Source organism: Pan troglodytes, chromosome 1, assembly GCF_028858775.2.
Source record: "Pan troglodytes isolate AG18354 chromosome 1, NHGRI_mPanTro3-v2.0_pri, whole genome shotgun sequence".
In the NCBI taxonomy this organism is placed as follows: Eukaryota; Metazoa; Chordata; class Mammalia; order Primates; family Hominidae; genus Pan; species Pan troglodytes.
This window is the reverse complement of record NC_072398.2, coordinates 83709719-83998076: the sequence shown is the minus strand read 5'-3', so window position 1 is coordinate 83998076 and position 288358 is coordinate 83709719. Positions and strand designations below refer to the sequence as shown.

The following is a 288358-nucleotide window of genomic DNA, read 5'->3' as shown; positions in this document are numbered from 1 at the left end:
CTTAATGAATTGATCCTTACAACTAACCTAATTTGATCATCCGATGCTTACTCTGGAAGGGAGGCTCAGCCTAGAACAGGAGGATGTGTTTTTTATTCCCACTGACCCCTGGCACATGCTATAATCAACCTGGAGGGATTTTCCATTGCTCAGACTAACCTCAGGCCCATACTTCAGCAGGTCGAATCTTCTTAAAAAGCCATCATGGATATGTTCTTAGGAAGCTCCTTGTATCAGGTAAGATGGAATTCAGCTGTAAGCAGGGGCGCTCGACCTCAGCACTACTAACATTTTGGGCTGTGTTATTCTTTGTTGTGGAGGCTGTCCTGGGCATTAACAGTTTTCTTGGCCTCTATTTACCAGACGCCAGTAGCACCTCTTCAGGTGCTACAACCAAAAGTGTCTCCAGGCATTGCCATATGTCTTCTGGCACATTATAAGCCAGTAACCTGCGAATTACAGAAAATCCAAAATAACTGTGGCTGAAAGAAGGCAGAAATTTATTTTTCCCTCATGTAAATGAAGTCCCAAAATAAGCAGCCCAGCTAGTATGGTGGCTCCATGACCACCAGTGACTGGGGTTCCTTCTTGTTGTCGCTCTATCAGTAACACATGATTTCCTCATTATGGCCCCAAATACTCTAGCTACAACTATAAAGCACAGCTTCCAGACACAGTAAGGAGAAACGGTGAAGAGCCAATGTCCTCTACCTTTAAAGACACTTCCCAGAAGTGACATAGCATGGATATCCCATGCGCCTGAATTAGTCACGTGGTCACACCCGACTACAAAGAAAGCTGAAAAATGTATTCTGTATTCTAGGTAGACATGAACCCAGCCAGAAGTTATCATGGAGGAAAGGAAAACCACATGCTGGGGACTGCTAGTTGTCTCTACTGCACTAAGATAAGCAGGAACCATATCTGGTTATCCATGTAATCCCTCAGTTCCACCTGGCCATATTGAAGTTGGGAGTATGAATGCATGGAGCCCCCTCCCCTTGCCACCATGGGCTCCACTTGGCGTTTGGCTGACTATTGATTCACAGCTCCTTCTCTAACCATCCGGCTCTACCTGCATCCTTTTAAAAATGCTTTCTCTCCTTTTTTATACAATTAACACAAGTTCGCTTTGAAAATATAGATAAAACCAAAGAAAAAAATAAACATCACCCATATTCACACGATGTTTAGATCATCGTTGTAAAGTTTCAGCCTATATCTTTAATAAGAGCTATCGTGTGTTCAGTGGCTGCTAAGCGCCACGTACGATCTCAAGTGTTTTACCGGCACCACCTGATTTAATCCTTACAATAATCCTGTCAGGACGGTTATTGAAGTACAGAAAAAGTAACCCTAGTCTGTACTTCCCCAACAATGCTAAAAAATGGCTAGGCCAGACATTGAAGCCAGAAAAAGGACTCCAAAGTTCTTGCTCTTAACTCCTTCACTCCATTTTTATGTATCTACATTTATCTCTCTATTACATATGCACATACACAAGCGCAATCGGGTTATATTGTATTATTTTGTAAGCCTTTCCTTTAAACATAACAATATATTATGAATATCTTTCCATGTCTTTATATTTTCTTTTCTTTTGATTTTTAGAGACGGTGTATCGCTATGTTGTACAGGCTGGCCTCAAACTCCTGGCCTCAAGCTATCCTCTGGCCTTGGCCTCCCAAAGTGCTGAGATTGCAAATGTGAGCCACTGCACCTAACCTTTATATTTTCTTAAATATAGCTTGGCCTAGTGCTTGAGAGCCTGATTTTTGGAGTCAAACAAATTGGGATTGGAGTTCCAGCTTAACTAGAGTCTCAGCAAGGTGGCTAACTTTTCAAAGCTTTAGTTTTCTCATCTGTAAAATAGAGATATAATATTAATTTATAATCATAAAGTCATTAGGAAGATTGCACTGATGTTGAAAGTGACCTTATGGATAATCATAATGGTTAATGTTTATTAAATAGCTTCCAGGTATCATCAAAAGCACTTCAACATGCTAGCCATTATGATTTTTCCATAAAGTCATTTTAAATGGCAACAGTCTTGTATTCTATGGAGAGTATTCTGTGCTCTAGTTTACAATCCTGTAACTTATGTCCATGATAAAAGCCAAGGACCTTCCTTAAGTTGTTGGGGTATACTAGATCCTAGGTCCTTAAGGCTGCCAGGAAAGCTGCCAGTAATTTCCCTTAAACTCAAAGAGGCAACTGCAAAAATGTCAGTGGATCAGCAGATTAAAGGCCCTTGCAAGACATGACCTGCCTGACAAGCCAGGTTTCCTTATTTAGGCTGATGGCCCTGCCTGTGCCCACCTTCAGCCAAGGATCAAACACAAGTGGTATCCATACTGGCAAATAGGCAGATTTTGTGAATTTTCTCTCTTAAAGGTGACTGCTCACACTCTCTGCTATCCTTTTAGGCAAAACTCAACTCCCATCCTTTCGGTAATTAAAGTGCTGAAGTCAGATATCTGAACTTGACCTTTTCTCTTTTGTAAAGTGGCAACATTGCCTTATAAGGAGAAAATGTATGAGGGAAAAGATGTAAATGACAGATATTTCACCAGCTTTGGTGGCAGAGTGCAAGGAATCTTTGAAGGGAAGAGGAGGAGTTTGCAAAGAGGAAAAGGCCGCGGCTGCAAAAAGAGGAGGACTTTGCGATGTAGGCAACTTGCCTAGCCTCACACGTTTGCCTGCAGGTCCTACCCTGTGCTCTAGACTGTTTTATAAATTTATTTTGAAATTAATAAACCAGAGGAGCTGCAGTTTTGTTTTTGACCACACGATGGAGCCTTTGCCTCTTAAATGGGAAACGTTTGCCCATCTTTCATGGAAAGCCAAAAGGTTAGGGAGAGAAGTCGTCGAGCGTTCCATGATCTTTGCCGATATCTGAGCAGAGCCAGAGCTCCACGCTGCCCTCCACGAAGGAGCTGAAATTAGTTGTTTTTGCGTTGTTTCAATACCACCAACCACTAGCCTACCAGCTATTCATTTGTGCTGGGTTTTGTTTCCTGGGATATTTTTCCACTCTTTTTTTCAGATGAATTCCTCTATTTTTTTTCTTATTTAACTTGATTCTGAATTTTAAAGGCTAATTAGGGGAAAAAAGATCTGTCAAAAAAGTCATTTGGAGATTTACTGAGAAACAAGTTGACTGACTGTCCTTTTAAGTTTTTACTAAGACTTCCCGTCTTTCTGCTCTCGTGAGTGTAAATGTTCTTCAGGACTACTCAGTGAAAGAGACATCATGGTGCTTTCACTGACATACACAAACATGCTGCGTTATACACACACACACACTTGCAGACACACACACCTGCAGGCACACATGATCATTCACACACGTGCACACAATGCATTCATGTTCATGCCAACACACATGCAACACACATGCTCACTGTTACACACACATACTTATGCATATACCCACACTCACGCACCTACTCACACATATAAAGTCACATGCATAAAATACTCATATCTGTGCTTACTAACCCACAGTCGATATCACACAAATACACTTATACACTTTCACACAAACACACATTCACACATTCACCCACACATCTTGTCCTCCACAGTATGCATACACACACTCATCATATGCACACACACACATACTTACACATACTCTTTCACACGCGGACACACTCTCAAATTCACCCACAGACTTACAGCGTGTATTTACATATAGATCCCAAATAAAAAATAGAAAAATAAAACATTTTTCTGCTTCCCCAGTAGTACCTAGCATGGTGCTGAACATCAAGCAAAAGCAAAGAAACAAAAACAAAGCATTTGAAATAGCAGGAAGAAAACATTTAACTGACCAGCTCTTTTCTGGGTAAATTTATTTTGAAAAAGCAAACATTGGCCCTCTTATCGCTCACCAAAATTTTGTTGTAAATGTCACAAACTGGAATTTGTGGCATAGCATACATAAAAAAGAAGTATCAAAAGTCAAAATATAATGCACACAGGAATGGTTACTTCTCTAAGAAAAATGTCCAAACAAGGCATGGTGTGACCAATACTTCAAGATTAGCATAATCATTCCCATTTGACAAGGGAAGACACCAACACCTGGAGAAATTAAATGGCTTTTGTCACTAAACTAAAACCTTCTTAGCAGGGAGAATGTCTAACCCATCCCACTTGGTATCCATAATATCAGCAAAATGAATGCCTGCCTGACCCCCTGTTTTCCTCTTCCTCTTCCTGCTGCTCTTCATCTTCTCCTTCTCCTTCTCCTTCTCATTCTCCTTCTTCTTCTTCTTCTTACTCTTCTCCTTCTCCTTCTCCTCCTCCTTCTCCTTCTCCTTCTTATTCTTATTCTTCTCCTCCTCCTCCTCCTCCTCCTTCTTCTTATAATGTCAGTATGATTATCTGTCAGGGCCAGATGCCAAAAAGCATTCCTCTCACACACACTAAGAGTTCAGGCTTAATCTCATAGGCATAAATCAGCCATGAGTCTTAGTGCTGGAACAAACTTGTAACAACCTAAAACCAAGTGGAAGCATATACCCTGTTCCCAAACTGTGTTTCACATGCCCTCAGGCAGCCTCACTTATATTTAGCTTTTGAGTGACCAGGGCTAGCTTTATCTGGAAGAAAGAAAGAGTTTTTGCCTAAGAATAAACTATACAGTGGTTGACTTTCTTCAGCTATTATTTTGAGCTTAAATAGAATCAGAGTAGACTTGACCCAAGATTTCCACAAAAGCAACAAAAGCAGTTGCTCACAAATAGGAACACTTGTGTGCTTTGTGGCTAAGCTGGGGCTGGCATGCCTCTTCTCCACCTTCACCCCTTACCCTGTACGGTCTGCAGTGCAATTAACTGGTATGAGTCACTCTCTCCAGCAGGCCATGAGCTCCTTGAAGGTAAGGATCATGCCTTGTTCATGAATCATTCCACATATGATTCATATGATTCACATATGATTCATAGCTGGCTCCACACACTGTGCTAGGACCTGGAGTGACTGAGATAAGTAACACTGGTAGGGCCCTTGTGCTCACTCCATAGACAATTCCAGTTCAGTGTCTTGAGTGCTATGATTGGGAACATTCAGGGTGCAGTGGGGGTCACAGGGAGGCCATCCACAGTGTACTCCAGACAGTTTCTTGGAGGCAGTGAGGTCTAGGTCAAGTCTCAGTCAATCTTGAGAGATGTGTAAGAAGGCATTCTCCTTGGCATTTGGTCAGTGACTTCACCCCTTCCCTACACGTCTGGTGAAGCAACAACAGGATGAAGGCGATTTGCAGAGAAGGCAGGAGGAAATATGTAAGCCAAGACTGAGAGCCACCTAGTTCCAGGCTCATTTCCCTTGAGCATCCCATTAGCTCTTCCCAAACGCCCACCCCAGAGAGAGCTCCTTTGCTTGGCTCCCCTCCAATCCCCTCCTCTGTGCCCACCTCGCTGGCTCCACCAACCTGTCCTACATGTAATGACTTAGGACTTTTTAAAGTTTCCTCCTTTTCCATCCTTCCTTTTAACCCCAACAGCTTTAGTGAAAACTTGCCAGAAACAACCTGCCAGGCCAGCTGAGAGAGGGAACGGCTGGTGGCCCAGTGCTTCCCCGCCGGCCGTTCTCTCCCCAGGTGCCCGGCCCCTGCCTCCGCGTGCGCCTCGCGGAGCGCAAAGCGCTGTCACGACTCGGTGGCCGAGGTGATTAATTAGCGGCGTGGCCGTGCGGGGAACGCGTGCTGGCCTCCACATCTGCCCCGTGCCAGCAGGGGTCAATATGCGGTGTCACTGCTTTCCCTCTCACTCCCTCCAAAGCCTAATTGGCTGTGACACGCGGGCCAGCTGTTGTGAGAGGTGGAGCGCGGCGGGCGTTTTCCAGGACGGAGGCTGAGGGCAGGTTGATGGGCCTGTGGAGAATGTGTGCTGCTTCCTGCAGGCGACCACGTCTTTGTTCCAAGGCTAGGGCAGGCTGGAGGCTCTGGGCACTAGCATTCTGTTTCTTTCTCCTGGCTTTCCTCCTGGTCACAGCCAGGAGGTTGGGTACAGAGGAAAAAGGAGAAGTTTCAGGGGTCCATAAAGGGGCATCAGGCAGCGCTCCTGTCCCCTGAACAACCAGAAATCTCTCCCTCTCCCCAAATGAAATCATTGTGCCACTGTCAATACTGTGGAATAAATTAGATCTCATTTCTTTCTGCTTAGGAAAATACGGGCTGGGGTTGGAAAGAGAAGAGAGTGAATGGGGTAATTTTGGAAGCTTGGGCACTGGGAGAGTAAGATGCCAGGGCTGAGAGGGTATCTGCACCTCCAAGAATTGGCTTGAGCATAGGAGGGAGATAGAACAGTGCTAGGAGCAGATACAGGCCTGGTATTGGCAAAATCGCAAAGGGTTTTTTCCCAATATGATTAGAGAGGGAATACCCTTTTTTAAAAATAGTCTTGCAAAGCTGTTTTAGAATATCTCCCTACTCATAACAGAAGTGTCCTGAAAACCACCCTGATGATAATATTCTAACAGAATGAGCCATGCATCTCCCTGGATTGAGGAGAAAGCAAAGGGGAAGGGTCCTAACATTTATTGAGCCCCCACAGCATGCCAGGAAGGGTCCTAAGCACTGCTCTAATCTTTGGAGAGGCTGAGATAGGCTCCTTGGTCTCTCCAGATCCTGCCACTCAGGATTGACCTAGGTGGCCAGTTTGAATGATTGGTTCATTTGTTTAATTCAGTCCACAACTTTTATGGAACCTAACTCTGGGGCAGACACTGTGATGGGCACCAAGATGAGGAGCTGGAGGAGTCTACAGGTAAGGCTAGGGAGCAAAACAAGGCAACATGACAACCCAGGGTGGGAGGTGGGATGGGAGCGTCAGGGTTAGGGTCCAGGGAGGCTTCCTGGGAAGGACATTCTAAGCTGAGTCCTGAGGCTGAGCAGGCATTCATCAGGAATCAGTGGCAGAATTTGGGCACAGAGAGAGGCAAGCTTAGACCTGGGGCAGGCCAGATCATTAGTGCTGGGGGGCACCATAGCAATCATCTGCTTCCCTCTGCTCAGTCTGGAACTCAAAGAAGGCCAAGAGCTGGGCAGGTATGGGCATTTCTCCCCCTTAACTATATGGACAAAACCTTAAGACCATCTTCCTTTTAGAGAGCTGGAGGGCTGCTTGGGCCCACAAGTGAGAAGAGGGGATTAGAGAGGGCCTGGAGGTCCCTCAACCAGTAGGACAGTAATAACCTCATTAGGAGGGAGGGGGCTTTGTGGCACAGGTAGCATCAGTTACCACCAACGGCCCTGCAGCTGACTGCATGCTGTCAGCAGTTTGAGCAGCCCATAATTGCCTTTATTGCAGAAGCTCCTGCCTCGCACCTCACTTCTCATTAGCCCCCTGCCGGGCTGCCACCCTGGCAGATGAGGAAGTGCTGTTGTGTCCCCAGCCCAGCTCCACCTCCCGGACCACCGTCCTGTCGCTCCCACCCCTCCCCTACCCAACCAAACAGTCGCCTTGTCTCCTCATTCTCCTCCAGCCCTTGAATCAGGGAGCTAGAGAGGAAACAGAGAAATTAGCTTCATCCTTGGCTCTCTTGTGTCTAAACATTCTGATGTCCTCATTAAACGTAAAGGAAACATTCTCCACTGTGCTGTCCAGCTAGAGCAGCAGGCACTTCTTTACTCTTAGTTAAGTGTGGGCTGTTGCTCACATCACTCAATCAGCTCATGTTTGGACCATGCAGGATGGGCAAGGCACCTCGATAGAGAACAAAGGTGCTCCTTCAGACACTTGCAGTTTAACTGGGGCGGGGTGATATCACAATGTACAAAGGAAAATAACAGCACAGCAATGCAAGAGATGTCTTGATGCTGAGTGAGTAGCTCGAGGAAAAAGTAGAATGAATTTAAAGGAAATGAGGAGCTAGGGCTTGACAAATACTTACCTGGCCTACGATATGCTACTGACGAGAGCTACAGGGATGAGTCCAGGTGTGTTCCCCTGACCTCAAGGAGGTCACAGCAGGGAGATGAAGACTGAGTCCTGTGACATTTAAGGCAAAGTGCACAGTGGGAGCAGGGACATTGGGTGAGGGACAGACCGAGCATGCAGAGAGAGCTGGCAGAGTAGAACAGGGTGGGATGGGGCTGTGACAGAGAGGGCCTGCCCAGTGCTGCAGACCAGCATGGGCACAGCACCTGCTCTAAAAGGGTTTTGCATAATCTGCAGCCACTCCTTTCATTGTACTGTTCTCTTCCTATGTACTACGAACAGCAGGCTCCAACCTAGGGCTTTGTAGCACAGGCCCGGGCTGCTCAGAGCCTGAGGGGCTCACTGCTACTCCTCATCTCCTCTCTGCCTCCCATGTGGCCGGCACAGTGGGTTTCCTTCATTTTCTACATCAGTCTTGTAAGAAGCTGAAATTTCTCTGCATAATGGATTCTCTTTCTCTTAATGCTTGTGGTCCACCTGTTTGTTTTTGGGATTTTTCATACAGAAAGATCCAGGAAGTTTTTTGGAAAGTTAAGGTAAAACAACCAATCACTGTCTAGTTTTAACTATGCATTATCAAGAAATAGGCTTTACTGATTTCCAATCAACTCACTCCTACCATTGATACCACCTCCCAGAGCAGACTAAATTCTTGATGTAATGAGCTAAGCAGTAGTTCTGGCATCGGACAGGCATGCCTTCTTAATTGCTTCAGTTAGGATTCTCATAGCTTTCCTCTGCCTGCCAAGTGCAGAGCCCAGCATTCAGCAAATGTGCTGGTAAAATGGCACCACTTTCTCTGATCCCTCAAGGTCATCCAGTGGAGGTGTGAGGACGGCCAATTAAAGCTGAATCAGGTGCAACTTTGTGAGGGGAAAGGTGATAGCTGAGGCTCAGACAGAATTGAGATCTCTACCACCTGTTCAGCATCTCCACCTGCCATGCAGAGCTTTGCTGAGCTGCTGGAGACAGCAGTCTGTCTAGTCTGCCTTGGGACATCTTTTTCTTCACTTCAGTCTTGCTTGCCTCTCTGAGTTTGGTGTTTGCCTGGCTCTTATAGCCCTCTATGGCAGCTTTTCCCAGAATATGTTTAGTGGAAATCTAGACCCATCAATCACTTAATTTAAAAATAAATAAATAAATAATAAAATAAAATAAATAGTTGGGAGATTTCTGGTTCTATCATCATCTGTATTTTGGAATTGTGACCTCCTGCACCCGCCTCTTGGGAAACCACTGTGCACATTAGCCTATTTAAGGCTCTGATAAGTCTTGCAGCTCAGAAAATCTGGTTTAATTTATTGTAGATGCTAAATGGATTTCATCACTGAGGCCCCATTTTTATGGAACAACTATTAGCATCTCATAGAATTTGGGGTTTGTAGAATACACTTTGGGTAGATGTTGCTGGCCTAAAGGATCATCAATAGTAGTTTGAGATATACTAATTTACCAGGCTACCTTGGAAATGCAAAGCCTTCTGGAGCCAAAAGAGTAATTCTTTCTTGACAACCAATGGCTAGGCAGGTGGCAGCCCCACTCCTATTTTTGAAATCATATCACATGACTGATCACCTACTCCATACAGTTAACCAACACAGAGAGGGAAGTTAAATAGAGGCACTGGGCTTCTCTTCAAAAATAGAAAGCCTGCCTTATTTTGTGACAGAGACAGAAAGTTGAAATATATCCACTCAAGTAAATTGATGATTTTCTCATACAATTTATTTAGGAAAACAAAAATCCATATGCACACACACACACACACACACAATGACAATCAAACAAAGAAGGGTGGGAAAGCCACCTTTATTTTAATCCAAATTTGCTGTCCAGCATATAACTGGTTAGCCAAAACAAGCATTGTATATGAACACAAGGAGGTAAGAAGTAGTTATTAAATAAACAGTGCACATCATCTCTTTTCCATATCTTCTGAAAACAAACAAAATGTGAGGTAAAATTGCTGCAAGAGATATTGTTTCATCCATTCTTTAACAAGCTTTTATAGGGTGCCCACTACACTAAGAAGAAAGAGAATATTTAGGTGAATAAGGTATCAGTCATGCCCTCAAGAACTTAGCAGCTTTGTAGGAGAATTAACATGTAGACTCTGAAACTATAATCATAGAATCACTGGGCTTTAATCAGAGGCTTCTTAGAGGCTACACAATTTAAGCCATCATGTTGACACATGAGGAAACAGAGGCTTAAGGAGACTGCAGAATGCATTTAAGGCCACATGCCGTTTCAGTCACAGAGCTGAAGCTTGCATTGTCCTCCTGAATCCCACCAAGGCTCCTCCTCCTACTCCATGAAGAGTGTGATAGAGCCCCTAAAAGTTGCAACCAAAGTGCTATGGAGGCCTAGAGGAGAGGCCCTCCAGAAAATAAGACATTTTGGCTGAATCTTTAGAAATATGTAAAATTTTGACAGGTTGGAGACAGTATTAAAGATGAAAGGGCATTCCAAGAGGATGGAAAAGCAAACAAAAGTTTAGAAATGAAGAAGTGCACGGCAGATTTGGATTACAGAAAAACCATCCAATTCTTGGTCAGATACTTGGTAGAAGGGAAACATCTTATAATGGAATTGACCTTGAAAAATTGGTAGAGCTAAAACCCTGTGGAGCCCAGTCAAACCAAGGGCTAGATGAGGTCAGCATGCCATGGTTTGAGTCATGTGCAGGAGCTGTGGAAACTGTTGCATTATCAGGCCAAAGCAAGACATGCTGCAGAAGGATAAGGGCAGCATAGCAGGGAACAGAGGGTGAGATGCTAGAGACTTAGGAGGTGCAGAAGATGAAAATTGTTGGAGTGCTCAGAAGGAAGTACATCTAGATGGTGAATGACATTAACTCAGAGGACTTTTCTGGAGTTGGGAACAGGGGTGATGAAGTCTCCCCTCCACTAAAACTTTTAATAGCAGGTTCAGTGTCATCAATTCATCTCTCAAAGTGCTCTAGTTTTGTGCCTGGTAAGGACTGAAATTGAGGAGGGAGGGTTATGAACCCTCAACATGCTTTTAGCACTTGGGGTAATATAAAACTTGGGAAGAGAATTACCCTCCTGAAGCTTGGCATTATCAAGAGTATGCAATTAAAAAAAAACTGAGTATTGACCTCACTCTGACAGGGTGTCATCATAGTAATGATTTCAGATTCCTTCTCTTTCATTCATATTCTTTCTTTTTAAATTAAACAGACGCCCATGTATACATATTTAATTGCTGGGAAATTCTTCATCAAGGAAGACCTTGGTGCTCAAACAATGCTTGATCAGTATTTCCATTTGCTAGAACTTTTTCTTGGCATCTTTTGCAATATTGTTTTGCCTAGCATTGGAGAGATTTATAAGTGGATTTTTCAAATACTCTTTCAAACTGATCACATGAGTCACCTCATATTTGAATATAAGCAAATAATCTAAGTAAAATGTTTTGATGCTTCCAAATATTCAGACACTTGTCATTGTAGAGTCAAGATACTCTACAATATAAGAGACTCATATATTTTTACATAGCTAATGATATAGATAGTCAATACTATGATGACACAGGCTCAGAACTGGGTCACAGTTTAATTATTTAGCAAGAAGAAACTCTGATTTGAGTGTTCTTTGCAAATTCACTTTTGTGATTCTTGCCATTCCTGCACAATGCTATTTCATACCAACACACACACTCTCTCCCAAAGAGGTCTTCATCTGAATGCCAGCAAGGCTGTGAAAACACCTCCAATCCCTGTGACCACAGGGTTTACTGCTGTTTCTGAGAGGGGAAGGAGAGCTGAAGGACCCAGCCTTATGTTCAAAGCATAAAATCAATAAGCCCCTTCTAATAAATTAAGAAGAAATGAAAGGAGGGGGAAAACAAAGAAGGAAAGAAAGAAAGGCAGAGACAAGGAGAAAAGAAGGAGAATGATTCAGGATAAACCCACTCTGTGCTGATATATGCTCTGCAAAATAATAAAGAAACACATAGAAGCCCGGCTGTGCATGTGTGTAAAGAAATCACGTGCGTATATCACAGTAGTAATTAAAACCTCTCAGTCAGATGCTATAGAGAGATTAGTTGTCACATTGTGTTAAAGGAATCCTTGCCTTATTCCCTAGAAGGGGACAGACTGCCTGCCGTCCTGTCATCTGTTCCTGCGCTAGAGTGACCCTCAGCCAAAATGCCTCACTGACAGATTCTGTGCACAGAAGAAGCCCTTTGCAACTCGGGACCATTCTGCCACTAAATAAGAGAAAAAATGGATCACATCTATGTGCTCAGATACTCTAACCTTGTGTCCCAACAGTCAATCCAGTTGTCTTCAACGAAGACCCTAAATGCTATGTCAAAACTCTCACTTTCCAGTCTTGCTTTTCAGGAAGGTCAGTTGAGAAATTCAACAGGCAACCAGGAAGGGGCAGGAGTAAAGTGGTACAGCAGAAAGAAACCTGGTCTGGAATTCAGGGGATAGTTTCTGGTCCTCAGCTCCATCAGGGAGTATAAAACCTTAGCTGAGTACCTTGATTTTCTCATCTATAAACTGAGGGGATCACCTGGTTCCAAGTCAACCATAATTCTGTTATCCTAACCAAGTACAACAGATGATGTAGTCAATAAGCTGAATGAAGAGCAATGAGGTCTATGGACATTTTTTCCTTGCCAAATAACCTGTTGATTCAGTCAAATATTTTGTCAGCCTACTGAAAGGGAAAAAACCTTGGTTTTCTTTATCTGCCCATTTGTTCAGAACTTGAATCAATTCCTTGCCCTCCAAAAAATGTTGATGCAAATTGATTTTATAAAGATGATGACCATGAAGATTTTTTCTTCCTTTAAATTCAAACCTTTCTTTTAGGAAACCTTTGCATGTTAACTACACGATTGTAGAAAATGAAAAGTTGAGTGAAATTGCTGAAATGTTAGGTTCACATGAAGCCACAAGTCTCCATCCACATGGTCCAGTACGAAAGGGGACTGGGCAATCCCACAGTGACAGATTTGGCCTTGCTTGGTGCACGTACTTCAGGGTGGGAAGGCTGACTCTGGTACCACTTACTAATCAAGATCAATGGCTTTATTTACCCTCTGTGTTCTCACTACTGACTCACCATCTGTAAAAATGTGAGTTTCCCACAGTCCAAGGTTTGTTCATAAAACTTACGTGTTCAGACACTGGATCCCATCTGATGGTCCAGAGTTGATGAGACTCAATAGCAACAAATTACTGTAAGAGACTGCTGCTTGTTCCAACTGGCAGTTGCTCTCCCTTTCTTCCCCAGAAGTCAAGTTTTAGCTGGCTACCAAGCCACTCAGTATGGCCATCTGATTAGGTTCTGGCCAATGGAATGTGAGTAGGAGTTATGTGTGGCGCTCTGGATACTCCTAAAAGGATTGGGCATATACTTCCCCGGTCCTTCTTAAAAAATCTTCCCACTGCACTACAGGGTGAAGCACTGGAGAAAATACCTTTGTCCAGAAAGGAATAACACCTTTTAAAGGGATGGACTGCACCGGGTGCGGTGGCTCATGCCTGTAATCCCAACACTTTGGGAGGCCAAGGCAGGTGGATCACTTGAGGTCAGGAGTTTGAGACCAGTCTGGCTAACATAGTGAAACCTGGTCTCTACTAAAAAAAAATACAAAAATTAGCCAGGCGTGGTGGTGCGTGCCTATAGTCCCAGCTACTCGGGAGGCTGAGACATGAGAATCACTTGAACCTGGGAGGTGGAGGTTGCAGTGAGCTGAGATTGAGCCATTGTACTCCAGCCAGGGCAGACAGAGTGAGACTCTGTCTCAAAAAAAAAAAAAAAAAAGTAGAGTGCTCCTACCAGCCCTGAGCAACATAATTACCACTGGACTACTCTATGAGATAAAAATAAATTTTTATCTAATTTAAGTCCATATGTTTTGGGGTCTGTTTGTTACAGCAAGTTAGACTGTAGTGTAACTAATATAATCAGACTGCCATGCTTGCACAAGACTGATGTATAAACCAAATGCTAATTTCTTTGTAATTCCCACTGCTACACATTTCCCAAAACAAAAATGTTTAATTCCTTCCATAGAGCATTCTTTTCCTATTCAGTATCCAAGACCATGGGAAACTGAATTAGAAGCTCTTTTATCCAATACTATTAGAACTGATGGTTGGTTGTTAACTTAGACAAATTAGTTAAAGTGAAGAATCATTTTAAAACGATACAAACACATATTAAACATTTTTATTTGAAAATATGTGGGAAACTTCCTGAAAGTCTCTTGAAAAGAGAGAGAGGGTTTGGGCTCTTTATCCTGCTGCTGAATGATTGGAGCTCTGGAAGCTATATTGGACCACAGGGATGACAGTCACTTTCCAGGGATAGTGGAGCAGAAACTAGGAGGGAGCCTGAACCCTCTGCAACCTTATGGAACTGTCATGTGAGCCTGGACTGCCAGCTTCCAGACTTCTGTTCCATGGCAGATACTGTGGGCATCAGTTTGTATGCTTTATGGAAGGAATGGAGAGTATTGGTCAGTTCAGCACATTGATCGAGGAGTAATCAGTTAACAGTGTTTACAGAGAAATTAGATTCTGGAACAAGCACAGGTTTAGATCAAAGCAAATTATATCTCTCTGTGTGATATTTCATTCAAGTTACAGAAAGGCTTAATGAATGTCTCTATCCTACGGTAAAGTATGTCTCTCTTGTGACCAGAATTTTTGTAACCACTGACTATATCATTTCATATTCTCTCTGTTAGTACTGAAAACTGCTGACAAGTTTTTAAAATTTCTGATTGTTTTTAAAGTCACCATGAGCCCAAAGTATAATGTAAGACAAGTTACTATTAAATTGAATGGTTTGCAGTTTAATTGGTCTTCTTAGCTACAAATGGTTCTTTTATGTGCTGGCTATAATCATTTCCTTGGCTTCATTAGCCAGGTTCCAAAATTAGCTGAACTAAAATTACTGAAAGACAACATGCCACCAACTATGCTTGGTTAAGGATAATACCAAGGAGGAGTTTATGTAGCTCGCAAAGGTCAAATCAGAAGGGATTTGAAGTTCATTTACAGACCCCTGCATTGCTTCCTAAGGAAAATTCCACCTAAGCTAACCCAAGACATGATATAGAATCATCTTGAAAGACCTGCCATGGAAGGCAGCAAAATGATTAAATAGCTAAAATGAGTGCTTGTTCTGTATTATTCTTTAAAATGATTTAAAATAAGATAGGAAGCTATAGTCATGAAAATAATGAAATAATTATAAAAAGATGAGCTCTACTGTTCGTTCATTTATCCCTTTATACATTTGGCAGATGTTTATTGAAAGCCTCTGATTTACTGTCCTAAGGGCAGGGTGTTGCAGCAGCAGCTAGCTGACCAACAGAGATGTATGTTCCCTTTCCATGGAATCGAGCTGTTCCCCTACCAGAACTACACGCTGAAGCCCTTGTGCATCTCAGCGACCAGTTCTGGCTCATGTTATGTGACTGTAAGTGATGTGTGTTACTTCTAAGCCAAGATTGTTAATACCCATCATGCCTTCTCCATATTCTCTTTCCTTCTACAGTGACTTTGAAGACTCTGTTGAAGATGCTGGCATCACAAGATGGAAGGAACATGGGTCCCTCAGTCACCACTTGCAGGGAAACCTCCCCAAAGCATCAACAAACCAGGAATACCATATTGGATTTTAGTATGAACAAGAAAAAATACATTTATTCTGTTAAGCCACTGAGTTTTGGGGTTGTTTTTCTACTGCATTTAACCTACCTTGGTAATACTAGATAGATAGGACTGGGGATTATAAATTTCTCATTTATTGCAGGCAACTGATCCCATTATTATGATCTTATTCCACTGTAAGGCAACTTTGTTAGAAAATATTGGGAGTTTATGAAAACCTCCCTCTGAGTATCTTAAAAGCCTTCTTTATACAACAAAATCTCACAAAAGAATGAGAACAAACCCAAACTAATTGCATTTTGGCAAACATTTCACACATATATTTGCAAGTTAAAATCTCTATAGACAATCGCCTAGTCTACAGAATGGAATGTTGGAAAAGATTGCAAATGAGACAATCGGGTGGATGGACACTTTTAGTAGGACTATTTGCAAGGTCTGGAAAATTTAGCACTGATCATTTAACTGTCTATTTATTTCCTCCCACCCATGCCCCCCAAGCCTGCAGATATGTATGATTTATGAAAAGGATACAGTGTCAGGTGAGGTGTGATGGCATGCAGAACCTGAAGCCATGGACACCCAACACTCAAAGAATGAGGCTTGGAGTTTGGGTCTTCAGAGTGCCGACTCATGACCTGTCTACCTCTCTATACAACTTTTGACCTGCTTTATCTGACCTAGACTCACAAGCTAGAAGATGAGAGCAGCATGGATAGTAAAAGGCGAAATATTTATACGATCTGAAGAGAAACTAGAGCATAAGATGAGAACAGCACGGATCGATAACCGAAATAAAAACTTCACAAAACACCATTACTACGTGCAATGCAGTCAAATATTTTCTTATTGCTTTTATACAATACTAAATGAAAGCTGATAAACTCTTTTCACAACCCCCTAATAAATTAGAATTCTCAGTTAGAAAACTGTCTTATCTAAGCGTGTGTTATCCTTTCCTGTTAAAGTTCCCTTTCCACCGGTCCTCTCTCCTTAAATAAAGCCTGCACTTAAGAAGGGACATGGTCTCAGTTAACTCTGTCATACGGAGAACTGGAGTAAAATTGTTACTTTCACAAGGAACAGATGAATTTTTATTCTTTCTTTTCTTTTTTATTTTATTTATTTCTTTCTTTTCTTTTTCTTTCTTTCTTTTTTGACCGAGTTTTGTTCTTGTTGCCCAGGCTGGAGTGCGATAATGTGATTGCACTTGGCTCATTGCAACCTCCGCCTCCTGGGTTGAAGGGATTCGCTTGCCTCAGCCTCCTGAGTAGCGGGGATTACAGGCATGTGCCACCATGCCCGGCTAATTTTGTATTTTTAGTAGAGATGGGGTTTCACCGTGTTGGTCAAGCTGGTCTTGAACTCCTGATCTCAGGTGATCCGCCCTTCTCGACCTCCCAAAGTGCTAAATTACAGGCGTGAGCCACTGTGACTGGCCTGAATCTTTATTCTTAAAGCTGAAAGAAATCTCAGATTTTTTTTTTCTTGCAATAGATGATTTAATAGGTCAGCTCAAGAAGGTTAAATTTCTTGGCATAGCTGGTCACAGAGTTGGAGATTAGAACTCAGGCCTCATGATATGGGGACATTTCCAGTTATTACTCTGCCACCTCTCTAAATGAGTGCCTGTGTCCTCTCATAATCAATTTTGAGATTAGTAAGATGGGAAGAAAGAGTTTTGCAGAGGAATGGTATTGGGTGCCAGGAAACTCTCAAATTGTATTTATTTGTTTGTTTATTCATTATCTATTTATTTTGATGATCCAATAAGATGTTTCATTGACTAAAAAATTTATTCCTTCATATAGTTCTATGAATTATATTTTATTGTGGCAAAACACATAATTTACCATCTTAAGCATTTTAAGTATACAGTTCAGTGGTATTAAGTACATTCGTATCATGCAACCATCATCACTAGCCACCTCCAGAACTCTTTATCTTGTAAAACTGAAACTGTATACCCATTGAACAGTAACTCTCCATTCTTCCCTCCCATATCCCTGACAACCACCACTCTGCTCTCTTTCTCTACCTCAAGTTGTCTTTTGGGGTTGTTTTTTACATCTAAGACCACCCAGCAAGCAGACATGGAGTAGGCAGGTGGGATGGCTGGCTAGCTCCATGTAGAGGCTCACAGCATACTGACTTTAAATGGCACCTCTTAGCTCGGCAGGTGGCGCTCTCTGACATCAGTTGACTCTGAGGCAGCTCATGGAATTAAGAGAACTGTTCATGCCAGTAAGCCAGAGCTGGTGTGGAAGGTAAGAAAGGGCAGGGAGAAAGTAAACACTGATTGGTGGCTCTGCACTCTGACCACAGAAGCCACATCCCTGCAGACTGGCAGAGGCAGACACTGTGACTGACAGCAATAAAGACAAAGCAGCTGGTGCCCCATTAATAATCACAGGCTCCGGGGAATTTGTCCCCCTAAAGATGAGGACAAATGGTGCAGGCTGTCATCAGGGTGTGCTGGGAACACCCTCAGTCACCCTGGAGGCATGACTTCATGCCCCTCACCTTTTCAACTTGCTTTTCTAGGGGCCTGTGACATTTATTTCCTGACCTCAGGGTGACATCTCATAAAGGCAAAATTATCCTAACCCAGTACCTTCGAAGCTATCAGAATTAATCCATGTAACTCATTACAGTAAATGACAACAGCTATGATGGACAGAGCTGTAGGGAGACGTAGAGTTCTCATCTTACCCCTGTCCAGTTTGTCCCAAACAAAATACATTTCTATTACACACTTAATCCCTCTTGTTAATGGCAGTCTCGTTTTATACAGACAACGGAAACAACTTACAAAAGTCACACTACAAACCAGAAAGAGCCATTGCCAACAGTAGTGAGGAAGGAGTGATAGCCATGAGCGATCAGCGTTACTAATGGTACTCATTAAAGGTACATTCAAGCCCTAATGAATTGCCAGCATGGATGACTCTACCCAAGAAACCAGTATTAAATATTCACGGAGAAAACAACAGGGCATCATCCTTAGTTTGGACTCCATACAAAGAGACTCTGAAAGTAGCCAGTTCATAGACTCAGAACTCCTTAGGAGTGTTGTAGAGTATGAATTGCCAAAGAATGTACTTGTATATCTGGATGATATATACTAAAGACATTTCTATTTGAAGCCAGAAACTTTAGCTAGGCACGGTGGTGCACACCTGTAATCCCAACACATTGGAAGACCAAGGCAGGAGGATTGCTTGAGCCGAGGAGTCTGAGACTAGCTTCAGTAACATGATGAGACCATGTCTCTAAACTAAATAAATAATAAAAAAATAAAAATTATATGAAGCCAGAATCTTTGGTTCACATTCAGGCTCCTCCTCTCACTAGCTATTAAAATTGAATAAGATACAAGCTGAGCCTATTATTTTTGTTGTTGTTGTTGTTTGCAAAATGTATATAATACCAACTGCCTCTGCCTTCTTCATGGACCTGGAAGGATGAAATGAAATACTGTAAATAAAATCACCCTAGGCCAGGTGCAGTGGCTCATGCTTGTAATACTAGCACTTTGGGAGGCTGAGGCAGGCGGATTGCCTGATCTCAGGAGTTCGAAACCAGCCTGGGCAACACAGTGAAATCTCGTCTCTACTAGAATACAAAAAATTAGCCAGGTTTGGCAGCGTGCACCTGTAGTCCCAGCTACTCGGGAGGCTGAGGCAGGAGAATTGCTTGAACCCAGGAGGCGGAGGTTGCAGTGAGCCGAGATCGTACCACTGCACTCCAGCCTGGGCAACAGAGCGAGATTCTGTCTCCAAAAATACAAAATAAAAGATAAAAAAAAACCCTAACCACAAATAGTAAAGGCTACACTGATCCTTGTATAGAGGCACACGTGGGCGCACACACACACACACACACACACACGGAGAGAGAAAGAGGTAAAGCATTTTTATTTATTTCATTATAAGACTTCTTCAGCAGTGCTTATGAGAACCTCTGCCTGCTCTTCTGCCCTGGGGATATTCACCACAATTCTACGAAATGACACAAGTTGCAGAAAATGTAGAGCTATTTGCAGGACTTTGATACATCTGAAAAAGAGGATGTGTAAGGTAACCACTTTGCAATGTGTGAGTTGAGGGAGAGGGTACATATACTACAAAGTTATACAGAAGGTTTTTCCTGATACATAGAATAGATGCTATGAATTCCCAGAGTTCAGTAGAGACCTGGAATCACACTTGCTATAAACTACAACGAAAAATGTCATGTTCTTGCTTGTGATGCCAGTTTTGCTGGCCTGGGTGGTGAAGGCTGTGGAGTCTCTGCTTTCTCATGGGCTTCTGCATTCATGCATTCCCATGTGATTATGGGCAACTGTGATGCTTACACAGGGAGGTGTTTAACAGATATCCGAAGCATGCTTTTTAAAGAGCAAAAAGTAAATCAGACTAGATCATTCCAACCTGAAAGTTGAAAATAATGAAAGAACAAAGGATCTGTGAGCAAATTACATGGATCTGTGCACACACTTATCCTCACACATGCAATATACATGTGCATATATCTTCTGTGATGCCTTTATTTGGGTATTTGCCTACTAATATTCCAAATCATGTATCTATTCCAAATAGTACCTCCTACCACACATTTCTTGTTTTTCTGTCTCTCCTACTATAGGGAGAGTAGTAGGAGGGCCAGGACAATGTCTAATTAATCACTATATTTCCAACAGCTAACAAAATGCTTAGGTTAATAACTATTAGTAAAATGAATGAAGGATGAACATGGCCACTCTCACCTCTCCTGAAAGAGAATTTTCTAAAGCATTAAAAACACAGTTATTTGTTTTTATGAGAAAATTGGATGAATTGCAGAGGCAGTTTGAGCAATTTATTTTGGGGGCAGTTTTAAAAATAAGGGAGATACCTCAGATGATATAAGTGCCATCTTATTAGAAGGAAATAGCATGAACTAAATCCATGGACCCTCTGTGTTAGAATCAACAATGGGATTTTAGAAAATGTAGATTCCTGGGCCCAAGACCTAGAGATTTCTGATTCAGTAGATCTTGGGGTGTGGTCCTGGTATCGGTAGTTTTTTAAAGTCCCATAGGTGATTCTAGAAGTTATTAGACTGGGGAACTTAGTCACCTTCAGGGCAAGTTCAGGCTGGGTCTGATTTGAAGATAAGTCTTGCTTTGTCTAGATTCAAATCAGAAAAGTCTTCCTGGTGAGAACTCAAGATGAAATGAAGATGTTGAGCAGTTGGCTACTTCTTCTGGTTTTAAATACTTGAGATTACAAAGCACGTTTAAGCTTCTGAAGAATCATGAGTTCAGTCTTTCACTGAGGGTCTTGGATGAGAAAACTCTCTTCAGAGCCGAGAGCAGATGCTGGGATGGAAGAAAAAAGGATAGGATTACAATCTAAGGTGAAATAAGTGAACGAATGAATGAGAAATAAAGGGCATAGGGAAATTTTAAAGAGATTAAGGAGCAGATTTTTTTTTTTTTTTTTTTGTAGTTTGTTACAGGGAAAAAATGAAGAATTTATCTGACACTTAAATTGTTCCAAATCCTAAAGTTTTTCCACTGCACCCACTTAGGGAACAGGTTTATTCATATGTTGCAAAGGAAGACACTAAGGGATGGTGAGGAGAAGTGACTTACTTTGCAAACAAACCAAGTAATCTGCCCTTTTCAGTTGTCATTAAGTAATGGTTAGCAGAGACGGAATCATCTAGACCAAGTTTTAGGCTAATTGGTTCTGTATTTATGGTACAGACTCACCAAATTTAGTAAAATATAAGCATTCATTCAGTCAACATTTATTGGACAATTACCTTGTGAAGATCTCTGCTAGGCAGTCTGGAGATTCAGATATGAATTTTACATGATCCCCGCCCGCTGTAACTTACTCCACGAAATCAATACCTTAGAGTTTTGTAGGTCTTTGGATATTACGAATTTCTTACATCATCTCCTTTCTCCCTTCCTGTAACCTCATTTTCCCCCCTTCTTCCTTTACCACGATAACCATATATCTCTGTTCCAGCTACACTGTCTTACTATTCTTGAAACATACTAGAAATGTTCCTGCCTCTAGGCCTTAGCACTGCCTGTTCCCTATGTTTTAAATGCTCTTCTCCAGACATCTGCATGCCTAACTCCCTCATCTCAAAGTTTTTGTTCAAATCTCACTTTCATAATGAGGCCTACCCTCACTAGTCTATTTAAAATTTCAACCTGCAGCGCCCCACAGATATTTCTGATGCCCCTGGCTATGCTCTTTTTTTTTTTTCCTTAACTCTTATATCCTTCTAACATATTGCATAATTTACATATTTATTGTGTTTGCTGTTCATTATTTTCTGTTTCCTAGTAGAATATAAGTCCTACTAGAATATAAGTCCACCTGGGTCAGAGGAAGACGTGGCTACAGAAGAGTAGACAGATGCAACATTGCTGGCTTTGTAGATGGAGGAAGGGAACCATGAGCCAAGAAATGTGGGCAGCCTCTAGATGCTGGAAAAGGCAGGAAAATGGCCTTCTAGAGCCACGAAAAGGATCATAGCCTCTCTACACGTTCCTTTTAGTTCAATGAGACCCGTATCAGACTTCTGACCTACAGCACTGTCAAATAATAAATTTGCGCTGTTTAAGCCACTAAATTTGGAGTAAATTTTTAAATAGTAGGATGGAAACTAATACAGGGTGGAAACCAATGTCCATGTAACTTTCCCCCATTGGCTCTAGATCTGCCTCTGGAGTAACCAAAACACGTCTGCTTCCTTCTGCCCCATGGCAGACATTCAACTATTTGAAAACACATTTCAGATCCTCTGTAAATCTTTAAGTTGCTAGCTAAATGTTGTTAGTGTTTTCTTACGTGACGGTTTTCAGACCTCTCATCATTATAACTATATTTTCGTTCTCATCCTTATCCAGAAGACATTAGTACCCTTAATTCACTGTAGAGTGTAATACAAGGGAATTGGCCTCTAAAAATACTCTAGATTACCAAGACCTCTGCTAGAACACAGATCTTGCCACCAAGCCCACCACTGTGCTGCATGTTAATGGAACGCCACATGGCTCTGCAGAAGCCTTATTGTGGGGCAGTGGAAAGAGCAGTGCTTTGGAATCAGACTGACCTGACTATGAACTCTGACATTTCCACTTCTTGGCTACATGATCTCAAGAAAATTAATTAGCTTTCTGTGTCTTGAACTCTAACTCAGCTGAAAAAAAAAATCCTTATAGGTTGTAGGAAAAAAACCAAAATATTTGAAAATATTTTGCAGAAGGAAGGCATTCATTAAAATATTTTGGTTTCTTTTTTCTATAGTTCTCAACATTATGTTTTCATTCATGCGAATCACATTTGAACTAACTCTTTGGGCAAGATATTGCATCTCAGGCTCATATCAAGTTTACAATTGCCTAAAAGCCTTAGGTTCTTGTTTGTTTGTTTGTTTGTTTGTTTTTTTAAGGGTATGCTCATTAAACCACCTTACCCTATTCTGTACTGAACACTTAGTGATTTTATGGTATTTTTATCTTGTTAGGTTTAGTTTACTGGCTGAGTCCTCCCATACCTTTGCGACTCTAATTTTTTCATTCAGCGTATTAGTTAGCAGGGCCAGCTTCAAACCATGAATTTGTCAAATGCTTCATTAAATGCCTGTGATGCCTATTTTGGGATCACTTGCCCTTAATACATTCATGCTGGATCTGAGTCCAAGTGTTCACAAGCCAGCTTCTCAATGACCATAGATCTCAAGATTCCTCAGAAATTACTCAAGATCTTTCCAGCCAGCTCATATGCAAGTTCTCTCCTACCCTGAAAGTAGATGGATCCACCCAGGAGACTTGCACGCATATAGATCCCCTAGTTTCACTTTTGTCACCTCTCCCTTTCTCCAGAGTTTAACTTCTGTCCCATCAATATCGATGCTCACCTTTACAGCTGAACAGTCCTTCTCCTTAAATAAGAATAGAAGCAAAACAAGTATTGGAGAGTTCTGTTTTCTCTGTGACCTGTTACCATTTCAATATTAGCCTACAGCAGAACTGTCCTTTCACTGTTGTTGTTGTTGTTTTCTTGCTCAAAACCTGTGTGTTGTCATCTGACACCTTTTGGTTTATTTGCAGTTTGCCCCCTCTGCCCCCAAAGTGGTCAGTGGCATGGCGCCTGTTCATCTTTTTTTATATTCATCTCTCTCCATGTCTTTGACATCTGAACTTGCAGATACATTTTCTGGAGACAACCTTGGTCTTTTGTGAATATTCTTTTCCTCTTTCCTACTATATTGGAATTTTTTTTTGAGAACTTCTGTGTAAATGAGTCCCCCTTGGTCTTAGTCTGTGGAGTTTTTCCTACCTTTTCTCTGAACTTTTATTCTGAGTGTTTTGAAATTATATCTCTAAAATATAAGGGACATATCTAACTCTGCCCTACACTCTTGGGGACTATGAACAGTCAAGTGCTGAAAATATAGAGCTTGAAGAGTTGAGTTTGGTCCTAGCTCTTCAGACATGATATTGAACCATCATTGCCCACTCCTCATCACTTAGAACACCAATGGAATCTTCCCCCTTCCTATAGAGGAAGTGGAGGGCTCTCCTTAGCCTCAGAGGGAAGACAGGCCTTGAGGGGAGAGGAGTGGGCCTAAAATCCAAAAAGTGATGGCTCCTTTTATCTCTTGCAGAATTATTTTCCCTGAAGTCCAGAGAAATCTATTCTCTGGTCAAAAACCATCGTCCCCCTCTTTCTCTTTTCTCTGTACTTCCCTATTCAGATGCTATCTGCAGCAGGACACTGAGGTGCAGCAAAAACACTGTGGCTAAGATCCTTGGCTCTGGAGGCAGACAGACCTGAGTTTAAATCCCAGACTCTCTGAGCTTTAATTTTTCTCATTTATAATATGTGATAATGACATAACCTGCCACGGAGTAATATTGTAAGAACTGAATAAGAACTAAGTGAGATAATGTTTGTAAACCACTCAGCTCAGTGTCTAGGAACTAACAAATGCCAATTAACATCAGTTATTATTACTCACTGGAAATATGTCCCTTCAGTGTAAAGACCCAAGCTTGTATCTAGCCATTGAGTCTGCCTACAAGTCAACTCAGGCCACCATATGGTCCAGGCAAGTGAGTATTCAAGAATGAATGCTCTATCGTGGGTTTTTTTCTTCTCATTAGTTTTTTGGATTTTTTTTTTGTTTGTGTTTTCTTTCAACATTGCCTGCAATAAGCTTTGGTGCAGAGATTTGGGGGTGGGGGAGGCACATGAAAAAAAAGAAAAAAAAAGAAAACCCGGGCAATTGCACAAAGCCTTTCCCTGGAAAGCCCAGGCTCTGGGTGGTCAGGACACATGGCTGCCCTCCTCTACCCCTAGAGCTCCAGCTTTGATGGTCAAGGCACAGATGGGGATTCATCCCATTCCCCACATAAAAGAGCTCTCTGGGAGTGGGAGAATGGCTGGGGTTGTCTATACAGGTGTGTATGTGTGTGTATATACATATGTACACATATATATGTACACATATAATTGGCTATATTAGAAAATTCTCTCTATGTATAAATATAAAACGCTGGTATTCAAACATGACACCAATGGCTAACTAAAGTGCCTGGCCTTTAAGGATCCTTGCCTGTGTGCATTTGCAGGGAAAACTGTTCAACCTGAGTGCTCAGAATGAGGGAGGGGGACTGGGGAAGCAAAACAATGGGGATCCCGTCTGTGGGCAGGTGGTGGGAGGAAATTGTGTGCTGGCCAAACAGGGCCACCAAGAGCATTCGGGCTGCCCGAGTCTTCTTGGTCCTAGGGCTGTCATTAATAGAAGCAAACAAAGAAAGGGACAGAGCACAAAGTGGCAGGTTCTATGGTCTATTTATAGAGATGGCTTCAAATCCGAGTCTACGAAACAGGAAGGCCAGAGCCAACGTGGCCTTTCCATGGATCTACAGTCAATCTATCAGAAAAACTCAGTGAGCCAGGTATTTGGCTCCACTGCCCAGTTGTCCCTGGGTAGTTTATTGCAGACCCCTGTAGAAAATACTTTCATTTAATCAGTTTACACAGAAACCAGGGAATGGTGAGGGGTGGTTTTGTTTTTTACATCTCAGCACAAGGATGGGTTTGAGAGAAGAAGAATACAGTGGAGGAGGACAGAAAACACAGCTTACCTTTGTCCATCTGTCAGAACTGGCACCAGGTTTTTGGCAATCTTTTGGGAGCCTCTTTGCCTGGGCTGGGTTGACTTGGCCCTGTCCGTTTAAGAATATTTGATTTGATTGCAGAGCAAAATGCTTTTGAAAAGCTGGGCTATTATCCCTGAAATAGAAAAATTAAAAAAATTTGAAAAGCACCTTTGAAGTCAGCTACCCAAATGAAACCTGTGACATCAGAGAGATGGCAGATAAATGGAGGGCAGAACAAGGCAGCCATTGACCGTGAGGCAGTCCAGGCTGATGCCACACTTTACACCCTACCAATATAAGTCAAAGATGAAAGATGCTCTGGGCAGCCCGCCTGACCCCTGGGCCTCTGTTATCTCCAATTGATTGCACAGTGTTTTGCTCTGAACAATCCCTTACTGTCTACCTGGTGCAGGTGAATCTCAGCAGAACAGGGGCTTGGGTGGCTTGGCCAGGTTATGGGAATGCCATGCATAGCACAGGGGCCCAGAGGAGGGCTTGCTTGCATGAAGTGCCGTCTTTATTACTTCTCTTATCCCTTGGATGCTGGGGACAGGGCAGCTAAGTGCAAATCAGGGGCAGCAAAAAAGCCCAGGGCATGTATGGTGACAGACAGGCAGCTCTCTCTCCTGTTGGGAGACTATCAGAGACGGAAGACAAGCTCCAGCTGCCACTCTGCCCCCTGAATACTTCCATACAATGTACCAGAACCTGGACAAACCTGGATCCCTTAATACACAACAACTCATTACTGGACAAGTTTAACTGCTAAGGATAGTCTATCAGTCGTTCTTAAACCCGAGTCTGCATCAGAAACACCTGGAGGACTTGCCAAAACACAGATGGCTGCCTCCCCCACCCCCAAGATAGATTTAGCGAATGTGCATTTCAAACAATCTCCAGGTGATGCTGATGCTGCTGATCCATGGCCCACATTTTGAGGTGGTCTTTAAGGTAATATCAGACTTATATTCAACCCTGCCATTATAAAGAAGATTCACTTGAGTTTAGTGGAGTACAATGGAGTCAGGGCCTATGATAAGAGCCAGGTACAAAGATGAATAGTGACAGACTGCAGCTAAACAACTCAATATAATCTAATCTCAGAGAAAGTAGGACCAAATAAAGCCCAGTGGTATCAAATAAACCCCTATATTGAGTCATCTTTCCCAAGGAATGTTTGGGGAATAAGCAGGGTGCATACGTATTTTTTTAAAGAGGTAAAGTTACCTTTTAGGTATCATCAAGAGTTGGTGAATACATAGTTTAGAAAGAAAATTTGGCAGAGAAATGGTTTCCTCTGTATATAACAGCAGTTTTAGGACAAAAGCAAAATGGCTCTGCATTTCTAGAAGACATGCTGCTGCATGGTAATCCGTGAAACTGAGAACAAGGAAATAGGGTGAAGATGAAAGGACAGGGGAAAGAAGTGGAGTCATTGCCAGTTGCACAGGTAGGTGACATCACCTCTGCCTTCGGAAAGCTTGCAAGAGAAAAGAAAAAGCCAGGCACAGTGGCTTATGCCTGTAATCCCATCATTTTGGGAGGCAGAGGTGGGAGGATCGCTTGAACCCTGGAGTTTGAGACAAGCCTGGACAACATGGTGAAACCCCTGGCTCTACAAAAAAAAAAAATATCTCGGCATGAAATAGCTGGGCATGGTGGTATGCACCTGTATTCCCAGCTACTTGGGAGGCTGAGGTGGGAGGATTGCTTGAGCCTGGAAGGCGGAGGTTGCAGTGAGCCAAGATTGCACCACTGCAACCCAGCCTGAGCAGCCAGACCCTGTTTAAAAAAGAAAAAAGAAACAGGAAAGACATTCTTAAGAAGTTATAGATCATTGACTAGCAATTTCAAAACCACTGTAAAAGATGCTACAAGACATAAATGATTAAGTGCAGTGTGAGTATATCAGAGTAGGAAAGTAGGGCTGCAGAGGACAGGACAGTCTCTACAGAGGACTGAAATGAAAACTCACAGTGAAAAATGAGTAGGGATTATATCATTAGAGAGGAGAAGGGGGCATTGCAAACAATAGAAAAAGTAAAAAGAAAAGGAGGTGGGAATGTATGCAGATATCAAGGAGGCAATGCATAGTTTATTCTGGATGATCCAGAGTGTTCAAACCACATAGACCAAGTTGAGAACAGACTGAGCAATGCATTGAGACTGTCCCAAAGAACTTTGATATTATTCTCCAGATTGCAGGAAATCAACCATGCATTTTATTCATTCATTTATCCAGTTCACACTTATGGAGCACATACTGTGGACCAAGAACAAGTATCAGCTGTGAGCTCAGAAATCCATGAGATTAGTCCTTGCTCTTCAAGCTTTCACTGTCCAGCAGGGAGAGCCCCATAGAATCAGATAATAACACAAATTAGGAAATTCTGTGATGAAATTTTGAACAAGAAAAGTGGAGGCCAGAGGAAGCAGCAGTTGGCTCTCCTTAGAGGCACTAAGGAAAAACTCCGCAAAGCTGAACTCCTTGAGCTGGGACTTCAAAAGGGGTGGACAGACTGAATGAAGGTTCTGTGCTGCACTCTGTGGTCATACAGGGCTGCCTCCCACTTCTCTCCTTTCTCAACCATCATGTGTCATGAGTGAATGAAGGAATATGGAAAGAAGGAAGGCAGGAAAGGAAGGAGAATGGGAGGAGGGAAAGAAAAAGGAAGGTAAGGAGAAAAGGGGAGAAGGAAAGAAGAAAGAAGAGAGAGAGAAAGTAGAGGCTATAGGAGGGGAGGAGGGTGAAATGACATTCAGAAGAGGTGACAGAGAGCCCTGCAGAGCATTGTTGTGTGCACATGGATGGCAACCCTAGAACGGGCATATATGGGGTGTCCCACACTGCAGCTCTCAGGGAACAGCAGAAAGATATTCATCCAGAAAAGGGCAATTTTTTCTAATCTTTTTTGAGTAGACTGTGTGTTGCTGAATGTCTGCCTAGTTCTTTGCTCAGGAACAAGTTTTGTCCCCTAGGCAAAGAAAGAGGAGGTGATTGGTCCTTGCTCTGGCTTGAGGGGCTCTAAAAGTTCCTGCCTCTGTGCTGTCCCACCCTCCTAGGCTGGGATGCTGCAGTTGGCCTGACTTCACCATCTCATAACTGCCATCACTCCTGGGTCAGGAAACAAGCAGGGCTCACTGGCTTCAGGGGACCACAGGTAACAGGTGCGTATGTCAGCTCAGAAGCTTTGTTGTCCTTTCTCCAGAGCACAAGAGTCAGCTTTTACAAGGCAAAAGAGGTGGTCACTTTAGAAGATGATTCCCACAGGAAAATGTATCTTACTAGGAAAGCTAGCCTGGGATCACTCCAGAAATGAAAAAGAGGAAGACTAATTTTTTCAAAGCAACTAAAGTCTCAATGTTCAGTAAACAATTTATTTGGATAATTCATTCGCGAAAAGAAAGTGTTCAACTTCTAGAAGATCAATTAATTCTATCCAAGGAGCGATTACAGTTCAGAAGTAGATTTCAACTTTCTTTTGCCATATATCTGTCTTTTGCCCTGAGATTTAAGAGAGATTGGCCAAGCCGGTGCGATGGCTCATGCCTGTAATCCCAGCACTTTGGGAGGCTGAGGCGGGTGGATCATGAGGTCAAGAGATCGAGACCATCCTGGCCAACATGGTGAAACCCTGTCTTTACTAAAAATACAAAAATTGGCCAGGCGTGGTGGCGGGCACCTGTAGTCCCAGCTACTCAGGAAGCTGAGGCAGGAGAATCGATTGAACCTGGGAGGTGGAGGTTGCAGTGAGCCAAGATCGCGCCACTGCACTCCAGCCTGGCGGCAGAGCGTGACTCCATCTAAAAAAGAGAGAGAGAGAGAGAGAGATTGGCCAACTTGCCAAGATCATCTTCCTTTCTTTTTCATATCTTTATTCTTTCCTTCCTTCCTTCCTCCTGTTCCTCCCTCCTTCCTCCTATTCCATTAAGCATCATTCTTCCATCTCTTACCACCAACTCTTCCCCCTGCCCCAGGTGGAATTCCATCTAAGAAGATCTGTGCTGGCCTGGGACTCTGAATTAAGTGGGCTTGGGGGTTATGTGGCTTTAGCACCCGCTATAAACAATTTTCCCTGTCAGTTTCTTCTTACTACAAGAAGGACCTCCAGTATGGCTCCTCCTGTGGTTGGATTCCAGGCCACTGCTGTGCCCTGTGTAATTTAGGAACCTCTTTGATTATACAGGTGAATAGCTCTACTTGTTTCTCGAGCAGATGTTTAGTTGAAGTCCCTTCCCTGTGATTATGACTTTCTTTGGTCAAAAAGAAAGTAACTTGAGAAAGCTGGGTCCAGGAATGAAGAACAGGGAGGCAGCCACAAGATGAATTTTTGAACTCTCCAGACCACATTTTTGACTATACAATCCCTGAACCAACCTTATTATTAAGTATAATTACCAGCCCCAGGCATAAGCTACAGAGCCTCTACAGAGGTACTGTAGGTACCCCCAAGTTAAGCTATGTTTTTCCATGCATGACCATCTTACCAATTGAGGAGTTATGAACCCCTGGGTAATCAGTTGGGTCAAGGTGGCTCCAAATACCAAAATACATTGATAGGATACTGAGAAATGTAAAATATCCATAGTTAGAACTTAAGAGCTAAGTATATCCAGGCCTCACTTAAAAACAATACAGATGTGTTTTAATGCAACATGTTTTTTTTTTCCTGAATATTGATTCTTGGAAAATAAAGTTTCTTCTCAAACACCTGCATCAGCTCCAGACTGATTAATATGATGGTCCTCTCAGGAGGTGGGAATGGGTATTGGTTTAAGGATGATTAGTCCCTATTTCATATAAGCCATACTGATCAGATAAATTGTTGGCAACAGATCCCTCTCATATAATTGCATTAATAGAAAGCACATGGAGGAGAGCCATTTCAAGGTCCAACAGCTCTGTGAGGTAGATATGATTCTTAATCCTACCTTTCAGGTAAGAAAACCAAGATTTAAGAGAGATTGGCTAACTTGCCAAGATAATCTTCATTTCTTATCTTCCTTCATTCCTTCCTCCTTTCTCTCCTTCATTCCTTCCTTCCTTCCTCCCTCCCTTCCTTCCTCCCTCCCTCTCTTCCTTTCTTTGTTCCTTCCTTCCCTTCTTCCTCCTTTTCTTTATACACTATATGCAAGTCTCTATAAGCACAACAGAGAACAAACAAGACAGAAAGTCCTGGCCCTTATGGACCTCACATTCCAGTGGGGGGTAAAACAATTTTCTCTACATAATATGCTACGATAATGCCAGGTAATGAAGAGCTTTGTAAAATAATAATAAATGGGACAAGGATAGAGAGTGGGGATGGTGGTAAAAGGGCTTTTATTTAATACAGATGCTCAGAGAAGTCCTCTCTAACAAGATGACATTTGAGGACAGACTTGAATGAAAGACAGGAGGGGCAAATGAAAAATGTGCTTGGCAAGTGTGAGGAAGACCAAGAAGGCCACTGTTACTGGAGAAGAGGACAGGAGACAGAATGATAGGAAAAGTAGCCAGCGCATATATGTATAGCGTCTTGGAAGCCACAGTAAGGATTTGGATTTCAAATGTGTAATGAGAACGTACCAGTTGCTGGGGAAGGCTGTAAATGGACAATAGTGGAAGCAGTTGGTGGGGGTGAGAGGGCAAGTTGGTGTTTTGAATAGAAAGCGACGCAGTAGTCCATGCTTGGGCCAGGGTGGTAATGAGAAAGGTAGTGATAATTGGCTGGATTCATGTTATCTCTGAAGCTAGGACCATAGGATTTGTCTCAGGACACAACGAAGTCTAGACTTTAACCCAGGCAAGTTGGCAACAGCCCCACATACCCACCCTCTGGCCAACACACTAGACAGTAAGTAGGTTTTAGTCTCACTGCAGCCACCCCCTCAATCCTCCTATTTCTATTACCCCCGTGCTCTCTGCTGCCACCTAGTGCCCATGTGCTGCCTTCAACTCCTCCCAACCCTTGCCCTGAGTGGGGTGCCCATCAAATACTTAGGAAGAAAATGTCACTTCTCTGGGCCTCAGTTTCTTCATCTGTGAATGTTAGGGCTGGGATAATTGCCCCTAAAGCCATTTTCAATTCTTACTTTCCACGGTCGTGATCTCTTCCCTATGATGTAGGCAGGGAAAATGTTAAGATTATGGCTACCTATGTTTTCCCTGTAGGAATATATTTTTTAAATGTTGCCTTGGCAGTTCTTGAGCACCCTGCTCTAGTGCTCAGAAAGAATCAAGGTGCTCTGGAATCATTAGGTCTTGTTGCAAAGTTGGGATTAAACTAATTAACATTATATAAAATCTAAAATTGAGTACCTTGAAAGAGAGTTTGGTTGCTCTCCAAAAAATTAAATAAAGAATTCCTGTGTGACCTAGCAATTCCATTCCTAGGTATATATTCAAAATAATTGAAAATAGGTACTCAAACAGACCTTGGTACACGAATGTTCACAGCAGTGCTATTCAGTGTAGCCAAAAGTTAGAACAATCCAAATGTTCACCAACAGATGAATGGATAAACAAAATGTGGTATACCCATAAAATGAAATATTACTCTGCCATAAAAAGGAATGAAGTGTTGATAAATGCTACAGTACGGATGGACCTCAAAACATGGCAAATTAAAGAAGCCAGACTCACAAGCTGACATATTGTATGATTTTATTTATATGAATTATCCAGAATAGATAACCCATAGAGACAGAAAGCAGATTGATGGTTGCCAGGGACTGAGTAAAGGGTAGAAATGGGAAGTGACTGCTTAATAAGTACAGGGTTTCTATGGGGTAATGAACATATTTTGGAACTTGATAGAGATGCTGGTTGCACAGCAATATGAAAGTATTAAACGCCACTAAAATGTACAACTTAAAACGGCTAATTTTGTTATGTGGATTTCACCTCATTAAAAATGTTGATGTAAAGGTAAAAGTGCTGATTCACTTCCTCAGTCCCACTAGGCTCATTTCAAATGCTCAGTGGCTAGCGGCCAACATATTGGGCAGCACAGATGTGGAATATTTACATCATTGTAGAAAGTTCTCTTGGACAGCACTGATTTAGACAATACATGGTCTCTGACACGACCGTGGGGAGGTTGCGGGAGTAGAGGAGGAATGAAGGCATTGGAGGAATGAAGGCGGGAGTAGAGGAGGAATGAAGAGAGTTCACACTGGTTCGTGCGCTTCGTGGAGGCTCCATGTGCACCATGGAATGTACTGTTCTCCCTTGCAGAGCGGAGAGCCTCCTCAGTGCTACTTTCCAACAAATGCCCACCAGAGGGCACTCTCACACCCCAGAAAACAGAAAACTAAAAGGACGTCAGAGTGCAAGGACTCAACATTTTTAGCATCCAGAACTAAACTAGTGGTAATAGAAGTTCATGGAAAGCAAACACTATATGAGAAGTTCCATGTAAACTCTCCCACTCTGACTTAAGAAATTGTTCATTTTGGGGGGAAGCTTTCCTTCTTGGCTATATTGGGTCTCAGCCCAACGTGAATTTGATGAGTATGTAGCAAGGTTGCATGTGTACTAAATGCAAATGTACGAGCTAAAGGCTAGAGTCCTGTGGCCCAGGGATGAAGTTGTCCATCCTTGCCCTGCTGCTTTGTTTGCTCCCGTTTTCCAAAGCTCTTGCTGACAGCTTAATGGCTGGTGGGCTGTGCTACCATTAAATAACCATGGGAAATTAAAACTCTACAAGCATTCGGTGTGGTAACTCTCTAACTAAGGCAGCAAGCCTTTGCTTAAAATAAAATAAAAGAAAATGTCTGCTTCCAGGGTAGGAACTATACCTAAAGCATGATTTTAAAAAACATTTGAAAATTATTATCTCTTCTGGTGAGCATTCTGGTGAGCCAGTGTGAGCATTTATACTTCATTGTTTGAGTTTTTGCATGAATCTTCTCCAAAGCTCTCGTAATCAGAAAGTTAACCAGGATGATAGTTTGGCTCTGGCATTGCTGGCGTCTTGCAAATCTAAATGTGAAAAAGCGATCTGGCAGTTTTACACTTGGAGAATAACATTGTATAGGACTCAACTATTGCCTCTACCATTTGGCTCTTGCGACACTAAGACATTTTTCCTTCTCAGAATTTGGAAATGTTTTGGGTTAAAAAAAATAAACTCACACTTCTCTAGATCTGGAAGAGCTATTTCTGCAAACTCTTCGGGACAGGGTATAAATGTAGCCTGCCATTCCAGTGATTGGGTGGTTGGTCTCATGGACAGAAATGGTGGGTGTTCCTTCTTCCCTTTCTTTTCTCCTCTCTCCCTTCCTACTCTTTCTCCCTGTATCTGAGATGGATTTATTAAATTTGGAACTTTTTTTTTTTTTTTTTAGACAGAGTCTTGCCTTGTCGCCCAGGCTGGAGTGCAATGGCACACTCTTGGCTCACTGCAACTTCCGCCTCCCGGGTTCAAGCGATTCTCCTGCCTCAGCCTCTTGAGTAGCTGGGATTACAGGCATGTGCTACCATGCCCCGCTAACTTTTGTATTTTTAGTAGAGGAGGGGTTCACCATGTTGGCCAGGCTGGTCTCGAGCGCCTGACCTCAGGTGATCCACTTGCCTTGGCCTCCCACAGTGCTGGGATTACAGGTATGAGCTGCTGCGCCTAGCCTGGAGCATTCTTTACTAATTCTCAGCTCTCTGGAAAAAGTGGACAAAACCAGGCTTTGGCCTTGGGTTAATATCTGCCAGAGGTGTTACAAAGAGGGAAAATTACTAGCTGTTACTCAACGGAGTATTTAGAAAGAAGATATTTTAATATTGTCCTTTTATCTAGTGTCTTATCATTGTTTGTAGGTATGCAAATTTTATATTCACCTATTTTGTTGATATACATGCTTTTTAGTTCCTGAAACCCAAGACCAAAATGCCATTTAAATCTCAAAGGACCATCACCTCCTCACTTTCCCTAGGTGACATTAGATATCTTCAGCTCTCAAAAGTATTGCATACTTTTGAGCGGCATGCAGGCCAATAAGCTGAAATGGGCTGGAAAGCAGGGAATCACTAGCCAACTCATGCCCATTGGCACGATTTTAATCTATGTTTTAAAACAAAATTTTCAAAAGAGAGAAAAATATATGCAGCATTTACCGAAGAATGTTTCACACACAAGCACAAGAAAAAAAACAGTCTGAGAAGGATTGAGGGGAAAAGTGTACTCGGTGGTCAAATAAATTTGGAAAACACTAAGTGTTCACTTTTTCTCTTGGCCATTCACAATTTATATTTATATGGTAATGGTCTTGAGAAACTGCATGTAGCAGAAGTTATTAATGCTCTACCCAGATCCTTGGAGATCTTTTACAGTTCTTTGTGCTTATCCCAAGCTTTGGCATTCTTCACAACTTTCTTCAGAGTATTGGCGGATGCACAGAAAGCCTAAAGTACCCGAGAATTCACAGTCCCTCAGGAGGCTCATGGTCAATGACGACAATGATGGGCAGATATTGGGAAGCCTAGCCCTTTGCCTTGAAGTAGAACAAACTCTGTGAAATACTTCAAGCCCCAGAGCTGCCTGGGCCTGAGTGTTCACCTGAAATGGCACCTGGTCTTCATTTCTCCCTTCCCTATCCTATTTCCTACTTCATTGGCTGCTTTTGGGAGCACTTTTTTCATAAATTCCTTGCCCATACGTCCTCACTTCAAGGTCTGCTTCTGGAGAACCTGACCCACCATGCTACAAGGAACCCCATTCAATTTTGTTTAACTCAGGGTTTTAGTCATGCATTCATTAAACAAACTTTTACTGAGTTCCTATTGTGTGTCCGTGTGTCCTAAAAGTACTGGACTGCGGATGGCTAATCATTGGCCGATTCATCCCACCGAGCGTGAATGGGTGAGTTTTCTCTCCCATGTAACACCTTTCAGATTTTGGGGAAACTAAAATGCCAAGGAATTCACTTTCGGAAATGCTGACATACAGAATTAGATTTGGCACACGTAAGTCACACTCTCAAACCATGTTGTACATTCCTCAAGGGAAAACTGTGGAGGTGCCTTTCTTTTTATCCACGTTATCATTGCTCAACCCTGACTTGCACCTTGAATCGCATCTCAAGCAGTTGTAATGGAACATGCCCTGGACGTGGACTCAGAACTCCTGAGTTCTTCTTCATCTTCAAGAAGTGAGGGGAAGCTGGAGGAGAGACAACCTGGTGATTAAGATGTGATGCTGGTAAACGTGGGGAAGGCTAAAGTCAATTTTGTGGAAGAATACAGTTTTGGCCACCTGGCAATTTTGGAAAAGATTTACAAAAGAGTGTTGCGTAATAATTTCTCCCAAGAAGCTCAAAGTTCATCCCAGATGTGGTATAATCCATCTCCAAACATCCCTATGAAGCAGAAAGCATTTTAGAAGCTCACAGTGTGATTTTTAAAGTCTGTTTGATCAGTTCATATAACTTGGCAGTCAACGCTTATGTTTGATGTCACATAGGAAAACTACCCAGGTGTTTTGAGGCTGGATTGACTGGGGAAAAACAATCTGAAGGTGGAAGTGGAGTCAGGAGACACGCTTTCTGTCCCCACCTTTTCTCTGCCTGTCTTTCTCAATTGAGCACACTTCATAGAAGTTTGATGTGACAGGATTATAGCTAAGCCAGGGTCTCTTAAAAACTAAGCTTGGTCAGGGAGAAGCAGCAGAGAGAGGCCTGCTGGCTGCTAAGGTAAGCACAGTGCACACAGTGCCTCTTGATGCTGCCTGAAGCCAAGTATCTGGACTCCATGCTTCATAAAGTAAGAAGGTTAAAAACAAAAAACCCCGTTTCTACTAAAAATACAAAAAATTAGCTGGGCGTGGTGGCAGGTGCCTGTAATCCCAGCTACTCGGGAGGCTGAGGCAGGAGAATGGCGTGAACCCGGGAGGCGGAGCTTGCAGTCGGCCGAGATCGCGCCATTGCACTGCAGCCTGGGCGACAGAGCGAGACTCCATCTCAAAAATAAAAATAATTAAAAAAATAAAAACCTGTTCCTTATACTTTTAAGAGAAAGGATTAAGAAAAACGGATGATCAAATTGTAGGTAATATGGTATATATGTGCATATCTGCATTCTGGTCATATCCTAAAAGGCTAAAAATCCCTGCCCTAGGTAAATGGAGGACAGTAAAGACTCAGAGCAGGTCTTTGGAGTTGGTGACCACTTGGAGAACTGTTTCAACAAAGTAGAAACCTAACTTCCAGGTTAAGGAGTGTGTGGTGGTTGCGTGCAAGCCCCCAAGCTACTCCAAATAGGGTGATATGTGATCAGAGTCAAATGAAGGACACAAATAATCAGAGGGTTAAGGATTCAGAACAGGAAAGATGCTATAGAAATGGCAGGGTCATAACAATGTATCAAGAAACATTAAGGCTTGCAATGGGCCTGGAGGTAAATCTGAGGAGCTTGGTTATAGATTTTAAGAGTCTCATCCCAGGGAATTCCCTGCCTGTTTACTCTGAAGAGAAGGTGCTCTGAAATTCTAATCTTGATTCTTCTAAGTGAAAAATCCTGGAAACTCTTCCAAGACCTGCACCTTAGACCAATCATCATGGTCTGCTGTTGACTTTCCTATCATCTGATCTTTTGCCTCATTTGCTGTTCATCCCATATTATCTTTCACTTGCCCATGACCCCTCCTCAGAGGTGGACTTTTATTACTTGCTAAGGGCTATTTTCCTGCTTCATAGATGGTACCTTCTCATTGAGTCCTTACACAGTGGAAGGGGCAAGGCATCTCTCTGGGTCTTCTTTTACAAGGGCACTAATTCCATTCATGAGAGTGGAGCCCTGATGACCTAATCACGTCCCAAAGGTCCTACCTTCTAATACCATCACCTCGGGAGGTAGGATTTCAACGTATAAATTTTGGGCAAATAGAAGTATTCAGATCACAGCAGCATGTGTGATGGAAAAGGGACCTGAATCTATGTGTATAGTAATGTCTGGGCACTGACACTGGTATGACCACCTACCACAAGACAAATGTTAAATAGGACAATGTCTGTAATACTTTGCTAGAAGGCTATACTACAGAAGGGTATAATCCAAGATGAGTGCCGTGACAGAGCTGCAGTTACAGAGCACCCAAACATTATCACACTCTAATCATAATCACGTCTTCCACACCTGACCGGTAGGGAGCACGCGTGCTGCAGAGGTCAGACATATCTTAGTGTAATGGCGGAAGCTTTGTATTAAAAGTTAGGTAGCCTGGGTCCAAGTCCCGACCTTACTCCTTTTTAGTTCCGTAACTTTGAGAAAGGGACATAAGGTGTCTAACCTTGGGTTTCCTGTAAAATTGGGACAATAAAATTCCTGCCTTGTTTACTTCAAAAGGCTATTGTGAAAATTAAATGAGATAATGAATGTCAAAGCATGTTGCGTACTCTGAAATAGTATACAAATGAAAGTTCTTGTAATATAATTGATATTTAATTCTCTCCAAAGCAGTGCAAGATGGGGTAAGAATAATCACCATCATAACAGTTAAATTTTTCTCTTTTATCATGATGTTTTTTGTCACTGAAACATCATTTCAAACTACAGAACAGTTATAAGAAAGTACAAAAAAATGCCCATAACACTTACATTTTTCTCTTTTATAATATCTTGATTTTTTTGTACATCATTTCAAACTACAGGAAAGTTATAAGAAAGTATAAAAAATGCCCATAATAGTTACATTTTTCTCTTTTATAGTATCTTGATTTTTTTCTATATTATTTGTAACAGAAAAGTTATAAGAAAGGGGGGAAAACAACCTATAGGTTTGGGAGGCTGAGGAGGGTGGATCGCTTGAGGTCAGGAGGAGACCAGCCTGGCCAACATGGCGAAACCCCATCTCTACTAAAAATACAAAAATTAGCTGGGCATGGTGATGGGTGCCTGTAATCCCAGATACTCGGGGGGCAGGGGGCTGAGGCAGGAGAATCACTTGAACCCGAGAGGAGGAGGTAGCAGTGAGCCAAGGTCACACTGCTGCACTCCAGCCTGGGCGACACAGGGAGACTCTGTCTCAAAACAACAACAATAACAACAACAGCAACAGCAATGAAAAGCCCATTGGTCTTTTATTGGGATGCATCACATGCATCAATTAGTAATGATTTGCCCCATTTGCTTAATCATTTTCTCCCTTGCCCCCTCTCACTGTCTTGCTTTGATTGCATTTATCATGTCCCTTTATCCCTGAATACCTTGGTATAGATTTCTCAAGAACAAGAACATTCTCCTATATCCTCTCAGTACAATTATCAGAATCAGCAAATTTAACATTGATATAATGCTATTATTTAACCCACGGTCCATATTCAAATTTTGCCCCTTCTCTCAAACTGTCCTTTACAGCTATTTTTTCCATTCCAGGATCCAATCTACAATGATGCACTTATTATCATGATTTTTTAAGCCTCCTTTCACCTGAAACATTTCCTCAGGCTTTCTTTGTCCTTCATGATTTGAGTATTTCTGAGGAGTAAAGGCCGGTTGTTTTGTAGAATATTTCTTATTTGGGGATTGTCTGGTGTTTCCTCATGACTAAATTCAGGTTGCAGAATTTGGACAGAAATGCCACAGAAGAATGCTATGCCCTTCTCAGTGTATCACAGCAGAGGCATGGCTTGTCAGGTTGTCTCGATACTGGTACAGGCAGCTCTGATCACTTGGATAAGGTGATGTCCACCATGTTTCTCCACTGCAACATAATTACTATTTTCTCCCTTTGTAGTTAAATATTTGTGGGGAGAAACTTTAACATGATGTAAATATTCTGTTCTTCATAAAGCTCACACCCACTAGTTTTAGTATTCATTGGTGATTCTTGTCTGAGTGAAGTCTAATGGTCACAAGTGGTAATTTGTTAACGCCGTCCTTTCTTCTACTTTGTAAAGTTAGAATCATAAGGTGGAACTGTTCCTTCTGCCCCATTTATTTATGTATTTATTCATTTATTTATAGACTCATGGATTCTTCTTTTGCTCAATAAGTTTTAATCCATTAATATTATTGCATTTGCTTGGATTCTCAAACATCTCAGATTTGGCTAGTGGACCACTTCAATCTGGATCCCCATCGTTTTGACACGCTTCCATCATTTCTTTGTTAAGCACTTCCTTGCTTTCTGACACAAAAAGCTGGTCCAGGTTTATCTTGTATCTCCTCTGCCCTGTAATTCTCCATTTCTCTGAAGGGATCTAGTCAGGTTCTTTTTGTGCAGAATGATCTTTAAAAGTCAAGATCTGGACCTCCAGGCATGTGCATTGCTACTGGGGTATCATTGGTTTTAGGCCCTCTCAGTGAACTGGTATCACTTTAAAACATTTTCCAGTAGTGACTGATGAATATATAGATAAACTCATTGTCCCATGACAGCTCATACATATTTAAACATAATACATACATATAATGCTAAACATACATATTAAACCTAATATGCCTATAAAGAAAACATGAATTCGTACTGGTACTTCCATTCAAACCAATGTTACGAGTTTATTCTAGCCCTTCCCCTTTCCGTATTTGGACCTCCCTTCTCTGACAGTGAAAAACCTGGCTCCCACCTACAACATATTTACTCATTTGCCCAATGCTTGAACACATGCACAGAGCAGTTTCAGAATTACTCACCTATGCCATTATGAAAAACAAACACTACTTAGCATTCAATATTTGTTTATAGCTCTTTTTCTCTTTGGATTGGAGGCATACAGTGAAAATACTGTGTTCAAAAGTTACTTTGATTAGTTTTATTTCCTCCTTCAATATGACTGTTTTTCATATGAAATGCAAATAGATCCAATTGTTTGGATTTAATTTTATGGTTTTCTTCAGGATTTTTATTGATTTGAATTTTTTGAGTAGTAAAACATTAACTTGCTTCCAAAAGTTAAGATTGTACAAAAAGATATTTTTAAAGATGTATCCCTCTCCTCCATCCCAATTCCTTGCACTCCATTCCCACCATGCCCTGTAAATAACTGGTTTCACTACTTTTTGGTTTATCCTTCCTGTGGTTCTTTTGGCAAAAATAAGCAGATGCCTGTATATTTCCTTATAATAGTTAATATTGTAATTATTACTGGCTTACAGAAAAGGCACAATCTGTACACACCACAGAAGTCAACGGGATCAGGTTCCATTTCCTCCTGACTCCGAGGAGCCTGTAGGGGTCAGCAGGGGACACAGAGCCGGCTCTCCAGAGCTGAGTGGATATTACAAGTTCACTGCAGCCTGAACCCACATCCATCAACTGGCTGCTAATCCTTCTTGACAGACATCCCAGAAGAAACTTGATGTGCTAACTAGTTCCAGAGTTTAACGAGTGTGAAAGCCAAGGTTTGTATTTTGGAGACTGGAAGTAAAGTGATTTATGTCTGCATTTGACTGACCACGAGAAGTCCCCAAGAAAGTGGCTGGACTCAGTTGCCTAAATGTTCTTTTTCCTCAGAGGAAAAGCTTAACCTTTTAAGATTTCTTCATTTCTTCCCCGTAAGTCTGTACTTAGGAGACCCAAGAGCCTCAAGCCTCAAGCCCTTCTTAAAATGCATTTGATATACCACCCCATGCAGGGTGACAATAGCAGGTCTGTCTGCCCACCTGTCAGTGGGGCCTCTCAGCCCTGCAGGTGAAGAAAAAGGATGGTGGCTTCACCTGAGTGCACCTGTGCTCACCCGAGCAGAGTCAAGAATGTGAACAATTCAAGCATTCTCCAGCCTAGAAACTCAGCTGCAATGACTGAGAGTAGCTGGATGTACTTTTTTCTTTAGGTATTCCTCCTTTGTCTTCATTGCTTTCTTGGCAGAAGGGCGAAGTCAGTGCTGGATGGCAGACAGAAAGCCTCAAATGGCTGTCTTGGCTCAGGCAAGCAGGGCTACAGCAAAGGAGGCAGCTTCAGCTGTTCTGTACAGACGGGAGAAATATGAGCCCACCTGGATATAAAGAAAACCCCACCCTAGACTCTGCCAAGTATGGAGAGGAACAGAGCTATCTCTTCCATCCCCAACTCTCAGTGTTTTCTCAAGTCCTTCATACATTCCCACTTTAGTACACTCAGCTGAGAAGTGTAAAGAGATACTCACCCTTAGGGCTAAGAAAAGATAAATTCTCCCCCTCCTCATTCCAGCTGAAACCTTCTCTAGGTTCACAGCAGCCCCCTTGTGCCCCATGAGGCAGACAATTGGGAATAATGTGTTGATAGATGGTAACATATAGGCGGGAACAATAATGTCCCACTACTGTGGCGCTTTTATAGGTTCTTGGATTTGGAAGGGCCTTAGAGGTCACCTAACTGACCAGTCTTCCATCTCTCTAGCAATCCCTCTGCAATACCTTTGACAGGTGGCCATTCAGTCTCTGTCTGAACACTTTCAGTGATAAAGAACTCCACACTGTTGAATAGCAGACTACTACTCATCCTTCAAGACGCTGATCAAATGTCATCTGCTCTGTGAGGCTTCTCCCAACTCAGCCAGGCATATCGGTTACTCCATAATTTGTGATCCCTCAGCACTTTACCCTCACTTCATCAGAACACATTATATTGGAATTTATCTTTTTCATCCATATCTGTCTCTCCCATTTGTCTCTGAGCATTTAAAGGAAGAGAGCCACATATTATTTATCTTTGTATCCTCAACTCTTACTACAATACCTGACACTTAGATGGTGTTCCAATAATGATCGTTGACTATATAGATGAGTGTATTCTCTTAAGACCACTTACACCATATTTAAACAACTACAATTATTAGAAAATCCATCCTTACATTGAGCCTATGTCTTCTTTCCACACAATGGTCTTTATTCTGCCATTAGACAAAGGGACAAAAGGACACATCAAATATCCATTATGTGCTAGACACTCTGCTTGACAAGTTTATAGAAAGTCCACTTATGGTTCCATTAACTGTTCTTCTAATAGTTGCTGTCCTCATGATTCCCACAGACCTCTCCTGTGCAGTCTAACCCTCCACGGTCAGGCCCACAGTTTCTCAGCTGATGTGGCTTTAGGACCCTGGCTTTCCATTCACCCCGGTCTGGATGGGTTTATCATGAAGAAGCTAAGGAAACCCAGAATCATGTATTTAGTTCCACTTGCTGTCCTGATAATGCAATGTCTGCTGGAATAGCCTGTGACAGCTCCTCAGTTTCAGACAGGGCAGATACAAAGGCTTTGGGAAAAGGTGAGCACTTTCCCTAAGTGCCAGCCACAGCACCTCAGCAGGCCAATGTTTCCTGATCTCCCTTCAAGCCAACTTCAAGGGAAGCTTCTGTTCAGCATCCTAGCTTATGAAACATTAAACCTGAGAGCAAAGGGCCATATCCCACCCTCAGAAGATTATTATCAGTAGTGGCTCATCCTTATTCCCAGGTTTTCCTTTGTAGATCAATCAACACTTAACTTCTAGTCTTGCCTGGACCTATCATCTATTAGAGTTTTAGTTATTTTCGAGTAGGAGATTTCTCTGCAAATACTGCTGCCAGGATATGCATATATCCATGTATTTTAGCTCACCAGGTCTCTTCCCTCTGGAGAACACCAGGAATACCAGGGAGAGGTGGAATGAGAGGGCAAACTGACACTGAAAGCAAAGGCACAGATGTTCAAGTCAAACTTCACCTGGAGCCAACCCCTCTCTTCACTCTTGCAAAAACACACCCATCCAGCCAAGTGCATTTCTTTCTTGCCACCTCTAAAGATGAATTTCTGATGATGACATATTTGATTTCAGTCACTGTCTTCACAGCTGAAAGTGAACTGCCCAGTAACTGTCTAACATTCTTTTCAAAGCCCACCACAGCATTTCCTTCTTATCAGATATCCTATCAGGCTCTTGTTAGCTATACTGGCTTTCAACACATCCCTGTCCATGTCAGCTTAAACTTAATGCCTTTCTACATGCAAAGTGACCACTTGTGCTTTGGGCCCACCCTGTATCTTATAGAGGCTTCCATCCCAGCAATTGATTGAAATTACTTACTTATACAACTGTCTCCCACAAAATAGTTTATGAGCTTCTTGAGGGCAGGAACTTTACTTTGGCTTTGGCTTTGGCTTTGTATTTGCAGGATCCAGTATAATCTCTGACATGTAGGACACACTCAGTCAGCACTGATAAACTCCTTTTAACAGTCCAAAAAAATGGTGAGTCAATGTTTTTGATGTTATACCTCATGTCAGTGGCTTTGGAATTTGTAAAAAAAAAATCATCTGGAGAGCTTTTTAGAAATACACACCGCAGATCTGTTGATTCTATTGTTTTGATGGGTCCTTGACACTTGCATTTGTAAATAAGTAACCCAGATGATTCTGATGTGGGTGTTCTTCATCGCACATTTTGATAAACAGTGATTAACCTGCAGCCTTCTTCCTCACCATATTCTGGGTTTAGGGTAATTTGCCATTTCATACTCATAAGATTATTAGCCTGGTAGATTGGTCACACATTGTAAATGCAGTAGATCTACCATTCAGCAAGGCATGAGAGAAAGTCTCTTATGGGGTAGACACAATTAAGTAAATTAACAGCTGTTTAGATACCATCAGTCAGGATAGGAGAGGCTATGCTGCAGTAACAATCAATCACAAAATCCCAGTGGCTTAATGTAACAAAAGTGTACTTCTTACCCAATGAACTTGGCAGAGGACTTGGTTTATGTGTAGTCACTCAGGGAGCCAGGAAGGTAGAAGTTCCACATCAAAGTGTGCTTCCAGTGTCCCACAGAGGGGAGGAAAGGATGTGGCAAGTCCTGCACTGGCCCCAAGGCTTTGTCCTGGAAGTGACATATGCTCACACTTCGTTATGCAAAGCAAGTCCTGTGACCACACCCAAGGAGAGGATAGCACGAATGCTAACCAATACCAGTAATGATTACCCAAACACTCACGTCCAATATGAAACCAGAGAAAGGTGTTAGAGAACCTGGCACAAAGTAGATGCTCTGATAAAAATATTTATCAGACCAAAAAAAAAAAATGAGAAAATGTGGCCCTCGTGTGGGGAAACAACTATCACTATCTTTCTGCTTGCAAAGCTGGTTATATTCTGTTTTAACATATATTAAAATGTATGTTCTATGTTATTGAGTGGAAGAGCCATAGATTACAGAACAGCTGTTGGTATGATTATGAACTAATTTAGAAAAAGTTATGGGTGTACACATACACACAAGGCATAGTTATATGTTACATAACAAGAATTAAGTGTCTGAAACCATGTTCCACCAAATGTTATTAATGGATTATTTCAATATGTTGGGCTTTTAAGTAACTTTTAAAATTTTATTTTTCCTATGTTGTTTGACATACTGTCAGTAAGCATGACAATCAGAAACAAACAGTAAAGTAACTTCTGTTTTGAGAACAGAATATACAAATGCTCATTGCAAGGGAATAAAGTAGGCAATACTAATAAAAACATGCATGGCAGGAAATGAAAATAATTAGTATATGTTCTGAAATAAGAGCAAGTTTACAGAGTGACCTAAGATACAAAGCTGTCTGTTGAGGAATATTCTGTGGAGTACATAAAGAAAAATCTGACATGTCCATCATAAAATAAAGTGATGCTCCCAGAACAACATGGGCTTGTGAAAAGGACACAGGGGGTAGCTGGAAGAAGCTCCTCATAGCCAAATCTGGAATAATTTAAACATCACAATTAATAACGAGAGTAATGGGTTATAACTCATTGAATACAATAAGAATCAGAGAAACTATTGGAGGCTCTTTCAACTTCAGCACTCACTAGAGATGTATTCATGGAGTAAGTTCTCAGTCCTCATATTACTTGATTTATCAGCAGCATTCAACAGAGTAGATCCCACCCTCCTCTTTTAAGTATTTTTATTCTGACCTTCCAGAACACAACACTCTCCTGGCTTTCCTTCTACCTCATTGGCTCCTTTTTCTCAATCCCCTTTTCTGTTTCTTCCTCCTCTCCTCATACTCAACACTGGAGTCCCCCCAGGATTTAGTCCTTGGTCCTCTACCTGCATTCTCTCCACTGGTGATCTCATACAGCCTCGTTGCTTTAAATACCACTGATATGTTGCTAACTCCCCAATCTGTATCTATCACCCAAGCTGCGCTCCTGTACAGCAGATTTGTATATCCAACTGGCTACATAACATCTGCAGTTGGATACTCAATGGACATTTCAAATCTAATATGTTCAAAAATGACTACCAGATCTTCCCCAAAAACCCACTTCACCTTCATCCTTCCCCCATTTTAATTAATGTCATCCTTCCAGTTACTGAAGCCAAAACCCTGGAGTCTTCCATGACTCCTCTCCTTCTTTCCCCATCCAGTCTTGTGGGAGATTCTGCTGGTTTTGCCTTCAAATATACCCAGAAGCCAGCTATTGTATCATGTTCTTCCTTGCTACCACTGGTTATTTCCTCTGCCTGGAATGCTCAGACAACCACAGGTCTAAATCCCTCACTTCTTTAAATTTTTGCTCAAAAGCCATCTTCTTAATAAAGTGTATCTAGACTACTTTGGTTAAAAATGCAATTCAGCCATGCACAGTGGTGCGTGCCTGTAATCCCAGCTACTCAGGGAGTTGAGGTGGGAGGCTCTCAGGAGCCCAGGAAATCCAAGATTTCCACCTGAATCAGCTTGATATGAGAGCCCGCACTCATGACACCATACTTACTTTAACTTCAATCTGTGCAAACACTACAAATGTCATGATTTGTCTATGGACACAGAAGAATCAACAAAAATTAGAACATTTCTTACCTGCTTTTATTTCTAAAAGAGTAGAAGAGGATGTCTAGAATTGCAGGAAAATAGACCTGTAGGAGTGTTTGGAGACCTTAAAAATAAGGAAATCAAGTACCAAGGACGTTAATGGACTTCCCTAAGTTGCATGGTTGGAACTAGACCTAAGAGCTGGTTCAGAGCTATTTCCACCTCACCCACCTAAGCCAGTGCTTCTTCACATCCTTGGTGTGCCTGTGCAGCCATGCTAGACTACCTCCTCTCAGCTCCCCTTTCCCTCAGGGCAAAGAGCACCAATCTTTTCAATTTTCTTCTAGGGCACTTATCCAAGCCTTTAATCATTTGCACAGGCTCTTCTTAAAATTTTTTAAATCTTTAGTCTCTGAAGCCCAACTATGAAGCAGTTTCATATAAAGAGTGATTCTTGAATTAGGAAAGAAATAAACATGCATCTGCTCGTGGGCAGCTGTGATGAGGTAAGACGGCATGATCACTGCCTCCCCCAGGTCATCTTGCCTGGTAAGGGTCAGTGGGCATAAGGGCTGGGCCAGTCAGGAGGAGTGGGAGGAAAACTGAAATCTTAATTTCCAAAGAGCCTGGGGGAATAAAGCTGCCTGCAAAAAAAATGTGATCCTTGCAAAGATAAGAAGGATAGAGATGATTCAATAAAACTACTAGCTTGCTATAAAACATTTGCCTACTCTGTTTTCTACCCAGTTTCCTCCTGACACATATTCATAAGGTTCCCCACCTTTGAATGTGCACAATACACAGAAATACACAATCAGCTGCTATTATTATCGTCATAACATGTTTCAACTCAAGGTTTTTGAAAATTGCTCTCAATGCACTGCGTTTAGCTGGACATCCATTATTGACTGACAGACACGTTCATACACATTTGCCCACTATCCCTCCAGCCTTCCTCATCTCACCCCTGGTAGAAAACCACTTGACAATGAAGATGTGGAGTTCAGTTCAACTCTACACCTACACCAAAGAGAAATGGATGTAACCATCCAATAGTTAGTAGAAGGGTCCCTGAACTAAAGATCATGAGATGCAAGCTTCCTTTGCTCACCTCCTAAAATTTTGTGACCTCAAGCAATCATTCCACCACCTCAAGTCTCACCTGCTTCTAATGTAAAATAAGGATGATAATAAAACTTTGCCTACCTGAGGGCAGGTGGCTAGGTCAAATAAGATGGTTTTATGAATCTCTTCTTGGTCCACAGTTCATTTACTTAGTCAAAAATATTTACCAAACTCCATATAGGTGCCAGGGGTGTTGGGAAATGCATCAGTGAACAATCCTGATGAAGCCCCATCTGCAAGGTAGGAGGCAGAGCACTAGAAGGAAAAGTGAAGTCGGGAAGGGGATAAAGAGCAATAAAGGGGAGGGAGTGCTATTCTTTATGTGTATATATATATTTTTTTATATACATATATATGTATACTTTAAGTTCTAGGGTACATGTGCACAACATGCAGGTTTGATACATAGGTATACATGTGCCATGTTGGTTTACTGCACCCATCAACTCATCATTTACATTAGGTATTTCTCCTAATGCTATCCCTCCCCCAGCCTTCCACCCCCCAACAGGCCCCAGTGTGGGTGTGTGATGTTTCTTGCCCTGTGTCCAAGTGATCTCATTGTTCTATTCCCACCTATGAGTGAGAATATGCGGTGTTTGATTTTCTGTCCTTGTGATAGTCTGCTGAGAATGACAGTTTCCAGCTTCATCCATGTCCCTGCAAAGGACATGAACTCATCTTTTTTATGGCTGCATAGTATTCCATGGTGTATATGTGCCACATTTTCTTAATCCAGTCTATCATTGATGGACATTTGGTTTGGTTCCAAGTCTTTGCTATTGTGAATAGTGCCACAGTAAACATACATGTGCATGTGTCTTTATACTAGCATGATTTATAACCCTTTGGGTATATAACCAGTAATGGGATTGCTGGGTCAAATGGTAATTCTAGTTCTAGATCCTTGAGGAATCGCCACACTGTGTTCGGCAATGGTTGAACTAATTTACACTCCCACCAACAGTGTAAAAGCATTCCTATTTCTCCACATCCTCTCCAGCGTCTGTTGTTTCCTGACTTTTTAATGATCACCATTCTAACTGGCGTGAGATGATATCTCATTGTGATTTTGATTTGCATTTCTCTATCCAGTGATCATGAGCATTTTTTCATGTGTCTGTTGGCTGCATAGATGTCTTCTTTTGAGAAGTGTCTGTTCCTATCCTTTGCCCACTTTTTGATGGGGTTGTTTGTTTTTTTCTTGTAAATTTGTTTGAGTTCTTTGTAGATGCTGGATATTAGCCCTTTGTCAGATGGGTAGGTTGCAAAAATTTTCTCCCACTCTGTTGGTTGTCTGTTCACTCTGATGGTAGTTTCTTTTGCCATGCAGAAGCTCTTTAGTTTAATTAGATCCCATTTGTCTATTTTGGCTTTTGTTGCCATTGGTTTTGGTGTTTTAGTCATGAAGTCCTTGCCCATGCCTATGTCCATAGCCTATGGGTGTGCTATTCTTAATAAAGTAGTCAGGAAAGGCCTCCCTGATATAAGTTCACTTGAACTATGTGGATACTTTGGAGAAAAGCATTCCAGGAAGTGGGAAGAACAAGTACATTCTCTGAGTTTATGAACTCCACTCTGCACATTTTTAAAGAGACAAGAGGTCTCCCAAAATCCTGCTTCCTTTAGAAGCACTAGCAGCGTGAGGGCCTGGCCAGCTCTATTGCGGAAAAGCCAAGCACTGAGAACTGGGGGAAAGGGATAATTTGTTTTTTTGCTCACCTCTTCCAGGATCAGCTGGAACATAGCCACCAGTCTGTGGGCAGGGATTTTCCCAGAGCCCAGCTTCAAATGAGCCCTCTTTGTTCTAGCAAGTGTCTCATGAAGAGAGCCCTGGAAACAGCTTCACTATTCCCTTTCAGCTCCTTGGAGGACAACAACCCTTTTACAGCAATTCAGAAAACGTCCCACTGGTTACTCCCATCTTGGTCCTGGGACCACATTCATTACTGTAGGGCAAACCTGAAGCTTGTCTCCCTAAGTGGCCTTAGCAGGCAGAGCACTTGGTGTTATTGGAAGGAAATAAGCAAATAACAAGCAGAAAAATCATGCTCCAAAATGCCCTTCACAGGCCTGCTTAGAGGAATGTCTACAATGTCCACGATGTATCACTCTTTTAAAGTAAAACTGAAGTCCCATTCCGTTTTTAAAAATACAAACATGGTATGTTGGTGATAACACATTTGAATGTTATCTGCCTTTAATGCTTGTAGTGGGTTGAATCACAGCTTCTCCCAAAAGATGTCCACATCCTATCCCCAGAACCTACAAATGTGTGACAAGTGCCCTTGTAAGTGAGAAAAGAGGAAAATACATGCACAGAGCGAAGGTCACGTGAAGATGGAGGCAGAGACTGGAATAATGCAACCACAAACCAAGGAGCGCCTGGAGCCACCAGAAGCTGGACGAGGCAAGAAAAGATCCTTCCCTCGAACCTTCAGTCTCAGCCCCTGCCCACATCGCGATGTCAGAATGCTGCCGTCCACACGTGTGAGAGTTACATTTCTGTTGTAAGACACTGAGAGTGTGGCAATGCGTTACAGCAGCCCCAAGAAACTAATACAACACCTTAGAATTTGTTTATTATATTAGCTTCTGCTGCTTTCCTGGACCTCAAAGCTCTGGGGCCTGGCCCCCCTCATATTTTATAGGGAAGGGAACAGGAGCAGGAGGAAATGTTGGACACAGGGAGAGTGAAGAGCAGACCCAGGGGGCACACTGATGTGGCAGAGGGGCCACATCAGAACACTCTGGGGGACCGGGGAATGTTGGCACTGGGGTGAGTAGGGCAAAGAGGAGTAGGAAGGGCCAGCAACAGGGCATTTGAGGGGTGATGATGGCCAACCCCAGAGACTGCACCCTGGCTTTGATGTTCTTGTGGTTTTATGTCACTGCAGGTTCCAGCCCATGGCTCAGAGAAGCAGACTGCTTCCCGGAAAGGGCTCCAGGTCTCCCCAAAGGAGCAGCCAGTCCAACATAACCTCTGCAGAGAAGGCTCTGGGCTGAATAAAAAGGTGGATTAAAAGCTTTTTCAGGTTGCATTTCTCTAAAGTGCAAGCTTGAAGAACCATCTGACTTGTGCTCCAAGGCAAATTCACGGCTGTTGGCTTCAGATGAAGAAGTCACAGGCAACCCAAACCTGGTTGGAAAGACAGTTTGCCTCTGATTTGTCACACAGGGAGTGCTCCAGGGACCGGGAAGAAGTGTCTGAACTAGCAGGCTGGCGCACATCCAACTAGGAGTAGGAACACACACAAATCCCAGGCAGCTGACGGTTAAAATGTCTTGCCTGAATTCCTTTTCTTTGCCGAATTTGATGGCAGTGATCAAGCAGCCTCCTTGGGAAGCACCTTGAGGATACAGGGGGAAAGAAAGCTTCCTTTGCGGTTTCCAAAACACTCCCCTTTCATGCTTGTTTTCACTTAGTCATTGCCTCCCTCCTGGCCTCCGGCACCAGAGCCTGCATCCTGCCTGCCCCAGGTAACCGGAGCCCTGAGTGTGCACAAAGCGCCACTATGCCAGAGTGATGTTATCAGGCAGGCTGGCCTGCTCCACACGGCAACACAGCGGCTGAGCCAGGGTGGCCAGGCCCAAGCTGAAACAGGACTCCCATGCTGCTGAGCGAGGACAGAGTGGCCTTTGTGCGGGACAAATCATATTTAGGCCCATTCCTTATTAACATTGCAGTCATCAGCGCATTTTCTTTCCTGACTTCCAGCTCCAAAACCCTGCATAGGATTGTGTAGGATGTGGCTCAGCCCTGGAGTTCACATTGGGTGGAAAGGACGATGTGACTCTTCTCAGCTTCAATTTTTGGAGTCCACCAGAACACTGAGTGCACAATTATGCATGATGAGCAGCAAGCCTTGTGGCCAAACCACAAAACTTGACTGGAAGCTTGATATAGACTAGAAAAGATCTGGTCATCACAGAGAGAAATCATATCTTTTGCAGGAGTGAGAGCAGATTTGGGAACCATACAACCCTGGATATATATTTGCACCCTACCACAAACCTCCTGTGTGCCTTTGGGCAAGTCTCTTGACATCTCTGAGCTTCAGTGTTCTCATCTGTAAAATGCAGACAATAGTACCTACTTGCTAGTGTTGATGTGATGATTACACACAGTAAATGCAGACAAATTAGCACATGGTAGATGCTCAAAACATAGTAGCTTTAGTATTAAATGGATTTTCTGTGCCCTCTCCCACTGCCAAACTATTAGAATACATCTTAGTAGCCCTATCACATAGATGAGTATACATCTTAAGGTCTTAACAATGTACAGTGTAGAATTTGGCCCAAATCAGAAGAAAATCAGCACATAAACCTACAATAAATCAAAGCCAGACGTGTAATACCATAGCCCTTTTAATGATACTAAACCACACCCATGTTTCATGAGCAGTGCCACATCCGGAAAGAATACTGCTGCACAAAAGCATGAGAATTTGCTCTTTGAGGTTTCCAGTCTCCCACCTGCAACTCCATTGATGGCCCACATTGATTGTGCCCCTCCTTAGGCAAGGTCTGGTAGGGGGGCCCTGAAGATGCAGCCATCAGGGAGCTTAGTTTGGCCTGGAGTGAAATAAAGCAGGATAACAAACTGGCAAAGAGTTCAGCCGGAGACAACAGACAGCCCCTGCCAATCCTTGCTTGTCACACTCACCAGCTGTGTGATTTGGGGCATGTCATGTTGCCCCTCTAGACCTCAGAGGCCTTATCAATAAAGTGGCAATAACAAAGCACCTCTCTCATGAGTAGATGTAAGAATGCAAATGGCCTGGTACATAGATCGCAGGAAATATTTCCTGAACTAGTGACTTGCTGTTGAGAAGTTTAGTCTGGGAAGAAGAAACAAGCCAATGAAGGACATAATTGGAGGCAAGAGACGTTTTTGGCACCCTCTGATCATGCTGGGTAGGCATGAGGCAGAGTGCTCCCCCAGAGACCTTCTGTGCACTTTGGAGAGGAAGATGAGGCCACGTCAAAGTTCGAATAAGTAGTGAAGGCACATTACACTGGAGAAAAGGCAATGGAAAGGAGGTGACATTTGTGTATTGCCTGGTATATTCAGGCCAGTGCTAGGGGCTTTACCTATGCTATAGTGTTTAAGTCTTACAACAACCCTATTAACCCTCTTAAACCCATATGGTAATTTGGGAAAACTGAGTTGCAGAGATATTAAGTAATACTAACAATTATTGAACATATATCGTGTGCTCTATTGATGATTTCATAATCATTTTCTTTGAAAGAGCCTAATGGCCCAATAAGTAAGATATTTCCATAAAAATCTAACATAAAGCACAAAAGGTTTAATAACCTGCCCTGGATTTTTCAGTTGATAAAGGAAGAGCCAAGATCCAAAATCAGAGACCGTCTGGCAGCAAATGCCAGGTGCTGCGAATCTCTCACTGTGCACCACCCATGAAACCACTGGTTCTCAATATTTGATGTGCATCAGAATTACTGGTTGAGTGTTTTGGAATCTCAGATTATCAGATCCATCAGACCTCCTCTAGCACTTACCACATCAGAGCCTCAGGGGTCTGGGGTCAAGTTAGTGTGTTTTGTAAATGTTTCATAGGGCATTTTGCACTTGACAAGTATGGAGAATCACTTCACAAACTATAAGGAGTTTTCGTACACTCTCTGGTTTTCTTATGCTCTGCTCTTGCTGGGCACATTCTGAGGAAAATGGTTCCCACACCTGTGGCCAGGGCAGACTTGCTTTGTCAAGCCTAGAGGCCACCTGGTAAGCATGGGAACTAGCCTAACTCTGGGAGAGGTCAGCTGGGCATCCTAGGCAGCTCACTGCTCCTTTTGTCTTAACTGTTACTTTCCTTGAAGAAATAACATAGCAAGAAGCAGATGGGGGTTGGTAGGAATCCTCCATGACTATTTTTTTATGTTCTTCTACAACTTTGCTTATTTGTTATTTGATTAAATAACAATATTGTTATTTAGTCAAAATCCTAGGGCAGATATTCCTTTATTCCATTTTTATCACAAGGTATGAATAGTTTCCTGTATTTTAATTTTTCCATGTCTTTTCATAAGCTTTATAATTACATATTTCTACTTGTAAAATATCTCTCTCAGTGGAAAGGCCATAATGTAGTTAACTTTTTCTCTATTGTTGGGCATGTGGGCTGTTCCTAATTTTTTAGTATTGTGGATAATATTGATGTAAATAGCTACCCAGACAATTTCAATTCCTTCCTTCCCTCCTTGCTTCCTTCCTTTCTTCCTCCCTTTCTAGCAACCATCGACAACAGCTGCTTAACATCCACTATCAACAGGATCTACACTAGACATTGGGTAAAAATCTGAAAAGGACCCAGCCCTAGCCTTAAAGAAGTTTATTGTCTGGGCCGGGTGTGATGGCTCACACCTGTAATCCCAGCACTTTGGGAGGCTGAGGCGGGCAGATCACTGGAGGTCAGGAGTTTGAGGCCAGCCTGCCCAACATAGTGAAACCCCGATTCTGCTAAAAAGGATACAAAAAGTAGCCAGGCGTGGTGGCGCAGGCCTGTAGTCCCAGCTACTCAGGAGGCTGAGGAAGAAGAATCGCTTGAACCCGGGAGGCAGAGGTTGCAGTGAGTCGAGATTGTGCCACTGCGCTCCAGCCTGGGTGACTGAGCAAGACTCCATCTCAATTAAAAAAAAATGTATTGTCTAAAGGAAAATGGAGAAAACAAGAAAATTTTAAAAGTACTTTTATTAAAACACAATGAGTCTGCTAAAAGATGTTTGGTGAAACAAGGACAGCTGGACAAGAAGGTCAGCACTAACCATTCCACCCAGAGTGTTGGTGGTAAGTGGGGCAGGGACAACTTCCCAAAGGAGGGAGCTTTGCAGCCAGGTCCTGGGAGAGCCTGTGATAAGGGAAAGTGGACTGAGTGATGGTTTGGGTTTGGTTTCATTTCAGATGAGCCTTTAGGCCACCTTTCCCACTCATGTTAGAAGTGATCCTCCTACTGGCAAAGATTGTAGGCCAGCAGTTCCAAGTCCTCTGTGAGAAGAGCCTCCGTGTTCCCTTCACATCACACCTGAACAGAGACTCACCCACCGTCTCCTATGGCTGCGTTGAGCCCTTATGGCTGTTTGGATCCCCTTCTTGCTGTGAAGGATCCATGTATGCTTCTATAAAACTTTCTCATGGCTAAAATTCCCCGGGACATAGCTGGTTAGGACACTTAGAGAATTTCATCCTTCATTAAAGCTCAGCTCAAATCACATCTCCTCAGCCAAGCCTTCTTCAACCCCAGCAGACTATAATAACCCAGCATCTACACAGTACACATGGCCAGAGCAGACCCTGGTTGTCTAAGATTAAGTTTATTTACTTTAGAGGAGGTAGAGTGAAGGGGCTTTTTAAAAGAAAGACAAAATTATAGTACAGATGTGAGAGAAAAGTAAATATTTACTTAGAACGAAAGAAAAAGGTATTATGAAATTTTAAAAGCTGGCAAGTACAATAAACATCAGACAATTCAGAAAAAATGCATGTTTATGAATTAACTGCCTAATACACTTTTTGTATTTTTCTCTACAAAACCATGTACACAAAAAACATTTTTAGCTACATACGATTTTGTGTGCATACATAGTTTTATAACATCTTCTACCAAAGATAATAAAAATATAATTTAGTCTTTCTTTTAGCTTTGTAAGTTAAAAGTTGTTTGTTACTACTGAAACTTGGGATGCATAAAATATGTAAACACACACAGATTTATTTCATTTTGTATAACAGCTGCAGGTTTGTCTCTACAAACACAGATATCAAGAATTCTAATGAATTCTCTCTCATGTAATTCCCATTACACATACCCACATACAAACGCACATTCTACATAAGAATGTTTAGTGGGTGTGCATGTTTATATTGCATAATTATGTATTAAGTATTTTCCTGGCCTGGAAAAAAGTTCCATTTAGATTAAACAAAATCCTCCACATACAATTTGATGTTTGAATGAATTGTCCAAAGACTAGCTTCTGGTTCCATTTATTTCAAATCGTGTTTGTTCTCATGACCTATATACTTCTGATACCAGACATAACATGACCTCTGGCCCTGCTGCATCTTTGTTCCACCAGTGAATTGGAATTCTAGTGGTAGATGTATTCCTAGAAGCCATTTCTGTACCAGCTTGGCTAGCAGTAGCTTAACTATACAAATAAATTACTGTAAAAAACACAAATCCCAAAATAGGTGTAATCCCAACTCAACTGCCCCTTCACCAAACCTCAAAATTGTTCTCAGCTCTTCCAGCACTACTTAGCACCAGGGGAAATGGGATGCAGAGAGAGTCATAATGGAAAGAAAGTGTCTTCACTGGTTGCTATTTAAATATCTTACTCATGAAAATTTTACAAAAAAATCCATGACCACATGAACAGTTTGCGAGGATCTATCCAAAGGTCGTTAAAATGGAAATAAGTGTCCTGAGATTTAACCTTCATCATAACTCTGCTTCTTTATCTTTTTGGTTGCCCTATTAGATTGTTATTTGCCATTATCCTGCATGATGTCCTGTCTTTACCGCTTACTATCTATATGATTTGAGTCAAGTCTGTTAACCTTGCTGAGTTTCTGTTTGAAAAATCTGTAATATGGGGGTAAAATGAGAATGCCGTATTTGTTCCTGGGGCTTTTGGGAGAATGGTGTGAGGTAATGGAAGGTTCTCAGAAGTCAACAGATAGTCCCCATGACCATGGTGGATTTGGTGCTGACACAGCAATGGAGGTTATCCTTCATATGCTCATTGGTTATGACATGGGGACAAGGAATTGAACTGACCTTGGATTTCTCTTAGACTCATAAGCAAATTTTTAGCAATGCTTATGAGGTGCTTTGAGGTCTGGCCCTGCCTACTTCTTTTAGTCTTGCCTCATCTCTTAACACCCCTACCCCATTCTCCAATACAACACTTTCCATTGTAACTGCCAAGACATGTGGAATTTCTCCACCATGCAACCTTTCTCTGGCCTCTGAGTCTTTTCACATGCTGGTCGTTCTGTCTGGAAGACTCGTATTCCAATACTCCTCCCTTTGCTGATAGTCCTGCAGGATGCAGCTCAGCTGACACTTACTAGAGGAAGTTGTGTCTGACGCCCTAGTCTGTACAAGGTGCCCTGCCCCCACAGCCATGTGTCTGCACTGCCTCCTACTCTTCCTTTTATCACTGCACTTAACACACTGGATTGTAATTGCCTGTTCACTCATCTGTCTCCCCTCAACTAGTCTGTGGGCTCCTTCTGGACCCACAGTACTTAGTACACTGACTGGCAAACACTGGTGTTCAATAACTATTTGACAATTAATACATTCATTGAAAAGAGAAAAAAGGTCAACTCTCCAATCCCTTGGTGGATCTGGAAGAGGCAGCGTAAAGGTGGGAAGCCTGTGGGATTGATCTTTGGGCAGTTGGCTGGCTCAAGAGAGAGGCAAACTTTCTCCTATCAAATGACAGAGGGTGAAAGACTCCCTGCCTGAGGGCACCTCTTCAAGAGGCATGAAGACCATTTGCTGAAGTCATTGACCCCAGACCTCAAAGGGCTTGCAGAGGTTGCTGGACTGAATGAAGGAAACTTGTACAGGTCAGGGAGGCTTCCTTGATAACACAGGTCTCCCTGGCTGCCAGGTAACCAGCCACATAAAGGAGTCACAGGTAGCTGTAAGAGGTGTGGTATTCACTCAATGGCTAGCCCTGGGGCTACTCTGATGAGGAAGAATGACTCTGCACAGGAAGTCCTTCTGCACAGGGGCACAGGAATAGAAGTGAAGGGGAAAAATGGGTCATTAATCAGAAGACAATATCCTGAGATCAGCCTTCTTTCAACCTCGGAAAACATCTCTAAGGTTCAGAATACAGGCCACAAATCAACCTATCCCATGGAAAAGTGTCTAACCTGTGACTAGACAATGTCCTATTCTCTGCAGTAAGTACAACCAAAGCTGGAAGCTTCTTAGATCTTAGGATTTTTTTTCTTTTTCTTTTTCTTTTTTTAGACAGAGTCTTAACTCTGTCACCCAGGCTGGAGTGCAGTGGCGTGATCTCAGCTCACTGCAACCTCCGCCTCTCGGGTTCAAGTGATTCTCCTGCCTCAGCCTCCCAAGTATCTGGGATTACAGGGGCCCGCCATCACACCTAGCTAATTTTTGTATTTTTAGTAGCGAAGGGGTTTCAGCATGTTGGTCAGGCTGGTCTCGAACTCCTGACCTTAAGCAATCCACCCACCTTGGCCTCCCAGAGTGCTGGGATTACAGGCATGAGCCACCGCATCTGGTAGGATTTTTTTTTTTCTTAAGCTGCAATAGGGAGGCCACTTTACCCACGCCTAATTGTCCATTGTAGTCTGAAATTCCACAATTACACATGCATTCTTTCGGCTTAGTATTTTTTTTTTCCTATTAGAATGCAAACATACCTGGCAGCCTGTGCATTGGACCATATCAGCCATTTTCACTGTATATCAATTTATATAATTCTCTCCTAGCCTCAGTATTTCTTATCTGAGTTGTGGAGTTAAGAGTACTCTGAAGAGAATTTCAAGTCCCAAAATCAATGTCACCTCCTTCTCAATTTTTCTAAGTGCTTTTGGCCCTGTCTCAACTGGCATCCATTTTAAATATCAGCAATCCTGATATTCTTCACCACGGATCCTTCTTTATTTTTTTCTTTCTCTGCATTTTCTACCTTTCTCCCTCCATTATTTCTCTTCTTTCATTCAATTTCTTCTGTTTCTCTTTTTATCCCATCAACCCCAAGCCTGAGGGAGTATCCATATGTATGTTCACGGGCATTCTGTAACACAGATGCAGTGTGGTATATGAGAGACAGCAAAAAGGCTTCAAAGCCAGAAAGGTCTGGCTTTAAATATTGCTTCTATTGTTTAGGAGCTGTGTGACTTTGGATAAGTCATTAGTCTTATTTTTCTCCTTTGGAAATGGGGAATAAACTATACCAAGCCAGCAGGACTTCCTGTGAGAAGGTTGCAGGAAGCTGTGAAGATTAAATGTTTCACCAATGTGTTTGGGTTCCACTAACCCTTTCCCCTTCCCTTTCCATCTCCTTCTGGGTCTGACAGGAGCATCCAGTGAGCCCCATGAGCATTGCTTAGCTCTGTGGCCTGGAGATAATTAATCTCCCTCACAGGCCTATCTTATTCTTTGTCCTTTTTAATTTTCCCTGGCTTTAATTTTCTCCTCATAATTGTGTTCTCAATTAAGTTGCAGTGAGGCTGCAACATGGTAGCCTGATCTTGAAAATACAGATGGTGTTTCCGATCAATTTGCCAAAGTTGAATGGAAATCCTGAAACTTTAGAGCAATGCTTCTGAAAGTGTGATATTCAGTTTAGCTGCATCAGAATCTCTAGAAGTGTTAAAACTGCAGATTCCTGGGCCCTGTCTCAGAGCTCCTAAACGAGATCTCTGGGAACATGGCCTGGAATCCACGTTTGCCAAGCACTCCAGGTGATCCTCATATACTTCAAGGTTTGAGATCTATTGCTCTACAGGTTAAGCTTAAGACCTAAACTGACTATTGAAAGAAAGGACAAGAATGTTCAGCCTTTATTGACCATTCATAGCAGTAGGATGACCTCTCTTCACTGGCCATCGAGACCCAAGGAAATGACTTGCCTGAATCCTCATAGCTGGTTAGTAGTAGAGGTAGAAAGAAACCCAGGTTGGAAGCTTCCAGGTCCAGCTCTCTCTCAACTGCCCTCAAACCTTCCTTCCAAAGAGTTCTTATCACCTAACAAAGAACTCACCAGAATCCTATAATCTGCAGGCAGAAGAGTAAAATAAATGTGTGTGTGTGTGTGACAGAGACAAAGACAGAGACAGAGAGATAGCCCGCTCTTCCTTCCTGTATTCATTATATTTTCCCTTATTTTCAAATTCATCATTGAGCTTAGAGGCCTGATATGTTTTTTTTTAAATTCCTGACAATACAGCTTCACGTGAGTATAATCATAATTAAATTCCATTACAGGGAAGGAATTTAGATGACTAATGGCGTTTTTTTTTTTAATCCTGAGATTTGATCTATATGTCCATTTAGGTATCTTTTGTGCTTCCTTATAGTTAGGAACTGTTCTATCAAGTTTCATGCTTCCTCTTGATAAAAGATGTTTGGACCAAGGTAGTCATTTAAAACATTAGCTATTATCTGACAGAGAAATGAATTTAATGATGCTTCAGGAAGAGTGTAGCTGAAAGAGCAGTGGTCTGAACATCAGCAGATTTGAGGTTCCAGCCCAAAGAATGAGCTGTGGAACCCTGGGTGAATGACTTACCCTCCCCAGGCTTCAGTTTCCTCACTGAAACAATAATAAGAAGAAAATGTGAGTGTTTCTCAGGCTGCAGAGCCATATTCCTTGATGTGCTCACTGAGGGCAAACGCTGCAGTTACGCCACATCCTCCCAGAGCGTCTTGACACATACTCTTATAATAAAGGCTCTGAGTGGTTCTAAAGTCAAGAATCAAGTTTAATTTCTCTCAATACAGCTTTCCCCAAGCCCCTTTCATTTTCCCATTCAAAAAGTATTTATTGAGCACCTACTTTGTACCAGGCAGTTTCAGGAGTCAGGATTCAGCAGGGAACAAAACACAGAAATCTCTTCCTGGAAGGAATTTACATCTAACTGGGGGAGACATAACACAAGCAAAATAAAAAATTAAAATAGATAGTATATTAAATGATGAAAAAGGTTGTGAAATACAATTAATTAGGCAAGAATATTGGACTAAAAGAAAGAGATGAGTGACTAATATTCTTTAAGAATAATTCTTATGAATATCTCTGGACCTGACTTTGTGCAAAAATACAACCTGGGAAATCATGTACTAGAATGTGTCTAAAAGGCTGTCTACTCCTAAAAACATCTGCTTGCCTGTGAATGATCACACCAGGGATCTTGCTGGTAAGTTGGGAGGTAGTTTGTCTTTGGCATCAAAACTGGCCATGTAGTCAAATCACTCCCATAATGTTACAAGCTAGTATAATTCAGTCCACTCATCCTTTGTTTGCCTAGTGCTAAGGTAGATGCTATTAGGAGACACTATAGTAGAAACCATTTCCCTTGTCCCAAGCAGCTGAGGGTCTTGCTGGATAAAATGACTGAGAAGATAATTCTTGGTCAATGTCTTCAGTGCAGTGGATGCAGTGAAATCTATTAGAGAATCATGAGGTTTGTCATCTACTGCCCTTCATCCCTAGTAGATGACTTTGCATTGTCACCACCAAACTGGGCCTCAGTTTTGCTAGACTTCAAATGTACATGGTAGCCTATGACCTCCAAATTTGCTTGTGTTGGTGAAATGTTATGTTATAACATTCTTTGTAAGAGAGAGATTTATTCATTCGCTTAACAAACATCTATTGAACTCCCAGTGGTATTTGACCCTGGAGCCAAGATAAATAATCCAAAAATCCTTTTCTGAAAAAAAAATTTTTTTTTCATTTGGCTTCCATTTGGCTAATGTTTACTGAGCATTTACTATTTGCAAAGAACTAGTCTGAATGCTTTTTATATATAATCACAACCCTTTTATGAGCTGTATTGTAGGAGGCAGAATGACTCCTACAAGATGAGCCTCAGTAACTTTCACCTTTGTATAATGTCCGTCTGTTGAATGTGGATGGAAGCTGTGAATTTGATGAGATGTCACCCTGTGGTTATGCTCTGTTCACTGGCAAAAGGGATTTTGCAGATGTAATCAAGGTCCCTAAATAGTTGGCCTTAAGAAAGGGAGATTCTCTTGGGTGAGCCTGACCTATTCAGATGAGACCCTAAAAGGGACTGGGCTCTTCCTAAAAAGACTCACAGCATGAGAGAGATTTGATGGAAGGAGATTCTCCATGGCTGGCTTTGAAGATGGAGGGGACCACACAATGAGGGATGGTGAGCAGCATCAAGGAGCTGAGAGCAACTCCTGGCCAGCAGCCAGCAGGCAGGCAAGGACCTGAGCCCTAGAGCTCAAGGACTCGAACTCTGCCAACAACCTGAATGATCCTGGACACAGGTTGTTCCTTAATAATGCCTTCAGGTGAGAACATACCCTGGCTGACACTGTGATTGCAGCTTTGTGAGATCCTGAGCAGAGAACCCAGTCACACCATGCCCAGGCTTCTGACTTGCAGAACAAGGAGCTAATAAATGGGTATTGTTTGAAGCTGTTAAACTTGTGGTGATTTGTTGCACAGCAATAGAAAACTAGTATCTTCATTTTATGGATTGGAAAACAGAAATAGGGAGGCAAAGAACTTGAGCAAGATCATATAGCCAGCAAATGCCAGAATCAGGTTTACGAACCTATCAGGGTTGGTTCCAGAGCCTGTGCACTTTTTAAGCTCTGCCCTTCAGCAAGGAACTGTGTCAGTAATCAAATGTCCACAGTACAGTTTACCAAGTGCAATAACTAACATTGGTGGTTTAAAAAAAGTCATCCGGGTGCAGTGGCTCACACCTGTAATGCCAGCATTTTGGGAGGCCGAGGCGGGCAGATCACTTGAGGTCAGGAGTTCAACACCAGGCTGGCTAACATGATGAAATTCCATCTCTAAAAACAGAAACAAAAACAAAAACAAAACAAAAAGCAAAACAAAAAATGGAGTGATCAACTCTATCAGGGGAATAAATAGATACTGTCCTCTGCAGGGAGCCCATTGTTAAATATTCAAGAATTTTACAAACTGGTTGTTAAACTGTTGGCAGCTTGAGATAGGTAGGAATATTTACCTTGTGGAAAGTGGCAAATGCTACAAATCAGGTTTTGTTCTTAAAAAAAAAATGAGAAAGAAGATTTGCCAGCACACCACTGGCACTAATGATTCTTCAGGGAAAGTGTATGAAGACTTAACATAGATCAAATGTTATTATAATTCTGAGAAAAGAAAGATCATTGTGTGACTGGGTCAGTGCGGAACAGCATCATGAAATATAGCAGAGTGTGGGAAAAGCCTTTCAAATGCACATTTGTAGAGTGGCCCAGAGGTGGGGAGGAATGTCACATGTGTGAGCACCTGGAGCAGAAGGCCATGCTGGGCACATCATTCTCCATCATGAGATGCTGGCACAGTACCGTGTCATGAGAACAGAGCATGCTCTGCATAGGAGGGGTTTGGATGGATCCCAGCAACATACCAGATGGGGTGGGGGATGGGGCACTTACAACTGTCCATCAAGTGTGACCCAGAGGCCCAGGGCACAGTATATTGGAATGGGAAGGTGGGGATCAGGGCCCCATCAGAAAAGAAGAGTGCTAATATGAACCCAGCTTGAAACCAAGTTCATATCAGCTGGTACTGAACTGGGTGTAGCTACTCAAGGAACAGATGCTTTAATTGGACAATGGAGGCAAGAACTGCCTGAAAGAGTTTGGGTTAGTTTCTGTTCTGAGCCCACTAATGAAAAAAATACAAATTTATCAACATTTAGTTGCATACCATTTCTCAAAGCCCCATTATACAGTGTCAAAACAACTGGTTGAAGTGAAAACATTTAAACCTTTTGCCCAGGTGTGTTGTGTACTGGGTACAATAAAAGCATTTACTGGTGTTTTTTGGTGTGCTCTACTGGACACCCCCTTTTGCACCTCTTCAGATCCTTTTGGCCTAGTGACTGCAAAAGGTAGTTGACAGCTTCACATAGGTATGATTGACAATCCCACATCTCAGACCTTCATTATTCGTCCCTTACCTCTGGCCTTTCCTGTTGACACTGTGGCTTGGACCACCTCAGAAACATACCTGAAGCCCTCAGCTGCACAACCCTGAAGTGCAAGGGAATTAATACCCCTATGGGGCAAGACTTTGAGCACTGGTAGACAGGAGTGGTGGGTAAATGCCTCCCCTTTACAACCCTGCAGATGGTCTTGAGATGCATTTCATGGGGCTTCTTAGCAAGTCTGGTGGGCTCCAGCAGTCACCTGTGCTGGGAGTCAGCTCACTCCTCCCATGCTTTGTTCTGCCTCACTCTTGCTCCCTGAAAACCTCATCTCAGTTCTGCTTTCTAGGGAACCCATGGTGAGACATGTACTAACTGGTCAAAGGTCAGACCTTAATGACCAGTTACCTGCTAGGAACAGAGGTTGCCAAGATGGGAAAGTCTTAGAAGACTTTCTGGGTGAAAAGCTAAATGCAGCAGGTCATTTCTGATCCTCAGGTTTTTCAATTCCCCCAACCCAGGCCTGTTCGATAAAGTCTGAAAAACATGCAGTGCACTCACAGTAGTGTGCAAGGGATAAACTTCCAAGGTTTTGTGGATTAGATGAAGCCGGATATGCATATTGTTTTGGTGAATATAAGAAATGTCTTTTTTGGGTATATTGGCAACCATGTGCTGAGAGCTGTGGCACCAATACCATTAGAAAGAAGGAAATTGTTACATTATCAATAACTATTGGAAATCTCTGACATTATGAATCTAAATCTAAGAGTTACCTGTTTATTTTGGATTCCATTCTATGAGTAATCAATTTTCTTCACTGCTTCAAATGTGTACACATTTAAAGTTTAATAACTACTTTCTTGGAGGGTGCTTTTTATGTTCCCTATCCTATTGTAAGTGCTCTATATGCATGATTCACAACTCTGAGGAAGGTATAGTATTTTTATTATTACCCCTTTCACATATAAGAAATCTGAGGCCCAGAGACATAAAGTAACTTCCTGGGGGCCACACAGCCCAGTAACACTATAGATAAAGCTGAAAGTTAGAGCCAGCTAGGGCTGATTCTGTAGCCCTTACTCTTAATCCAATTAACACACTAACTCGTGGTTTGATGCTGTTATGTTTAGATAAAAAACTAAAAGGCTGTGCAAATATGTGGTGAATTGGGAATGCAATGAAACACCAATGAATGCAGCCTTATCAGAATTGGATGGACACGATGCCCAATTAATAATTGAAAGTGAGAAAGAAAATCACAGTACTTCAGTGTTTGATACCCAGATGCTTGATGAACTTTTCATTGAATTCACATGAATCAGTTTGACTTTTTTTTGTTTCTTATTGATTGAACCATCTGGGCTGTATTGCTACCAGTCAATGTAGCCTAAAAATGCACTAACTGATCTAGAAAGTTCATTTATGAATGCTCGTAATCAACATTTTGGCATTTTAACCAACTATTTGTCTTAAATAAGTTGCAGGCATAGACCAATCACTATGTATAATTTGTCTCAGTTTTCTGTCTAAGCTACTCTAAAATGATTAGTTAAACGCAAGAGCAACATAGAACTGAGGAGAGGGGTCCATCATCTCGTGCCTAAATTACATAAATATCCGCTAGCCTACTTTTAGAAATTAGTATTTTTTCTTCTTTGAGAAATGCAACCTTTAGAAACTTGGTTTCCTAAGCAAATCACATTCTAATTCTGCAACTGTACTGAACTACCTAGGACCATGGGCATGTAACAAGGTCAAAGGTCAGACATTGAGTCTTTATGAAAAATCAATATCTTTCCTGTTGTAAGAGTAGGAGAACTAAGGATCGCCTAATCTTTTCTTTAAAAAAATCTGCCCAAAGAGCTAAGACCCCAAAACCTGTCATTTTCCTTAGTTCTGGGCACCAGCAATATTTGAGCACTGAGGATATCATATCCTGGCTCTGATGGGGGAAGAGGCCCCTGGGTGTGAACTTGTTTGCTTTCTATAGTGTAAAAGGATGGGCCCTGGACTCAGCTACAAGATTCTTGACTTAATTGTATGACAACATGCAAACCCACTTAACCTCTCTAAGCATCGCTTGAGTCAATAAGGGGATGGAATGAGATGATATTTGTGGATACTGTGCAAAAGAAAGATTTCAAGGTACACACCTGTGCCCAGCAGAGGAAAACACACTGTGGTACACAGTCTTAATAATGGTCCCAAAGATACCCATGCCCTAACACCTGGAACCTGTGAATGTTACATCATATGGCAAAAGGGACTTTGATTAAGTTAAGGATCTTGAGATGGGAAGATTATCCTGTATCATCCAGGTGGGTCCTAAAGGCAATCATGAGTGTTCTCATAGGAAGGAGCAAAAGGAGATTTAACTACAGAAGTAGGAGATGTGGCAACAGAAGTGAGGGACTGTGGTGATCTGATGAGCCAAGGAAGCCCAAGGAATGCCAGCAGCCTCCAGAAGGTGGAATGAGGTAAGGAGCAGGCTTTCCCCTGGAGCCTCTGGAAGGAACCATCCCTGTTGACACCTTGATTTTAGCCCTAAGAAACTCATTTCAGACTTCTGACTTCCAGAACTGTAAGAGAACAAACATTTTAAGCCACTAAATTTGTGGCTGTCTTTGACAGCAATGACAAAAGCGACTAAGTTTGAGATCTCATTTCCTGTTCCTGTTGCTATTTTCCTATCTGCCTGCTAAAATGGGATACTCTGCTCTCATATCCTTCTAAATAAGCATCTCATGCCATACTTCAAAGCAAACATTCTTGTATTAGTCCGTTTTCACACTGCTATAAAGAACTGCCCAAGACTGGGTAACTTATGAAAGAAAGAGGTTTAATTGACTCACAGTTTAGCATGGGGAAGCCTCAGGAAACTTACAATCATGGCAGGAGGTGAAGGAGAAGCAAGGCACATTCTTTGCAAGGCGGCAGGAAGGAGAAGTGCCAGGCAAAGGGGGAAGAGCCCCTTAGAAGACCAACAGATCTCATGAGAACTCACTCACTATCATAAGAACAGCATGGAGAATCACCCCCATGATTCAATTAGCTCCACCTGGTCTCCCTGTTGACACATGGGGATTATGGGTATTATAATTCAAGATGAGATTTGGGTGGAGATACAAAGCCTAACCATATCACCTCTCCTTTTTCTGGAGAAAGTCATAATTTCACTTAGCACTAACAGTGAATACAAGAACTCAGTCAAGTTTCTCTTAAAGAAATTCACAACAGGAGTAAAGAGAAAAGACAGTGAAGAAGAACCCTCCAATGCTGCCTGTAATACAGTTAGCTGGGCCCAAAACCAACCAATTACTCACCTGTTGGTCAACATGTTTGAGCAGTTGGTATATGCGTAGCAGTCACTGTGCAAGTCAATAAAAGGGTACACAACTTTTCTGAAAAAGGAACCATGTGGGTATGCATGACTTAGTAAAAAAACAGTGAAAAAATGTCTTGCCTCTAACCGATCATGTGGCTTTGGGCAAGTTGCAGCCTCGCTGGGTCTTGGTTCCCTCTTCTCTCAAAAGTAGAAGTTACACTGTAGATGATGTTTATACTTTTAAAGTGTCTTTCTTACTATGTGAACCTCCCTGAATACCCACAGTAACACTATAAATAATATTATTATTTCCGTTTCATAGGTGAGGAGCCAAGCCTGAAATTGCTTCATCCGCCAAAGTCAGTACTGGTCTGGCTACTGACTTCATGCTTCTCCCACCACATCACAGCACTTTATGCCACCCAGTCTCCAAGGTCCACTCACCTCTGTAGCTCTCCCTGCATTTTTCCAAGCTGTTTGTTCCCTCTGCCTAGAATGCACTTCCCCAACTTATGCTTGTTGAAGTTCATCATTAAAGATCCAGTTTAAATACCATCCTCTTGATTGAAATTAATTTCTCCTCTGTGCCTTCTCATAGAAACTTGCTTGAATAGTACTTTTACAGTACTTGTTTAAGTCTATTTTGTAGAGAAATATTATGCCTGTGTTTAACTTCCCAACCAGTCTGTGAGATGAGCAGACGATTCTCCTTGTTTCCTCCCAGCACCAAGTACAGTAGCTCCCACACAGTGTATGCTCATTTTCCACTGAATTAAATGTACAGCTTTGGAACTAGGAATCAGAGTGCGTGATTTCTAGACCACCAAGTGGCATGACTGCTCACGTGGTGTTATGCTGTTCAGTGTATTCATGGACTTTGCCAATCCCTCCTTTGACCCTAAGGCCCACATGCTATTGATTTCCTTTGGAGAGGTAGGGGTGTGTGTGTGTGTGTGTTTGTGTTTGTGTGTGTGCGTGCATGTCCACATGCATATGAGATGAATGGGTCAGGGGAGAGTCAAGGACACGATATGGCAAATGGGACTATATATACTTATGAGAATGTAAGAGAATATCTAATTAAAGACTTATTTCTGTAATATTCCAATTGTGAAACTAAACATTTGTTCTTTTTTCTCTAAATGAGTGGTTTTTACAGAGAGAATGTGGTCTCCCTAGACATGAGTGAAATAAAGCAGGCTTTCTAGCTTCTCACTACTCTAGCCATAGTACCACACACATAGACAGTGGAGAGAAGTGAGAGGGAGGCATGTGTCCTTCCAACAGCCAGAAGATCCCAAGAAACTGGTATGTATCTTCCAGTCAAATAAGAAATCCCACAGGGGACTCCAGGTGACATAACAATAAGGATTAAGTGCATGTCTCATCACCCAGATTTTCCCTGTGGGGACCATGGGGCTCCTTCTTTTGTTGGGACCACTGGATATACTGACAACTCTTATTAATAGTGGGCAGAGCACATCCATTTCTTAAAGTGTGGGATGCTAGGTAACTCAGACAACCTCTCTGAAAATAATCAAAAAATGGTAGGTAGTTTTTAAAAAAAAACTTGGGATTCTTTCAAGAACATACAGGAAAGTAAGGATGTCCCAGAAGTCAAAACCTGAGGGGTAAATGGGAAGACAGACAAGCAAAGCCCTGAAGCTGGTGTTCTCTCTGAGATCATTTACCTAAGCCAGGTAATTGTGAGTTTTAGATTTCATACTTCCCAGGACAGGCAAAGCAGGAGAAAGACTAGAAAGTGTGCACACTGGGGAGACTAATAGAAGACCCTAAATAAAACTGGAGGCCAAAGGGTTATAGCCTCAGTGAAGAATGAATTAGAAATCCCGCCACCTAGGAAGAGGAAAAAAAGTAATGATTTCAAACCTGGGAGGTGAGTAAAGGAAAAATTCTCCCCTAAAAATTCATAACCATTAGCCAGCCCTCAAAAGTGTCTGATGTCCAAATTCATTATTATCAGACTTCTCTAAAAAGTCCTAAGTCAAAAATGTAGTTATAAAATGTAGTTATAAAAAGATCCCACGTTTGTAGCATACCCTATCACTTTCATATCCTCTCTAAAGGTACCCATCTTCAACCCAGGCATAAAATAATTCCCACAGATGTATTCTAAGGAGTGTCAACTTGGAGTAAGTTTTTTTAAAAACAAATCGCAAAATAGTAGAAGAAAACAAGGTACCATGAGTGAGAGTCAGTAGAAACAACAACAGATCAATCAGATTTGTCAAGGCTTCAGTGCTAGAATTATCAGTCACAGGTTATAAAATAAGTATGCTAAATCTGTTTTAAGAAATAAAAGTGAGAATTAAAAATGTGAGTAAGGAGCAAGAGACTATCAAAATTACCAAGCAAACTTGAAAAAGAGTGAAATAGAATTTCTAGAAATCAAATATAATTGAAATTTTTTGATGGCTTTCATTTTCAGCAGTATGGTGGATTACATACCTGAACTAACCCTCCCATCAACTATAATTCAAAATGCTAGATAAACTTTTCAATCCTCCTAAATGCATCCATGAGTTGCTAAAAATGTAAAGAAAAGTAAGCTCAATATCTAAGTGAAGGAGTGAGCCTAGAATGGTAATGGAGACCAAGCCAGTTTTGTGAACATGAGCATCAATTTTCTCAGCTTTTAGGAATTGAGAAACAGTTACAAGTTAGGTATTCTGACAAAAGACCTCTGCATAGAGTGAGGAACCCAGAGAACCACATATTTAACATGAAACAAAATCAATTGTGTCAAACTCTGTATTTGCATGGAGGTGGGGGGTATTATCTCCACTAAACATCAGAGCTCAAGCACATGTTCATACTATTTGGATCGTTCAAAAAACCTCGAGCCCAGAACTCAAAATGGTCCCAAGCTGGCACAAGCAAATGCAAATCCACTCCACAGAAACCCACCTCCATCCTAGGCACTGAATTTTCAAAGATAAGATGCCAAAGAAGAAAGAGCTTTCAGTTAAAAATTATTAAATTAGCATGGAAGCTTGCACCATGAGTGAAATCCTGCAAAAATAGCAGGCAGAAAAACAAAACTTGCAAATACATTACAAATTAGAATTATCATATAAGAATAAGAAATGAGTAATAAAATTTCAGTAATAGAAACCTGAAAACTCAAGAACAAAAATTGAAAAATAAACTAAGTAGAACTCCTAGAAGTCAAAAATAATCCCAAATGGATTACAGATTTAAATATGAAGGAAAACCTATTTTTATAAACCCAGGGTAGCAAAAAAATTACTTAAACAGTTACAAAAAGTGTCAACCATAAAAAGATACATTTATATTAAAATTAAGAAATCTTCTGTTCCTTAATAGAATTAAGAAAGTGAAAAGAAAAGCACAAAATGAGAAAAGATACTTGCAGGATATATAAATAGACAAAGGATTATATCCAGAATAGTGACTCTACTCTACATATCAATAGAAAATAATAGAAAAAAATGAATGAAAAACTTGCCCAGGCAATTCACAGAATAAATATGAATGGCTGACACGCATATGAAAATTATGCTTACACACATTGCAATCAGAGAGATGAAAATTAAAATCACAATAAATGCTTTCACTATTAGCCAATTGTAAATAAAAATAGCATACTGAATTATGGTGGTCAGGTCTTTCCCATGTGTTATTGTAATAGTGAATAAGTCTCATGACATCTGACGGTATTATTATATGGGGGAGTTTCCCTGCACAAGCTCTTTTTGCCTGCCACCATCCACATGAGATATGACTTGCTCCTCCTTGACTTCCATCATAATTGTGAGGCCTCCCCAGCTATGTGGAACTGTGAGTCCAATTAAACTTATTTCTTTTGTAAATTGCCCAATCTCAGGTATGTCTTTATCAGCAGTGTGAAAACGGACAAGTGCAGAAAATTTGTACCAGTAGAGTGAGGTGTTGCTGAAAAGATACCCAAAAATGTGGAGGCAACTATGGAACTGGGTAACAGGCAGAGGTTGGAAAAGTTTGGAGGGCTCAGAAGAAGACAGGAAAATGTGGGAAAGTTTGGAACTTCCTAGAGTCTCGTTGAATGGCTTTGACAAAATTGCTGATAGTGATATGAACAATAACGTCCAGGCTGAGGTGGTCTCAGATGGAGATGAGGAATTTGTTGGGAACTGGTGACTCTTGTGTGTTTTAGCAAAGAGACTGGCAGCATTGTGCCCCTGCCCTAGATATTTGTGGAGCTTTGAACTTGAGAGAGATGATTTAAGGTATCTGGTGGAAGAAACTTCTAAGCTTCAAAGCATTCAAGAGGTGACCTGTGTGCTGTTAAAAGCTTTCAGTTTTAAAAGGGAAACAGAGCATAAAACTTTGGAAAATTTTCAGCCTGACTATGTGATAGAAAATAATATCCCATTTTCTGAGGAGAAATTCAAGCCAGCTGCAGAAATCTGCATAAGTAACAAGGAGCCAAATATTCGTCCCCAAGACAATGGGGAAAATGTCTCCAGGGCATGTCAGAGGTCTTCATGGAAGTCTGTTCCATCACAGGCCAGGAGGCCTAAGAGGAAAAAATGGTTTCATGGTCTAGGCCCAGGGTTCCCGTGCTGTGTGCAGCCTAAGGACTTGGTACCCTGCATCCCAGCCGCTCCAGCCGTGACTCAAAGGGGCCAAGGTACAGCTTGGGCTGTTGCTTCAGTGGGTGGATGCCCCACGCCTTAGCAGCTTCCACATGGTGTTGAGCCTGCAGGTGCATAGAAATCAAGAATTGAGGTTTGGGAACCTCTGCCTAGATTTCAGAGGATGCATGGAAATGCCTGGATGTCCAGGAAAAAGTTTTCTGCAGAAGCAGCGCCCTCATGGAGAACGTCTGCTAGGGCAGTGTGGAAAGGAAATGTGGGGTCAGTGCCTCCACACAGAGTCCCTACTGGGGCACTGCCTAGTGGAGCTGTGAGAAGAGGGCCACCATTCTCCAGACCCCAGAATCCATCAACAGCTTGCACCATGCACTTGGAAAAGCCCAGACACTCAATGCCAGCCCATGAAAGCAGCTGGGAGGGAGGCTGTACCCTGCAAAGCCACAGGGGCAGAGCTGCCCAAGACCATGGGAACCCACCTCTTGCATCAGCATGACCCAGACATGAGACATGGAGTCAAAGGGTATCATTTTGGAACTTTAAGGTTTGACTGCCCTGCTGGATTTCATACTTGCATGGGGCCTGTAACCCCTTTGTTTTGGCCAATTTCTCCCATTTGGAATGGCTGTACCCCCATTGTATCTAGGGAGTAATTAACCTGCTTTTGATTTTGTAGGCTCATAGGCAGAATGGACTTCCCTTGTCTCAGATGAGACTTTGGACTTGGACTTTTGGGTTAATGCTGAAATTAGTTGAGATTTTGAGGGACTCTTGGGAAGGCATGATTGGTTTTGAAATGTGAAGATATAAGATTTGGGAGGGGCCGGGGCAGAATAACATGGTTTAGCTCTGTGTCCAAACCATATCTCATCTTATAGCTCCCATAATTCCCGCATTGTTGGGGGGACTTGATGGCAGATGATTGAATTATGGGGGCAGGTCTTTCCTGTGTGTTCTTGTAATAGTAAGTCTCACAAGATCTGATGGTATCATAAGGGGGAGTTTCCCTGCGCAAGCTCTCTTTGCCTGCCACCATCCATATCAGATGTGACTTGCTCCACCTTGCCTTCCATCATGATTGTGAAGTCTTCCCAGCCATGTGGAACTGTGAGTCCAATTAAACCTCCTTCTTTTGTAAATTGCCCAGTCTTGGGTATGTCATTATCAGCAGCATGAAAACAGACTAATAGAGCATGTATAGCCACATTGGAAAATATTTTCACATTAATAAAGCTGAAAATACATATTTTCTATGACTTTGTGATTCCATTTGCATACACTTAAGGGTTTCAAAGTCTTTGGGCTTCACCCACAGTAAAAGCATAAAAAAATACATTGTACATTGGGACCGAGCACACGTGTACATTCACACATGCACTCACTGAGATATGCACTACAGGCACACTGTGCAACTGTAGGAGGGACTGTTCACATTGCAGCCACAGCCCTGAAATGTATGTGATGTGAGGAGTGAGGGGTGTGTGTGTGTGTGTGTGTGTGTATGCACACAAGTGAGTATGGGTATGTTCATAAAGAGATCTATAAATAACTCTAACAAAGATTTCAGAAAACAGTTCTTGCCCTTTTAAAATATGTATTCTTTCTATGTGAGGCACATTCCAATACATTCAACTTTATTTAAATCCATTTTTTAAAATGCTAATCAGGAAGTGACCCATCATCCACAGTTTGCAAAATGCTCTCATATATGTGCACCAGGAAACATACAAAAATGTTCATGGCAGCCTTGCTTCATAATAGCCCTGAATCAGAAAAAAGCTTAATGTCTGTCAAAAGAATGAATAAAAATATTATGGTCTATTTTTATAGTGTAAAACTCTTCAGCAGTGGAAATGAATAAACTACAGCTACATGTGACTATAGGGATGAATCTCAGGAAGACAAATGCTGAGTGAAAAAAGTCTTAGAAGAATACATATATAAAATATATACATACAGTATAGTATCATGCTATCTATGCTGAATTATTTTTAATTTTTAAAGTAAGTTCTAAATGTGATAACATGGCCTGTGCTTAATTTAAACCCTACTGCCCTCAACTAATTCAGGTCACAAGGAGGTTACTAAGTGGAGATAGTTCTGCGTACACAGCTGCTGATGCATAAGGAACTAAAATTGACAAAAGAAATTTTCTAGTGGTTCCCTCCAATATGAAGAACTTCTGCAAAGTAAATTCCACTACAGGGATGTTGCCTTTCTCCCTATTATATCTTCAGAATCTAGAATGCCTGGCACTTAACATATACAGGAAGGAAGGGAGGGAGGGAGGGAGGGAGGGAGGAAGGAAGGAAGGAAGGAAGGGAGAGAGGGAGGGAGGGAGGAAGAAAGGAAGAAACGACAGAAGGAAGGTCCTGTCCATGGTGTTTACATATTTGAAGCATTTAAATCCCTATTGCATAGTCTGTAGAGTTGCAAGTCCTGCGAATGAGTCAAGGCTCCAAGCATTATAACCTTGAGCAAGTCAACTAAGTGCTGGGAATCTGTTTTCTTGGGGTCTAAAGGGGAACATGCCCTATAGCAGTGTGGCAGTGAGGTTCAAGTGCAACAATGCTTGGAAAATGGTTGGTCACCTGTTAAAGTTTTATGCAAATGTTGTTTCCCAAATGTTTTGGCTCCAAGGTCTTAGACCTCCTTGTAAACAAGTTTCTGGATCATTGGCCTTCAGAGGGCCCTGGGGCTGTAAACCCCTCCCCCTCCTGCTGGCCATTAACTGAAACCCCTCAAATGGCAGACAGTCTTTCTCCTGCAATCAGAGATAAGGATACAGAAAGGGTGTTGACAATAAGCTTCACCTGCCTCACAGAGCAGCACAGGTACTGTGTTGCTGAATGGGTGTGAATGAAGACTGTGATGGGGTGAAGATGATCTGCTTACCTCAGGGGGCACAGCCAGGTCAGGAATGAAATTGAGAGGTCAAGAAATTGAGAGGGCCCCAGGGGCTAGAGGGTGGGCTGGAATCCAAACCCATTCTTCACCTTAGGAGAAACGCCTTCCCCTGTGCCACTCACTCACTCATATTCCCCTTTCCCTTACTCCCCACCTTCTCATCAGTTCCCCCCCACCCCACTTCCAGTCTAAAATGTTGGAGGTTTAGGAGTCCTGTCCAATCTGAGCCTAGCTGCACCCAGCAGGCAAGTGGACCACTAGGACACAGGGACAGAAGAGCCATGCCCATGTCTCAAGTCTTTCCGGCCATGTATCAGAGCCCAGGTCAGAAGAACTGGGGCAGCCCTTCCATGGCCATACCTGCAGGAGAAGCCCACTTGCTGCCAACGGGCCTGCCTGCCATCATCTCCTGAGCAGAGCCTCTGCTGGGAGTTCTAGCACCAACATCCTTCCCTCTACTGCCTAGCACCTGTCCCAGGACAGCAAACGTGCTTCACACCCAAAGGGCCAGGAGTTGGGACACTGCTGAGAGGCTTCTAGGTCAATGAGACTCAGGTTGCAGAGTGAGTGGCAGCAGCAACAATAGCTGTAGCCAAAAGTCCCCAGGAGTGTGGGATTTAGAGCCATTTGGAGGGTAGAGTCAGTATTGGCCAAACTGAAGGGTCAAAGAGAGACAGTGGTGAGAGATAACAGTAGCAATGATAAAATAATAAGAGCCCCATATTACTGTATGATTATATGTGCCAAGTGCTTTATGTACATGGCGTCCTTAATTATTTCAACTGCCTTAGGTATAGGGACTGATATTATACCCATTCTACAGAGGCACAAGGAGTTTCACACAGATAATGGAGTACAGAGCTAATCTTATGAACTCGTGGTACCTGACTCCAGAACCCATTGTCCTTACCATTCTTCTCTTCTGCCCATTGAGAATAGAAATCTGTTTCTGTGGTTGGGTTTCTGACTTGAGTCCACAGGGCATGTTATAAAGCCAAGACCACAGCAGCACCAGAATAGTCAGACCAAGCCCTCTAGGATTAGCAGATATTAGTGCTTGTAAGTGCTTGCTGCTGGCTGGGAGCCAGGCATATAAAAGTGAACTAGACAGACCCAGCCCACTCCTTGCCTGCCTGTATAGCCTACAATATAGCCTACGATATAGCCTGGTGGGAGCTCTGAAAGCCTCTAAGAAGGGAAGAGGCCCCAGACATGGAAGGAGGCTCAGCAGACTTCTTGGAGGAAGTAATATCTAATCTGAAATGTGAAGGATGAGTAAATTAGTCAGGGGTGTGTGTGTGTGTGTGTGTGTGTGTGTTTGTGTGTGTACATGGGAAGGTAGGGGAGGGGTGAAGGGCAAAGAATCTATGCAAATGCCTAGAGGCAGGAGAGAGGTTGGCAGGCTGGAGGAAGTGGTGGTCTAGGGACTGGAACTTGGAGTGCAAAGGGAAGTAGAGGAAATGGGAAAAGAGAAGCCTTAGCTGTTTGAAGCTGGCAGCAGCATTATAAAATTTGCCTTCAGAATGTTCATTGTGGCTTCAGGGTGCACATGAAAAAAGAACAGCTTTACCCACTGATCCCCTTGCAGCAGAGGACAGGCAAAAAAACACTGTTATTATGGATGCAGGGCAGGGCTTCAAAGGAGGGCCTAGAGAAGGCTCACAGAGCCTCCTCCTGTGCTGACTCATGAAGGCCCTGTAAGCATGCCCTCCAAGAAAAAGGACCAGGCATTGTGGCTAGAGGCTTATGGGGCAAGAAACCATGTCTTGCCTTATAGTGACCCATGTGCCCCCTAACAGAAGAATCCATGTGGCACACAGGCAGGCACCATCCTTGGGCTGGCAGGTCTGACCTAGTCAGGAAGCAAACCCAGGGCAAGTAGCAGCAGAGCTCACCATCTCTTCTGGGGAATACTGCAATCCGTCCTTCTGCCTCTGGTCTGTCCTCCTCCAGTCAATCCTCCCCATTGCTGCTGGAGATATCTGGCAAAGATCTGCTTAATAGTCTTCAAAGCAGCAATTGGCAAATTTCTGGAGGTTTAAGCATGATTTAAGACAGTAACACCAAACTGTGCCTCATGTCCTTGCATTCTTCACTTTCACACATTCTCGTTTAAAAATATAATCATTTTTACTTAACAATGCAATAGATGAACCACTAAAAAAAGATTCATTTTATTAAATCGCAACCCTTAAGAACACGTCTTTTTAATATTTAGCATGTTGACATGGGCAGCATGCACAAAGCACAGAAGTGTGTCAGTTGTGTTCATGCACTTGTATATTGCTTGAGTGGAGAGAGCTGAACTCGCTGTACTTTTCATGGAACACCATTTTTATGTGAAAAAAATAACTGACAAACTGAGGTCATGCAGACTTACATATTTAGTAGACATTTTCTCAAAAATGAGCAAAGTGAGCCTGTTGTTTCAAGAAAAAAAAATGACCATTTTTGTTGACAGTGATAAAATTTGAGCATTCGAAAGAAAATTAGAATTTTGGAAAGCTTGTATTTGCCTATGAACATGACCGCTCCACAATATTAAAAGACTTTTCTGGTGAGCTCAATGGTGACATTAACAGATTTTTTTAAAAATATGATGTAACCAATGTGTCATCACTTGGGAAGATCTGCCTAAGTGTGAACAATATTTCCAAAAGATCAATGAATAACGTTACAAAAATCAAGCATGGATTAAGAGACCAAAGTGCAAAAGTGACCAGTGGATTTTAAAAAATAGAATTTAGTTTTTTAGGACAGTTTTAGATTTAGAGAAAAATGTGTAAAGATAATACCAAGAGTTCCCACATAACCAACACCCAGTTTCCTTTACTATTAACATATTTTATTAGTATGATACATTTGTTACTATTAATGAACCAATATTGACATATTTTTATTACCTGAAGCTTATATTTTATTCAGGCTTCCTTAGTTTTCACCTAATTTCCTCTTTCTGTTCCAGGATCTCTTCCAGGATACAATGTTACTTCTAGTCATCACATCTCTTTAGGTTCCTGTCAGTCTCACAATTTCTCAGACTTTCCTTGTTTTGATGACCTTGACAGTTTTGAGGGGTACCGGTCAGGTATTTTGCAGAATGTCCCTTAATTTAGATTTTTCAGATTTTTTTCTTATGATTAGACTGGGGTTATGATATTGGGGATGAAGACCATATAGGTAAAGTGTCATTTTCATCACATCATATCAAAGCTACATACTGTCTACAACTGCTGATGTTGGTCTCAATCACCTGGCTGAAGTAGTGTTTGTTAGATTTCTCCACTGTGAAGTTAATTTTTCCTCCCTTTTTGCAGTGTATTCTTTGGAAGGAAGTCACTTTTACAGCTCACATTTAAAGAGTGGGAAGTTAAGCTCCACCTACTTGAAGGCGCAGTATGCATATAAATTATTTGGAATTCACACAGAAGATTTACCTCATTTCTCCTATTTATTAATATAATCATTCATTTATATCAGTGTGGATTTATGGATATTTTATATTTTAGGCTCTAACTCAATACTACCTTTTTAATCGTATTGCTTAAGTTGTTTGAGCTTTGGCCATTGGCAGCTCTTTCAGTTGATTCTTGTGTCCCTGCCTTTGACATACCCACATCGTTGTGAGTTGTGGGGGTGGCGTTTGAGCACCTCCTTACTTTCAGGCACAACAAGATGCTCCAGGCTTGTCTTGTATATTTCAGGCTCCATTCCCACAAGAATCAGCCATTTCTCCCAGGAGCCCAAGTTTCTTTTACATTACAGAATGATATTAGAAACCAAGATCTAGGAAAGGGGTACTGATGTACTTTAATGTAACAGAGAACGTCGTTTCAGATTCAAATAAATTTAAGAAACTACACCTTTTCAGTCTGGGGTGTAATATGAGCGAAGAATATCCGCATGACCTTTAAAAAAGGCTACTAAAATACTACTCCCTACATATACATATTGTTGCATGTGTATGAAACCAGATTTAACATACCACAGCAGACTGACCGCTGCAGACTGAGAATCTGGCTGTCCTCTATTGAGAGAGACATTAAGAAGATGTACAAGCATCGAAAACAAATGGAAGAATAAATTATTTTTTGTTTTAGACAATACAGTTATTTCTTTTAAAATATGGGATTTATGCCAACCTATAATGAGTTTTTTATTGTTACTTTAAATTAATAAATAAACGTTTTAAAATGTTGTTTGTTTAAATTTCTAAAATGGCAAATCCCAATAGATGCAATGTATATAAAAATTTCTTTGTGGTCATCAATAATTTTTTTTAAAAGTAGGTGGATCTGAGACAAAAATGTTTGAGAGCCACCGGCCTAGCCACACCAGACTCATTGTTGTCTCTCTACACCCTCTCGCCTTTCTGGAACCCTTGTCTATCTATACCATGCCGATGCTTAAGTCTATAATGCTCTTCCTTTCCTTGTCCCCAGGCCAACTTCCTCTTACCTCCCAAGACACAGCTCAAACGTCTTCTGTGAAGCATGCCCTGACTCCCCAAATTTAAGTTTACCCTCCCCTGTAATCCCATACCTCTTTCTACAATTTCTATTCTGAATACATGTCTTGCAGTGCTTGTAATTATCTGTTCATGTATCTGTATCTCTTTCTCTCTTAAACAAGAGTAAGGACTTGTCTGATTCATCATTTTACCCTGGTGCAGGGTGAAATGCCAGGCATATATTTGTTGCTCAGAGTACATGTGTTGAAGGAGTAAATAGACAGCTGATCCAGGGACACTCATCTTTTCCAGAGACTGACCAGGCCACTAGGCTGGCCTTACATCTGAGTGAATGTTTCTGTTTCTCCTTCTTTACAGGAACAAAAGTCAGGCATTTGCCTCTTTTGACATTTAGTTTCATTCAGTAAATATTTTTCAAATGTCTACTACATGTCAGGCACTGTGCTAGGCACTGGGGGAAAGATGATCATGTGGATGTTATGGTCCAGCAGGAAATAACTAGTCACCTTTATGTTTGCCCCTAACCTGCCTTTCGTGGTTAAGAACATCCAGAGTCAGTTGATATAGAGCAGTCAGTTGCATCTAAATTTAGCCCTAATCCTGGGACATAAATAGGACAATGCAAATGCAATTATCCAGTGAATTCAGAGAGTGTAGACAGCTACTGTAGGTAATGGAATGTAGGAAATATTTTATGCAGGCTAGTGGTCAGATTTACCAGTATGCAACAACTCTTTGCCATGATTCTTCTTGAATAATGATGCACAAACTTGACCAAGTCCTTGTTCTCTCATTCTTTTAGCATTTTCTTGCTGGCAGGTATGAGAGTAAAAGGAGAGAAAGAAGAAAATAGAGAGATGATGCAAGAAAGAGAATTCAATTTATGGCACACTTGGCCAGTTAAAGGGAGTTAAATGCTAATAATTTTTAGTTGCAATTGAGCTATTTGTTCAGATATTTCAAGCTAAAACTACAACAACTTCCTTTTGGCCACTGACCCAGCGTTTGAAATTCGGTGTCCCAGGCTGGGTGAAGTGGCTCGTGCCTGTAATCCCGGCACTTTGGGAGACCGAGGCTGGTGCATCACCTGAGGTCAGGGGTTCAAGACAAGCCTGACCAACATGGTGAAACCCTGTCTCTACTAAAAATACAAAAATTAGCTGGGCATGGTAGCACATGCCTGTAATCCCAGCTACTTGGGAGGCTGAAGCAGGAGAATTGCTTGAACGCAGGAGGCAGAGGTTACAGTGAGCCGAAATTGTGCCATTGCACTCCAGCTTGGCCAACAAGAGTGATACTCCGCATCTAAAAAAAAAAAAAGAAAGAAAGAAAAAAGAAATTCTGTGTCCCATATTGTCTAAATGTGTACCGTCTAATATAGTAGCCACTACCTAAATCTGGCTAGTAGGATATGTTGAAACACAGTTTAAGGGATATATTGGGTTTAATAATATATATTATTAAAATTAATATCTATTTCTTTTTTATCTTTTTCACATGGCTATGGGAAAATTCTAAATTACATAGGTGGCTGACATCATATTCCTGTTGGATATTGTGGATCCAGCCTCAACTCACCATCTTACATTCAGGTTAACAGAGTTCTGCTTCCAGTCATCCCTCTTCCCTATTCTCCTTTTCGCTTGGTCAAAAACTCCGCCATTTAACTCCAAGCCACAGGTCCTCTGCCTGCTTTTGCAAAGCAAGGTAATTAATGTAAGATCACTCAGAGCAAGCTCTTTCCCTCTCCTGATAACATCACATGGAACTCCTCACCTAAAAGGCAATCTCCAAGCAAATCTCAGGCTGGTTATCAGGCAACATCTGAGGACAAAGGAGGGGTTGTTGATGGACTGTTCCAATTCTTCCAGGAAGGTCAATCCCAATCCGTCTGTTCTCTCCTCACCCTCCCGCACCTGAACAGACTTTCATTCTCCCTGCAAACCTCTTCACAAAGAAGACCCCTCATCTCTGAGTCTCCCCAGCATCCTGCTTTTCCAGAGTCTCATTAGCTCTGGAATAATGGCAGGCATGGAGCGGCCTCCTTAGAGAACTCGCTCTGAGGAGCTCCCCTCACCAGGCTGAATCCCAGGCACATGCCTGACATCCCATAGGGCTGGTTCACACCCACTTCCATGTTGTGTTTGTATTTGTCAAAGGAGGACAGGATGTGGCAGGATGTACTCAGTATTCCCTCATTATTTTCCTGTTATACAAGGGAAAGACACAGATAGTTAACATTTATTATTTACTATGAAGAAAATGAGGCTTAGAAAAATTGAGTAACTTGTCCAAATTTACATTAGGTTTAAGGAACAGAACCAGGATTGGAACACAAAGTGCTGGCTCCACATTTTATTTAGCTAATAGCTAGAGTAGCAACTACCGGGTAGAAGAAAAGGGACTTTTTGAGTTGTGTTTGCTTTTTTGCCATGGTCTTTTTTAAATTTTTTTATTGATATATAATATTTGCCCATTTTTATGGGTTTTGTGTGGTATTTTGTAACATGCATAGAATGTGTGTGTGTAGGGGAATGAAGAGAGGTTGGTTAATAGGTACAAACATACCCAGTTAGTTAGAAGGAGTAAGTTCCAATGTACAATGACAGAGTAAGGTGACTACAGTTAACAACAATGTACTGTGTATTTCAGAATAGCTAGAAGTGTTTGGCACTGCCATGTTCCCAGTTACTCAGGCTCCAAATGTCATTAGCTCTCCCCCTCTCTTCTTCCCTTGTCTGATCAGTGATCAAGTCCTGTGACTTTTGCCACTGAATGATTCCTGAAAGGAGTACCCTTTTATCCCCATTCCCATTCCCATTGCTCTCTACCATGGCATTGCTTTGCATCCAGAGTGACTATAATATTTGCCACCACATTCCAGGCAGCTACTGATTTTGCACTTCTATTCATCATACCAGTCTGGCTAGCAGGCATCTTTATCCACATTCACCGATAAGGAAACAACAATTGGAGAGGGAAAGAATGTGTGGCATTGAGTGGCAGGATTATACCTTAAGTATGCACTCTTCCCATGCTGGTTTCCCATCTCAATATCATGAGAAAAGAAATAACCGAAGCCATTTCTAAGTTGTGTTGGTTTATCCATTGGCCAAGGTCTGATGAAAGGTGAAAGTTTAACCCAAAAAATGTAATCCAAACAGGCATAGTGGCAAAGGGGGCTTAGGAGTGACTTCGTGGGTTTGAACCCTAGTTGTTGCAAATATCTGACTGCTGGAGGTTGTAGTATCCAGTTGGCTGACATGTTGGAGTCTAGACTTGTTGGGATTTATACTTAAGTCTCTGTTATACTACTGACTGTATTTTGTTTTATATTTATTTGTCTTATATAGATTGTTAGTCTTATATATTTTGTTAAATAAATATGCTATAATTAATAATATGCCTTATCTCCTTACTAAGCTTTAAGTTTTCTAAGGATAGAAGCTGTGTCTTTGTCTTTATCACATCTCATAGCAGTGCCTACTTCTGGCAGATGCTCAATAAAGATTTGTCGAATTGAATAATTTCTGATGCCCAGTGGGTGAAGTCCAATCTGTTAAGGAGGCATCTGACATCCTTCCCAATCAAGACAGCCCTAATTTCATAGCCTCACGCCTGTCATTTCTCAACTCCTCTTCCCCACGCCTCCAGTGTTCCAGCCATAATGGCTGTCTTCCCCATAAACAGTGTGTTTTGCTCATGCTCTAATTATTTCCTCTTTTTGGATTGTCCTTCTCCACCTTGCATTCCTGGCATTCTCATCTTTCCAGGCCCAGGTGAAATATCACCTCCACCATGATGTTATTCCTAACTCCCTTCCCCTCTGTGCCTCTTTGGAATTCTGTATACACTTTCATTAAAAGCCCAGTTCTAACAATCCATTTACAAATATTTTCTCCCCAGCTAGAATGATACTATGTAAGATAATTTTCAGAACCTAGGGTGACAGGCAAATATATAGCCTCTAAAATATTATTTTATCATAGGAGAATTAAACAGAGACAAAGAGTGAGGACCAGGATATAGAAAAAATGTTTTGATCAGAAATATAATGAAGAAAAGCTTTTCCAGTTAAAAAAGGGATTCCTGACTTGATTAGAGGAAAAAGGAGAAAGGACGAGAACCTACTCAGGCTTCCTGCTAAGGCTGTCAGAAGACTCAAAAGAAATGACTTCACAGCATGCCCAGGTTTGCAGCAGGACCACAGCAGTTATGTAGAAAGACATCGATGGCATTGACTGTGGTGAAAGGTACCTCAAGGTGACGGCAGAGAGCCAGTAACTGATGAGTTCCTTTCTCTAACTCCTCCACCACTTTGGCTTTACCCAAGACCAAAACTATAAGTGGCCATGAGGTTGGAGAGGGAAACTCAACCTTGATGAAACTAGACACTAGGTTGCCATATAGAAAATAATTATTTTTTACAAAGTTGTTTCCAAACTAAAATTTATACTCATAGTGACTGGCACAGAGATAGTTCTTTAAAAGTTTGTCTTGAATATTGAGTGGATGAATGAATGAATACAGATTGGCCATACAAGTACAGAACTTTTTATGGTGTGCCTAATGAGTATTCAGTTGTTGGAATTTTAGAAAACAATACGTAACATAAATGCCTTTGCTTCCCAGATTGCAACTAACTGGTAAATACTCAAAGAAATTGGCCAAATTCAAATTTTTTAAAAATCAGCTTTATTGGTATATCTAAGGGATGAAACTTAAATCTGTAGCCACAGTCAGGATCCCTAATGCAATCTCTTTGAATGGAACTCTCCCTCAAACTGTGTTTCTGCCTCAGTAACCTTCCACATGGATGAAACAAGAACACCCATATGCTGAGTCCAGGTCACAGAAAGACACCAATTACCCACAGGCCCCACAGGACTGAGCCAGGCATGCTTAGCTTCTTCTCCCCAATCACCCATCAGATACTTCATAGTCTTCCCATAAGGAGAAGCCAGTTAAGGGTGAGGAGAAAGTCAGGAGTGTTTCTCTAGCTGAAATCACACAGAGTCATGAGCTCAGAAGAGTAAAGCCGCCTCTCTAAAGTCAATACACAGCTGGTTATTGGCATGATGTATGAACAAATTCAATCCACTTGGCTTCCCAAATGCCTTAATCCTCTCCTGATAACGATCAAATTGGTCCTCTCCTCAGGCGTGTCTGTCCATTCAAGGTGGAATGGTGTAGGTCGGGTGCTATGGTGTCTCTAAGTTCTTGTTCCTACTTCAGAATAGGAGCAAACTTACTTAGAGTAATACTTCAGTCTCCTCATTTCTGCTTTCTCCCCCAAATTATATCAGATGGTTGGAAGAAGCATTCTTCTTATTATAGGAGATGAAAAGAACATTTTGAGTCTCCTTAACTCCCATCTCTCCTGGATCCCAGCACACAAATACAACCATTCTCAGACTTTGTTCAAATTATAACATAGAGCCGAAATTAAGGGAAAATAACTGGCCAGCCAAGGGATTGTGACTTCTAGCCAAACCACCTTGTAAATATGTGTTTGTGTACATACATATGTGTATGCAAGCATATGTGTGCATACAAACACATATATACATGTGTGTATATGAATATTGTGATTTTTAAAGTTGCACTGGTGGCTAGAACTGGGGTCTGTAGGAAACAATGCATAGAATTGCCTGTTCATTCTCCTTTAGGAGGCTGAGTAATTTAATGAAATTCCTCATGGGACGTAGATGCCCAAATAGGGAGACAGAGAAGTTTGTTGAGATGGAGTGGGCAAGAAAACAAACCACCTTGATCTTCCTTTCTTTAAGGGATGAGAGGAACCAGCTGTAGGGTCTGTGCTTTTTAGATCATCTATGTATTCTAAAGTCATGAGACAATCATTCCATCCTCTATCTGCCTTGCCTCAGTTAATTCCCATTACCCAAGAATATATTGTCTGGACTTTTCAATATTTAACTTAGTAGCATAAGGAAACAAAATGGGCTTAGAGTTCTTCCAAATTGGGTTTGTCTTTGGGTATTAGTTAAGATTAGGTTTGGCTATGAGTCAAAGAAACACAAATAACTGTAACTTAAAAAAAGAAATAAGTTTATCTCTCATATACAGCTGTTTCTTAATATCTGTAGGAGACTGGTTCCAGGACTCTCTGAGGTTACCAAAATCCATGTATGCTCAGTTCCCTTATATAAAATATTATAGTATTTGCATATAACCTATGTATATCCTCTTGTATACTTTAAATCGTCTCTAAATTACTTATAATACCTAACACAATGTAAATGCTATACAGATAATTATTACAGTGTATTGTTTAAGGACAAGAAAAAAAGTCTGTACATGCTCAGTAGAGATGCAATTTTTTTCTAAATATTTTCAATCTGTGATTGTTTTAATCCATGAATGTGGAACCCATGAATATGAAAGGCAGACTGTATATATAAATCAAAATGTAGATAGTACAGGACTGGAATGGCAGCTTGGCTCCCAGAAGTTCTCAGGAATCCAGGCTTCGTTCTACACTGTTTCACCATGTGTGGCCTCCATTCTCGAGACCAACTCATGGCCTAATATAGTTGCTCCAGCTCCAGCCACCACATCTGCACCCCATCCAGGAAGACAGAAGTGACACAGAAAGGAAAAGAAGAACACTTGCCAGCTGTTTTTAAAGGAAGGTACCTAAAAGATGCCATATGACACTTTTGCTTCTGCCAGCTAAAAATAGAGGGTCTTATTTTAGGGGAGAATAGATATGAGGAATGACTAGCAGCCTCAGCTGCACCTTGAAACACAGTTATCTGTATCAGGAAATTACTGGCAACATGCTCCTATCACCAACACCTTCATCATCTGCTTCACTCACTGACTCAAATTCCACCATTAGTCAACCCACCACTCCAACCAGAATGGTCTCTGTATACTCACTTATAAAGATGCCTTGCAACTTTTCCTCCATACTTTTACCTACACTGGTCCTATTGCTTGGAATGCCCTCCCTCCCTCTCTCTACCTATCTAATTTCTACCCATCTTTGAAGGCTCATCTCAAGCCTTACCTTCTTGGAAAAGCCTCCTCTTCCCTTCCTTTGTCCCAATAAGAGCTCTCTTTCTGAACTCCCATAGCTCACATTATCTACACTAGTCATCTGACTCTTGGCATACATAGACATATATGTTTAGCTCACATGCATGTCTTTCACCTTCAACTAGATTGTAAACTCCTTGGAGGCAGGAAAACTATCATGACTTCTTTGCACCTTTCCGAGTACCTAGGCATACATATGCTTCTAAAACTTCTATATACCTGGCCACTTGTAAGTCAGGGTTGGGGGAATTAGCATAAGACCATGAGCCAAGAGAAATGAATCAGAAACTCAGCTCTGACCCTAACTAGGACTGTAACCCTGGGCAAGGAACTTAACTTCTCTGAGCTTCAGATTTCTCATGTATAAAATACAAAAAGACCTGCCTAACCTAGTCCAAAGGGCTATGTTAAGGAATACACACACATACACACATACACACATACACACACACACACACACACCCTTGGCATAAGGCAAACACCACATAAACCGTATGTCTGTAGTTTCTGTCCGAGTTTTTGTTTTGTTTTGTTTTTTTACTGTAAGCAATAGAAGCCAACAGCTCTTGCTAACTTGAGCAAAAATAGTCTTTATTGTAATAGCAGAGCAGATTGCTCACAGAATCAAAGTGTGTCTGGGGTCCAGACCAGTCTTGGAAAGAGATGGGGTGCAGGGCAGCTCTGGGGTCCAGGCAGCAAGAACTGTTTGACCAGCTTGTCAGGTGCATTGCCAGAAATGAACTAGCTCCAAGTTTCCAATGTTATGCCATTCCATGAGATTCACGTTCTGGGAGAGATTGGTTGGGCAAGCTTTGGGTATATGCTCCCACTCCTTGGTTACAGCAGACCAGATAACCTTGATTCATGGTCCCACAAGGACTACCTATGCACAATAGAGGAAGGTCAAGTCCCCAAAGGAAATCAGAGTGATGTTATCAGAAGTAGGGTGAATGGATGCTGGGTGGTCAAAAAGCAGTAAATATCCACTATAGGGCTTAATAACCATGTGTTGATTGAGTGACAGTGGCCCATTCCTTTAATTCTGAAGACATTTTGCACTATAAGATAGTACAAGTGATTTCTTTAGACCTTATCAGTGAACACCTTGGAGAGCATCAGTTTATCAGATTCTTTCTACCAATGGCAATTAGAACAAGATCTTACAGAAAAGGGAAACAGAATGACTCCCTGATGGAGGGAGAGCACTAGGAGAGAGAAATAAAATCTCAGCTCTGTCATCATGTGCTCAGAGAAATCTTTTCTGACCTTCCTGACTAGGTCAAGCCTCCCTCCATTCTACTTTCTTATAGTTCTGTGTCTTCTCCTTTGTGTCTAATACAGTGCAAGTTAAATTTGAGTTTTCAATTAATGACCATTTCTCCTATAAGTTGTAAACTCTGAGGGCAGGGCCAATGTCTTTCTGCTCACTTCTGAGTTTCTGTTACATATTCCAGAGCCTGGCATATTCTAAATACTTAGTAAATACTTATTGGATGGATGACATGAGTGGATAAATGAATGAATAGGTTCCAACAGGGCCAGAAAAACTGGTCAACTGCACAAGTATCTGGAGTAGGTCCTTCCAACCACAAATCAGGGGCAGGCACCATCTGTCCCTTCCCAGGCACACGGAGTGGCAGGAAAGAAGTTTAAAGTAGTGCAGATTAGCCAATGCACCATCCACTAGGGGCTGGGCCATGGTAGACTATTTCCCAGAACCCTCCCCTGAAGGGTAGAAGGCCCATAAGGTGGTGGCAGCAGTCATCCACAGCTGCTGGGAGAGGAAATAAGTTATTTGCACTCTGATCTGGGGCATCCCTTACTTGCTGTGGGCATCTACCCAAGCAGGAGCATTGCTTATGCGGATGCTATGCTCCCCACATGGCTAATCTGCATGTGTCTCCTGGGACAAAATAATAAGCCCTTCCATTTGTACGGCACTTGAAAGTCTACAGAGCTCTGTCGTAATTTTTTTTTTTTTGTACACAACAACCAACTTGTAAGACAGGCAAGTGTCATTGGCTTCATTTTAGAGATGAAAAAATGAAGGCTCAGCATCTTGTTAAGGTTATACATCTAGGGAACTTCAAAGCCAGGTAATCTCCTCATCATCCATGTGTAGAAGGAATATACTTTTAGCATAAAAAATCTCAAGACCTTCTTTTGAGCCCTAAAGATACCTCTTACCTTGTCACTGAACATAATGTTGAAACATGCCAAATAAAGGGATTCAGGGAAACAGGGTGTCAAGTTATGATTCAGTTTTAATTCTTGAGGGTACAGTTTTATTCTAGTTAAATCATATTATTAATAGGTTTCATCCTAGTTTGATTTAGAGGGAGAAAGAAAAAGAGAGAGTGAAAGAGATAGATAGACAAACTTTGATTTCATTTGCAATTCAGTTAAAATTTATTTTGTCTTTGAGTTTGGAACTGACAAATTAACTCCATTTTCTTCCCATTTTTTATTCATTTTAGGTCAACTCGTTTTCTTCAGAGACAGCCTAGGCACAGGCCCTTTGAGGCATGAAGGCTCAACCTGTGGATCCAGGCTCTCCACTCTGAGCCTAGCCCTAAGGCCTTCCCCCTCATGCAGGTCATAAAAAGCAGGTGACAATAGGTGGCTGGAGGAATTTCCTATGACCTGACTCCTCCTTGGGGGTCAGAGATCTGAATGTGTCATCATAATTGGAATTTTATCTGCATGCTTTAAAACAAAACAGCAACCACTCCCCCACAATTCTGGCTCAGGCTCTGTAAGACACACGCTGAGATTTGAGGAGGTGATGGTGAGAAGTGATGCCTTCTGAGCTCAGGTGAACCAGGATGTGTTCTTCTTTTTCCTCAGATAGGGTCTGAGACTCCCAGCAGCCTTTCATCAATGACCAAACTCCAAGAGCAGGTCTGGCCTGCGGTGCAGCAGCTAACACTCATCTGGCCCTTACCATACTCCCAGTGCAGGGCTAAGTGCTTCACACATATTATCTCACCTGTGCTCACAAACCCCCTGAGGTAGCCACAAGTACCATCCCTGAGGAATCAACTCAGCAGAGTGAAGGAAACTGCCCAAGACCACACAGCTAGTAAGTTCAGGAGCTGGGATTGCAATCTAGACTCATCCACTTCCAGTGGGAAGGGGAAAAGAAGAATGGAGACAACCAATCCCCAGTGAAAGCCTGGAAGCCAGGAGCAGAGCCTTCATTGTGCATGGAAGAGAGGTGTGCTTCTAACCCAAACTCCTTCCCAGGTCTTTTATGTGAGTAAAAATATAAATTTCTGTTGTGTTTGAGCTGTTATAATATTTGGGGGTTTATTTGTTGCAGCAGGTAGCATTAGTCCAGGTAGTCCACATAGGCACCTAACCCAGCCTTGTAGGCTTGAGAAGGCCAAGTATGCTGATTCTGAAGACTAGGTAGTTGCCAACTAGGCAAATAAGAGAGGTAAAGGGGTTGTGCCTAGGCTCTCCCAGGAAGCTGGAGTTAGGAACTAAGGCCAGCCCAGTGGAGGCCAGTCTGAGATAAGGCCTCCTCAGTGGGCTCCTCCTGTCAGCCCAGCCTTATAATACATATCTCTCTCCTTCCAGGCCCTCAGCAAGAGGAAGAGCCAGCTTCTAACATATGGTGAGTGAGCCAGAGGTAGGGGTTGCAGGCCTTGAACAATTGCAAGTGGGGGAGAAAACAGACAAAAAACAATACCACCCTGTGAGTATGTCTCCTGGTCTTATCTCCATACTGTTTCCTGACTTCTTTTCTCCATAGTCCTAATTGCCCACCATACATCACAATTAAAATTGTTGAGAACTTTGGGAGACTCTGTCAGGGAGCCACTGTCTGCTGCCTGGCTCTCCCATCCTGGCTAGGCATCTGCCTTCAGTCCTGCATGAGAAATCCTTCTCCTGCCCCATCACTCTGTTCTGATTTCCAAGCAAATGTTCCCTCATCACATATCACAAACTGCTCTGCCCTGAGGGAACTTGACGGTGGTGATGGAAAGCTCCCACTGCCTCCTTCTGTGGGGTTTTTTTTGTAAAGACTGGAGTCTTTGTCCATCTTGGCAAGAAGTTGAAGACCCTTTTCTCCTTATGTTTTGCTGTAGTCATCCTTTCCATTCATTCAAAGCTTTGCCATAAGCTCATCCCCATGGCTTTGTAGACAAAACTCCCACATCCCCCTGGTTCCCCACCAACCATCCCACCCCTGAATAAACAACAGCTCATTTGTAAGAGATTTTAATTTCATCTTGGTATGCCATTAAGGAGTGGAATAAGGATCTCTATTCATTTTCACTCACATAGTATCTCCTACATTCTCCAACTGGTCTTTACCACAGAAACCTGTGGGGCCATACAGCATCTGCATAATTTTCACTCATCAGACTGGTTTGGGTTTCTTGGTGGTTTGCATAAATTATAAACAAGAGCACAAAAATCACACAACATAGACTCTACCATAAGGGGACATGTTCCCTCTGGCCTTGCCAGAGTGATAGGGACGTGTCTCTGTGTTCAAGTCTCCAATGATGTCCCCAGAAATGAGGCCAAACCTATCCTGGCCCCTCCTGGATGGGTCCACAGTGACCCTCTGTCTTCCCCACCAACTCATTCTGGGTTCCCAGGAGACTTCCTAGCACAGAACAATCCCATCCTAGCACCGCAACTGGAGACCAGGGTGTGGAACTGTCCCCATGTACAATGGCTGCTGGGTCTTCTGTGCCGAGGATCAGAGGAGTGAGTTGGAGGAAGAGCCAAGGGTTTCCACTGGAACCTTCTGCCTCTATGAGCGCCATGAGGTTCTTTAGAAACAGACCCTCTAAAACAAGGGGCCCCAAACTTTTTCTGTAAGGGCCAGACAATACAGATAGCAAATATTTCAGGCTTTCCAGGCCACAGACAGCCTGTTATATATTCTTCTTCTCCTTTTTTTAAATGACCTCAAAAAAAAAGTAAAAACCATTCTTCGCTGGCAAGCCATAGAAAGCAGGCCCGCAAGCAGGAGTTTGCCCAACCCTGCTCCAGAACACCACCAGGCCCTCCTCTATCCCCTCAGCCTTCACCTCCTCCCCACTCTGGGACTCTGGGATCCCTCTGAACTGCTCTGAGCTTGTGTCTCCTTCAGCACAGGCTTTGCAGAGGGACTTCAGCAGGCAGAACTGCCCTCTGGAGTTCAGGAGCCCTCCTGCTCTGCAACCCTATGTACCCTCCTTTGCCAAGTGAGTGGCCTGGTTCTATGTTAAACAAATATCAGATATTAGTCTCAGCCCTGCTCATGTGTCCTGGGAATGAATTAAGCCTTGGTGTTTCCCAGTGAGGTAGGTACATACTATTAGCCTCATCCACATTTGCAGATGCTGAAGCTCAAGAGCTGAACCAATCATCCTAGCACTGCCCAACAACCACTTGTCAGAATTTAAAAGAAAGCCCAGGAGTCTGGGCTTTACATTTTCTCAGAACATGATCAGGGATTATTCTGTCCCACCCCTGCCCAGTGATTCAACCCCAAAGAGAGCAAGAATGCAAGAGAGAACACCATCAGCTACACAGAATTTCTTTCCAGATCTGAAAGACACTCTGAAAACAGAATGAACCCAAGCACTCAAAGCTATGGGGCTAGGTGGAGCAGCCCTCTCTGCCCTGCTGACAAGTCTTGTCAAACTAAAAATAAAGTTTATAAAAGTAAATTATCTCATTTTATAACTTAAGTGCATCAAGCATTTCCTTAAATATAGTTCACACTGAAAATAAAGTTACTTTTGCTGTACAGTTGGTGTCTGTTATAATTAGGAATAAACTTTGAGGGTAAAATACGAAAGGTTACACACTCACACACACACATCTATCTATCTGTCCTTCTGTCTATTGGTGTGTAGATGGATAGACATATGCACCTCTTGACAAGAGCTTCCCCGACATGGTGGGAAGTTGTTAGGAGTCCCTAAGTATCTAGTTTGCATGAGAATGTCTATATTAAAAGTCTCTGTCCTTAATGATAAACACGTCTTCATATCTAATGCTAAGACTCTTATTAGAAACATTAAACTATGCAATCCATAATGTATTCAGTCTTTGGAAATGCTGAGCTACACCATATCATTATACAACAGCATCCCCAACAAAACTCCCTCCCCAACCCACCTCTTCCCTGGCCTCCCTGTCCTAAAGCCAGTGACCCCTCAAAGAATATGGTTGTTCCATATGGGAGCCTAGTCACAGAACTCTAGGGGAAGACTCAAGACGTGAAGTAAGAATTCTGCATGGAGTACAGATGGTCAATGGGGTTTCCCACTCTGGACTGCAGAGGCCCAGCTTCTGAGGTTGCTAGGAAACAGTCACCCAGGTTACTGAGGGAGGTGTCGTCGCTATCCAGGTCATGGAAAAGGGGCTCGGCACCTGAAATGGAGATGAAACACTGGCATGAGGGTCTTGAAGAAGTGACTCATTTCAGTGCTAGGATATTCAGCTGAATTCAACAAGTGTTGCCTGAGCACAGGCTCCAGATGAAACTTTCTACAAAAAGTCTATATTCTCTTTAGGGGGCTCAAGTCCAAAGTGCAACAAGTGAAAACAATCTAAACCAGGATATGACAAAGTGCTAAATTGAGTGCAGCATAAGCAAATGTCACAGTGTCTAGACAGGGAGTGTGGGGAGTAGGCAGGATATGTCACCAGAGGCTGGAGAGACAGGGCAGAGCTCCTATAGGACTTGGGCCTGAAAAATGATGCTTGAAGGAGGGACGGTAAAACCAACAAACAAAAAAACAAAACAAAAAGAAAGCTCTTTGAGTGAAGCTAATGAAAACTCCTGTGATAACATTTGTTCTTTCAAACACCAAGGGTCTACTATCAGCTGTTACCCCAAATTTGTAATGCAAAGAAAAGGAAGGTTAGGTGCCTACCTTCAACTAATTTACACCTTTGATAGGGAAGCCAGTAGGGCACACATTGGAACAGCTGAGAAATCACTGCAACCAGGATCTGGAGGCAAAGAATGTTCTGCCTCTGCTTCAAGTAAATAGGAGAGGTGAAAACTGGAGTTTATACAACTTGTCATGGGGCTTTAAATATTCATTTTATGAAAGGACTCATCACAGGGATACTTCATGTAACACAATCCCTGAGACTCTGAAAAGAATTTGCAAAAAAATGTATTTGCCCTGTTTTCCCATAGCTGTGGAGTAAAGAATGGTACAGATGTGACCTGTGCCTTCTAAGGAAGCCAAGAGGGTGGCTATCACTGAACATCCAATGAGTGGGGTCAGCCAGTGAAGGGCTTGTCAAGGGCCAAATCTTAATAAATGTTTGCTGAATGTGTGATATGGGAAAGTAGGCGTGATTTTAACAACAGAATTTTTTTTCATGAAGGCAAAAAAAAAAAAGTTGTTTGGCAAAATCTGTGATCTGTGGCGTGAATCTCTGATACTAATGTTTTGAAGACTTGCTGCATAAGATTATTTTTTAACTATCAGTGTAATCTATCAGATTACACAGTACAGACCAATGCATTACATACACCACTAACCTTCTCTGTATAAAATGTAATGCCCTATACTTGGCTGAGGTTGAACTTGAGCCTTCACTCCAAAGCTCACCCAGCCCCCTACTCTGGGTCCTCAGGCCCCCGGTTGTTGTCCATTAGCTTAAGCACGAAGCTGGGTAAGTGGGAGAGGCTCAGCTACCCATATATGCAGCATTTAAATCAATGCTTCTTTGGGTGGGGTGGGTATAAGGGAGATACTTTCACTTTACAAGTCAGTTTATGTTTCACTAGTTAAATTAGAGCACCTATTAGTATCCATAGTAGGATAGTCCAGTTAGAAAATTTGTCTTCTGTGCTTTTTATTTCTTTTCTTACTTTAGGTAAATGTTTGCTTAATTAAGGCCTTCTGTAGCACTGATACTGCTGATATCTGGCATGAAGCGCAAGACTTGCAATTCAATGACAACAAACAGGTCTACAAGGACAGCACAACTTCCCATTTAAAACCAACAAACAAGAAGCTTTGAAAACAAGATAAATGGAAGTGTCACTAATGAATATGCATGAAGGTCTTTCTCCTGTAGTCATTGGTTAGGCGATTCTGGCAGTATTTTGTAGGGCACATTATTCTGCTTTGGAACTTCGGTGAGCATCTGGGAACTGCCTAGATGTGTTTAGGAGGGAATGAGAAACCCACACAAGTTATGAGAGGGCCCGAGGGGCTTAAGTCCCTCTTACCATAAGGGTGCATGTGGTCTCCAGGCATCTGGGGTGGGGTGAGACCCTGTCGGAAGGGATCTGAGCTGTAGACACTCTGCTCGATGGCCAGGAGCTGCTGTGGGGTGGGCAGAGCCGTGTAGGGGTTCATGATTCCTTCCATCCCAGCACTCCCACCACCGTTTGTCTGAGCTGTGGAACAAAGAAGAAGCCAGGTCATTCTCAATGTGCAGCCTGGCATGTGATTTCCCTGGGTCCTGATTCCCTCATTTATAAAATAAAATGGGATGAGGTGACATCAGTGGTCCCAGCCTTTGTCCTACCAGAGGCCATCAGGAATCACCTTGGAGGATAGGAACAGGGTAGGGGCTGGGATGTTGAACTTTGAGAACATCCTTGAAATATATTATTTCAACAAAGGTTTTGATGCTAGCCACATGTTTGGCAGTCACTAGAATAGATGTATCTAAAGATCTTTCTACGATAACCCAGTATGAGCCCATCAGTCAAGTGGGAGTTGTGACCAGTTGACCTCATTGGGCTGATGGGAAGATTCCATAGGACTGTGTATGCTTTGGAATTATATCTTGCTATGCTTGTAGATAGAATTTTATAAGAAAAGCAGGATTCACTTCCTGCCTCCACATCTTGCTGAGGTTCTCTGAACCTGGGAAGAACAGAGACTATTTCCCACCAGGCTCTGCTTTCTTAAGTCTACCTTTGGAGCGCCTTTAGAATTATTTAAACTAAGTCCCAAGCCATATGAGTTTGTGTTCTCATGTGCTTTGATGCATTCTTCTCCCTCTGAATTGCACAGGGGTCCTGTGAGGTAGGACTAGCAGGCATTAGGGCCCTACCCTAGGGATGCACACAGCCTGAGGAATAAGGAAAAGTTGGTCCCACATAAAGAGCCTTAGGGATGGAGCTGAGGGCAGAATTCAGATCTAACCAGCTTCCTGCTCCACCCTTCCCCACACCTATGCCCTGTTTTATTTCTTCTCTCCCTAACATCTACCTTGTTGTTAACATACTGTTTAGTCTAGAAGGTAAGAAACTAAGGGAACTCTTGGCTGCAAGAGTCAAATTCTGGATTAAGCCTAGACCCAGTGTCAAGCACAAGGCAGGGTCCATGTGAGGATAAGAGGCTCTGTTGAGGGGCCAGAGAACTAGGATCACATTCCACAGACTTCAAAGTGTGGTCCACAGATTTCAAAGTGTGGTCCACAGATTTCAAAGTGTGGTCCACAGACTAGCAGCAATGGCACCACCAAAAAGCTTGTTAAAAAGGCAGAATCTTGGGGCCCACCCAGACCTTCCTTATGAATTGGAATCTGCACCTTACCAAAATCGCAGGTGACTTACGTGCATATTAAAATGTAAGAAGCCCTGTTTTAAGGTACAGACCATTCAAGGAATTCTGGATAGCTGAGTTGGGTGGCGAGGGGCATAGCGTTTAAGAATGACATTGTTCTAATATAGTAACTCTTCTTTTTTTTTTTCCTTTAACTTCCATGAAGTCTCCCACAGTCTGTCCCTCTTCACCCTCCTCCCTAATCCTCATATCACCCTGACTTTTTCAAAAGCACATCTGGGTAGAGATGAGAAGGCCCATGGCCTGTGGAACACAGTTAGAGTTCTAGTCCCAGCCCCCTGCCCTTACCGATCTAGGGCCACATTCAATCTTGCAGAGCCTTTGTTTGCTCATCTGTGACATAGGGATAATAACAACTTCTCCACTCGCCTCCAGGAATGGGTGTTGTAAAAGTCAAGTCAGCATGTATGAGAACACCAATCTATAAGAGTGTTCAACAAAGGAGGGCATTGTTATTTTACTATCATTATTTTTACTACTTTATATTATTTTGGAAAGAGCCAAGTCACCGAGGTGTCTTCTATTAAATCAATTAGCCTGGAAGGAGAACTAAGCAAGATGAGAAACTGAACGTATCTGTGACTCTGCAAGTAGTCTGACACACTCTCCCTGATACTGTGGTGGGATCCAGGCCCGGACGCTGTGGATAAGGTCAGTGCCATCCCCAATCAGCAGTTCTAAGCCTGCAGCTCGGGAGCCCTCAACCTTCTCACAAGTTCCTCGTGGCTCAGTCTTCCCTTGAAGGCTTTATTTCTCCAGTGGGTGTGGTCTAGGCTTCCCTGAGTCCAGATATGTCATCCAAAGAGCTGGGTAGTGGGAGGCCTCTGGTAGGAACAGCCTGGATTCCAGCCAGAACTGCCTGGGAGGAGGCACCAGCTTACCAGAGCTCAGCCTCTGGGTGTTCTGCTGATCTTGCTGCTGCTGCTGCTGTCGCCTGGCCAGCTTCTTCATCTGATAAGGAGAGGACCATAGGATTAGAAGTCAGGTGGCCTGCAGTATGTTCACAAAGTAAGGGGGGGCCTGGAAGTGACACCTTCCCCGGGAGAGGGCTTGTTGGCAAAGCTCTGGCTCTTACTTAGTAAAGGAGCAACAGTGGCCAGCCCCGTATGCGAGAAGCATTGCAGCTGAGAGCTCTTCTACTCTGCAGCAGTATAAAGACAGCTGGCTGGGAAGCAGGGGTGCAGCTTGTCTTAGCAGGAATAGGGATTTTTTCCTCAGTAAATACAACTTGCTGCTTGTGGTGTGACCATTTTACATTAGGTAATAAGTGTGTGACTGTGAAATCTGCAGCCCAGCCTAGACGTATGGAACAAGAGGTTGTGATTTGGGGTAAGCCAAGAGGCTGTTCCTTTCCCCCTCCCTGTCTGCTGGCCCTCAAGATTGAGATGAGCCTACCCAGAGATTCATGCCTCTTCCAAAGCACCCTGCTAACACGCAAGCTTCCCTGAAGGAATAGTTTTTTATTTTTTATTTTTGAGACGGAGTCTCGCTCTGTCACCCAGGCTGGAGTGCTGGAGTGCAGTGGCGCGATCTCGGCTCACTGCAAGCTCCGCCTCTCGGGTTCACGCCATTCTCCTGCCTCAGCCTCCCGAGTAGGTGGGACTACAGGCGCCCGCCACTACGCCTGGCTAATTTTTTTGTATTTTTACTAGAGACGGGGTTTCACCATGTTAGCCAGGATGGTCTCAATCTCCTGACCTCGTGATCCACCCGCCTCGGCCTCCCAGAGGGCTGGGATTACAAGCGGGAGCCACCGCGCCCGGCCCCCTGAAGGAATATTTTAACTCAATATTTCTCAAACTGTGTTCCATAGAGCATTAGGGTTCCACGAGATGATGACATATACTTTGAGTGTGTGTATGTGTCTGTGTGTAGGAAACACTAGATTTTTGTAAAAATTTTCTTTATTGCAAGATTTTTCAGAGCTTTAAATGTGTCCCTGTGCTTTATGAATCCATAGGCTATAGGGCCTCTGCAACTTATTGCACTATGGAGTCTTTCTTTGGTACACATCAACAGCCCTGTTCTGAGGATGTCAGTTAGGGAAATGCTACCTTAACCAATCATGATCAAATAGTGAGATAACCTGTGATACTGTAAAGCATATATTTGGTCGTCGACCCTGTTTTTTGGCATACGGTTCCTAAAATTTTTGGACTCTCCAGAGTGATGCCTATGTGAATGTTAATGACTGACTGACAGCTGTCAGCCCCTAGGTAGCTTCAGGGTGGAGAATGATAATCAGAAAGACCCAGGTATGATTAGATGGTTGGAACATTCAGCCCCACCCCCAAACCTCTGTGGAAAAGGGATGGGCTGAAAATTAAGTTGACCATCAATGCCCAGTGATTTAATTAATCATGCCTACATTATGAAACCTTCATAAAATCCCAAAAGGATGGGGATAGAGAACTTCCAGACAGCTGAATACATGGAATTTCCTGGAGGCTGGGGTGCACAGGGAGGGCATGGAAGCTTCACACCCTTCCCCCATTTCTCGCCATATGCATCACATTATTCACATCCATTGTAATATCCTTTGTAATAAAGCAGTAAATATAAGTAAGTATTTCCCTGAATTCTGTGAGATGCTCTGCAAATTAATCAAACCCAAGGGGTGGGGTCACTGGAATCCCAATTTATAGCCAGTTGATCCGAAGCACAGGTAAAACCACCTGGAGCTTGCAATTGGCATTTGAAGAGGAGGGCAGTCTTGTGGGGCTGAACCCTCAACCTTGAAATCTGACACTATTTCCAGGTAGAGAGTGTCAGAATTAGAGGACACCCAGTTGGTATCCACTGCACAATTGATTGCTTGCTTGGTGTATGGAGAATATCTCCACATATTTTGTCACAGAAGCATTCTGCGCTGATTGTTGTAGTGTAAGAGCAGAGGAAACATAGAGTTTGTTTTTTCCTCATATCATCCACTAAAGATCAGGGCTCTTGAGAAACAGTCCACAGGGCACATGTATTTTTAGAGGCAGGTAGATGAATGAGCAAAAGGTCTAAAACTAAAACCATGATGAGGGAATATAGAGCTTCATTGGATCCAGAGGACAGTATGATGGCTTGGGCCTATATTAGTGAGGGCTGGGCCCTGGGAGAAGTAAGAAAAGGCACTCATTCTACCCTGTCATAAAATTGTCTTGGACCAGTTATATGCATGCTACTTTTAAAATAACTTTGGTATTTGCATTAAATAAATATGAATTAAAGAACATGCTTTTACCAAAAGACACAGAAAGACATTTATTCATACAGATGGCTGGCCAAATCCACAGTCATGGCCGCTAGGAAAATACAAGCAATTTCACTAAAATGAATGCCTTCTCTCTCCCCTTCTGCAGGGCTGCTGTGGCCAAAATAATTATTGATAACAGAATTTTTGAATCAAGAGAACTACTCTATCCAATGAGCTAAGGCGAGAAAACCTGGCAGCAAGTACAATGTCCTACTGTGATTATTTCAGGAAACCAGCAACACGGGGACAGATAAAAGTAAGAAGCAGGTTACCTTCGCTCTCTGGTTTTGGAACCACACCTGGACGACACGGACACTCAGCCCTGTCTCTGCAGCCAGAGTCTCTCTCACCTTGGAAAAATTGAACGAGAAATGTAGACACACTGGCATCTCAGAGTAGGAGGTAGAACATCTCCTATATAATACATGAGGAGGCCAAAAGACTGTATCTGCTTTAGGAGCTGAATAGTTTTTAATGTTGAGCATACACACAAACACGAGAACATTGCTTCCCTTCAGGTAGAAAGAAAGTCCTTCACCAGGTAAAGAAACAAAATAATAATTATTAATTTACATGTGCATTCCCAAGAGGTGTTTCTGGATTTCTCTTGCTCTGGAAATTAGGCCTTCAAGTGGTTTAGACTTTAGTCTATTGTTGTGCTTTAGCTATAAGCCATGCATATGCATTGACCTACTTAAGGAGATCTGAGAGTGAAAATCACTTTGGAAAAACAAATGGCTCTCTCTTGGTCTCCTCTCTTGCCTAAATTCATTGACCTTAATTTTTGGTTTTGTCCCTCATATCTCTAGGTAACTTTGGGTGTTTCATGAATATCCATAGTGACTGCTACCCCAAGTGAGCCCTGCCCAAAGAGAATAAGATGAGAGCCATCTGGAACCCGGCAGAGCCAGGTAGGCAACTCTGAGGCCAGCACGTGTGCCAGGGCTGTGGTGGAGACAGGACAACTGGGATCCAGATAATAAAGAGATGCATTTAAACATCTGCCTACCATACAGGCACACAGTGAGGGTCTGGCAAGGTGTTGAGAAGAGAAGGGGCAAGAAGCACAGATTTTCAGAGGGGGGCCTGAGAGACACTGACCTCTCTTGATTAGATCCTGGGGAGGAGATGGGATTGAAAGTGCGCCTTGAATAAACGTGTGAGTAGAGCAAATGGAAGCCTTGAGAAATACTTCCCCTTTATCATGCCACTTGGGGAAAGGCTTAGAAGTGGAATGATTAGAACAGGTTTTTATAGCACATCCTTCTGCTAAGCCAACTAAAATAGGAGTGTACTCAGGGGCCCACCTCCACCTGCTGAAACCCTATCCATTCCTCAGAGGCCCAGCTCAAAAGCCACCTGTTCCACAAAGCCTTGCCTGATTGCCCAGACCAAAGTGACCTTTCCCTTCCCTTGCTTCCTGGCTTCCCCTCTGTTATGGTCCTCAGAGCCCCCTCTCTGGTGTTACAGTAATGTGTACACGCATCCCCTTCTTGCTGGTTACCTGGAAGCTGCCCGGGGACAAGCACCCAGCACAAAGCCCTACATGGGCTGGGAGTTTAGTATACATGGAAGAAGTAAATAAGTGAGGAAGATTGTAATTTGTCCTAGTGCAAGCCCAATTTGGGGGCATTTCACTTTCTACTGATACCTCTCTTGGAGCATAAGGAGCTGCAAGGGCAGAAAAAGTGAGTCTGCAGCTGAATCTTTCCAAATATCAGAAGTTGTGATAGGCTGGACTATTGCTCAACAAATATCTATCCTTCCCTCCCCTGCTCCGTGGTGGGTGTGTGCTTCACCACTGCACCTATGCTGGGCTAAGCCCATGCCTTGCTTTGGCCTGTGGGATGTGATGTGTGTGATATCCAGCAAGAGATTTTCGATGGGCTTCCCACTTTGACTTGGCCTCTTGCTTCCTGCCAACCTCATGAGAACAACATGCCCAGGAGGGGGCTGCTCCTTCAGCCTGGACCTTCGAATGATAGACAGGTGGAGCAGGCTGGAACCTGCACCCAGCTGGGCCACAGCCAATGCACAGCCCAAGAAAAGAAAATACATGTTTGTTGGGAACCATGGTGACTTTTTGTTTGTTTGTTTGTTTTATCACAGACAAAGCTGACTAATGCAAAAAAGGATGCAGGAAAAATAATGCTAACATTTTTTCAAAATGTATTTCTTTTATGAATTTCAGTAAAGAATACCCTATTTTCTTTCTTTTTATCATGTAAAAGATAGTACTCAGTATATGACAGGCAGTCGATAAACAATAAGTACTCAATAAACGGGCGCTGCTATTTATGGCAGACTGCTAATTGTCCCCAATATCTATTCTTTCTTCCTCCTATGAGTAACTGAATCACTAAGTTTAGCAAGTTCTTGGTCACCCAGACAGACTCATTTCCCAACTTTCCCTGCAGGAAGTGTGGCCACAGGACTACATTTTGGCCAACACATATGAGGAGAAATGATTTGAGCAACCCCTGGATACATCCTTAAAAAGCAGGGCGCTTGCCCTCCATTTCCTCTTTCTCTACCTGGTGACTGGAAACATGGTGACAACTGGAGCAGTCGCTTGGACACAGGAGATGGATAACAGAGCCACCCACCAGCCTTGCCTTGCTCACCTCTGGACTGTGAAGGAAGAGAATAAACTCCTGTCTCATTAAACCACTGTATTTTTTTTTTTACATGAATGTCCATAGCAGTCCTATTTGAAACAGTCCCAAACTAGAAACAACCCCAAACACCCATCAACAGGTGCATGGACAAACCAATCATGGCACACCTATACAGTGGAATGCTGAAATAGGAATGAATGAATCCCCAAACCACCACACCAAGTGGAAAAAGCCAGACTCAAAAAAGAGTACTGCAAGCCACTGTGTTTTTATACTCTTTGCTTTACAGCATCTGGGTCTACACCACAATGGGCACCTATCATTATTACTGTTCCCATTGTGCTCTATGAAATGAAAGGTGTGACAGGGGCCATTTGGAGTTGGTGTGCATGCATGAAAGCTTCAGGAGAGTCTATCACACCCTGGCCACAGCTTAGTGATCTCTGGAGTCTCCAACGGGCTTGAGCCACCTGTGCAGGCTCTGTCTGAACAGCCTTCCTCACCACTGTGACCCCCAATGCCCACTGAGATCCCAGAGGGGTCTGAGTGCACACAGAGAAGTGGGGCCCAGCTCCTTTTCCTCCCTGCTCCCTCCTATACCTTCCTGCAGGGCTTGGAGGATACTTCAAATGAGGCCTTGAATGCTCGCCTCTGTTGAGTTGTCAAGATGGTTCTCGGACGTTTGGGGCGCTTATGGTCCTTGCCTTCCTCAGCAGTTCCTTTCCCTGCCCCATGGGCTGACTTGCAGAGACTTTCTTCATCATCACTTTTACCTGAAAGAAGCAAAAGACAATGTTGTGAGTCCCTGAAAGCCAGTTCCTGGAGCTGTATGTTATTCCATAGCAAGGCCTCCAGGTCCACATTTCCAGGATGGCTTTATGTATGAGAGCAATAATCTATGTGGTATTGCTTTGAAAGCTTCCAGGAAGAGGCTAAGAAAAATACTTCTAAAACCCAGAGACAGGCAGCAGAAAGTCCACCATTACACTTCAGGCTTTATCACAGCATCATATCCTGGCTCCGCATTTACTAGTTGCGTGGCCTTGGGCAATGATATGGTTTGGTTCTGAGTCCCCAGAATTGTAATCTCCACGTGTTGATGGAGGGACATGGTGGGAGGTGACTGGATCATGGGGGCGGTTTCCCCCATGCTGATCTTGTGATAGTGAGTGAGTTCTCACATGATCTGATGGTTTAAAAGTGTGTGGCTTCTTTCACACTCTTTCTCTCCTGCTTTGCCATGTAAGACCTGCTTTCTTCCCCTTCACTTTCTGCCATGATTGAAAGCTCCCTGAGGCTTCCCCAGCCATGCAGAACTGCAAGTCAATTAAGCTTTTTCTCCTTATAAATTACCCAGTCTCCGGTATGTCTTTATGGCAGTGTGAAAATGTACTAATACAGGCAAGTTACTTAACTCTCTACAACTAAATGTACTCTTCTGCAAAATAGTGATATGTGAGAGGATCTACTTCATTGGGGTTGCTGTGAGGATTAAATGAGTTTATACCAGTACGGCACTGAGTGCCCTAAATGCCAATGAGCCTTGACTGTTGATGATTAATATTATTTCTTAGATGTCATTTTTCAAGACTAGACCTAGACACTATGTCTGAAACTCTAGTTACTGCCAAGTGGTAGAAAATATTATTGTTAAAAAGGCCATAGAGAAAAGCATTAGATTACCTGCCAGTACAGATAACTCAGAATGGACAGGTAACACTGATAACTAGTCAACATTGCTTTTCTGTAAAGTAAATAACTCTCTACTGTTAAAGTAATTGTCTAACTATTTGAAATACTTCAACTCTATAAGCAGTGAACAACATGAGGGTTAACTCTGAAAGGAAATAAAATCTCTAGTATACGTCACTTTTTTTTCCAGGCTACCTCTTACATTCCACAGACATCACACTCCTGAGAAGGTGCTTCTAGGGTCTGGGGCATACCTGTGTAAGAGAGACTTCTTTTTACTTTTGGCATTAAAAGCCATAGGCAGGCCGGGTGTGGTGGCTCACGCCTATAATCCTAGCACTTTGGGAGGCCAGGGCAGGTGGATTTCCTGAGCTCAGGAGTTTGAGATTATCCTGGGCAAAGCTCCGTCTCTACTAAAAATACAAAAAATTAGCTGGATGTGGTGGCGGGTGCCTGTAATCCCAGCTACTCGGGAAGCTGATCCAGGAGAATCGCTTGAATCCGGGAGGTGGAAGTTGCAGCAGCGAGCTGAGATCATGCCACTGTACTCCAGCTTGGGTGACAGAGCAAGACTCTTGTCTCCAAAACAAAATAATAATAATAAAAGCCATAGGCAATTCTATGCCCAAATGATCTAACAAGAACCTCATTTTTCTCTGGGTTCTCACAGAGCTCAGCTGCCCTCTTTTCTCTGGTGAACATCTTTGCCTCAGTGGCTTTCCCACAGCTGTGCCAGTCCCTTCTGGCCACTTCAAGAAAGCAAAGATGAAAGGACCTACTGTGTGTGAGCTACACATCCTTTTTCTTTCCTCCTGTCCTCCTCTGTGAAGGATGCCCATGGGCCTATGCTGTTTTAGTGTAGACATTAGCTGAGTTCTCATTTTTGGCTCTGCCAGAGCCAAAAAAACTTATTTAATCTGAAAGGATAATGGCTTCTTCCTTCCATGAACATTTGAACATACAAGGTTGAACATGAAGGGAACACTAAATTGTGAGTTCCTGAGGACATGGCCCTTTCAATATAAATGAAAAGGGACTGATACAGGCAGACCTAGGTTTCCATCCCAGTTCTGACCCCATGCTGTAAGTATGGCCCTGTGCAAGTTATGTCATGTTGCTGAGCCTTGGTTTCCATAACTACATACCAACAACAATAAATACCACACAGTGGGTGTCACAGAAGTAGAGTTGTTGTGTGTAAAGCAACTAACACAGTCCTGGCACTCAGGCGGCTCTTAATAGATGGTATGAAAAGGGTGTCTTTTCCCTCTGCCTCACCCCTCTCAATAGTACAAATAAAACCCCCCACAAGATTAAAGAAGAGTTAAAGCAAGAATCCTCATGACAAGGGGTGGCTACTCTGGCATTTTCAAGTCTTGAGGTTGCTGTTTTCCAGGGGGTGATGTGGTAAGCTGATCTCAGACATAACCTTGGTGTGAAGGGATTATAAAATCTTTCTAGAAGGTTTTCAGAGTGGTAAGGAAAAAACAAGCACTTAAGAACTAAGAGCCTCAGGAAAATAAGAAGATCCCACAGGACGATAAAAGGTAGAAAAAAGAAAGCCATTGACTGCACAGATTTGCCCTGGCTAGACCCTATTGATCCTACTGCTCAGAGGCACCCCAAACTTTGGTGTTTAGTGAGGCCAGCAATTCTCTCTGGTGGTGGACTCCCTGGGGTAAAATCAATGCTTCTTTAGCACTAGTGATGACTTCAGTGACATTTCTGAGGAAATGGAGCTAATGCTCCACCCCAGGGATCATGCAGATCTCCTTCAAGGTAGGCAAGAAAAGAGGCTGAGTCTGCAGGCCAGGCTCAGAAAGAGAGCTGGGAAATCCCCAGTATAGAATATATTTTAAAATGCAGTTGTATTATCTCCAGAAACCTCATCCCTCATACCAGTCTGTTCAATAAAACAGTACTTGCATTGACCCTTTTACAGTCACTCCTCACATAGTTTGATGCAAATGTATATTGATAACATAACTAATGAAAATGTAAAGTCTAAAATAATGATAATGGTTCATTTATATTGATACAATCCAGGAAAGCAATGTGACATGGTATCTACAAGCATGGCCTTTAGCGTTATATAAACTCAGGCTTAAATTCTAGCTCTGCCAGTTACTGTGTTTGATTCTGAACACATTCTCAAGACTTAATTTTCTCATCAGGGAAAGTAACAGTGTTGTTGGAATTAAATGGGATGATATATGTAAAGGGTTTAGCACCACCCAGAAATAATTGGTATTTAATAAATCACAATAATAATCATTATTATTTCAACATAAAAGACATATTCTTAGTTCTGAAATGTGTTGTCAGTTAATTACAGTCAGTGGGGGGGTCTCAGTTAAGGTTTTACATGCAGGTGTTCATTTCTCTCTCTTTGCAGATATGACCCTAGCCAACATGTAGAGCTGGTTTTGTGGACTGTGCCTGTGTGCTTGTGAGAAAGCAGAGCAACAGAGGGAGGCAGAGTTAGAGCTAGTTGCAGAAGGAAAGGCAATTTTTGAAGTTTGTTCAGAGCCCCAGAGGCAGGATGGCTAAGGGCCTTCTGGGGTCCTCCTACTGCTGTTGCTGTACTCAGCCTTGCCTGGGACATGTGTACATCCCCCAAAGAACTGCTGTGCCATCGTGAACCAACAGAGAAGAGAGGGGAGGAGAACACCTCCTAGGTTAGCCGTTGGGGCCTATTTTTGGGGGAGGTGGTGAGCACTACAGGTGGCTGCTCCTTCCTTCTCTCCACATCCCCAAAAGAAAAGAGAAAAACATATTTGTTTTCAAAATGAGGAGAAGAGAAGGGGAAAGGGACAAGGGATTGGTTCCAGGACCCCTGCATATACTCAAGCGCATACTCAAACCTGTGCATACACAAGTCCCTCAGCTGGTCCTGCCTAACCTGGCTACAGGGAAAGTGGGTCTCCCACAGTGCATATATGTGGGTTTCACAGCCCTTGAATACTGTCCGCATTTGGTTGAAAAAAATCCACATATAAGTGGACCTGCACAGTTCAAATCCATGTTGCTCAGGGTTAACGGTAGCAGTAGTAGTGGTGGTTTGTCTCTGGAGTGTTTCTGTTGCTTTTGTGGTGCATTTTCTTTCTTTGAGTCCTCCTTCCTGCTATTCAATATCTCATTCTTTACATCTTCCATTTTGTAAAGAATCCATCCCTTTACATCTTCCATTTTGCTTTCTAAGAAGCACTTCATGCTCTAGACCAGGAGTCTACAGACATTTCATCTAAAATGCCAGAGAGTTAACATTTTAGCCTTTGCATGCCTCACAGTCTCTGTTGCAACTACTCAACTCTGCAATTGTAGCACAGAAACAACCACAGACAATATGAATGGGCATGGCTGTGTTCCAATAAAATGTATTTCAAAAACAGGCATCAGGCCAGATTTGGCCTGCATACCATAGTTTGCTGACCCCTGCCCTAGACCTCTCCTGACCTCTTATTCTCCATCAAAACTTACACATCCTGTGTCCCGTTCTTCCAGCTCTGACTCTGGAGGCAGGAAACACTGCTGATGGTTAGCATGGTTTGATATGTTCTCTCCCACAGTCAATAACATATATGCATTTAATAAGAAATGCCACTACCCAACAGTCACCAATGTGGAATTTTGGGCATCCTGGCACATCTGAGCCAGAAAGATTCTGAAGATGGAGGAACAGAGGAACCTTTTGGCACCTCTCAAAGTACAGATAGATGCCACAAGCCAGCTGCCAACAGGAATCCAGACCCTGGCTAACCATCGCCCAGCTTCCATCTACTGTGTTGTAAATATTATGGGTATAGTGGCGCCCTCTGACTCTCCTGGGGAGTTTCCAAGCTGCTCTTGGGGTGCTCACTGAGGCTTTTTTTTTCTCTTTCAGCAGGGGCAGACCTGCCTGACTTGGATATCAGCTTGTCCATGAAAATATGCAGTGCCTACAATTTACACTGATCGATTTGTTCACAAGAAAGGACATTTCTAAAAGAGCCAGGAGACTGCCCCCAGAACCAAGAGGAGTACTGGAGAGCAAAAGATGAAGAAAAACCTTTAAACAGCAGAGCAGTGAAGTGGAGGGAGAGGCGGCCCCTCTCCTTTGCCAGAGACTCCCACTCCCAGATGCAGGCTGGAGCGATCCCTCATAATTTAAGCTGACACCCCTCAGCGGAGATGAAAGGAACACCACTCGCTGCTCTCCAACAACAAATGTCAGCATCCCTGGAGGCCATTTAGACACAAACGCAGCATAAATCTGACTCCTAGTGGGGAAGTCCAGAGATTAAGTCTCCACGCACAGCCTACCAGAGTGAAATGAATTTGCTTGGCACAAAGTTTGAACATGTTTCTCAGGGCCTTTCTTTCCCCTTTCTTGTAAAAAAAAAAAATCTGGAATGGTTCAGGGCTGTTTTCCCCCTTGCTGTTCCTTCCACTCGTTTATGACATAAGCAATGGCAGATGAAAGACCCAGCCATGGTTTATGGCTCAGAGACGGAGCTGCACTACCTGTGGGGCCTCGGAGATTCATTTCAGGTTGTTGGAAAAATCCCAACGGCCCATAAACAGGGCAAGAGATATCTGAGCTTGGCCTAGGAGGCGAGGGTGAGGGAGGGGATGAGAGACCTTCATGCTAGGGCAGGGAGAGGCAGGAATGGGCCTCAGATGCTTCCCCAGTGATGAGCCTCATAAATGTCTTTTAGACAGGGGGAGTAGAGGAAGGGTCTGGGATTGTTGTGAGTGGAGGGAGGAGGGAAAGAAAGAAGGGAGGAATTTATGAAGACAGGATATATAGGAAGCTATTTCAGTCACTGCCCTGCACTATAGGACTAAAATTCCATTCTCCCTGAGAATAGCAGCGATCAACTCTCAATGCAATGAACTCAAAGCAGCATTTAAAATCCAAGAGGCAAAAAGTGCAGTTCTCTAGAAAAGAAAGTCCATGTAGCTACTGTTTTGAAACTGTCTGACACATAGTTCTTCAAGGGAGTTTCTACTCAGACCAAAAACAGTTTCTGGTAAAAGATTTGACTTGGAGTTCTTTCATTTACTCTTACACTCAGCACTTATTACGGGCTAATGTGTGGAGCACTGCACAGGGACAATCCTAGGATCCAGGGATGATGAAGATTCAGCCTCTGCTCTCACAGAGATATGTGATTAGTAGAGGATAAAGACCCAGCACCAAAATAATAACTGTGCAGAGGAGTTAAGAGAGGGGACTAGGGAAGGGTTCACAGTGCAGGTGTCACCTGAGCTGAAAATGAATGACACAAATGGTGACCAGGAGTTGCCAGGGAGAAAAGGGGAGAGAGGGCACTTTATGCCAAGGGCATAAAATACCTAATGACATGGAAACAAGACATTGACCTGGAATGGAGGCTTCTCAAATATGAATGTTCCTGGCATTCCACCACACATTGAGCACTGTTCCGAGTACTGTGAGGGGATAAAAAAGAAGAACCCCTTGCTCTTAAGGAACATAAAACTGAATTACAGTGAGTTGGCATGTAAAAGATAATAAAGTATATTAAAGTGTAAGTAGTTAAGTTCTTCAGGCATAGTAAAAACTGAAAAAAAAAAAAGTGTGAGCATTTAGAAAAGAGGAGTATCAATTAGCCAGAGAAGTTAATGAATGAAGGAGGCTTCCAGGTAAGGAAGGAGAGGATTTAGAAAGCCCAGTGGGAAGAAGGAGGTGTTACAAAGGACAGGAAGGAAAGGAAGAAGGTGTGTGCAGAGATAAGTGTGGGCCTTTTGGGGCCTCAGGCAGCCTTTCATGGCATGGAAGGTCTTATTGGAGACTTCCACCTAACCGAGGAATAAACATAGCCTCAAAGAGGTGCAGAAACCTGTCCCAAAAGACACAGGGCATAGGTGGCAGGGTCAGGTTTCATGCAAGGCTTGTCTACTTCCAGGACCAGGCCCAGAGGCACCCCTGCAGGGAGGAAAGGAACAGGCTGTTTAGCCAGCATATCAGACATAGTAAGCAATTGACAGTCATCTGTACATGCCTTGGGCCAAGTGTGTGGAAAATCAAATGCTTTGTCTCCCATTAATTACTAATAACCATTAAAGATTACTCTTTCTACGGGAAGGTGTGTGGAGTGGTGGAAAGTAACTTTGACCGTAAAATAGGAGACCTGGATCCTAGTTCTAATTTTGCTACTAAGCTGTGTGCCCTTGGATAAAATTCCTCATGTCTCTGAGATGTAATTTCTTCATCTATGAGATGAATTAAAAATTCCTTATGTTTACCTAATACTTGACATGGCATCACTTTATAATTGCATTGTTTCACTGTTTCTACCACAACCCTATGAGGCAGGAAATGCCTTGTTATCGGTTTTTTACAGATGAGCAAACTGAGGCCCAAGAAGAAAGTAAGGTGATCTTTTGCCCAAGGACACACAGCTGGGATGCTCTTTCTTCAACCCCTATCTCTCCTTACCTGCTTGATTTGCCTCACGGGTTGTTGTAAAGATCCAAGGATATGTGGTGCTTGCAAAATATCAGGTGCTGTCTAACTGCAGGCAGCATTATTGTTATTAAAGAGTGAAGAAAGAAAGGGAAGGCTTTCTGGAGGGGGTGAAAGGTTGACCCTGAGCTCCTGCTGGAAAAGCCATTCTTTTCAGTACAAAAGGGGCAGAGCTTATTTTAAATCCCCATATCTCCTCAGACCCTCCCATCTCCCCCCAACTCCCCCCAACTATCCTGCCCTGCCACTGCAATCCCCACCAGGGCGAATGCAAGGAAAATCTCCAAGCACCGTGCACTAAGCACTCCAGGAGCAGAGCAGACAGAAACCAAGCTGCATGCCAGAGTCAGGCCGTGGGTAAAGTGTCCCAAGAAAGACACCTTTGTTCAAAGATGTCCACTGCAGATGGGGGTTTCTGGGCCAGGCAGGGGGAGGGACCGGGCAGGTCAGAGGCAGGGCACTCCAGCTCAGACGTCCAGGCAGGCCCGAAAGGGGAGCTGTGTGTCTCTACTCTGAGTGCTGGCAGCCCGCCACGGCCTGGATGCCTCTCCCTTTGCTTTCCTCAGCTGGCTGGTGCTCATGAAGGGAGACCTTGTGCTTGGGAGGTATTCAGGGAAACAGGACAGTATTGGGACTGATTGGTAGAATTACTGTGGATTTGCATCAGTTTCAGGCCTTTTCACATTTGGATAGATCTTAAGCTAACACCTACCTTAGCTCTGTCTCCACTCTACACATACACACACACACACACACACACGCACATGCACACACACACGCTTTCTCTCTCTCTCCATCATTCCCTCTCTGAATTTTTCCATCTCTTTCTCTCTCCTATCTAATAAAAACATGGCCAAATGCAGTCCAAACTGATAAGCACGGGTGTATACTGCATGTACCTACACATAGATTTGTCAGAACTGCAAATACTGGCAACCGAAATATCAGAAGATTCATCCCCACCAACATCACTGTATTCAAATCAAGGCTGGGTAAATATACTAACTGAAACCATAACTCGTTTTGTTTTGATTTGGCCAGCCTCCAAGAAGGAGACTGTAGAGCTCATAACAAGTCGATTCAGATGTTTGGGGCTCAGAGCTCAGTCTAGATAAAAGCTCATTAATCCAGCTTCCCTATGGTTCACTAGGCTTGGAGTATTATATGCATGACATTGTATTAGGTTCAAATGAATAAGGTTTGAGTGTGTTTGTCCTAATTTGGGAAGTAACTTAAGTGGATCGAATACCATCTCTCTTTGGAGTAGTCCAATTTTGCTATATTAATTACTAGTCTTTTGAAGGATAAATTATCTGAGAAAATTAAATTGTTTCTAGGCAAGGGTTGGAAGACAAAGGGTTAATTATCTCTCTAAATTGAAAAAGACCAAGACAACAATCCTGTAGGTGGCTAGGAAGGTGCGGTAAGTTGACTAACACTCAAAATGTTCTCATTGCAAAAGTGAGTCCTCATTGGTCAAATTCCATATGGTTTTAAACATAGAGAGAAGTTGCCTGAATGACCACAGCTGATCAGACTGCTTGAGCCCTTGGCTGAGACACCGTGGTTCCCGACCAGGCCTTCTGCTGGTTTGGAGAGGAAAGCCGAGGCCCATACCCAGCCGGGTCTATGCCTTCAGACTCCAGTCCATTCTATAAACCACTAACAGGCTATCTGAAAGAGCAAGATAAAACAGGGTCAGATACCTAGCCTTTGTTCTTACCTCCACTACTCACCAGCTGTGTGACCTAAGACCAATTACCTAACCTTGCCTAGGACTGGGAGGAGGTTTGGGAGGAAATGGAGATTCACTGCTAATGAATACAGAATTTCTTTTGGTGGTGGGGTAGGGGGGTGATAAAAAATGTTCTAAAATTGACTGTGATGGTTGTACAACTCCGAATACACTAAACACTATTAAATTATACACTTCAAGAAAAAAAAAAATGGCCTAACCTCTCTAAGCCCTACTTTTCTCTTTGTAAAATCAGAATAATAAAGATCTGTCAAGCCACCCTGATAGGATTGTTATGAACACAGTACAGACACAGTAGATAAATGCACTTTGAAAAAAGTTGTAATAAAAGTGTAAGATATTTCAAATATTTTTATTATGACTCTTGGCTGTTCGTGAACTTACCACATATCCCCACTGGCTAAGAAACTCAAACTCCTCATATGGAAAATTCCATCATTCAACAACTCCAGCTTCAGTGTGCCTACTATGTGTAACCACTCTTTTAGACCCAGAATAAGGAGGAATGGACAAGATCAAGAGAGCCTTTGAGTTCCTACCTCTAGTAGGAGAAGATGGTGAATAAAGAAAAACAGAAAAGAAAACAGAGCAATGGGATAAAGAATGACTGCAGGAGTGAGAAAGGCTTCTTAAATTCACAGTTCTGTGCTAACAGGGGGGTCCAAATCTATCTGCTCTTTGCAGCCTCCCTCAGCTCCTGTCCATGGTAATTTCTTCCCTTTCCAAATACCCAGAGCACGTGTTTGTCTATCTCAAATACTTTAGTTACTCAAGCATATTCAAACAAGAAGACAATTTTGTATGTTGTCTTACATTATTCTCCAGCCATTTTAGTGGAAAACAGTATCCTAAGCTCTAAGTACAAACTTAAAAAAAAAAAAAAAACTAGTGTACTACACCCATATAAAGATTCTGTTTTGACCTACTTCTGGAGGCAGTATAACAGAGTGATTAAGAGAGATGCTTTGGACTCAAATATTTTGCTCTGTCATTTACTAGCTAGTGGCCTTGGCCAGTGATATGGTTCGGATCTGTGTCCCCACCCAAATCTCATGTTGAATTGTAATCCCCAGTGTTGAAGGCAGGGCGTAGTGGGAAGTGATTCGATCATGGGGGCAGTTTCTCATGGTTTAACACCATCCCCCTTGGTGTTGTCATGATGATAGTGAGTCCTCATGAGATCAGATTGCTTAAATGTGTGTGGCACCTCTCTCCTCTTTCTCTTGCTTCTTCTCCACCATGTAAGATGCCTGGATCCCCATTCACCTTCCTCTATGATTCTGAGGCCTCCCCAGAAGCCAAGCAGATGCCTCCATGCTTCCTGTACAGCCTCTGGAACCATGAGCCAATCAAAACTCTTTTCTTTATAGATTTCACAGTCTCCTGTATGTCTTTATAGCAGTGCAAGAACAGACTAATACAGCAAAAATTCCCTCTGCATTAAGTCTAGGCAGCCCCATCTATAAAATGGGGTCGTTGAAAGCACCTACCCAACAAGATAGTTACAGGAACTATGGGGTACAGTGTTTATGGTATCTAGTTAATGGTAAGAAATTAACTAAATGCCAGCTTTCATCAGCATTATAATTTTGTGTATCTTCTATATAATTAGAATAAGCTTCCAGAAAACAGAGATCAAGTCTAAATCATCTTTGTATCCTCCACAACACAACAACATACTGAGTGCTCAGGAGATTAATAATTAGCTGTTGAATAGCTTGTGTTTCAGTTAATACAGAAGGAAGAGAAATAAGCCAAAGGTCACACTGGCAATGCGTTGCACAAACAAATGTGCTGTAGAGTTCTGCCTTTCCATCTTTTCACAGATCAATTCACCAATGCCAACCAGTAACTTCTAGTCACTATAGAAATTATTAGCTACCTCCATAGTTAGGGTTCACCTGGGATGAAATTTATTTCCCTTGAACTACAGTCTGAATCTCTTTCACATTGACATTGATGCTACCAACAGTCCACCTTCTCATTAGTACCCATCCAGTTATGTTTCAATAGGAAGACAGGAGAGCAGGTCATGAAAAAGAGAAACCCCAAATTATGCTAATTAGGGATGGAGAGAAGGAGGGCGACTGAAGAAAATAAAATGGAAACAGGGCAGAGAAGGTGGACAGCACTGTGGAGAACATACAATCAGCAATTTGTTATCCAGCCAGTCCTCATGTGACTGCAACACATAGTCTCCAAGGACAGCTTGGGGGAAAGAGGGGAGCACTTGGTCAGGAGGCCCTCAGCCCTGGCAGACTGGGTGGCTTCCCAGCTGAGAAATCTTGGACAGACCTTTCCATAGCCATGCTTCATCATTGGTGAGAACACAAGATTAAGTGAGGAAAGTATAAATATTGTTTGCAAGGAAAGATTGCCCTAGATTGCTATAAACTGATTATAATTGTATAAAGTGAACTCCACTACAACCATTCGGAAATTATTTATGGTTATTTCCCTTAGGTGAAATTGAGTGTCTCGAGATGATCTTAATGTTGATGAAATCATTGCTGACAGTACCATCACAAACACTTTGTGTAATTAGTTAGCCTTGAATTTCTAACATTAAAAACTCTTCAATACTGTCATTACTTGTAAAAGACAGAGTTTATTGTTGAAATAGGGGTTAGAGGAAAAACATTGTTACTCCGAACCTAAGACCGCTGTAATTATATTCTGGACCCTAGGGCAGTGGTTTTCAAAATGAGCATGTCCCCAAATCACCTGGTGGGCTGGTGAAAACACAAGTTGCTGATTCAGTGGGTCTGGGATGGGGTACGTGACTTTCTCTTTCTACCCATTTCCCAGGTGATGCTGCTGTTGCTGCTGGTCCAGGAACCACACCTTTAGAATCACTGATCCAGAATGTTTCTACCTCTCTCTTTCCCCACCCCTACACTCCCACCCCTGCAGGCACACACAAGGAGATTGGGTAAGAGCTTCTGAAGAGATGTGAGCAATCACAGCACATTCTTACTTTCAGTCAACAGAATCTTCATGCCTTTTCAACTATTTCAACCAGCTCTTCAGAGTGATTCCGGCTAGTATTGATAATTGTGGGAGAATGGAAACTTTTTTTTTCTACAACCATCTTTTCCTCTTTAAAAATAATGGTATGACTGGAGGAAAAGGTGAGGACAAGTATAATGTAACCTAAGACGGGCAGGCGCAGGGCTGGCCCTTGTTGTGCATCATTGGGAAGTACACCACCAAGCACAAGGCGAAGCCTCTCTCCTCTCTATCAGTGTGATGGCTGTTAAGCACCAGAGCCATGGACATCTAAGTGGGTAAGAAGGCAACAAGCCCCTGAAAGGAATCTGCATCATGATTCATCTCTCCTTTACCTTCATGCTTATGGTGCTCTCTTCCACGTCTATTCCCCATCATCTATTCCTGGACTGAGGCAAAATGCTGAACAGCCCTTCTGTTTGCAAGACTGGTGAATTCAAAGTCATGCATCTCTCACAAAGCACAAATGTCATCCAATGTGTGGGCTTAGCTCAGTGTCCTAGATCAAGTCTTTCAATGAGTCCTCCCTCACAGTTAGCTGTTTCACCTCCATCAGTGCCAGTGAGAGCTAGAGCAAGAGATTATAGGGAAGCACGGCAAACAAGAAAAAAACTTGCCATTGTGGGTGCAGCTGAGCTTCGGGAATCATAGGTGGCTGATGAGCTATGACAGCAGCTGGTAAAGAGGTGCTGAGCTTAACCTTGCTGTCAGTTTCTAAGTTGACATTACTTCTTTTTGTATCAAATGCCTTGCTCTATATAATGGATGTGCATCTGAGGAGTTGTATATAGACCAAACTTCTGTAAGGTTGAATTTTATTTTCCCAATGAAGGAGTTCTTAGTTACATAGACACTTTATCTTCAGGGATAAATATTTTTTAGTATGCAGAGGATCCTCATACTTCCATCATCACGTATTCATCTAAACATATACGTTGTGCAAAGTGCCTAATATACATCTGTGAACAAGGCAGAGTCCCTGCCTTCACCACAGTCTGGTGGAGGAGAAGAAAGATTAACAGGCCTTTACAAGACAGGCTAAGAAGTGTTTTGGTAAAGTACAAGATGCTGAGGGAATACAACGGAGGGGCATCTAATGTGGTCTCAGGGGATCAGGGCAGGCTTCCTCAAGAAGGCTTGCAGAAAGAGAATGGATTTAAATTTAAATAAATTTAAAATAAAGGACAAAGCAAAAATATTCTAGCACAAGAGAGCAGACAGGAGCATGGACAGTGAAGGAGGGGTTAGCAGAGCTGACAAAGTAGAGCCTTGTGTTTCAGTTTTTAAAACACAGAGCCAACCAGGCACAGTGGCTCATGCCTATAATCCCAGCACTTTTGGAGGCCAAGGCGGGTGGATCACTTGAGCTCAGGAGTTTAAGACCAGCCTAGGCAACATGGCAAAACCCCATCTCTACTAAAAACAATACAAAAATTAGCTGGGTATGTTGGCACACACCTGTAATCCCAGTTACTTGGGTGGCTGAGGCAGGAGAATCACCTGAACCCAGGAAGTGGAGGCTGCAGTGAGCCAAGATTGAGCCACTGCACTCCAGCCTGGGCAACAGAGTGAGACCCTGTCTCAATAATACATACATACATACATACATACAATGCAGAGCCAACAGAGGGAAATGGTTAAGAGCAGTCTAGAGCTTTGAGTCAGAGAAACCCGGAATTCAATGCTGGCTGTTTTGGGGAAAAAGTACTTATTTTCCCCAAATTTCAGCTTCCTGTACTGAACACCATAGTATCCATTCAAGAAATTCAAATTATTAATATTTTTCATCACAACTAAGTAATATTATATACCCTATGCAAAAGGGTCTTATTAATATGAGCAAATACCAAAAAGTCTTGGTTTTTGTTTTTTTAAAACAAAAGGAAGGAAATGGGAAAAGAAAACTTTAGTCACAAGCTAGGGAGCTGGTCATACAAGCAGATAATTACAATATCATTTAAAGAGATTCCTTCATTCATGCATTTGACAAACATTTACTTACTCCACATAATGTTGTAGCAACTGTCATTCTAGGTTCTGGGAATACAGTAGTGAATAAAACAGATAGGACCTCTTACTCTTGTGGAACTTGCCTTTATTTGGAGAAGATATATCAAAGAAGTAAAGCATGGTCTAAGTCATTTTAGAATCTAAATAAAATTTAAACAGTGAAAAGTGATAAGCATAGATTGAAAACAGTGACTGATGGAGAAGTCAGTAGTGATGGATGTTATTTTGGAGAGAACGGTGCTATAGTTTAGACAGCACCTGCTGAAGCTCCTCCATGGCACCAGCTCATACCTGACAGGCCCACTGCAGCTCCAGCTTCCACCAGATGCCTGCAGCAGTTTCATCATTTCCTCACTCTGTCCCTCAGCTAGCAGGTAGTAGCAGCTTTCTTTTGTTGCTAATTTGTAGATTTTCTCACCCGGTCCGTTTGCATCTCAACAACCTCATCAGCCATCTAATCACTTCTCTGTATTAAACTCTCTCTGTTCTAAAAGTCAACAGTTGTGTCTTCTCCCCAGGCTGGCCCCTGGATGATTTAGTTCTTCAGGGTGACAAAGGATTTCACAGGTTGGGCAACAGTCCCTTCACTTGCCAGGTAAGCACCTCCATGCACTTGATTTCACTAGCCATATTGAAAACTAAGTTAGCTCAAATCATCTTCTCACTTTCTTTGTTATCTTCCTTGAACCTAGCTTTGTAAGGCTTATCCTAGAGAAGCAGTTAGGTAATAAGACATGGCAAACATTCACCCCAGGATTTAGGCTTTAGGTCCAGAATTCATTGGAAATTAGTACTAAAGTTCTACGAGCAGTCAGCACCATGGCCAGATCCAGGAGGCCACATGCAAAAACCAGAGGCCAGAAAGGACTTTAAAGGAAACTTACTCCAGGGACCAAAGAGAGGAACTGGATACCTTATCATCTTGCTTGTAGAGCTGCTCTTCAATTTGTCTCCACTATCTGTACTGCTGTGTCATATATAGACCAAACAATTAAAGAGACAGGTTTTTCCACGTGTTGCATCACCTCTAGGAATAGTTAAAATAGAAATGATCTCTGCAGCCTGTTCTGAAAGTGATCTATCAGATTTCATCAAATATCAGCTGCCTTTAATTTATAAAATATGTCATTATTTTATGGACCACCAAGAAATGAAAAAAATGTGGCCATTTAAACTTTGATACAATGCCTTCCCACCACATCAACTGTGAATCAGATCTCAATTTTGGATACATTAAAACACAACCCCAAAAAGTGTCTTAGAACATGAAATAGAGCATCAACTCTGCTTAAGGTACCCAAGTCCTCTTAACCAGAGAAACTGCTTAAGAGACTGCTCATCTAGAAAACCCCAAGATTCAGGACCTTGGGGAGAGCATTTATTAATGGAAGCTATAGATGGCCCCCCGTCACTTCTATTATTAGTCCCAACTCCTTCACATGTTCCCAACTATCTCTTTGGCCATGTTTATGACACCAAATGAGGCAACACAAGAGCCCCGCAGTGGGTGGGAAGAAGCCTGATACTAAACCTACTTCTACCAGTTACTACAACATGGTCTTGAACAAGGCACTTAACCTCAATTTTCTCAGCTATGAAATGAGGGAGTTGTGATAAATGATGTCTTAGATTCCTTTCAACACAATCGTCTATGTTTACAAATGAAAGGAGAAAATATTAACAAATCTGCTGCCTGGTTATGATCACTGAATTGAACACTGGTTCTCAATCAGGAGGGTTTTTTTGTTTTTTGTTTTTTGTTGTTGTTGTTGTTTTCTGTCTCTCAGGGATATCTGTAAATACATGAGGGCTCTTTTTTCTGGTTGTTAGTGGAGGGGGGCCGTAGATGCAATATAGCAACTTGCCTCACCAAAAATGCCAATAATGCTTACATTGGGAAATGCAGACCAAGACTGTTATGGACTGAAGGTTTGTGTCTCCCTGAAATTCATAGGTTGAAATCCTAAGCTCTAATGTGATTGTTTTAAAAGGTTAGGCCTTTGGAGGTCATTAGGTCATAATGGGGGAACCCTCGTGAATGCTTTTAGTGGCCTTTTAAAGGAACTCCAGAGAGCATTCTCATTCTCTTTTTGCCACTTGAGAACACAAGGAAAAATCAGCAATCTGCAACCCAGAAGAGGGTTCTCTCCAGAACCCAACAGTGTTTGGACCCTGACCTCCAACTTCCAGCGACAAGAATTCTGAGAAATAAATTTCAGTTGTTTATAAGCCACCCAGTTTATGGTATTTTGTTATTGCAGCCTGAGCAGACAAAAACAGGAATCTTCTGAGAAGGTGTTTATGATGATGAACAGAAATCTCTCAGTTTATGTTCTTTCTGCATAATGATTTCTGTCTAATTTAATTTTATTATAGTGGTTTAACATGGATAGCTCTAGGAGCTGTCACTTAGGCAATGCCCAAGGAAACCCCCAGTTTGCTATCTAGATAGTAATCTGTGTCTTAATATTCTCTGATGAACTTCTCAAGTTTTATTTTTCCTGGTGGCAGGAACATCCCTACATATTAGACAATAACTTTAACTCTGGGCTGAGGTAAGCGGAACCAACAGGTTTCCACTGCCCTGCCACAATGCTCACAAATCTCTACATGAATGTGGATGTCTGACTTACCCTCCAGCTGCCCCTTGCTGCAACATGCTGGAAAACAGCACAGCGTCTGAGAATAAAGAAACTTGGAGAGCATCTAGACTAACAATTTCACATTCACATTTCCTCGGATAGGAAACTGAGTCACAGATAAGGAAAGGAGCTTATCCAAGATCACATGCCTACTTAGCAGCCCCCAAATCTAGGATTCAAGTCTCTTGGCTCAGGTCCAGTGCTCCTTCCCCATTCCAAGTGTCTGTCACAGTTGGCGAGAGAAGAAAGGCCCCAGCAGTTCCAATTCAGGGTCCTGCTGAGCAGACTGGAGAACTCTTGCCCACTGCCCAGGGAATGGGGTATGATCATTAACTCCATGCACTCAACTCAGAGGGTGGAGCACTAACACTCTGAATATTTGTTAATAAAACATTTCCTAAAGTAAATTATTTCACCTCCCTGGTTCACTAACTAGAGCTTGTAGAAATAATTAGGTTTTTAAATTTATTTATTTATTTATTTATTTATTTATTTATTTATTTATTTTTAAGTGATGGTTCTCAATCTTTTGATGGGTCATGAGAAGCACTGTCTTAACAAAGCAATTGCTTTATACAACTGCACATGTAGAAAGTATAAGAGATTGGGCTGATTAGGACTAACTCTGGAAAATACTTTTTTGAGGGTGTTGTTTAAAACAAATCTTAGAAACTGGCTTAGTTTTTTTTTTATTATTTTTATTTTTGGAGACAGGGTCGCAACTCTATTACCCAGGCTGGAGTGCAGTGGTGCCATCATAGCTCATGGCAGCTTTGAACTCCTAGGCTCAACCATCCTACAGCCTCAGCCTCCTGAGTAGCTGAGACTAATTAGCCTGCACGCACCACCATGCCAGGCTAATTTTGTATTTTGTTGCCCAGGCTGGTCTGGAACTCCTGGCTTCAAGTGACCTTCCAGCCTTGGCCACCCAAAGAGCTGGAATTGCAGATGTGAGCCAATGTTATGTTCACAACTTTATGTTCTGATTAATCCTTTTCTTTATACTAGAAGAGAGTTTTAAATTATATAGTCTGCTTAATTGAGAACTCTAGTTAACTTGGTTCCCATGAACCTGTGTTTGGTGCAAAATTATAGTTGTTGTTATTTTATCTGACTAATCCTTTCTCCCCGATGTAAACTCATTTAACAGACCTTTATTTTTACCTGTTCTAAAAAAAATCTAAATTCTAAAGCTTATAATTTGAGTATTCTAACACTTAAAACACTCACAGGCAAGTTTATCTCAACTTTTTGGAACTTACTGATTACAAATCTGCGATTCCTGGGAATTCGCCTATACAGACTATCCAAATGCATTGAGAGCACACAGGGACTGAAACTAGTGTGTCTTATGCACCTGGCAAGGTATTCTTGAGAGCATTCTATCAGACAAGAAAAGGGAAAACCCTCTTTCTGCTGTCCCACAAGGATGTGCCATGGTGCTTGGGTATACCCGAGGTCAAAAAAAGTGAAGTACCGGGTTGGAGATTAGCTCTGTGAAACCAGCCTCAAGGTCCACAGAGTAGGGAAGGCTGCGGATGCATCCCTGTGCTGGAGCAGCAAAGGGCCCCAGACCAGGGTATGGAGAAGCTTAGGGGAACCTTGCCACTTTGAAGGAGATCTACATCCCTGTCCTGAGCCCTTTCCTTTGGAAGTTACTGTGTCTGGGCTTGGAGACCCAGAGTTCATCAAAGAGAGGGAAGCATTTTCCATTCCTTTTCTCAAACTTTGCAAAAGCACCAGAAAATGCCATTGCATGGTTTTATCAGCCTCTTGAAGGGAAAACCAGGGCTCAATGGATCTCCCTTACATGTAATATGGAATAGGCATACAGCATTCTGGAGAGCCATGAGACACTAGGCAAAGGGGGAAGTAGAGGAAGGTGAACATTTCCATATTTTTTTTCAGAGGAAGAGGCTTCTGGCATCATTACCTGGTCTGCTTTCAGGAAAGCACACACTTCTACAAAGATGAGGAGCTTCTTATGTTGTAGCTGGTCATATAAGAAGAAAATAAACACAATTGGATATAAACTGCCTGCTTCATACACACAGATCCAAACCAATTCTTGGGGAATGTGCTGGAACTAATGTCACACCCCCTTTGGCACATTCCACTTGGCAGAGATTGTGTCTGGAGTCCTTTGTCCCTCCTTCAAGAACCAAAACTCCCTCTGGTCACACCCCAGCTGTTAGATTAGGAAAAGCTAGCTGTGACTCCTTGCATCACTGTCAAGCAACCTAACATGTGGCTTCCCAACCATATGAAAAGGGCACTTTGGTGAGTCAGGAAGATGTCCTTGGAGTGTCTCCACTTCTTGGATTTCCTAACTCTCCTTAGGTGGTGTAGGAATAGGATGTTGAACGGACCAGCAGAAGTCCCAATACTTACGTATATAATGAATTCCCTTTATTGCACCCTTACTTTGTGCCCTACAACCCCCACCATAAACACTTTATATATATTGTCCCATCCAAGCTTCACAAGTTTGTTTTCCCATAGCCATGAAGACTCAGACAATTGCATCCATGGAGACACTGGTTTAAAACTACCCAGTTTTGGCTGGGCACGGTGGCTCATGCCTATAATCCAATCACTATGGAAGGCTAAGGTGAGTGGATTCCTTGAGCCTAGGCATTCAAGACCAGCCTGGGCAACACAGGGAGACCCAGTATCTACAAAAAATTTAAAAATTAGCCAGACATGGTGGTACACACCTGTGGTCCCAGTTATTCAGGAGTATGAGGCAGGAGGATTGCATGAGCCCAAGAGGTTGAGACTGCAGAGAGAAGTGATTGTGCCACTGCACTCTAGCCTGGGTGACAGAAGGAGACCGTCTCAAAGAAAAGAAAAAGAAAAACTACCCAGTTTTAAACCCTCAGCTTTTCTGTGATTCCCAAATTCACATCTGACCTCCCCCTTAAATCCCAGATCTATGTGTTCAACTGCCCACCAAACATCTACAGTCACATGGTCCAAAAGAACCTTCAAACTCAGCATGCCCCACCCGAATATTATCTAGATCCCTGGTTCTTTTCTGAATATTCTATCTCTTCTTTTAACAACACTGTTCATAACATTTAGAACTCTCAGTCATCCTCAACTTCAACCACTCTTCCTGTATTTCATAGTCATTTAAGTTCTAGAATTTAAGCTGCCTGATGGGCAGGTGCTTTGCCTGTTTTGTTCATCACTGTGTCCACAGCACTTAGAATGATGCCTGACACATTAGTAGGGATTCACGAAGTATTGAAGGCATAAATGAATGAATAAATTCTCTGAAACCCCTCTCTAAGGTCTGCCTTTGTTCAAACCTTCATCTCTCACTTGGAACACTGCAATAGTCTCCTGCCCACTTTCCCTGCCTGCAATGTTACCCCAACTCCAATCCATCCTCCCTACTTCTCTTTTGAAAAAACAGACTGAATAACATCACAATCCTGTTTACAAACTTCTGATCTGACTTTCCACAACCATCAGAGTATATTTAAATAAGATATACAAAATTCTTCACATTTTGGCGTTAATCTTACTCTCACTCACACCAGGATCTCAGTGCTCCAGAGCAACACTACAATCCAGCCCTTCCTCTCATGCCTGGATACAACCCTACCCTGCAACTCAGTACAGACTAAGCTGCATTTTCTAACAACATACTCATTTTCATTTCATCGCCGGCAAGTTACCTACTCTGCCAAGTCCTAGTTACAGTTTCATACCCATTGTGAAACCTTTTCCAAATAGTTCCAAGTCCTTTGCCCTAATACACATATACACACCCCAAGAGGAATGATTGCGCCAGACTCTATGATCTCATAGCACTTTATATCTCTACTATAATATTAATGTATATTTTATTTTATTATAATTATTTTGTTATAGGAGTTTCTTATCCCCTGAGGAACCTGGGGGTCTGGAAAAGAGAGGTGGTTTCCATTGCTCTTGTAATCACTAGTATCTAACCCAGAGTCTGACAGATATAGACGGGCTTTCAAAATGTTTGCTGAACTGGCCTCAATTTAATTTAGTTAACATCAATCAGAGAGTAAGGAATAAACAAACCGCCATGGACTTAGTGAGACTAATTCTCTGAGGTCTTCACCGCCAAGGCCAAACTAAAAACTAAAGTAATTACTTGGGTAGATAATTCATGAAAGAAGGAAAACCATTTGCATTTGAATGATCTAGTGAGGATTTTCTGCTTATTGATGTTTCTGGAATTTTTCAGATAATGGCTTCAATTCTTTGATTCTTTCATGGTATAGAGAGTAGGCCAGAAAGTTAATCTAACAATCATTCTCCCATCTGAAACCAGGCGACTTTCAACCAGTCCTGTTGAACAGCAAACATTCATAGAAAGCAAGTTTTTTGAATGTCATAATGTGGAGGTCGAAGGGCCTGCAATGTTCAGATTCAGCACTCTAAAGAGCTCCTAAAGAATGCCAGGAGGTGTTCAGCTGCTTTCCTGATATTTAAATCACCTCGCATCTGGCCACCATTTATTTACACCCTTAGATTTCTCAAGGTTGGGGCATGAAGAAGAGACAGTTAGAGCGTAGGGGGCAATGCAGTCGATGGTATCTGTAGCACAGTACCCAGAAGACCCGGGAGCTAGGACCAAACCAGGAGTCAGCTCAGTCCAAAGGAAATCAGGGTTCAGGTAGCGACGGTGTCTGTGCGTTTCTTCACTAGTGCATGTGCGAGGAGGGCTGGAGGCATGAGCGAAAGAGGGAAGGCAATCTCGGTCTCCAAAAAATCCAGGGGACTCTCCCTTTCAGCACAAGCGCTCACACGTGCGCTCGCGCGGACACACACAAACACACTCACACTCACACACAAATAAATCCCCAGCACCTGCCTCGGAAAGCCCTCTCTCGCAGGCTGGCCCGAAGGCGCGGCTCCGCCAGCGGAGAGCCGTTGGATTTACCGTGGCATTACTTTTAATTAACTCTGCGGCGCGGCGCGGGGAGCGCAGGGTGGGCCCTAATCCCGGGCCCGCCTGACGTCACCTGGGAACGCGCGGCGGCGCGGGGCGGCGCGGACCCGGGACGACCTCGCCGCGACCCGGCCTCGCCTCAGCCCGCGCGGGGCTTTGCTCCGCGGGAATTAAAGGAAGGAGAAATGTTAGTACACTTTTAATTGGAAACCGAGTTCTTCTTTCAGAGCGGCTTGTTTACTCAGGATTGGGCATTAGAACTCAGGGGAGGCTCTAATTGAAGTGACGGCTTTGGAGATTATGGGGAACATATGGCCCTACCGCCGGGCTCTTTATCTGCATTTTCTCATAAAACTGCCGTCCGTGTGTGTTTCTGCGCCTGGCCTCCTCTTGCATTTCTAAGGGGCCTTTGAAGACAGGGCCGAATGCGCGCGGGGGCTTCAGGCACTTTGCGCTCCACGGCGGGTCCCGCAGCCCGGCCCGAGCCGGCCCTGGAAGCTTCGCCCTGGACTAGACTGGCACCGACGCCGCCCCCAGCCTGAGCGCTGAGAGGGAAAACGAGAGCTAGAAAGGAAAGAAATCGGATTGGTGACTGCCTGGCAGGGGTGTAATTCAAACTGTTGTGAGCAGACGGCAGGAGGGAGTTGCCAAGGTAACGGGTGATTCCCACCCGCCGCCCTTTCGCTAAGGCTGGGGAGAGGGAAGCCTCCGCGTGCTGGGTTAGGGCCAAGCCCGCGCACATAGGGTACTGGGAACACGGGTGTCTTGGGACAGAATTACATTTCTTTTTCCCTATCATAAATCAATCAAACAAATATCTGTCGTACAGGCTTGCAGGCTCCACCACCAATCACCACACTGTGGGTTCTCTCTCCCCCACCCCTGCCAGATTCTTGCCATATCTAGAGATGCCGGGTCAAATACAGGGCACATCATTAAATTTGCATTTCCAATAAACAATAATTTCTGTATTGCATGGGACACACTTATACAAAAATATTATTCATTGTTTATTCTTACACATGGATTTGTGTTTGCTGCCTCTCACAACCCTAACTATACCTGCTCACTCTAAGCAAAATACTGCGTTCTCTTCTAACTCGAGTCTCTGTGGTTCAGCACCAAGGCTCTGCAACTGAAAGAATGGCTGATTAAGGTATTTCAACTCCATCCCTCTGAGCTTCACCTTCTCCTGGGGCAATGGCTCTCAAGCCTGCTGCACATTAACTCACTTAGGAAGCTTAAAAAAAAAAAAATCCCAGGCTGCACCCCAGACCATTAAATCCCTGAAGGTCTATTCCACAGGAGTTCAAAGTTTTTTTTTTTTTTTTTTAGTACATAAGTAGAACAAGTCTTATAGGGTAAATACTTTGAGGGGTAACTCAATAATATAATATTGTTTATCCATTTATTTAGTTATTGATGGTTTCCTTCTACAAGAATGTAGGCTGTGTGAGAGCAGAGGTATCATCCCAGCACCTACAATAGGACTGCTACATACTCTGTACTCAAAAGTATTTGCTTGCTAGTCAAACTTCATACACTTCTATGTGTTCCACACCCCAAACCTAATCCTTGCCCAATGTAAATGCTCAGCAAATTCCTATGGATGGAACAGATGCTGAGTTAGTTCAGTCACTGCTTTCCCACCCTCGCTGATTCCTAAGAAGGAATGCTTGTACACTCTCTATCTTTATTTATTTATTTGAGATGGAGTCTCGCTCTGTCGCCCAGGCTGGAGTGCAGTGGCACGAACTCAGCTCACTGCAACCTCCGCCTCCTGGGTTCAAGCGATTCTCCTGCTTCAGTCTCCCAAGTAGCTGGGACTACAGGTGTCCACCACCACACCCGGCTAATTTTTTTGTATTTTTTAGTAGAGACGGGGTTTCACCCAGGATGGTCTCGATCTCCTGATCTCGTGATCCGCCCGCCTCGGCCTCCCAAGGACACTCCATCTTGAACACCATCTGGATCCACTGATCCCACCTAGCACACCCATGCACACACAATATGCAAATCCCTGATCAGAATCAGAAAAACAAAAACAAAACAAAACAAAAAAACCCAAGCATGCCTCCAGGTTCCAGCGTGCAAACCTGGAATTGGAACACTAAGAATCCAGATGGTTCTAAAATTACCCAGTTTTGAATATAATTTTACAGCACCAAATAGCAGAGTACCTGGTTTGCCACCAATCCTTAGTAAACTGGACTTTGAGGGTTTTCCTTGGTGACAGAAACCAGGGCACAGGGAAATATTGAAGGTGATTCTTCCATTTGCTCAGTAAACTGTCTAAAGCATCTTCAGATCCATCTTGAAACCTCTTGATGGAAATCTAAAGTTGGTAGGCTTGGCTGGAATGTCAGTGCAAGAAAACCAGTGTCTTCCCTGCACCTCCTCCCCGATCCTTATTACACAATAGAAAGTGAGTCCCTGGTCATTTAGCTCAGATATGAAAGACTGAAGTCATGGGTTGGCTCTGCATGTCCAGAGAATGCAATCCTAAAATTTACTAGTCATACTGCCGCATCATTGTACCCAAAGAGGACCCAATGTAAAGGTGGATAGACAGAAGCACATTGTCATCATTGCCACTGGAAAAACAAAATTGAGTTCATTTCTCTGAAGAGTACAATTGTAAAAGATGGTAGGACATTACAGGTCGGCTTGTAGAAGAAGCACGTTAGAAGAAGTTTTGATATGTACCAATTTACTTCACTGTCGTGCTTTTATTCATTTGATTGATGGGGGCTGTGGTTTGCACAGCTGATACCTCTCATCTGGACAAAAAGTCAACTGATTTTTCCTACTACTATCAAATAAGCCACAGGAGCAGAAGAACCAGGAGTTTGCTGAATAATTATAAACATAAAACAAAAAATCAGTAATAGTACCTTACGTGCACTTTTAAAGTACTTCCTCATTCACATAGCACATTGTCTTTAGATCCTTCAAAGCCTCCTATTGCCTTAGAAGAGGTACCCATGAGAAGTATAGTGATAGTGATTAATGATTAGGGAGGAACTGGAGGTTAAAAAACAAGGTGAACTTGTGACTGATTTTGAAAGTGTGTGTAAACTCAGTTCAAATCACCTTGTTTTCATCGCTTTAATTATATCTGAAAAGGTCCTTCAGTTGGGGTCTCTCAGGTAGTAAGTCCTACTGAGTACCTGGAGCACTGCCATAGCCAGCCAGAAAGAGCTGTCAGTGAAACATGAGAACAAAACATAAGGTTCATTTTCATATACATGTATGTTTTAAATGACCAGGCAACACAGCATAGTGTTTAATGATGCAGGTGCTGGAGCTAGACTGGATGTGAATTCTGGTCCTTTCCATTGTTAGCTGTAGGACTATAAGCAAATTACTAACTTTTCCATGTTCATCTTCTTCCTCTGTAGAACGGAAATAATAACATTGCTTTCCTCATCAACTTGGTGTGCAGAATAATTCATGTAAAATGCATAATTTAAAGTAATGCTTTGTGCAGAGTAAAAGCTCAATAATTGTTGACATCATTATCATCATCATCATGAAAAAATCACAATGATCAATTGCCCATTTGGCCAATTTTATTTTTTACAGAGGTGGAGCAGGAGAAATGAATGCACACAGATAACACACTATTGCTGATTAAATATGCTATGAAGCAACTGCACAAATATTAACTTATGGTTTTTATTATTCATTTTAATCAAAATTATTGTGTGAACACATTTTCAAAAATAAAGTATGGTCAATGTAAAAAGGACAATGCATTGTCTGAACCTGTATATTGCCTCTAACTTTTTAAGCACTAAAGATAAACTTTACCCAACTCATAATTATAGCAAGGACTGAACCCCTCTGTTTCAGTATCAAGTGTCCTGACTCGGTAATTGGTAGAATTAAGTTCTTATTCTGGCTTATCCCTGGCTCAAGTATCCTGTGTCTTTATTTCTCCATCTACTTTATGAAGACAAAACAAATACACTAGAAGACAAAAGTTCAGCACAGAAAAGAAATGCTGAGCCTCAAACTAAGAGCAACAAACAATTCTGGTAGTGAATTTTATGGTAGTGATACTGTGTAAGAGACAAATCTGTTGATTTTGAAAACAATCTGAAAGGCTCAGGCAGTTCTAAGTGCTTCTTGCCTATCATCCAGAGATGCCAGATTAATAAATCGGAAAATGTTCATGAAGACCTTTGAACTAGTCATGATATAAATATGTGAACTCTTGATGTCTCCTTAATAAGAATAACAACAATAAAAATAGACAACAGTTATTACATGTTTACTGTATTCAGGCCACTGCACCAAGCCTTTGGGCCCAGAGATGATATCATTTGTGCCTTTTGTCTTATTCACAGCACCTGGCACAGTAAGTATCATTAAGACGTATTTACTGGCTTGACATTTAAGGAATTTATACCAATTCCAAAACGTGGGAATAGGTTTGCAAGTAATTGTGCTTTGAAGCAGTGTTTTTCAAACTTCTGTTATGACCCATGAGTAGCTTATGAAATTACTACAGTGGGCTAAAAATAGAATTTAAAAATAAATGGAATAGACAATATCAGCACATAGGGCAATCAGCAAGTCAGTCTAAGTGTTGAAACTTATATACACACCTATAAATGTGTATACTAGCTTATTATAAAAAATGTATTTTAAGATTTTCTGAAAAGTGCTACCATAGAGTCTTGAAAACATGACTCTAGAGGAAAATATAAAATATGATTTAAATATGTTTCTTCACAAATATGTTTAGCAGAGTACTTTTAAATACCTACTCAAGGTTTTTTTATTCTTTTTAAAGTGGCTTACCCTTCTGCTTCTTAAAAAGAAGAATGGCTAGATTGATCTCCAAGCTATGACCCTTTTCCCATCTGCCAGCTCCTTTCTATCACAAAGCTGGCCCCTGTTCCCCTGACATTAAGATGTTGGCTTTGAGATGTTTTTCTCAATTGTGCTGCTCAGCATTCACTATTCCTCTGCCTTTCTTTTTCTGCAACTAAAACATAGCATTTAGCACAGAGTCCAACACAGTGTGGGTGTCTGTAAGAAATATTTGTTGAATTAAAGGTTGGTCAGGTGGCCGCCTGGAAGGACATAAATAGATTATGGCATGTAACAGAGTAATGCTAGCAGGCCTACTTAGGAATAGAGTAACTCTGGCTCAGCTGTACACTGCATTCATTAACTGTCAGGTTCAATGTCCTTTCTGGACTCAAAGACTCCAGTTGCAAGAGAAAAGTCGAGTCCACTCCGAAAACAACTCATTCAAAGATGGGAGACATACCATCACCCTCAAACCAAGAGGCACAGAGAGCTCCATCCCCAGGATAACTATATGCCAGGAAGTGTAACGCTTAGGAATAAGGAGGCACTTAGGTATTTAAAATAGCTCAAATAATGACCACTATATGCATCAGTTTTCTGGTCTATTAAAGAAAGGTAGCTACGTTTGATAAATCCTTCCCATTCTTGCTTGAAATTTCTATTAAATCTCAGAAGTAACTTCAAGACTGTTTTTCCCCCAGTCTTCTGCATTGACTTTCCAGGATGCAACACTAGCTAGCTAGGATGTTCAGAAACCAGAGAGTGCCTCTGAGACACACAGGCCCCATGGTATGAATCAGCCCATCTTTACTTTATGCACCCTAGCCACCCAAAATGACAGGCCCTATCTGTACCACCATGAGGTGCCCCAGGTATGCTATCCATAAGTGCCTAAAACCAAAGAGCAAAGACAGAAGAGGAGATACTTGCAAAATGATGGATCTTTGGTAAAATAAGCTTATGACCCATGAGCCATCCATAAATACACTGGCTCTCACACTAGGAGATGATAATGGTAACTGTCATTTATTGGACATTGATCAAGTTTCAAGCCCTTGATTTTCATTACCTCTTTTAGTTCTACAGCAACCCACAAAGGCTGTATTGTAACCCCCTATTTACCAATTAGGAAATAGAGTCCTGGAGAGGAGAAGTGGCTAGCTCAAAGTCACACTGCTTGTGAGTGTAGGGAAAGCATCAAAGACCTGTCTAGCTTTAGATCCTATACACTACAATACGGAGGATGAGACTTCCTCATAACTTCTGCTGACCTTTTCTATCTTTCATTGTAAAATTCAGGACCATGAACTGACAAGGATAATCCCAGAGAAGAGTTGGGCATTTTCTAGAATTTGTGAGTTAACTGCTGCTTCTCTAGTCTAATTTATTGGAGAACAAGAAGATTTCCAAGACAGGGTAGATGAAATACTTTTGTAATGAATTGAAAAAAAACAGTTCCAAGGTTGTAGAAGGAAATTAAGACAAATGTCTAAATACCAGCAGTGGAGAGCATGACCCAGAAGAGGAGAAAGAGACGTATTACACAATGAGAGTGGCAAGTGAGGCATTTGGATCTTCCAAATCAAAACATCCTATATCCCACAGAAAATTAGGAGGAAGAAGGATTCACAGACTCCAGCAGATGTGAGGAATCTTCTTTCTGGCTTCGGTGAGAAGAAAAGTTACACTGGAAGTTGATGCTTCTTTGCCAAGGACATCAGAGGCCAATATGAACAGGACAAAGTGAATTTATTCACACAATAAGCAAACATTTACTGAGTGCCTATTGCATGCCAGGCACCATGTTAGGGCCAGATGAATGCTGAACACAAGGAGTGAAGCAGCATAAGCCTCACAGAGCAGTTCAGACTGCCCAATAAACGGAGGCTATGGAACTGCTGCGTTAATCCAAAACATAAAACATTCTTTGCAGAAAGGGGCCCTCATGACAGGGACTTCACAACCAGGCTTCCTCTGGGAAAATCCCTCTACAAAAGCAGAGCACCTAAAAGAGCCTTGCCTTAGCCAAGGAATAAATCCTAGGCATAATCTAAAATGCAAACTGGTCTTCAGGAAGAAAAAATTTTAAATGATACATAAAAAAGCAAAAAAAAAAAGCATTTGGATCCCATGATAAAAGACACTAAAAGGAAATAAAGATATTGTTTGAGATAGCAAAAATGAAATTCTGACTCAACATTTTTCAGTGATTCCAAAAATGAAGAAAAAAGGAAGGCAATTTAACATAAAACTAATTGCATCCCAGCACTTTGGGAGGCTGAAGCGGGCAGATCATGAGGTCAGGAGATCAAGACCATCCTGCCTAACATGGTGAAACCCCGTCTCTACTAAAAAAAAAAAAAAGAAAAATTAGCCGGGCTAATTTTTTCTCAGGTGACTTCTGATTTTAAAAGAAAATGTAAAGATAACATTTAGGTGGGTGCCTATAGTCCCAGCTACTTGGGAGGCTGAGGCAGGAGAATGGCGTGAACCCGGCAGGTGGAGCTTGCAGTGAGCCGAGATTGCGCCACTGCACTCCAGACTGGACAACAGAGCGAAACTCCACCTCAAAAAAAACAAAAACAAAAACAAAAACAAAAAAAAACATAAAACAACTAATTGCAGCATGATGTACTGGATTCAATTCTGGAATGGATAAAGTCATTAATGAAAAAATTTCATGAAATGGGATAATGTCTATCGTTCAGTTGAGGGTTATACCAATGTTAATTTCTTAGTTTTGATAAGTGTACCATGGTAATGTTAGCATTACAGGAAGCTGAATGAAGGGCATATGGAAACTTCTGTCCTATTTTGCAACTGTTTTGTAAATTTAAAAAACATTTTTATTTTTAAAAGTTTTTAAAAACTGCTTCACAGGACACTCTCAGATGACTTCTGATTTTAAAAGAAAATGTAAAGATAAGAGGGGTAGATAAGTAAGAAATGCAACATGGACCAGCCAGAAGCCATGGTTACCCACAGCCAGGCCCCAAGCCCCTGCCTCCATCCCCAGGTCAAAAAAGCTAATGAAATCATGGGCTACATCAACAGAACATAATATCTATGACAGGCAGCAATAACACTGTGCTGGTTCAAACCACATAAGGAAAACTGTATCCCCTTCTTGGTTGTACCTTTGAAAAAGATCGTAGTATTTTCATAGATAGAAAACAGAAAGTCTGTAATGAGGGCTGGTTAGAATAATGAGGAAGAACTAGAAAGGAAAAGACAAAACTTAGAAAATATCTTACATCTTAGGGAGCATTTCTGTCTTGAACTTGAAGGGTTGCCCCATGTAGAGGAAACACTTACTTTGTGAGTTCCTGAAAGTACGGCCAAGACCATGGTTTGAGTTTACATACGGAGACCGATGTTGGAATTCAATGTAACAATTCTGACAATTTACCCCCAGAATTGAAGTCAAGGGCTCCTGTGATATTGTGAAATATATATTTGGTCTTCATCTAGTTTCTTGACAAAAAGCTACTAAAATCCTTGAACACTCCATAGTGATAAGAGTATCTTTTGTTGGCTAATGGTAGCTGGGAGCCCCTAGGTTATTTCAGGATGGGAGCTGGTCACTGGAAAGGCCAAGGCATGATTGGAAGGTTGGGACTTTCAGCCCCAGCCCCTAACCCCTAATCCTTCACCTCTGGGGAGGGGAGAGAGGCTGAAGGTTAAGCTGACCACCAATGGGTAATGATGTAATCAATCATTGCCTATGTAATAAAACTCCCACAAAAACTCAGAAGGACAAAGCTAGGGAACTTCTGGATAGCTGAAATGTGGAGGTTCCTGGAGGGGTGCATCCAGAGAGAGCATGGAAGCTCTGCACCCCTTCCCCCATACCTTGCCCTATGAATTTCTTCACCTGTCTGTTCATCTGTATCCTTTAAAATATCCTTTGTGGTAAATGAGTAAATGTAAGTAAAGTGTGAGCTGCTCTAGGAAATTTAGTCAACCTGAAGATGAGGTCCTAGGATCTGCAATTTATAGCCAGTGAGTTAGAAATATAGCTGACAACCTACTACTTGTGATTGATTGGCCTCTTAAGCGGGGTGGGGTCTGGCAGTCTTGTGGGATCAAGCTCTTAACCTGTGGGATCTGATGTTACCTCTAGGTAGACAGTGTCAGAATTAAATTGAATTAAGGGATACCCAGCTGGTGTCCACTGGAGAATTGCTTGGTATGTGGGGAAAACCCCTACACAGCCGGTGTCAGAAGTGTCATGTGGAGTGGAGAGTAGAGAGGAGAAAAAGCAATTTTTTATTTTTCCCCTCTATCTCTTTAGCTCTCCATGATAGGAAATGATCAAGTAGAGACTGGATAAGCATCTGATGGGAACTTGGACTGGATAAACTCCAAAGTGTCTACCAATCTCAAGAGCCCGTGATTCTCTGGTGAAGGAAAAGAGTACTTCTAGACACTTCTCTAGAAGTTTGTAAATGTTGGGGGGTCTCTCCTGGAGACCTTGGGCATCCAAGTTGCCCAGTGTCAAAAAAAAAATCATCTGACTCTGGCTACAAATTCCATTCATCTGCTTGGGAGGCTGCTTCAAGGCTATCAGCAAAGCAGGGACCAGGACAAAAAGGCTGGGCCACACCAGAAAAGGGCACACAGCAGTTGCAGATGTCCTGAGTTTGGTATCCCATGTAGCTGTGAACGTGTCACATGCTTTTGTGTAAGATCAGTCAGCATCACAGAACCATAGATTCTTTTTTAAAAAATAATTTCAACTTCTATTTTAGATGCAAGGCATGCATGTGCAGGTTTTTTACATGGGTATACTGCATGATGCTGAGGTATGGGGTACAAGTGATCTGATCACCCAAGTAATGAGCACAGTACCCAAGAGTTAGTTTTTCAACCTTTGCCCCCCCTCTCTCCTTCCTCCCTCTAGAATCCTAGATGTAAGCCACCCTAGAGGTCATTGATGCAGTCTTCCACCAACTGCAATTAAAATGTTAAGGGACAAGCAGTTTATTTCCCATAAAGGCAATCCAGTTTGACCCTTTATCAGACACAGTTCTACCCTACGTTGAACCAAAATCCGTCATTTCTTCCCCAGTACATGGGTCGGCAACCTTGGGTGTGACACTCATATGTTCCTTGGCCTTATTTTTACTTAATATACTGAGTCTCTTTAATTATTTATGATTTAACAAGCTAATTACTGTCCTCAAGATTCTCTGTGGTTTGTCAATGACCTCCTCAAATGCATCATTTAAAATTAGCCCACATATTCTAAATGTGCTCTGACCAGGGCAAAAAAAAAAAAAAATACTGAAACTATAATTACACATTAGGGACACTGTAGTTCTATTAATGCAGCATGTCTTTTTGGCTCCTATTGGCTTTATTGCCCACTATAACCCCATGTGGAATTCCCTCAAAACAGGCACCATTTCATACAATTACAATGGAATTTTGGGAGACAATGGTTAGATTTCATCTTGCTGTCTTTGCGCGGTTCTGCTAGCTTGTCAAAATCTTTTTGAACATCGAGAGTATCCACTGCCACACCAGCCTTCCCTGCCAGGTTTGTGTCATCTGTAAACCAAATAAACCTGCCTTCTGTGTCTTCATCCAAGTCATTGATAAAAAGGTTAAGGATACTAGATCAGTCATTCACTCAACAAACACTTATCAAACACCTACAATATATATGTAAGGTGCTCAAGACAGAAACCAGAGGATAAACTGTATTTGTACTGAGGCAGATCCTAAAGTTGTTTGCTTTCTGTTAACAATGAGATGGACTTCATTCCATGAAGATTTAATTCAATTCATTAGGTACTTATTGATCACTTACTCTTCTCTTGGCATCATGCTAAGCTTTGTTAAGGAAACAAAGGAACCAAAAGCTACAACCCTGTTCTCTAGAAGTTTGTCCTCTCAGTAGAGAGGCAAGCTTTGGCACACAGAAAATTTTATGATACAAGACAGGCAGCTTTGATATAATTGACGAAATGAGTAGTTCAGATAAGATATTTGATTCCGGTTGAGGCTTTAATGTCACTTCATTTAAAACTACAACAATAATTATAGATTTTTAGAGTTGAAAGCGATAACAGAGGTCTTCTAAAACTACCCTCCCCTCCCACCTCATCAATATTACTTTCAATGAATAGGGAGTGCTATCTCTTGAGTAGTTTTACTCTTTGTTAGATCTAATAATTAGAATGACATTCTAGCATTTCCTGTGTTAAATCAAAAATTACTTCCCTGTACCTTTCTATCTAAAGTGTAAACACTCAGTAATTTTGTTGAATAATTAAATGAATGAATTCTAAATCTGTTCTCTGAAACTGGAAAAAAATAGGTCTGATCTAATCATTTGAAGGCAACAATTATGTCCTCATTCAGTCTTGACTTCTCTATCCTAAACATACACAATTCCTTCATTTGATATGGTTTTGAGACCTCCCCATCCCGACATCATTCTTGTCATTCATACTTTGACTCTGTGCCTGGCATGATACAAGCACTCAAGATATGTCTACTGAATGGATACATGAATGAATAAACTGGAAAACTCCAATATGTCAATATCAGCCTCAAAGAGAAATTTCCATAACTGAACATATTGCTGAAAATGTGATCAGAAAGTGAACCTGTTGCAGTTCCCTGGCACTGAGCATTATAATTCTATTAATCTGTAAATGTTACTTAGATCAGCTTTTTCTACTTTTTTTTTTTTTTTTTTTGCAGGGTTAGGGGCGTGGAGCCAATCCACTAATGCCTCTTATTGATTTTCTAGTGAAGTAAAATCTGTAAACCGTTAACATAGGTCCAACTGTATAACTTAGTGATTAAGCCTCCAGACAAATGTTTATCACGAAAGGCTAGACCACAGCATTTATTTCCATGTGAGAAAGCACAGTATGTCCCTCTGGGTATACACATCTTTCTATGGTGATGCTGTATTCTGATCACCATAACACCTAAGCCCTTGGGAAATTCGAAATTCTACAGGATTTTGAGGAGGAAGCCTAAGAGGGTGGACACAGCAAGATACCTGGAGGAAAATGACAGGGTAAATTGACCTTTCTATACCAAGTGTATACCCATTAGAATGGGCCCAACTACCCCTGAAGAAGATACTCCATATGTTAGTGCCAGTGTTTCTGATAAGGAGAAATTTCCCTCAAATCAAAATAAATCCAGGAAAACCTAAGGCCAATAAGACCAGCAGAAGTTGGGGCTTTCCTGATGCCAGCTTTCTTAAGGCTGCAAGCAAGGTCAGGCAAGAACTAACCTGGAGGTAAAGGGAGCCGAACACGGCTGCTACAAAGATGCTAACACTGACTAGTGGATGTTAAGCACCCACATTTATTGAACACCAGGCTTTTTATATGCATTCTCTCTCATTCTCCAACAATAAACCTATTAGTAGGTATGATCATCACCATTTTATAGCTGTGGAGATTGAGGCTTAGAGAGGTTCCAAAATTTGCCCAAAGTCACAGAGATATAGTGATATAACCCGGCTAAGGCACCCCACTTGTCTGTCTCCAAAGCTTTTGCACTTAAGCACCATGCCATAATGGTTTTTCTTCATGTGTTTATTCACTCTTTAACAAAGAGTTTATCAAGCACCCAGTGTCCCAGCCTGTGCTAGGCCTGGGAATATAGTGGTAAATAAGACATACACTGTCCTTCACACAGTTTAACACTCTGAAAAGAATAAGAAACAATCAAACATGTAACTACAATGAAGTAAATATCCCAGTAGGAGAAGTTAGGGGTAAACTCACCAAGCATGAGGGATTAAGAGACCTCCCCCATAAAGTTGCCTTTTGGATAAGCTAGCAGGACAAAAGAGAGAGGGAAAGAGGCTGAAAAGGAATAGACTTTTAAGATTTGAGAGTAGGTGAGACACACTGACAGGTGCTAGGGCCTGGTAAGGCTGGAGTGAAGGGTGGGAGTGATCAGAAACTCCCAAAGAGGCCAAAGGGATGGATAGAGTGAGGTTACAGGGGGCTTGGAAATGGACTGGAATTGGCAATGGCAAGAACTAGTAAGGTCACATAGATGTTACCTAATTGGATATCACAGATTCCTATGGATAAGATGAATGCTGAGCTGTGGGGACCAACACTCCAAAAAGGCATTCCATGTTTAATGTAGTCAGTGTTAATTTAATGTAATTTCTCTGACCTTGTGAAACCTGCCCTATAAAATCTCTGAACCTCACCTGTCTCCTCTCTTTCACCAACCCTCAAGGCAGTAAGAGGGAGGGTCGAGCGGGTGGTGAGGAGAAAGAACAAAATCATTCTAGTGCCTTTCTTTATGTGACCTGCCAAGCCTTAGATAGATTCCATCTTTCCCACTTGACAAATGAGGAAACAAAAGCTTAGGGCAGTTCAGTGATTGTGGTAGACTGAATTATTGGTTCCAATCCATCATCCTCTTTAATAGTATTAGGTATCTATACCTGGGCAAGGGTTTGTGGTGCATGGAGTATATTTCTCCTCCTCTTGACTTTGGATTTGATATTGCCATTTGCTTTGGCCCGTGGAATATTAGCAGACATGATGTGTGCAGAAGCTTGAAATGTGCTCTGTGGTTGGGCATGCCTTCTTGCACTTTTACCACTGTCAGAAGATCATGCCCTGCAGCTGCTGTTCCTCAAACCTGGATCCTGGAATGAATGGCACAGAGTATACCTAAACCTTGTCTACAGCCTGGAGCTAAGCTCAGCTGAGATCAGCTCAGCAGACTCCAGCTAACTGGAAGCCTGAAGCAAAGTCCAGTTAACTCCAGTTAACCTGGACATTTCTGTGTGTGTGTGAAGTGTTTATGGTTGTATGCCATGGAATTTGAGGGTAATTTGTTATGCACCATTGTCATGGTAATCGCTGACTGATAAGAGATTACTCTGAGCTTACAAAGAAAGTTCCTGAAATACACAGAACTGCCTTGCCGTGGAGCTAGGCTGCCCTGGAGGCTGGCCATCTAGGGAAGAAACAATGCAGACAGCCACCCAACTGCACTCTACCCACGCCACCGCAGCCCTGCCCACCACCTGGCACTCACCTGAGTCTGAGGCTGCTGGGCTCACCAGGCTGAGCAGCTCCCGCTCCTTCTCATAGTCCCCTTTGCAGAGCAGCTGCCCCTCCTTCAGGACAAACTCATCACCTTTCTGAAGCTGTCGCTCGCAGACACAGCAGCAGAAGCAGCTCAGGTGGTATACACTCTTCTGGGCCCGCATAACAAACTCATTGGGAGCGATGGCCTCGAAGCAGCCCCCACATTTAACAGCAAACAGCCTGGCAGCAGGGAGAAAGGAAGTACATGCACCATGAGTAAAATCTGGCTTGGTCCTGGGTCTCCCCTGAAGTCAACAGCAAAAGGAACTTCAAGAACTGGGATATGAACGTTAGAATGGAATGTACTTTAAATCCAGATTATTTATTCCCTATGTGTCTCCCCTGAAGTCAACAGCAAAAGGAATTTCAAGAACTAGGATATGAATGTTAGAATGAAATGTACTTTAAATCCAGGTTATTTATTGCCTAAGGAGATTGAATTGAAGCATTCAGTTGAGTCATTCAAAGGCTTAAGAAGGGTGTCTGACTGGATAAAGGAAATGTGGTACATATACACCATGGAATACTATGCAGCCATAAAAAGGAACAAGATCATGTCCTTTTCAGGCACATGATTGGAACTGGAAGCTATTATCCTCGGCAAACTAATGCAGGAACAGAAAACCCATCACTGCATGTTCTCACTTATAAGTGGGAGCTGAACAATGAGAACACATGGACACAGGGAGGGGACAACACACTCTGGGGCCTGTCAGGGGGTGGGGTGGGGGAAGGGAGAGCATTAGGAAAAATAGCTAATGCATACTGGGCTTAATACCTAGGTGATGGGCTGGTAAGTGCAGCAAACCATCATGGCACACGTTTACCTATGTAACAAACCTGCACATCCTGCACATGTACCCCAGAACTTAAAATAAAATTAAAAATTAAAAAAAAGAGGAGTATCTGAGTTAATGCCCAGAATGTATTTGCTGTGGTTCATGACACAGTGCTTTCAAAGGTTGGTCTACAGACGGGCGCCAGGCAGGCTGTTCAGAATCCCTGGGGGAGCTTATTATTTAAATTATTTAAATCAACAATTACAAAAATGTCCAGGCCCACTCCTATAAGCATATAAAAGGATGTGCCCCAGATTGTGAATTCTTAATAAGCTCTTGAGGTGTGTAAGAGCTTAAATGTGTAATCTAGTTTTTGAGAAACTGCATCCCAACTTCCCAGCCTGATATTCAATAGATTCAGCCTATCTCTCAAGACTTAACTCTTCTTTCATTTATTTTCAACACAACAGTTAGACTATCTATTATATATGCAAGCCAAAAGCAGTAAGTGCTAGTGATATGAAGATGAATAAAGGAAAATCCCTCTCAGAATTGAGTTCAGGCTAATGGAAGAAACAGACATATCCAAATAACTAAAGTAGAGGGCTGTGGGAGTACAGAGGGGAAAACAACTAACCTGCAGGGAGTGAGCGGGGGGGTGCATTTAGTATGTATTCAATACATCTAAGTCAAACAAAAGACAGTAAGGAAGGCAGGCTGGCAGGCACAAAGGGGTGGGAGGAGGGACAGTCCCAGGGGAGGGAACAGCCTGTGTGAAGGCCTGGAGCCATGAACAGGCATGGATGCTCAGGTTGTAAGGTGCACTCCACCAAGTTAGAGGCAGGTACCTCCAGAAAGGTGACAGGTGAGGTTAAGTCATGACCCAATCACACACTAAGGAGCTGGACATCATCTGGCAAGCAATTGGGAGTAATGAATGGCTTTTTTTTTTTTCCTGAGACAGAGTCTCACTTTGTCGCCCAAGCTGGAGTGCAGTGGCGTGATCTCGGCTCACTGCAATGTCTGCCTCTTGGGTTCAAGCGATTCTCCTGCCTCAGCCTCCTGAGTAGCTGGGATTAAAGGTGCATGTCACCATGCCCAGCTAATTTTTGTATTTTTAGTAGAGATGAGGTTTCACCATGTTGGTCAGGCTGGTCTTGAACTCCTGACCTCAAGTGATCCTCCCACCTTGGCCTCCCAAAGTGCTAGGATTATAGGCATGAGCCACTGCTCCAGGCTTGAATGGTTTTTTAACATGGTAATATCCAAGTTCTGGAAAAGGATCTCTTGGCTGTATGAAAAGTGGAATGGAAATGGAGGTAGCGAGATGAGTGAGCAGCTGAGAAATTATCAGGGTCAGGACTCATACAGCAGAGGTAAGACAGAAAGAAGGGGGCAGAGCCTACAGCTGGGAGATAGGAAAGCATGGGGCATGGCTCCCAGGGTCCTGGTGGTCAGAGCTGGCAGGTAATGATAATGCCAAGACTCCAGTATACAAAATTACTCATTTCCTACCTCTGGGCCTATTTATGCCATTTCCCCATTCTAGAAAGCCTTCCTTTCCTGTTTAATATATCTGAACCCAAACCACCCTTCAGGACACAGCAGCTTCCATCTTCTCCTTGAATCCTGCCCTGATCTGTGCCCCCCAGCCTGAAGTGACTGCCCCTCCTTTGAATGATGATACCAGGAACTATCTCTGTGGGTCATTCCACAGTTATCCGGAGATGTCTCAAAACTACAATATGAAAAGTGGTGGGCACTGGAGGCCTGGGCTCTGCTGCCAGCTCTACAGATAACCATGCAAAATCTTGGGCAGGTTGTTTAGCCCGCCCCTTCATATTTCCTTTTTTCTGTCTGTTGTTAAGATGTTAGGCCAGTCTCCTCCAGCTACAAAAATTCTACCATCAGTGCTTGCAATTGCTGGCTCAAAATATTATCTTACTCTTGCCTTATTATTTTACTTTTCCCAAGTGTATAACTTATCTTGTCAACAGCTCCTATTTCAAGAACAAGGCCTATGGAATATTTATATACTCTCACACATGGTGGGTACTCACTAAAAGTTGATATTATTTGACTCATGGATCTAATTTGTTCACCCTCTTTCTGAAATAACATAATATATATAAACAGTCTAGCATAGGAGCTGACACATAATAGATATCCAATAAAGATGTCTCTCTTCTCTTCCTTGTCACTCCAGAGAAATCATAGTTCAGGGCAACCTATGAAAAAACTAAAATTTAAAGCAGATCCCTCTGTTTCTTTTTTCTTTTTAAAATTGCTTGATGATACCATAATTGCATTTGTCAAAACTTTGGCATAAGCACAGAGACAATATACCCTAAGAATATCTCTGGGATTCATTCACTATAGCATTCATTTTACTATTTCCAAAATAAAGAGGTTTTTTTCTTTTTAAAGTAGTAGCAAAATAGAGGCGAAAATACTTTCAAAAACACTCTTTTTATCCCCACAAGACAGAGAAGTCAGTAGATATGGAAAGGTCAGATAGCGTACAGGAGAGAAAGTCAAGGGGGCACAGAATGGCCAGAGAGAGCAGATAAAACTCCACACTACTCTCCTCTTTATAAAGCTAGATATGAGCTGACTCAGAGCCTATCCAGGGAGATGAGGCCACCTTGCTCTGCTAATGAGCCCCACCCTGGCAGTAGCTAAGAAAACATGAACAACTGAGGAGCATTTTCCTATAGACAGGCCAACTACCATGATAGCCTAAGGATTGCCAATCCATTCACTCAAAATCTCATTCATGCACTCATTCAATCATTTATTCTTTTCATTCATTCTTTCATTTATTCAGAAGCATCCACTATGCACCCTGAAATATACCAAACTCTGTGTCTTTATAGGGAGGGCAGGAAAAGAAACCACCATCCCAACAGCATTCATGTACATAAACAAGTATATACTGAGTGTCTGTTATGTGGTAGAAATTGTTGTAGGCACAAGAGGATACAAGACAGACAAATCCTTGACCTCATGTAGCTCGCATGCTAGTGGGAGAGAGTAAACAAACACATAAATGAATAGATAAATCATATCTACATTTAGGGATTTACCTTTAGGAAACAGGATAAAAGAACAATACAAAGCAATGTCCCATGAATATAAAATAGAATGGCATAAAGCTATAGTATATATAATTATAATATTTAATCACCTCCCAACTCTAAATTGTGCTGGTTTATGATTCTAAGTCAATATATGTGCACTGTGTGTTTATCTTGGAAGCTTCCTGGAAGAAGACAAGAGTTTTGAGGGTGGAATGAAGGGGAAGCTAAGGAGAAGTTCCCAGGGAGGCATTACTCACAGGTTGACACAAAAAAAGAGGGCCATTCTAATTCTTTGAGTGAAGGAAGGCAAGGCTTGGAAAAGATGATGAAGCCACCTCTCAGGAAACAGCCTCCTGGAACAGAGGCCAGGCTGCAGGATTGGAAGTGCTTGTGCTGTGTTACTTTCAACAGCTGCCTGGAAGCACCACACCAGTCCTCCTTGCCCTTGGCCATCAGAAGCACCTCAGAATAACCTATCTCGATATGCTTCTCCTCTGCCTTTCAGCTTCAGAAAGGAAGTGCAATTGGGGGATAGTCCAAAGGGTTGGAATGGCTCGTTTATCACTAACAGGTATGGTAGAGCCTGGAACTCCAGGTTCCAGCTGCCCTTCCCCTGTCCTCTCGCCCAGTGTGGTTTTTCCCTCTATGTCTAAACCTCTGGCACATCAGTCCTTTGACTATTTGCCTTGACTCCCTCTCCCCTATGCTGGATGCTGTCATTGGGCAGAAAATCCACCCAGTTCATCCCTGGGCCCCAAGTCCCCGGTTGCTGTTTGCCAACCTGAGCAAACTAATCAATGCTTTTCCAGGAGCTGGTCAAAGGCCCTTTGTCCCCAAGCTCTCCTTCTCCTCCCCTTCCCCTGGAATTAACTGTTAAACAGACTCAAGGCAAATGCTCCCAGGGAGTCAACAAGCACTTGAGAAGCTGCAACAGCAGGTGGTAGCATCTGTGCTTGTCTAACTTCCACCCTGCTAATCTCCTCCTCTTTTTCTTGCTTTCTTAATTTCATCCCCCACTCCAAAAATTTCCCCCAAGTTGGAGAAGGGAGGGTTGGAGTGAGTTCAACAAAGAAAGCCCACCATGTTGACTCAGGAGTCGCTAGAGGAAGTGGCGGGAGTTGTCTGGGCTCAAATCCTGAAATGGTCATGGTCACTGTGGATTACAGACCAGGAAGAGCGGGGCAGTCCTGTTTTTTTCTTCTCTCCTTCTGTTTTTCCCTCCCTTTCTGGGTTCAAACCAGATCAACTTCATCTTTCCACCTTGACTCCTGTTACCTTCACTAACCCCAGAGTAATTCAAGGAGAAAAGGTGCACGTGGTCCACCACCTGTGTGCCAGATGTGTACACAGCTGTACGGCTACCGCTGTGGACCCAGCTGCTGACTGTACACCTCCCACAAGTTGTTTTCTCTAAGGCTCAAACAAGCAGAGAAAAGGGTTTGTTCAAAAGTCCAGGTCATAATTAAAACACAGCCTGTCTCTTCCTAATGCTCTGGATGGCATCCCCCATGGTTACTTCCCCCACTGAATGCTAATGAGACATCGCTGTGGGTTCAGAGCCTGGCAGCCTGGCTGTGCCCTGGCAAGCTGGAAAAGGCTTCCAGAGATGTCCAGCTCATCAAGGCATACATAACACCACCCAACTTTCCTTGATGTCATAAATTCTCCTACCCCTGAAAGCTCTGCAAATGATTCCTTATCTCCTCTTTGCATTTAATTCCCTCACCTGTAAAATGGGAATAACAGTATCTACCTCCTGGAAAAGCATCCATGGCAGTACTTGTTGCAGAGACTAAGCACTCAGTGCTGTTCCTCTATTGATCACTCTCTGTGGGGAAGGCTCTGGGGATGCCGTGATAAATAAGGCTGTCCCTCTCCTTAGGGAGTTCACATTCTCTGGAAGGCAGCAGACTCTAAATAAATGACCTCAGTAGGATGTGTTTGGGATATGCAGAGAGAAATAGCTGGGAATAGCACAAAGAAGAGACCTATGCGCTTAGCTTAGGCTAAGGGTCACAGAATCTTTTGTCTCACACTTTATCTTCTTTTCTTCTTTCTCCCTGCACCTCCTCTCACTCTCTCTTTTCCACTCACTCTGCCAAGCAGGAAAATAGAGGTTGGCTGAAATGCTATTCAATGCCTTGCTTACATCTCTTCTTGCACAGCTGCAAGCTATAAGATGCATAACTTTCAGTTTTGGTGAGAGAGCCTGGGTTCTCAGGTTCTGCCACATCCAGGCAGCATGACTGGGAGAACACCACTTCATCACTTGCTGCCTCCGTTTGCTTTGATGTAAAAGGTAATAATGATGCCTTCATCTCTGGACTAATGAGGATTAAATGTACATGGAGTACTTTGTGACCTATAAGGTGTGGTGCAATTTTTTGGGCCTTTATCATTTGACCTTTGCGGATTTTTCTTTCTTGCCTCAAACATCGTTCTTGTTGCTTAAGAATTTTATGAGTTCTGGTCAGGTTCAGTGGCTCACGCCTGTAATCCCAGCACTTTGGGAGGCCGAGGTGGGCGGATCACCTGAGGTCGGGAGGTCGAGACCAGCCTGGCCAACATGGTGAAACCCTGTCTCTACTAAAAATACAAAATTAGCCAGGCATAGTGGTGCATATCTGTAATCTCAGCTACTCAGGAGGCTGAGGCAGGAGAATCGCTTGAACGCGGGAGGCAGAGGTTGCAGTGAGCCGAGATCACACCATTGCACTCCAGCCTGGCAACAAGAGCGAAACTCCGTCTCAAAAAAAAAAAAAAAGAATGTTGTGAGTTCCATTCTAAGAGAACACTTCCTCTGCAGCATGAGCATGGGCATGACTTTGACATGGGCATGACTGCATCTCCAGAGCATAGTGCTGACCCAGAAGATGAACCAAGGAGACACACTGCTCGTGGTGCAGGCAGAACATGCTCCTTACACCAAGCCGTGGGCGTCTCTCCCTCTCTCCACCAAATCGGATCGAAGCAGTATTTCTTGTAACCAAACTCAGCCATCCTGCCCTAGGTGAGGTGTTGGGGAAAGAACACGGGACTTGGCATGAGAAATCTGGGCTCAAAAGTGCTGCCTTTTCCAAGGGACCTCAGAAAACCTTTCCCTGAATCTTGGTTATCTTATCATCCATTTCTCAATGGAAAAGTTCTGTCCTAGATCAGAGTTGTCAAGAACTTAGAGGCTGAGGAGGAAGGATGACTCTGTTTCCTAGGTCTCCACACACTTTCAACCAGAGAAACCCACTCCATTCACACCTAAATTCAGGTCTCCAGATAGTGTTTTACCATGACACTGCCTTGCTATGGTAATTCTTAAACAAAATCTTTTCCAGAACCATATCATTCAAATATATACAAATATAAAACAGCTAAAGCCAAAAGACATGATATCTATTCTATTAATAGAAGAGTATCATTGGAAGACAACATTTTGCTCCTAAGGCAGGTTGGAAACCCACTAGGCTGGATAATTTCTTACTCCCATTTTTATATTTCAAGCTTTTATTACAGGAGTTGAGACGCCTCCTCTGTAACATTGTCTGTAAGGAGACAAGAATGTTTCAAAAGCACATATGAAGGTTTGATGCCTGAGAAACTACTAGCGGACAAGTCTATGACAATCAACAAAGAAGCACCGAATTTCGGGATGCAACAGCACACCCCTGTACTGCAGGCATTACGGTAGCAAGATGACAACACACTGAGACACCCTAGGGACTCCTGGATTTCAATGCCTGTTGTGTAACCTTAGGAAAATCACCCTACTGTTCTGAACATCAGTGTCTTCATTGTTAGAACATATTTCAGCTCCAAAAATCATATTTCTGCAAAGGAAGGGGGCTTGTGGAGGACAGGAAAAAGAGAATTAATCTTTATTGAGTACCCACTCAGTGCTAGAAAGTGTGATATTCTTTTTACCCATTATCTAACTAAATTTGTGGGATGGGGTAAATAGAACTATTTTATGAACTCAAAGAGAATCTGACCATATTTCAGTTCTCTCCGTAGGAGAGAACCACTCTGGGATGGCAAACTCATGGGTCCTGTTTTGTATTTCTCTCACACATGCTCTCTAGCACTGTCTTCATAGGAGAAACACGTAGAAAGATCAAGCAGTTAAGATGGCAGCCTCAGCTCATGAGGAGGTCATGAAACAGGCCCATGGTTTTGTAGAAGGTCTTGAGACTCCACTGCAGACATGTAGGTAGGTGAAAGGCAGGAGTTAAAAAAAAAAGTTGATCCCTTGAGGCTACTCAGCTCATGGACCCCAAAATACCCAAAGGGATTTCTGAAAGAGGCCTACCCTCTATGGATGTGGGTTAGGAACAAATAGTGTGTGGGGACACTCTGACCCAACACCACCAGCCAAGAGTCTACTGTGACTCCAAAGAGATTGGGAAACAAGACAAATCTTGCTGGAACCCCATTCCCTTGGGAGCCTGGCAAGTCAGGTCATTCTTTTCAAGATATAGGCAGAAATGTAGCCAATGGGGACAGGGTTGGACCCAGGAAGACCTGAGGAAGTCCACCCAGAGAGAGGCTAAGATCTTCATCAACCTCATCCCAAAGTCCTGCAGACCTTAAAAAGAGCTTCTCAAAGCCTCCACAACATAGACAAAAAAGCAGAAGGATGGAGGACAAGGCAAACCCATGAAAAACCCTGATGCCAGTTTGAGCCAACTGTAGTGTACTGTGTTTGCCCCCACCAAAATAAGAAATCACAGCCATCCGTAGCTTTGGACAGTAGTCTACTACAGTTCAGCTGTCTTTCTCCAGGCACCACCGATATGAGTTTTGATGAGATATATGAACCCGCCGGTTTAGAAAGTAAGAGAGGGTTTGGGGCAGCTCTTTAACAAGGCAGGAATCTGTGTATCATTCAGTTTCCACCTCTCCACCAGGGGGCAGCATAGCAGCATTCATTCAGTGCCATGTTGACTTGGTAACTGAGGTCATCCAGGCAGACAGGGATTGGCCATAAGCCAAAACTGTCTGCCGGAAAATCTGCTGCTGGGAGTCTGGGAGACCATGTGGCTAAACTGAAGGAGAGATGGTGAGAGAAGAGTATTCAAAAGTATTGGGAACCAAAAGCATGGCTTGTGGCCTTAGAAGTAGTGACACAAGCAACCTTGTCAGCTGGCTCAAGGTCTCTGTCCTTGAGGCTGAGCCAACAACACCACAATAAGCAACTGAGCACATGGTCCTGGGGTGGTGGGAAAGTCTGCATGGACAATAGAGTGGCAGGATCTTCTATAGGAGACAGTCTCAAGACTCTGCAGTGGTGAGAAAATGGGAAACAATAAGTGGCTGGCAGAGCCAATCAGGGTCTCTGTCTGCCTGCAGCTCCTGGGGAGCTATAAGGAGGACCATACAATGGGATGAACGAGTGGGAGTGAGAACTGCTAAGTATGATGTCTGCACGTCCCAGAGGCTCCGCAAGGCACTGGCCTCACCAAGAAAGGCAGGGTAATGCACATGGTTTTTCATCTATCACAAATGTTGCTGGCGATGGGTGGTTTCTACCTCGAAATGGTAGACTAACTAAGTGCTTTTCTTGTTCTCGCAAGGTGTCCATTCCAGAATCAGCAAGACACTGTGGGAAGAGGACAGCTTTTGACATCTGATTAAACCTAGATTCAAACCTTGGTTCTATCTTTAAGAACTCGAGCAAGTTACAAACTCTCTTGGAGCCTCGGCTTCTTTATCTCTAAAAATGAGATCATAACAACCTTATGAGATATTTTGGAAATTAAGTAAGATAGTGTATTTTAAGTATCTGACACATACTAGCTGCTCTCAATAAGTAGTAGCCATTAACTCCCTTTATTAAAATCAGTTTACCATATCTGCCCATGTAAATATTTATATAAGATAATTTATTTCAAGACAGCCAACTGAGCCAAAAATATAACTTTATATGTATCTCAAGGTTCTGTCCCTCATTATTATAACAAATCAAATCAAACTTCAACCAGCCTTTCATATGTTACTGGAGAAGACACCAACAAACAACTGTGAAAGGCCAAACACTTGAGAGGAAACTGAGGGTACATCTCATTCAGGCAGCTATGGCTATGGTCTACCCTAACCCAAGGTCAATATTGACATTGGCCACGAGTGTTGACCCACACACAAATTCATTGCCTAACACCCAGCATATGTTCAGGAAGTTCTCAGCTCCATGTTTAGCCAACCAGAGCCAACAGTTGCTATTTGGTTAATGCTGACATTACCTTGCAAATATTTAAAACAGACCATTTCCCCACATCATTTTGGTTCTCATATGACTGCTTCTTACAGAGGCTGCTGACTATTGTGTGGACACGTATTGAGACATCTCTATCCTTGCCTTGCTTCCCTGGCTATCTGATCTCCTGTCCACCAAGAGAGCAGTCAACCTCTCTCCTCATATTACAAATGGAAAGAAACCAAGGCCAATAAAGGGGCAATAATCTACCCCAGACCACAAAGAAAGCTATGAATGCTGAGAGGATCAGACAGAGCCTGAGACTTAGTCAATGATCAAGAAACTAAAGAGATTATAACATGGCCCAATGAGAGATGAAAAGGTACTCCTCCAGGCTCTTAAGCAGTGTTCTGAACAACTAAATGAGTAGACAATGTCAGACAAGCTGAATGAGTGCACTGTGTGTGGGACAGTGAGTCTCTCCTACTTGGAAGCTTTCTTTTCCTCCCCCTCTTCTTTGTTGAAACCTGAAAAGTATCTATGAGTCAAGCCCTAGAGCAAAAGACTGTGGTGAAAGTGTGGATTTCAATAACTCAAGCCAAGGTGGCACAACTTATAGACTTTCCATATTGCCACACAGATATGCACAAATGGCAAGAAACATAAAACAGACATATGGAAAATATATGTTTTCCTTTTAGGGAGTTAAGGTTTGGTTTCCTTTGAAAATGTCAGTTTTCCTTTCGCTTCATCCTCATTAGCCTCCTGGGACACTCTTAAACATACCCAGAAAACAACAGAGCAGAAGAAATGAGGTATTTTTAGCTGATATTCTGGGCACAGATTCCTATTGTTCCACAATTTTTGGCTTGGCTGGATGGCACGTGGCCAATACAAGGTATACTCTTGCAAAGAATGTATATTTCCTGGTGTGTGTGTGTGTGTGTGTGTGTGTGTGTGTGTGTGTGCATGTGTGTGTGATAACAGGAAGGACAAGGGTATTATTGATGGTATTTTGATGGGGAAGATTCTGGGATCTCAGCAGGGGGCCACACCAAACTCTCCATAAATCCTGTTTGCTTTGGTCAACATCACTTTTCACTTATTATTACCATTGTGCTATATGTCCAAAAAGAAACTTTTTTTAAAGCCATAGTGTCACAGCTGAAGAGCTCCTAGAATCAACTGTTTCCAGCAGCACTATATTAGGAACTAAATGTATTCTGAAAACCAATGATTACATTCCTAAATCATCTGGTGCAGTGCCTAGCATATAACAATGCTCAAAACACTGACAGCTATGATGATCATCCTCCTCCTTAAACATGACTCCTGTTCTCAAGGGTCACCCAGTCTTGTAGGGGAGGCAAACAAGAAAAGAAAAGCATCCACTGACAATCTGAGTAAAAATCTCCCTGTGGCATAAAAACCACAGGGAGCTGCTATGGGGTTTTCCCTTTCTAACTGACGGGTGGAAAATATCTCTGGATTATTTAATTCCAGAATGCCTTTAGTTCAAGGATCTCAAAGCACATGCAATCTTGTGTAAACATCTTAGCTCTGAAATAATTGAGAAGGGGGTCAAATTCTGTGATCTTATTCAATTACATTCATTATACAGAGGGCAAAACTGGCATAACAGCAGAATGTGGCACATTATACACACTCCAAAATCCAGCAGTAATGGAGCCTGTGCACAGAAGCTCAGGGTCCTGAATCCCCAAAGCAGCCTCTTTATCACAGAACTATGTTGCCTTCCTTTCATGTTAGACTTCAGGTGTCTCGAGAACCCCATAGAAGTTTCAATAAAGTCTGATCCGGTGGAAGTGAAACAGTTCTTGTTTCTTGATTTTTAAAAATATTTATATCCTTCCATTTTTTAACACTTTTTATTCTTCAACTCTCTCCCCATCCTTCCATTTCAACTCTCCTTCCATCCACTAAAAACTGGAAGCCACCATACCCCTTACAATGGCTACTTTCAAAGAGATAAGAAAATAACAGGTGTTGGATGTAGAGAAATTGGAACTCTTGTGCATTGTTAGTGGGAATGTAAAATGGTGCAATGCTGTGGAATGCAGTATGGAGTTTCCTCAAAAAAATAAAAAATAGAATTACCATGTGATTTAGCAATCTACTTCTGCATATATAGCCAAAATGATTGAAAACAAGGACTCAAGGAGATGTTTGTATGCCCAAGTTCATAGCAGCATTATGCACAGTAGCCAAGAGGTGAAAGCAGCTCAGGTGTCACTGACAGAGGAACAGATAAACAAAATGTGGTATATGCCTACAATGGAATATTATTCAGCCTTAAAAAGGAAGAAAATTCTAACATACACTACAACATAATGAGGACATTATGATAAGTGAAATAAGACAGTCGCAAAAGACAAATACAGTATGATGGTACTTAGGAAGTTCCTAGAGTAGTCAAATTCAGTGAGATGAAAGTAGAACAGTTGCTTCCAGGAAAAGAAAATGAAGAGGTTCTATTTAATGAGCATAGAGTTTTAGTTTGCAAGATAAAAAGACTTATGTGGATAGACAGTGGTGATAGTAGCACAACAGTATGAATGTACTTAATGCCACTGAACTGTACACTTAATAATGGTTGAGATGATAAATTTCATGTTAGGTGTATTTTACCATACTTTTTTAAAAATAAAAAATTATAATTTTTTTAAACTGGAAGACACAATCATCATTTATGCTCTACCTTCTATAACCAAAATATAGGTGATTATGTTCCCAAGTGAAACTCTCACCAGCCTCCCTTGCAGCTAGGGGTAGCCATGTGAGTTAGTACATGGATTCTATTGGTGAAGAAAGCTCTAGAAAAGCTACTGTTTTCTTAATAAAATGAGACAATCTCAGCTGGTGCATACATTTTGCTCTTTACCTTTTCTCTTTTTTTCTGCCTGGAATTAAAATGCAATACTTAGAGATAAAACAGCTATCTTGGAACTAAGAGAATGAAAGCTACCTGTTAAGAATGCAGAAAAAGAAGAAAGAAGCCTGAATTCTTGAAAACTTTCTTGAGCAGTTACACCTTCCTTGGACTTCCTACTTCTGGACTCCCTCTTCGTGAGAAAAATTAAAGCTCTCTTTGATTAAAATTAGTCAAGACAGAATTATATGATGCCAAATGCAATCCTGCTCAAGTCTCTTCATATTGACTTGCCAAAGGGATACCCCTTCCCACTTGATTTCTTGAATGTCCTACACTCCTATCAAGGGCTAACTCTTCCACTTAGGTGCTAAACTTTGTCACTTCATGCTTACTCAAAAACTATATCATATATTCTCCCTCTTTGCAAATATGTTTTACAATATTTTTCTTGTTTCTCCCATTTTGGAAAAAAAAATACCCCTCTCTTGATTCCATTTCCTCTACCAGCTACCTTTTCATTTATCTGATGGCCTTTGTAGAAAAAAAAAATTTAATTACTTCTATTTACTATCTCCAGTTCCTTTCTTTTTAGACCAATCCAATCAGGTACTTATCCCACCCTTTCTAACAAAATTGTCGTGTGAAGGTCACTAATGACCTCCACAGTGTTTAGTCCTCATCGTACTAAGCCGATCAGCAGGCTTGGACATCATCAATCATTTGGCTTCCAGGACTGCTCACTCCTGATTTTCCTCCCACCTGGTCACTCCTGCTTTGTTCTTCCTTACCAGTTTCTCCTCATCTCCCTGATCATGAAATGTTTAGTTCTCTTCTTTATCTATGCTCACTCCCCTTAGGGATCTTATCCAGTCCCATTACTTTAAATATCATACATTTGCTAAATGATTTTGACATTTCTATCTCCACCCCAGCTTGCTCTTTTGAATCTAACTTGTATACCCAACTACCTACTCAACATCTTCACTTGGATTTCTAATCACAGTCTCAAACTTAACAAAACCAAAATAAAATTCCTGATCTTTTCCCACCCACCTCACCCTGGCTCCAATCTGCTCCAACCACAACCTCTCCATTTCCATTGATGGATGGCACCTATATCTTACCTGTTGCTCAAGACAAACATCATGGACTCACTTTTGACTTCTTTATCCTCCACATCTCATATCCAATCTGCCAACAAGCAATTTCTGCTCCACCTTCAAAGAATAGCCAGGACAGTCATTTTGCATTATCTCACAGCTCCCACTATAGTCCTGCCTCCACCATATCTTCCCTGGGTTACCTCCACAACTTCCTCAATGGACCACTTGCTTCCTCTTGTCACCTGCTATGCTGATCTTCAGCACAACACTCAGGGTTATCCTACTACCTAAATCAGATCATGCCCCTCATCTGTGATTTAGCAATCTATTTCATTCCCATTTTCCAGATAAGAAAACAAAGACTTATGAAGGTTTAAGTAATTTGCTCAATTTTACACAGCTAGTATTTGGGGGTGCCAGGATTTAAATAAAGTCTGCCATTATATCACTGCCTAACTTAGCTTTGGGGTTGTCCTCATCAAATGGTAGGATGGTATTTTGCAAATTAAAAGCTCTGTGTGACTACAAGGTAATACTACCACCATTATCAACACAAGCTCCTGATATGGTAGTGCTGAATGAAGAAGGTTATCAATTATATTGAAATATTTTACCTAGAAAGGAAAGGCAAGAGTTTCCCTTCCAATACTTGAAAGAAAATCCAGAATGAGATCAACAACCCAGGATGAGTCTAACCCAGGAGAGCATCAATTAACTTTGTGACTTACGCTGAAACAAGCAAGGAGGGACTGGGTAAAAATAAAAAAAACCAGGAGGAATGGTGGAAGCCTGCACACAGCCCCCACCAGCACCCCAACCACAAAACTCATGTGCAAGTCTGCAATATAATTTTCATCTTGGATGCCTTTCATATGGCTCTGCTCCCCATATCCAGCTCCATTCAGAGGATTAAAGAAGAGGGACAGACATGAGTAGCTAAAGAACCACAAAAATCCCTGTGAAACAGGATTCTTGGTTTAAAATCACAGTGACTAGTTATGTGTACAGACATGCATAAAGCATGCATATGCTCGCACACACACACACATACATGCTGCCTTAGACTAGAAATCCACACAGCATGCTACAGCCAGAAGTTTGGGGAGGAATTTTTTATAACAGCCCCTCCCAACCATGGAAATAAATAATGACAAGTTAGGGTGTCCTCAACCAGAAGAAGTCTTCAAGAGAGCACGACCTTTGAGGGATGTCTGCATTTTGCTGCGGCAGTGCACTCTCAGATCTTATAAGGTGAAACTAAAGGGAATGCTGATATAGGAAAAGGAGGCCTAGTGCGGTGGCTCATGCCTATAATCCCAGCACTTTAGGAGGCAGAAGCAGGAGGATCGCTTTAGCCCAAGAGTTTGAGACCAGCCTGGGCAACTTGGGGAGACCCTGTCTCAATAAAAAAAATTTAAAAATTAGGGGAGGATTACTTGAGCCCAGGAGGTCGAGGCTGCAGTGAGCCATGTTTAAGCCACTCTACTCCAGCTTGGGAGACAGAACAATACCCTGCCTCGAAATAAAAAAGGAAGGCCGGGCGCGGTGGCTCACACCTGTAATCCCAGCACTTTGGGAGGCCGAGGCAGGCAGATCACGAGGCCAGGAGATCAAGACCATCCTGGCTAATATGGTGAAACCCTGTCTCTACTAAAAATGCAAAAAAATTAGCCGGGCATGGTGGCGGGCACCTGTAGTTCCAGCTACTCAGGAGGCTGAGGCAGGAGAATGGCGGGAACCCAGGAGGTGGAGCTTGCAGTGAGCCGAGATCGTGCCATTGCACTCCAGCCTGGGCGACAGTGAGCGACTCTGTCTCAAAAAAAAAAAAAAAACAAAAAGAAAAAATGGAAAAGGAGCCCCAGGGGTCCACCCCTTCCCTGCTTGGACCTTCAGGTTCCAAGTTACAATTGCAAAAATAGGAAGTTGCAGACCTGTTCTTCCAAGTCAAAAGATAAGGCCAGAGGCTTCTCTTACTGGTTCCAAGAGAAACACCTGCCTCTATCATTCAGTGACTGGCAGATTACCTAGAGCCAGGCACAAGGGCAGGGAGCCTTTTGCCTTTTGGCAAAGGAAGAGGCAGAGGAGCTCTTGTGGAGTTCCCTTTCAAAAGGCTTGTAGATACTGCCCCAGACATCCAGGAAGAAGAGACTTCTCTGGCTCTCAAAAGCGAGTGCCTCCCTGAGCCCTGCACGTCTTTCCACTGTGAACAGGGAGCCATACACACTGGCATCAACCTCCATTGCACTGTACCAATGAGAGCTACCCTGGAAGAGAACCTAGTCATTGCTATTGTCATTGAAATGTAGTGCTATTTAGACTTCAGTCATGGGCTGAATTCCTCCAAGAACAGGTCAGTACCTTAACTCCATGAAGAAAAATATTTCTTTCCCAAACTGCATGAGATGGGCAGAGGAAAAGGGGTAGACAAAACCCACAACACAGCTTCACCAACCAGAAAACAACTTAAAGTTCATGACCAACTAATTTATAGGCACAACTGGGAGAAATATGACTTTCATAGCACCTCCCGCAAAGAGACACAAGGATCCTTATAATTAGTAAATAGTGAAAAAGGTAATCAGGGAACCTAAATGATTGGTTATTTAAGGGAGGGGTTTTATTCATATATACAACAAATATTTATTGGGTGCCTATGATTCTAGCTGCTAATATTGAGGTACTACTGCAGGTTCTAGGAATATAACAGTAAACACACTAGGGGAAAATCCTTGACCTTGGAGTTTACATTTGATAGAAAACAAATTGGTACCAACTAAATGTCAGATGAGTGCAATGGATGAAAATGAAGGAGTAAAGGAGGATGAGAAGTGCCAGGTCTGGAGGAGTTATAATTTTCCCTGGATAACTGACGTTAGAGCAAACATCTGAAGGAGCTGATAAGGAATGAGCCTTACCAATATCTGTGGGAAGAACATTCTAGGCAGAGAAAACAGCAAGAGCAGAAGCCCTGAGGTAGAAGTAGGACCAGCACTTTGGACAAATAGTAGAGTCCAGTGTGGCTGGGGCAAAGATGGGGCAAAGGAAAGAGAGGTAAGAGCTGAGATTAGAGAATTTACAAGGGAAAGGCTAGATAGGTCAGAGAGGCCTTGTAAATCACACGGAGGAGTTCAACTTTTCCTCTGGAAACCAGGGGAGGGCATTTTGCAAAGAAGCAACATGCTGGATGAACTAATTTTCTTTCTCTTTCTTTCTTTTTTGTTTTTTTTTTTTTTTTTTTTTTTTTTTGAGACAGAGTCTCACTCTGTTCCCCAGGCTGGAGTGCAGTGGCGGGATCTCGGCTCACTGCCAGCTCCGCCTCCCGGGTTCACGCCATTCTCCTGCCTCAGCCTCCTGAGTAGCTGGGACTACAGGTACCCGCCACCACGCCCAGCTAATTTTTTGTATTTTTAATAGAGGCAGGGTTTCACCGTGTTAGCCAGAATGGTCTCGATCTCCTGACCTCATGATCCGCCTGCCTCAGCCTCCCAAAGTGCTGGGATTACAGGCGTGAGCCACTGTGCCCGGCTTGCTTGCTTGCTTGCTTGCTTTCTCTCTCTCTCTCTCTTTCTTTCTCTCACTCTTTCTCTCTCTCTCTCTCTTTCTCTCTCTCTTTCTCTCTCTCTCTCTTTCTCTTTTCCTTCCTTCCTTCTTTCCTTTATTTATTGAGGAGAAATTCATAGATTTCAAAGGGAACAATTCTATGATATTCAGTACATTCACAATGTATTACAACTACCACCTCTATCTAGTTCCAAAACATTTCCATCATTTCCAAATAAAACCCTTTTCCCATTAGGCAGTTTCCCACCATTTTCCCTGTCATCAAATGTGGGCCACCACCAATCTGAGTTCTGTCTCTACTGATATACCTGATCTGGATATTTTATATACATATAATCATATAATATGTGGCCCTTTGTGTCTACCTTCTTTCACTTAGCATAATGTTTTCCAGGTTCATTGCATTCAGTAGCATATATCGAGGTACATGTGTTCAGTAGCATGTGTCAATACTCCATTTTTATGGCTAAATAATATTCCATTGTATGATAGACCACGTTTTGTTTATCCAATCATCCATTCATGCACATTTGTGCTGTTTCCACCTTTTGTCGTGAATAGTGCTGCTATGAACATGTGTGCATATGTAGTTATCTGAATGCCTGTTTTCAATTCTTTCATCCTATACCTAGGATGAAGTTTTAATGGAATCACTATCACTGCTGTGTTGAGAGATACTTGTGGGGAGGATAAGAACAGAAGGAAGGAAGCCAGTGAGAAGGCTATTGAAATACCCCAGGTAAGAGATGACAGAGACTGAGAGGAAGAGACCAGGAAGAAAACAGGAAAGTGAAGTGGAAACCAACTCAAGCGAATATTTCAAGGGAACGGGAGTAATGAAACCCACTGAAGGTTACTGACAGATCAAGTGAGATGATGACTGAGCACTGGCAGTGGAATTCAGTACTGGGGAGGTCAGTGAGGAGGACATGTCTAGGAAGAAAGCCTCAGTGGAATGAGAGGACATGGTGACCCAGAGTAAACATCTCTTTCAAAGAGTTTTACTAAACAACACAGAGAAATTGAGTGACAGACAGAGGGGGATCTAGGGTCAAAAGATTGTTTTTAATGAGAGTAATTACAGAATGTTTGCTGATAAGAATAATTTTGTACTAGAGAAATCTTCAGGATGTAGGAGGGAAGTTGGGGAGGAGTACTGGAGTGACATTCCACAAGTAAATGAGAGGGAGATCAGAGGGGAACTAGGGCACTTGTGGAGTGAGTGTCAGCCTTAACTTAGAGCAAGTAAAGACTCCTAGATGCTCTAGGCAGAATTCTCAGAAACTCATATTGGAAAGAGCCTAAAGTCTGGACCACTCTGGATTATTTGATCTAATAATGAGGGAAGCCAAGTTTAAGCCAAAATATTGCATAAACCAAAGCATTCATATTTGACTGTGTAATATAATTTTGCTATGCCACATATTTACTCTTCTCTTGATGTTTTGGGGCCAGTGTTAAGGCCAAGATCATGAATGGTGAAGCAGATGGCTCAGGAGTGAGCACACTGACTGGATAAACTAAGCCCTGTACCTCAAACCACATGCATAATGTTGAGGCCTTAGGAATGGCATTGAGAGATGTTGTTACCAAGATCACTAGTAAATATTCCCACATCTAATGCCAATATGTACACATAGTAAGTAAGGTGGAGGTATGTTTAAAATACCTTTTTCTAGTATTTAAGGGCAGCTATGATATAGCAGAAAGAGCACTGAAAGGTCTGGATTCGAGGCCCCACTCTACCACTTATTAGCTGTGTGACCTTAGTCAAGGTAATTAACCTCTCTGAGCCTGAATTTCTTCAACTGTAAAATGGGCTTAGTGACACCCATGCACCAGTCATCAGCAGCAAATAAGGAGATATTTCTAAAAGCAGTTTGTAAAATAGTACACAGTTATCCAGATAGTCAGGCTTTAGCTGTCTACATGTGCTTCACATTGTTATGAAAATTGTTGAAAGTCATTGCAAAGACCATATGACAGGCAACATAAAAATCCTCAAAAGCAGAGCTATACTTTCTATACACTGGAACCAAAGCCAAGGAATAGGACAGAGAGAAATCTCCAATAGTATGTGGCCTCTTCTAGAGTCTAGACTCATTACCTCATCCCTGGCTAAGCCTCCAAAGGCTCGCCAAGTGCTACCCAGAGATGGATTTCCTGTTTCACCACTTACTCCCATCACCTCACCAAGAACATTTCAGTCCCTTGGAGGCTCTGGGACAAAAGAGGGTGAGATAACGAGCTTAGACTCTCAATTTGGAGACTACCTCCAGAGGGTGTTATCTCTCCCAGTGCAGAGAGCAGGGCTGCTTAGAATATCCTGCCGAGAATCAGCTTCCCTAAGGTTTGTTTGCGCAGAGCCTGCATTTCCATCCTCATAATAGACATTGCGGATAAGAGTTCAGCAAACTAATAGAATAAATGCAGGAACTGCCCCTGCACCAAAAGATACCAGAATTTCAACCACACTAGACATCTCCCCTGGTGACCCTTTAGATCAACCCTCTCCAGTAGAACTTCCTGTGATGATGAAAATGTCTTAGCTCAACCATTGTGGAAGACAGTGTGGCAATTCCTCAAAGACTTAGAACCAGAAATACCATTTGACCCAGCAATCCCATTACTGGGTATATACACAAAGGAATATAAATCATTCTATTATAAAGATACATGCATGCCTATGTTCATTGCAGAACTATTCACAATAGCAAAGACATGGAATCAACCCAATGCCCATCAATGGTAGATTGGATTAAAAAACTGTGGTACATATACACCATGGAATACAATGCAGCCATAAAAAGGAATGAGATCATGTCCTTTGCAGGGACATGGATGAAGCTGGAAGCCATTATTCTCAGCAAACTGATGCAGGAACAGAAAACCAAGCACCACATGTTCTCACTTATAAGTGGGAGCCAAACAAGGAGAACACATGGACACAGGGAGGGGAACAACACTTACTGGGGCCTGTGCGGGGAGAGTTGGTGAGGGAGAGCATTAGGGAAAAGAGCTAATGAATGCTGGGCTTAATACCTGGGTGATAGGTTGATAGGTGCAGCAAACCAGCATGGCACACGTTTACTTATGTAACAAACCTGCACATCCTGCACGTGCACCCCAAAACTTAAAAAAAAATATTTAAAAAAAAGAAAGAAAATGTCCTCTATCTGTGCTGTCCAACATGGTAGCCATGAGCCAAGTTTATATGCTCCTCTAGAAAAAGTACTGAGATGCCTTAAAGTAAGGCAAAAGTGGGAAAGTGAAGACTTTGGTGCATTCTTATAGACAGTCTTATTCTGCCCCCAGCTACCTGGCATGGCTCTGTCCTCTCCACCAACCGAAATCCTTCCAAGCCCTCAAGAGTCAGCTCAAGACTCATACCCCCCATAAAATCATCTATGCCTGTCCAATTCTGTGTCTCATGTGGGTACACTGAAAACAAGGGCTAGAGAAATTTGGAGACTCAGGAAACTCCTGTGGGGGCAAGCAAGGAAGTATTCTCCAGGGAAATGATAACTTAAATGGGAACCTTAAACATTAAGAATCTGAGCAGGCCAAGTTATATGTTCAGACAAGCCAAGTGGAGACCCTAGAGTGAGCAAGGGTGTAGAGGCCAAAAGCCACTCAAGGTGTGTCAAACAGTTAGAAAATGAACCAGGTTTACTGATACCTCTTTGGCAGAGGAGAGTATCAAGATGTTTTAGAAAATTCTTATTTCCTGCCAGATCTGAGGTTGGTTTGAGTGGGATGGAAGAGGGCCTTGAGTGCTGACTTCAGTCTCTATTTTATAGGAAATGGGGAGTCTTAACACATTTTTGAGCATAGGGATAACTTGAACAAAGAACACTATGGGAAGAATATTCTGTTAGGACCAGCACACAGGACAGATGGGAAAGAATCCTGGAAAAGTAGGGACCACTGGGATCCCGTATCCCAATGCCTTTCATTTCTCAGGAATGACTTCTCCTTTTCTGATGGTTTCAAACAACCCAGTGACAATTTCCTCTTCCAACAGTGGAGCCTCACCACAACAGATACTGCTGGCTACCTTCCCAACAGCCAGCCATTTCCCTCCCAATCACCATTTTCTAGCCTGCAAAGAGAACCCTGATTTTATTAGGTAGCAATATTTCCCACCCCAGGGATGAGTCCTCATTTATCCTAGCTAGGCCAACCCATCTCTTTCCCCTTTACCAAGGCTAGCCTTGGGGAAGACATGTGGTCCTGTTATGGCCAAAGAGAAATAAGGGCAAATCTGCTAAGAAAGAATTTTTTTGCTCTGTGAGTAAGAAGTAAACAATGAAGAACCCCCTGGTCCCAGCTCTTTCCTTCATACTTTGGACCCTGTCCTGTGAGGATGAGAAGCCATCATGCAGGTATTAGGTAGCAAGCTGGACAATGCTACCAACATCCCAAAGATAGAGAGAGGCTGGATCCCTAATGACATTGTTGAACTGCCAAACCAACACAGTATCACATACCTCCAGACTTCAGGTTTAGTAAAAATAGTTCTCCTATTGGTTTAAGCCTCTGTTCATTTAGTTTTGTGTTAGTTGCAGCCCAAAACCTACTAAACTCATATAGTTCACCTGGGATCTGGCCACAGAGCTGATCTGTGATTCCTATTCCTATAGCTAATCGAAGTACATGGATCCTGCAGGACATCCCTGCAATTGAGGGTGCGGTGGACCAAGAGCACAGGTCTTGGGCAGTGGCCAAGACCGAGAAGCAACAGTCACCAAGGCTAGAGGATGCTGATCCCCATCATAAAAGGAAGAGAGACACACTCTTCCCTTGCTGCTGGGCAGGTAGAAATACCTGGCAGGAGGAGGATGTGCCAAGCCAGAGGAAGCCAGAAGAGCTGACTCTTGAGGGCTGGGAAGGATTTAGGTTGCTGGAGAGGACAGAGCCATGCCAGGTAGCTGGGGGCAGAATAAGACTGTCTATAAGAATGCACCAAAGTCTTCACTTTCCCACTTTTGCCTTACTTTAAGGCATCTCAGTACTTTTTCTCCAGGAGCATATAAACTTGGCTCATGGCTATCATGTTGGACAGCACAGATAGAGGACATTTTCTTTCTTTTTTTTAATATATATTTTTTTAAGTTTCGGGGTACATGTGCAGGATGTGCAGGTTTGTTACAAAAGTAAACGTGTGCCATGGTGGTTTGCTGCACCTATCAACCAGAGGAAGGGCTCAGGGCCCCAGCTAATTCATCTAGGACCACACTGCCCACCAAGGGGCTTGGTCCTCCAAACTGAGAAGAAAGATCCCTCCCACCAGCCAGGCCCAGGGCTTGACAAGCTGGATGCATTCCCTGCCAAATCCTCACTGCCTATCATACTTTACGAACACAAAAACAAATTCCACCATATGTTAAAGTTAATTGCAAACATTTGCTGCTGAAAAGAGCTCCATTTCTTAAGAGCCCACAGAGATCTGGTTACACTGGTGGCTGAAGCATCAACCACCCTCATTCACTCATTGAAAGCAGGGCAAAGTAAGGGTGGCAACCAAGTGGTGGAAGAGACCCTCATTGCTTCCTTCCCTGCCTCTTCCCCCTCAGTCTGTTTCCACCTCCACTGGGTCCAAACAAGTGCACATTCCAGGCCAGAGAGTGTGCACCCCTCTATCAACACAGAACAATGACCATAGTGGCGATTTGGGAGGACCAGGGCTTTGGGGGCAGGGAGAGATGATGTCAGGAAAGCGTGGAAGGAAGAGGATGAACTGAAGTCAGCTGGCTGTGTTTCATTACCTGGCGAGTGCTGAAACCCAGCAGCTCCAGAGTACCCAGAGCAGTCAGGGTGGTTTGCTAGGGGTCTGCATAATGTCTATGCATAATGTCTATGAGCGATAGTTATTGATGGTGTGGTTTAGTGGGGGTAAACCTGTGGCTAACAAGGCCCTCAGCCTAGAATGCAGCCTGGAGAAGTCCCCAGACAACATAGATAGCTGGGAGGAAGTAAGGACTTAGATCACCATGAACATTCTCCCACGGACCACAGAGGCATTAATAAGCACATCCCTGGCAGCATGAAAGGGAAGTAGGAGGCTGTGCATTGCCTCCACATTCCCATCTGTCCCAGAAGAAGCATTCATGGTTTGAATTTGCACCAACCCAGCTGGAGACATGAACAGGGAGGAGCTCTAAGTGCTCTCCTGGCTCAGGCAAGAGCACTACTGAGATGTCTCCAGAGCAATTCCTTGAACTGCTCTTTGGGCAAGGGCAGATGTGTTGTGTCTGGCTGACAGAGAACTCTTTCTGAGCAACCACTTGGAGAAGGAATATCTGATGCCAGCATAGTCAGTGAATGACCTGTCATGACTTGGAAATCATACCCCAAGCCCTTCCAAGAAGTGACTAGCATGTGCGGTCTGCAGAAGGGGGCTCACTTGGCCATCTTCTCAAGCAACCCAATATCCCTCAGTAGGCACCTCCTAACAGCAAGTCCCAAGACACACAATCTGCATCCATACAAAGCCCATTCACACAGCCAATTCACACAGGCAACTCAAAGGAGAAAACAAACTGTCAAGAAAGTCAGGTGAACCAACTAGGAACCTCTTGGAGCTTGTCAATTGAGACCTCACCTTCCCATCTGGGATCTTGTATATTGACCACTTAAATATTATTTTGTCTCCTTAGATATGACTCTTTCCCTCCACCCTCCACCAAACACATTTCAGCACTTCATTATATACTATCTTATTTGTAATAAACAAATATTTATGAAGCATCCACTGTATCAAGTTCCCCCATGCTATGTGTATCACAAAAACATATATTGTCCTTACCAAGATAAGTCTAATATCTAGTTGGAGGTGGAAAGCATTTACATGAAAAAAACTAAGTGACAATACAAAATTTAGGTGAGAGTTCAAGATGACGGTGCAAGAGGACATTTAATGAAGGCCAACTACAAATGAGGCACCCTTGGGAGGGCATAGAGGACCATGAGGAGCTGCCACAAGTAGTGCCCAGTGGAGACAAGAGATGTGGCCATCATCGTGCTCACCAACCCTTACATACCCAAGACGTTCCTCAAGCTGCTAGACTACATCATTCATTCCTCACAGCCACCCTTTGAGTCAAACATAATTGTCATCCCCACTTTACAGATTAGGAAATTGGGTATGCAGAGGTTAAGTGCACATATAATCTCATCCTAGCTTGACTGTAATGCATCTGTCCTGGGTCCTGGGCAGTGCACACCTGCCTGGGTTTCTGGAATGACTTTTTCTCTCTTTTCTACCTTTCAGGTCCAACTATGGCCTTCCTTGGCCACCCCCATCCATTGCCAATACCTCTACACACGTATGTATTTGCACTTTAATGTTTGTGTTCAAGGAATATTTTACACATCTACCCTGGTTTATGTTATAATATTTATAAATATTGGTTTATATTTGCCACCCTCACTACTTTGTGTCTCTAGAGGAACCCATTCATTTTTGCACCCTCAGAACATAGTATACTACTTAGCATACAGTAGGTACTTAATAAATGTTGGTCAGATTGATTTAGATTGGATTGAATTGAACTAATTTGGGGTTTCGGTTTTGGGGCATAGAAGCAAGGACTTAGTGCTGATTCTGAGAGCTAAGGAATGGCCAAACAGCCCTTAGCTAATCCACCTTCCCAGCACTGGCCTCCAGGAGTGAGTATTTACTGCAGAAATCAGAAGTGGCAGTGGGACTGATGGATGGCCACCACCCTCATAAAGAGCTGTGGGATGCAGTCTCCAGCCTCAGCCTCAGGGCTGCTATGTCCCTTGAAACTTTATGGCATCGTTGCCATGGCGGTCACGGATGTAACGCGCCATGAAGGTAAAACATGAAATTCCCCTAGAGGTGAAACACTGGTGGGAACCCATTCACAGGCAACCCTGAGCTACTTAACCTCTCTGAGCCTCACTCAGTTTCCCCATCTGTAAAATGGAAATAATAACACTTACCTCATAAAGTAGTTGAGAGGATTAAATACAATAAGGCCCAGTGACTGACACATAGTAGGTGCTCAATAATTGGTAGTAATTCCCATTTTCTTACCTGTTTGAGGGAATATGAGTTCTAGCATGATTTCATTTTGCCAGAGTAAATTTTTTTGGTCTTATTTTAATTTTTAATTTAAATATAGGATTCATAGGTTCATAGGAGCTCTGGAGTTAATGATGAAAGGAACCCTATGGTTTCCAATAAATGAGGCTTCCCATTGATCAAACACAGCCAGACTGACATCTGAAATTGCCCCTGAAGTGCACAGAACTCAACTCTTCCCAATTTCACAGCACCCGACAGCCCCGAGTCCTAGGCTGGAGCCTCTATCAGGCAAGCAATTTGCTTCTGGGTCCCTCGAGTCACTTGTTTGACTTTGCTGATTAATACATTAATGGCAGTTATTCATTAGCAACTGTGAACAACACTCCCCAATAAGCAGCAGTCTGGGCTTTGTTGGAGAGCCCACTGCAACTGCTCATTAGCATTTGTGGGAAACATCCCAGTAAAAATACCAAAGGCTATCACACTAAATCCGACTGGGGTGACAGAGGTTTACATACTTCCACGTAACTTCTAGTCATCTCCCAATATTCATAGACCCTTCCTTCCCATATGTCCCTACTGGGTTCCCCTCAATTACACTCTGTTGCCCCCCATCATATCCAGTTCCTTGGCAAAGCCCACTTCCTTATTTCTATAGCAAATCAATTCATCAAACAAGAAGTAATCCTTCTCCAGGGAAGAAGAGCTGCTGAATCACTCTTGGGACTGGAAGGGGGCTGGTGGAGGGGACGAGGCAGATGCAAGGGGAGAAAAAAGTATAGGGATGAAAATGTGCAGCACACAGGAACGACAACTGGGAGGACTGTGCTCTCATGCCTCTGGTTTCTAGAGCTTTTATGGCGCTGGGGTGTGTGTGTGTGTGTGTGTGTGTGTGTGTGTGTTTGTCTTCCTCCCTGTGAGTTTGAACACCAGCCAACTCAGAGAATGAGAGCAGACTGGGGCTAGGCAAGGAGACGGCCACAACTGTGTTTGGGAATGTCGCTGAGTTTTCACAAAGGGAAGCTGGAGTGTGAGTGATGGGATGCACACACCCGAGAGGCTGGCAGGAAGAAGAGGGGGAGGGGCCAAGATGTAAAGAAGAAAGGAAAAATCAAGTGTGCCCCTTCAGAGTACATCATCCCTGGCTACAATCCTGAGAATACATTTTCTGATTGTTCCTGCCAAACTTCAACTCCTGGATCACCGCATATTTTGGCAAAGGTTCTCTACCTTTTCCTGCTCATTGACCAGTCAATTGATTGATAGAGAGGTCTTGAATGCTGAGACAAGCTCCTCCTTGTCTGATACTGAGAGCCTGCTGGGATTTTAAAAACAGACCCCTGAGGATGAAGAGTTCTTTAAATATAAAATGATTCCAGCTGAGGCAGCCGCCTCTCCACCCTCACCCTTCCTATCTTTGGTAAAGCTCAGGCAGAAACATGTAGCTGTAAGTCCCAGAAAGAATCTGCACATGCAACTCTGATGATTGATAGCAATTCTCATTTCCAACCTCAGGAGAATGAACAGCCAGTGGCCCTACAACCATATGCTCCAAACCAGGGTGAACATAATACTCAAAGATTGAGATTATAATCACCCTGTCCTGACTGGGCCACTAAAGTCACGTTAGACAGTGCTATACTACATGATGCAGTGTTTGTAAAGAAAAGCCAAAAAAAAAAAAAAAAATTAAGTGTGGCCGATGTTATTCTTTCTTGGAAGAAATAAACTCAGACCTGAAGAGAGGAGTTGGGGGAAAAAAGCATACAATTAGGAAGTTAAGAAGGAGGATAGCATTAGTAAGATAATGCATGTGAACATACTTTATGAGGTGCATAGGAATTCTGTACATGTAACTGGACATTGTTATCATTATTGCTGATAACTCCACCTTACAGGAGGGGAAACAGGGCTTTGAACAGTAAAGAGATACAGAGAGGTAAAGGGAGGAACTTACCTGAGCCCAAGATTTGGGCTCTGAAGTCCATCATCAGCCAAATGCAAGGCATGCCACAATTGTGTCAATAATTATTAGCAGCTTCAAGACAAGGAACAATTGAGCGGTAGAAGCTACATGCAGGGTGCAAGAGTACAACAGCTCTGGGGACTTCCACTTGACTGTTTGCCACAGGAATGGTGAGTGCCCGAGAAATGGATTTGCGTGGGTTTGTTGGTGAAAGATGCAGGTAAGGAGGGTACAGCAAGTTTACTGGGCTGGTGGAACTGCAAATGCAGGGCGAGCCAGAGTAGGAAGACACTGGTCATAGAAGGTGGGGGTCAGAAAGGCTCTGTGGGTGGCATGTCCACTCGATGAAGTTGTCTTGGCATCGGCCCACCTCCCCACTCTCCGCCAGGGCTCACTACCAGGAGCGCCAGCTTCCAGAAGACATCTCTGCCAAATCCCCCCCTTGGGAAGGGGCATTCCAGGGCTGTGCAGGAATCTGGGAGACTGTTGAGGGGTCACAGAGTATTCCAATATCACTCACTGGGTCTTCCCTCATTTGACACTCCCTCTCTCCTTGGGCAAATGTATGTTAGTGTCAGAGACAAATTTATCCTGGGTTGTCACTGTGCCATATAAATTGTGCAAAGCACCTGACTGCCAGGAAAACCCAAGTCCGCCTTTACTCTACCAGCCCTCTCTGGGCTTCAGATTCCTGGAATCCCCTGCTCTGTCAGTGCTGGCCACAGGCAGGTCTGATCCTTCTGCTGAGTGTACTCCAGCCTCAACTCCTACAGCTCCACACAGCACCTAAAATGCCTGCTGCTAAAATAGCAGAGAAAGGAAGGTGGGGATCTGATGTCATTTGGGGCAAAAAGAATCAAGCTTCTTTCATTTTGCTGGGTCACATAAATGAAGAAATAAAGTGGAGTTCTTACCCAGGGGACTCTATGGTTGAGCATCAGGGAAGTCTATGGACACCCAGAAATTATATGGCTTTATGTGTTTTTATGTGAACTTTTGAGAATAACTATAGTTGTAACAGCTAATACTGTGTGCTAGTTTCTATTCTAAGAGCTTAACACATATCAGCTAATTTAATCCTTGGATAGGAGATATAAATTGTTTTTAACCTCTATTTAAAAATGAGGAAATGGAGGTACCAAGAGATTTATTAACTTGGCCAAGGTCACAAAGCTAATAAGTGGCAGAGCCAGAATTCAAACTCAGGCCACTTGACTCCAGAGCTCCTGCTCATAACCACCTTGACGTCCTGTCCCAGTTTACTTCATATTCTCACAGAGGTCCATGACCTCACAAACTCAAACTGTCATGAAGACATCTTGCTATCAACATCTAGCGCATGGCTATGACTTACTCATCTTTGTACATTGAAAATCAAGAGCTGTGTCTGGGACGTGCTCCCGTAGCTCAGCAGCTACTCCAGGAAAAAATGAAGAGTTTCCAGAATCTAAGCTCCCTCTTTGACAGCTTTCCTCTTTCTTTTGGAGTAACCTCTTTCTCACATTCTCTCACTACTTGGCACTGAGTACCTGCTGCCAAGTTCCTAATCAAACACTGGATTTTTGCTGCCACAGGTTTTTTTTTTTCCTTCCTGCCTGCTGCATTCTCTCTTCTCTCTTCCCCATCCTCCCTCTTCACCTGCAGTCTTTCTGAACCTCACTTGCTCCATAAATCCCGGGGACAGCCCACAACCACCTTTTTCTGGCCTACCTCCTAGTTTGAGTGGCAGTTGTATAGGAGATGTCAGGACTGAAATTCAGCACACCCTCTGCTCCAGGGGACTGCAAGGCCTCAGGCACAGCACAACAAAAGCCTGCTTCTCACCCAGAGAAAACTCACCTGCCAGGAAGCCACTCAAAGAGGCTGACAGAGTGGAATTGGAGCATTAACCCTGCACCCAGTGCTGCTGAGGTCCCAGAAGGCTGAGAGAAGGTATAGGGCAGGACCCCGCAAGGGCCATGGGCTGAGGTTCAGACTTATTATACAACATCCTGAGGGAACCTCAGCCCAGGAGGGCACCAGGAAAGAGCTACTCTGCATCAAAGAAGGTAGGCTTCTCTCTGTTCATGGGGACACTTTCTGGAATTTTGGAGGAGTCCAAAATTTAAAGTTAAACTTCTACCACCAGCTGTATATAGCCTGTGAGCATTCAATACATTTTCCCTCATCAATGAGTTCCAGAATAGAATTAGGAGCCTTTTCACTTTGGATTGCAAACTTACAAAACCTGTCCAATGAAGGCTGAAGTCTGTTATCCTTTGCAGGGGCTCCTGTGGTTGTGAGAAATAAGCGGGTGGAGACTTCATCCAGTGGGAAGAGGCCTCGTCCCCAATAACTGCCTCTGCGGTCAGCAAGCACAGGCCTCAAGTTTGTTTCCTGCTCCAGATGACCTTGGAAGAAGCACCAGAGTGCCCAGCTCAGCACCCTCTTTACAATAACGCTCAGAGTTAGGCATTTCCAGGACTGAAATTCATTGTGTTAATTTTCCCTACCACAAGGGAACTTGAGAGAAGATCCAAGAGAGAAACTGGCATTAATTCCATCTACAATGCCATCTGCCCTTGAGAGAGAAGGCTGGTGCTGATGCTTGGCTCTGTGCTGTCTGTCTGGGAAGCTCAGCTTCCTTATGCCTCAGTTTCCCCTTCAGTTAAATGGGGCTGATGCTGCCTGTCCAGAACAACATTATTCATTTGAGTATATCTAGGACTGCAGAAATGGCATAGGGCAAACTTATCCTGCTATTAGTGACTCGATAATAATAAAAATAATTTGTATTATTAGTTCCAACAAATGACCACCATTTGGGCTTATATGGCAGTGTCTCTCCACATCAATAAACATATCAACTGCCCCAAAGATTCTCAAGTGGGGATTTTTGGGGGAGGGCTTGAGAGAGTCGTTTACATGACCCTTTTCCATCTCGTGGTCCCCCTCTCCCTGGGGCGGGCAAGTGCTCGTTTTACTGCCTGGCAACCAGACTGGGACTAAGCTTGCTAAAATATGAGTGTTTTTTTGGCTGGAGTACCAGAGAGCCTGCAGCCCTACGGAGAGAGAAAAATTGAACACACCAGGCCGTGGCTCCAGAAAGGGGAAGAATTAGGCTTCACACCGAGCAGGCTGAACCATGGCATTCTTTAGATAATGCTTAACAAACCCCCAAACAAAGGCAGCCAACTTAGCTGCATGTTCGTAAAATGTATTCTCAGCAGATTCGGGCTTATTGAAGCACTGACTTGCTTTGCAGCCAGGGTCCCCATCCTAAGCTTCCCGTTTTTCCGTGCTGCTCCCCTTGTCTAAATTCCTACAGATTCTGCCAATCAGAATTCCTCACCTCGGACTCAGGGAGGCTTAGCAACCAAGGTAAATGGTGGTGCTTTTAAATTTGATCCTAACCCTTAAAAACAACTATCTCCCACCCCAAAGCACCCCACCCTGATGAGCCATCATCTGAAGCCAGCCTCTTCAGTGGGCTGAGGGCTGACTTCTTAAAGATGAAGGGGAGCGTTCAGGGATTCACCTCTATGTCTCACCATTGTGACACTTCTCATATTTATTCAATGCTGCATTAGACTGTTTATTTCTACAGTCCCAAAAATTCAACTTGAGGAATTTTCTTTGGCTTTGCGACCATCACTGTTATTTTTTAAACAATAGTTATCATTAGTGCTATTAGTATTCATGCACCCATACAGAAAGCCAGCTTGATAAACTAGTAGGCATGCATTTGTGGTTTAGTCTGCTTTTCTGTTGCATAGGGTATAAGACTAGGTAGAACTGGCAAAAGTTATGGAAGCAGACTTATATATCTGGGGCCAAACACAAACAGTACTGAACTTTATTATTACTCAATGCAGCTTCCACTCTTTTTTACCACCCCACCCCCACCGCATGGTATCCCAGTGATCCCTTATTCAAATTCCCCAGGATCTGTGCATTGGATAGGGCCTTCGTAACAGTCAATGGGGGGCAGAAACTTAAGGTCTAGAGACCAGATTATGATCCTGATGGATATGCTACTTACGAATTTATTGAGATCAATTCAGTTTCTGCAGAAGGTGGCACCATCCCACCCCAGAATATGGAGAAGTAGTCTGGTGGCTGGAGTCCCACTGACACTCCTTGCTAACTCTGTGACCTCAAGCAAGATTCTGTGTTAGGAACTTTCTCCCCCATAAAATGAGAATAACAATTCCTCTCATTCAGGACTGAATAGGAAAAGGAGTAGAAGGCACTTTTAGTGCCTCTGAGAAAAAAAAAAGAAAAAGCAGAAATGCAAGACACTAAGCTTTCTGAAAAATTTCCAGGACTACTTAGTTCTTGAATTTCCTACATGTGGCCACCTTAAATCCTGGTCTCCCACTGAAAGGTGTCAGCTGAGCTGGCATACCCAGCTCTAAAGCACAGACCAGGGCTTCCATCAGGATTAGGAGCAAAGTCTACTTGGACCTGTGACCTAAATGTTCTTCAGTTCAGGTCTGGTAGATTTAAGTGGTGATCGCTGCAAACGTGGAGTCCAGGAAACACATTGAGCATGGAGTTTAGCAATCAAGTCCAGCTCAAACCCAGGAGACTGAAGAGACTCCAGGATTTCTAGAGGTGAAGATAAGGGAACTTGCATTGGAGGAAAGGTTTCAGGCTGACCACAGGCAGAGAGGAAAGCAGGCTTTATGAATGATGGCTGCAACTGTATGCAGGAGATCAATGTGTGCATTTATGTGTAAACAGCAACTGTTTGCTAAAGACTGCCCACTTAGCCAACTGTACACACAGGCAATATTTTGTGTGTGTGTGTGTGTGTGTGTGTGTGTGTGTGTGTGTGTGTGAAGCCACTGTCCTTTCAAAATGAAGCTATATTGCTTAGCATATTGATAAATGTTCAGAAAGTTACCTGTCGACTGACCAGCAATTCTGCTGACTTTTAGATTATCCATATGATTTCGCCCCAGAGATGGCAATGAGTTTTCACTGATAAATCAATTTCTCACTTAGATCTCTTGTGATCAATGACCCCCAGGTGTGAAATGGCCAACTGTGGTTAGGAGCACAGATACCTCAGACAACAGGGAGAAGGAAATACATTGGCACATGCCAGCCCTCAGACCACAGCCTTGCCACTCTGCTTCCTGCTGGGCACTGACCCCTGGACCCCAGACTTGTGTTTCTTCCTTCTCCACACTCTCTGCCCAGGTCATCCATTCAGCCTCATGGTTTTCAATACTACCTATAGCCTGATAAATCCCAAATCTCTATCACTAGCCACTCTTCTAAATTCCAAACTCATGCTATCCAATTGCCTCTTTGACATCACCACCTGAATATACAGTCACCCCTCAACATTCTCAAGGGATTGGCTCCAGAAGCCCCTCGGATACCAAAACTCTCAGGTGCTCAAGTCTCTGATATAAAATATAGTATGTACGTGTAACCTACGCACACCCTTCTGTATACTTTAATTCTTCTCTAGGTTACTTATAATACCCAACACAACATAAGTGCTGTGTCAATCATTGTTATACTATATTGTTTAAAAATTTGTATTATTTTTATTGTATTGTTAGTTTCTAAAAATATTTTCAACCCATGATTGGTTGAATCTGTGGATGCAGAACCTGTGGCTCTGGAACCCTCAGATATGGAGGCCTACTGTGTAACGCATATATAAGCTTCATGTGGCCACGCAGAACCCTTTGCTATGCCTTCATCCATGCTTCCACTCATTCGCGTGGCAGTTAGTAGGGTCTCCATCTACCTAGGAGTCACCTTTGGTTCCAGTCTGTCCTTCACCCCACTTCTAAGTCTTCAACCAGTCCTTCTAGGCCTCCAAATCATGTATGGAGTTCCTGTACTTCTCACTATCTCCACTGCTACCTCCATCCCTTGCCTTCCTAAACTGGCACAAGGCAGTCAGAGTAATCTTTTTAAAATGTAAATCATCAGTCCTCAGTGTAAAGCCTTCCAGTGGTTTCCTAATGGATTCAGAAGAAAAACCCAAACCTCTACTCTGACTTATAAAATATATTCCAGTTTGATCCTCACCACTGTCTCCAACCCCAAGTCACACATACTCTTTCATTCAGCTCCAGCGCACTGATTTCTTTCCGTGCCTCAATTATAGTCATATGCTGAATAAAGACTTTGGTCAATGACAGGCTGTGTAGACAATGGTGGACCCATAAAATTATAATACCATATTTTTACTGTACCTTTTCTATGTTTAGATATGCTTAGATACACAAATACCATGGTGTTACAACTGCCTACAGTGTTCAGTACAGTCACATACTGTACAGGTTTGTAACATAGAAGCAATAGGTTCTACCACACAGCCTAAATGTGTAGTAGCAGGCTACACCATCTAGGTTTGAGTAAGTACAATCTGTGGTGTTCACATGACAGAATCTCCTAACAACAGATCTCTCAGAATGAATCCCAGTCATTAAGTAACACATGACTGTACGTCAAGCTCATTTTCAACATAAAGCTTTTCACTGGTCAAATGTCCTGCCTGAAACCTCCTCCTCCTCTTCTTTTTCCTCCTCTTCCTCTTTCTCTTCTTTGTCCTCACACTCGTCTTCATCTCCCACGTGAATGGCTCCTGACATTCAGCTCTTAGCTCAAAAGGGTCTTCCTTGACCACACAACTTAATGTAGCCATCTGGTCACTTTACCACATACCCTGCATAGCATTGCTTTTTTCATTTGCTTGTTTATTCCTGCTTGTTTTCTCCAACTCCAATGTAACTTCATGAGTAGAGAAACCATGTCTGAATGGCTAAAACAGAGCCTGGCACGTAGCAGGTTCTCAAAACATTTTTCAAATGTATGGTCTTCTAACCAATAAAATACACACAAACACAAACATTCAGTTTTTAACACATCAGGCGGGTTGTCCTCATTACTCTCATTGTCCACAATATGCCATGTATCACAAGCCTATGCTTACTTTATCTCTAATGCCCCTTTGTTGCCGGGAGGCAGAAGAAAGAAATTGCTGAATACTCATGGCCTGGACTGGCAGGAGGTAAAGATACAAACTCATTCCCCCTCACCCCAACCTTCATCATTACAGTCTATCTCTATGGTCCACTCTGAATCAGGTATTTAAGAAACAGTGTTGAGGTCAAAAGACATAAATGTCCAGGGCTTGGCCCCTAATTGCACAGGCGATGCCAAACAAGCCACATCTCCTCTCTCACCTGTACTCTTTCTCATCTGCGAGATGACTGTAATATCAGCCTTGCCCACCTGACAGGGCTGTCTTGAGGAACAAGTAAGTAAATGAAAGCACTTTGCACATTGTAAAGCGTGAGCTGTAAATGTATGGATTATTAACGGTATTGAGATAGGTGGAATTTTCCAAAACTGCAAAATCTACCTAATTATTGATTTCATTTGATACTATCTGATTACCTTGGCTCCATGCGTGTTTGAGGTTAGAATAGGAGCTGACGAAGGACTGCTAAAGAAGAATTTCAAAGAACACATCCTAACAACAAACACTGAACGCTCATTCTGGGAGTCAAAGCTAATATTAAGAGTGAATGAGCAGGCAGGCTGTGGAGGTCAGAGTTAATTACAGCTAGCGGCATTTTACACGGTGCCTACCCAGACCCCCTCCGCTGGGAACAACCACAGTCTAAATCTGAGCCAGCTGATATTAGTGAGCAGTGATTAGAATATGCCCACAGGGCCTTTTAAACTTTCCTCCTCTAGTTAAAGCATTTGTTTTCAGCAAGATTTATAGGCTTGTCTGCTGAGCACAAGCAGGTTTGCCAACACGGAAGTCCTTCAGCTTACAAAGCGTTGGCCGCCCAGCACCCGCCGTAGCACCCTCGTGGGAAGAAAAGCAGCCTCCATCTGGTTGTTCTTTCCCACCAGGAAGAGCACATGGAGAGATGGGAGGAGATTTTCGGGTTTCTGACCAGCCTGCAATAGCCGCCAGAACCAAGAGCCACAGCCAGAGGAAAATCACGTATGGTTGTTGCCTTTAGGAGAGCAAGAGTGCTTCAGTCTCTCTATCTGTGAAATGGGTTGACCTTGCCTGGCTATGCCAGATGGGAAGTGATTGGTGTTTGGAAGAATGTCAATTTATACCTTAGCCACATATCCACAGTGCTGTTCTTAAAAAGATTACATGTTTAGTTTCCCTGGTTTTAAATATTAATCTGCAAAAGGCATAAGGATCTCCCAGCCTGGAGGCAAGGATCCAGTGAAGAAAATAAAATAATCCTCACCTCTGCTTCATAGTTTTGGCCTATAGCACACCCAGAAGGAAATCCTTAGGTGGAGAGAGTTCTGGAGGAATTCTAGACTCCACTTCCCCATCCATGCAGCTTAAGTGTGGGCCCTGTAGGATGAGTTTCAGCTATAAAATGAGACCCATTCAGACTGTGTTTGAAAATCCTTCCAGTTCTAAACACAATGATGCTATATGTCTTATTGTTCCTTCCCATGAGACCCACAAAATCAGAGCCCATTCTGCAAAGAAATCAGTGACAGCTCAGAGATGCTGCACACCTTTTCTGTTCTAAGAGCTGTTCTGTGTCTCTGCGTTGTCTGGCAGTAAAGTCCTCTTGTACAGAAAACAAGAGAAGCCTTCAATCTCCAAGGTGAACACATGCTTATGGGCTTCCTCGGGAAGATTATGAAAGAGCCTGAGGACCAGCTGTTCACCATCTCCACTGAGGAACAAACCAAAAGGAATGGGCTCAGCCTGATGGACTAGGGCTTAGGCTAGAAGTAGGGAAGCATTCTTAGACAGGATGGGTTATTAAACACAGCAACGGGTTACTAAGGAAAGCGTGTAAGCTTCTTTTCCAAATGCCTTTATTAGCCCAATGGACCCTTGTCTATCTGTGGTGGCTCAGTTGTCTGGGTATGGATTTAGGGAGGAAGGACGGGGGCTATGAGACATCTTTCTTTTGCCAGCCATGTGACACTGCTCCCTGGTGTTGATCAGAGATATAGACTAGTTAATTAGGAAAATTATAGCTCCTCATTTTGGCCAGTAAAGAAAAGACAGCCCAAGGCTTATCGAGACTCATAGGCTAAAATCCAAGGGGAGGCAAGACCCCTGAGTGGTTGCTGTACAGGGGGAAGTGGAATTGGCATGAGGGCCCCTGTCTAGAGTCCAGGGGCCTGGGTTGACTCTTATTTCCACTGCTTTCACAATCTCTGTGTGAATGAACAACCTGCTACTTAAAACCCCTGAATCTTAATTTCCTCCTCTGTAAAATAGTCTCAATAATTCCAGTCTTGCAGGCTTCTTGTGTCTGATAATTTATGTAAAGGCACAGAGTATGTCGGCACTCAATAAATGTCAGCTTCCTTGTTTACTTCCTGGTAGACTCTGGATCTGTGCAGGAAGTGCCCTGATAGACTGCAGAAATCCCACCTGAAAGATAGCAGCCAGGGAAGAGCCAGGGTGGGTCTGACATGCCAGTTTGTTGGATGGACCATATATCAGCCTAAATTACTCCAATTCTGACAATACCTGGACAACAAAAGACCACAGGTTTCAGAACCAGAATCTGAGGTTCTGGTACTTGGTTTTGCCTTGGGAAAGTTACTTTAGTGCTCTGTGCCTCAGTTTCCCCTGATTTGGTAAAAATAAAATGAGAGCACCCAGAGTAGAAGGGAGAGAGCCCACCAAGTACCAGACACCAGACTCTGCATATTCCATTTTTGTAAATTAATCCTCACAAGAATCCTGCAGGGTTATTGCTATTAAGTGATTTTACAGATGAAGAAACTGAGGTTCAAAAAAGTAAATTACCCGAGATCATATAGATTATTTTTGACCAGGATTCAAACCCAGCCTACTTGGCTCTGAAAACAAGCCCCTTTCCAATCTTAAAGACCTCACAGAGGTGTTCTGAGCATTTACAAGACTGTATCTGGAAATAATTAGAAAAAAGTAAATGATAATATTACCCTATAAGTGATGTTTGGTGCTGAAAGAGAACAATTCTTGAGTACCAAAGAGTCCAAGGTGAATCCAGATTAATTCATCCATCTCTCTGCCCCCTCTCACCGCCTAGTCAGATTAAAATGCAGGGGGTAAATACAATGGGAATTAATATTAATAATATGTTAATAGAAAGAATAAATCAAAACAGTCCCCTATTATGCTTGATAATAGGAAACATGGGAGCTTCAAAGCAAACTACCTAATTATCTGCACTGTCTTCTACCCCATTGGCTAGCCAGTTGCCCCAAGTAGCAAAGAGTGGGCTTCCTTCCATAAAATCCACCTGATCCGGTCCAATCATCATATTCTGAAGATGGTTCGGGGGCAGAATATGACCAGTGACTTTAGAAATTCTCTTCACATGTGAGATAGTCCATTTCTCTAAAGGACTAAAAAAACTGAACTCTCTCTCCCTCTATTCCTGATAGGTAAATTGGAGCTCGGACTACACCTCTCGGACTACACCTCTCCTAAAAGAAAGAAGCCCAGATTCAAGAAGTAATTTGCCAAAAGGGAGGCGGTGACAAGACTGGGCTGGAATTGGGCCCTCAGGGTGAGTTACAACTGTGAATTCTTTTGTTCCTTTGTGTCCCAGAGCACTGGTATGCTCCAGTTATTCATCTGGGAAGGGTGAAGGTGGGTCCCTCTGCCCAGGTCTCCCAGCCCAAACATTCCAGGATTCACTCAACTCCCAGGCAACACCTCCTACAAGGGCCACACCAGCCCTGTGAGCCATGCTTAATACAGAGTTTTATTGAGGAATACTCTAACTCAACAAATTTATTTTAAAAATCTGTTAGGGGAAAATTATTCATGTTCCAAGATGGCTCTTGGCTTTGCTAAAAAAAAAAAAAAAAAAAATTAAAAAAAAAATTAAAAACAGACTGACGTACTATATGCCTTATATTTCTCTAAAGGCTCTTTTATTTCAAAATTCTGATTTATAGACAATTTCCCAGGAGTGCTGCTATTGTGTAAATCAAGGTCCACTTGTCCTGAGAGTGAGCTTCCCAGCCAGGGTGCCTTGTTTGGTTGTATAGTTGCAGAGCCAGATTGCGTTATTCATTAACTTCCTGTATGAAAACCGAATAATAAAACTGAAGTGTGTTAAACAAATCCAGATGAGGGGGTTTAAATCACCTCCAAGTCACTAGGCTGAAAACCGCTGTCATTTCTCCTGGAACAAATATTCTCTACCTTGCTCTAGCACCACATTATTAAATGGAGATAACAATATTTATGCCCTTCCCAAGGGGTAACAGGGATGGACAGCTCTCCTGGGTTGGGCCTGCTTGGATGAGGAAGTGACAAGAAGTGGGGAAACAGGTAGGTGGCCCCCGGAGTCTACTTCCAGCCCTGTGATTCCAAAACATGCACAGAGATTAGGGGCAGAAAGGTGTCTCGGGATGAGAAAGTGTGGTCTGGAAGAGGCAGGAATGTTTCTGTGACTAGCTATGGGAGTCAAACCCATCACCCCTTTGTAACAACCACTTAGCTCTTATTTCTCCCCAGGGATTTATGTGTGAGCGAACAGCAGGCAGCTGTCTCCTCGGCAGCGGCTGCCACCGGGAACTACAAGGCAACGTGAAGCCTGCGCTAGAAAAACCCCTCCTGGGCCGGTCCTGCAAGCAGCCAAGATGCGGTTAAAGATTCCAATTCTGATGGGATCCCATGTCTCCTAGGTTACAGCTGAGGACTGTGTTTTCCTTTATTACAACAGAAAATGTGTGTTCCCCAGGGACTGTTCAAACATCTGTATGAGGTACACCATGTGTGTGTGCGTGTGTATGCGTGTTTGCGCGCCTGTGCTCACACACAGGCTCAGGCGGCAGCTATCATGACCTGGCTATTCAAATAACCCTCTCCAGATAGTTAAAATTCATGGTGCCTTATTGCTGTTCCAGCAGCCAGTCTGTTACAGATGTGTGGTGGTGCAGTTGCATTTGAAGCAAACAGTCTCAGAAGTCTAATTAAAATAGAGGAAGCGATCTCCTCCTCAAATTTCCTTTAGATTTAACTCCATAAAAATCACTAGGTAATATCCAATTGGCAGAGTGAATCATCAGAGCTGGCAGCTGGGCCAAGCAGGCAGAGCAAACAGACTTCTGGCCCCTGCTGGGGGTGTCTTACAAAACACCCACACCAGAGACTCCAGCCTCCTTGCCCCGTGCCTTCATCTAATCTTTTGTGGTCACATTTATGAAGCTATGATTATATGTCCATCTGGAGTTGGGAGGGGGTAAGGGTATTGTTGATTCACCTTAAAATCCACTGACCCAAAGTCACTGAAATGTGTGCTCAAGTGCTTTTCTCTGATTATTGATAAAAAAAAAAAAAAAAGAGAGAGAGAGAGCCAGTTGCCTGGATATTCACACAAGCAAAATGGCACTACAGATCTAGTTATCCCAAAGGGAGATCCTTCGTTTGCTGATATGAGCATTCTAGCATGTGTTTGGAACCATTTGTCACCCATGTCTAGCCCAAGAGTCAGATGCAAAATGCCCCAGGAACTGGTTTGGGATGAATTTAAACTCCCTCTAAAGAAGGGTTGCCAAGGCTCCCTGGCTTCAAATCTTACCTACCTCTTCTCCCATAATAAGTTTAAAGTAATTCAGCATGTAAAATGTTCATGTTTCCAGTGTCCAAAATCTCAGGGCTGACAATGAATTTACCTGAATAGTCATTAGGTGCACACATTCACACATCACTGCTGAGGGCAGGAACTGCCGTGTAGCACAAGAGGCTCTGGATACGGAGTCAGAGAGCTGAGTCTGGTTGGAGGATTGGCTGCTCCAAGATAGCTAATTTTCCCCACGGCTTCATTATTCATCTGGGAAACGATGGCACCCACCCTGCCTGCCTTAGACAGCTGTTGTGGGGTTAGATCTGATAGGAGTACTGTGCAAACTCTAAAGCCTCTGGTGTGCATTTAAGCTCTCAGCAGTCATACTGAGGATCAGCCAGCTTCTATGACATAGCTCGGTCTAGGCAGTTTTCAATCCTGGCTGGTGAACTTCTGAAACAATAGTAAAGCACAGGCCCATCCTTAGGGAGTCTGATTTCATTGTGCAGTTGGGCTAGTAGAAAGGAAACTGAGGTACAGATTTGGGCCTCCCTTTCAGTAAACATACACTGCACATTTGGACCTGAGACATGAAGCCCTCAGTTTATGTATCAGTTAAATGGACATCATATAGTCTACGTCTGGCTCCCCTATTCATTTCATTGATGTTTACTGACTATCTACTACACTCATTTCTTATGGTCACTGTAACAAATTACCTGACAATTGGTGGCTTAAAACAACAGAAATTTATTCTCTCGCGGTTCTAGAGACCAGAAGTTCAAAATCCGTTTCACTAGGCTAAAACAAAGATATCAGCAGAGCTATGCTCCCTCTAGAGGCTTAAGGGAAGATTCCATTCTTTGCTGCTTCTGGCTTCTGGTGGCTGCCAATGCCAACATTCCTTGGCTTATGGCCACATCACACCCATCTCTGCCTGTCTTCACATTGCCTTCGTGTGTGTGTGTGTGTGTGTGTGTGTGTGTGTGTGTGTGTTTGTAAAATGTCTCTATTTATAAAAACCCTTGTGATAGCATTTCAGGCCCACCCAGACAAACCAGGATTACGCCCTCATCTCAAGATCCTTAATTTAATCACATCTACAAAGATCTTTTGGACCTGATGTCTTTGGGGGACGTTTTCAGTCTACTATGCCTTTTATGTATCAGACATTGTGCTAAATGCTGAGAACATAGCAGATAAAAAGACTCTATTGTACTCCCAAGGAATGAAAGATTATTAAGGATCACAGACTCTCAGATTTGGACAAGACATTAGAAATGCGGTTCTCAAAGTGTAGTCTCCGGACCACCAACATCACTGGAGAATTTGTTGGAAAGGTAAATTCTTGCCCCCCACCCACCTTCTGAGTCAGAAGCTCAGTGGTGGAACCCAGCAGTCTGTGTTTTAACAAGCTTTCCAGGTGATTCTGATGCACATAATGTTTGAGAACCACCAGTCTAGTGGGAATGAACTTTTTTATTTTAGTGTTCTTTCCCCAGCATCTCTGCTAAATTATATCCAGCTTTGGCTTAAATACTAACAATTTATATACCTGCCCACTGCATTGCTTACTGTTAAAATGGTTAAAAATGGCTCAGAATTACTAACATAAGATCTAAGATTATTACCATTAACCCTACAAACACCAGACATCACCAACATTCTCCACCTTAGCAACAGTTTCAATTTGCAAAGCCCCACGCTTGAGTAATTAAGCAGCTAATGATTAAATGCCAACTTCTGGTCTAGAGCACTGTCCTGGACACAGAAAGGAATACAAAAGGATATAACACACAGATTCCGGCTTTAAGGATGTGATGATGAAAATGGAGAAACCCATCAAAGGCATGTGAAGTGCTGATGGAAAGTAGCAGCAGGTACCTGTACTTGGCTTAGAGATGAAGAGGAGAGTTCATTCTGGGCTTGCCTGTTTCCATCTGTTATGTTCCAGCTGACTGAATTTGGGCCCATCATTTTACCTCTCTGTGGTTCAGTTTCTTCATCCAGAAAGTGAGGCAAATAAACTGGAGCATGTCTAATCATCTATGACTCTGAGTACAGCCAGAAGTGCTACCAGAATTCAAAATAATGATAATGCCTAATACGGAATGAGTTGGGGCAAGTACTGGTTTAAAACTTTGTGATTCATTTATTCTTCATTTCGATCCTGAGAGGTTCTGGCATCATTTCCATTTTATAGATGGGAAACTGAGGCACAGAAAAATTTTAAATTACTTTCTTAAGATCATACAGCTAACAAGTAGCAAAGCTGGGATTTGAACCTGTACTCTTAACAATATGCTATATGCCTGCTCACCATGGACTAAGGCAGGCAGAGATGCATCAGGAAGGCAGTCTAACTTACTTCTGGCTTTAAAAGACTGCCAAAGTGAACCAACAGTAAAAAGCAGAATTTGGAATCATGTTCCAATAGGATGCTAGATTTTTTCTTTTTTTAACAAGTGGATCAAAATAAGTGTGGCTACTGGGAACATGTCTTTCGCAGTAGCTCAAGACTCATAGTTACCTATTCAGAAAACATTTGTTTTTAGTTTTAAAGATCTGAGAACCACACAGGTAAAAGCTGGAAGCAAAGCTCCGGAAAGTGAGTCAGAAGTAGAAGAAGTTGTTATGTATCAAAAGGCAGTGAGGGAAAGAAAAGATATGAGAGATATACGAAGTGGCTATAAGGCTCATATGGAGAAGAGCAGGTGGCTTCCAACCGGGAGGGTCACCTGTGCGGCAGGATTATTGAGACTGTGGCATCAATCTGTGCGCCTATCAGCTAACAGGCCTGACTGGTTTGTACATTAAAATGCCTGAGGATGAAAATTATTTCACTTTATTTCCTCCAAGTAGGCAGCATTCATTTGCTCATTCTCTGAAATTTTATGCTATATGTTGGAACTCAGAGATGAACAGGACCCAGGGAATTGGAACAGATAAACAAATACAACCCAGGGCTATAGATTTTCCACTCTAGTCTGTTGTCTTGGGCTTTACCCACTTGTCACATTCATTGTCTTCATAAAAAACTTACTGGGGTCCAGGCGCGGTGGCTCACGCCTGTAATCCCAGCACTTTGGGAAGCTGAGGTGGGCAGATCACAAGGTCAGGAGATTGAGACCATCCTGGCAAACATAGTGAAACCATGTCTCTACTAAAAATACAAAAATTAGCCAGGCGTGATGGTGCATGCCCATAATCCCAGCTACTCAGGAGCCTGAGGCAGAAGATTCGCTTGAACCCGGGAGGTGAAGGTTGCAGTGAGCCGAGATTGCACCATTGTACTCCAGCCTGGTGACAGAGAGAGACTCCATCTCAAAAAAAACAAAACAAAACAAAACAAAAAACAAAAAAACCTTACTGGATTACAGCTGTATGCAAGACACTAGACCAGATGTCCTTAGGGAAGCAAGGGCTTAAGAAGACCCAGTTCACTGAGTGTTCCTTCAATTTGAGTTTTATTTTTCACGGGCCATATAGACAGTGCGCAATCAACTAACATTGGATAAATGTGTAAATGTTTAAAATAGCACTTTCACAAATAATATTTGGTCCTCAAAATAACCATCTGAACCAGGTAGTAGTAACATCCCTGTGAGCAAGTCACATTACTACTCTTACCTCAGTTTTCTCATCTGTAGAATAAGAGAGTTGGGCTACAAGATTATTAAGACCTTTTCCAGCTCTGTAAGGCTGTGATTCTCAGCATTCGAACTAAAACTCAGAGAGCAAAAGAGACCTGAGAACATTACACCTAATAAGGATAGTTCATAATTGTTAAGCATATTGTGTGTTATAGTCCATTCAGGCTGCTATAGCAAAATGTCGTAGACCAGGCAGCTTAGAAACAACAGACGTTTATTTCTCACAATTCTGGAGGCTTGAAAGTCCAAGATCAAGGTAGATTCAGTGTCTGGTCAGGGCCCATTTTCTGGACCGTGCTTTCTTGCTGTGTCTTCATAGAGTGGAAGGGATGAGCAGCCTCCCTCAGGCCCCTTTTATAAGGGCTCTAATCCCATTCAAGAGGGCTCAGGCCTCCTGATCTAATCGCCTCCCAAAGCCTCCACCTCCTAATACCATCATGTTGGAGGTTAGGATTTCAACATGTGAATTTGGGAGGACATTAACATTCAGGCCATAGCATTCCATATGCTGGATACTAAGGAAAGTACCATATAAGAGTTTTCTCACTGATCTTAATTAGAGCCCTATGAAAGAGATGGGCACTATCATTAGGTCCATGTTCTACAAATGAGGGAACTGAAACACAGAGAGCTTACACACCTTGTGCAAGGTAACACAGCTGATCAGTAGGGACTAAGGTGGAACCAAAACCAAGTCTGACCCTAGCAACTGCATTTCTAACCACCACACCGTCTGGTCAGCCCTGCACGGGAAGTGACCATGCTGACTTAGGACACAAGTCTAGATACTGCAGTTACAAGCCCAGGCTCTTTCAGCTGAACCACTCACACACAGTATTTTCAAGTGGCTGTGACTCCAGTGGTTGCACTAACTCAACCATACTTGATGGTAAATTATAAGCAAAGTGCCGGAACAGCCAGTAATAGGTTGATAAATTTCAAAAGAGGTCATGCCCAGTGTGAGCCACAGTTGGAAAGTTTGGCCAGGACACAGAGAAACAAGAACACTTAGCTCCTGCTGATGGTAGTATAAACCACCACAGCCCCTCTGGGATGACAATCTGGCGAAATCATCAGAAACCTCAAAAACATACAGATCATTTAAACCCGGCAGTTTCTCTTCTAATAATTTAAGTTAAACAATTATTGCCTAAGTTGTTTATTTTTGACCCTTTAGCAGTTAAGCCTTTGAGTATCTGATAAAAGCTACAGTCCTTCTCCTTATAAAAATCACATGCGGGCTGGGCATGGTGGCTCATGCCTGTAATCCCAGCACTTCGGGAGGCCGAGGCAGGCGGATCACTTGAGGTCAGGAATTCGAGAACAGCCTGGCAAACATGGTGAAACCCCATCTCTACTAAAAATACAAAAATTAGCCAGATGTGATGGCACATGCTTGTAATCTCAGCTACATGGGAGGCTGAGGCAGGAGAATCCCTTGAACCCGGGAGGCAGAGGTTGCAGTGAGCCGAGATCACGCCAGTGCACACCAGCCTGGGTGACAGAGCAAGACTCCATCTCAAAAGAAAAAAAAAAAATCACACGCACATAACATTTGCATGCAATTATAGAGGATGCACTGATGTTGCTCTGAAGCCCATCTATAAATTTCAGCTATAAATACCTAAAAAGAAATCACTGATGTTCAATACCTGTATTATATGGTATAAGACTTCAATTTAATGCAGGATTTAAACTGATGTTGGAAATGTGAAAGAACTTTTAATGACATGGGAAAGTGTTCATGGTAATTGTTAAATGAAGAAGCAGATTATAAAATAAGATGTGGAAGATAATCCCCACTAAAATATATAGGCAGAAAAAAAGAAAAAAAATCTGGGAGGCTAACTACCAAAACATTAACAGTGATTATTTATAGATAGTAAGATGATGGGTAATTTTTGTTTGTTCTTTATTATTTTTTCATAAGTTCCAAATTTGCTGTAATAAATAGGTAGCCCTATTATAATCAGATATAAATTTAAAAATATTTATATTTTTATAATATATAAAATATATATATATAAAATATATATTATTAATATATTAGAGACATAACCTAATGACATCACCTTGACAAACTTGAAGATTCATTTTTTCCCAACTCCCAGATATAAGATCCCAGCCTTCCCAAGGAAAGGGCATCTGTGTTAAAGCCACCTAACTGAAATCAAAGTACATGATCAGTGGATGCTGGTACATTCCACATACTTGTGTGTAAAAGTGGAGATACTTTTCTCCCCTTTTAGGAGATAGGGTGAAACAATAGGTATTAAACCCATAAGCAGAAAGGTGAGATTGTTCCTGCTGTTTAAGGAGAGGATTCCCCCAACTGCCAGGTCTCAGTCACATGCCCAGGAGAAAACTACCTCCCAGAGGCAGACAGGAAAAGAACCGGGATAAACATAAAGTTCATGTTGCTGTTAGAAGCAAATCGAACAGATGGGCCTGGAATCTGCACACCAGGTCTGGGGTGCCATCCTGGACTACAGGAGGGGATATTGCATATTTATTCTTCTCTTGCTCTAAATATTTCTTTGGCCAGAAAGGTTTGTTGGAAACAGTTGTAACCTTTAGAGAACTGATTAAAGATCTGGTTTAGCAATCCCACTCAAAATATATACATATATAGAAACTGATGCACCAATCAAACTAGTTATATTTCCCAACATATCTCCCCTCCTTCGTCTATCACACTCTGTCCATCCTTACATACTTTTCAAAAGACATGGTGAAATGGTGAGCACCAAACATGCATGTTTCTCAAAGTGCAAGTCTCAGATACAGCAAAATCTTCCTACAAAAGAAGGGCTCTGGCTTGAGTTTGAACAACGAAGAGAAATTAATCCATTGAGGAAAAGCGAGAAGGGTGTTACAACCAGGGGAAGCACACATGCAAGGCACAGAGACACATACTACAGTGTGAAGAGTGAGGCAGGGAATGGCACGGGAGCAGGCCCCACAGGGCACACTACAGTGAACCTTCTCAAGGGAGAGGCACCATCATACCCTGCAAAGTGTTCTGTGTGCCCAATTGCATGTGGCTCAATGGAGAAGGGCCTGCTCTTAGAAAGTCAGTTCAGGTATCACATTGACTGTGTCACCTTCTTCAATGTCCCCATTCAGAATTAACTGCTCCTTCCCCTTGCTCCCTCAGACACTCTCTTCATACCTCTAGTGTGGTATAAACGGCAGATGTCTGGGCCCCACCCAAGGTTCCTATATCAGACCTCATATAATGGGATCTGGGCCTCTGCCCCTTTTCCCTCTCACATCTGCTGTTTCTTGTGTGAATGAACAGACATCTCAGGGTGAACAAGGCTTCCTGAGCTGGCTAATGTTGCAAGCAATGTATTTTTATATTTTTGTTTTAAAGAATGCACATTTCCTTTCCATTATTGTGTGTATTACAAGAAAGGCGTGGGGTTTAATTTTGCTTGATTTAGCAAGAAGGTGGACCCACATTTAGCAAAAGTGTTAGCCAAAAGGCTTCTGCATTTGTAACAAGTTCCTTGGGTGAGTTAGATGTACAGGAAGGTCCGCAAACTCCTAACAGTTGTCCTGGTCTGAGTGCAATCACAGTTCATTTTCTGTGTGTCTGTCTCCCCCAGCAGACCGTGAAGGAAGTGGATGTCTTAGACATCTGTAGAGCTCAGTTTCCAGCACAGTGCTTGGAACACACTAGGTCCTAAATGAATGAGCACGTGAAACTCCCTGTCTCTACCTCTGTTCACTCAAACCCTTCCCACTTCTGCCCTTGTGTTCACCCAGGTGCTGGAAATCTCTTTCCTTCAGAAATTAAAATAAAGGCTGTCTACCCTAGCAGCACATTAGAATAACCAGGTGAGTTTTTAAAAAGTCAGATGCTCAGGCCACATCTCTAGAAATTCTGGTGTAATTGGTCTAGGCAGGGGCTCGGCATTAGTATTTTCTAAAGCTTCCCAAGGAAGGAATATTGTATCCTTTATCTCAGCTGGAAACCATGGGGCTGAAAACAGCCCTGGAAGTCTGGATTCTTAGTGGAAGTTGAAACCGTCTAAAACAAAGTCTCTGGCTGTCCTCAGTTTGCACTTAAGAAGCAGAACACTCAACGCTGAAAAGCAAGATGGCGAGCAAAGGTCTTATATGGCCTCCACACTCCGGATGGAGACAGTGGGGATCAGGATGGGCTAGTGGCTAGAGTCTAGTAGAAATAGAAAGGGGTTCCCAAGAGACTCCAGGCCCCAACATTGAGCTTTTATTGTGACTTCCAGGGCTGTGTCCCAAATGACCCTTTCTGAGATCCTCCACAACCAGCCTCCAGGGAAGCCTGTGAACCAGGGAGAAGAAGGTTCACTCTACTGAGCCACTGCCAAGCTTTGGAGTCAGCATAACTGAGCCCCATCATCGGCATCAATGCTTCATAGCTGTGGGAACTCAGGCAAGTCATTCAGCCTCTCAGATTCCTCATCTATAAAATAAAAATAACAAAACCCAGTCCACTGCATCAAGCCGTGAGGCTTCAATGTGACAATGTATGTCAAATGTCTGTCACATTAAAAGTTAATTCTTGTTTCCTAAGCCAGGAAAGCAGACATGTGGCATAAAGACAATGCAAGATGTTCTTTGAAGAAGTAACCTTACAGGACTTGAAAGAAATAAACTTGAGATAAGAGTTGAAACCTAAAATGTGCCAGAGGGGCATCTCCTTGGGTACAAGTACCCAAGCTCAGGGCTGATTCTCTTTCTGCTCATTAGAGCCCTCCAGCGCCTCAGTGCAGGTGTGCTTTCCTCTGGCCAGACTGGTTTTTATGCAGCTATTTGCGGAGATGAGAGCTGATTTACTGCCGGTGAGGACCTCCATCACTTGAAGGCTGAAATGACTCTGGGGGCTCAAGAGCAACTTTTCAGCTGAAAGGCTTGCAGGCCCGTCAGGGAGAAGGTACAGCCTGGGGCTGAGGCAGCCATCAGGGACAAAGGGAGGAATTCAGCACAATTGGCCACATAGTTCTAAATGGCGAGCAGGACGTGCTGCTATGGACACACACAGTCAGGAGGTCCAGGTGCAAGAACACACAATTAACCAGGGGCTGAAAGGGCTGGGAATGATATTTTACCTGCCATTCTGGATTTTGGCGGCTGACCCCTGTCCAGGGCCAAGGCAGCTGGCCCATGTGAAATGCTGCCACATCATCTGAGATCATCTCTTGTCAGTGTTCCAAAAGAAACCGAGGTGGCATTTTCTGTTATGAACCCACATAAGGTGTAACTTCCCCGTAAAAGGAGCCTCCAAGGCCTACAGAAAGGACTGTAGCTTTTAAAAACAACCAAAATGACTAAGAATTATAAATTTAGCAAATTACCCTACAGAACATTGGACAGCCACTAACAATAGTGGGTGAAAGACTGCAGAATTACAGAAGGTGCTTATTTTATAAGGCAGCATATTAAAACAATACAAACAGTATGATTTTAGCTATATGAAGTGTCAGCGTGTGAGAAGAGATCAAATACTGAGCATGTGTTATATACTAAGCTGTCTTCAATAATAATTTTATTTAACCCTACAACAACTCCAAGATATATTTTTATTATTCCCATTTTGTAGATGATAAAAATGAAACTCAGAGAAGCTAAATAACTTGTCCAAGGGTAGTATGTTTCAGACCCATGACTTTAACAAAACCCAGCATCCTTCTGGTATATCTCAGCCCCAGATGCCTGATTCTTCCTCTTCTCTTCAGTATCTGCTCTCTGACAAGAATGCTGTAATGGACATTTACACATCAGTATAAATTTAAGCCATTACTTCTCTCTGGATGTTTAAGAGTAAAATGAAAAGGAAAGCTCCCTTTTTAATGGATCTGAGGCTTCAATAAGCAGCTAAAGGAGTCCAGCGCCCCTCCATTCTTGTAGCCAGTCCTAGCTGGATGGCTGTTTGGGGATCAGGAAGGCAGGGAACCTAAGTTCTCTATTTCCTGCCTAGACAGTGGCCATGGGGCCATGCTCTCTATCCTGGAAAGCCCTTAATACCATAGGACGGAAGGTATTTTCTGCCTGAAAGATATCATTATTGAACAAAAGGGGAGGGAAAACAGAAAAAGGGCATCAAAGCCTAAACAAATAACATCAGCATGAAATCTTTAATGAATGGCTCATCCAATGCGATCTACTGAAATCCAGAAGGTTTAGTAAAAGATGCCTTAAACCCAGTTTATACTGCAAATCGACCATGAAGAAAAGTCAACACCAAGTTAATCCCATTTAATAATTCAGTTTCGGGATGTTAAAACATATTTCTCTCTTGGAGTTCCTGCATGTATGTCTAACAACAGGGAAACCAAGAAACACACTAAAAAAAAAAAAAAAAAAAAAAAAGAAGTAGTAGTATTTTAGTAACTATACTGTACTATTAGCAACCTGCAAGAGATGGCAGTTAGTTCTTCCTGACCCCTTACTTTATCTCCCAAATCCCTTCTTTTCTCCCTGACCTCCCCCAAGACAGGGAAATTTTAAGCCTGGCTTTGGAGCCTAGACTTGACCCAGTATGACTATGGGTTCACTGTTTCTGACACCTAGGCCTGGCTGCTCAAGAATCTTGGGTGAGATAAGATCAGGAGACTCTTTCTCAGACCCTTTTGGGAAGAGTCAGTCTCATGGTGCTTCTGATCTCAAGGGACACCTTGCTGAGCATGCCCCCAACGGGTGGTCCCAGGTCAACTCCTTCACCTGTCCAATTCTCAGAACCCCTACAACTCTCAGCTGACATCCTGAGCATTCACCAAATCATTTTGAGCTTGGAGCTGACCAGGGCCTGCTATCAATTAAAATATGCTCACAACTTTAGGCCCGATGTGTGACCTGTTTACTTAACTACCCACTTAACCTTCTGGAAAGGGCTTTCTCATCTCTAATGTTCACTTGGATTGGGGCAGCTTCCAAGACTTTCCTCAACAGAGTTGCTCAGACTCACAAGAAAATGCCTAACCCATCCTTCTTCCCATTAAAACCTTGAGCTGACCCAAGTTAAGGGCTTTTCTTTCTCCCAAGCCTCCCTTGCTTTTACTACAGAGAAAACTCTAGAGTGAAAGTGGTTCTCATCAGCTGTTCTCAGAAGAGCAGCACTTTATGCATACATTAAGCAGGAAGGACCAACGGTCAAGTCCATAACTGACCACAAAACAGCCTCAGCTCCTCCCTGAGGCTCCCTGCTTCTCTGGTCCCCAAGACAGCTCCCTGGATGCTTTGGTAGTGCTTGCAACTGCACAGAAGAGAAATTAAAAGCAAATTTGCATCACCTTTGCTCAGTGCTAGAGCGCTCAGTTTTAATTTGCATTTTATTTGCAGAGCACTTGCATATAATATTGTAGAAATGCCGAGAACTCTCCCTTCCCCCTTCTCACCCTGCCTGCTTCTCCTCATTCATGATTCCCAGGATGTCTGTGAACCCAGGTGTATTACAGAGGGACTTAGCCCACTGGGGAGCTAAAGTAGAGAAACCCTAGGTGGCATCTAAGGGCTAGAGGATCTGAGGGCCAGGAGTTTGACAGCAGTAGGCTCAATCTGTAATGAAACGGAGCCCAGATATCTGCTTTCCTTATTTACGAAATCATAGGAAAATTCTCCTCACTGCCCACTGTGCAAATATGCATGATGCTGACTCAAAACCACCAACTCTCAGGACCGGCTTAACACAATTCCAAACCTGGTGAGAACCCGTGGGGCAGCTACACTGTGCCATCTGTGGAAACCCCTGATGGTCCATTTTAATATCCCTTCCCCTTTAATACGTGGACTTTCCACTGCTCTGGTTCTATTGGGTGTTACACCCACCTGCCTCTCGTCCCACCTGGCAACTGTATGGTTGAATACCTGATTGCAGAGCCCCCCATCGCTGCACAACATTTGGCTTACACCAAAACTAGCCTGAGTCCAAGATTACACTCCCGACAACACACACACACACACACACACACACACTTCTCTGCCAGTACAATTCTATAACACATTATGATTTCTGTAAGACCTAAAGTTTACTTACATCACACACACAGAGGACGAGGAGCTGGGAAAGGCACTGCATCATACCAAGCTAACATTCCTGCTTACTCAATGCCCATTCCAAGAAGTGCCCTTCTCCCTGTTTACCCAGACAGGCAGCTTCCAATCTGAGGAAATTTGGTGTTAAAAAACAAACAAACATAAAAGGCGAGAATGCGCTGCTAAATATGCTCCTCCAGTGTCAAAAATGACAGCCAGGTTCCAAGATGTACTTTTAAAAGAAAACAAAATCAAGCAATGAGGATAGTGAACACAGAAATAAAACAAAACAAGAACAAGAAGAAGAAGAAGGAAAGAACAGATTAAACTGGTTCTTTTCTTTTTCTTTTGTTTTAAACTGTTGCCAAGTTATTTATCCCTGGAAAGCCACTTACTTTTTCAAGGTGAAGTATTTCCTTGTGAGATGACTTATTTCACTTGGTTCCACTTAAGTTTATAGCTATTGGTTGGGGGTGGGGGGAATATCAACTCATAGAATGCTGGAGTACAAAGGGATCTTCAAAACATCATTCGTCTTCTTGTTTTACAGAGGAAGAAACTGTAAGGCCTGAATTTTGCTCAACCACAATTAAGTGACTTCCCCAAGTTCACACAGACAGACACTCAAAACAGCAGAGACAATAAGAAACCAAGTCTCCCAAACCCCCTTTTCTGCTTTCCCTCCCTCTGTACTAGTGAAAGAAGAGAATGAGGCTGGGCGCCGTGGCTCACACCTGTAATCTCAGAACACTGGGAGGCCGAGGTGGGGGGTGGATCACCTGAGGTCAGGAGTTCAAGACCAGCCTCGCCAACATGGCGAAACCCCATCTCTACTAAAAATACAAAAATTAGCCGGGTGTTGTGGTGCATGCGTGTAATCCCAGCTACTCAGGTGGCTGAGGCAGGAGAGTTGCTTGAACCCAGGAGATGGAGGTTGCAGTAAGCCAAGATCACACCACTGCACTCCAGCCTGGGAAACAGAGTGAGACTCCATCAAAAAAAAATAATAATAAAATAAAGGAAAAAAAAGAAAGAAAAGAAAAGAAAGCAGAGAATGTTCTGAGATGTGGCTGGTGATGCTGACATTGCTTCTGTTCAAAATCTTCCTCCTCACTCATTCACTACCCTTTGCAATGGCGATCCATGTCCTTGCCCTCAGTTTCCACTTCTATCCATCAAAACCATCTGTGCCTAAACAATCACTTTTACTTCACCTGGCCATAATGAAGATGAATGACACAGCACTACCACTGAATTTTTGGTAAGGTCATTTTTATTGCTGTCTAATTGCTCAATGACCCTAGGACAATCATCCTTATGTTTCCTCCTCCTTAGAGAAAAGTGCCAGGGTTAGGTTTTTCTCTCTAGGTATGTGAGGAGGCTACCAGTTGCTAGAAATGTAGCCTCCTGTAACTCAGCATAGTTGATTTTCCTCCCAGCTTCTAGGAAGCTCAGAACTAGGTTTCATGTGCTTAAGTGAAATGATCCCCTTAGCCTATGTTATTTGGAACACTTCTTGCTCCACACTACTCCCTTCATTACTTTGCTGTTATTCTTCTATTCTTTTTACAATCATCTTATTATATCTTTGTCTTCATTATAAATTGCTTCAAATCTTCTTTGGAAGGATAGAGTATAAATAATCATAATGAAACACTCAAGACTTTTCAAGCTTTGAGGAGAAAGATAATGTATAATTTTCATGCATCTTGGTCCAAAACCAGGAATGTTGAGCTAGTGAGAACGCTCCTTGTGTGCCAAAATTACCACACAAAACAGTCAGAGAACTCCAAGATGCTCCTGAACCTTAAGGTGAATCTGGGACCTGCTCCCTGTGCTTCCACCATTCCATAGCCCACAGTGTTTCTGCTGCATTTATCCACAAAAGTGATCATCTCCTTTATGGCTCAGAAGTGGCATCTTACTTCTTCCCAATGTGCTGGGGGCTGGGAACGCTTCATGGTTGGCTGACCTTGTACCCACTCTGGTGCTTTGGGTTGTTCATCGATCCTCGTCAAAATTTACAAAAGCACACGACAGATGAGAAGGGGGAAGCACATTCCTCAGCTGGAAGAGTGGCCAAGTAACCACAAACTGCTGGCCCTCCTGGGATTGTGCTGGTCACGGACTTGGCTTCGGCAGCCCAATGACTTGTTCCTCCAGACATCGCCTACGCCTGCAGTCAGTTATTCTTCACTCAGACCACCAGCCCTCTGGGTCCCAGGGACGCAAAGCATGATGGGAAGTAGGCGGGTACTGGACAGGAATGTAAAGGGCCAAGGTAAGACCAGGAAGGAAGCCACTTCCCCCAGAGTCAGCCTCCTGCTAGATCCTAAGACCCCTCTGCTCTAACAATTATTTTTCTAAACAGCCTCATTCCAAGCTGTGGAGGCTGGGGTGGACTTTAAAGCAGTAGGAACAGAGCATAAAGCTTTCCATATCTTCCACGCAGATATTATATCTGGTATATGGGCGGGATTACCCCACGCCAGAGATTGTTGTTTTCTTAAATTGCAAAGTTTATTACACCCTTCATCTAAGGTGCACAAACCCTGGGCCTGAGAAAGGAAAGGGTCACGGTGGTCACTACATTACACATTGGTTTAATCCTCAGTTCTACTGGTTCTACTGATCCTCAGTTCTGGAGGTGATCAGAACGGAGGTGGTGAAGCCAGGCTCCACTCTTTACTAATAGGGTAACCCTGGGAAAGTTACTTAACCTCTCCAGGCCTCGGTTTCCTCATCTATAAAGTGGGAACAATAATAGAGCCCATCTCATGGGATCAGAAAGCCCATGGTATGTGCCTGGCTTAGGGCAAGTGTCATATAAACTTTAGCCTCTCCCACCCCAAAAATATCTTGTCCTCCAAGATTTTAGTCCAGTCTCAGAAAGAAAAAGGAACTCAATAACCATGAGAGTTAGTTCAGTCTTCTCTCAATTATTTATATAAACAACACATTTCCTGTTTGGGGACTATGTCACCCAAGATATGCCACTTCTAAACTTGGTCATCAGGAGCATGCAGGACTGGTTTGGATATACAGTCAAAGATGAAAATCAGTTATGATTGGGTCTGCTCATTTCTACTTATTTCTACTCCCTCGACCCAGATAATTAAGAATTAACTGCACGTGGTTAATGTTCTTATATAAACACAATGCAAATCTTACCATGTCATTCCCCTGCTTCAAGCTTTTCAAAGATCCCTAAACCCAAGTCCCTTCCATGATATCCAAGGATCTCCATGATCTGACCCTCATTGCCCTTCCCTGCCTCATCACCTGCTAATCCCTGTCTGGACCTTCATAATCTAGCAATGCTGAACTTCTTTTTTCTCCTTGGTGCCTGGCATCCTCTTCCTTGTCTGGTGCCTTTACTCAGATTGTCCCATCAGCCTGGAAAACTTCCCCTCTCCTCGTCTGCCAAATCTGCTCAGGCATCATCTCCTTCCAGACACCTGTCATGCACCTTCCCCCATCACCTGCCCCATAGCAGGCTGGGTGCATCTACCTCGTGCTCCAGTTATAACCTGCAGATTGTTTCATCACTCTACACTTACCACTTTGCATTATAAGGATCTCTATTCCTTGTCTCTTGGGCCTTCTAGAGAGTGCCCCCTCCCTGAGATCAAGGAGTGTGTCTGTCTCTCTTGCGTGTGTGTGTCTGTGTGTCTCAGGTGCCCAGCACATAGTAGGTGCTAGTGAAAGGAAACACAGAAAGGAAGGTGAGAGACATGTGCAGTTGGACTAGTCAACAGGTAGCGATAATTTAGCTAAATAGCACACTTCCCAGGTAATGGGGTCGATGGACTCGTCGACACATATTGCCACCCAGCAGTGGCAGGATCCTGGAGAAAGGGCCCCTCCACTGGAAATTTATGACTGAGCAAAGGGGAGAGGAAAGAGAGATGAAGGGAGACAAACTTATGACATACAACACCATCTGGGATGGAATGTTCTAGAAAGCAAGCATGAGAGGGAACAAAGACATCAAGCAGAGAATCTTGAAGCTTAAGTATGAAAGGACCCAGTAGGCCAAATATCACATTTTAAAATAAACCTCTCCACTCAGGGCCAAAGCAAGAAGAGGGGCTAAGTATCATGAAGCAGAGGAGTCCCTACAACCACTGTCCTTTCTAACACAGCTCCTGGGCAGAGCTTAGCTAACTACACATTCCACAGTGAAAACGTCAAATTGGATATCCATCAGTTGCTCCAAAGAAACACAGAGATACAGAAATCTGACCCAAGTACTGGCAGTATCCAACTTGAATCTGGCTTCTTTTTATCTTTATTATTGGTCTCACTCATGGGCACACAGCCCACATTCACAGTTCTTTGAAAACCACAGCAGGTTAAGTACAAAGACTCCAGAGTTAGGGCCAATGAGATATGATATGGTGAGTGAGCCAAGGAGTGACCAACCAAGAGCCATAGCACATGCAAAACGAGCACAGCCCTGGTCCTGACATTCTGCACACACCTCCAGAGAATTTCTATCCATAGGAGCCCGGACCACAGGTGGAAGGACCAAGGAGAAGTACAATGCGTTACTAGCATGAACGTCATTTGTGAAAACCATGTCCCAGACGTGCATACAGAAAAAGTCAGCTTTCTCATTGCCCAGCTCCTGTCTGAACCTATATACCTAAGCTCTCCCCACACTAAATTCATACCCACCCATCAGACATCCTTTACTCCTCCAACCTTCTTCCTTCCACCTGTTCATCTAGTCTCTAGAGCTCAGGTTAATGGAAACTGTAGATGTGTAACCTTGTGTGATATTTTAGATTATCACTTAATAAATAGTCACTCTCCTGTTGCCCCTCCCTTTGGATATAAATTTCCCTCTTCCACTTAGGTTGGGTTCACCATATGACTTGTTTGGGCAGTGGAATGTGAGTAAATGTGAGTGTGTGGTTTGGCTTCTGTCATTCTCCATGAGAACACATCTAAGTGGCTCTTGATCCAAAGAGAATGTGGAACAATACGTGGACCCCGCCTGAAGCCTGGGTAAGTCCAGGTGACCCATAGTCTGAAACAAAGTTGCCCCTGCCCACCCAGAGACCCAAGGGTGAGAATAAGTGTTTGGCTTTTTTAAGTCTTTAGTTCTAGGATGCTTTGTTATGCAACAGTCCTGTAGCTATAGCTAACCAATACACTCTCAGAAAAGCTCAACTTGATTGCTAGTTTGCTCTTTCTGTATTTTCCTGTATAACACAGTGATGGCTCCTTCCCAAATGTAGTCAGCACAGGATGGGCTCTGAATATCCCCAACAGCCTGTTGGTGGCACTCACACCACAATATATCCAGAATACACAGTGCCTGGTACCTCCCAGAGATGAGATGGCTAGTGGTTTGGCTGCCTCTGCCTGACTTCCTACCATCAGCAGGATTTCCACTCTCCAGTCCTTGTTGGAAGCTGTGTGTGCCATACCACCCTCCTCCGCCTCCCCCTGCCCAGGCAGCACACAGAGTAAAGCGGTCAGCAGGAGAGGGGCTCAGCCTGAGCTGCTGGCAGCAACTCTCCCCATGTCCTCTCGGGCAGAAGCCAGATGCTGCGTCTGTGCATATGGGCAGTGGTAATGAGAATTCCCTGTGGCTTCATGCAAGGGAATCAGGCAGTGCAGGCAAAGCAGGCCAAACTTCCCTTCTTTTTCCAGAAATGACAGTGAAACAAATGGCAGGAAACTCTTTGTGCTGACCAATACAGGAAGGATTGCCAGGGCACAGCTCTAGAAGTGGGAAGAAAGTGAGAGGAAAGATAAAGGGAGAAAGAGAAAAAGAAAGTGGGAGTGCAACTACAACTTTAGTGTGAATCACTCTATATTACATCATTGGCCTTCACAGCTCTGTCCATCAAACATTACCAAATCCAGTTCCAGAAAGGCTTAAAACTTATAAATATTTGCTATCCAGAAAACATGGTTGATGACATTCCACAAGCATTCTGGATAGCCAAGGTGCCAGATAGGTAGAAAAAAAATGAGCTGGTTTGAGTAAGCCCAAGGCCACAGTACAACTTGGGGTAGTTCTTAGTTACAAAGGGGCCTGTGCCACAGGCAGAATGAAGAAGAGCATCAGGATCCCCTCCCCAAGATTATGCTATGCCTAGAAGGGATTCTGGGAGGTGTGCAGTGCATACATGCTATACATATGTGCTGAGATTGTAGTAGATTCACTCCCATGACCTCCAACCCTCAATACCCTTACAACAGATCCATCTGAGTTTGCAACTAACCCCTACCCACGTCAGCTGGTCCTGGCATTCTGCAGATACCTCCAGGGAATTTTCATCCATAGGAGCCTGGACCACAGGTAGAAGGACCAAGGAGAAGTACAATGAGTTATTAGCATGACCGTCACTTGACCATATGTATTTAGACTGGCATTTGGACTCAGAATTTAAATGAAAAACAGTTCCTGAACAACAACACATTTTAAATTTTAACTTTATTTTTAAAAAGACTGTGTGAAGGCCACCAACCATGGCTACAAATGCTCCTCCCCCTTCCTCCTTGGTTCCATAAATGTTGAGTCAGAACAATTTCAGGAGGTCAAGCAGCCAGAGAAGGGCTTCTGGAACTTGCTTGACAACATAAGAAGAAAAAAAGAAGGGAAGGAATCACACATTAAATAAACAGTTTGGAGGAAAAATCAGTCAATATTTTCATAAGGAAATTATTAGTCCAAGACTGAAAGAGATACAGTGATGCTATCGTATTCAACATATCCACAGGACAGGAGGCTGGTCCCTGGACCACTGGGGAATACTCGCTGGACGCCAAGGAACCACAGTTAGCCCTCTGAGAACCAGATGCCAGGGAGGAGAGCCGATAACACCTTCCATACAAGCTTTGTGGCCAAGTCACACCAGCCTTACTCAGGTTCCTCCAGTGCAAATGGAAATGGTAAGAATTGCAGCAAGAAACAGACAGAATCATTCTGAATTCAATAAGGCTCTATATACATTTTAGATACCATGTGTATGTGATTCCATGATTCTACAAAGTGTCTGCTAAGAACTGAAGAAAGCAAAGTCCCTAAGGTAACATGACAGGAAAGACATTGAATCTCTTTAATATAATTTTTTAAAACAGTACTGAGCACGTACTTGGTGATTCGCACTTTCTCAAAGTTGTATCATTTAGTCCTCACAACGATTCTATAAAACAAACATTATAATCCCCACTTTACAGGCAAGAAAATTGAGGCTCTGAAAGATTAAGTGACTTGATTGGTCCCCTGGACTTGTGGCTTTTTATTCCCTTGCATTACATTCCACAGCTTGGGTCTATGTGAGTGTAATGAGTGACTTTTCCTGGGCCTATTAATTTAGAGACAGAATCTGTGCCGGTGCATCCACTCCCAGTCTCTGCCTCAGAAGACACTTGAGAAGTCATGTGTCATCTGGAGGGGTGATCTGCTCATCTTGAAAGCACCTCCCAGGTTAGCCAAGGGGACCTGACACAATCCTGGATTATTGGTCCTTCCCCCTCTGTTTTGTTGACCTGAATATTATTATAGATGATGCTAAGAAAGGCTCATGGGTGTCTCGTATTCTATCTCCAGTCCCCTTTGGAAAGAAGAGATGCTTATGGAAAACCTCCCTTTCCGTCCTGAGTCAAGACATTCCTTGGGTGATTGGAGGTGAGCCCCCTCCCCGCCCTGCCACCATTTGGAAGTGATTACCACCGAGATACCCTGACAGAGTGAATGATGCTGAGGGCTCGCTCCTGGATGCTGAGCGAAGAGCTTGCTGCACGCTCCCCACCCCCAGCCCTTGGCACACGCTGCTACAGAGAGCCTGGAATCCCACTTGGATGCTGATTTCCAAGTCTTGCTTTCCATTTTCTGATACATGGGATCAACTTTAATAACAAAAACCTGGCAGGGAAGGCACCTCTGCCTAGCAAGAGCCCCCAGTGGCAAAACTGAGGAAGTCCTGGTCGGGGGCTGGAGGGCAGACTGTCAGCTCATTTGTTACCCTCCGCCAGAGATGCAAGGGCAACCTGTGACCTTCCCCCAGGCCTTCTGCCTCAAAGCCAACAACAGCAGCAACTGTCTATATAGTGGCTTCTTCTTTTCCTTGAGGAAGTCCCTCCCACCATCTCCAGCCAAGATCCGCCCAATCCTTCCTGTAGGTTCAGCTTGTGCTGTAGATTATTGGGGTAATTTGTACTCCCCACATGGCTCTCGGCAGCCTCTCCAAAAAGCAATGCAAAAACCACTGGGACCAGACATTGCTGGATGCTCAAGAAGACCAGTGAACCACCCACCTTCCCCATGAACTTTGTGTCTGGAACTGAAGGCTTGTTGGTAAGCTGGTCTTGACAAGCCAAATCATAGCACCGCAACCTCTACAACAGTCACCACATTGTAAGGTGCCAGAGAGAGGATGTATTCCATCCCACTGCCTTTACGAGAAAAAAAAAAATGAGAAAAATGCTCATCCACTTGTCCTGAACAGTCATTTCCTCAAAGATGTCTCATTAGATATTCCCAACAATCTTATGGCACAAATATTCTCCTCATTTTACAGATAAACAAAAGCCTCAGCTTTGTTATCCGATGCCCTACTGCCAATGAGTGGCAGTCACAATTTGAATCCCAGTATTATAACTAAAGGGCATAGCTCTCTGCTTCATTTCACAGAGTTTCAGTCTCTCTGAATTCTTGTCCACCACAGTGGCTTGATAGTTTTGTAAAGGCAGGGACATTTGACACCCCAACAAAATTCTTCCCAGCTCTATGCAGTATGAATTTGAATTCTTCATTAGTGATGGGTGACAAAATGATACTTCCTCTCTAACCCAGATTTGGTCTCTTTCCACCCTCCTAACTTTCTGTACCTTCCCTCCAAGCTCTTACCAGGCAGGAAGATTTGACAGGCTTCCAGTGATGAAATAAATGAGCAGGGTAAGGTGACAAAAAGCACCTTCTTTGTCTGTTTTCTTTGTGTTCTTAATAGAAACTCATCAGGTATAGTATTACAAAGTCAAAGTTGCCTCTATCAAAAGCCACAGGGCACTGAAGATAGAACAGTAAGTAAAAGTGAGTTATCATGCATAGCTAGCCATCATTATACCCCCTGACAAAACTGGAAGCCAAGCCAATCTGGCTCTCTGTGCAGTGTGAGCAACCAACAGAAGGCTCATGCATCCAATGGGGTGGAGATGCAGATGTTGCCTAGGCACTGTTATTCTCCCCGTTTCCTTCTCCATACTCCTTTATTTTGGGCATCGCTTCATGTTAGTGAATGATCCTGGTTTATTTGAGGTGTGGGTACTGAGGGCTGCTGGAAAGTAATTACCACTGAAAGTCGAACCACAAGTGAGGAGAGCTCAACTCTGCTTTCATCTGCATTGCTCAGGCATTTGCAATACAGAGGGAATGCGATGCGGACAAGGACTTAAGAAAGTATGTTGTATTTGATTATGATTCCCGGAATAATCTTGGATAAATGTGATCATCCACAGGACAATGAAAGAACTTTATATGCAAAAGTTACCATTATGACAATATTCGCCATGATGTCCCCCAGATCTGGGAGTCTATTTCTATTTTGACTTTCCCACTTCTTTAAGTTCTAATGTTCAAGAAGTTTAAGGCTTATCTGCAATCTCATCCACAGATGTAATGGAATTCCGAGAACTAAGTATTTCAATCAACAGGATTTACATTTTTTCTTCCGCCAGGGCCCCTTGCTCTTCCCTAGAAATGCCTGACTGGAATTGGAGTGATCAGAATAAACTGCATTATTCATCAGAGATTTTCAAAATAATGGGCCCAAAGGGCTGAAGTGATAAATACTTTATTGGAGGTTCCTAATTATATGAAAAATGATCTCCCATCTGTAAAAAGAATCTCAGGCCCAGTTATCCTTGGACCACATTCCCAGCTTTATGTGGGTTTGTGTGACAAGAAGCCTCCTCTCAACTGGATAGTGAAATCATCAGAAGTTCCCAAGCCCATTCTACTTCCACTGAAGGGATGACACGACAGGAGTGGCCTGCCCCTCAGAACCCCAGGTACTGCAGCTGTCGGCTGTGGAGGCCCAGCTCACTGGTTGGCTCTTAACACCCTCATGCCCCTGAAGCTACTGCATGGACATGCCTGAAGATAGGCATACCATACCAAGGGCCACACACTCCAAACTTTGAAGACCAACAGCCTCCTTCCCAGAATTGTCATCAAAGGTTAAGGGATGTCACCCTGAGTTAGGCAACCTCTAAACTGTAGCCCCAGCTTTGAAAGAGAAAGAGAAGGGTTTGTTTGCCCCAGAGGCTCCTGGAAAAGCAAGCTCTTCAGGCTTCTCCTGCACAAAGGCATTCAAGATCTTTGAAGGATGATGGGGCAAATTTTTGCTATAAGGCCCAATTCCCTCAGAGCATCTCAGAGGGCACTGATGTGTGATGTGCCGTTCACGATGGCTGAGAGCTCCTCAAAAGCCTTCAGTCTTAACTCGCAGCTTTGCAGTGACCCAAAACAGAGCTCCTAGTGCCAACATGGCCATTCTAGCAGATGGTCCTGAGCTACCCACTCTGCCTCTAGAAGAGCAAGAGGCAACCACGTACTGTTATATCCTCATATTCTTTATTCAACTCTGACAAATGATAATTGCTTCTGCTTTTAATGGTTTGGATGTTTTCCTTTGTTTTCAAATGCCTGGACTCTATTTTAGCAGTTCTAAAAAAGTACTGGAATTTCTCCCTTATTATTATTCTAATGGGCTTTGAGGTTGAAAACCAGGGCCATGAGAACAAGGAAGAGTTATTGCTGTGTATTAGATTAGCAAAAGAGCAGTATGGTATGATAGGCACAGTACAGTCTGGGAAATCAGGAGCTTATGAGCTCTAAGTCCAGCTCTGCCCCTATTTGCTGTTGCTCTGAGAAAATTTCATTGTGCTGTTACTTTTAGTTTTTTTCATACATAAAACAGGTATGCTTATCCAGATTAAAGACATCTGGTTATGAATTATTTGACTGTCTTCCCACCAAGAACTGGGATAATTTCCCCCTCCATGAGTCTAGATGGGCTCTATGACAGGGGAAGTCACACTGTGCCAGTTTCCCAGCCCAGGTTTTAAGAGATTGGTAGGTTCCACTTCCTGTCTCTTGGATCATTCATGCTTGGAATCCAGCCACTATGCTGTAAGGAAGCCCAAGCAACTCTATGTAGAGGCTCAGATGGAGAGGAAATAAGATCCCCTAGCCAACATCCCCAGCCGAGCTCCCAGGCAAGAGCCAGGACCAACTTAACGGCCCCATGTATGAGCCATCCTGGAAACAGATCCTCCATCCCCAGCTGGTCCGCCTGCAGCAGACACTGTACCAAACAACAACAAACCATCCTTGCTGAGCCCTACCCTACTGCAGATTCATTAGCAAAATAAATGGTGGTTGTTGTTTCCAGTTGCTAAATTTTGGCTTGGTTTGTTATGTGCCAATGAATGATAGGAATTTATATTTAGACTTCAGTGAAAGAAAATGGAATGGAACCAAATATAAAGGAATTATCTTTTTCAATTATACCTCTCTAGCTCACATAGAGAGACTGAATATCAGAGGGAAAAAAAAGTCCCCTGAAGAAGTGGCATTCTTGTCTAATGGCCTTATATCCTCATCATTGACAGAGGGTTAGTCATGCTCAACTTATGCCAATTGGAAACAATATAGAGTCTACAGGTAAGTTCATCCCAGCAGGATCAGCATAATTTATGGGGCCCAGTGGTGAAGTGAAAATGCAGAGTTCCATGTTGAAAAATTAATAATTATATATAAAAGTATAAATAATTTCAAGAGGGAGCAGCAGATGATTAAACCAAGAAGCTGCCCTGCATCCCAGCTTAATGGCCTAGCTGATCTGATCCATATCATAGAAACACATATCCTAAACCCTAGACGCCCATCTCCTCCACTCCTTACCTGATATTTCATTTAGAAAAAGCCAAAATCTGCCTGGTGTCATGAACCATTCTTTAAAATGATCAACCAACTTCTTCATACTTAGTCACACACACCTTCTTCCTTTTTTTTTTTTTTTTTTTTTTGTTGTTGTTGTTATTGGGGTCAGGGTTGGATAATAGAGATGAGTTTTTTAAAGGTGTGGGCAGGGCTTAAGGAAAGCAACAAAAAATGGTATGGAATCCCAGGCTGGAAACTTCAGAGAGCTATTGCCAGCCCTAGGCCTGAAGGGAGCAGTTACCAGAGCCCACGAAGGAGCTGGGGGAGTAAATTCCCAGCTCATTTCCCTTCTGCCTTCAGCTCTTCTGCCAGTGCCTCTTGCTGGTCAAACCAAGAGAGGCCAGAGGACAGATGAGTTCACTGAGGCATGGCATACAAGCCAGTCTCATAGGAGCATACATGAAAGCTAAGGTATTTTTAAGAAAGCTAGAAAAGCCCTCTTCAGAAAAACTCAACATTTTCTCACTTATCCCTGCAGGTAACAACAACAACAAAAACAGCATCGCAGGAGGAACCCCTTGGCTGACATTTCCCAAACTGCTTTCAGAAATCAGGGCTGAGCTGGGTAGCTGAGGTAATGAAGGCAGTGAGTGGTTACGCTAGAGATGGCAGGGGCCAGCCCTCACCCCACAGCTGTGGGAAGGAGTGTTAACAACAAACAGAGAGAGGCAACCAAGCCAGCTCCCTAAGCCAGGCAGCAAATAACTCCACAAGCTCACACCTCCTTGAGAAATAACTGCTGTCTCAGCCATTTGTATGGAACATGCCTAAGGGTGGCAGCAGTTGGGGGAGTGACAGCGTGAGGACAGTCGCCACATGTGGAATATCTGAGCTCCAGAACAAAGCAGAGAGCATGGCAAAGGGGGCCTAAGAACATCCCCCTACCCTCCTGGAACCAGCCTCTATGAATGCAGCATCCCAGATGCTTCAAAAAGGGCTAAAGCAACTTCACTTTTACGCTTGCATCTTAAGTGCAGGGTGCTCCCAGGTCAGTGGTAGCATTTTCACAAGTCACCCTTTTCTGCCTTTAAGATCTGACAGGAGACAGGGTGCAGTAGCTCTAATGTTAGATCAGTCCCCTTTCTAGCTGGTCCCCCATCTTATTGACCTTTTTCCTTCTTTACGTCTTAGCTTTTTCTTTCTTCATTTTGTTTCTTCTAGTTTTTTCTCTACCCTTTCAAAACTGTAATTTCTTCCAATATCTTTTTTTTATTACCTCTCATTCTGTAGATCCCATCCCTTTTCTCTTTTTTTAGTCTCTCAGGGCTTGAACGAAGAGAGAACACAGATGTTCATGGTCTCCACATCCACAAGATTTCTAGGGTCCAGCATCTCTCTTTAAGCAAAACTGGCAGTTTCTGTTTTCTACAGTAGCCAGCATGTTGTCTTTACTCATACTAAGCACCCAATAATTATTAGAATTATCTGAGTAATGAGGGCATAACTGGCAGATAGTGGCGGATGGCTTCCACTTGGCATCAGATGGAGCACAGCAATCACAGGCAGCCCCACTTCATCCCAGGCAGAAGCCCTGAACACCAACACCCCAGAGGCTCCTACTAGACTGGTGACCTAGTTCCTTCTCTTGCTTCCCAGACCCTAGGTTAGGTGACTGATCAGATACCTATACAAGACAGGACAGTCTGGAGTTGCACTGTTTGTCTCTCTTGACATGTTCAGCAAGGCACGTCTTATCAATTAATTCTCTCATTAGGGCTATTCTCTATCTTCATCTTTCCCTTTCATTCTGTTCTCTACCCCTCCCTGTTTAGTGAAAGTCTTTCTAGTAAGTCACAACTTTTATGTTTATGAAGGGGATGTCCCCACGAACCACATCTACAACTCCCCTCTGGCCACTCCCTCCTTTGGGCTGATTCCAGCCACCTTCCTAAACTCCCCTCTCCCAACATCCACACTAACCAAAGAATATTCAGGAAAAGCCCTACTTCCTTTCATCTCTACCCATTCCAACCTTGGTTTAAAGCCCCCCAGGCCCAGCACATCAGCACAGGAACTTCGGAAATCTTAACTATAGCTTTGTACTTTGAATACTGGCTTTGAAGTATGTGCTAACAGCTGTAATTGGCATTATGGAAGAAGGTTAGAATAAATTACTTGTAGCTAAGGAGCCAGCAAAGTGGAAATTATCCAAGTCATCTTGTATTTGGTCCATAACCCAACACTGTAAAACTAAATCCTTGTCACCCTGACTCCTTGTTAGGCTGAAGTACAACACAGCATTTCACAATCCCACACTGTGTCTGACAGCCTTGAGATCTGGCCCCCTCTACCCCCAGGAAAAACCTCAAAACCATCAAGGAGGCACCATGCGGTTTCAGAGAGTCCCATCCACTCCTGACACATGTGACACATCAAATACCTCTGCCTCTCTCCTAGAACCTTGACTTCAGCAGCTGAGAGTTGATCCTTACCAGGGTTCTGCCTACAAAAACATTCAAGGAACACCTCTCTCAGCAGTACTGATTTTAAATCAGGGGTTCTGAAAATTGGAAATCTTAAAGACGCAAAGGGCTTCTTCTTTCTGGTAGGATTTCAGATCCTGTCATGGGAGGCAGGTGTGCACTGGTCAAGTAAGGACCTACTGGACGTCTCTTATAATAGAGTGCCAAAGTCAAGGTCAGGTGATGGATGCATAGACACCCCCTCACCCACAGTCTGTCCATGGGACATGGTATGCAGGGGACATTTTATTTTTTGACAGGAGGAAGGTTTTTCTTTCTTGGTTGGGTAGATGCCTTGGTGACATTCTGTCTTTATGTATGTGCATGTGTATGTTGTATGAGACACAGTGCACACAGGCATGAAGGACAGACAGGTGGACACTAGACAGCATCTGTCCCCTTCCCAGCCCCATGAACACATGCTGAGAGCTTACCACGGGGAGATGGGGAGGGCAGAGCGGAGAGGCCTGGGAGCACAGCGTTGCTGCCTCAGGGCCCAGGGACAGAGCAAAACGCCCAGCTGCCTATGGAACCAGCACCACGGTCACTTTGAGGACTGGAGGTCCTGGGGGCACTGATACCACCTGCTCCTTGGTCCCTACACTAGCAACCTCATGATGGGCACCCTTGGCAGTAAGACTTATGACTCCCTCAAGCTGCTTCACAAGCAGAGAATACTGCAGGGAGGCGCTGGGCAGGAAAAACTGGGGCTTCCTTGCTGGTACTGAGACATACACACAAGTGCTTTGTCGGGGAGGTGGTTGGAGCCACAGGAGAAATCTTTAAAGTTAACATGCCCTCATTTTCATCCACATCCAGGCGGTTTCCCAGGGGCATCCGAGTTACACACAGGAGGCTGGCCATGAAGGCAGATGTACTTGTACTTTTACAGCACAAGACAAAAATGGCAGATGAGGAGGAGTTGGAGAGAAGCCCAGCAGCCCTGTTGCAGCAACACCTCCCCACCCGGATCCCACAGGGCACTCGGGCCCAGGCAAAGCTGCCTCCCTAAACAGGATTGAGGCTTCCCTTCCTTTTGAGACATGTACATTTTCTGATCAGGATCCGGTTCAGTGAGAATGAGTTTAGAAAACCTAGAAGGAAAAAGAAAAATATCCAAAAGATAGGATTATTTACGGAATTGATACTTGTAAATGGCTTGAGAAGAAAGTGAACTCTCCTTCATACATTTCTGAACCCCCTCCATCATCACCACAATACCCAGCATGTCCATCATATACAGTGAGCCCTCAGCCCATGTTCATTACTCTGCTTATCTGAGGGGTGCTCTGAATTTGTGGAACCCACTCAGAACAAGAAGAGTAGAGAGGTGTAACCACAATAGTTCCAAGTCTAGTTTATTTTTAAGCCCATAGAAATGCAACTATCCATAGATAGAATTAATACATATGCTCCAACGATTCCAACTACAGGATACATGGGAAATACCTGAATATTTTTACAGGGAAAATTATAAAGGAGGCAGCAGGATGAATAAATTGCATTCTAGATTTACCCTTCTCTTTGTATTAGTTAGGATTTTGGACTTCAGAATAAGGTGAAATTGAAATGTACATATTAATACAAAATAACTACAGTATTAAAAAGTAGAGGCAGAGCATGCATGCACACCAAGGCATTTCAGATGTGTCAGCCAGGGCTCTCACCACATGGGGAAAAAATAAAGCCGTTCTGGGAACCACTGGGACACAGGTCCAGCCCCCAAATGTGAAGCCTGATAATAGAAGAGGACAAAATCCTTTTGAGTGGGGCTCCAGGCCCAGAAGATTTCTGCAAACTATTATCTAATTTGATTCCCCTCATTGCATTACAGGAGGATTTAAAACACATCACCTCCAGCTGAAATGGGTTCTGGTAAATTTCTTGAGAGCTCTCGCCGATCTCACGTCATCCTCTGGGTTCAGGGTCAACGCTACATTAATGACCCACCATTTATCCTCTGCGTAATTCATTCCCTGGCAACCTATTTTATTTATGCTGTATACATTCAGGAAGCAATTAATAGTTGCCACAAAAGCAACATGATTCAGGGTGCTTTTCTCAACAAAACTTCAGAGCACGGCACTTCTCATGCCCCAAGGCAGGGAAGGGAAGCAAAGCTGACTGAGGGAAAGCACTAAATCATTTCGCTTCATGTTCTATCCTCCTTCTGCCCCTGGCTGGAGAGAGGCTGAGGTAACTTTCTGGCTTTTTCTCTTAGCACTTTCTTTTCCCCTTTTAAAAAGAAATCATTCCTGTTGCTGACAGCTGTCCATGCTACCTTTTTTGGTATCCTGTTTACCTTATGGTTCTGTTCAGGCAAAAGTAATTTAATAATAACACCATAAAAATCATGAGGAAAGAGCAGTTTACTAATTAACCAAAAACAAATTATCCCAATGCAGAAAAGAAATGAAAATCGGAGTCCTTCCAGGATTTGACTTTATCTGCACTCCACAAGCATCCTCCCAGGTAGCTGAGACAGATATCAGCCAAAGAACGGAGAGGTGACTTGTTCATGTTGGCAGAGGGTCAAAAGAGAAGCCAGAATTCAACAAAATCTGCTGGCTTCAGGTTCAGAGCATTTGTTAAGGCATTATATATATTTTTTTTCTCTGAGGACTCCAAGCCATTTGCTTGTAAGCTGTGGTAGATGCTGTGGATTGGTTAACCCAGCTCACATCCTCAGGCCCCTTCTCCCAGACAATTTTACTGTTAAGAGCTGCCCATTTGACTCAATGAGATGTAAGTGGAAGCCCCTGGGTGGCTTCCAAGACTGCTTTTTAAAGGAGACAAGACCCAGCTAGTGTGATTCTTTGGCCTTTTACCCTTCACCTTTTGGCCCTACACTCTTCTTGCCTGGAATGTGATTACAAAGCTGCAGCTGCAGTCTTCCTGTGGCCCTGAGAATAAAGACCTATGTGCTAAAGAGATGGAAAGGAAAAATATAGAAAGGGCCTGGATTGCTGATGGCATCGATCAGCCACCATACCATCTCTGTACTGCCTATCCTCAGAATCTTGTAATGTGGAAGAAACAAACTTACCTCCTGGTTAAGCCCGGGTTAATTAGGTTTTCTGTTATCTGAAGCTGAAAGTATTGCGGCTGAGATCTCCTCTCTCTCTCTCTCTCTCTCTCTCTCACACACACACACACACACACACACACACCAACTTCTCAGTAGGAACTAGACATTCCTTAACATGATAAAGAATGGCCATCTTAAACCTACAGCCAAAATTATACTTTAATCAGTTGAAAGACATTCATTTTCCCTTAAAATCCAGGAGAAAGACAAGAATGCTCCATATTACCTCCACTATTTAAATACTTAAGAAGTTCTGTCTTAAAAAAATAGATAAATACATAGAGATACAACTGCTGGAAAGAATAAGATAAAATAGTTATGATGTGCAAATGAATAAACCCAAGAGAATAAAGGAAAGGCTTACAAGTATAGATTTATTAAAGTATAAGAGACACAAGACAATATATAAAAACTAAAAACACTTCTATGTTGCTAGTAACAAGCAAAATTTAAAACAGAGAAATCGAACCTTTAAAAATGTTAATATGCTTATGCTATAATCCCCCCTCCAGTAATCTAAGGAAAAATCCAAGATATAATAAATAAATATATAATAAATATGTATTATCAGGAAGGCCACCTAAGTGTCAGCAACATCATAAGTAGGTAAACAAATTATTCTATGACTCAAGTTCCATAATATTAAAACCATATTCTCAAAGACTAATGACATGAGAAAACATTAACAATATAATGTTAAATGAAAATAGATGGTTATGAGACTGTACACATCATATGAATAGGCAAAAGGCAGACAGACAGACACACATGAATAATGGGGGAGGGGAAAATACTAGGAACATTTGTTTTCTCCCTAGTGAAGAAGTAAAAATGCTTCTTTTATAAACACTAGAAACTCCTTTTACAAACACTTAAGAAAACTGGAATAGAAAATTGGGATCTTTTGATAAGTGTCTGTTCATGTCCTTTGTCCTTTGGTTTTCTAGGGGCTGACATTAAGTTAACAGGCAGTACTACTGATAAATATCTCATAACCTGGACTACTCAACCCAAGAAGTGCTGAATACAGTGAGGATGGCTAACACCCACACCATAGGGAGCGTGCCACAAAGAAGTCAATGTCTTTGGTTTGCTGAGGTCTTGAGCCCACCCCAATGTGATTGTTAGCTAAGACACTAAGCACAAATTAAATGTAGAGACTGAAATGTGTTTTTCCCCTAAAAATTAAGAGTCAGGATGTGAGTCTTGAAGGATATTCTGCAAGGCAGAAGGAAGAATGAGAGGAAAGAAGAGACTGTGTCTGCATTAAGCTTTGGTCACTGGCCATATGGGTCTTCTCAAGGGCAGAGCACCAGTACTCTAGTAGGGGGCTCCGCAGAGTCATCTCAAACCTAAAAGAGACATTCATACATTCAGCAGAAACTTCAGAGGAATCCCTAAGATCAAATGTGTACCCTGTGAAATATTAATATTTGCCTGGTCTTGCTCATTGCATATCTTTCTAAATAGGATTGTCATCACAAGTAACCCAGCTTTTCTGGGATGCTAGGAGTATTGCCTAGAGATAAGGCCATCCACCTAAGAGGGAAGCCGGTAATTTTAGCTGCCTGAATAGTAATTCCATGTGATAAGTCAGATACATTGTAAGAAAAGATAAAGGTAGAAAACAATGACAAAATGCCATGTAGTATTACACAAAAGCTAAACATTATGTCCATACTAAAACTTCTACGTAAATGTTTATAGTAGCATTACTCATAGTAGCCAAAAAAAGTTAAAACAACCCAAATATCTACCAACAGCTGAATGATAAACAAAATGTGGTACATCCATACAATCAAATACTACTCATCCATAAAAAAGAATGCAGTACTGATACGTGCTACACATGGACGAACCCTAAAAACATTATGCTGAGTAAAAGAAGTCAAATACAAAAGACCTCACGCTGTATGATTTCATTTATGTGAAATGTCCACAATAGGCAAATCCATAGAAACAGAAAGTAGACTAATGGTTGCCAAGGGCTGGGGCGTTATGGATAGGTAGTTACTGCTAATGGATACAGAGTTTCTTTGGAGGGTGATGACAGCATTCTAAAATGATAGTGAAAATAGGGGTGACAGTTGCACAACTCTGTGAACATACTAAAAAACCACTGAGTTGTACAATTCACTTCAAAAGAGTGAATTTTATGGTATGTCAATTATATCTCAATAAAACTACTACTAAAAAAATAAACATATGTTTTGATTCCTCTCTCCTCTGCAATAGCTTGCTTGTTTTTCTCTCAGTTTTTCTGTTTCACTCTAAAGATAACGCCAGAATAATCTTCCTAATACTGCCATCAAATAATTTCTACAGTCAAGAACCCACCATGCCTTACCTCACACCATATAAAACATCAACACAAAATGGACCAAAGACCTAATTGCAAGGGCAAAAACTATAAAACTCTTACTAGAAAATATAGGGATAAATTTTTATGACTTGGCAATGGCTTCTTGGATATAACAACAAAAGCACAATCAACAAAAGAAAAAATAAATCATTTGACTTTACCAAAATTGAAAACTTTTCTGCATCGAAAGACACAATCAAGAAAATGAAAAGACAACCCACAGAATAGGAGAAAATATTTGCAAATCATATAACATATACGGGTCTAGTATCTAGGATATATAAAGAGTGCAACCTGCAGAATGGGAGAAAATATTTGCAAATCATATATAAGAGTCTAATATCCAGAATATATAGAGTGCTAAACAATTCAACAACAAAAAGACAAACACAACTTTAAAATGGGCAAAGGACTTAAATAGACATTGTTCCAGAAATAGCAAACAAATGGCTAATAAACATATGAAAATATGCTCAACATCATTAGTCTTTAGGGAAATGCAAATCAAAACCAGAATGAGATACCACTTTATACCTCCTAGGATGGCCATAATATAAAAATGAAAAATAATGAGTGTTGGTGAGGATATGGAGAAATTGTAACCCTGATATATTGCTGGTGGGAAGAAAAATGGTACATCTGCTGTGGAAAACAGTTTGACAGTTCCTCAAAAAGTTAAACATAGAATTGTCATGTGACCAAGCAATTCCACACCTAGGCACAGGCCCAAGCGAACTGAAAATAGGTGTTCAAACAAAGCTTGTACAAAATCTTCATAGCAGCATTGATTCACAATAGTCAAAAGGTAGAAACAACCCAAATATCTACCAAATGATGAATGATATGCCAAATGTGGTGTGTATATATATGGTGGAATATTACTTACCCATAAAAAGGAATGTAGTACTGATACATGTTCCAGCATGGATGAACCTCAAAAAGCTTATGCTAAGAGAGAGAAGCCAGACATAAAAGGCCACATACTGTATGATTTATTTTATATGAAATATCCAGAATAGGCAAATTTATAAAGATAGAAAACCAAGTAGGGGCTCTGGTAAAGGAAGAAAGGGGACTGTCTGCTTAATGGGCACAGAGTTTCTTTCAGGGATGATGGAAATATTCTGGAATTAGATAATGGTTGCACAAAATTGTGAATTTACTAAAAGCCACTGAATTATACACTTTACAATTTTATATGACTTTTATCTCAATAAACAGAAAAAAAATTACCCACTATGGTTCCTTAACACCTAGACTTTGAAATCACTTCTTCAATTATTCCTATCCCTTTCTTTTCTGACTTTTCCATTCCTTTTTATTCATGTCCTAATTCAGTACACCAGTGCTGTGCCCCTTAGATCAGAACACAATTTGCTGATTCCAAACTCTATTTCCTCAAATGCTATTTTCTTCACCTGGAATACCTCCCTTACTCCCCTACCATGTAAAAAAATCTCAGAATCAAAAGGGCCAGAATGTAATTCCAGATCACTACTTACTGTCTTACCTTGAGCAAGTCAACTTTTCCAAGCCTCATTTCTTTATGTGTAAAATGAGTAGTCAAATTTCAATTAATAAATATATGTATCAAAATTCTGCTTTGCTCTAGAGTAATATTACCTGCCCAGCCCACTATACAGGTCAGTTAACCATACAAAATATACAGAAATGCTTCATGAATTATAAAGCACCAAATCTATGTAAGGTCATAATATAATCTATGCCACTGTTTCCCAAGCTTCAGGAATTTTCATATCACAAAAGTGGTGTATGCCAAGTCTCACCACCATAAAATTATAACTTAACATTTGTAATCAACTCACTCATTTTACTTAAACAGATTCATTTTAAAATAGAAAGCTTATATCACTGCCATGACATCATTGGTTTCATGTTATAATGTTTCTATACATGTTAAAAATAAAGACACTACCATAACAATATAAAATGCGGACCCAGATGCCATGTAAAGTCACCTTCTGTACCATCTCTAGCAGCACACATGGTAAACACTGATCTCTGCAAACTGCCTTTTTAAAGATCTGAATCCAAATTTACCTACTCTAGAAAACCTCCCCCTCCCTTGATCTACTTTTCATCCCATTTTAGGACTTCTTTGCTCCTTCATGATAAGTCCTTGCGTGTTTAATTTATACCCCATCACTTTTGTGTGTTTTAACTTCACTGTTCTCAATACTTTCACATCTGTGCTTTTTCTTCTGTACTAGATTGTAAAATACCAAAGGCAAAGACTTTGACTTGTTTCTTTTAGTTCCTCCCATAGGCCCAACTACAGCACAAAAACATTTACTGAACAAATAAAAGTTTGACTGGATGTTAATTGTCTACTAAATGCTTGTAGTTAACCTATCATCTCATTTCTAAAGATAGAGCAAAATTAACCCACATCACTTCCTACTCTATATGTAGCTACACTAATAGCCTAATACAGATACCAATCCATGAGAAAGGTGAAAATAAGACTTATGCCTGGCACATTGCAGGCATTCAGTCGATTCTGTGGAATGGATGTTGAATAAGTGAGATGATTACGTAGCAGTGCCTGCCTTCTCAGACAGACCACCTGCAGAAGGTGGGGGGCACAGACTAGTCAGCGTGTGAAAACTAACGCCCACCTAGGGCTGAACATCCGAGCTGTGAGCAGCTGAACTCAGGGCTCTGGTCAAAACCACCTTCCACCAGCCCAAGTGCAGCTCTACCCTGATGAGGGGCTCAGTCCTCAGCTTGCTACTCTACTAATTAGAAGTAAATCTCTATAATACAGGAGAGCCTTTGAGTGTCCACAGTGCATTTTGGCCATGAGTCTCAAAGCAGTGACAAAAGAAGCTGTGAGTGAAATTACTGATTGAATACATCGAGACCCAGAGCAATCCTTGTGTCAATGTTGACAGACCAGCTCTTTATCATCCAGCTCCAGGAGGACAAACGTAAAGCAAAACCACCAGAGATATAGGGAGAAAAGGAATGTTTGCAACTACAGGACCATGGAGTTTTGGATTAATAAAATAATAAATATTAATAACAACATGAATTGTTTTTAATCCTAAAGGAGCATAGCTCTTTACAGTCTACAAAGTGTTACTCAAATTTCATTATCCCATATGATCTTTATACCAGCCTTATCAGAGAAATAATTTGCCCATTTTTACAAATGAAGAAACTGAGGTTCAAAGGGCATCTTAAGCCTAGGTTTTCTGACTCCAAATACAGTGCTCTTTTGATCTCAGCATCATTTAGTTAAGCCAGCTTTCTTCTTTGTGCTGAAACATAGTAAGTAAATGTTTAATATAAGAAGATTCTAGAATGCCTTCTATACCAACGTTATAACAAAGATTCACTCCAAGTTTAAAGCACTGCTACAAAGTCTTCCTTATGTGAGCTAAATGTCTCTCCAGGGAGCCCCTGCCACTCCTTAGCCCCCAGATGACCACCACATCATCATCTCTAAAACCCTCCAAAGGCTACTGCACAGACCCTAAAAGAAACTCAAGCAAACTCTACCTACTAGATTCTTAATCACAACATCATCATGTCGGTCTCAAAACAAGACCCTGCTCCTCACCATAATTCTCGTTAGAAGATCTCTATCTGGCCTCCCCAGACTTGCATAATCAGTTTGTTCCCCTTACTTACTCTTGGATTATCTGTACTAGTGAATAACTGGAGAAACAGAACTATAAATTCTAATTAAACCACTCTATTGTTTTTATTTTTTTCCTTTTGTGTATTTTGTACCAATGATAACTAGATGAGGATAATATAATTCCTTTCCTTCATTGTTCAATTTAGATCACTATTTAAAAATATATATGTATATGTATATGTGTATATATATGTGTGTGTGTGTGTGTGTATACATTCTTTCCAACACTGCCTTTTCACAAGCTATCCAGTGCCCCCAAGATGAGGATTATCTATGACAGCCCCACAGTCCTTGGATGAGAGAGAACAGAGGATCCTCTTCTCAGTTAATTACCATTTCTTGCCTGTGCATTTGATTTCAATAAAGTCTCTCTAATTACTTCAAATATCACCGTGCCTCCCCCCTCCCCTCTCTCCTGTGCCCCTCTTTCTCTTTGAGAGCGTGAGACTGATGAACTCAAACACCAGCAAGCCTCAGGCATATGCTGCAACGAGCAAAGACTTCTCAAAGTTAATAAGCCAGGAGAGTTAATAAACCAGACTTCCCAAAGTTAATAAACCTGGAAAACACAATTATCACTACTTTTACTATTATTAAAATATTGCCATTATGATTGTTGTTGTTATTCTCAGCCTTATCTGCAGCTACCCTAAGACCCTCCCCCGTGCCTGCCTGCCTCCTCTTCCTTCCCCCATCCTCACCAGTGGCAGTAATATTGTGTGAGTAATCCCAGGGGGGCTCCCCGGCACTGCCCTGTTGGAGGAAGCAATATTGGAGCTCGTGCAGCCCCTGGTCCCTTCAGGCCCAGCTCTGCCCTTTTATATTACACACTGTTCAGTCAAATCCATCACTGGCCTCCCAGATCTTTCCAATAGGCATGAGAAGGCTGGGTGGAAATGATGATTAAAGGAGCTAGAGACGGGGAGGAGGGGAAGGGGGTAGATGAGATAGGAGAGAAGATATTTGGGTTTTGGACATGCCTGAGCTGTCACTGAGTCCGATTTCCACATGATGGCTTCTGAGGATCAGTACTTCCCTGCACCCTCTAGGCAAGGCATGATTCTCCCAGAATCCACTAGGAATGTCTCAAATCAGGGTAATATTAACCATAACTGCTTTGCAGACTCCCCACAAATGTGTTCCTCTCTCTCCTGCTTTCTTTCCCTTTGGAGGAATCAATGGAGACGGAATTCTTTTAGAACTGGTCAATGGTATTAAACAAGTGGGGAAATGATCACAGGGCAGCAGGGCCTTACAATTCATCTAGGCCAACTTCTCATTTTATTCATGAAGAAACTGAAGCCCAACAAAGTCAAGTGTGCCTGGGCCAGCTGGTTAAGAGGAGATTCTAGACTGGCCGCCTGGCCTGTTGATCTCCAGCACACCTTCCTTTTGCAACTGGCTGCATCCTTTTCTTCCCCAGCTCTTCCTAGGCCCTCTTCATCCTGTTTCCCGTCAAACTCAACCATTTCCCCCAAACTTGCTCAGTTCCACGTAGTTGCTATTTCAGTGATTTGTATCACTATGCCCCTGTGATCCCCAACTAGGAGAGATTCTAGATGTCTAGAGATATACTTGATTGTTACAAGTGCAATCACAATTGGCATCAAGTGGGTAGAGCCAGGGATGCTGCTAAACACCCTACAATGTGCAGGGCAGCCCCCTTACCCCCAGACACACACACAGAACAAAGAATCATATGGCTTAAAATGGCAATAGTGCTAAGACAGAGAAACCCTACTACACGCACCATGGCTCAACAACTCAATTACCTTGAAATTTCCTTGATAGGCAGCTGAAAACATGCATCTAGAGACTAGGGTAGAGATGGATTTGGTAGGTTTGAGATCCAGAAGTCACCCTCTGGAGATGCCAGCTGAAACTGGGAGAGTGGACAAGTTCATTGGCTGGAAGAAGGTAGGCAAAAGAGATATAAGGAGAGGACTGTGGGAAAGGACCACAGAGGGACCGAAAGGAGGAAGCAGCAGTACTCCAAGGAGAGAAGAAATCCAAGTGCAACCCAAACAATGGGCTAACTCTACCTTTGCAATACAACCAAGCAGAGGCTCAAGCCATGTTTCAAAGGAGTACTGCAGTAGACATGGACACCCAGAAAAAGCCCCAGGTCACCCTGATCCCAACAAAGCCAAGCCTGACTTAGAGAAACAGCTACTGAAGATGGCCCTCTGAGCATGCAGAACCACCAGAAGGCAAGGGCAGGACTGCTGCCAAATCCTGGAGCTGAGTCTTGAACTCCAGGTCCTATCCCAGAACCCATCCAGAAAGGACACAGACACAAAGGCAGCGATTCCTCCACTGCTCTGAACAACCAGCGCTTAGGAATCCCCTCCCAAATGACAGCCTCAGGTTTCTCGCCCCACAGCACTCCACCACCAGGGAATGAAGCTGAAGCTGGACTGTAGGAGCCACTTGGGTCTGGACACACCACCCAGGCACGAAGGGAGGGACTCCCACACTGCTCACAGCCCAAATCCAGTCCCTCTTCAACAAGGTAGCTGCTGCCAGCAGGAAGCTTCAGAAGGAGTCAAGTGTAATTAAAAGCTGTGAAAGCAGCATTGTCTCCATTGTAAATCCTTCTCACTAAGAGGGCTTTACCAGGGAATTCTCAAAGATGGGGAGAGGGCAAAGCTGTGACAGCCACCACCTCGACTTAGAGAGTCCAGGAAGGAACTTTAATGGAAAAATATTTCTATCTAATATGGAAACAAGGAAGTTGCATGACTTCACTCTGTCTCTGGGTTGAGACTAGTGGGGAAAGAAAGAACAATGTCAGTGGAAGGAGAGATAAGGAGGAGAGCATATGGCACAAGCCGGGAGAAAGAAAATTGCATTAACAAAAACACCAACCTGCACCCTTGTTTAGTTCTTTCTCACTGTTTCAAACAGAAACCTGTGGATTCTGGTCAGTTGCCCACAGGCAAAGTATCCGTTCTGTGACCTGTGTTGAGGTCACAGTGTTCACTCATCTAGATTTTAGCTCCAGTAACAACCTGTTAGCGTGTGACATAAAAAGATCACATAAAGATGTACATCTGTCGCTGGGCAGGAGGCTGTCCCATAGTGCTATGTCCACAGTGCGGAAAGTTCACAAGAGGATACAAGTGAGCCCGATACAAGCCCTGCAGTCTGGAAGCAGGCTTTCTGTTTTACCTCTGCAGCACTCCCACCTACCTGCAACTCTGTCCCAGTATCTGGCCAGAAACCCAACAAAGACTGAACTATGTGGTCCACCCAACAGGGCCATATTTACAATGCACCTGTGCCCTTGATGGCTGGCATCCTGCTGGAGGCACAGCAGCATGAGCGAGACTCAGGGAGGTGGACCAACAGAGAGATTCAGCCCCATCCAACTCAGTCATATTCACAGAGGCACAACTAGAATAAAACATGAAGCAGACCTTAATTTTCCAGTGAGTCCTAGGTTTCCTCCTGCATAGCAAAGGCAAAGGCATGTCCCATTCATGTCTTACTCCTTTGTGTTTCTTGTCTTATCTCAAGATCTTATCCCACGTGGAAAGAACATGGCTTCCAGAAATAATCTCAGCTCACAGTGCAATTGTCAGGAAAAATGAAGCAATTTATCTCTCTGGAGCAGAAATCTCAAAATACAAAATGATGCTCATTGTGGTATCAATGTGCATCAGGGCATACCTCCCCCATGGCAAAAGAGAGCCCTGAGCTGAGAATTGGAGAGGTCTTTGTATTCGTTCATTTTCACACTGCTATAAAGAACTTCCCTGAGACTGGGAAATTTATTTTAAAAAATAGGTTTAATTGACTCACAGTTCTGCATGGCTGGGGAGGCCTCAGAAAAATTACAATCATGGCAGAAAGGGAAACAGGTATGTCTTACATGGTGGCAGGTGAGAGAAAGAGAGCGTATGTAACAGGAACTGTCAAACACTTATAAAATCATCAGCTCTTGGGAAAACTCACTCACTATCATGAGAACAGCATGGGGAAACCACTCCCATGATCCGGTCACCTCCCACCAGGTCTCGCCCTCGACATGTGGGGATTATGGGGATTACAATTCAAGATGAGATTTGGGTGGGGACAGGGAGCCAAACCATATCAGTCTCCCACACAGAGGAGATGTGCAAATACACTGCTTGATCTCCAAGCAAGACAGGGCCTCTCTGTTCCCAAAACATGTCAGCAAACCAAAGGCCATTCAGTGAAGGGCAACCAGCATGACACGGTCTGAGAAGGCTAATTCATGCATGGAGTAAAGGGAGTAAAATTGAACATCCCCACTAAATGGGAAAAGAGAACAGAACAATGTAGTTGAAGGCAGAGGCAGTAAGTGCCCACATGCAACCCCCCCACCCCCGTCACTGCAAAAAAAAAAACCTTACAGTGATATGGGTGAATAAGAGGTTAAAAAAATCAGAGGATACAGAAAATTTTGGTGGAGTCTGACAGAAGAGGCTGTTATTAGTAAAACCTATCAGACTGTCCACTCACTCAACTCTCAAAAAATCAAAAACTGTGGAAGTATAAAATAATTTATAGAGTTATAGCACATCAAACAATCAAAAATGTTATTATTAGGCAAATAACTATCTCCAAGACTGACACATTGTTTGAGTATGTCTATGGACTATCTGTGTGGCCCAGCTGGGAATCAGGGTTCCAGTGCTGGCTCTGCCACTCATTAGCAATGTGACTTCCTTATATGCAAAATGAGAAGACTGAATTTATCCTACTGTTAACAACAACTGACATGGGGCAATTAGTCTGTACCAGAAATAACTCTAAGTGTTTTATATAATTGCACTTATTTCATCTTCCCAGCAATATTGTAAGGCAGGTATTATTATTCTCTTTTTACAGATAAAGAAACTAAGGCATAAGAGGTTAATAACAAGGTCACAAATGTGGCTGAGCCAAGATGTGAAGTCAGGCACGGCGGCTCATGCCTGTAATCCCAGCACTTTGGAAGGCAAAGGCTGGAGGTTCACTTGATCCCAGGAGTTCAACACCAGCCTGGGCAACATAGAGAGATCCTGTCCCTACAAAAAATTTCAAAGTTAGCTGGGCATGATGGCATATGCCTGTAGTCCCAACTATTTGGGAGGCTGTGGCAGGATTGGTTGAACCCAGGAGGTTGAGGTTGCAGTGAGCCAAGATCATGCCACTGCACTCCAGCCTAGGCAGAACAGAAAGACTTTGTCTCAAAAATAAACAAATAAAAATCTGAAACAAGTTTCCTCTTCCAGTAATGGCTGAGTAGCTCCTATGAGACCAACCTCCCCCAGATAATTACAAACCGTAGACAAAATATAGAAAACAACTATGTGAAGATAGCAGACAACGTACCGAAAGTAGGCAGATATTGAAAGGGAGTCACCACATGGAAGAAGGAACTGGAACTTGATTTTCCTGTTCTTACAGGCTTTAGTCATACAGGGTAACTAAGAAACTCAGATGGAAAACCCATAGTCTTACTGACCAGGGCACCGAATCTGGGGTAAACACAGCAGCTAGAAAGTGAGGGAATAAACCTGGAAAGACACAGAGAAGAGGAGCTCCAAATTCTATATATAAGCTTTATCCAAATGTCCAGCTGAGCCCTGACCTACACACATACTCCAAGTAGTCCAATTCAGGATCAAAGAACTGAACTGAGATTCCCTGTAGATTCTTTCCCTATAGCTCACCACAGGGAAGAAAGAGTTTGCAGTTTGAGTTCAGCCAAGTTAACTGCCTACTGGCAATTTTTAAAAATAAGATATAAATATTCTTTGAATGAACATAACAATTCAGGTTATTGATAATGTGTCATGTCCAGGACACAATTTAAAATTATTAACATGTCCCATACTCAAGAGGAAGGATGATCAACAGAGGCCAACCCTCAAGTGACCCAGATGCTGGAATTAGCTGACAAGGATTTTAAAGCATCTATTATAACTATGCTCAAGGATATAAAGAAAAATATGTTCAAAAAAGGAAATGATAGGAAATACCAGAGAAATACAAACTATAAAAAATCAAATGAAAATTCAATAGCAATACTGTCCAATACAACTTTCTGCAATGATGGAAAAGATCTGTATCTTTGCTGTTCAATCAGTGTCATTAGTCACATGTAGTTATTGAACACTGGCAATGTGGCATGTAACTAAAGAAATCTTTTTAATTCATTTAAATTTAAATGAGCAAATGTTGCTAGTGGCTACTAGGCTGTAGAATTCTAGAACTAAAAAGAACAATATCTGAAGTAAAAATTTCACCAGAATAGCTTAACAGCAGATTGGAAATGACAAAAAAGTTTATGAACTTAAAGATAGATAAATAGAAGTTTTCAAATCTAAAGAACACAAGGTGGGGCCGGGCACGGTGGCTCACACCTGTAATCCCAGCATTTTGGGAGGCCAAGGTGGGTGAATCCCTTGAGCCCAGGAGTTCGAGACCACCCTGGGCAACATGGCGAAACCCCGTGTCTACTAAAAATACAAAAATTAGCCAGGCATGGTGGCAGGTGCCTGTAATCCCAGATACACAGGAGGCTGAGGCACAAGAATAGCTTGAACCCAGGAGGTGGAAGTTGCAGTGAGACAAAATTGTGCCACTGCACTCCAGCCTGGGCAACAAAGTGAGACACGGTCTCGAAAAAATAAAATAAAAATTAAAAAGTAAATAAAGAACACAGAGGGGAAAAGACTGACAACTATAATAAAAGGAATAGAGGAAGAGAGTAAACAGATGTATATAGTTCCAAGGCTCTTACATGTTATGTGCAATATTAACTCTAAGTATACTGTGAATTTTTAAGGAGGTATATTGTAATCCTGAGAACAACCACTAAAAAATTAACAATAATGTGAAGAGGTATAGGTTAAAAACAATAAGTAAATTAAAATAAAATTCTTTAAAAATTCCATAAACCAAAAGAAAGCATGAAAAGAGGAACAGAGAACAAACAACAGAGTGCATAAATAAAACGTAAATAGCAAAATGGTAGACCTGGCTCTGACTGTATCAATAATTAAATTAAATGTTAATGAATGAACTAGACACTTGAATTAAAAGAAAGAGATAAAATGTCAGAATGGATAAAAAAACAAGACTCAGCTATCTCCTGTCTACAGAAGATAAACTTTAAAAAAACAAAGATTAGGAATAAGGCAATCTTTCCTATTTTTAACTATTACACTATATATAATATATGAAGTACTTTCCATTTCTTAAGTCCAATGATTCCACATGTATATGAGTATATGCATATACGCATATATATACACACATAAGTATATAATGTATAAATATTTTTACGTTCAGGATACAATTACAATAATTAATTGTCAAATTAATGTGTGCCCAAACCCAGAAGAAATTGTGGAAAAGAAAATTTATCAAGCAAACACATCCACCGTTGCTTATTTTGTTTCTCAACAACATTCATTCTAACAGGTAATAAGATGGAGTTTGGGGGTAATTGTATCTAGAAAAATCACTTCACTTATTCTTAGACAGTGACTTAAACCTATCTTCTCAGCAACAGAACTGTCTCAGAGCTATTTGCATTTAAATTTTCATGGAAAGGGTTGGCATAACCTTTCCACATAGCTTGGTGACTGAAGCAGACAGCATCTCCAGGGCTTTGTCTTACACACAAAGCAGCTGTGACACAGTGCAAAGAGCACCGGACTTGCCACTAGAAAACCTGAGCCTCACTCCCATCTATGCCTCTTTTAGAAACCATGCGGCATTGGGACCATCACTTAGCCTCTTGGAGCCTCGATTTCCTTATCTCCAATAAGATTGTGGTGATAATTACATGATACAGAGTCTGTTTTCCTAGATTCACTAGGCCTTTATTCTTACCTCTTTGCCTGGACTGCCTTCCTTCTTTTTGTTTTGTTTTGATTTGTTTTGAGACAGAGTTTCACTCTTGTTGCCCAGCAACGGCGCGATCTCGGCTCACCGCAACCTCTGCCTCCTGGGTTCAAGAGATTCTCCTGCCTCGGCCTCCCGAGTAGCTGGGATTACAGGCATGTGCCACCACGCCCGGCTAATTTTTTATACTTTTAGTAGAGACAGGGTTTCACCGGGTTAGCCAGGATGGTCTCCATCTCCCGACCTCAGGTGATCTGCCCACCTCCGCCTCCCAAAGTGCTGAGATTACAGGCATGAGCCACCGTGCTAGGCCCCCTTTTCTTCTCAATATTTGCTTTTTATCCTTCAAGGATTCACTCAAGGCCAATTTTCTCATGGTGATACTCCAAGTTTTGAACAGCATCAATCTCCCACTTTTAAATTTGAATTTAAAATTTTTAAAATTTTGCCATTGCATTCACTGTCTCTTCTACACAGTTTTTCTCTAAATGATAAAAATCATTTGTTCTCTATATGTTTTATTTTTATACATCTTCACCCTCCAAAATACTTTATAGTTCTTGAAGCCCAAGGACATTGTTTATACACACACACATGCATACACGCAAACACACACACACACACAATGAAAACACCAGGCTCAATAATACTGATGACCGCCCTGGATCTTGGGTTCCTCATTCTAAAAAGAAGCAGTTACATTAGGTGTTTTCTAATATCCCTTGTAGGGATTGCCTATGAATCTTAAATATTAATAAGAACTCACAGCTGTATGGCTTTCTACAGATTTGAAGCACCTTTGCATAGAATGTCTCATTTGACAACCACCTGTGACATAAATTGATTAGTATCTCCCTTATAGAAGTGAATAAATTCAAGCTAAGGAAACTTAAACACAGTAACTGGCAAAGACATAGGTGAAGGGTAGCCTAATGATTGATAAATGGACTCACATAGACAGAGCTGGGTCAAGACACACAAAACAGTTGCACCACTAAACCCAAGATTGAGTTAGTATGAGTCATTTACTTGAGACTGCCGACTGACTCACAAATAATATGAACAAAGCAGTGAATAGATTGCGGGATAGATCAACTAACCAGCCTGCAATTCAGTTGAAAAGGCACAAGCAAAAATGAATAGACACAGAATATTCTAGCAATACAATCACTGCTGTCTCCAATTCCATAATGATGTTGATGATAATGGAGTTAAGTTTTAACTCATCATCAGCTTAATAACAGTAAGTTTTAAGTTATTTACATTGATCATCTCATTTAAAACTCAAAACATTCCTTTGAGGTTGGTAATATATCATCCTAACTTTAAATGTGAAGGAACTGAGGCACAGAGATATCAAATACCCATCCAAGGTCACACAACTAATAAATGACAAGTTTCAAACCAGGTCTGACTCTCACATACCCTGCCACTATTTCAAAACTAAACATACATAATCACATGACTAATTATGAGGAAGCTAAATACTGTGCCGTTTTGCTTAAATTAAATTCTTTTTATGCTGATGTTGTCCTGACCATGAAAGGAATTGAGAAGAACTTCACTCCTCTTTACACCCAGCAAGTCTATAACTGAAGAGGCATTAGTGCAACAAGCTAAGGGAAGAGGTCTCTTTCAGGGGCCCAAGACCAGTCTCTTGATCTCCTGAGAGAAGGGCAGAAGCCCTCCAGGAATGCCCAGTCTCTGGCCACCGTGCCTGGGAGCTATAGCCCAACTCAGTCAGTCTCAGGAGGTCTAGAGTCACCCTTCAAGGGTGGCCAGGGAGGAAACTCTGTCCTAGAGTATTCCCTGATGCAGTAATTCTTCCCGCAAGTCCTGAATTTTTTTTACCTTGAATTGTATTGCTGAAACACCACCCCTTTGTTAAGAGGTTTACTGTGTGTTCAAATTTGAAAGAAAATATTTCTATGTAAATTAGTTTGGGTTCTGAAATGGAAAGACAGAATATAGGATTACAAATTAGGAATAATTTATATTATTTACTTAAAATATGACCTTCCTCTCTTTTAAGCTTTCAATATTCACTGCCCACAGTTTTGCATGGTACCTTCAAAATGAATCTTAAAAGGGTTGAGAGAAACTGTATATGATTTCCTTAAAAAATAAAAATTTGAAGACTTTGAACTTTTATAAAATCAAAAATACATAATGTATGCATAAATTAATAATTGTTATAGATACATTTGAAAATTTGAATGTATGTCCATTCACTAAATTAATAATAACAAATGGATTAATTAGGGAGAATTTTGTGGTCTTGTTTATAAAGGATAATCAATAACTCAGTAAGTCTTGTTATTATGCATACCTTCTGAGAGAAAGTGGGCCTCTTAAATACAGTATGATTTAAGAGGCCCACTTCCTTCTCATTATTTCCTTCCTGACAGCTATAATCAAGTCAGTGGAATACAGTTCAACATTCAGTTACCAACAAATGATCACAATTAGCAAAGAAAGGTAAACATAAGCCTCCTTAACAGATTTGCTAATTATTTTTCAGTTTGGGATTAATGTGCCAAATAAATACTGGATGATCACAGTTTAAGTTCATCAGTCAGTTTGTATAAATCAACAAGGGCAAGTATATTTTATCTTCTATTTGAAGCTCCAAACCAAGTATTTCTTGTTCTTGATTTTTTTTCTTGAATCTGATGTATGTTTTTACTTTATGAGGCAATCTGTCAGCTTTTACATCCTTTTAAAATATTAGGTATATCCACCGAGAATTCTTAGAAAAAGTAATGCTGAGGTTTAAAGGTAATGAAAGAAACAAACCACTGGTATGAGAATAAAATTGCCCACGTGAGCCTACTCTGCAATTGGTTGGTATTGCTAAACATTACCAAGTAAATTATTAGTATAATTAGCATCCATTTATCGAGGATCTTTACTAAATGCTTTATAACATACATATGTTTAATCCCTAAAACATATGTAAAGAGATAGTGCCTGCCTTTTAGAAATAAGGAAAGAGATTCCCCAGATGTTAATGGAGCTGGGATTTGAACCCATATCCCTGTTGTCAGGGGTGGGGTGGGGTTTGGGGTTAAGGGTTCTCTATGTATCTTCCTGTCCTTCCTTCTCACAGTGTTATTTCCTTGTTAGAATGTGCCTAATTAAAAGTACTTAATACTTTTCCTTTCTTCTAGATCACTAACCTTTAATCATTTCGGGATCACAGGACACTTTGAAGATCTACTCAAATCTAGGGACCCTCTTCCCCAGAAACAGACACAAACAGACACAAAGAGAGCCCGCAAATATCAGCATCACTGGATTTTTCACTTGCTTGCCTCCTTTACACTTCCCCTTCCTTTTTGGCCTCTGAAGTTTTTAAAGAATAAAGTAATGGTGCTAAGAAGCAGAATATTATCTTGTCCATATCCAAGAAAAGCCTTGCTCTACCCCTACTCCATAAGCCTCTTTAACAAATTTGCTAATTATTTACCCCTACTCCAACCCCTCCACCTACACCGTTGCCATCTCAGTACAGGGCATCACCGCACACCCAGCTCAGGGGGAATATCTTGGAATCATCCTTCTGTCTTCACTTTCATTCACTCTCACATTCAATTACTCCAGCCCTTCCTCAATGACCTAATGCCTATCCTATTCCAGGCATCAGACTTGTGAGCGAAACAATAATCCTTGCATTCATGGAGATTAAAATCTGATGGGGAGAACAAACAATATATTTAAATACTAAAGAAATAAACTACAGCATATTCTGGAAGATAATTAGTGGTCTGGGAAAAGAGAAACTATGCAGAAATTATGGGAAGATGGGGGGAGTAGAAGTGGGTTGCAATATTAAATAGGTGGTCAGAGTGGGAGAATATGGACATTTAGTACACACATGAGGGAGGAGTCAAACTTGTGGATATCTGGAGAAAGATATTTTGTTTATTTTCTTTCTTTCCATCTTGAATATAATCACTGCTGTATCCCAAGTAACTGTAACAATGCCTCATACATAGTAGTTGCTCAAAAAGTATTAGTAGACAAAATAAATGAATGAATTAAAATTTATCTTTCAAGCTAAAACTGAGAGTTAAGGCCACAATTGTAAATCTTACTCTAAACATAACAATATCTTTAATTAAATGATAATTTTAGAGCATAGAGAAAAGAAACTCAGTCACAATGGATTCACCTTTTGAAGGGAAGATTGAAAAGCAACTATGCATGAAAAATGATAATCATCTGCACTCCAACTCTAAAACAACCAAATAGGAATGGGTTTTACAAAACAAAGAAACAAATAGTAGATCCTATACCAAAACGAGCTTTAAAATTAGAAAGGATTCTTGAAATCTGGGGCCTCTCCATGCTAAGTGACTCACTAATAAGGCCGTCATGAGGTGCATTGTCTCTTGCCATGGAGACTTGGTAAGACAGATGGCACTAATCCAGAAGTACCATCTTCACCCCTGACTGCATTTCCTATTGCAGAGCTGCATTTCCAGAGCACTGACTGTGTACTGATGTCCTTGGATTTTAAAATAGCTTGCTTGTGGCTGGTTATCTCCGTTATTTACCTCTTGGTGCCCCTGAGTCTAAGGATATGGGTTGGGTTCTCAAAGACACCAAGAGGAGTTGACTCAGTTTTAGTTGGCCAGAAGCTACAGCTTTGACCTTGCCCACTGACCCGACATAGGCATATCCTCAATTATGCTAGTGGACAGAGTGTGTCTGTGCATCTGTGTGTGTGTGTTTCTGTGTGTGTGTGTGCGTGTGTGTGTGTGTGTGTGTTACTACCCCAGAAACGGCAACTCAAAGTACATATTCCATGTTTAAGAAGGTTGCCAGCAGCTGTTGAGGATTGATTCACCCCTTATGCACAATTTAACATCAAACCAAGGTCTGGGACACATCTTTTTCCATTAGCATCTCTTAAAAATACTATTCAATCCTAAGAACGAATAAGTACTATCTGGACAGATGCCACACTAATTGGAAGGCTACCAGAAGGACATATTCTCCCTCCATTTTGTCCCCAGAAATTAGCACAATCTGGTAAAAGTCAGGAATATGAGCTCCCTGGATTCCACAGCATGTGACTTTATTGATGGTGGGCCTTACCACATTACAGGTAATGTGAGCTTCAGAACCTTCTTTCTCTCTGAATAGCCAGCAATGTCAGGGCAAAGCTGAAATCACTTCATCGTAACAGTTTGACCTCTGCAATACTGCACACCATTAAATTTTTAAGGGAGTTCATTGGGAAAGTCCTTTAATCCTTTAATAATTGAGTTGAGGGAAAGGGGCCAGTGATGGAGAGCATTTACCTGAGCTGATATTAACTAGGTTTGGCTACTAATGGCTTTCCAACAATCCCACTGTGTCCATGTTGCCATTTAAAAGAGTGCCTTTCATTTGGCCCTTGCTCTTAACTGTCAACAGGGAAATTGAAAAATAATACATCATTAAGTATTGCAATTTGTATTACAGTTCTCTACCCAAGTCTCCCTTCTAGCTCTATTGAGCGCAGTCCAAACTAAGGTCTAACAACCAGTTGACAAGTAGAAAAATCCATTCCATGAATTAGTTGGATGTCTATGATATCAAATAACCCGTCACTAATATATTTTCCACTGAATTTACTGGCCACAGAAGCAGAGCCATTGGAAAATACTTGGCTTCCTTGGTAGCACCAAGTTCAGTTTAATTCCCTTCTAAGCTCAGAGGTCTGGCCCCTTATGACCTTGTCACTGTTTCTTTTCTATGGTTATATGGATATGACAGCCCTAGACCTAGGGAAGTATTCCCACCTGACCATACACTGTTCTCCCTCTCCCTGTCAAAACAATTAATTCTCCACCATTGCACACATCAGGCAGTTTGTGAGCATGTTCCACACCTCAGAGAGCTCAAGGTAAAGGCACTGCAATAAATGGGATCATCTCAAAGAGGTTAAATGATTTGCCCAGGCCCAGCCAGCCAAAGCAGAGGCAAAGACAGAATTAAAGCTCAAAGATTCTGAAAACCCACTGTTATCCACTAGTCACCCTACTCTCCCGTCTGGGGAAGTAAACATATTAACCAACCAAGTGGACAACGCTACAAAACAGCAGTAGCTGGGTACAGACTGTGTCACTGCAGTCTGGTTAACAAGGAAGATGGTACCCACAGCCTGACCTCCCTTGCTTTGAGAGTCCTCCCAAGCATCACAGAAAGCGAAAGCTCTTCAACTGACAGGCATGCACATAGGCACAGCTGACTGGTTCCTGGCCTGAGGAGGCTTATAGACCTGTCTTGGGGAATTGGCCATGTGGTGGTATACTTCTGACAACATGCAATAGAGTTCTGCATGGATCAGGAGCAAAAATAAAAAGAGGTCAGGCCGGTGAGCTTCGCATTGAGATGACTGGTATCTGAAGAAGAAGGAAATAGGTGGGAGCCTCGCTCTACTGCCATTCCCAGGCCCATGACCCAGGAACGCATTGGCAAAGCAGCTCTGTGAGAAGCTCTCACCTACTGAGAGGCCTTGAGGAGTGATGGAAAGCAGAGCCGCCTCTGCCAGCCCCTGTACTGCAGTGATCAGTTCCAACAAACCCACAGGGAAATGTACAAAAGAACAAAGGGAAGGAGTGGTTGGGAAGGAGCAAAGCAGGGGCAGAACCTGTGCCCCAGATGTGCCCCTCACCCTTCCCTAGGCTTCTCCTCTATCACATGGATGCCCCACTGTCCCTTCTGGATCTTCAACTTCCTTCCTTCCCTGGCTAAACTCACCTTAGCCATCAAGCAGGCTCAAAACTACCTCATCCCAAAGCATCTTCCCTTCATTCTATCTCTACCCCAATTGGTATCTTTGCCCCCCATCTTTTTCTCACTACCCATCTTCTTGAAAGAGTGGCCACATCACTCCCCCTATTTCTTCAAATTCTTTTTACTATATAGCCTTTATATGGTATAAAATGCTGTCCTGTACCCTCTATGCCTCTAGCAAACCTAGTTTGTTTGGTTTTTTGAGACAGGGTCTTGCTCTGTTGCCCAGGTTAGAGTGTAGTGGTGATGGTTCATTGCAGCCTCAAACTCCTGAGCAAAAGCCATCCTCCTGCCTCAGCCTCCCGAGTACGTGGGACCGCAGACATGTGCCACCACACCTGGCTAATGTTTTTGTTTTTATTTTTTTAGAGGTGGGGTCTCACTGCTGGTCTCAAACTCCTGGACTCAAATGATCCACCCACCTCAGCCTCCCAAAGTGCTGGGATTACAGGCATGAGCCACTGTACCTGGCCAAAACTACTCTTGGTAAGGGCAAACAGGAAGCACTACTTCTTGAAATTCCCTACTACTGCCCTGCCTTCCAGAACTCCACTCACTCTGATGTTCTCCCCTGCCTCTGTGTCATCTCATTACAGAATCTCCCAAAGCTCTTTGAATTCTGGTGTTCCCCCACAGAGTCAACCTTCGCTCTCTTTTCATGTAGTACACCCTTGGGCATTCCCCCCTTTTCATATTTATGTGACAATGTATCCCAAAGCTTTGTGCCCTGGCTAGTTTCCAGATCTTCTTTCACAACTGCCTCCTGGACATCTCCACCTGACTGTCCCACCAGTAACTTAGCATAGCATGTTCACAGTTATCTCATTATCTGCTTCTGCCTGTCTCCTGCTCACTTCTTAAATTCCCTCTATCAGGTACTGATGTAACAGTTCACCTTGTCCCTTCTGGATCATCTTCAAATCTTCTCTCTTTATCACCCCTTTCCTCAGTCAAAAGTCATGATGTTCAACTTATCCTACGTCGGGAATATTTTCTAGGTCATGTTTGTCCTCTTCATTCCCAACGTCTCACCTTAATTCATATCCTTATTATCTCTTGTCTAGACTATAGCAACAACTATCTAAGTGGTCTCTGCCAGTCTCTACCCACACTCCTACCAGTGCCCCAGTTTGCCACCAGAATTACCTTTCCAGAAAATAAATATGGCCACAATATTTCATGCTTAGAAATCCCTGCTGGCTGCCTACTAACCACAGTATGAAACTGAATGTTCTTTGCATGTTACACAACACTCATAGCGACTTGGCATGATTTTGCAGTCCACAACCAGCCATACCCTAAATGCTCTTGATGTTGTGGCACCACCATGTCCATGACCAGTGACCACAGTGACTAGCACACTTTCTTTTCCGGGCTCCATCCATTTGCACATGTTTCTTCTTCCACTTGGAATTCTCCCATCATCTCCTCTTTTCCTACACTCCCACTCATCCTCCAAGAGCCAGTTAACATGTCACCTTTTCCATGAAGCTTTTTAAACAACCCCAAGCAAGTCACGTAATTAATTTATCTATTCAACTAACATGCATTCACTAAATACTATGCAAGATTATGGAGATGTAGGGATTATAAAACAAAACCAAAACAAGAAGTGTCTTCCTTCATAGAGCTTATGGTCTAGTGACATAGACAGACAATAAACCAAATATATATATATATATATATATATATATATATATATTTCAAATTGTAATATGTGCCTTGAAGATGATGAATAGCACATAGTAATACAGAACCAAGGAATTTAGATAACCTGGTTTTCTATCCCTGTGGCCATGCCTTTCTTAAAATAATGTTATTCTTTTTTCAAAGCATCTGCTTAATTTACATGTCTAAACAGTCTCTGCTAGACCTTAGTACATGAGTGATTTGTTTTATTCATTTTTACATACCTGACACATACAGGAATTTAATACGAATGTTTGATGATTAAATGAATGAATGAGTGATTTAATTAATGAACCAACTGTTTATAAGAGTCTGTTTAACTCTAAATTAGAAAATTCCACATGCAACTAGGTAAAGTACATTCCAGTTGCTCATGTGTTACCTGAAATCTCTAGTTTCATTAAATACCAGTTTGCAAACATTAAATTCAGACACATATTTCATCTCTCCAAAATGGACTAGAACTAGTTTTAAGAGAATAAAATTTCAGCAATGGTGAGAGAAATAATACAATACAGGAATACTCAGTTTCCTTAAAAACTGGGATTCCATTATCACTTTTTGATCCAGCTAGGCCAAGTAACAAACAAGAGGGATGTCAACAGTTCTGGAAATCAGCCTCCATTGGGGGCACAGTGGGATCTTTTCTAGCTAAGGCTGAGACTTGTTTGAAAATACAACACAGTTCAGAAGAAAACTTGGAAAGGGGTTATGCAAGGAGTGGATGGACAGCTGCCGGCTGGTCCCGATGGAAGTTATGCTGGAAGCTCCGGATATGATATTCAACAGTTCTGCTGCCAAATGTGCAGACAAGCTCCCAGGACAAAAGTCACCAATAGCAAACCCTGGGAGCTGGAGAGAAAGAAAATGGATTCTGCTTGCCCTTTTGTCCTTCTTCTGGGGGCTGGGGGGAAGAAGAGCTATGCTATATGCTAGAGGGGCAATAGAGATCAATGGGGTTGGTGTGGGATAGCAAAGGATGGGCTAGGACAGCTTTGTGTGTGTGAAGGAGTTTGACAAACAAGAGCAGTGACTGTATATGAGCTGATTTCTCATACACACAAAGAGGCAATCCCCAAATCCTAAAAACTTCCTTTAAAACCACAGAATACTATAAACAGCTGACCATCGGGAGGCTGCCTGAAAGCTCAAGTATCTAGCAGGTGGGGACTTGTTTTCCAAGAGCTGGTTCAACAGGACAAACTGAGAATTGTGATCTCACTGGGGTGTGAACACCAGAATTCAAGCAGCAGATGGTGTGATTTAGTGGAAAGGCCATTGGACCAGGAGTTAGAGGCTGGGGACAGCATCCCAGTTTCCTCTTCCCCAACAGCGTGACCTTGGGCAAGTTGTTAACTTCCCTGAGCCTTTATTTCCTCAGCTATAAAATGTAAGAGGAGAAAACTGAAAACCTCTCCTTACCTAACTTTTAAAACTGTTGTGAGGATCAATAGAGATAATATATGTGAAGGTTCTTTGAAAATTGAAAAGGATACATTTTTTCAGCAAATCATTTTACAGCATTTTCTATGAGCCAAGCATTGATCTGCATGCATTTCAAATATTAAACAAAAGTGAACCTTTGAGTTTGGTACTATCATTATCCCTGTTTTAGAGAGAAGAAATGGGCACAGAACAAGTAAGACCCTTGCCCATGGTAACACAGCTAAGGAACAGCGGGACAAGGATTTGATCCCAGATACTCTGGTTCCTAAGTCTATGCTCTTAACAACTACACTGTCTTGGCCTATCATACACAGCTTCTAAAACTGTGTATAAGCTTTTACTCATATATAAATAATAATAATAATAATAACACCCAATCCTGTAGAGTACTCTACACTTTACCAAAAGGCCTTTCAGGTTAATTATCTTCTTTAATTCTCTCAATAACTTGATGAGGTCATTATTCTTACATTCTATTGTATAGATGAGAAAACCATGGCTTGGACGCCTGTTGACAATAGGACATGCATTTCAGATTACTTTTTCAGTAATGGAGAGAGCTATGCAGTGTCCAAACCACTCATACCCACCTGTCTATCCCCTTCCAGCTATGAATATGGGTTTTTGAAATGGAAGATCCCAACCAAAGACAAAGCATAAAGAAAATAAAACCCATAAGAAAAAAAGTGGGTGCATAATACTGGCCAGCCATTCATATAGATAAACAGGGTAGCCTCCTACAAAGTGTTATTTGCACAAAATTATGTCCTCCACTAGTGGTTCCAGGCTAGAGCCTAAAATTCTACCCTAAGATAGTCATTCCTTTGACTGAACACCCTTCCAGTTAAAAAGTATCTTCAGAAGAATAGAACATTATCTTGTCCATCCCAATGTGAATTATTTCATAACATTCTCACAATTTGACAGCTAGCTAAGAGCCAACTCTAGCCTGCACACAAAGTAATATGAACCATAAAAGGTCACAAGATGGGTTCAGAGCATGAGACAAGCAAGAAGGCACAGCCAAGCTGAGATTCTGAAAATGGGGCTTAGGAAAACAAGTGCTGTGGTTGAATCCAGAAATTCAAGGTGCACAGAGCTCCAGGGAAAAGAGGAGTGCAATCAAAACTCCAGCCAAAAAGAGGAGAGAGGAGTCTCCTGGGATGTTCTTCCCTTCTGGGTTTCCAGAGTCTACCTCATGGCACTGCCAACTGGTTTTCATCTCTGAAGAGCTATGCCTGCATCCCTGTGAAGATGGTGGCTGTCATTACCAGAGAACACATGCACAGTAGGAATTCCTGCCACAATGTGAGGAGGAGCAAGAGGAGAAAGAGTGAGGCGGTAGCCAATAGCAGGGGAGGAAACTCTAGATGGTTATGTTTAAAAGGATTTGTTCCACTGTCAAAACCAGAAAGCTCTCCCCAAGAGCCAGCTTTAGAGAAGGAAGCCTGCAATGACAGAGAGGAGGCAGGATGTTATTAAGCAAGCTCTTTGGAAAGGAGGCTGAAATAAAGGAAGAAATATTAGGCAAAAGGCAGGTGTGTCCATGAAAATCCACCTCTGGACTGTGATGAACCAGGAATGCCTGGGGGATGCGCAGAAACTAGGCTCTAGTGTTTCTCAAAGGCTCCTAAAGCCACCCTGATTCTCTAGGACAAGGACAGCTCTTTAAATCCAGGCCATCAGAGCACTTGCCCATTCCTGATTCTCTCCAGTGACTGGATAGGACCCAGTGACTGCCAAGCTTGTGAAACTGCAAAACTGCAAAAACTAACACCTTCTCCTCTCAACTGCCCATTCCCTTTACAGGGCCCCATGCTCAGGAGAGACATCAACCTCTCCCCACCCTGGAGCTGGGGGCCCCAGGCCAAGCTGGCATCAGCTCCCACTCAGGCTCAGGCTGTCGGGTGCTCAAACAAAGACATATTTGGACCCTCCTGCAGAGACAGGGGGCCTATTTCTGGGCCCAGGGGGAGCTGGCCTTAATCTGCTGCACAATGAATGACAACAATGCTAAGAATGAAAATATGGTTTGGGGGGATAGTCCCCAGGAGCCCAACATTTTGGTATTTAAAGGAACTTTAATGAGCTTAAGAGGCTAATCTGGAGTTCAGGAGGGGGTGTTTTGTTTTGTTTCGAAAAGTCCTTTTAAAGATGCCTGAGGCTTGATAGGGAGGAGGCAACAGAATTGTGAGTCAAGGCGTGGCTGCTGTGCAACTGAAGGGGTGGGATGGAATTAGAGAGGAAGCTGCTCCAAAGAGCTCTTCTCATAGCAGCAGTAGAACCTGGTGCTAAGAGATGAAGGATGCTTCTTTCCAGGCAGGAGAAGTGTGATGTTCAGAGAAGCAGCCAAGAGTTGAAAATGAGTGATGTGTTTACATCCTACTGATTGCTAGCCAGGCTTCTGGCCAAATGACTCTCCTGGTTTATTGGTGACAGTATCAGACTCAGGCACTTGGCACTTCTCTCACCCACCAAAACACACCCACCTGTAGTAGCAGGACATAATCCAGCATCTACTAAGGTGCCAGGCACAGTCAGAAAGGTTTTTAGAGGCCCGTAAATGGTTACCCAAAGAGTAATGGACGTGAGGTTACGCATACCTGAGAGTTACGCTACTCATCGTCTATTTGCCTGAGCCCCACCCAACTGAGTGGTCACATGACTGTTATTTTGTGCCTCTAAAGGCTAATTAGGCCAGGTGCAGTAGCTCATGCCTATAATCCCAGCACTTTGGGAGGCTAAGGTGGGAGGATCGCTTTGAGGCCAATAGTTCGAGACCAGCTGGAGCAACATAGCAAGACTCTGTCTCTACTAAATAAATAAATGGCTAATTAGAAAATCAAAACAGCACTAACAGTCCACAAAAATGGTCTGGGCAAAAAGTGAGGCAGTTGATGAAATAGAGTTTAAGCAACATCTGATGGATGGTTGAAAGAGTCAAGTTAATAGAATTCTACAGGGTATAGGGGAGGGAGAAGGGGACAGAGGCAGATGTGAAGTCCAGATACAGCATGTGGTCCATTCCCAGCAAAGCTGGACACTTAAGATATTTTTAATACGATGGAGTTCAATCAGACCTGTAGGATAAGGCACTCCAATCCATAGTGGCCAGACAGCTCTCAGAGATAGGCAGATCTATCTATCACTCTATTATACAACAACAGTAATAAAACACAGATCGATCTGTTGGTGCAAGGAGACGTTGGAGGCCCAGAGAGTCAGAAAAGCCAGACATATTTGCTGTTATCCAAAAATAGGATCCCCAAACTGGAATCTTGAAAGGCTGGAAGAGATCAAACTCTTTCATGTGACTTCAGTTAGAGGACTAGGAAAAGCACAGTCTACTTTGTATTTTTAGTTGTTATGACATTATGGTGCAATAATGGGGAATCTGGCAATCGTTTCATTAAATTCTAGCTAATCTGTGCATGGCAGCAAGGCGACAAGCTCTACAGATGATTTGGTTGCCTTGGTTCACCACTGTAAGAACAGCACCGAGGTAGGCTTTCAAAATCCTTTTTTAACTACCCAGATGGGGCTATTTGTGACAGGACCAAGTATACCCACAGGGTAGGAAACCGATGAAGGGCCGCAGTTTTCTTCCTTACACCATGTCTTCGCTAATACTTCAGGGTTTCTGCTGCATTCCAGTTGCATCTGCTGTCTAATGCCAAAAGAAACTTAATCCCTATCCTAAGTCTCATTTTATTTATTTTCAGTAGTGTGAAAACAAACATGTAGCAAGATTACAGTGTTTACACCTCCTTTTTAGCCGATATAGCTCTAATCCTCCCGTTAATTAACACCAGGGCCATAGCAATTTTATTAATTTCATCTTGGTTAAAAATATAGACAGATAATTGTGCTTTACTAAAATAACAATTTGACATTTGGGGCGTGTTTGCTTCACTTTAGCAAGACGGTTGGCCAGATTTTATTTAATATATGACAAGGAGACACAAAGCTGCAGTCGACATTGGTCAATGATAACGTAACTAATTTTAGTTGTGATAAAATGACTAAAACACCTCATATCATGCTAGTCAAAGGAGACTAAGGAGAAAATGTTAATCCTATGGGGTATCAAGACAAAGTCTCCCTCTCTTTCAGAAAACAGGCCCTTCTAAGGGGGCACAAAGGGGAAAAAAGGCATCTTTTCTCTGTCCTCTCTGATATTTGCTCCAGAACCTTTTCTACACTTTGCTCTCAAAATTAGCAACTTCCCCAAACCAAATCTGAAAAGGCCACTGGCAGTGACTGTCCTAATGTTCCTAAGAGACTTACTGAAGAAAAACATATAGAGTATTCCTAAGAGGAAGCCTCAGGCACGCTGGAAATAGGGCTGAGCCCTCCCACATAGGAGCCTTTCTGCTTCTATGCAGAGGGTGGGAGAGACACACCTCACCCCATCCCTATATCTCACCCTCCAAGTGGCTTATATGGGAACTTCTCTCTGAAGATGTGAAAGAGCATTTACAAATCCATGTCAGAAAAATCTTTATAAAAAAGAAAGAAAGAAAATTGAAAAACACTGAAGTAGAGCTAAGGTTTCAGAGTTAGGGCAGAAATTATTTTTAAATCTTTCTCTGTGGATGTGATTGCACTTTTTTCTTCATAATTCATTTTCCAGTGTTGTATAACTGTACTTAATAACCAAGATCATAACATTCAGTATTGGTTATTTTGAACTTCATAAAATTCAACAATGACATTTTGTAAAATGCATTTATTCTAAGATGCTTTAGTAAATTTCTGATCATATCATGAGTATTTTAAACCTTTGTCGACTTTCTCCCTTCTAAACACTATGACCCAAATAATTTCTTTGACCATAAAAGAAAAATTAGCTGATAATGAAATAGTTGGAATTGTTGTCATTAGAGAAACAGCTCCTGCTCACTCTCTCCAAAAACCTTCCCAGAATTAAAACGCAACAATCAAGAGGCTTCCCTGAAATTAGTAATGGTCTTTTGATTAATACAAATGTTATAAATAAGAAAAATGAAAACAAAAAGCAAGAGAACAATGAATGATCAGGAAAGTTATTCACACTAAAATCTGAATATCAAAAGCTATTTCCTAGCCAGGTAGGTGTAATATGTAAAACCAGACTGAATAAATAACTTTTAAAAATGTGTTCCATTTATGTAAGGATCAAAAGAATCCCATAAGCCTACTGTAAAAAGGAATGTTCATATCTAGTATTTTAATTCCCAGAATACTATTAATATCTACTCCTGCTATCTAATTTTATTTCAAAATTTTAAGTCTTAGATTCCAAGAAAGTCTTACCCAGGGACCAATATATATAAAAAGAGAAAACACCTCTGAGCAAAGAATGTTTCCAATCACCCTCCAAAATTAAAAAGAGAGAAAAAGAGAGAGAGATTAAGTGCCTGCACAAACACAGCCATGGCCCATGGACGGTGCTTATGCCGAGCTAAGCCCCCTGCAATTTAACACAGACATCAGTTTATTGCCTAGCTGTGTTTGATTTTTATATTCCTGAAATTTTATTGTGCCAGGAGTAGGGACAACAAAAGATAAAGTAAGGCAAAAATGTAACAATTGCCTCTGTCATTTCATCTGTGGGCTCCTTTCATGAGTAACTGCATGCCCAATTTTGATCTCCAAGTAATGTCACAGTAATAAAACCAAACTGACTCCTCCTCACACACACACACTTCCTCCACTACCTTGATAAAATGCAGAATTAGTTCATTACTGATGCTAATGGATATCATTACCTAAGTCGTTTTCACCACAGGGCTGCCAATCAGCAGGTCCAAAGAAAGATGCAGAGAAAGCTCTAAGTGTGACAGCCACTTTCCCCTTTTTCAGTCCCTTTCTTTGGAAAATTGGTCTTCTCCAAAAGAAAGGGAAGAAAACATCCACTGGCTCTCTGAGGAAAGGTTTCCCAAGGCCTGTGATTTGCTGACATGCGGGGAGTTATGATGTTATGAGAACAGTCCTGATGACAGCAATACTATCCCACACTGCTCCTAGGATGTCCAGAGCAATCCAAGCGATCATGATAAACTTCATATGTGAGGGCAGAGGGCTCCACCTGACCCACAGAGCCAGGCACATGAAAGAAACAATAAAAACTTGATTTAACTGTGGGATCCCTTCTAGAGGGCTTAATTATCTATTGTATTACCACATTCCCGTTATTCAGCAGTCTCTTCTGTCTCAGACTGAAGTCCAACTGCAGTATTTGTTTGGAACAAATTCAGGGAAAACTCCAAACTAACCAGATCATAGAGGACTCAGTTAAATAGGGAACAACAGTTATATAAATAGAAGTCCCCTAGGCTGGAAAATATTTTGATTGTCTGCTAACTTTCAGGAACGTTGAAGACAGTTGAATCCACTTTTAAAACATCTACACCTATGGCATCCTCATGTTTCATATGACATGGTACAGATTCATCAATTGTGTAAATGTTGTCTTCCCACGAAGCTAGCAATTTTTCCATGTTGACATGTCATAACAATTATAGCCTTCAGTTCTTAATTTCTATACATTAGTAAATCAGTGTTCTACACTCTCACCTTAAATGCTTACTTTTTTGGTAATCAGAAGATAAATTATTCCTAACGGCATCGCAGTATATGAGAAAAATACTTAATAAAATGTCCTGAAGTCTTCCGATGCACAGTTGTGTGTGCAAGACGTCACTGTCAATTCTATTTTTTTAATTAGAAAAACTTGGTGTTTGACATTGTGAAGGTGTAATAGCTAGTTGAGAGAATGAAATTTTAACTTTTTAACCGGTTGCCTAACACCATAAAGAGACAGCTAATAATTCAAATGCAAAACTGCCCAACAGCAAGAAATGCACATACAGATGGCTAAGATAAATGTGATAAACTTGCTTTGTTAATATTATGCCTATGATTGACACTGAAAACTGTGCATTCACTATATATTCTTTCATTTAAATGTGTAGAAATAGCATTTCAATTTCATGAATTTTGGAAACCAAGGCACTGCCTGCATATTCATTTTTTATTAAGTGCTCCCTAATTTACCATCAACATTGTCCTACCACTTAACTTTCACCTCAATTTCTTCCCATTTACTTTGTTTGGGCCTCAAATTTTTCAAAGATCCACCAAAAAAAAAAAAAAAAAAAGCAAAGCTATTTTTACAAATGTATTTTTTAAAGAGGAAAATGTCCTTTGTAATTGCTTCAGGACTATTGTCTACAATTGAGTTGTATTCCCTCTGGAGGATAAATATCTGGCCATTCCAGATAGCTTCTGTGCAATATCTAGTCCTACACTCTAAATGGAAGAAGCCCTTGAGAAATACTTGACGGCAAGGACAACACAGATGGAAAAAGTGTTGAGCTATAAGCCTCCTGAAGGCAGGCTCTGAGACTTTTTCTCATTGTCCTCTCCTCATCTAGCCTAGCATCTTGCATATAGAAGCTCCATAAAAGCTTACTGAATAAAGAAGTTCGTCCTGAGCCTATTATTTTTTTTACAAAACAAACAAACAAAAATCTCTCTCCTTTTTCTCCTACAGATACCAACACGCAGACTAAAACCATTAAGATTATCAAATATATTAAAACCCTATTTTATTGGAAAAAGAATATAATTGGGATGGAGGATAGAGAAACAAAAAAAGGAATTTTAAAAAGGAATAAATTAATCTAACAAGCAACTGATGGGCTAAGCACAGGCCAGTACTGCTATGATGCCATGAGCTAAAGAGGACAAAAACCTCAATTCTGGAAATCTATGGTTCTAAAAATATTTCTAAAATAAAATTAAAATCCTTCACTGAAATGTCAGCACCTCTCTGAACAATGTAGCTCACATCCCTCTGTAAAATCTTCTTGGTTCTGGCTAACAGCTGGCAAGTTGATCCCTGCAATTTTCCCTTTGCAGAAATAGCTTTGTGAGGAGAGAACTGACCCTCCTGGGCTAATAAGCCCAAACCGCGCCAAACCTGGAGGGCTGAAATGGAAGGGACATTGTTGTGTTAAGTACTTTACAACAACTGTTTCTTCTCCTCTTGACACAGCCTGACTTCCTTAAAGAAGATTTGACTGGCCAGACAGCTGTGTTGACCCTTAAGCCTTCTTTGATTCGTGATTTTTTTTTTAACAAACAGAATAGAAATTCACAACCCAAATCCTTTCCTAAGCCCCAATACTTGTGAATTTGCTAGTGTTGTGCCTGAAGGATGTGGACATTTCAGTAATCTATAAGCAGAAAGTTAAAGATTGGGTCTACACAAAACCAAAACCTTTCGATGAAAAGCGAGAGAGAAAAAAGCGAGCAATCAGCCAGAAGCTTTATTCAAAGGTGATACTTGAAGTTATGTGGGCTAAATCTATTTAACTACCTAAAAATTACACTTTTCACTCAGACAACATGTCAATAAACTGACAACCAAGAATACACAGTCACATCTTCTTTCAAAAATGTTATCCATAATGATCACTTCATAGGTTGTCATAGGGAGTTTTCACTTCTTTATATATTTCTGTATTGTCCAGCTCATCCAAAATCCAGCACACGTTTCTTTTAGTTCTGAAAAAAGCCAAGCTATTATCTTTTCAAAACGACAAAAGAAAATGCCTAGTACTCTCTCCACATGGGGTTAAAATTCGAGAATTTTAGGGCAAAAAAGCGGACTGGCAGAAACAATTTTTTTGTGTGGTCACAGGGTCTAATCACTTTGTCAAGTTTTTAAACTTGCATAGCCCCAAACAACAATAATAAATAAACTTCTATTTATTCTCAGTGCTTTTTGTTATACAGAGACTTCTCCCGTTCAGCCCCTCTCACTGTGTTTTTAATAACATGATAGAACTGCTTTTCACGCACGCTAACCCTCCTTTGATTATCTTCATGTAATGCTGTCCCTTTCATTCACCAGTGACAAATGCAGAATTCTGCGCGTGCACGCGCGCGTCCACACAGTCAACCTACACCAGTCCTAATGCACAAAAACAGAGACCTCTGGATCAGCCACTTTTCTTCAATCATCTCCAAAGCCCTGCAAAGCCAATACCCTTATTAATTAAACATTTCGCAAGGAAAAAACCGTTCCCTCTCCTTACACCTCCTAAGCTCCTCCCGGCACGCCCGGAGAGAATAAGGAAGTTCTTCTGCCTCCCACTTTCTGGCTTCATCCAGGCTTTAGTGTTATAAAAATCCAGTTTCGAAATATGCACTTTCTTAAATTCCTGCCTCCCAGTTCTCCTCTGAACATACCAGAACGTTCATGTGGACAGGAGGGAACTGAACCTGCTCCGTGGCAGAAGAGCGTACCCACACCTGAACTAGGGTGGAGGCACAGGTTGAAGGAGAGGGCTTCAGTTCAGGCCCCAACTACTGTCCTAAAAGCCCCTGCATCCGAGGGTTCTGCAGAAAACCAGGAAGGCGACAGTGAAAGGGCGAACGGGCTGTGCGCTTAGCTCCGAATGGCAGCAGCGCCATTTCCGAGCCCAAACTGTCCGGACTCCAGCGAACAAACCCGAGCGGGAAACGCGCACAGGGCACAGGGGACAGAAGCTGCGGGGTCAATACAGTCTCACCGCACGGCACAGGCGCGAAGCTGGAGCGGACACCTGGGTAACATGGGGTGAGAACCAGCAAGGAGACACGGGGTCACTGGCAACCCGCAGGGCATCCCGGTAAAAGAGGGAGACCAAACTTGAGGGATTCCAAGGCTAACAAAGAGTGGCCTCTGGGAATGGCCGAGTCAGAGAAAGGGGCCTGGGAGGACCAGAAAGCAGGCGAGCAGACCGTGGAGGACAGCCATTGCGCGCACTTCTGCGGGACTCGGGCCACTGTTGCGCGCACCCGCGCGGATCTCTGCCCTACCACCTTCCCGTGAGGGGCAATGTACACGACTGCGCTGAAGGGAAGTTCTGTTCGCTGGGCGTGTCTCTTGGGCCTTCCAGAAAAGGACTAGGGTAAAGGAGGACAAAGTCCTCGACGCACACTGATGCCAGTGCGCGGGGAGCGCTGCGGGGGTGCGGCCACTTACTTCTCGTAGTCATACTTGCAGTACAGCTTCTTGTCCCGGTAGAAGCAGGTGGTCTCCAGGGGCTCTTTGCAGGAGGCGCACTGCACGCACTGCTCATGCCAGAAGCTGTCGTTGAGCCGCAGCAGAAACCTGTCCAAGATGACCCGCTGACAGCCCTCGCAGACAGACTTGGGGCTCACCGCTCTGCCTGTAGCCACAACAGACGTTGCGGGTGAGCAGCCGGGGCAGGTAGACCATGCCAAACCTGGCCGGGACCCGCTCCTGATCCCTTCACATCCACGGATTCCCCTAGCGCCCCCCACCCCAGGGAACCCCTGCTAATCAACCAAGCTGAAACCTGGAAAAAATCAAGCCAAGTGGCGTTTCTAATAAACGGAGACTATGTGAGAAGGTTTAATTCCAAGCGGGGGAGGGTACAGAAATCAATAATTGGCCTTTAATTAACAAACATACCCAGGTATGCTCGCAAACGTGTGCACATCCTGTAAGATTAAATTACATACAAATTTGTGCTCTCAGGTTTATTACGTCGTAATTAATTATTAAATCACTATGCCTGTCTCTACTGACTGTTTTAAAAACTGAGAATGCATAAGAACAATTTGGATTTTTCTTTGTTAAAACGCAGAGTTCTGTTCTATGTTTTGAGGGGAAACAAAATTTTCTCTTTTCTTCCTAAAAAGTCCTGGGGGTACAGAAAAATACCATCTCACTCCGAAGCAAACCTAATATTATTCAAACCGATGAACCCCAAACTGCTGCGTCTTGACTGGCATGCAAATTGCACATGGGTTTTTCATAACTAAGAAACGTCAAAACAGAGGGAGGGAAAAAAATAGCGGAAGAAGCAAGCCGCTGAGTGTCCCGGCCGGGATTCCCGATGCCAGGCGCGTTCGGCAGCAGTGCTTGAGGGCGAAACGGGCCTCAAAGTGGCTCAGCGGAGGCAGGAAATCCACTCTTTGCTATCCCTTGGACTTTGTGTTTTGTTCCTTTAGTTTGCGGGGGGCGGAGAGGTGATTCAGGTGGCGACGCTTGGCCACCTATATTGACACTTTTCACAGCTATTTAAAGAAGGCCTTGTCCCCCAGCAACAACACTCTTGCGCTTGTCCCCCCAGTACCAACACTCTTGAGCTCCCCATTTCCCGGCTGCACTCTTCTCATTCTCCCCTTCCGAGAGGCCCGGCCACCGGCTCGGGAGTTGGGCCGGTCGCTTTGGGAGCGGATGAGGAAGGTTAGGAGAAGCAGGGAGATAGATCCCAATTTTACAATTCTATTTTCTTTCGGTAGGGTCTCGGCGTCCTGGGCCACGTTGAGAGCGAACGTGGGCCGGGCGGAGGACACAGAGCAAAAAGCGACGCCCGCTGTATACATAAATCCGCACCCGCTGCCCGCCCGGGTACTGCCTGCTCTGGCCTCCGCTCTCTTCCGAGGCTGGGCAAGTCCAAAAGTTCCCGAAAGGGGGGTTCAAAGAGGGGTGCTCAGTGCACGTGATTTCGTTTCATCTAGGGTGTTGGGGGTGGGGAGATTCCTCACTGGATTTGGTTTCTCCAGCAGAACTGTCTCATCCTCCACATTCATGCCGCTCTAGCGGTTCCGAGTGAAAGAGGCAAGAGGTTTAAAGGACAGAAGGAAAACTCCCTCCTGCTAAAAATAAAATAAAATAAAATAAAATAAGATAAAATAAAATAAAATAAAATACGGACTTCCCAAACTTGAAAAGCTCCAAGGGCAGAGTGGGTGGGGGAGCCGTAACCAGAATCTCTGGCTTCAGCTCTGCAAGACCGTGTGTGGACACTCTTCCGGGGTCCTTGACTCGCTGCTCCTCCTCTGTCGCTGCAAAGGAGTTGTGAGGGGGGACCCACAGGACCCGACATCCAGCTCCAGTTAATTAACGCGGAGCCTAGGGCCCAGCCGCGCGGTCTAATCCCCGCGCTGCGTTGCCTACTGGCCCAGAAAAGTCTCTCTCGGCCTTGCCCATGGCTGGAATTGGGGCTGGAGCTGGTGGGGGAGAGAAGCCTCCTCGAACTTGGGCGCTCCAGGCCTCGGGTCTCGGATGCTATTGCCTCTAGGCCGCGAGAAGAGGGCGGCATTTATGAGACGTCGATCAGCTCCGAGATTAAAAATCCAGCCCTGGGTATTTTTAATCACTTGCCACTCAGACGCCTGCGAACAAGCTCGCCCGCCCCTCGCGGCTTTGGGGAATTCGGTGCCCAGTGCGTGAGGCCTGGGGCGGCTTGTTGGATTTATTTGGGTAGGGACGACCCACAAGCACTGACGGACAGATAGTGATGGGGCTCAATTTAGTGCATGAAGAGGGGCGCTAGCTTCCCTATCGCGGACCAGGTCCCAGAGAGCGGGGCTCCAGAGCTCAGCGCCAAGCGGAAAGAGAGTGCGCCCGGGACGCACGGCCTGAACACTCACCCAGCAGCGAGGAGAAGGAGGCGGAGGTGTCGATCGCGCTTTGGAAGTTCTCCTCCATCTTTAGGCCGTCCAGCATGTTCGGGCCGGGCCGGGAGGACCTGTAGAGGAGAAGAAACGATGCGTCTGACGTCCGTGTCCGCTGGGACTCGGCGCCAGCAGCCACCGCACTCCTGGGAAAGAACTGAGGGAGTGTCCAGGGCGACCAGAATCAGCCAGGAGGATAGAGTCCAGCCAAGAGAATGTAGGGTGGGAGGAGAGATCAGTCACAGCGAACTGCTCTGACTGATCTGATTTCACTTGAAGTCAACACGTTATGTACTTAGGCCTCCGCCCCCCAACTGCGTTTCTCCTTCTCCTGCCCCCCTCACCCCGACCTACATCCCTTGCCCCAGGTGTTCCATCCCGAATCCGACTCCGCCCCAACCTATACGAAGGTGGGCCCTCGGGACGTCTCTGCAGGAACGCAGCTACTGGAGTATGATGGGTATATAAAGAGTGGGTACCCTCCCTCGAGCGACCGGGTACAGGCACGCGGGACGATGGTATTTGCAATCCAGCGTCCCAGCCGCCCCGTTGCGGCCCTCACCTGCCCCAGGTCGAGAAGGGGCACTGTAAGGGACCCGGAGGGCGTCCCGCCCGCTTCTGGACTCCTGGCGCTGCGCTCTGCTGGGGTGCGCGCAGGAGCCGGTGTGCGGGGCGCGCGGGGAGGTCCTCCCGCCAGTCGGCCAGCCGGGAATGTCTGCAGAAGCAAAAGAGTCGCCTCGGGGAGGAGCCCCGGCTGGCCCGGCTCACTCTTGGATGCATTTCAAGTCAACTTTCAGAAACACGCCCGCCCGAGCCACAGCCTAGGCACGGGCAGCCTTACTTACCTGGTAGGCGAGCTCTCTCCCAGTGACTGGAGCAGAGAGAAGTTGCGGAGCGCTGCTGGAAGCTTCTGCCCGGGAAGGCGTCGCCCCCGAGACTGCAGCCGGAGGAGCCGCCCTCGGCTTCGGAGCGCCGGGTAGGGAGCCGGAGCGAACGCCGGCCCCTGGCTCTGCTCCTCGGCGCGCCCAGGCTGGGCCGGGACGTGGTCGGGAGCTGCCGGCCTTCCCGGGACGTCCTACCAGCCCGCGTCGCTCCTCAGCGGGAGGAGAGGGCCAGTTGCTTCTCCAAGGCTAGGAGGGAAGGCAGAGGCCCAGGGTCCTGGGTGCGAGTCGGCCCTGCTTCGCCGGGGCGGATCCTGCAGCTTCTGACAGGGGCCGCGGCGCTGCGTGCGCGGCGGCGGAGAGGGGGTGGGGTGCGCTGGGCGGGGGGCTGGCAGCGCGTCCCGTGGCGGGGCCGTGGTGCTCCCTTTCCCAGCCTGGCTGCGCGGCCACCACACGGCCGCTGCCCTCTGAGCCCCTCCGCCTCTGGGAGCTCTCGGACACGCTAAGTTTCCTCCCCTCCACGTGTAACTGTTACCTCGGGGCGCTCTGGCCCGGTCGCCCCCCAGTGCCCCTCACCCTGACTGGGCCTTTGCGGAGATGTCGGCGCCTCCTGGGCAGCGGTGCCGCCACGAGGATTCCCCCGCCGCTCTCCAACTGCTGCTATAAAAGCGCTACAATCCTTACCCGGGCCCCGGGAAGCGCTGAGAAGCTGTTTAGCGCCATTAGATGTGGGCCCAGCAGCTCCTAGCTCCTCAAACCCCTCATCACCCGAGGGCTCACGCCAGTTTCCAACTTCCTTTAAGGTCGAACCATATTCACTGATGGGGCGTACAGAGGCCATCGGACTCACGGCCTAAGAATCATGCTCTTGGGAGACACTAGGTGGGATCTGCCCCCCAGATGATGAACTTGCAATGACACTCAACAGGAAATCAGGTAAAGGGACATTGTTAGGGGAACAAAGTATCTGGGGAGAAATGTGAATTATCTGCACCTCCTAACTTTAATTTACAATAACAGACCTTTAGCCCCCTCCAGAGCAGGAATAAGGCCTTATCCGTCTGTATAGCCCAGGAGGTAAGCATGTTGTGTGACCCCAAGTGGATGCTCAATAAATAAATTACAATGCTGGCTAGCGTTTATCATTTATTTTGTGCCAGCTTTGTTACACAGTCACCTCATTTAATCTTTACAACAACCCCCATGAAGTGGAGACAATTGTTGTCCCAATCTTACAGTTGAGGGAAATGGAAGGGAATTCATGGAATCCGAGTCCCATCATCTGAATACCATGGGAAGGTTCAGTTCAATTCAGTGTGATTCTCTGGGGCACCTTCAGTTCCTAAACTGAACTGAACTGAGATGAAATTGGCAGGCCGTTTGACATGGTGAACTCAAGCAGAGGCGAGGCCACATAGCCAGGGTTTTTCTATTACCTCCTCCAAAGACAGAGCCACTTCTTTATTCCTAAAGAAAAAGTGCTGGCAGCAACTTGCTCTAATGTGCTTAGGAGCAGCGACCCCACTAAGCACTAAGAAAGCCATTCTAAGTGCTTTCTGCCAGCAGGCACAAGCCAAACACTGAATATGACTCCAGAAGAACGAGGGGAAATGGCAAAGAGGCTAATACATTATATTTGAATGCTGCTTTACAGGCATTTTCACATACATGATTTTGCTTGATCTTTACAGCAAACCTGTGAGGTAGGCAGAACAGTTTTATCTTTTGTTTCAGATGAATCTTTGGAGCTTAGCACGGCTGGGAGATTTCCCTGATGTTGCCCAGATGGCTAGTGGCATGTCTCCTAACACCTGACCTCTGTCCTTTCTGTCACCCCAGGTAGAGCAGGGTGTAAAAAAAATACAGACTACAAGTATTATTAGGATAATATGTGAAATAGAAGTTAAGCAAGAAAAAAATGGAATAGGGCAGATACAACCATAAGGAATATTTTTATGTAAATACCCGGCAGAGTTTTGGTTTCACTAAAGGTCTTATATGAAATATATGAAATACATTTTAACTAGTGGTAAGACTGTTCCTTTTAGTGAATATCCTGAAAGTAGATAGATTGTCATTTGACCTGAAACTCAAATCTTTCAAACAATTCTTACATCCACCCACAAGGCCACTCGATTAGTGTAGATCACACAGGTTTTTGGTGAGAATGTCTCCCCAGCCATTGGGCACTTCAGGATGGGGACGGTGCCTCAAAAATCACATCATAAGTCATATCACTTTTAGTGCAGACCTAGACACATACAATTGATGAACAAATGCCTTTTACTTGGTTGAGGAATGAGTAGAACTCTCACTACAGTCAGAAGGCACTGCAGTGAAGGGTCAGGAATCAAAGGACCTCAGTTCCATTCCCAGCTTTGCCACTGAATTGGTCTGGGCCATCAGTTCACCTCTTTAGATGTCAATACCTCTCTGGAATGAAGGGTCTACATTATGTGGTTGGTCAGGCCCTCAGTCTAAAGTCTGTGAAATCAGACCAGTGGGGTAGGCAGTGGGGTAGCTTTGGCCAGTGGGGTAGGCAGTAGAACCAACAGATCCATATGAGGTGCTGAGCAGTGGTTGCCTAGGTATAGTCTTGGCTGATGTGTTTAAGTGATGTGTCTAAACCAATAAAGATAAAACTTATTTATTCGGAGTTTTCTCTTTTGTGATTTATTTGCCCTCTTTCAATGAAGTAGGAGTCATGAATCCCATTCCTACCCAAGGATTGTTTCAGTTTGGCCTTATCCAACTCAGTGACATGGATGGGTGAGACGATCACAGGTGGATCATTCTGACCCCTCTATGAAAGATCCTCCTAACCATGCCTCGTGTTTTTCCTTGTGGTTTAAACTCAAACACTTTTATTTTACCTTTTAAATGAAAGAAGATGCCACAGAGCCACTGCCCAGAAGCCATTTATGAAGAATCAGCCATCTTCTCCCTTTTATCAAAAAGAAGTACTCTGAGAATTCATGGGAATGAGGTGAATAGGCTTCAGAGGGGACTCAAAAGATTACACGTTTAGAGTTGGAAATGATTTTAAAGCTCATGTGGTCCAACCATTTAGTTTGTAATGGATCAAAATTCATTTCCCTAAAGTTTCCACCCTCTGTTCCATTGATTCCTCGGGGCTAGCCATTCAGGAAGTCAAATCCTGCCTCTAAAACTTTCAGATGAAGGCAGAGCTGGCCTCACTCTCCTGCCCAGTCTTTGAATCTGATCCAGTTTTCCTGTCTCTTATAAATTATGGCACCCAGGCCTGCTGTGAGTTTCCAGTGATAGTGTATTCAGGGTGTTTCTCAAGCAATATAACACCCATTAATGTTCCTGATTTTGTATGAGCATTTTTTTTTTTTTTTTTTTTTTTTTTTGAGATGGAGTCTCTCTGTGCCGCCCAGGCTGAAGTGCAGTGGTGCGATCTCGGCTCACTGCAAGCTCCACCTCCCGGGTTCAAGCCATTCTCCTGCCTCAGCCTCCCGAGGCATCCACCACCACGCCCAGCTAATTTTTTTGTCTTTTTAGTAGAGATGGGTTTTCACCGTGTTAGCCAGGATGGTCTAGATCTCCTGACCTCTTGATCCACCCGCCTCAGCCTCCCAAAGTGCTGGGATTACAGGTGTAAGCTACCGCGCCCGGCCTTGTGTGCATTTCAATGGCTGCTGTTGACTCACACTTATGTGTCATTAATAAAACCTCCTCAGTCCTTTTCCACATGGTCTGCTGGTAGGGCCCATCTCTGCCATATCGCGTTTGTACAATTGATGTTTGGATCCAAGTGTGAAATTTATCCCTGCTAAGAGACAGGTAGCTGTTGTACCAGAAATCTTGCAACTTCAAGCAGATCCCAAGAGATCCAGGAACTATGTCTTAAGCCTAGTGCTTTGTTTTGAGAGAGAAATATGTGGCCCTTGCCAAGCTGGTCTGGAAGCGCCATCATTGGAGGAAGACAGGCCAGGACCAATCAATGGGTGTATCTGTGGGTCCCAGGGGTAGCGAGACCTTGTAACTTGGGGATACTTCTCCAAGTAGAAGGTTTCCCTGATCCTGTTCCAATTCTGTCATCTGTCTTCAGTCCAATAGCGATTTGTAGAAGATGGGGGTGGGACATGCCAAATAGCTGTGGAGCTACCCCTTCTATGGCAGAAAACAGAGAAGCAAAAATATCAGATACATGAGTCTTTGTGGCTGAGATTTAGGGAGAGGAGTGAGGGTAGTGGAGAGACCAATGCTTGGTGAGAGGGAAGAAAAAAGGGAGGAGGACAGACATCCTGCTATAGAGTGGAGATGACAGGAACACATTTTTTTACTTTCCTTTTCTCGCTCTCATTTCTGTGTTTTATTAAGGGAAATACAAAGGGAAAATTGTGTTATTTGTTTAAAAATGTCAAAGTGCATTTCAAGCAAGAGGAAAAGAAGCAGGAACATTACCGCCTAGAATGGCAATATTCTAACGAGGACAGCCAAAGACTGGCTCATGGTTGTGGGGACACGCTTGAACTACACACTACCCTTACCTGGATTATTTTCATGTGAATCCCCCAGTCCTGTGTTGACATTCAGATCTCTCAACAGAGCTGGAGGACCAGGTGCCTCTCATGTTCTAGGGTGAAAGGGCCATCCCAAACCAGCTGCTGGAATAGGAGGAAAGTCTGACAATGCAAATGTGGATATTGTTCCCTAAGCTTAAGGCAGATTCTCCCTCCAGCCTGGCAAGGACAGCCCTAGGCAAGGAGGAGACTTGTCCAGGCTAACAAGAGTACCATTGAAAGCAGCACATTCTTTGGACCTTGCAGTAGAATTATCTACATGCCCACTTTATCTTCCTGCTGTCTCATGAGCTCCTTAAGAAAAGGTTCCATGTCAGACTCCCCTGTGATTCTCCCCAGCATGGCACAATGCTTCACATACTGAAGAGTCTCCGTGAATATTTGTTGTCTAAGTACAAATGCCCTGAGGTCATAGTCTACTTCATGCCATAACTCAGCATTCCTTAACTCACATCATAAGTCACATCACTTTTAGTGCAGACCCTAGACACATACAATTGATGAACAAATGCCCTTTACTTGGCTGAGGAATGAGTAGAGCTCTCACTACAGTCAGGAGTGGAAAAAGGCCTGAGTTCAAATCCCAGCACTGACATTAGTAAGCCATTTAATCTTAAATTATTCAGCCTCTCCATGTTTCAGTTTCCTTATTGGTACAAGAAGAGGAATGATATTCCCCCAGAGTTATTGTGACAGTTAATAGTGACAATGGCTGTGAAACATCTAATAATCTGACCAACTTAATGTTCAGACTCTGTAAGTCTCCTCTACCGTCCCTCTGAATGAGTTTCTGAAGGGAAATCACCTTGGCTTTGCCCTGTTCTTATGAGTAAACAGGAACCACGCCAGCATTCAGGCAGAGTCCCTGTGCCTAGTGACAGCAGTTGTCTTGGTGTAACTGAGGGGTTTCTGTGCCTGGGATAGGCTGTCCTCCATGGCTGGGCTCATGGCATTGCAGGGCAGTTAAGAAGACGGGCCCTGGGGACAGACAGACATGGGATTGGTTGTTGACACTGCCACTGATGATGGCCTTGGACAAGTTCTTCAATCTCTCCAAGCCTCCATTTCCTCATTTGGTAAACTGAGGAAATTATTGAGCTGTTTTTCTGTGTGTTTAAATAAAATAATAAATACAAAATACCTAGCACAATGCTAGGAACATCGTAAGGATTCAGTGAATCGTAGCTGCTATTGTTATCATTCTCACCAATATTGAACAATAAGCAGCTCTAGGACCATGTCTTATTTACATCTGATATACCTAACACTTGAACATAGGTGTCCAGAGAATGTAACTTGAATTAACCTAAACCGAACTGAATTGAAGACAGTCCCTGGTGCTGAGTGAGGCTCACGTAGTGTTTGGCTCTTGGTTCCACCCACACTTGAGATGGCATTTCTCCTGGAGCAGTCCCACGTGTTCCCTAACAAGTCCCCAGATTGCAGGCTTCCTGCATGAAGCCCTCACTCATGGGCTCTGGCAAACCCTATCTTTGACATATATGTGTGATGCTTCACACCAAATACCAGAAACCTGGAAATAATGGGGGGAGGGTGGGGCACGAAAAGTGAACTCCCCCAGACATCAAAACAGGGAGAGATCTGTGAAGAGGTGAGGTCTGTTAGCTCCTGGGCCTGGTTCATGTGCCACCACATCTCAGTTACCACGTGGTGAATGTATGGATGAATTTGGAAGAGGTCCTCGGGGACAATGCACAGGGAGCAGTTGGGAGCCTGGCTGAAGCCTTTTGCATCATTAGGGTGTCCCTGTGCTGGCTACAACAGCTAGGAACAGGCCCCACAGGCAGGCAATGCCTAGGGCAGAGGCAGCTGGCCTGAATTAGCGCTGTGTTGAAACAGGTGGAGAGACCATCTCCATCAAGCCAGTAGCAAGACTCCAGCTTCCTACAGGTATTTTCAGGAAGGGACTCTACCTGTGTCTTCACCTGCCAAGGGCATTAAACCACAATGGAACTGAGAATGCCCCTGCCCCTGAACGTACATCCATCCTCATTCTTCTGATGGATATGCCGTGTTTATTCCATTGTTAATTTATTTATATATCTCTCCTAGTTTCTAAACAGGATTTGAGGTGACAAACACTACCAATAGTGAAATGAATTTTTTAAATTAAAATTATATACTGGGAGCAGAAAAACAAATCATACCCCCACCCAAATAATAATGTGGGGCTAAATATTTGAATTGTGATAGAATGTTAAATGTCACTCTGTGTTTACAAGGTGACACAGAGAAAAGTAAAGCTTTACAAAATTGTTACGATCCAATCAAACTCTGTTTCCAACATTATTTATATGTCTAGCTGGCTTAGGACAGAGTCTATAATAAAAGAACATATGTAACTCATGACAATGGAGATCAGACCTGTGACCTCATGAACAGTGTTTGAAAATTTTTTACTTTTGTTTATTGACTGTATCTCACCTCTTGTGAAAAGAATTACAGCAAATGTAAAACAAATGATATATACAACAAGTTAATAAGGTAGAACTACAAAAATAGGAAGAGAGAAAACAGATAATATTAAATATAAGAGTTAACAGTTGTCTCTTTGAGGGCAGCAACTATGATAACACGGTTCAATCTAACATAGTTCTAAGTATGTACTTGGCACTTGTTATGTGTGAACATTTGAGCAAATGAATACCGTGAATGAGAGTCCAATTTGCCTTTGAGCTTCCTGGCGGCTAGGGCAAAAAGAGAAATAACCAGCTTATAGATATTTTTGCACCTGGATTAGAGTGGTAATTGTGGATTTGTTTGATTAAACAAAAAAGAAAATGTACCCTTAATCCTCATACCTCCAGATTCTTGTGCCCAAGGAGGTAAACAGTGAATCTTTCCATCCCACTCCTCAGCACAGTGCCTTGCATAAAATAAATATTTGTTGCATGAATATATTAATAAGATCATTAAAATAAAGGGTTTTTGATGCATCTAAGACGTGATTCCATTTCCTCCTTTCCTATCCCATCAATAACTTATCCCCAATCCTTTTTCAACCTTAAAGTTCAGAGAGGAAAAAAAAATTGTCGGGAGGGTATCGAAGGTGAAGGTATTCCAGGTAGATGACATGGCTTCAGCAAAGGCATCCGAGGAGAAAGTCAAGGTAAGTTAGAAAATCTCTGTGCACAGAAGGAAATGGGGCAACACAGGAGGTTCGAATACTGGACTTTAAGTTTATGACTCCACAGGCCATAGAGAGCCTTTGGAAGTTTGGGATTGGAGGAATAAAATAATCAGGGGTTTGGCCTATGCTTATTAATTCTGGTATCAGTGTGGCTAATGAATTCAAAGAAAGGAGAAGAGGGAGGTAGAGCAGATAAACTTAGTTACTCTAGTATAAGTGAGAAATTCAAGGCCTGGCCCAGGGCAGGGAAATGACATTGAGGGGGATGAATGTAAGAGCAATATCAGAAATCAAGTCAAAAAGTCCAGCATCTGTTTAGCTGTGAAGTGAGAAGAAATGAAGGGGAAAAGGCATCAAAGAGGCTTGGGGAACAGTGTGGTAGTAATAGAAATAGGAAATGCAGGAGGAAAGCAGCAGGATGGGGTGCAAGAAGAAGTTTGGTGACTTTTCAAAATGTTTTCCCATCCATTATCTCATTGATTTCATATGCAAGCAGAGTGAGATCCACCCTGAATGTCAGCTGAAAACTGCTCTGCCCCTGTTTAGAGCTGCCAAGTTTCAATGAGCAAACGTATGCCTTGATCCTTCTGGTGGTACCAGGGCACCCACTGGCAGGTGCCCTGCCCTCTCCAGGCAGCCCCAAAGCTTTGCCGGGGCTCAGCCACCCCATCCTGGCTCCGAGCCAGCAGCAGCTAAAAAGTGGGTAGTGCAAACACTGCGGCCTGCCATGCTTGCCAGGAACATGGATGGGTGTGCCCCGGAGTTCAGCCAGAGTCTCCCAGAACATCTGGGCAGGGTGGGGAGGGAGGAGCACAGCCATTGGAGTTTCTTTAGCATCTCATCTTTCTTCCCGCTGGGTAGCAGGCTCTGGTTTCACCACTGACTCACTTCCAGGCACAGGCAAGTGGTTTCACCCCAGGCTGCAACTTCTCCCCTGAGCAATGGGGCAGATAATATTTCTCACCTCCTGAGGACAGCAAGACATTAATGAGAGGGCTCTGCATGCTCCTGGCTGAGCCTCAGTTGGATGGCACAAGCAATTGCATAGAGAGAAGAAACACTGACCTAGTCATAAAAAGTCAGTCCTGGACGGGGCTCCAGCACAGAGCTGATCTAGCCTCTCACCTCGCAGATGAGGGGCCTCCAGTCTGTAGCCACAACCACTCCCAGCTGTCATCTGTTGGTTTTCAGATATATATGTTGGGGCCTCTTATGGATCCCTACATCCCAAGGAAAATCCAAATTTCTCTGCACAAGCTGGTCCCACTCAACATTTCCAGCCTCCTCTCCTTCATTCCCCTTCTCTCTTCCCTCCTCCTCACTCAACTCCAGGCGTTCACAACTCTACATTACACGCCCCCCCACCCCGACACACACACACCGTGACTCAGACACTCCCCATCCATTTTCCTGGCACAGGTCTGTGCTCTGCTACCCAATCAGCAGTGTCCTCAGGCAGGAGTCCACTTTCCTCTCTTCTCTGCCCTGTTGAAAACCCACCTCTTAAGCCCTCAGACAGGTAATTAGCACCTCCTCTGCCTGGCAGGCTGTTTAGCATTTATCACAAGGTATCTCCAGTTTTCCTTTAGATATCTGCCTCCTTCACTAGAAAACACACAGATGTGTGACTTAGAGAGCTTAGTGTCCTCAGAACCTCCCAGAGTCAGGCTCTGGTGACAGATGTGGGAAATGAAGAAGGAAAAATGCAGATTATAATAGGGTTTACAAACCAACGGTGCAAAAAAAGGGGTGCAGTGAAGTCTGCCTCCAGTCCCTGCTGTCTGCCCAGCTCTCCCTGATATATAACATGCCAGGTAGTAGGTTATGAGGTATCCTTCAGTTTCTTTAAGCATACACCCCAAAAACCACAACACAAATATAGATCCTTTACTTCCCGCTTTGTAACCCCAAACATAAACTTTTTTTTTACAGAGGCCCTTTAAAATCTTTCAAGTTTCTCATATTCATCCTCCCTCTATTCAAATCTTCAACTCATAGGTTTAACTATCCATGAAACAAATAATATCACACATTTAATGTAAGTCACAGTACAGGTGCATCTTGCCTTTAAAAATGATTGAGTTCCTGGGAAATTATGTAAAATCACATTTGTATTAAAGTAGTCACATTTCCAGTGCATTGAAGGGGCATGTTGTTTAAAGATATTCAGGAGTGTATCTTCTTACCGATGAGGAAGTGGTATACTCTGCTACTCCCCAAACTGTTGATTCAGTTCAGATTTGCTAACACCTCATTCTTTTAGAACCCAGTAACACAGATTTAAATGAGAGCAAGTTTCTCTGTCTAGTGAGAAAAAGGGTAAAATTTAGAGCCAGAGTTCCTCCCACAGAAACCCCTTCAAACCCCAAATACAGGGAACTGATAGCCCTGGTCGACCCCACCTTTTCATCTGTGGAGCCAGACTCTGTGGACACATTTGCTGCTTCCTGGGGATTGGCAAGGTAGTGAGAAGCTGCTTCCATGATTTCAGCTTGCAATGGCACCATCTAATGATTTTAAAGAAATTTCTGTTAGAGACAGAGTCTCACTCTGTTGCCCAGGCTGGAGTGCAGTGCCATGATCATGGTTCACTATAACCTCCAGCTCCTGAGCTCAAGTGATCCTCCTGCCTCAGCCTCCCAAGAAGCTGGGACTACAAGCATGTGCCACCATTCCCGGTTAATTTTTTAAATTTTTTGTAGAGGCGCGGTCTTACTGTGTTGCCCAGGCTGGTCCAAACTCCTGGCCTCAAGCGATCCTCCCATCACAGCCTCCCAAAACCCTGAGAGAACAGGCATGAGCCACCATACCGGCTGGCCACCTAATGACTTTAACTGTTCAAGATTGTAAATCAGGGGTCCATCAACTACAGCCAGGGGCCAAACCCAACCCATTGCTTGTTTTTTGCACAGCTTGCAAACTAAAAGTTTTTACATTTTAAAGTGACTTTTAAGATTAAAAGAAAAATATTTTGTGACATGTGAAAATTATATGAACAATTTACATTTCAGTGTTCATAATAAAGTTTTGTTAGGACACCTTCATGCTCCTTCGTTTAGTGACTGCCTATGACTGCTCTCACCCTACAGCAACACAGTCGAATAGTTGGAATTGCAAAGTCGAAAGCCTAAAATATTTACTATCTGGCCCTTCACAGAAAAAGCTTGCCAAACCCTATTCTAAAAGATACTATAAGACCCAAAGTAGATGTCCAGATGAAACAGATGCATCTCTTTCAGCTTTAGGTGTCTGTACCCGGCCAAATAGGATCTCAGTGCTGAGACTTTTGTTCTTCTTGAAGAAAAGCATCGCCACCATGAACCAATGCTGAGAGATTCCTCATCTGCATCAGAAGGTCAAGCTAACCTTTCTCAGCTACTCATTCTTGGAGTTCAAGATGGGCAGGTGCAGAGGGCCAGCCGACCACCTCTGCGCGCTGCAAGTCCCATTACCCTCCTGCAGAACCACAGTTGTCCACAAGAGGGCAGTAGCTCTCCTGTTCGCAGTTCTCTGGTGGCCTTCCCAGCTTTGGAGGGCGGCCAGCCCACCTGAGCGCTTTGCTAGCTGAGCCTCCATAGAACTTTCTCTAGCTGGATGGTCAGGAATGGGGCCATCTTACTCTGCAGAAACCTATATAAGCTTTCTGAGACCCGGCAGCATCTTGGTGGCTTATCGTCAAATCTGTTATTCTTGAAGTGTCAGGAATTTTTTAAAAGAAAGGAAAAGAAATTCTAGTTTCATTCTCTTCTTGCCAACTCCCAAATCCTCTTTTGCTATATTCCAGCCCAGCACACTGTCCCAGTTTTTCAGCTGTTGTGTCTCAGCTCTAACCCCATTCTTCTCTATCCTGCCTGGCAATGCTGAAGCCGGGACCCTGCAAACCCCCTCTCTGCTTTGCCAGGTGGCTCATGGTAGGCTCCGCTAGGTTAGGGTGGAGGAAGGATGCATTTACTTACTAGAAGTTTGCTTGTTTGGACTTCCTTACTTCTACCTGTTGTTCTGAGCGACACCTAGAAATGCTTCTTCATCCCAGTGGTAGCATCCCACTGACAGCAGCTGAAGCCAGCTGGCATCTTCCCCAACTCATGCAGAGCTAGCTCCACCATGCCCACCTCAAAGACACTCACACCAGCTGCCTGTGCCCCATCCTCAGAGGTCTGTGTCCTGAGTCCACTAGGCATCTCCTCCAAGGCTCTAATTTTTATCATTCCAACTTCTTCCTTCTCCCGTAGCTCCACTCTGCCCCAACAGCCCTATGGGTGGTAGGCCCTTTGCAATTGCTCCATTTACGGTAACCTAGTGTTCTCTTCCTGCATTTTCAGTTATGACTAGTTATCTATTCCTTATATTAAATTTTCTCTAATCAAGCAACTGGGGGTGGCTTTTGTTTCCTAACTGAACTCTGACTGATAGATACTTTTTGTCAGGACTAAAACTAATGAGAGATTTGATTGTGATCGTTGGGTCAGAGATCCTCCACCTGAAAAATTAAGTCCACAAATGCCCACTGTGCATCTACACGTGAAAGGCACTGTCTTGAAGCTGAGAAATGGGCACTGCTGATCAACTCGGGTCCCCTACTCCTGACCCTTACTCCGAGGTCTAACCCTGGTTCTTTGCCTTGTCCTGCAAGGCAGCTCCGTGACTGGTGCTTTGGAATGGTAAACAATGCAGGCCGACTGGCTGCCTCCCTCCCCAACATGTGTTCTTCCTTGTTCCTCTGGCCAACTGTCACCTAGCCGCCCCCCCCCCCCCCGACAAGTCCCACCATCCAGACAAAGGAACGCAGAAAAATAGAAGTATAATATCTCCTGCCCCACAATGGCCTGGCGTGAGAGTCAGTCTCATAGATCTCATCGAAAGGCAGACATCCCTCACTCTCAAGCATGATTCTTTCTAGACAGCACCTTACCTGGGGAGAGAAGAAAGACGCCACCTTGGGCACAGAGAAGTGGGCGCAGAACTTATCTCTGCGACAGCTTAGCTTGACTAAAAATGCCCAGCAGCAGATTTGGATCTGCACAAGGGAAAGAGCACGACGAGAGGGCAGGCAGGGGCTGAAGAGGGAGAAAAGGAGGCCGATGTGTCTCTGCTAAAAACAAAGCTGGACTCTTTGCAGACCAGTAACTCCCGTCAAAGCCCTCTCTTCAGGAGCCACTGAAATGAATCTTGCTGGTTATAGCATTTAAAAAACAGAGCCTCCTCAGTCATCATCACTGGAAAATACAGACGCAACCAAATTATCTGGGATTCCTTTTAATGAAGCTTTGCCCCTCTTTTCCCAGAATGCCCCCACCAACGCTCCAGCGGCACTGGGCATTGCTGTGAACTTGAGCGCACCCTGCTGGCAAGTGGCTGCAAAGACACAAGGACCGTCTTCCCTGCCACATCTTCATGCCACATGTGTGCACAGCAGCTTTGAACTTGAAAGTTGTTTTACCCAAACTTTTGTTCTCTTTCCACACTTTTGTGGTGTTAAACAGATTTCAGCATCCTCATCTCCATCTTCTTTCTGGTTTTTCTATCCAGTTCTTTCTCCACGTGGCCCCTGCCCTGCTGGACCCCACCACAGTCCCCTTTTTGTTTCAAGACTATCTGCTTAACCCAACCAAGTCTTGGCTCCTCAAACGACCACGAGCAGCTCTTGGATTATGGACAATTGGAGGGGTGGGAGTTGGGGCAGGGATGGGCAAGAGGAAGAGATTCTCTCTTAACCCGCCGGCTTTCTGGATTTAGAGGCCTAGAAGAAGAGAACCAACCATAGGGAACTGCGCATAGAAATTACATTGAGAAAACCATCCCAGACCCACTCTTCCAGCTGACCTCAGGCATGAAAGCCCTGGACCAGAATAGCTAACTGGTCAACCCCTTTCACCTCTTCTGGGAGCTGTGGACTATGGCTCTGAAGAGGTGAGTGCCTGGGTAAGCACAGTCCACCCTATCCCACTTAGGGATGGATTCCTTTCTCAAGAATTTACTTCATTTCCTAATGAACATTAAGAATTCAAATTCTTTGATTTAGTCCCTGATATGGTTTGTATCTGTTTCCCCAACCAAATCTCATGTCAAATTGTAATCCCTAATGTTGGAGGTAGGGCCTGGTGGGAGGTGATTGGATTGTGGGGATAGACCTCTCATGAATGGTTTAGTGCCATCCCCTTCATACTGTTCTTGCAATGTTGAGTGAGTTCACATGAAACCTGGTCATTTAAAAGCGTGTGGCATCTCCTCCTGCCCCTCTCTCTCTTGCTCCTGCTCTAGCCATGTGAAGTGCTTGCTCGTTTTTCGTCTTCTGCCATGATTGTAAGCTTCCTGAAGCCTCCCCAGAAGCTGAGCAGATGCCAGCATCATGCTTCCTGTACAGCCTGCAGAACTATGGGCCAATTAAGCTTCTTTTCCTTATAAATTACCCAGTCTTAGGTATTTCTTTATAGCAATTCAAGAACGGACTAATCCAGTCCCCTCTCAAGAAATTTCGAGGAGATGCAAATAGTTCTCAAGCACCCCTCTCCACTCGAGCTGTCAAGTGCACAGTGCCAGTGTGTGAGGAGCCCAGATCAAAGCCAGGTGTAGGGCTGAGAGGTCAGGAATTACTCTAGGGGCTTATCTCCCCCAGCTTCTGTTCCAGTGTCCACTAACAAGGAGATCTCTTGGATACCTGGATAGAAGACAAGTGCCTTCCCTTCAGACTGCCCTATTTCTAGGATGGCAGATATAAGGCCTTCATGCCACCCCCAAACCCACCACACACACACACACACACACACACACACACATGCTCCCATCGAAGATCAACTCATTGATCACAGCAGTGAGCTGAGATGCAGTTCAAATTCCTGCTCCACAGTGAACACAAAATAGCCACTTCAAATCAGATTTAGCCAGACTTCTGGCTACCTCTCGCCTATTTTAAAGTTAGGATCCTCAAAGCACAAATATGTGATTTATTGTCATCTGGAATATTCACTATTCCAAATCTGAACTCAAAATCAGCTCTGCTATGACCTTGTAAAAATCTCAAGTTCCTCTCCATCTCCTCTTTTTTTATAAATTTTTATCTGTGCTCCTTTGGTGTGTTCTTGAACATGGTCCCACCTCAGTGCTTTTGCACTTCTTCCCTTCAGCCTGTTCCCTCTTCCCCCGGATGCCTCCATGCCTCCTGCCTTCACTTCTTTAGGTCTCATTCAATTACTGCCTGATCAGAGAAAGTGCTCCTGGATCTCTCTAGATAAGCCCATACCCTCCACCTCCATCTCCACACTGTCTTCTTACCTTGTGTTTTCTTCATAGCATTAATCGCCATCAAACCTATTATTTGGTTATCAAAGAGCTGATTTTCTGTTTCCCTTGCTAGAAGATAAGGTCTGTGAGAGCCTCATCTTGTGGTTTGCTTGTTGCTGTTTCCACAGTGCCCACAGTAGGCTATTAATAAATGCATGCTTAATGGATGAATGAATATGTGGGTAAATAAACAAAGGAAGAAGTTTGTAAAGGGGAAAACTTTCGCCTCACTCTTCAAGGGAACCACCCGCTCTCTGAATGGAGTGACTTGCTACAGAGGTAAGATACAAAAAGTGGAAAACCTTCAAGTGAGGTCTTCCTCACACAGCATTCCTATGTACCTCAAGCAAAGTTCATAGTAATAATTTAACTGTAAATGCAAACATCCCTATTCCCTTTTGCTGATATAAGCACAAAAATGTACAATATAAACAAACATACAAAACATACATCCTCAACACGTGTAAAATGCCTAATTCAGGCTAACTGGACATAAGGCAAAAGTGAATTACTGGAAAGTCCAGACTATTAAATTTTGTAATAGAATACACTTTGATTACTTTCAAATTCAGGGCACCCTCCTTATTCAACACTCAGACACTTAATATCTCTTTAATTCAATTCAACTGCCAAGAAAAGCCACAAACCCAGAAATAATTAGGAAGTCCTTCAGGCATCAGCAGCAATGAAAGTAGCCAAAAATAGCCCCAAAAGGGAAATCTGCTGAGATTCAGTTATTTTGCTAACCAAAAGAAAGTGCTACTCTCGTTGACTGTTCAATGCCTATACAAGTAAAACTTTACCAGCACCCAAGCCAAAAAGAAAAAAAAGGGGAATCAGATACAATAATAACAGTAATAATAACAACTACAACATTAACAACTAATATTTATTGAACACTTAGTACATGACTCTATTCCAATTGCTTTACATGTATTACTTACATAATCTATATAACAACCATATCAGGTATCAGGTACATGCTATTATTGTCCACATTTTATAGATGATGACACGGAGGTGCAGAGAATACAATAATGAAGGTGGAAATAAAAACAAATAACAAGGAACAATCGGGTGGACAGCGATGGCCTATGTCCAGAAAAGTAGAAGTTACAACTTAGATTGGAAATATGCTGTCAATCAAAGCAGATGATGATGGAGAATAGAAGTGGCCAAGAGGGAAGACAAGTCAAATACACCAACTATAGAAAGCCCAGTGCAGGGGTATTCAGTTCTGGGACTCCCCTGTGACTCTACGGTATCACTGTTCTGTTGGTCCGTTTGATAACCAGGGAGTCCGTAAGTCAGCCTTCCCCCATAAAACCTCCACAGTGATTATGAAGACTATAGAGTGCTCAATTTCTTTGAATTTTCATGAACCAGGTATCCAGAATATGACTAGCCTAGAATTCCTAGTCCAGATGTGTTGACAACTCAAGTTATTGCAGGACTGGGCTAAATTTTTGGATTCTTATAACAGGCCCATTTATTTTTTGCAAAGAATAACTTTAAAATGCCTTGAATGTTACTTGGCCTCAAGTAGTTTAAGCAATCTCCCCATAACTTTGTTCTCACTGTTCGCTTGCACTATTTTCTTTTTTCAGTGCGAATATGGATTTCAAATTGGAACATTTTTGTATGATCACCAGTTCTGAATTCAGTAGACTCTGGGCTTGTACGTGTGCATATTTTTCTTTCAAATCTGGACCATCCACGATCCTTTGACAATAGCTGCTGCTATCTGGTGTGCAATCAGAAACTACACATGAAGGTGAGTTTCTCCACTGCTCTGGGGTCACGGGGGGCAGGGACGGGCTGGTAATTTGGAGGTTTAGGGCCGGACAAGTGGTCCTTTTCCACTCACATGTGAAATCTGTCAGCTCTCAGCCTGGAACTGTAAGCAGAACAGGTGAAACTTCCTAGGTTACCGCAGCTCTTTCCAAGCTGTTCCTGCAGAGCAGAATGGGATGCACAGGCTGTGATTCCTGGGAGATGTCCTAAATAGCCCCTGAAAGAACCCCTCTTAGCCCACGCCATGTCCGGTCCACAGTGTGTTGGACATTCTTACCTGACACTGATTTTTTCCTCCAGGTTTCATTGAGTAATTTGTAAGGCAGCTCTCAAGAATTATTTCCATTCCCAAATCCATCTTAGTTGTTTTTCTAACTGAGGCTGTGGCCCCAAAGTACCTCACGGAAGCCAAGCCTCTCACTCACACATGCCACAGGTCCCAGCAGCACTTCTGCCTTGAGGCAGACCCCAAGCCTAAAATGTACGCATGAGATCTCGGAGGACACATTTCTGTAGTAAGAATGTATCTCTAACTGCTCCAGGAGCCCAGCTCGGCCTTATCTGTTTCACAGGGTGCTGGAGGGACTCCCCTCTCCAATCACAGGTCAGGACTTCTGGGGTGTCCTCCCACCATCTCTGGCCCCAGCAGAGTTAATTCCAGGCATGGATGTTCAACGTCTTCATTACCCCGTGATGCCCATATGCACCTAAATGTGGGAACTGACATTTTCCAGACATTTGTGCTCCCTTTTCAAGTGCCGGTGCCCTTAAGAAACGGAACTTGGTGTACCTGCTTTTCCTGTGCGGGTGGCCTAGCAGAGACCAGAGAGAATGGACCTTCTTCCCCGGAGGGCTGCTGCCTCCAGAAGGACACCCAAATTATTCCAACCTCCAAAAGGCAAAGCTAAATGAAGTCTTGTATTCAGCCTTTGTTTAAAGATCATGTTCATGAGGTTTTGCATCATTCTAATACTTGTGCATATTATGTAATTCACACAAAGTGAACAATGGTTAAATTTTCAGGAGTAGAACTTAGAGTAAATTTTTTCCCTTCCATTTACTTTTTCTGTGAACATATATTTTTAACACCCTTGTATTACCATTAGAAAGCAGAACATCTTTCTTTAATAAAAAGAAACATATAGATTTTAGTTTTGACAGGAGCTGATTCCCTGTGCGTTTTAGAGTTTAAAAATATTTTAATGGCTTATTCCAAGTTTGTGTTATTTAAAAGGTGATATTTACATTTAGCAAATTGACTTACTCTAAAGATTCACCCGATTCAGCTTTGTGCCTGTCTGTCGCCAGACTTGTCCACCTGGGAGGGAGGAGTGGCCTCATCTCTCCCCTTTCTGGCTGTCAGTCACCAGCAGGGCCCAAGCACACACACCTCAGACTTGGCATGGTCCCTTCACTAAGCTCCCTGTGGAAAACTTTATAAGTTGCTATTTTTCTTTACCCTGAGAGATGCACGAAGGCCAGACACGGTAGTCTTGGTTTTGCAGGTGAGAAAACCCAGCTACTGGGAGTTCAATCCCAGTGGATTTCCCAGTTACTTGAACTACTGACAGCAGGTTTCATGTTCGGTCTTTTAAGGCTGATTCCCTGGGCTGGAATCATCTGACAGACTTCCTAAACTGCTTTTAGAGTCGTCATGGGTAACTTCCACTAGCCCTCTGGGAGGAGAATTAAAAACATATTTAAAAAATTCTCACAAGTTAATCACCTTCCAAAATGAAGTCACCCAAATCGATCTCAAGATAAGCTTGACAACAATTAGAGCTCGTTTCCTTTCGAGTCAATTGCACTAGCAAAAATCTCACCTTTATAGTACTTAACGAAATTGATGGGACCCTGCAGCCATCCTGTGTGTTTTGGGGAAAGAAGCAAGGAAAGCCAACCATTGAGGTAAAAGACCCTCTTGACCCATCCACCTAAAACCATTCTGGGCTGCTCTGTCTATGGGGTAGACATTCTTTATTCCTTTACTTTCCTAATAAACTTGCTTTCACACAAAAATAAGTAAATAAATAAAATGAAACCACTCTGACTTCCACACTGCCGCCCAACCTCCACTGTTAATTACTGGCCACGCCCACCGGGCCTTTCAGTAATCAATGGTCTCTGGTACTTTTTGTGGCCCCAGTGGTGCTGACCAATGCACTGGGTGCAAGATTGCTTAGTGCCAGCAACCTTGGCCAAGGAAAGCAGAAATTTCAGGTCTGTGCCATGGGTGCTTCCAGGTAGACACAGTTGTGGTGGGAGCACAGGACAATTCCTCTAGGTAAGACCTAACCTGGTGCTTTCCGATCATTCCAAAGTGGCATCGAGGGAGGCCCTTAAAGAAAGTGGTCGTGGTGTCCTTGAAACGTGGCTCTGCCTGTAGCCCCTTGCCTTATATCCCCAATTACTTGGTATTATATCCTCATTTTTCATCTGTCCTGTATGTCTATAATGAGCTAAATTTTATAAGTCTATTTTAGGCACGGATTTCTAATTTTGGAGGCTTTTTAAAAATCGTGTTGTGTATGTCATTGCTTCTTAAAACATAAAACGTTTTCTTTTTGTAAGCTCATAATACTGCACAAATAATTGGTGGAAAACACCATCATAAAACATTTTACGACATGAGCATACAAGACCATTGTCAGGGTGAGGCAGCACAGAATTACAAGAAGAAGATCGCCAGTTAGATTCCTTATATTTACCTTAAAGGCCGTGCTTGAGCACACTAACAATTAATAACATTAAATACAACTACTGCATAAATGAGTGTTTCCGCATTTGAGTTGGACAACAGACCAGTAAGTGGGGTGGGGCCTGTCTCTCACCTTTCACGGCCCAAGACCCTGAGCCTGGCTAACTCGCTGCTCCGCCCGAACCGCAGGCTGCCTGGGCCGGGGACGCGCGGAGGGGCCCCCCGCAGAGGGCGGGCTCAGCCGGGCAGAGCTCTCGGGGGCGCCCCGCGCCCAGCCCCGCCGGCTCCCGCTCGCCCCGAGCACGCGGCGTTAGCTAATCTTCTCAGGGACTGCCGAGGCCCTTTCTCCGCCAAACCGCAGGGAGGGAACAGCCCGAGAAGGGAGGGGGCTGGGAAGGGTTTGTTGTTGCTTTTTCTGAATTAAAAGAAAACAGGGACTAGAGCAAGGAAGAGAGCGAAGTTCAAGGGAGAATCTGGCAAGTCACCTTGGGCAGCCCCTGGACCGCCGCCAGAGCTCTCTTGGAGAGGGTGAGGACGCCGAGCGTGTGATGAGCGCCTAGTGAGTATTCACTGTGCATGATAGATGACTGGCCTGGAATCCTTCCACACCACAAATTTGTTCCTCTGTACACCCAGGCAACCAAAAAGCCAAAAGAAATGGGGGATTGGGGAGGGGACTGTCTAACTTCAGTTTCTCCCGGCTGCTGGCACCCGCAGCCTCAGAAGCTCTTAGCCCCGCCCCGCATTGTCTTTGACTCTGCTCCCTCCTTGGCCTCCCTTGGCCCCCGCCTGGTCCTGGAAGCAGAGCTGCGAGTTTCCCTTTTCTCTCACTGTGCGCACTCGCAGCCCCAGTCCAAGCCCAGCCTCTCCAGGCAGGGTTTAGTGCAAGCGTCCGTTGGCCGGAACGAGCGAGGACAGCCTCTCTACCTCCCTGCCTCCCTACCTCCCTGCCTTCAGCACCCTCCCCTCTGCGGCTCCCCGACCCAGCCATCCACAGCACAGCTGCCAGAATCGCCTTTCCGTTCCACAGTTTTGATCATGTAACATCCCCACTTGGAAGACCAGAGTGAGTCCCAGCGGCCTCATATGTCAGATCTCAGTTTCTAACTATGAGCATCAAGGCCCTCCCCGAAGGCCCCCCATCTTGCCTGCCCTGTCTCACCGGCCTTCTATCCAAAATCTTCCAGTGCAAAACTTCTGGTCAGATTATGCAGAACTTTATAGCCTCTCCCTCCCCTACCCCACCACTTCGTCATTCCACAAGTATTTATTGAGCATCTACAAGGTTCCAGGCACTGAACTATGGGCTGCAAATACAAAAACGAACAAAAGAAATTATCCTGCCCTTAAAGACTTTACAGTCAAGTGAGGAGAGCAGAAACAAGGAAATTTTCTGGCTCCAGTTTGTCACTAAAACAACATAGTTCACATCTAAATCTGAGCACAGCTATGTAAAATACACTAATAAGAAGATCGTGCACAGATAAAAGACTGAAATGTACCAAAATAGCTATAGGATAACTGTTTTCTTCCTTCCTTTTTTTTTTTTTATTATACTTTCAGTTTTAGGGCACATGTGCACAACGTGCAGGTTAGTTACATATGTATACATGTGCCATGTTGGTGTGCTGCACCCAGCAACTGGTCATTTAACATTAGCTATATCTCCAAATGCTATCCCTCCTCCCTCCCCCCACCCCACAACAGGCCCTGGTGTGTGATGTTCCCCTTCCTATGTCCATGTGTTCTCATTGTTCAATTCCCATCTATGAGTGAGAACATGTGGTGTTTGGTTTTCTGTCCTTGGGATAGTTTGCTGAGAATGATGGTTTCCAGCTTCATCCATGTCCCTACAAAGGACATGAACTCATCATTTCTATGGCTGCATAGTATTCCATGGTGTATATGTGCCACATTTTCTTAATCCAGTCTATCGTTGTTGGACATTTGGGTTGGTTCCAAGTCTTTGCTATTGTGAATAGTGCCGCAATAAACATACGTGTGCATGTGTCTTTATAGCAGCATGATTTATAATCCTTTGGGTATATATGAAGTAATGGGATTGCTAGGTCAAATGGTATTTCTAGTTCTAGATCCCTGAGGAATCACCACACTGACTTCCACAATGGTTGAACTAGTTTACAGTCCCACCAACAGTGTAAAAGTGTTCCTATTTCTCCACATCCTCTCCAGCACCTGTTGTTTCCTGACTTTTTAATGATCGCCATTCTAACTGGTGTGAGATGGTATCTCATTGTGTTTTTGATTTGCATTTCTCTGATGGCTGGTGATGATGAGCATTTTTTCATGTGTCTTTTGTCTGCATAAATGTCTTCTTTTGAGAAGTGTCTGTTCATATCCTTCGCCCACTTTTTGATGGGGTTGTTTGTTTTTTTCTTGTAAATTTATTGGAGTTCATTGTAGATTCTGGATATTAGCCCTTTGTCAGATGAGTAGATTGCAAAAATTTTCTCCCATTCTGTAGGTTGCCTGTTCACTCTGGTGGTAGTTTCTTTTGCTGTGCAGTAGTTCTTTAGTTTAATTAGATCCCATTTGTCAAGCTTCCTTTTTTTTTTGAGTTGGAGTCTGGCTCTATCACTCAGGCTGGAGGACAGTGGCCTGGTCTCCGCTCACTGCAACCTCCACTTCCCGGTTTCAAGTGATTCTCCTGTCACAGCCTCGCGAGTAGCAGGGATTACAGGCGTGCACCATCACGCCTGGCTAATTTTTGTACTTTTAGTAGAGACGGGATTTCGCCATGTCATACCAGGCTGGTCTCGAATTCCTGACATCGGGTGATCTGCCAGCCTTGGCCTCCCAAAGTGCTGGGATTACAGGTGTGAGCCACCAAGCCCGGCCTGCTTCCTTACTTCTACTTTTAGGTAATTTCTAAAATTTTTGACCAGGCATTAATTTCTATGATTAAAAACAAACTGTTTTGTGTCATTTATTTTTTCTGATTAAAAAAGCAATGTTATTTTTTAAAGAAAAATTTGAAACTACAAAATACATTGATAAGAAAATAAAAAATTCACAATCCCAATATAGTGCATAAAATATCAACATTTTATTTGATTAGTACCTAAGCATTATCATATCTTTTTATAAAATTGGGCTCATGTTATACACAATATGTCATCACATTTCTACGTAACGTATTATAAATAATTTTCCATGGCTTTGAAGTGCTCTACAGCATCATTTTTCATGTCTTCACAATATTCAACATGAATGAACTATACCTGGTTTAATCAATTCTTGTACATACATCATTGTGCATGTCCCTAAAGTGGAAGAAAACTGTGGAGATTGAAAATAGGCTTTTGACTCATTCAGACCTGGATTCAAATCCTGTCTATACCACTTGCTGGATGTAACTTTAACCACATTTATTAATTTTTCTAGATCTCATGTTTCTCACACACAGATAAGGCGATAATAATATCTTCCTTACGGAGTTATTGTGAGAGCAAAATTGTATATATAAATTGTTTTTGTGCCTGGCACATAGCAATTGATAGCCTTGATTATTTTCTTAGAACACATTTCTAAAAGTAGAACTTTCGGGTGAAATTGTATAACCATTTTGAAATTTCTTGAGGTACACTGCACTATAGAAAGAGTGTATAAATTTCACTGAAAAGAGGGAGTCAGGAAGAAGTTTTTTAAAAAATTAAACTTGTTTTGAGCCTTGTGTACCCAACGCAATAATGGGCTCATTCAATAAAACAGGCATGAAACAATACCCTCTCTAATCTATAATTGTTATAACCTGGCTATTCACCAGCCTTCTGTCCACCGGCTTTATTGCCCCCTGCTTCTAAAAGTGTCTTAGTTGAGTCTTCCCAGATTCTCCACAGCTTACTCCAGGGAAGCTCTCTTTAAGACTCTTCTCTACTGAAGACTTCCGGTGCTCCTTCACTTTGCACTGCTGGAGACTTCTGCAATCTCTGTAACATGCTCATGCTAACTCCTCCATCAGACTGCAAACTCCTGAAGTCCAAGGACCAAGGCTATGTTATGAAAATGAAATTGCTTTTGATTCTTTGGCTAACCACCCAAATCAGAACTGTTCAGGAAGATCTAAGACGTGGAAAAGTCGTACATACAGAATCTACCTTATAGGTGAGAAAATCTGGACTCTGGGAGGGAACATGCCCTTCCCAAGAGCACACACCAAGCAATGGAGCCTCGTTCCTGTCTCTCCACCTTACTGCTATCACCTCCAGCTGCCTCCCACCAGTTTTCATGTTTTATTGCTCAATCTAAGCCCTGTGTTATCCGCTACACTATCTCAATTTGAAAAATCTTGCCCTTGACTCTTGCTTTTGTGCAGCCTACTGCCCTACTGTCAGTCCAGATCATTTCTGCATATGGACATCACACACACTCCCACCCACCACTCTTCCTTGAACTGGGGGAGGTAACAGAATCTGCGCCCACCCCGGCATTCCTGCACATCCTGAACATAAAAGCAGTTGTGAAACATGCAGAATCCTCCCCAATTTATTTCTTTTTACCTTACATCCCTTCCACTTTGATGTCAGTAGAATATTTGAAAGAAAAGAATCTAACGTGACCTACTACCCTGGAATGCCAAGAAAAACAATTACCAGGGCGATGGAGCTCAGGGAGCAGCTGGTGGACATGAATGAATGGGGCAAAAATAGTTTGTTTTCTAAACTCGTTCCACCTCAGGGTTGACCATCAGGTCTTTTGCTGGAGGCCGCCCAGAGCTCCCCACTTTCTGAACCTCAGTGACCCACAATCCATTCCTAAAAGGGAGAGCCTCCTATCTTTCTCTCAGTTCCCTCAGGCTCTTAGCAGGACTCAATAAGAGCCCCAGAAATTTCCCAGAAGTAGGTGGATTTAAAAACACTTAAAATTGTAAGGGTGGGTGGTGGAGTCAGGTGGGAAGAAGCGAGTAGAGTTGGAAGGAGGATCTGCCCTCTTCTTAGGCCAGCTACAGAGTGATGCTAAATTGCTTAGGGGGCTAGTGAAGGTCACACGGAGCTCAGTTGTATCCTGCCCAGACCCCCAGAGCCTGTGATGACCAACATCTCCCCAGTTGTAGTGATTATCACAACTGGGCCCTTTTGTACAGCAGGATGGTGCTGTGGGGGATGAAGATCAATGTGGGCTTTGGAAAGGGCTATGTGGTGGTGCATCAGAATTTGATCCTTATTATGGCCAACAAGGCCAATCTTAATGTGGCCCTTCCTCCCCTCCCTCTCTTCCTCTTGCAGCAGGCAGTGGTCATTGATACTTTCTGCTCTACAAGCTACTTTCTGCCACAGGGCGTTTACACTTGCTGTTACCCCTGTCTATATGGCATGCTGAACTTAGCACCATAAGTATGTACCAATGAACCTGCATAAAATATGATGGACCTATTACTGGTATTACCTGTCCTGCCTGTGGGCATTACTACACACACACACACACACACACACACACACACACACACACACACCCTCACATCTCTGAGTGGATCTGCTATATCTTAGCATTACTAGTCCCTTCTCTTCATTCACATCTCTGATTGGCTGACTCCTCCTCAGGAAAGTCCTTCCTGGCTACTCTCTAAAATAGCAATCTCCCTCCGCCAGTCTATGCATCCTCTCTCTCCTTACCTTGAATCATTTTCTTTATCATGTAGTCTGCCTAAAGTAGAATTACTTACTTATGAGTTTGTTTTCGCTTCTATTCCTGCCCCAGATTCTAAACTCTATGAGAGCAGAAAATTATTTTACTCATTGATGAATCCCAAAGCCTAGAACAAAACCTGACTTATAGTAGGCACTGAATATGATATGCATTTATAACCAGTGACTAAAAGAACTTCCAGGAGTACTTTTGATTCATAAGGAAGAATTTTATGTAAACTGGGAGAGGTTTAATAGCTGAATCTGTCTCCCCTCTTCCCACTGAGTTCTTTGACTTTATTTTAATGGGTCAGAGTTTCAGTGGACTTAGTGCCTGAGTGGTTTCTACAGAACTGGGGCACCCCCAAAAGCCAGGGCTCTTCCAGTATGAATGACGGAGGTGTTTCCAGAGGAAGTCATCTGAGAGAAGAGCTCTTTGCAAATGACTGCTCAGGGACCCAGGATGTACACTGACAATGCACCCCACTTCTGCACCCAAGTCAAAAGCTTGTATTGAGAGTGATATATCTTTTGTATGTCATACTTCAAATTCCATTGTTTACAGAGGAAGTAATATTGTTGACAAGCATAAGCCATTTAGAAATATGACAGAAATTATGAGCCCTGAAAGAAAGGACAGTCCTGGAACTGGAAGGTTTGACCATGGAATTTCATTCTCTTTGCTCATTTATGTGTGCTGAAATGTTTCTTTTCAGCATTTGACTATAAAAAAGGCAAATGACTCAGAAGGGAGAGGAATTCATACAACCGCTAACTGTCCATTGGTAGCCGCGTGCTGTGAAAGATGAGGATCTAGTCTTTGTGTGGTAATATCTCTTTGTGCCACCAGGACAGTAATAAGTCCTTACATAAAATGTGGGCATGACTAGTGTTCACGAAGATTTCTGACTCTCCTCTCTACATATCCTTCAATGTAAGATGTATCCTTGTGACTTGCTTTGGCCAGTGAAATGTGAGTGGAAGGACGTTTGTCAATTCTGGTGGAGAATATTTTAGAGCCAGCACGAGTCTCCATGCTCTCTTTTCCTGTCACTGTGAACCTGAAGCCTGATATTGAGGTGACAGTGGAGATTCTGCAGTTTGGGCCTCTGAGCGTCTACCACCAACGAGTCCTCCCTTCGAACTCCCCCTTCAACCTGAAGTGAGCTTTGTTTTATGCACTGGGATTTTGGGGTTGTTTGTTATAGTGGAAGCTCAGCCTATCCTGACTGTAGCCTCCCTATAATAAATCAGGTTCTTTTCCCATACATTAACTCATGTGATGACCACTGCAACCCTGTGAGTTTCATTGCACAGATGAGGAAACTGAAGCTCAGATTCAAAAACTGATTCCAAAGCTGATTTAATGGATTCCAAAGTCAATTCCCTTCCCACTATACTATGTTGTCTTCTACTCTGAAGAAGATTCAACTTTTATGTTTCTCTGGATCCTGTGGGGCCCACAGCCCTTGTTCTGCAACTATGGCTTATTAGAGTTTGATTTGTTGTGGTCTACAGCCTCGCTGACCTTATGATTCAATGAAGGAATTGGAGAAATAAGCAAACACTTATTTTGACCCTAAGAAGCAAGTTAGAAAGCAGGCACACTATGAACACGTGGAAGGGCAGAGCATGCGCATCTGCATGAGGTCGGGAGGGCGTGAGAGAGCCTGGGGCTGGGCAGTGCAGTCCGTGTCCAGGGAAGCCTGACAGTCAGCAGGGGGAATGTGAGGTTGGACTGGGTCCTGGAAGCCTTGGGTTCCAGGCCTGGCTCGGCCAGCCTTGGTGACTCACCTTTCTGGGCCAACCTCCCAGCTGTGGAATAAGCATTTTGGATTCCAACCCGCCTGCACATTAGCATCACCTGGGGAGCTTTAAAAAGACAAATCTCCACCCAGCCTCAGAGATTCTGATTCAGCAGATCAGGGGCAGCACACAGGCCTCTGTAGTTTTAAACAACTTTTAAAAGGACACTGAAGCACAGGCAGATTTGGGCGTCACGGCGCTAGACCATTCTAGGATGCCCTTTCTGTTGTTTTGGTGCCTGGGATCCACCCTCACGACCCATCTGTTTTTGCCAAAGGTGTTTTAGCTATCCCTGGAGTCCACCCAGACCTCTGGGAAAACTTGTCTGAGGCCTGTGCCAGAACTCCAGTGGCCACTCAAAGTCAGAGATTCCAGAGGGACTGTGGGATTCCGTGGGGCTTCAAATCCACTTCCCAAGCTATGCCATTGTGAGCAAAGTGAGACGAAGTGTCAAGGGGCTGGGAAGATTAGTAAGCAAAAGGCTTCCCTGAGACAGCATCTAAACTTGCATGGAAGACAGTCCTTCTAGACCAGAGCAGTTTCATCCCAAAGCAGGTCCTTGGACACTGCTCCCTCTCAAATCCCATCCACCAGGAAATGCTTTCCTGGCCTACACAGAACTAGCCGGCTTACTGCAAAGCTTCTTCAGATTTTCCTCTTGATAGACCCCTGCCCCAGGACTTCTCTGCCCTTTAAATTCTGGCATCCTGACACTGGCAGCATTAGCTGTGGGTTTGGTTGAAGAAGAAACTGCAGCAATGCCAGGGAATCAGCAGGAAGACCTCCAGCTTCCCCACAGCCTCTTGGCAGAACTCAGGGTGGCCTCTCAGCTGGTATACTGCAGCCAGGCTGCTGGGTACTTGCCTGGACCTAGTGCCGGGCCCCACAGCAGAGGGCAAGGTGTGTGGCTGCCTTGGTTGGCAAGTACATTCCAATTCCTAGGAATCTCATGGAATCGTGCTGCGAATTAGCTACCTCACAGCCTCTATCCAGCTAACTCCCCTCCTCTGCCAATTCTAGCTCTAATTTTTTTGTCCATTCCTCCCTCTGCCATCATCCTACTTCAGGTCCTTTCTTCCTCTTGCTTGACTCTGATGTGATGGCATCCCAGATAATCTTCCCACCTCTGTTCTCTCATCCTCCAACTTATAATATGCAGTTCTGCCAAGATGATCTCCCTAAGCCACAGCTCTCATTCTGCCACTCCTAAATTAAAAAACACACAAACAAAAAAACAAATTCCCAGTTGTCTCCATCATAGTTCAGGTTTTCTGGAAATAGAGTTCGAGCAGGAGAATTGCATGCAGAAAGTTTGCTCTTGGGAGACAGACCTGTAAGGAAGTAAGGAAGACAGGATAGGCCCCAGGAAGAAGCTGGCCCACAGGTGGTGGTACCTGAGGCCTCTGCTGGTTCTATCGGGAGTTCTGGATTTGGGATGGCCCTGCAGAGTAGTCCCAAATTGAGCCAAGTTTCCAGACATCAGCCATTCATTGGTCACAGTCTACCCCACCCCACAAAGGGGGCATATTCCCAGGTAAGACAGCTCCCTGCAGCCGAAGGCAGTGCCTAGTGAGGAACACAGCTCGGAGACATCAGCAGGTGATGCTCCCAGCAGCCAGGGCATGGCTCTATGGACCCTGAGCAGGGCTCTAAGAAGGGGACCCCATTATCCACTTCTGTTTCTTCAGCTTGGCACTCATGCCTACCTCCCATTCTGCTATAAAACCCACCCCTCCCTTTTTTTCTCTTTTGTCTTTCTTTTTTATTATGGTACAAATATATACAAGTTTGCCATCATAACCATTTTTACATGGACAGTTCTGTGGTATTAATTTACAATGTTGTGCATCTGTCATCACTATCCATTTCCAAAACTTTTTCATCACCCCAAACAGAAACTCTGTAATCATTAAGCAGTAACTCCCATTCCCCACTTCCCCGAGCCCTGGTAACCTCTAAACTACTTTCTGCCTCTATGAATTTTCCTATTCTAGATATTTCATATATGTGGGATCATACATTTGTCCGTCTGTGACTGGCTTCATTCACTCAGTATGACTTTCAAGGTTCACCCATGTTGTGGCATGTATCAGAACTTCACTCCTTTTGATAGCTGAACAATATTCCATTGTATGGATAAACCCTGTTTTGTTTATCCATTTATTTGTTAATGGACATGTGGGCTGTTTTTACCTTTGTATCATAGTCAATAATGGTGCAATAAACATTAGTATTCAAAATATCTGAGTTCCTGCTTTCAGTTCTTTGGAATATACACCAAGAAGTAGAATTATCCACTCCTCTCGTAAACACCTAGGTTTCTGTTGAAACCATTCACCAGCCCTGGACCATGACTCATGATTCCCTGCCTCCAGAGACCAGTATATTCTGATCTTTCCACTCGGAACCCCCTTCTTCCCTTCTCCACATATCAAAATCGTCTCCATTTGTGCTAGGCAGAAAAAAAAGTGTCCCCTCCCCAAAGATATATTCATTTCCTAATCCCCAGAACCTTTGAATATTACCTTACATGGCAAAAATTGTTGAGGTAAGCATCTTGAGAGGGGATTATCCTGGATTATCTAGGGGGTCCTGAGTGCCATCACATGTATCGTTGTAAGAGGGGACAAGGGAGAGTAGGCAGACACACACAGAGAAGGCAACATGAAGGCAGAGACAGAGTTTGGAATGATGCAGCCCCAAACTAAGAAACACCGAGGATTGCCGGCAGCCACCAGAAGGTGGAAGAGACACGGAACCGATTCTCCCCTGGACATGCCTGGGTTGTGAAATCTTTAAGCAGGCATGAAGGCTTATGCACCAAAGTATTTCATTTAAATTCACGTGGTAAGTATTTAGCATGAGCCAGGCTGTGTTCCAGAGACCAAGCCCTCAGATTGGAACCCATATATTTTTTCCAGTTTTTAATTTTGTAAGTAATTCATTTGATCAGCAAATATTTATTGAACAGTTACTCTGTGCCAAACACTGTTTGGGGCTCCAGGAATACAATGGTTAACAAAATAAACATCCCTTAGTCCTTGACACCCCCCAAATAGTCCTTGTCCTCATGAAAGAGACAGAAAATAAACACATCTATATACATTTATATGTATTTCATGACAAGAAATGATAAATGTTATAAAGAATTTTGGAAGTAATATATAAATACATGCTCATTATAAAAAAGAAATAGAAAAGATGAAGTAAAAAATGAAAGTACACTTCAGCACTACCTCTAATTCCATGCTGCTCCCAGAGGTAACCACCATTAGCAGTATGCATCCTTCCTAGCTTCTTTCTGTGCAGTTATATAAACCTTACAAATCACCTATATGGGTATTTTTTGCATAAACAGAATATACTTTATGCGTTGCCCTGAATCTTAGCATAGAATTACACATAGAATAAATGTTTGCTCTGTATAGGTTGATGAGTATTGAGTTTCTTAAACTTCTCAAAAGGCCCACCCACCTAATGCTGAGCATCAGGGCCAGGTCCAAGGTAAGCAGCTGGTTCTCCGGCTTCTTCTGTTAGTGGGTGTGTGCTTTGGTGAGCACCTTGGGTGCAGAGAAGAGATGTGAACAAAGCACTGTTTGCCAGCCATGTGGAGGAGGTGGAGGTGACACCTCCCTGGGCACCAGAGTACAATATGTGTGTAGACAGTCTTTCTGTTTCCAGCCCCAGTGTTACGCCGTTTAGTTCTTTTTGGAGATGGAGAAAGGCCTCTTTGCGTTCAGAGTCTGTATTGAAGATTTGGGACAGCCACAGGCCAGATCCCTAACCCTGGTCTGTGAGGTATCTTTCATCCCTCAACAGACATTTTCAGAATAAAGTACCAGACAGGGTACCAGGCCCTGGCCATGACCACTTCCAGAATAATCCCAGGAATGGAGCGGAGTGGCAAATGCAGGTGCAGGAGTCTGCATCCCACTTGCCTCTTGGCTCCACCTGCCTCAGACAGACCCAAGAAAGAAAACAGTGGCTATGATGTCTGAGGCTGCTGCGATGGGTGCTCTCATAGGTGAGTGGAAATCTTTTCTACTCTTAAGTCCAGCCCTGTTCCATGCTGTAGGAAAATTTTCTACTTCCACGTATGCCTTTTGTTCTTTCTTCTACCATTTGCTACAGCAGTGTTAGTGCCTGAACGATTACAGTCTCTCTCTCTCTATTTCTTTCCCTCTCTCTGTGTGTGTGTGTGTGTGTGTATGTGTGTGTGTCCTCTCCATATGTTCTGTGTTATCACACCCATTGTAAGATGGAAAGACAAAGGCCCTGAAAAATCATTGAGTAGAAAAGGACACTCCAAAAAATGTTTCTCTGTCTCCAGGAAGCCTGTGTCTAAGTCATGGACAATAGCTGGGTGTTTTCCAGCTTTTAAATCTCTTCAAGGAAATTGGAACATGACTGATCCCATCCTGGACCAAATTTCAAAAGACATTTTTGCAGACAAATTAGCTTCCTAGTTGTGTCACCTGAATTACTACTAAACCACACTGTCTCCTTCCATTGACCACATGGCCCCAAATAAGAGATTTTGCCCTCTCGTCATTACTGAAAAATTTTCAACTTTTCTTCCAATTCATTCCTCATATAGGACTTATTTATATTAGACATTTGACAATGCAATTTTAAAGGAGAAGTACAAATCACTATTAAAATGTATATGACATGTTTATTGATTTTTGTTCAATTGTTAAGAAGTTTGTAACTTTTTTTTCCTTTTTTCTTCTGTGAAGTGGCACTCTGAAAGCCAGCTGATAGGCTTCTGAGTCAGCGTTGCTGTTTCTAATTACTGAATATCTAGAAGCAGCTCCAGACAACTGCTCAGCATTACGTTCCCACCAGCCAAACCTGAGAGACAGAATTCTTGGTTACAAAATGCTGGAGTTAAGGGTTGAAAGACAACTTCCATTATAACCTCCTGTTTTCACTCACTTAAAATTGCCCAAAAATTGTCCTCTTGCTCCAAATCATTTCATGCTCTGTTTCCACCCCAAGGATGAAATTGATTGGAAAGTTTGAACAAAAATGGTTTAGCCAGTTTGGATTCAGGCAATTTGGGGGAGAATATCCTTTTTCAACTGAAAAACAAATAATGTGTATCTCTGGCTATGGACAACCCCAAAGCAGCTGTCACCTTATAGCATCAGTTCTCTTGTGTGGGTGGTCAGCTTTATCCAAGAAAGGAAGTGTCTGTGGATACAGTGGAAATCCAGAATCTCAAGGAAGAAATCAGAAGCAATGATGGTATGGATTTGTGCTTTCTGTTCTACAATTTGGTTGCCGATGGGGAAGGGGGCAGGAGGAGAAGGACTTATGTTATATTATCTGCAGAATAAAGACTGTCCTCTTTTCCTAGAATTAACTGTTTTGTTTGCAATAGAATACAGTGGCTAAAAGTATGGGATTTAAGTTAAGGCATTCATGGGTTCGAGTTTGGATTCTGCCCATGACTAGCTATGTGACACAATTAGTAATAAAACCTCCCTAAGCATTGATATCCTCTCCATTAAAATGGGGATCATGATAGTAGCCACTTCATAGAAGTGCACTGAGGATAAAATAAGGCAATGCCTATGAAATGCTTGGCCCAATGTCTGGAGTACCATATGCAGGCAATGTAGGTTGCCTGGTAGTAGAGCAATGGTAGTAATAGAGAAATACACAGACATGGCTGCATGTTGAATCTGTCAGTTGGGTTGACATCTAGGTTTTTGCCTTTCTGGATCCATTCCCAATTCTGGTGAGCACACCTCAGTTTTCATTTTAGGAAACCACTCCTTCCCAGGTTCAGCCCATGTGGTTCAGATGTTGCTATCCCTCCCACCATTCTCACAGGTGTATCTGGGACCTAATTCCAACAAAGTAGAGCTTGTGAATATCTGCTCCGGGATTTCTGCTGGAAGTGGGCAAAGAGAAGATCTCTCCTCCTTTGGCTAGGGTCACTGGCCCACAAGAATGCCAACTTAGAGTTCCTGAAAGTCACTTTTTGTCAAGCTTACCAAGAATGACTCTAACAGAGAGAAATACAGACCCCAGAGATAGCAAGAGTCCTGAAGCTGTCATCCGAGTGCCTGGGCCCTCTGTACCTGGAGCTGGTCGTGTCCTAAGACTTTCAGTTTTGTGAGACATTTTTACTTAAACCAGACTGAGTTGGATCTGTATTATTTCCATTAGTCCTCTTCAAAAAAGAAGCTCAAGGCTAAAAGCATCCAGCAGTGAAGCAGAACTCTTCACGATGTTTGGAAAACATGTATTTTTTTCTGCCTCTACTTTGCTGGCAGCTTTGGACAAGTCCCTTTGCCCTCTGGGTCTCTAGGACCTCTATAGTTAGATCAGGCAGAAGTAAGAAGGGGCCGCTGAAGTTGCAACATCCTGAGCATCTATGATTTGGAGGAAATAGAGTATAGGGGAATCACAGTCTATACTTAGGTTTTTGGTGACAAAGGAGAAATTAAGAGTTTGTGGTTAAAAGTTAGAGTCTGTCTCACTTTAGAGATTAATTTTGACTTTCAGCTTTACTACTTGCTGTGGGACCATGGGCAAGTGACTCGGCCTCTCTGAGACTCCTCTTCAGTTGTAATATAAAGATACTAAGATTAGCTAGAGAAAGGAACTTTCTACTCTTCCTAATCTCACATACTTATTTTAGCCCAAAGATGAAGGGCTCCTGCTTTTCTACTGGACATAAAAGTCCTTGATGAAATCCTTTGGCTTCCCTGTCCGCACTGTCACTTGCTCCTCTTCATAGGACAGAGGTGACTAGTCATATTGGTGAGATTAAGAAAAGTAGCCATTTGTTCAGCCATGTTTCTGCCTTGGGCAAGGTGGAGGGGTAAAATCTTGACCTGTTGCCTGGACCTGCATGTGTTGAAGTTCAGTGAGCCACATGCTTCCAGGACCCATGGGATGAATCCCTGAACAGGGGCACTCTCACCACAGAAGGTCCCCATTCTTCAGCTTCTCCACCTGGGAAAGCATAGGTAAGTCAGGTCAGCCCTGCACTGTGGACTTGGACATCTGTAATTCAGGAAGGGAAGAGGGTAGAAAAGCCTGTCATGTTCTCCATTCCAGATCAGTCTCTTACAAAGCAAATACTTTGATCCCCACCTGGCTCCTTGAGTCTGTTGTTAGGTTAATGAGAAAATGATTCTGGGACCTTTGGACAAAGGAGATTCCTCCAACAAGACCCCAAAATTGCAAACCATAAAGTGAGAAACGGATGGATTTGACCACGCCAAAATTAAAGATTCTGCTGGAGTGAACAGATGGTATTAGATTGGGAGAAACTACTTGTAACATTTCTGTTATAAAACAGCAGAAATTTCTCATAGTTCTGGAGACTGGGAAGTCCAAGATCAAAGGACTAGCAAGTCTGGTTTCTGATAAGGGCCCACTTCCTGGCTCATAGATGGCCAACTTCTGATTGTGTCCTCATGTGGTGGAAGGACCAAGGGATCTCTCTTGAGTCTCTTTTATAAGGGCACTAATCCCATTCTCTGCCCCCATGATCACCTATCAAAAGCCCCACCTCCCCCATTGCCTTAGGGGTTAAGATTTAAACATTTGAAATGGGGGGGAGGGACATAAACATTCAGTCCATTGCAATATATAGTAAGCACTTGCCCCTTCTAGGCCAGGCCTAAATTGTAATTCTTTTAAGATAAGCAATAGAACACACATAAGAAATCTGAATGGCTAATAAAGAGAAGATCCCAACCTTTCTAGTAATAAGAGAAAGACAAATCAGAGAAAGACTTTGTATGAAGCACACTGACAAAATTAGAAATTTGAACTATAACAAATGCTAAGAAGGATGTGTGGAAATGAGACCCTTATGCACTGGTGGGAGTATATACTATATATATATATAAGTGCAAATGTTTGGAAAACAGTAGGAAAGTACAGTGAAACTGGGTATGTGGATACTCTGCAATTAGGCAATTCCTACTCCTGGGTATACACCCCAGAGACACTCCCATACAGGTAAGCAAGGAGACGTATGCAAGAATGCCTGTCATGGTAAAGAGCTGTCAGCCATCTACGTGTTTACTGAAACACTGTGCAGCAATTAAAAGGAACTGGCCAGAGTTACACAGAGCATCGCTGATGGATGGCAAAGCACAGTGATGAGAGAAACAAAGAAGAATGGATAAAATGAAACTGATACCAAAAAAGTCATTCATATACAGTTTTAAAACAACAAAATAATACCATATAATTTCCATGGATGTCATGTATAGAAATAAACCTTTGGAAGGTGGATTTTCAAGGACCCACTAGAAAAAAAATAGGAACTTGGAATCTTTGGGGAAGATTTGGATCTGAGATAGCAGATGACAGCAGAAGAATAAACAAAAGAGGTAAATTGGATGGTCTGTTTTGCCATCAACTGAGATAGATAAACTCAATTCTGCTCACCTGGGATTAGAAACCATCTTTATAAATCTATATATATATATATATATATTTTGAAACAGGGTCTCACTCTGTCACCCAGAATGGAGTGCAATGGAGCAATCACGGCTCACTGCAGCCTTGACCTCCTGGGCTCAAGAGATCCTCTCACCTCAACCTCCCGAGTAGCTGAGAATACAGGTGTGCACCACCATACCTGGCTAATTTTGTTTTTTGTATTTTTTGTAGAGATGGGGTATTGCTATCTTGCCCAGGCTTATAAATCTATCCTTTAACAGCACACTAAACCCATAGCAGGTGTTCAACTCATAATTTAATAATTTTTTAATCTGTGTGTTTTATCCTTCAGATCCTGGGCTTTCTAAGGAATAGGATTTTTTCAGCGTTCTCTCTGAAACCAGTGCCCAGAGCTTAGGGTGAGCTCCTGCTTTCATGTAAGTTAATGAAGTAGAATGTCAATCTATCTCTAAAAGACATTATTGATTTGATGAGGTAGAAGGAACTTTAGAGATTATCTGGTTAGAATCTTTGATTTTACGGAGGAGAAAGCTGAAGGCCTGAGAGGTTTAGAGACATGCCTAGGTCAGACAACTCACCTGCCCTCTAACTCCCTGTCCCCTGCTACTTCCACTGAGCCACCTGCCATCAGCATTGCTCCTCCTAAGGGCACTGCAACTTCAGCTTGCTGTGAACACCCACATCTGGCTCTGCAAATTTGGGAAGGGCTGATCTGGCACTTTTGTACTCTGCATGACAACCAGGAAAAGAACAACAGAAAATTTCCCTAAAACATCTCCCCATTAAAAGCTCGCATTTAGCCATTCTCAAATATCTCAAATTCTACCTGTGGGAAAGAGGTCTGACTGTCATGTTGCTGTGGGAACAATATTGTTGTACAGAGTGGTCACCCGCTTTGAAGAACCAGTCCTGATGTGGCATTAGCCTTCGGCTTTGTATGTGATTCCGGTGAATTGGCAGTTACATACCTGTGTCCCCTTTAGCTAGTGGGGTGGCTGACAGGTGAGGAGGAGGTGGTTCTTTCCCAGCCTGAACCCGACTCCTTTTCATGCATTCTCTATGGGATGCTCCAACCATTCCCCCTTGAGATTCCTCTTCTAAGCCCATTTCTCGAGTCTGAAGTAAACACTCCATTGAGTGAGTATCTGGCTAAGGGTACCCTTTCCTCTGAGTCTATTTGAAGTTCATTTCTCAAACTACTCTTTTTGTTTTCAATTTTTAAAGTCCCTTCCCTCTCAGTCCCCCTGGAAGCGGCTTTCTCGGGGATGTGATGCCCCTGAGCGGACAGCAGAGGGCGCCCATGCCTAACAATCTTCCCGCACAAAGTGTGCAGCCGGGAGGGGCAGGTTGCAAGAGTCCCTCGCAGCTGCACAACCCAAGATGCCTCCCCTGGGGAGGCTGGGCGGGGCCAGTTCCTCTGTGGTCTGTGGTCTGTGGTCAGAGATGGTTGTGTGCGCCAGCACTGTCACGGGAGACATTTCCATGGAGTTTTCTGTAGAGGAGGGTGAAAGCTGCTCTTCCTGGCTGGGAAAGAGTTTGGGTCTCCAGTTCTCTTCATAAACTAACAAACCTCTTATTCAAATCTGCCTGCCTTCGGAGAAAAGGGGTTTGTGCCTTCCATTCCACTCCTCACTTAGCCCCTCCCAGTAACGCCTTAATTAATCGTGTAGCTGCCGCCCCAAGCTTTTTCCTAGTGGAAAGGCATTGTTGATTTATTGCCTGAAGCCTTGAGATCGTTTGGCTCCAAGACCCAGTTCTTCCAGAGCCTGAGTCAGTTTTTTTGAATTACAGAAGTGGTGGCAAATTTTCATTCATAGAGGGTAGATTTGGTTTTTAAAAATAATCAAATGCCATTCAGCTCCAAATCTCTTGAGCAATGTAGGAAATAAAGCTGAGAATATGAATGTGCCAGCCTGGGCCCTGGTGTATGCTGGGTTCCGGATTGATGGGCATGTTACATGAACCTGGACCAGGAGATATGTTATAGTTGTTGTTATTTAATAAGTCTTTACTATAGAATCATGAGATCGTGTATCTTAGGTGACCTTAAACCAGCTCTGAAGACAAATGTAAAAGGGAACTATCCAAGGAAAATATCACTGTAGTAAAACTCCTGAAGGAGATGTTAGCTAAATGTTGGTTTGTTTATCCAAGTTCCACATTTATTAAAAAACACCATCCCTTATTATTTTATGTTTGTTCTTCATATATACCAATCCCTCAACCTACAAATATTTCATGGGCACAGAATATAAAAAGTTCACTGAGGGCCGGGCGTGGTGGCACACACCTGTAATCCCAGCTACTCGGGAGGCTGAGGCAGGAGAATTGCTTGAACCCAGGAGACGGAGGTAGCAGTGAGCCGAGATTGCACCATTGCACTCCAACCTGGGCTGAGACTCCATCTCAAAAAAAAAAAAAAAAAGTTCACAAGGATATAGGCCCAAAGGTCTTGAAGTTGAGTGGCACTGGCTCTGCATCTTCCGTGAGAGTAGCTGAGTTCCTCAGGCTACCACCGTGTGTGTCCCAAGACAAGCCATTGAATCTCTAGAGTCTCAGTTTCTCATCTTTAACATGGAGACCTCAACAGCTCCCCTGCCCAGTGAAACCCCGTCTTTACTGAAAATACAAAAATTAGCTGGGCATGGTGGCACACACCTGTAAGCCCAGCTACTTAGGAGACTGAGGCAGGAAAATTGCTTGAACCCAGGAGGTGGAGGTAGCAGTGAGCTGAGATCGTGCCACTGCACTCCAGCCTGGGCTACACAGTAAGACTCCATCTCAAAAAAAAAAAAAAAAAATCACTGAGGATACAGGCCCAGAGGTCTTGGAGTTGAGTGGCACTGGCTCTGCATCTGCCGTGAGAGTAGTTGAGTTCCTCATGCTACCACCACGTGTGTCCCAAGACAAGTCATTGAATCTCTAGAGTCTCAGTTTCTCATCTTTAACATGGAGACCTCAACAGCTCCCCTGCCTTCTTCTCCAAGGCCAGATTACCACCACAGATCTTCGTGTGTGCTTTGTGAACTTCAAAGTGCTGTAGGTGTATTGTTGCTTAGGATACCTTGGTCCTTGTGCTTTCTGCTTTTTTCCATTGTAAGTTCCCTGAACGCAAAGAACATGCCTCAAGTTCTTGGGCCATTGCCCACTGTGCCCATGAAGGGTAACTTGGCAGTCAATGGAGACCTCATACCTTATCTTAACATCCTACCCAGGACAGGTTTTCTGGCTCAGGGCTCCAGTGGGGAGGCTCCTGGGCTTGCTATGGGAACACACCACTTTCAGTGGGCTGCCGTGTACTGGGAATGAAACCAGAGGTGCCAATTGCACTAACATGTGTTGAATGCCAACTTTGGGCTGGGCACTCCATTCAAAGGTGTTGTGGATATGCAGTTGAATCAGACATGATCTCCTGCTCTCAAGGAGTTTACAAGTAAAGTTGATAGCATATACAACGAGTCAATAATGCAACGTGCAGTGCTGAATGGGTTCCCAGTGGAGACACAGAATAATGATAATGTTACAAAGATGGAGAGATCAGGAGGAGCTTCACAGAGATGTGGCCTTTGAACTGGTCTTAAAGGATGAGTAGGACTCGGGTAGCTACAGCTGGTGAAGGAGTCATGCCAGGCAGAGAGGAATGTCTGAGCAAAGACGTAGACAGCAGGTCATTTGAGAAATAGCTAAATCAGCTGGAGGTGTGTGTGATGTACAGAAGGAGAGAGCTGGGAACTTTTTCTTTGGGCCTAGCCATGGACAGCCTTGATTGCCCTGATAAAAAGCTGGGGCTTATCTCAGAGGCAGAACTAAATCATAACAGCTGATGCTTTGGGCAGATGGGCTCAGACAAGCCATGTAGGCTATTCCAGAGGCAGAAGTGAAAATGATGTTTCTAAGTCTGAGAGACTGGTAACCAAAGAAGGCAAAGTCAAGCTGGTGCATGCCTGGGGCCTGGGTTTTTACTAGTGCAGCTGGTATTGCAAAGCCTCTACAGTCAATGAAATGCAAACAGAAAAGCTTTATGCTTTTCCAGCCAGTCTTCAAACCAACTCTCTGCCGTTCCCACTCCTTGCCTATTAACAGTACTTCAGGCAAAGCCCAGAATATCTCACTTCAGTAGTTATAAAGTCTGGTCTTAACCAAACTTAGTGGTCAATTCTTTCTCTCTGCCTCTACCTTCTTCCCCCTCCTTCATTTTTTGGGTCTTCCTTCTCTCTCTCTCTACCAGGGAATTGGGCCCTGGAGAAAGGATGAGAAGAGAGAGAAGTGCTCTTAAGCATGTGGTGCTGTTGATGCCTTCCATGTGGCAAGTACCAACAGGTGTCTCTTCTTAGTGCACATGGTGAGCTTTCAGGAGGCCCCATGGGGAACTCTGCTGCGAGCTAATAGGTATGGGCAGCGAATGCTCTGCTTGACCCCTTAGTTCCTGCCCACAGCAGTTCAACCCACAGCCTCCTACTGCGGGAGTCCCCTTGCCTTGAGAGGCCACTCTGTTGGTTTGGTACCTTTGGGATATTCTAAACACAACTTTTTTCCAGGGAATTCACTTGGCCCACAGAAAATGCCACATCCTGGACAAACGAAGTACAGGGAGGGGAGCGGTGGGATACAGTGCTCTCCCTTTCCTTCCCCACTTACACCCTCACAATGGGCCCCTGTCCTCAGAGGTCTCTATCAAGAAGAGACATCCATCTCGATGCTCACGGTAGCTCAGGCCCCTCCCAGCTCTCCCTCCCCACCCTCTGTGGTAAGGTGGGGCAGTGGGTTTCTGCTGCTAGGCAAGCATCAGCCAGGATGCCAGGTGCCAGCCTCCCCATTGTGTAGGTACCCACGCCCACTCAATAAGTGGCTCTTTTCTGCCCCCTTCATTTGCCACGGGAATGGGGATCCCTCCCTCTTGCTGTATACCCTGAAGGGGTAGGGTAAAGCCATGACTCTACTCCCCAAATACTCCTTATTCTACGGACTTCTCTCCTTAAATTCCAATCTTCTATGAACATTGGCTCAAGAAGAGGAATAAGTCACAGAACCAGCTCATCTACCTTCATAAGTCCTTAGAACATGAGGGGACCTCATGGCCTCACCTTGGGGCTTTAGCCAAAATTCCAAAACAACAGGAAAATACTATTTGGTATTTTATTCCATTAGTGACACTTTGTAACAGAGTTTCACAATCTCAGTACTTGTGACATTTTGGGCCAGATAATTCTTTGCTGTGGGGCCATCCTGTGCCTTATAGATGTTTAGCCGCATCCCCAGCCTCCATCTAGCAGAACTCCCCTTGTCATGACCATCAAAATTGTCTTCAGATATTGCCAAATGTCCCTGGGGGTGGGGAGGGACATGCTTGTTCCCTGGTGAGACTGTTTTTTTTTTTTTTTTAGACCAAGTTTTACTCTTGTCACCCAGGCTGTAGTGCAATGGCGTGATCTCAGCTAACTGCAACCTCTGCCTCAAGTGATTCTCCTGCCTCAGCCTCCCAAATAGCTGGGATTACAGGTGCCTGCCACCACGCCCAGCTAATTTTTGTATTTTTAGAAGAGACGGGGTTTCACCATGTTGGCCAGGTTGGTCTTGAACTCCTGACCTCAGGTGGTCCGCCCGCCTCTGCCTCCCAAAGTGCCGGGATTACAGGCATGAGCCATCATGCCTGGCCTGAGACTGCTTAATAGACTAAAGGAAGTCATTGAAAGTTTTTGAACAAGAAAGCAGTATAAAATTATAAACAAATATTTGGTTGATTTCACTAAAGGATATGAAAAAAATGGCCAAGGCCAAGAAATACTTACTGTGCAAATGACATCTTTTTCACAGTCTTTAATAGTGTACAAAGTACTGTCATTAAATTATCTCCCCTAACTTTCACACCAACCATGTGAGGAAGGGCGGGCCCACACTGCACAGGTGAGTTGTCAGCGTGGAGGATGGGGGCTAAGGTGCGGAGAGCTCTCAGGTTAGATAGGGTGTGGAGAAGGAGTTAGGTGTAGGGCGGGGCTTTTCCATGGAGTCTGGACTTTCTTTCCAGAGCAGGAATCCTGTAGAAGATATTTGGATGAATAATAATAATAATAATGGTGTACTAAAATTAATTGAGAGCTCACTACGTGCTGGACATAGCCCTGTGTATGGTTCATAGATCATCTCATCTGCTTCTCTCAACAGGCCCCTGTGGATAGGTACTATTATTTTTCACAGTTTACAAGGTAGAGAACTAAGGTCTAAAAGGTTAAATCACTTTCCCAGGGTTATTCAGTGATCAGATGGGATTTTAATTGAGGCCGGCTGGGCTGACTCCGAGCCTGTGTTTGTAACCATGGCCCCTTCCTGCTTGCATTTCCTCCAATCTGACTCATAGGCAGGCTCCACAGTCACCAGAGCCCTGCACTCGCTTGGTCCCTGCAGCTCACCCAGGCTTTCCTGTTATCAGCACTGTTTGTTAGCAGAATGGGTTGGTTCATTGCCATTTGCCTGCTGAAAAGTGTTAAACTAAAACTAGAAACTAGAAATTGTTTGTCCCTTTTACAGTATGTTGGATGATCCAAGGCAGGCTGTGGAATAGAATGTTCTGGCAATCTCCTCGAAACTCCAAGATTATGTTTTAATTGCAATCTCAATCTTCAGCAGAAAATAAATTAATATTTTTGCCCATCTTCCGTGCCAGTCACAGCACTAAGAGCATTAGCTTATGTAATCCTCACAAGAATCCCATTTTACAGATTCGGTGATTGAGGCTCAGTGAGGTTTAAGTCCATCATGAATGACAAAGTCAGGACTCAGAACCCAAGTATGTCTTATGTACATTCTCTTACACTAGGCTTTATGCATCTTTCATCTTTTTATCCTTATAAGATGTGTATTATTATCTGACCTTTACAAATAAGAGAAGGAAATAAAAGGCAGAGAGGGTGAGTAACTTTCCCTAAATCCAAGACTACTGCTGGCAGAGCCAGGAGCCAGGCTCTGGCTGCCTAAGTCCAGAGTGACAAGCTTTTCACCCCAGAGCCATGAGCTCAGGCTCTACGAGAATTTGTGGAAAATAAGGCTTCATCCCTCTGTTTTAAGTCAGCTACGTAGTACAGGGTGTGGGACTCCAAAAACATTCGTCAGCCTTGACTGCGCTGTCCCCTCACGCAGCTGATTCCGCTTGTAGGTGAGGCATGTGGAATGAGGAAAGCTTTTGCTCTTCAGCGATGTGGGGCCCTAGAAGCTTGTCATGGCTTCTGTGGAGCCGGGCCTTCAGGAAGGTGAACCTCAATCCAGGTGGGGCTGAACATCCACTCAGTTGCTCTTCCTAGGGTATAAGGAGGACCAGCTCAGGAAGGAGGTGGCCTTTGAGGCTCTGAATCTCATGGGACCAGCCCATGCAATGAAGACAGCCCAGCTCCTGCCAAGCTTCTGTTCAGGCTTAGTGAGGCTCCCTAGCAGCAGTTCGGGAGACATCGCACCTGATGGATGTGCAGCACCCTGCTGGGCCCTGACCACTCTGTGTTTTGCTGCAGGCAAGAGCTAGGGTTGGCTGGAAAAGGGATCAAAGATTGGGATGGGGCTGGGTGCAGTGGCTTATGCCTGTAATCTCAGCACTTAGGGAGGCCAAGGCGGGCAGAGGACTTGAGGTCAGAAGTTTGAGACCAGCCTGGCCAACATGGCGAAACCCCGTCTCTACTAAAAACAAAACAATTAGCTGGGCATGGTGGCACACACCTGTAGTCCCAGCTACTTGGGAGGCTGTGGCAGGAGAATGGCTCAGACCCAAGAGGTGGAGGTTGCAGTGAGCCAGGATTGCACCCCTGCACTCCAGCTTGGGCGACAGTGAGAGGCCATCTTAAAAAAAAAAAAAAAAGGAATGGGACACAAGTGACCACCAGCGGTGGCGGGGAAGTGAATTTTCCTGGAAGGCCCTTGTTACCTGTAAGGCAGTTGAATGTGTCCAGTGAATTATGCTGGCAGAGGAAAGAGATCAAGGAGGCCACAATTAAATTTTAACACCCACCTCCAACCATTTTCATCATAGTTCACAGTAAATGCAGATACACAAGTTAAGGGAAAGAACAGCAGAATTAAGATTTTCATTCCATTGCTTAATGTCCAAGGCTAAGAGATCCCTAGATTTTTCTTAGTAATAAAGCGATGTTAGTTTTTCTACCATTGTATGATCACTGAGGGATGTATTTGGACTGGAGAGTTAATCATGGGGGTTTTGAGGGGACAAGTTATTGACAGGGAATGAGACAAATGTCATCCACATTGTCCTTTAGGGGATTTTTTCTAGTTGTGTGGAACCTAGTTCAACAACACAGATTACTGTGTGCTTTGTCCACCAGGCCCTGGGTCAGGTTCTGGTGGTATGGAAAAGGTAAAGCAGGACTGCCGTGTACAGTTGTTCAGGCTGCACATTTACATTTACAACCCTAGGGGGTACCATGTAATTCACAGCATACATCGATTTGTGTATCTGTTAAGCCCTATTCCTGCAGATGGCAGGAACGTGAGTTGAAGACAGTGAGCTATATGGGCTGTCTGTGGTGTCAGACACAGTCTATACCTTCAAGGAGCTCATTGTCCAGCCAATGGTTGGGATCCAAAAACTAGGTGACTCTGGACATCCTAGACTAGAAGGTGGGAGAGGTTTCCTCTCTTTCCCTTTTCAGAACAGGCTGCACAGGGTTAGATAAGATTAGAAAATAAATTTGGTGTACTCTAGTCTTTTGACTATCATTGCTAGCTCATGATATAACAGAAAAATCTATTCCTTTGTTACCGCCTCCCACCAACTCCCAGAACCGGAGATCTTCCACCAACTCCCAGGACAGAGAACATCTCTCCTGTGGCCTTATACTCAATTGCCTCAAATTAGAATAAGTCTTTTTCTGCTCATTATTCTTAGTAGAAAAACAAAAACAAAAAACCAAGTTAATTTTGAAAGACAGCATCTCTTCCCAGTCTCCCCAGAATGTGCCCT

General features: G+C 43.1%; 1 protein-coding gene and 2 long non-coding RNA genes across 7 annotated transcripts; 2 read left to right on the top strand and 1 right to left on the bottom strand.

Annotated features, from left to right (window-relative positions):
• Positions 1-89885: 89885 nt before the first annotated feature.
• On the bottom strand, positions 89886-220802 carry LMX1A (LIM homeobox transcription factor 1 alpha). Of its 5 annotated transcripts, none has more exons than XM_063795726.1 (8): positions 220754-220798; positions 175081-175183; positions 137476-137708; positions 101696-101868; positions 98750-98827; positions 96115-96184; positions 93883-94053; positions 89886-92057 (listed from the first exon to the last, which is right to left on the bottom strand). In XM_063795726.1, the coding sequence occupies exons 3-8, from the start codon at positions 137648-137650 to the stop codon at positions 91897-91899; spliced, it is 828 nt and encodes a 275-aa protein (XP_063651796.1). In that variant the 5' UTR covers positions 137651-137708; positions 175081-175183; positions 220754-220798; the 3' UTR covers positions 89886-91896. The 5 variants fall into 5 exon arrangements, with proteins under 5 accessions (XP_063651796.1, XP_063651799.1, XP_063651794.1 ...); XM_063795729.1 differs by lacking the exon at positions 220754-220798 and adding an exon at positions 177790-178044; XM_063795724.1 differs by lacking the exon at positions 175081-175183 and having other exon boundaries at positions 220754-220802.
• Positions 95576-101141, top strand: LOC107969132 (uncharacterized). The gene is made up of 4 exons (XR_001710745.3): positions 95576-95884; positions 98584-99018; positions 99287-99388; positions 100895-101141. It is a non-coding gene; the product is annotated as an uncharacterized LOC107969132 (long non-coding RNA).
• LOC112205874 (uncharacterized) lies at positions 104010-107188 on the top strand. Its single transcript, XR_002939978.3, has 2 exons — positions 104010-104194; positions 106671-107188. It is a non-coding gene; the product is annotated as an uncharacterized LOC112205874 (long non-coding RNA).
• Positions 220803-288358: the final 67556 nt, after the last annotated feature.

Coding starts and splice junctions, on each gene's coding strand:
- LMX1A (XM_016931419.3), bottom strand. CDS start 151,611: ATGATGTTTGTCTTGAGCAACAG. Junction 137,709..151,588: donor ATGTTTGTCTTGAGCAACAG/GTAAGATATAGG, acceptor CCCTGCTGCCAG/GCTGTTTGCTGTTAAATGTG. Junction 98,828..101,695: donor CCTCCAAGCCCTGCAGGAAG/GTATAGGAGGGA, acceptor AATTTTTCCAAG/GTGAGAGAGACTCTGGCTGC.